Source organism: Pseudorca crassidens, chromosome 1 (genome assembly GCF_039906515.1).
Source record: "Pseudorca crassidens isolate mPseCra1 chromosome 1, mPseCra1.hap1, whole genome shotgun sequence".
In the NCBI taxonomy this organism is placed as follows: domain Eukaryota; kingdom Metazoa; phylum Chordata; class Mammalia; order Artiodactyla; family Delphinidae; genus Pseudorca; species Pseudorca crassidens.
The window spans coordinates 48166912-48388586 of NC_090296.1; the positions used below are offsets into that span (position 1 = coordinate 48166912).

At 37.8% G+C, this 221675-nt stretch overlaps 4 protein-coding genes and 1 long non-coding RNA gene across 17 annotated transcripts; 2 read left to right on the forward strand and 3 right to left on the reverse strand.

Moving 5' to 3' along the window:
* The first annotated feature begins 6769 nt into the window (after positions 1-6769).
* Positions 6770-77369, forward strand: FERMT2 (FERM domain containing kindlin 2). 6 transcript variants are annotated; one of them, XM_067735518.1, is made up of 18 exons: positions 6771-6913; positions 7318-7483; positions 28016-28249; positions 47331-47465; positions 56135-56167; positions 56501-56726; positions 57228-57330; positions 58697-58804; positions 62430-62564; positions 63273-63322; positions 64512-64636; positions 70805-70911; positions 71049-71270; positions 73279-73302; positions 73828-73848; positions 74499-74623; positions 74953-75094; positions 76069-77369. In XM_067735518.1, the coding sequence occupies exons 2-18, from the start codon at positions 7327-7329 to the stop codon at positions 76240-76242; spliced, it is 2121 nt and encodes a 706-aa protein (XP_067591619.1). In that variant the 5' UTR covers positions 6771-6913; positions 7318-7326; the 3' UTR covers positions 76243-77369. The 6 variants fall into 6 exon arrangements, with proteins under 6 accessions (XP_067591650.1, XP_067591619.1, XP_067591622.1 ...); XM_067735521.1 differs by lacking the exon at positions 73279-73302; XM_067735525.1 differs by lacking the exon at positions 56135-56167 and having other exon boundaries at positions 6773-6913.
* LOC137223594 (uncharacterized) lies at positions 51851-144691 on the reverse strand. Its single transcript, XR_010942939.1, has 3 exons — positions 144500-144691; positions 54050-54166; positions 51851-52230 (listed from the first exon to the last, which is right to left on the reverse strand). It is a non-coding gene; the product is annotated as an uncharacterized lncRNA (long non-coding RNA).
* A 64-nt stretch (positions 144692-144755) lies between these two features.
* On the forward strand, positions 144756-164633 carry GNPNAT1 (glucosamine-phosphate N-acetyltransferase 1). Of its 2 annotated transcripts, none has more exons than XM_067735618.1 (6): positions 144756-144966; positions 152875-153042; positions 154056-154118; positions 155759-155886; positions 156812-156873; positions 158401-164633. In XM_067735618.1, the coding sequence occupies exons 2-6, from the start codon at positions 152889-152891 to the stop codon at positions 158546-158548; spliced, it is 555 nt and encodes a 184-aa protein (XP_067591719.1). In that variant the 5' UTR covers positions 144756-144966; positions 152875-152888; the 3' UTR covers positions 158549-164633. The 2 variants fall into 2 exon arrangements, with proteins under 2 accessions (XP_067591719.1, XP_067591728.1); XM_067735627.1 differs by having other exon boundaries at positions 144756-144956.
* STYX (serine/threonine/tyrosine interacting protein) lies at positions 150729-193150 on the reverse strand. Of its 6 annotated transcripts, XR_010942929.1 has the most exons (13): positions 192782-193150; positions 187198-187230; positions 185546-185599; positions 182119-182216; positions 179023-179083; positions 178573-178609; positions 178104-178143; positions 177961-178011; positions 175522-175594; positions 167387-167480; positions 164757-164908; positions 153979-154141; positions 150729-152729 (listed from the first exon to the last, which is right to left on the reverse strand). XR_010942929.1 is itself a non-coding variant. In XM_067735563.1 (11 exons), exons 1-11 carry the CDS (start codon positions 192836-192838, stop codon positions 164835-164837), a joined length of 672 nt encoding a protein of 223 aa, XP_067591664.1. In that variant the 5' UTR covers positions 192839-193150; the 3' UTR covers positions 164500-164834. The 6 variants fall into 6 exon arrangements, 5 of the variants coding, with proteins under 5 accessions (XP_067591664.1, XP_067591696.1, XP_067591687.1 ...); XM_067735563.1 differs by lacking the exons at positions 150729-152729; positions 153979-154141 and having other exon boundaries at positions 164500-164908; XM_067735595.1 differs by lacking the exons at positions 150729-152729; positions 153979-154141; positions 192782-193150 and adding an exon at positions 192482-192681 and having other exon boundaries at positions 164500-164908.
* A 1899-nt stretch (positions 193151-195049) lies between these two features.
* On the reverse strand, positions 195050-213540 carry PSMC6 (proteasome 26S subunit, ATPase 6). Of its 2 annotated transcripts, none has more exons than XM_067735676.1 (14): positions 213380-213540; positions 212283-212362; positions 212150-212189; positions 211852-211904; positions 209094-209161; positions 208374-208488; positions 206482-206569; positions 204748-204809; positions 204540-204663; positions 204111-204172; positions 202434-202554; positions 202210-202290; positions 198391-198462; positions 195050-195559 (listed from the first exon to the last, which is right to left on the reverse strand). In XM_067735676.1, exons 1-14 carry the CDS (start codon positions 213504-213506, stop codon positions 195441-195443), a joined length of 1212 nt encoding a protein of 403 aa, XP_067591777.1. In that variant the 5' UTR covers positions 213507-213540; the 3' UTR covers positions 195050-195440. The 2 variants fall into 2 exon arrangements, with proteins under 2 accessions (XP_067591777.1, XP_067591787.1); XM_067735686.1 differs by lacking the exon at positions 195050-195559 and adding an exon at positions 195573-197509.
* Positions 213541-221675: the final 8135 nt, after the last annotated feature.

Here is a 221675-nt window from a genome sequence, read left to right on the forward strand (position 1 = left end):
GCTGATTTGTTGTATCCTGTGGTGTGTTTCCACACTTATAAGATGGTTCCAGCCTTCCAATAACCCAATTCTATCCTTGCAACCTGGGGTGTATTTCTTCTGTCCTGGCAAGGGCTGCTCCTATTCCCCCTGAATCTTTGGCATGATCCCAGATAATCCTGGAGGGAATCCCGGTTTCAGTGTTAAGCAACAATTTCCCCCTTATATCTTCCATAGTCTTTACGAATGCTTAGGTCTCCTTTGTTTCAAAAAAGCGTCTTTGCTCCTGTGGCACCTCCAAATCACCATCCTATTTCTTGCTTTCCTTTCATTGATAAACTTCCCTTTTCTTTAGCTCTTTGAACTCTGTCTTTTGTCGGTCAGCTATAAAGTGCTCTCTGCAAGGTGAACAATGATTTTCACCAGCCTCGTGTTCTTAAGCACTTCTATTCTCCTGGACTTCTCGGCATCGTTTGATACTACTGACCACCTTTCCTTCTTGAAATGGTTTCTTTCTTTGTTTTGGCTTGTCTGACACTGTACTTACCTGATTGTTTTCCCACCTCTGATCCTTTCTTTTCTGTGGCCTTAGATGCCTCTTCTTCCAGCTTCTGCCTTTGGGGAGCAGTTCCCCAAGGGTCAGTCTCATTTGGGGGGTTGAGCCATCCATGAAGGCTCACCTCTTTGTTAATGATTTTTCTCTGTGTGATCTGATCCTCTCACAAGATTGCCAGGCTTATTTATCTAAATGTTTCCACTGCGATATACAGCTTTCACCCCAAGTTCAATATTTCTTTTTTTAAAAGCCTCATCTTTCCCTTGGTCCCTGAAATCAGCTCCTCCCAATTTCCCTTTCCCAGTTCAGTAACTCCACTGTTTTTCCTGGTCACCCAAACGTGAAAACTTTGAAGGATTTATGACCTTCTGTTTTCAGACCTCGGTTTTAATTCCACTTCTTCCACGTACCAACTGTGTGGTTTAGAACAAGTTATACAACCAGATAATCACTCTGCCTATCAGTTAACTCACATTAAATAAAGATAATAATAAAAACTCAAGGTTGTTGTGAGGAACAAGTAAAGTGCCCTGCATAGTACTTAGAACGTCAAAAATGCACAAAAGCTTTTGATAATAGTAATTTTTTTTGAAATTTCCTCCATCTCCCACCCCCTATTACTTACCTCATCAGCCAAAGGCTTTTTCTTACATCTAAGTTATGAACACATTCCAAGCCTACCTTCTGAATTCTAGTCCCTTGCTCTTCCAATCCATCATGCATATTTTCTTGGATTAATCTTATTTGAACATTGCTTTCGTGATGCTATTACTATATGCCAACTTTTTAATGGCTCCCCATTTTCTATCTCAGACTCTAAATTTCTGTCCTCCCTCGTCAGCCTCACTCCATGCTCACTCTTCCTCAGAGCATCTCCTTGACGTTTCTTCCTTTCTTCTCCCTGGCTGGTGATCATGCCATGCTCACTTCTGCCTCCTGATTTCACATATCACTCCCCTGGAAAGGCCAAACTCCATCTACTTCATATCTGCTTAGATTTATCTTCTTCATAAAACGTTCCATGACTGCACTGATGACTTTCTTTCAGAGGCTAGGTTATCACAGTCTTCAAAGTGGGTCTGTACTTCACAATTTAGTCCTTAGAGTAACAGAGTTTTTCTCCCTTCTGATTTTTTAATGAATCGCTAAAAAAATACCTCTATATGAATATTAATAATAGTCAAAAGATGGAAATAACCCAAATGTCTTTCATTCATCTCTTGAAATACACTTGGGTGTTTCCACCTTTTGGCTATTATTAATATTTGCATATAAGTATTTGTGTGGACATATGTTTCCAATTCTCCTGGGTGTATACCGAGGAGTAGGATTGCTAGGTTACATGGTAACTCTATGTTTAGTGTTCTAAGGAGCTGCCAAATTGTTTCTTGAAGACAGCTGACCATTTTGCATTCCCATCAGCAATGTATGAGGGTTGTAATTTCTCTACATCCCAGCCAATATTTGTTACTGTCATCTTTTTTTTTTATCATATCATTTTAGTGGGTGTGAAGTGTTAGTTCATTGCAGTTTTGATTTGCATTTCCCTGACGCCTAATGACGTTGAGCATCTTATTATGTGCTTATTGGCCTCTTGCACATCTTCTTTGGAGAACTGCCTATTCAGATCATTTGCCCATTTTTAATCAGCTTGTTTTTCTTCTTGTTGTTGAGTTGTAATAGCTCTTTATATAGTCTAGATATAAGTCCCTTAAAAGATAAATGAATTGCAAATATTTTTTCCTATTCTGTGGGTCTTTTCACATTTTTTTTTTTTTCCACACTACTTGACTTATGGGATCTTAGTTCCCCGACCAGGGAATCAAACCTGGGGCCCCCTGAAGTGGAAGTGTGGAGTCCTAATCACTGGACTGCTAGGGAATTCCCTCCTTCTTTTCACATTTTTGATGCTGTCCTTTGAAATACAGGCATTTTTGACTTTGATAAAATCCAACTTAGTTTTTCTTTCATCATTTTGGCTTTGATGTCCTATCTAAGAAGCCATTGTTTAATCCAAGGTCACAAAGATTTACTTCTATGTTTTCTTCTAAGAATTTTATAGTTTAGATCTTACATTTAGGTCTACAATCCGTTTTGAGTTGATTTTTGTATATGGTGTAAGGCAGCGGTGTAATTTAACTCTTTTTGCATATGGACATCGTTTCTGGTGTTTTAAATATGTCTCCTGTATTAGATAGATGTTCCTTAAGCACTTGTGGCGTGTGCTATATACATCGACACGTGTGTCTCAGCGCCCTGCACTGTGCTACACACACAGTGAGCTGCCTTGTTTGTGTGAATCGTTCATATTTTTGTCAGAGGCAGAACATTTCACAAGATGACGTGGTGCTCAAAAATTGTTTTCTAAGTATCACCCAGCATGGTTTTCTATGAAAAGCTTTCTATAATCTAGACCAGTAAATGCAAGCAGTGCGTTTCTTTCCCCTTGAAGCAGAGATTTCATTGTTATCTGAGAGGCTTTCTTTAGATCTGTGTCAAAACAGCCCCACTCCGAAGCAAGTCTTCCTTGCTGGTAAGTTTGCCAGGCCTTTTCTTGTTGTTTACCGTGAGTATCCACTTCTATCAGAAAAGTGGCTCCTGCAACCTTCCTTCCCATTCTTAGTTCACACTCCATGCTCCTTGATTTCTACCCCCTTAGTAGCCTTACCAGTGGGCTCCATTTTTGGTAATCCCTGAGACAAACAGGAATCCTGCTCACCTGGTATTTGACAGGAATAATTCATTACATTTCATCTTGCTGGCCTCATATGGCATTTTTACGTGCATTTTAAACTACCCTTACACATTCACACTCACACAAACCTTCCCTTATGTTCTCCTCTCCCCCAACCTCTCTTTCTTTCAAACTCAGTGGTTATATTTTGTATTAACCTTTTAAGAATATAAAGCACAGTTTAAGTAGGCTCAGAGAAAAAGCTGAAGTCAACCTGTGGATAACCAAGCCGGAGGGAGGGCTGCATTAGACGGCTGATCTGTGAGGTATCATTTGGTCTAAACCTAAGCCCAGTGCTTGGTACCTTATTTGGATATTGCTGCTTTCAATGCTTGAGCTGTTCTTCCAAACACTGGAGTTCTCGGCTACTTTTCAGTATGATGTAAGTACCAGAAGTATTGCATTGTCTTAGAGGTTCTAGTGGGGGATTTCAGATAAGATTCCACATCTGAACATACTGGGAAACGTTAGGTGGAAGTAAACATCTCAGAAATGCACTTGAAGGTCTCACTCGATAATCTAGAAAAAAATCCCCAGTTTCAGAGATTCATGTCTGACTCTTCTTTAATCTTCAAAGCAATCAACAGCTTGAAATACTCAAAAAAGAAGGCCTAAAGGGACCAGCTGCACCCATCTCAGCCTAACTATTCCTCCAGTGGTTCCTTCAGAGGGTCACTGCCTTCCTGTGCTTTATACTGCTCAAACACAAACTGCTGACTTTCTAAAGCTAGTAAAGTCTCTTATAAAGATATAATCAAGCTGTTTCCAATGCTAAGAAATGGGGCTGGTAATTTGCAATATTAACATCTCCCCTTCCAGCTCCCCGTCCCTTATATAGGGATCATTCACAGAAGTGGGCAGCAGTCAGAGTAGTGGGCACTGTGGTGGGAGGTTGTTCAGAAAGTAACTCACTGGAGAGTGAGAAAACAAGAACTAGAATGTGGGTTTCTGAGACACGACAGTTGGCTTCCACAAAAGGGAATATTCAGACAGGACATGGATATTTTTGGTTCTATAAAGGCATGTTTGAGAAGCCATAGTCATTCAGAGCTTACTGGAGTACTTGCGAAGGTTGTTAAGGTACAGTTCTTAGCTCATTCCTGGCTCTATTTGAAATTTCTAACCCTCCACTTCCCACCTGTTTTCCTGTTGTTTTGTGCCTTTTATAATGTATGCTATCTCACAGTTTATGTATCTTATACGTTGCCATAAGTCTTTAGAGGATAAGGTGTGGAAATAAACCACATAGATTTAAAAGCCAGGATTTCCCCCAAAATGAAATCTCTCCCTGGGGCAGACCTAGTGTTTCCTTGACATTTGTGTTGATTTGGTACCAGCACGTTTTCCGTTTTCTTTGTGCCAAGCTATTTGTGAATCTGTGGGCAACGCAAAGAATTTGAAGTCCCTGCTCTCAAAGTACTCGTTTTATTTGGGAATATTAAAAAACACAAAAGGAAACCTCTGAAAGTCCTGTCCAGGTGTCCAGCAGCTGCTCTATCAGTTGTGTCTATCATTGTGAAGGTAATGGCATGCCCAGAGAAATCGAGATGCTGGATGCAATTAAAGCCGGCAACAGACAAGTCCTGAATGCAAAGCTTTGGAGCTTTCGGAAAATAAAGAATAGAGGAGAAAAAAAAAAAAAAATCTCCTGATCTCAACACCCAGAGAGCTTCTTAACATTTTGGTGTATTTCCTTTCAGTATTTTTTCTCTAAATATTTAGGACTAGATACGCTTGTTATTTTACAGCTGCATGTACAGTTCTGTACAGTTTTTTTTTTTTACCATAACAAGCTATTCTCTATTTTATTAAAAACATTTTCCTATATATTTCCAACACCATAATTTACAAAAACATTCCCTCCTCTCAGGAAGTTCATACTGCTTCCAAGTGCACTATTTAGACCCTTCATGAGTAGAAATGATTGGAGAGTGGAGACACTGCAGACTCGAGGCATCAATTTCTCCATGATGACTAGCTGAAAATACTGTAGTGGTTTTCCCTATTTTTGGTGCCAAACCTCTGGCATCTGACTAAATTTCGCTGCTTTTCTTTCACTCCTTTATGGGTCCCACCCCTTACTTGAGGCCTCTAACCTCGTTTCCCAATTGTGTTGCTGAACACAGGGTTATTTGCGGGGTGGGGGGTGGTGGTGGTGAGGTCCGTCTTTTTGACACAGTTCAAGAAGACTTTGAGACTTTTAAAACTGGGGTCTTTTGTGGGATCTGGGATATCTTATCTGCATCTTCCTGACCTAAATTCGTCGAGCCATGCATTTGCCAGCGAGGCAATTTTCCCGGCTAGCTGTTTCTGACCGGAGCCCTCTCCACAGAGTACGCCAGTAAAAGGGGGAAGTGGAAGTAAAGTGGGAAGCTGGAGGACCGTTCTCCATCACTGGTCAGTCTCCACAGGTAACATTCTTTAGTTCTTCCCGTACCTGCTGGCACCGGTCCAGAGCTATTAAAATTCCTTCAAGGTGTGGCTCAGGGTGCGGTTGAGGATGTATATCCATCTAAATGCCTTAGTAGGCTGTTAGTGCTAAATTGCACATAAAAATACACAAATACGTACAAAGAGTTGAAAAGGCTGGAAAAAACAGTTTCCGAGTAAAACTCACTGCCCTGATTTTTTTTCCCTCTAACAAGCGCATCGTAAGACCTAAATGACTCACTTCTGGTTGGAGCTTCCGAATGGGTTAAGAGCGCAAGCAAACTCTTGGGAGTCCAGTAGGAGTTGCTGATTGTGCCGGACATTGCTTGCAAAGCAATTTTTGTGGTTCACCTCCCTCCGGGTTTTCTCATTCTTTTGTTGGAGGTTCACGGAGCTGGCCTGGGCATTTACTTTTTAAAGTTTTTACGTTCCCAACCTTCTGTCTCCAGCTCCCGGAGTGCGGCCCCTCTCACCGCCCTGAGACTTTTGGGCTCACTCCAGGCACGGGAAGGGGGCGGGGGACTTTGTTCCCTGCAAACGACATTGCCCTGGGAATTTCCTGTGGCCATTTCTCACGGACGAGCCCCCTCCGCCGGCTGGAGGCGCCGACACCCACCGTCGCGGGCCCTCGCTGAGCCAGAGAAGCGAGCGCGGAACGCAGCGCCCGGCGCCCAGCAGCGCCCCGGTGCGAGGCAGCTGCGCTCCCGTGGCTCCCCCTCCTCAGGTCCCGCCGCCGAGAGCCCGGATGTTGGATTCAATCCCTACGCCGGGTCCTTCATTTCCATAAAAGGGCAGCGGCACGGCGGGGCAGAGATTACTGCCGCCGAGGGCGCCCCCGCCTCCCCCGCACTGCTCGCTCCCCCGCCGCGCGCCGCCCCGCCCCCAGCCCGGGAGTCCGCGCGGCCTCGGCCCCGAGTGCGGCCGCAGGGGACGCGGGGGGAGGGGCGAGGCGGCTAGACCCGCTGCGTGCGCCTTAGCGGGGCGAGGGGGAGGGAGCCGGACTCGGACTGAGGGGGCGGGGAGAGAGGGGTGGAGCGCGGAGGGAGAGGCGAGGGGCCGCGACGACCGGACTCCATTAGTCGCTCCGGCCGGGACGCAGCGTTTCGCCCGCAGAGGAGGGTACCCGCAGCCACAGCCGCCGCCGCCGCCGGGCGAGCCTTCGCCCCGCGCCTGTTGCCGCGGGAGCCCCGGGCCGGGAGCGCGAGAAGCGCGCGGTGAGGGGCCGGGCCCGGAGGGGACCGAGGGGTAGCGTGGGCGGGGAGGAGGACTGTGGAGCCCGCAGGCGGCGTCTCCCGAGCCTGGGTGCGGCCAGCAGGCGGGCAGGTGAAGCCCGCCGCGGTCCGCTAGGCGAGGGCCGCTAGGCTGGGGCCGCGCGGGGCGGGCGGCGCCGTGTCCGCCGAGGGCCGCCGCCGGGCGGGAGCGCGGGGCAGCCGCTGGGAAGGGGCGCAGGATCCTGCCTGCAGCTGGTCTCGCCGCGTCTCTCCCGAACTTGGGTTCATGCGGAAACCCTCGCGTTCTCCACCTTCTCTCACCTCGCGGCCGACTCTGCGAGTTCAGTGGGATTTGCCTGCCTTTGGGGGAGTGACGCTGACGAGAGCCATTTCCTCCGTGCTTGCAGGAAGGAGCCATGGCTCTAGACGGGATAAGGATGCCAGATGGCTGCTATGCGGATGGGACGTGGGAATTGAGCGTTCATGTGACGGACCTGAACCGCGATGTCACCCTAAGAGTGACCGGGGAGGTGCACATTGGAGGGGTGATGCTCAAGTTGGTGGAAAAACTCGGTGAGTAGCATCCCGGCCGCGTCAAAGTAACGACTACCCAGGCTGGGCGCGGGGTTGGGGGGGGTGACTTAAGGCGGGAGGACGGGTGGATTTTGGAAATCTTGCTTGGCATCCCGCAAATACTTTTAAAAAATGTAAGCTCTCTCAGTATTTAAGCAAATAGACCTTTTTCCCTTTGAATCTTGTTTTGTATTGTTACTCTGAAATTTTCATAATTTGGTGATTCCAGCCTCCCGATTAATACGCTCAACTGCGTAGTAAACGGAGAAGATTCCTTAATTTTTTACACTTAGCGATTTCACATTAAAAGAAATGAAAGAGTGCGCAAGTGAATGTTGAGAGGGTTATATTACAGGGTTTGTGGTTATCAATTACTTATCTTCAGTGTACCTGGTCGTTGGTGACGTTTGGTATTGAGGATGATGCAAAATCTATTTAAGAATAAATTCTACTGGAAATTGTTCAACTTCTGGCGCTGATGTGAAGGTCTTGTAGCTGTACTACTACGTGATGGAGTATATCAAAATGTTGCAGTCATCCACTCTTATAAGGGGTAGGGCAGTGTTTGACTACCTATAGTAGTCCGTGCTTTAAGTTATTTCCCGCGTTCGATTTTATATGAATAACAAGCTGGTGAAAGAATTTTGTATTAAAAAGCAGACATTATTGAACTTGAGATTGACATATTTGCTTAGGTACAAATATATTGATTTTAAAATGTTGATTGATTTAAAACTGACTCAGTCTTAAATAATAGGGTATCCAACAATGTGAAGTGTAAGAAAATTTTTCAGTACACATTTGTGATGGATGAAACCATTTTCAGCTGGAAGAATCAACTAAAATGATTCAATAGATGCTTTTATTACAAGAGACAGCTTGAAGGACTGTTCCTGAGCTTTAATGTGCCATTTGTTTGTAATACAGGTTCTGAAAAGTGGAAATGCATGGCATTATCTTTTTAGGCTTTGTGTGTGTGTGTCTTTAAAACACAGCATTCCTTCTTCTGGCCATTCTGGAAAAGTAGAGAAGTGGTTATTTATCAGGAAATGTATTTCTTACCAAGGGATTAGTGTATACCTACCACATAAACTTACCAAAATAGTGCTCCAGTGTAATTTGCAGTGTAAGACAGCATTCATTTAGATGGGTCTTCTTTGGATTCCTGCAGGAAGTGTAATTATTGAAGGACCATAAAGAAGCTCCTTGCAGGGTAGCCTCCTCCTTAGGACTGTGCATTATTTGATTCTCTGAGACAAAACGCAGGACAGAGGGCACCCCCCCCCCCCGTGGCCCTTTGAAAATGAGATTTTGCTGTGTGTTTATCCACTTAACTGTTCGTTAGCATTGTTCTTATCTGATTAATCAATCACTGTGCAGAATATTTCTGAACCTTTTTTGTTCAGCACTAGTGAGGGGTTACGTTTTAGGAAGAAAATTTCAAATATAATTGTTTGTATTTCCTTTGTTTTCAAAGGAAGCAAGCATTTTCTTCAGATATTGCTTTATATATGATAAATGGACCTTATTAATACTCCGGTTTCAATAAGAGATATTCCTTATTGTGAAAAAGGACCTGTTGAAGGTGACTGAGATAACTTGTAGTTCTTGAAAGCCAGGCTTTATCTAATGAATAAATAATGACTTCTATATTTATATTGCATTGATTAGAGCTGTTTATTACAGAATCACAGGCATAAATAGAAATACAGAGAAGAAACTATTTTTAGACAGAACTGATGTTAATTTGCAGTGATTATAATTTAATCTTTTAATGTTGATGCATTTTAAATATTTTATGCAGTGAAAAGAAGCCCAACAAGGTAGGAGATGTTGTGTACGTGAAAGCCTTACATCTTTCTTGAACTGAGCCAATACTGATCCTCTTAGGTTTTGACTTTCAAATAGAAAGTGTTTTTCAGCTTAATTCTGACTCTCCTGTTTGGGAAAAAGTAAGGCTAAATGATTTTTTGCTCCTGGTTTTAGGATTAGATACTTTGGATGGCAAGCTATTTTGTTACCTATTGGCAAATAAATAGAGGCGAAATTCAGGACAGCATTTAAAATTTACAAACCAGTCTAATCAGGTTAGAAAAGAACTTTATAATGCTTCAGAGTTGCCTAAAACTGGAATGGCCTGCCTTCTGAAGCCCTAAGTTGTGTTACTGAAGGTATTAAAGGGCAGACTGGATGGTTACTTGTCAACGAAGTAGATCAGAGCAACTTGCCGAGTGTAGATAAGAGGTGGAGGTCATGGTAGGGATGAGACAGGGTGTCATGTTGGAGGGGATTGCAGAGCAGGGATGGACAGTTAGCAGACCAGGGTGCTCTGGTCTCAGAACACTTACGGTGCCGCAGAACAGCCTTCACCTACGTTTTCAAACTCCGGATGCGTGTTTGATACCCTTCTTATTCTCATCAGAGTGTGTATGAATACCAAAGCATTATGTTTTAAGGCTGTCTTCCATATAATCAGCGATAGCAATTATTTCTCTGGGATGGATAGAGTCCATGATGACTCCTTCCCTCAACATTGTGTTAAAATTTTGTGTGTATGTGCACATGTGAAATTTTCTGGGAAGAGGCTTTTTAGCTTTCATTAGATTCACAAAGAGGTCTGTGATCAAGAAAAGGGTTATGATACAACACTAAGGTTTGGCCCTTGAAGGTCAGCCTTATTTTGAAGGTACAGTGTTCATCCCAGACTTAGGCACTTTAATTAAGCAAGCTGTAAAAGTAAGTAATGGTTCCTTAGAATGTCGACAACATCTTTGTATTTAGTTAGAATTTTATAAAGAACTTGTGTGCTTCTTCAGCTAAGGTCATTCAACCATGATTCTTAGATTTATGACTTTCATTCAAAGATCTGAACGATCCCTTTTAAATTTTAGTACACATTTGTCATTCTGCACTAACCTTTTACAAGAAAATAAAGAGTGTATACCATGAAAAGGTGGGCTTTAGGGAATTATATCCTGATGTCACAGAAACTTTTTGCATCTATGACTTTAGGTTGCTACTAGACAAATAATTTCGACCTCATTCTGAAAACGAAAAGTTACTTCACTTTATTTTTTTAAAAATCCAGATTAGAAGCTTTAAATAGAATTTTTAAAATTTATTGTACTTTTTGTTAAAAAGTTTTGAAAGCTTATAGTTGTTTTTTTTTGGGGGGGGGGGCCGCACCAGGCGGGATGTGGGATCTAGTTCCCTGACCAGGGATGGAACCTGAGCCCCCTACAGTGGAAGCACGGCATCTTAACCACTGGATCTCCAGGGAAGTCCCTAGTTTTTTTCTTTTTTAAGAAAAGAGTTAAAATATAAGACATCAGGGTTAAGGATTATAAAAATAAGACATCAGAGGATAAAATTATAAAATAATTGTATTCAAAAGCAAATGTTATAAGGAAGAGGCCCAGGTTTATGGGATTCCCTGACGTTCCTCTGGAGATCATTCAGAATTATTAAAACTGTTCTACTCCATAGGATTCAGAGGTTAGTACGTGTTGAGGATTCAAGATGCCAGAGAGATGCTTTGTTTCACTGCATTTTAGTATCACTTTATAAAAATTGTCTTTTTAGAATTGTGTACAATTAGATCTTTAATTTTCTAGAAAAATTTATGGTAGTTAGAGAGTAAGGAATTTATTATAACATGGAACTTAGTGAATGGAAATCTCCAGCCAACAGCTCTATGAGGTTGGAGGGAGGAATAGGCTGTGTGATTTCTAAGTTTCTTCTAACTCTGATTCTATGGGTAGGAAGAATGTAGAAGTTGGGTTAAATCAGATTAAATGATAATCCAGAGGAAAAAATGTAAATTGGCAAACTCAGGAGCACCTAAAAAAATATATGGAGTTGACTTAGAAAATTTGAGGAATATGTTTCTGGATGTAGCCTTTGGAAAGAAGTCATCCTTGCTTTAAAGTGTGTCATGTTCTTGCTATAATAATGAAATAGAGTACATTTGCGTTGGAGTTGCATGTTAGGATTGAGTTAAACTGTGAATTTAGCACACGTGATGACCGCCCCCCCCCCAAAAAAAAGATTTTGGTTCAGATGACCTTAAAAATCCCTTAAAGTCATCATGAAGTATGGTTTCCATACATTCATTTCATAGGAGTGCAAAATAGCTAGTTTTTCCTTCAGAAACTCCAAAGATAAATTAGTTGAGCCCCAGATGAAGCAATTAGCTTGCATTAGGGGCTTTGTTACACAAAAATGCTTTGAATACTAGGATCAGAGCTTGGCAAGATGCACACAGGGAGAGACACATATGTTACTGGACAGCTCCCTTATACTCCTGCTTAGTGCTCCTTGGGGAAGGTATGCTTATTTCGTGGAATGGTGCTGTGCTGTTGAAATCCTCAGTTTTTCCCCCTGAGAGCTTATGGTTGAATTCATGGAAGTAAAATGTCTACATGATGCAGCCTCACTGCATTTGTAGTGAAATATATTAAGATAAAAATAAATTTGAAAATCTTTTGGAGTGGGGTGGGAGAAACACCTAATGGTGAAATCATATATATTAGAGTGAGGAAAATTTTAGTTAAATATGTACTGTCTTATAAGTGTTTAGAGTACTGTTAATGATCCACAGGAGCTGGACATTGAATTTTATGTTTCTCAGCACATCTTAAGCTCCTTAAAATAAAGGGCAGTTTGTAAATTTTACTGAAATTCTCATAGCACCTAATAAAGTATAAGCTATTCCTTGGATACATTATGTGTGGTTTGCTCCCGTGTTTTATACACAGTTTTTAAAAGATCAACAAATACTGTTTGATTCCAACTAGAGTTAACTTATTTATAGAGGCACTAGGAAGGATATATCTTTTTTATTCAGTTTCTTAGAAAAGATCTTGTCGGAAACGTCTGTTAGCTATTGAAGAAAATTGAAAGAAAATTTAAAGTTTTGCTTTTTACCTTCAACTAATTATTTTTTGAAATTTCAAACTTATAAGTTCAAGAATAATAACTGTGAACACTATAATCTTCATCTAGACCATCAGTTAACATTTTGTCATTTGATTTCTCTGTACACGTAAACACATACACATTTTTTGGGAACCATTTGAGGTATTTGCACACATCATAACCCTTCATCCCTAAGTACTTAAAATATGTATCACCTAAGAACAAGGACTTCTCTTAGGTATTACATTACAGTTATCAAATTCAGGAAATGTAACATTGATTCAGTACTAACATGTCTAACATGTTCAATACTAATTGTCTGACATGTATCCATATTTCAGATTTGCCAGTTGTTCCAGTATTGGCCTTTGTCTTTTCCATCCAGGATTTCATTCTACATTTAACTATCACTAAATTGACCTCTTTACTTAGTTTCTTTTAATATACACAATGGCTACCAAGTTTGGAACCATAGGAGAATATGTAATATGTGGCTTATTAATATTACATTAAGATACGTGTAAAGCAATTGTACCTGTTTTCAGACTTCATAGCCACCCTATGGAACAGTTCCTTAGCTTTTTTTTTTTTCCCGGTACGCAGGCCTCTCACTGTTGTGGCCTCTCCTGTTGTGGCGCACAGGCTCCAGACGCGCAGGCTCAGCGGCCATGGCTCACGGGCCCAGCCGCTCCGCGGCATGTGGGATCTTCCCGGACCGGGGCACGAACCCGCATCCCCTGCAAAGCCAGGCGGACTCTCAACCACTACGCCACCAGGGAAGCCCTAGAATGATATGTTTATAGGTTCTTTTTCATACACTTTTATCTTTAAAGTTCAGTTTTCTTCTTAGCTTTCTATCGGATAAGGTATAGATAATAGTTTTAGACATCATTGGGTATAGATTTCCCATAGTGTTGGTTGTCTTTAGACTGTAGTAAATGTTAATGCATCCATAGAATAATAAACAGTATTCTGGCTCTGCCACGTATTGGTTTGTGTGATCACTGGACAGCTAATCCAGTCTGCTGAGTGGGTTTTGACATCTGTAAAATGCAAATTTAAGAAAACTTTCTTACAGGTCTTGGTGGGAAAAGAGATACTACATGTGAAAATGCATTACATGGACTCTTTGTGCTATACAAATGAGAGTGGCATTGAAAGTCCCTGAATACCCTGAACTGGGGATGGGGATCAGGGAGGGACTCCTTTTGAAAGGAGTTAAGATATAATCTAGACTGTTTAATAGGTTCTAGCTTTAATCGTGGAGAACTGTACTCCTCAGAAGGAGCCTAGTTTGGGACTGCTTTGTGCTCTCACCCCCTAAACAACAAGGAAAATAGCTATCATTCCGCTCTTTCGCTCACTTCCAAACACACCTGCCCCTGTAATGTAGCAAAGAGCTATTTAACTACTGTTTTCATGAGATTTCTGAAATGGAATGGACCAACAAGTGGACGATGGTATTCCAGAGATTTGAAAAATTTATAACCACGAAGGCCTCAGTAGTATGTTTTTTATTCACTTATAACAAAGCAATGATACAAAATTGTGCCTTGGCATATGAAAACATTAAGCCCATTTAGAAACTAATGAAAGTGGTTTAAGAAAAAAGCTAACATAGTCAGTTTTTTTTTTTTTTTTTTTTTTGCGGTACGCGGGCCTCTCACTGTTGTGGCTTCTCCCGTTGCGGAGCACAGGCTGTGGACGCGCAGGCTCAGTGGCCATGGCTCATGGGCCCAGCCGCTCCGCGGCATGTGGTATCTTCCTGGACCGGGGCACAAACCCGTGTCCCCTGCATCGGCAGGCAGACTCTCAACCACTGCGCCGCCAGGGAAGCCCCATATTCAGTATTTTTATTTAAATAATTATATTACTGAAATAAAAATTAATAATGCTGATGCCACTGTACATTACAAAATGGTATATGCCCAGTGTGAGGTAAACAAATATTCTAAAAGAATATTATAAAATAATTTTTTAAATGAGATGTGACATTCTACACTTGGGTTTGTGGTTACAAATTCATATCCAGTATAATTCATTTGTAACAAATTTTTGCATAATTATTGCATTTTTTGCTTGTTAATTTTTTCTTAATGTCAAGCTTACGAGGTATAATTTATGTATAGTAAAATTCATACTTTTTAGTATAATGTGCTGAGTTTTGACAAACCCATGCAGTCATGTAAAACAATCACAATCAAGATATAGAACTTTCCCAACACTACAAAAAATGTCTTTGTGTTCCTTTATAATCAGCCCATCCCCTCAACCCCAGCTTCTAAAAACCACTGAATGCCTTTTCTAGAATGTCATATAAATGGAACCACGTAGCTTTGAGGGTGGTTTCTTTTGCTTAGTATAATACATTTTATTTTATGTAAAAAATATTTTTAGCATAATACATTTTAGATTTGTGTGTATCAGTAGTTTTTTGTTGTTGTTGTTGAGTTGTAGTTCATTGTATGGATGTGTACCACAGTTTATCCATCTACCACTTGTTTCCAGTGTTTCCAGTCTACCAGTGTTGTTTCCAGTTTGGGGAGATTATGAATTGGGCTGTTGTAAACATTTCCATGAATGTGTATTTTCATTTCTCTTGGATAACTACCAAGGAGAGGGATTGGTGGGTAGTATCCTAAGTATATGCTTAAATTTATTTTTTGAATTTTATTTTATTTTATTTTTTATGCAGCAGGTTCTCATTAGTTATCTATTTTATGCATGTTAGTGTATACATGTCAATCCCAATCTCCCAGTTCATCCCACCACCCCCACCCCCACCATCCCCCATGCTTAAATTTTTTAGGAAACTGCCCAGTTTTTCCAAAGTGACCACATCATTTTGCATGCCTATCAGCATGGTATAAGAATTGAAAAAAATTTTTTTGAGAGTTCCAGTTGCTCTCAGTCCTCCCTTAGCACTTGGTATTGTCAGGTGTTTTTGTTTTTATTTTTGTTTAGTCAGTCTAATAAAGTATGTAGTGGTATCTCATTATGATTTTAATTCCCATTTCCCTAATGACTAACGATGGGAAGCTTTTCACCTGCTTATATGTCATCTGTATATCTTAGTGAACAGTCTTCATATCTTTTGCCTATTTTTTTAAATTGTGGTGTTTGTTTTCTTACTGAGTTTTAAGAGTTCTTTATTCTAGATACAAGTACTTTATCAGATATGTGTTTTGCAGTATTTCCTCCCAGTCTATGGCTTGTCTTTTTATTTTCTTAACCGTATCTTTCAAAGAGCAAAATTTAGAGGAAGTCCATTTTATCAAGATTTTTCTTTTCTGGATTGAACTTTTAAAAAATTGTCTCATGCAAGGAAATTGGCCTAGGCAAGGTCTCAAAGATTTTGTCCTGGAAGTTGTATAGCTTCTGTCTATTTGTATGTTAATAAGGAGGAATATGTGAGGTAAAGTAGTGATAATGTATTAGAAAGGAAATAATTGCATCATATCAATTTAAAATAATGTAATTACAACTTTAATTTGATAGAATCTGAGGTGTAAAATAATAGTCCAATGAAAACTGATTTACCATCGATCTACTAGAAAAGTTAGATTTTTTAGAACTTTAGTCATAAAAATAGATCTATAGTAAAGCATCATTGAATAATAAACGTTTCAGGGTTTAATGTTACAGAAAGAATTAAGTCTGGATTCCAATCCTGACCATCCCACTTAATAGCTGTGTGATTTAAAAAATTTTTTAAGTCAGGGTTTTCACGTTAAGGATCTCAGTTTCCTTACTTGTACAATATAGATAAACACAGAATACGCCTTCATTTATGTTTGTTCCCTTACCTTTGTAATGTTATTAGAATTCTTTGAAAATTTTTCAAATATGATCTCTCTCTAAACTAGAAGATAAGCTAAAACAGTACTGTTGTGTATAAAGGGTCATTATTCGAATCCTGGTCTACCTTCCTTCATTGAGAATACTACACTATTTATTCATAGTGACTCAGAGTTACGTGGTAAAATGTCTTGAAAATTTATTTTCTGATATTTTCTCTCAGTTTCAATAATTTTGCTTCTAAGTGAATCAGTGTTAAGAGAAGAAGATAAGCAATAAATCATTGAAATGTGGAGTTTACATTTCAGTTTCCTTTCCTTTCACGATTCAGTTTTCAGACTCGATTATCTACTATTTAGTTGTATAAGGACCCATCCAGTTTCAGTGTATCCTTGGGCAACCCTTATACAGTTTTCAAGGTTATGGAGCCGATAACCTTCGGCCCAGAGGAGGTGACATTTGCTTTGGAATCGGTAGTGAATCTTTTCTGAGATATTTACCTGTCTTATATTATGCTGTAACTAAAAACTACATTAAGTATTTTAAAGATCAATTGTGATGTTAAAGCATCAGTGTGTTGATGGTTTTGATATCTTTTCTTAATGGAACGCTCAAGGTTATGAATAAAACACCAATCAAGTGCCAGCATTATTTATTGTAGATGAAGATGTCTGTTGGATAAGTGCCTCCAGGCTTATTGTTCCTTAATGCAGCTCCTGAATTTCATAACCTTTGAAATTAAAAATAACTTGAAGAAAGCAAACAATTGCTGTATCATTTTAAGGTTTTATGCAAGGTGTTGATGAAATCTGTTGCTGTGATAGAATGCCCTTGTTGTGGACCACAGACTGTGGGAGGGCCTCCTGACTGTGTCACAGTCCTGACTTTACCATATTCTAGCTGTGCAGCTCTGTGACCTACTTGTCTGTGCCTCTGCTTGCTCATCTGTAAAATGGGAATAATAATAGTATCTTTATCCTAGGATTAGTATAAGGATTCAGTTAGTTAATATATATGAAGTGTTTTAGAATAGCCTTTGTCAGTGTAGCTATGTTGATGATGAAATGTAGCTGTGTAAAATGTTCCCTTTTACTGAGCTAGAGAAATAATATTTTATAAAAGATTGAGAAAGTGTCATTTATAAAGGTAAGCCAAATAGTACTGATTTATCCTCTACCATATTAGGAATGCATTTTAACTTTATTATGCTAACTTGCATCACTATGGGTAATATTTTTAAAAAGTATAACATGTTTTAGAAGCAGTAGATTTTATGCTTCAATATGGACAAAATTATAGATAAACTATGCTTAAATGGAGGGTATTTCCAATAAATTTAATGTTCTTGTTTAGGCAAGTGCCTTCTTTAAAAGGTGAACTTCGTTAGTGTTTAAGAACTTAAGTCTAAGACATGCCACTTCGAGTTATATATGACCTTGGCATGTTATTTTAACCTCTCCTGATTATTAGTCTCATTTAACCTTAACCTTAGTTTACTTCCCTGTTTCTTGGAGTTACTCAGTTAACCAACTGAGTATGGTGTTAAAAGTATTAACAGAATCCCTGGTAATAAGTAGACTGCCTATATTAAGAGCTCAAAAAAATGTTATCCTCAGTTGTCCTTCAAATACTATGTAAACCTAAAACATAAATTTGAACTGTGGATTGAAGTAGGCTAATTCATTTTCATTGTATTTATGTAGTACTTAACCAGAAACCTCTTCTTATTTTCTTGCTGTTGGAAGTTTTGTTTAATGGTTCTGAACTCTGAATATATTCCCCGAAGCCACACTGCCTTGGGTTTAAATACTGGCTTCACTCCCTATAAGCTTTGTGACCTTGTGTCAAGTTATTTAGCATTGCTGTGACTTAGTTTCCTTACAAGTAAAATGGAGATAATGGTATACTTACCTCATAGGGTTGTTGTGAGGATTAAATGAATACCTATGTGTAAAGCACACAGTGGCACATAGTAAGTTCTGTTAGAGTAACTGGTGTTATTTTATTGAGGGTCCTAATGGACCTCTGGGATACCTCACTATTAAATATCTCACCTTATGAGTTTGGGGAATAAATGCCTTAAAGAACTTAGACTAGGAAGGAGGGGCTTTAGAGCAAGAGGAGACATTCGCATATAAATATTCCTACCTAAAGTCTGTACACTCATATTCTGTTTTCAATAGGTTAGAGAGGTTTATAACATGAGACTTTTGTGGGGATTAAAGAGGTACATGAACTTGACCTCATCAGTAGTAGCAGCAAGCAAAACATTTATGGAGGGCCAACCATTATATTAGGTAATGGGACATAGTCCCCACTCAAAACGTGAGCAGCTTTCTAGTACCAAAATGGAAACGGAAGATTGCTTTGAGTTGACAGTCTGGTTGTGAAGTGCCAAATAAGTGGTACAGGAAGGTGGTGGAGATTTAGAAGCATGAACAGAGACTGGCTTTATTTAAAGAGGGCCAGCGTGAAAAGTTAGGAAGAAAGGCATTCTGGATTGAGGATTGCGGTGTTTATGGTGTTCTGGAGACTAGCTTAGAGAAGTAGAAGATAATAATTATAGAGAGGAAAGATATAGTTAAGTAAGTGAGGAAATGATATTCTGTTCTATTATTCCTTCACGCACCCACTTAATGTTTTAAATGAGAACCTGCTGAATGCTAGATGCCATACTATGAATGAGAGAGACAAGAAGTGAACAAAATTAGCTTATTCCTTACACTAATTCAACTTGTAGTCTTAGGGGCAAGACAGTCTTTAAATAAGTAATTGCTATAATGTGATGAGTGTTAGGATAATTGAAATAGTTCTGAGAGTATGTACTGGGGAATCTGACCTAGTCAATGGGGAAGGGTTTCTGGAGGAAATTACTTTTAAAACGAGGGCTGACGGTGGAGTAGGAATTAGCCAGAAGAGTGACAAAGGATCTTAGCATGGGGGCATGGGATAAAAGAACAACAGGTTGGGAGAAGATGAGAAGTCCCAGCATGAGAGCATGGGAACAAGGGAAGGCTGCCATTTGAGGAACTGAAAGAAGTCTAATGATGATGGAGGAATGGTCCTGGGGAACCCGTGACTTGACAGGCTTAAGAAATAAGCAAGTGCTTGAAGTGCGTTGTAAACCAGGTTTAAAACACTTGTACTAAGAGCTGTGAGGTACCAATAATAGATTTTAAATTGGAAGAGACATTAGATCTTTACAAATTTGGAGTTCATCATGTACATATGTGTCAGTAACATAAGATACAAGCAGTAGTAAGCCTCTTGGATTCCAAGAAATATCTTTTCAGTAGTCTGCACTCCAGTCCTGTATTAGAATTTGTTTCTGAGATAAATTTTAAATGTCAAAGCCAATAAAATATTCTTAAGTTACTTCTTTTTTGAACTATAGAAGAGCTAGTGCCTTTGACCAACTTTAAAAGACAAATCCAGTTATATTACCTCTGTGAGTCAAATACTAACTGATACATTCAGCCTTGATGTTAACTCTCTTAGAATTTGTTACATGTTGACATTGCATGGACTCTGAGTCCAGTCTTCTAGGAACTAAGTCAAGTTGAACCAAATTAGTAGTAAGCCGTTGGATTGGATAGAAAGTTACCCACCCTCTGGAAATGAATAATTGACATGACTTCTGTTTGTGCGCACTCTGTAATTGCATGCATGTATGTCATCTGGTAAAGCTCCTCAACTACTTTGAGTTAGTATATTTTATAATAGGAAATAATTGATATTGAAATTGATAAACATTATTTTGGGTTTGTGAGTAACTTCAGAAGGCCATTTGTAAACTTAGTTGATTTTGTTTTGTTTTGATGAGTGAATTCCTAATTTTCAATCAAGTTAGCTATGTCAAAGAAACATCAGTGAGTCACTTTTTAATCAGGAGTTTAGTTTCTAAACGTTTTTGAAAACTGGGTGATGCATCTGCTTTAGCCAGTCATTGAAGTCTTAATGTAAACCAATAGTTTTCTTAAGCTAAAATTGAATGGGGTACTTTAATTGAAATAATTTGGCAACTTGAATGATATGTAAAGTTTGAAGCAGTTTACTGCTTATGCTAACAGATGAAAAACATTTTTTTTAAGAAAAGGACATATCATATTTTTGGAAACCATCAGTATTTTGCACAGTTTCAGTATGCACATGTTTCAGTTATCATGGTTTAGTTAACACCAGTTATCCAACAACATGGTTCACATTTCAGTTACCACCATACTTTGAGTAACTGCATAAAGTACCAACTTTGCTTCTAGCTCTTCAGTCTACAGTTCACTGTGTCAGTAACATGTGAATCATGATCGGTGACCAGTCATATCACATATTTCAGTCTGTCCATGATTGGTTACTGTATATTTGTGTTCATGCGTAAGCCAGCATATGTAGTTGTGTTGCTTCTTTTTCTCCCACTGATAAACTCATGAGATTTTTTTTAAATGGATAACTGAAAGAGGGAATTGGCCAACAAAGATAAATGTGCAGCAGAAAAATCCAAAAAGTGGTGATGCCAGAACTGAAATTTGAATCAAGACTAAATGGAGTTATAGAAGAAACAGCTCACCGTGGGAATGCGGGTGCTGTTGCCATCTGAGAGACTCTAGATACACAGCCAGAGGAATTTAGTGAAGGCAGACTTATTGACATAAATGAGATTAAGTGGTATGACAAAAAAGACAAAGATGTCTCAGAGGAAGCGACACCAGCAAAAAACTGCATATTAAAAGAACTCTCGGAGATATAGCATGGCATTGAAAGTACGCAGGATAAAATGTTGGAAATTGATCCAGACCTAGAAAGGAGTATGATAATTTTCCAGGGCATAGACAAGTAGTATTTAAACTATTCTTGGGGACTTCCCTGGTGGTCCAGTGGGTAAGACTCCACGCTCCCAATGCAGGGGGCCCGGGTTCGATCCCTGGTCGGGGAACTAGATCCTACATGCATGCCTCAACTAAGAGTCCACATGCCGCAACTAAGAAGTCTGCATGCTGCAACTAAACATCCCTCATGCAGCAAGACCTGGTGCAGCGAAAATAAATAAATGAATAAAACTACTCTTGGTAAGTTTTTACAAAGAAGTGTAACACTTCTCAATATTTCTAATGTTTTAAATTACAGTACAGTAAATACCAGTTTTATTATTTTTTCATTTGCCTGTATACACTTAAGAGTTTACACGTTGCCTGCATATTACAAATATTTATTGGTTTAATTCCATGTGCCAGGCCCTGGGCTCTGCCTTTTAAAAAATTTATTTATTTTACTTATTTATTTTCGGCTATGTTGGGTCTTCATTGCTGCACGCGGGCTTTCTCTAGTTGCGGCGAACGGGGCCTACTCTTCCTTGCGGTGCACGTGTTTCTCATTGCGGTGGCTTCTCTTGTTGTGGAGCATGGGCTCTAGGCACACATGGGCTTCAGTAGTTGTGGCATGAGGGCTCAGTAGTTGTGGCTTGCGAGCTCTAGAGTGCAGGCTCAGTAGTTGTGGCGCACGGGCTTAGTTGCTCTGCGGCATGTGGGATCTTCCTGGACCAGGGATCGAACCCGTGTCTCCTGCATTGGCAGGTGGATTCTTAACCACTGCACCACCAGGAAAGTCCCTGGGCTCTGCCTTTGAGGTACAAGATAAATAAGATCAAAGACCCATAATCTAGTGGAAGAAGGTAGTTACATAAAATCAATTATAATGAAGTGTGGTATATATTCAGAGTGCTAAGATGTACGTAACGGCTTTAACAGGAGGGTCAGTGAAGGCTTGGGGATGGTAATATTTGGTTTTTGGTAGGATTTTGTCAGCTTGATGAGGGGAGGAAGAGAAAGGTATCCAATCAAGGACGCACAAAACATCAAGTTGTTTCACAAACTGGGCCAGAGCCTGAGCTGTACCTGGGGATAGCCAAGCAGTGTGGGGCACAGATGGTTAAGGTTTGTGTAACCTGCTAAGAGGTGATAAAACACTTCAGCAACAGAAGGACCTGTAAAGTTACGTAGAGAAGTAAAATGATCAAATTTGCATTTTAAAAGATAACTCAGATAGTTTTGTAAAAAATGGGATCATAGTAGTTCAGACAAGAGATGCTGAGGACTTAAGCTAAAGCAGTGTAATAAAAAGAAAGGAAGGGACAAATTTAACAGCTGTTTGAGAGGTAAATTCCATAGTACTTTGATAGAAAGAAAAACCGAGGAAGAAACTAGACCTTGGAGAGAGATATTCAATTTTAAAGATATTCAATTTTAAAGATTAGGTTAATATAATTACTATTTATATGATCTTGGTGTAGTCTCCCTTAATTTGTTGAATGGACGGGGTGAGTGGGGGACAGTTACTGAATTATGGAATATTTACATGCTTCATTGCTAGTGTTTCCTTTTTTCATTTTATTGATTAACAAAAGTATATGTCAGCTGAGTTAGCTCTGGGACTTTTTTTAAAGCAGTCTGTTTCTGCTTTTCATAGCTGTGGAAAATCAGGAATATACTTCTTTCTAGTATACTAATAATCCTATTATAGTAACTTTGATTCAGTCATAGATAGCCTTGTAGTAATGTAGTATAGAATACACTGCTGAGAATCTGTTGGGGATTATTCCTCTAGAATGAAGCGTAGTCTGGAAGGGAGGGTTACTCTTCTACAATAAGATTAAAAATAATTGAGGAATTTACTTCTGGTCTCTGTAGAACAGTCTTAAAGAAGAGAGGAATGACTTGGAAGTTATTACAATTATTTTTAGATGATAGAGTATTCATTTTATAATATAATTCTAGTTTCTAATGTAAAATCAAAAGTGGTTAATTACATTATTTTTCTAAATTGTGTCTTTACAGTTGATACCTGTTTGTGTTCTTCACTTATTTTGAACTCAGTTTAATTTTGCATAGTACTATACTCATTCTTCAAATAGTAAAATAGCTACTAACCATAACCTTTTTGAGTTTTATTGTCTGTAGCTGCCATTGTTAAATCAGTTAAAGACATGCATAATATAAATATTCCTTCACACTTGGTGTTTTGAGAGTGAACTGATGAGTCACTTTGTAGCGTTGGCCGGTTCTAGGATGGACCTCTTGAAACCAACCCTCACTTGAATCACAGTTTCCATGGTCTAGTCCTTAATTATCTGGTGTAATCCATATCTTTCTTAGGATATATCTTGAATTGACTAGCTTCTTGGTGTATGGAGGGGACTGGGGTCCATTATATATAAATAAATTGACATTCCAAAGTATGGATAGTATTGGAACAGAGAAATGGAGTGGTTTGAGTGACTATTTCCCTGTAGCTCTTTGAGACCCTAATGAACTAGCAGTCTTATAGGAAATAGGTATTTAGGAGTGAGGAAGAGGACAGATTGGACATCTGTAGGGAGGTAAAGAAATTATTAAATAAAGTGGAAATACCAGGTCTCTGTGTGCCTGGGAGACAGAGTTTGTTAACCTTGGGCAGAGCTGAGTGAACATAAATTTAGTCTGTGAGCCCATTTTCTCATGCTGACTCTTCAGTTGAGATATCAGTTAGATACCTATTAGAACTGGATTCTGATCTTTCTGCCACTGTCCGCGTCCCTCACTTGGACTGTAAGTGACTCTTTGATGGGAATTCTTACGAAACTAGTTATGTATTCCCATGGCCTAGTTTAGTGTCTGGCATATGGTAGGTCCTTGGAAAATGTTTATTGATTTATTTATTGGTTGTGTACCTGAAGAGCAACACTTCGTCCATTTTGCCTATTTCCTTTTTTGAAGGTCTGAGTGATTAAAAACAAGAACACGAGGGCACATCCTAAAAACAAGGGAGCAGTATCCTCAGCTGCCTCACCTCTGAAATTAAAAGGAGTTTGGGAGGAGAGAGACCTAAAAGAGTGAGAGTGAGGCATTCTTAAGAACAAAAGATGATGTGATCGAAAAGCGAAATTAATATTTAATGTCCTTTACATTTCAATAAAGATTAGGGATAACATTATAGAGATAATTTTTTAAACTTATTTAAGCATTAATTTTACTTGTAGACCTTGTCTTTACACATTATTGGCAATAACATTTCATTAGAAACATCAGAATAGTTCCTATGTTTCAGGAATTAGAGAGGAAAGCAGAAGGTAAAGCTCTTCTGTTTTTAGGAGCTTTAGTAGAGGAAAGAAACCTTGGCTTAAGACAACAAATTGTAGCTGGGAAAGAGGAAGGAGGCCAGTTAATTCCTGGAGTTTATGGAAGGATGACGAGGGAGTAGCCAAGTGCCCTACTTTAGCAGGAAGCCCTTGTCTCCCTCACAACTTAACAGCAACATTGTCTTTCTTCCTCTCCATCCAATCCACAGTCTTCAGGTGCAACTTAGCAGTTTTCCTTACATCTCTAGTTGAACATCAGCCATATATTCTGCAAAAGCCTTATGATATCAGTTTAGTGTAATATTGCTAGTAGTATACTTTGGGCTATTTTAGATTTGAGTAACAGTCTGATTTGGAACCTATTTATAATGTTTCTTTGTGGCAAATCTAAATTCTAAGACTTAAAGGAACTTTGGAACATAATCATTTCATATAGGAGGGATTGTCTTGAGCAAAAGAAGATGTGAGAGAGAAGAGGAAAAAAATCACTCCCCTGCTTAAAATCGATTTCTAGACCCACACCCAGAGTGGTTTGGGCTGAGTCCAGGCATTACTCTATTTGAAAAGTTGCTCAGATAATTCTAATGCCAAACAAGCTGGAAAACACTGCTCTAGTGGCTTCTCTCACACACATAATAAAAGCTAAACGACTTTATAATATGCAAGGCTTCTGCCGAGCTCTCTGATGCTTCACCTCCTCAATTCTAGTCATATTGGCCTTCTTCAAAGATGCTGGCACTTTGTTCTTCTCATCACTGTATCTCTAGCACTAGAATAGTGCCTTCTGGCACACAGTAAATGTTCAGTAGATATTAGTGGAATTAATGAATATTTTATAGATGCTGTTTGTTCTTGTTCTGTAGTAGTGATTATCTTATAATTAATGCTGATTAGGTTGCTGGTATTTTGAGTCTTCAAGAATGCTACCAAAAATTATACTATTTGAACATATGTTACAGGCTCCCATAGTCCAGCCATTCCATCTTCTAACACTGACTACTTCTTTTGCTGTCAGAATGCCTGCTTTTCTCTGTTTTTGTCTCTTGGCATGTGCCCTATCAACACTTCAGATCTTTTCTGGTGTCCTGTTTTTGCTTTTATTTGGGGTGATTTTTCTTTCCTATATTGTTACTTACCTACTATTTTCTGTGGGTAAAAAAGACTGATTTTACCAGTGTTGCCAGTCAGTAAAAGATTTTCTCTCTTTCTGTGGGTAAACAAACTATTCATAGGTTTCTAGTACACAGTCTTTGGATTATATGTCCTTCTTGTCAATGTTTATTCTTATTGGATGCAGGGGTGCCATTCCTTTGGTGTAAAAAACCAAGGTGGAATTGATGGGGAGGGTTAAATTTTTAAAGAGGAAGATCACGGGAAGTACCTGTTTCTGAGGTTAGCGTTTGAAGCCTAAGTGATGCAAAGTTGAGATTTTATTGCATCCGGGCCTACAAAGTCTTTCTGTAAAAAGTCCATGTAGTAAATATTTCAGCCTTGGTGAGTTAACTGCTTGAGTGTAGGGTGGCCAGCCCATGCGTGGCAGCTGGGGAAATGCTGGGAATTGAATGGCCCTAGGAGCAGCCCTCAACCAAGGAATTGGATAGATGCCCCAGCTTTCTCTTTCCTTAGGGGGATAATTCTAAGTCATGTTCTATGTAATTCCTCGGAGGATATCTCACAGGACTGAACTCCAGTTAGCCACAGAAGTTAATGAATCCTTAGTAGACTTTTCTCCCTCTGTTTTGCTTTTCCTAATCCCCTCAGGTATGCTTCCTGGGGTCCCCCCACCCCCACCCCAAATAAGCTATTTGTGCCAAAGTTCTTATTTCAGAATTGTCTTTTGATGTAAGTCAAAGGGAACCCAAATGACTTAAGTCAGTATTTACAAAACTATTATTATTATTAGTGGTGTACAGCTTTTTCCTCTCTTCTCCCCCCACTGGGAATATATGTTGTAGCTTCCTTAATGGTTGATATTGGGAGCAGAAGTGAATGGATTGAGATATGGGGAAGAAAGTATTAGATACCTACCTACAATTAATTCAGTTCAGCTCAGCCTTGCTCTGCTTGGTTACTATCATTCTTTACAAATTATCTTTTTCTGCCTTGGGTTCTTTATTCCTGAAGAAAAAAGTAAACCATCTGTAATGTGTGTGACATTTACCTCATAGTATATGAAAAGGTCCCAACCTTGGTTGTGTTCTTATGAGCTAGATCAGATTTGTTGTTTCTAAAAGTTAGTTGATAAATTCTGTGCTGGAAAATAGTTTAAGATGCAGGGTACTATATACATTGTGTCACAACTAAGTAAGTAGTTGTAAAATATGTATTTCTGCAGCCAAACTTCAAATAACATAATTGGGCTTTCCCAAAACAAATATTGAAATTTCAAAATGGCAATATAATCACAAGTAATTACAGTTCTCCCATTAAAGTACTTACTAATTAAAATATTTTTTTTAAATGGCTGGGGGAATTGAAAGTCTTTTTCCCACCTGTGATGTGTTTCTTCCATAATGAGGAGAAGTTAATTATATCAAGTAAATTTCACCGTTATAGAAAGTGTTTCTAGGCTCATAATCAGTGTGGTGGTTTGATTTTTTACTCTGAAGCTTTCTGGTAGACAGGTGCTAAAAAAGAAATTTCAGGTTAGTGTATACTTTTAAATTTATCTTCTTAAAATTGAACAATTCGTTTTAAAACTGTATTAAGATGAACTTTATATCAGAATCATGATAATGTTTTTCATTTTTATTTTCTTCCCCTGGAAAGCTTTGTTTGGCTAATACTGTTTTTTAAAAAAAATATCCTGTCCCCCTTTTTTGGTTCTTAGTTTATCATATAATTGATACAAAAAGTCTTTACTTTTATTGCTACTTTAAGAACTCGCTAAAGTTGGCTTTTATTTGCAAGTTTATTGTTATGATCGGCTATATCTGGGGGTAGCCAAATCTTGTGTAAATTATACTCTTTATTTGGTATAAATTTATTTTCATTTAATTTAATTGCATAAGGATGTTAAAGAGTATAACAGATATTAATGTTTTCTCTTGTACCGAAATATATTGGGGGAAAAAAGTTGGACAGTGAGACTTATAAGTTACTTTTCTCGGAATGTATTTGGGTGTGTGGTTGGGAGTGTAGTTTTTTTGTTTTTGTTTTCTCTTAATAAGTTGTTAAGTGTTGCTCGTGGATGTTTTCTTTTCCAGTCTCTTCTTTACCTAGGATATTGGGTTTTGTTCACTTTGGTTCATCTTACTTTTCACCACTCATTAACCTCAGCATGCCTCTGCAGCCTCATATATCTCAGCCTTCTCACCTATTTTATCATCAGAATATCGTCCATTCCTCGAGGCTGGGCTCAGAATCCACCAACTCCGCGTCATCATTAATCCTTCTGATTCTAGTCCCCAGGGTTCTCTTTGTTCTCGGAATGCCTACAGAGAGTACTTACTCTCTTCCTCATTGTGTGTCCCCCTTAAGCATTACTAGGTTACCCTGTGTATTCTGCCTCAGCTCCCTTCTATACTAGTTTTCAAGGGCAGAATGTTTTCTCAGCTATTTAGTATTTCTTTTGTACCTATCACAAAACAGGCACTTAGTATTTAATTAGTTGATCATATTAAATACCCAGTTATTTAGTTTTCTGCTTATGATTTCTCTCAAGGTGATCTTGATGATTTTTAGAAGTGTTTTGTTTGTTTGTTTAATAGATGTAAAAAAAGATTGGTCTGACCACGCTCTGTGGTGGGAAAAGAAGAGAACTTGGCTCCTCAAGACACATTGGACCTTGGACAAGTATGGCGTTCAGGCAGATGCTAAGCTTCAGTTCACCCCCCAGCACAAGCTGCTCCGCCTGCAACTTCCCAACATGAAGTATGTGAAGGTGAAAGTGAATTTCTCTGACAGAGTCTTCAAAGCTGTTTCTGACATCTGTAAGACTTTTAGTAAGTATCAGATAAATTCATGAAATTATGAGTTGCATGATATGTATATGACTGATGACTGACATTGAGTTTATCTCAAGGAGTAGGGATTGGGGTGAGCTATCTGTGTTTGTGAAAATATTACTTTATTCTTCAAAGTTTTTATATTACTTTAAGGTAAAGAAATGTTGAGTTAAGGTAGAACAGGAGGTGTCTAGTATTTCCTTATTAGAAATATATATTATTATTTAATACCTCATTCTGATGACTTTATTTTTATGGGAAGGAAAAGAGAACAGGCAATTATTTGCAGAGTGATGTAGCTTTTGTAGTATTTCCTTCAACGTAAGTCAATATTCAATTTTAGTGATTCAGGCAGATTGTGTTCCTTCATTGAAGGCCTGACACAGCTCCTAAGGAAATGACCATGAGTGTTGTCGTCCTTAACCAGTCTACAATTTGAAAACTCTTGTAGCAGTTCTGTTTATGTTTTCTGAAATGAGATGTAGATTACTTTTGGCTGACCCAATTCTGTCATATGACAGGAAATATTCAACCATCAGAGAAAATGTGAACCATTGTCATTACCATTAGTACATAACTCCATTGTACCATAGATTTGGGGGAGATACAGGACGTTACTGTATTGTTCTAATGACTCAAATTACAAGGTTTTTTTTTTTATGTTTAATGGAATTCCTAAGACAAAAATTAAAATACAGAAAAATATAAAGAATTATGTAACATTTACCTAAATCCTATTATCTAGAATTAATAGCTGATATTTTATCATTTTGCTAAACTATTTTTTAAGTCAAAATAATATAGGTAAAGTTCTTGATTCATATTCTCCTCTAATCTCCCTTCACAAAGCAACTACTGCATAAGGTTAATATGTATCTTTCCAGTACTTTTGAAAATATGTGAACATACATACATGTATCCACATCTGTGAGTGTGTATATCCCAAAACAAAATGTTCCTGCAGTTGCTGTGCAGGTATCTTCTTAATGCCGTTTTGCACGAGTGTGGAGGAATTTCTCTTTTGTGTTTGTGTAGAAGTAGAAAGTAGAATTGCTGTGTTTTAAGTGTACACATAATTCATTTCAGATACCGTCAGATTGCTTTCCCAAGTGGTTATACCAGTTTACATTCCAACCGTCAGTGTGTGAAAACCCATTGCCTCAAGTTGTCACTAACACTTGAACGTTGTCAGTTTTTAGTGTTTGCTTCTCTGAGTGAAAAAATACAGTATTTCATTTTAGTTTATAAAGATAACTATGTTTTTATGTCTTTACTGGCCATTTCAGTTTCTTTTTTGAATTGCCTGTTTATATCATTTATCAGTTTTTTTAATAAACTTTTTTTTACAGCAGTTTTAGGTTCACAGCAAAATTAAGCAGAAAGTACAGAGTGTTCCCATTTACCCTCATTCCCACACATACAACCTCCCCACTATCAAGACCCCACACCAGACTGGGACATTTGTTGTAATGATAAACCTTCATTGATACATCATTATCATCCAGACTCCATGGTTTACATTAGCGTTTACTCTTGGTGTCGTACAGTCTACAGCTTTGGACAAATGTATAATGACATATCCATCATTGTAATATCATACAGAATAGTTTCACTGCCCTGAAAATCTGTACTCTGCCTTTTCATCCCTCCCCTACCAACCCCTGGCAATTGTTAGTCTGTTTACTGTCTCCATAGTTTTGCCTTTTACAGAATGTCATACAATTGGAATCATACAATATGTAGCTTTTCAGATTGGTGTCTTTTGCTTAGTAATGTACATTTAAGTTTCCTTCATGTCTTTTCGTAGCTTGGTGACTCATTTTTTTAAGCGCTGAATAATATCCCATTGTCTGGATGTGCCACAGTTTATTTTCCACACCTAATGACAGATATCTTAGTTATTTCCAAGTTTTGCAATTATAAATAAAGCTGCTGTAAACATTCACGTACAGGTTTTTTTTTGTGAACATGTGTTTTTTACTCCTTTGGGTAAATACTAAGGAGTATGATTGTTGGATCATATGGTAAGAATATGCTTAGTTTTGTAGGAAACCGCTAAATTGTCTTCCAAAGTAGCTATACCATTTTGCATTCACATTCAGCAGTGAATGAGAATTCCTGTTGCTCTTGAATTCTCACCAGCATTTGGTGTTGTCAGTGTTCTGGATTGTGGCCATTTTTATAGATGTATAGTGGTATATCATTGTTTTAATTTTGCATTTCCGTGATGTGGAACATCTTTTCATACGCTCATTTGCCATCTGTATATCTTCTTTGGTGAGGTATCTGTTAAGGTCTGTGCCCTATTTTTCAGTCAAGTTTTTGTTTTTTTACTGTTGAGTTTTAATAGTTCTTTGTATATTTTGGGTAACAGTCCTTTATCAGATATGTCTTGCAAATATTTTATCCCAGTCAGTGGCTTATCTTTTCATTATCTTTGGCAGCTTCTTTCACAGAGCAGAAATTTTTAATTTTTTTTTTTTTTTTTTGCGGTACATGGGCCTCTCACTGTTGTGGCCTCTCCCGTTGCGGAGCACAGGCTCCAGACGCGCAGGCTCAGCGGCCATGGCTCACGGGCCCAGCGGCTCCGCGGCATGTGGGATCCTCCCGGACCGGGGCACGAACCCGCGTCCCCTGCATCGGCAGGCGGACTCTCAACCACTGTGCCACCAGGGAAGCCCAGAAATTTTTAATTTTTATAAAGTCTGGCTTATCAGTTATTTCTTTCATGGATCATGCCTTTGTTATCATATCTAAAAAGTCATCACCAAACCCAAGGTCATCTAGAGTTTTTTCTATGTTATCTTTTAAGGCTTTTACAGTTTACATTTAGGTCTGTGATCCATTTTGAGTTCATTTTTGTGAAGGGTGTGGTCTGGGTCTAGATACATTTTTTTGCATGTGGATGTCCAGTTGTTATAGCACTGTTTATTGAAAAGTTATCTTTTCTCCATTGTGTTGCCTTTGCTGCTTTGTCAAAGACCAGTTGACTATATTTATATAGGTCACTTGCTGGGCTCTATATTCTTTTCCATTGATCTGTTTGCTGTTCTTTTGCCAATACCACCTTGTATTGATTACTGGAGCTTTTTACAGTAAGGATTGAAGTCAGGTAGCATCAATCCTCCAAATTTGCTCTTCTCCTTCAATATTGTGTTGGGTATCCTGGGTCTCTTGCCTTTCCATATAAACTTTAGAATTAGTTTGTCAGTATCCATAAAATAACTTGCTGAGATTTTGTTTGGGATTGCATTGAATCTATAGATCAAGCTGAGAAGAACTGACATCTTGACAGATCAAGTCTTCCTGACCATGAACATGGAATGTCTCTCCCCTTATTTCTTTCTTTAATTTCTTTCATCACAGTTTTGTAGTTCTCCTTATATAGATCCTGTGCATATTTTGTCATATTTATATGTAAGTATTTTATTTTTTGGTGCTAATGTAAATAGTATTGTGTTTTACATTTCAAATTCCACATGCTCACTGCTGGAAAGCAATTTACTTTTTTTTTTGCGGTACGCGGGCCTCTCACTGTTGTGGCCTCTCCCATTGCGGAGCACAGGTTCCGGACGCGCAGGCTCAGCGGCCATGGCTCACGGGCCCAGCCGCCCCGCGGCATGTGGGATCTTCCCGGACTGGGGCATGAACCCGTGTCCCCTGCATTGACAGGAGGACTCTCAACCACTGTGCCACCAGGGAAGCCCGCAATTTACTTTTGTATATTAACCTTGTGTCCTTTACCTTGCTATAATTGTTTATTTGTTTCTGGAGTTTTTGTCACTTCTTTTAGATTTTCTGTAGAGATGATCATGTTATCTGTGAACAAAGACAGATTTCTTCCTTCCCAATCTGTACACTTTTTATTTCCTTTTCTTGTCTTATTGCATAAGCTAGGGCTTCCAGTACAATATTGAAAAGCAGTGATATGAGAGGACATCTTTGCCTTGTTCCTGTTTTAGTGGGAAAGCTTCTAGTTTCTCATCATTACGTATGTTGTTAGCTGAAGGTTTTTTGTAGATACTCTTTATCAAGTTGAGGAAGTGTTCCCCAGCCACGGATTGAACTTGGACCGCAGCAGTGAAAGCGCTGAATCCTAACCACTAGACCACCAGGGAGATCATAACAAGCCACACAGCACAGCCAAAAAAAAAAAAAGTTGAGGAAGTGTTCCCCTCTATTTTAGTTTACTGTGTTTTATCATGAATAAGTGTTGGATTTTGTCATGCTTTTTTTTTTTTTAACGCCTATTGATATGGTCATGTGATTTTTCCTCTTCAGCCTTTTGATGTGATGGGTTATATTGATTTTTGGATGTTGAACCAGCCTTGCATACCTGACATAAATCCCACTTGGTCATGGTGTATAATTCTATTTATACATTGTTAGATTCGATTTGCTAATAGTTTATTAAAGATTTTTGCATTTATGTTCATTAGAGATATTGGTCTGTAGTTTTCTTTTCTTGCTATGGCTTTGTTTGATTTTAGTATTAGAGTAATGCTGGCTTCATAGAATGAATTAGGAAATATTTCCTCTGCTTCTATCTTCTGAAAGAGATTATAGAGAATTAGTATAATTTCTTCCTCAGATGTCAAGAAAAAAGCTCCTTGACATGGGTTTTGGCAATGTCTTTCTGGATAGAACACCTAAAGCACAAGCAAAAATAAGTAGAATTACATCAAACAAAAAAATTTTCTGCATGGCCAAAGAAATGACCAACAAAATGAAAAACAACCTGTGGAATGGGAAAAATTATCTGCAATCCATATATCTGATGAGTTAATACCCAAAATATATAAAGAGCTCATATAGCTTAATAGCAAAAAATCCCCAAATAATCCACTTTTAAAAATGGGCAAAGGACCTGAACGGACATTTTTCCAAACAAGTTATACACATGTTCAAAAGGTACATGGAAATGTGCTTAGCATCACTAATCATTAGGGAAATACAAATTGAAACCACAATGAGATATATCTCACACTTGTTAGAATGGTTATCAAAAAGACAAGTGATAAATGCTGGCAAGGATGTAGAGAAAAGGGAACCCCTGTGCACTGTTGGTGGGATTGTAAATTGATGTAGCCACTATGGAAAACTGTATGGAGGTTCCTCAAAAAACTAAAAGTAGGACTACCATATGATCCAGCAGTTCTACTTCTGGGAATATATCCAAAGGAAATGAAAGCACTGTGTCGGAGAGATAGCTGCACCTCCATGTTTATAGCAGCATTATTTATAATAGCCAAGACATGGAAACAGCCTAAGGGGAGGAATTGGATTAAGGTAGTCAAAAGGTACAAACTTCCAGTTACAAGATAAGTAAGTACTGGGGATGTGGTATATAGCACGATGACTAGAGTTAACACTACTGTATGGTTTATTTGGAAGTTGTTAAGAGAGTAGATCATAAGAGTTCTTACCATAAGGAAAATAAACTTTTTTTGGGTATCTGTATGAGATAATGGATGTTAACTAAATTTACTGTGGTAATATTATGTAAGTCAAGTCATTATGCTGTGCACCTTAAACTTACACAGTGTTGTATGTCAGTTATACCTCAGTAAAACTAGAAAAAATGTTTGGTAGAATTCACCAGTGAACCTGTCTGGCCCTAGTGCTTTCTGTTTTGGAAGATTATTAGTTATTGATTCAATTTCTTTAATAGGTATAGACTTATTCAGATTGTCTATTTCTTGTGTGAGTTTTGGCAGACTGCTAAGTTTTTTATTTGGTAAAAAGTATCTTGATTTTTTTTATAACATAACGCTTAAGAAGATGCTTCTGTGTAATGATTAAATGAGGTTTTTAGTTACATTTTCCTTTCCTTTTTGAAAGAAACACTGCTGGCAAAGCATGCTAAGTTCTTTTATGTAAGGTGGGTTCCGACATGCAGGCTTTACAAATGACGAGCCTTTTTAAGAGTAAATGGAAAGTTCATTTGTATCATTTTTTTAGATTCTGCATATAAATGGTATCATATGATATTTATCTTTCTCTGTCTGACTTCATTTCCTATGATAATCTCTAGGTCCATCTGTTACTGCTAATGGCATTATTTCATTCTTTTTTTATGGCTGAGTAATATTCCATTACATACACACACGTACACTCACACACCCCACATCTTCTTTATCCATTCATCTGTCAATGGACATTTAGGTTGCTTCCATTAGATTATTTATTTTATTTTTTTCCAGTGGTTTAGATGTAGGAATAGAAATTCACTATTTTTATTACCTTTCAAAACAAAATTGAATATGTTGAAGCCATAGGACTTTATAGACATTGCCTTTTAAAGGAAACTTCATCCAGGACAGTTAATTTAGATACTTCAGAGAGGAAATGCTAGGAAGTTGGAAAAAACATATCAGAGAATTCAGTGATTATGGGAAAACAATTAGGTTTCTAAGTGTAATATTGCTTTACAGTGATAATATCAAATTGGCATGCAACACAGTTGATAGACCATTTACTTTTTTTTTTTTTTTTTGCGGTACTCGGGCCTCTCACTGTTGTGGCCACTCCCGTTGCGGAGCACAGGCTCCGGATGCGCAGGCTTAGTGGCCATGGCTCACGGGCCCAGCCGCTCCGTGGCATGTGGGATCTTCCCGGACTGGGGCACGAACCCGTGTCCCCTGCGTTGACAGGCGGACTCTCAACCACTGCGCCACCAGGGAAGCCCAGACCATTTACTTTCAATGTGATCATCAGTGTCGTTGAGTTTAAATCTGTCACCTTGGTATTTGCTTTTTATATGGTATTTATTTTAAGGTTTCTATGTGCTCTGTTTTTTTTCTTTCCCCTCTTTTCTTTTAAATTGAGGGGGGTTTGTTTGTTACAGTTACGTTTATTGTTACCTGTGACTTACTAGCTATTACCACTTTTGTCTTTTTAGTGGTTGTTCTGGGGTTACAGTGTATGACGTTAACTTTATTCACGTTCTGTGTTCAAATAGTATACCATTTCACACATAGTATAATAATCTTAAAACAGTATAGTTCCATTTCCCCTTTCCTGTTCTTTGTGCTATTGTCATATGTGTTACTTTCAAATATGCTAAAACTCAACGTTATTTTCCCCTAAAACAATAATTGCCTTTTTAAATATTAAAAAATAAGAAAAATGGTCTTTTATAATTGCCCACGCATTTATCATTTTTCACTGCTCTTTGTAAGAAGACGTTCCATGTGATACCCTTTTTCTTCTATCTGAGGAACTTCATATGACCTTTTTATAGTGCAGGTCTGCTAGTGATAATTTTTTTTTTTTTTTTTTTTTACCTTTTGTCTACAAAAATCTTGCCTTCATTTTTGAAAGATATTGCAGCTATGTGAAGAATTCTAGATTTTTTCTCTTTTCAGTAATTTTCAGATGTCTTTCTCTTGTCTTCTGGTTTGCATAATTTCAGAAAAGTCCGTTATGGCTCTTCTATTTTTTCCCCTCTGAATGTTTTCTCTGTTAACCTTTTAAGAATTTATCTTTATCCTGGTTTTCAGCATTTAATTCTGGTGTGTCCTGGCATAGTTTTCTTTAGGTCTGTTCTGTTCTAGGGTCATGGTGTTTCTTAGATTTGTGGGTTTACGGTTTTCGTCAGATTTGTGTAATTTTCAACCACTAGTTCTTCAAATAATTTTTGGTGTCCCTTCCCACAGCTATCCTTTGTTGGGCTTGTTTCATATATGTTAGAGCAACAGTTATTCTTCCATAGATCACTGATGCTCTCTTCCTTTTTTTGGTCTTTATTCTCTGTGTTTCATCTTGGATAGTGTCCATTGTTGTCTTGAAGTTTATTGGTCTTCTGCTGATCTGCTGTTAATCCCATCCAATGTTCATTTCAGATGTATTTTTCATCACTAGAAGTTTGATTTTGGACTTTTAAAAAATACATAAATCTTCAACTTTTTCTTCCTTATTTTTATCTTTTTCTCTCCTTTCTTAAACATATGGAGTGTATTTATAATAGATATTTTAATATCTTTGATTACTGATTCTATCATTGTAGTTATTTCTGCTTCTGCTACTTTTTCCCCCCTTTTACTCCTGGTAATGGGTTGCTTCTTTTATGTCTGGTAATTTCTGATTGAATGCTAGAGTCTGTTAATTTTTCATTGTTGGTGGCTGGATTTCTTTTTGTATTCCTTAAAGTAGCGTTGGATGGGACTTGCCTGGTGGCACAGTGGTTAAGAATCCACCTGCCAGTGCAGGGGAGACGGGTTTGAGCCCTGCTCCGGGAAGGACCCACATGCTGCGGAGCAGCTAAGCCTGTGCTCCACAACTACTGAGCCTGTGCTCTAGAGCCTGCGCGCCACAACTACTGAGCCCACTTGTCACAACTACTGAAGGCTGCGTGCCTAGAGCCTGTGCTTCACAACAAGAGAAGCCACCACAGTGAGAAGCCCGCGCATCGCAGCGAAGAGTAGCTCCCGCTCGCCACAAATAGAGAAAGCCCGTGCACAGCAACGAAGACCCAACACAGCCAAAAATAAATAAATAAAATTAAAAAGTAGCATTGGCTTTTTTTCTGTCAAATTTTTCAGTCATATTACTTGGAATCAGTTGGATCCTTTTGACACTTGCTTTTATGCTCTGTTAGGGCAGGTCCAGAGCCACCATTAGTCCAGGGCTAATTTCCTTCTGGGGATTCTTCTCAATATCCTGTGTATTAGGAAGACTTTCCCCTCACAGATGCACAGATCAGTATTCACCCAGATCCCAGTGGATAACTACAGATCTCCAGATCTCTCTGTGGAGCTCTCTTCTCTCTGGTACTCTGACCCACAAATTTTAGCCATCTTGGCCTCCCTGGATTCCACCTCAGATCTCTCAACTCAGCGAGACCTGACTCTGTTTGTCCCCTCCCCACCCCGAACTACTTCTAGGCAGTAAGCTGGTACAGTCAAAGAGCTCATTCTGGTTTTTTTCTCTTCTCTCCTGTGCTCCTTGTCTAATACCTGAAAAAGTTTCTTTTCCTTTCTTATTGTTTAAATAAAGCAGGAGGGTAAATCAAATTCTTGTTACTCCATCTTAGTTGAGACCATTCTTAACTCATCCTTGATTTTCTTCTAGCCATGTACCTTTTTTAGAAAGCCATCATTTGCTCATTGAAGCATTATTTATAATAACAAAACCATTTCTTTCACAGAAATTTCAAATTGAACATGTTCAAAACTGAGCTCATGGTATTCCTTTCCAAATCTCTGTGTTCTGCCCTTCCCACTCTGCCCCTCAGAAGTCTCCATAGCAGTAAAAGCACCATCCCAGATACATGTCAGAAACTGGGGAGTGGTCCTTAGCACCACTCTCTTCCTTATACACATTTCATCCATCACCCAGAAGTGTTAATTTTGCCTCCAAGATATATCTTGAATCTTTCCACATCTTTCCATCTCTACCATCCTTACTGCTCTCATAGGCCACACCACCACCATCTCTCTTCTGGAATGTTCCAGCAGCCTCCTAAGTGGTCTGCTTTATCCATCCTTGTTCCTTCCAATTCATTCTTTACACAATAAGCAGAAAGATTTTGAAATTATTTTTTAAATCAAAGCCATAGATAACAGAGTTAAAGCTAAAAAAGCATATAACATAAAATGACTTTTCTGTCCTATTTCTCCCCAACCCCAAGCACATTCCCTACCACTTTCTACTTTTTTACTGTTTCTTTTAGTTCCGTAATTTAAATAAAGTGCTTATGCTGTTCTGTTTTTTTTTTTGCGGTACGGGGGCCTCTCACTGTTGCGGCCTCTCCCATTGCGGAGCACAGGCTCCGGACGCGCAGGCTCAGCGGCCATGGCTCACAGGCCCAGCCGCTCCGTGGCATGTGGGATCTTCCCGGACCGGGGCATGAACCCGCGTCCCCTGCCTCAGCAGGCGGACTCTCAACCACTGTGCCCAGGGAAGCTCTGTTATTTCTTGATTTATCCATTTTAGATACCTGCTCACTTCTTTTTTCTCAACTTTTTCTTTCTCACTTTATTATAACTATTATAATTTTTTATTAAATCAGTATCATTGTTTGCATTATTTTAACAAGGTGAGTATTTTTACTTGCTGAACCAAAGTGTATACTTTCACCTTTTCTATCTTATATGCCTTTTTGTTTATCATTTACTTAGTTTTGAAACTTCTCTGTTGTTGATTCTTCTACATTCTAGATTCTCTATAATTTTCATGATCAAATACATTATCTGATAATAATCTCCTCCCTCCCTCCTTTTTTTTCTTCCTAAACACACTGTGAAGTCCCTCCATCCTCCTGCTCCAATCTGGAGTAGGTGACTTCTAGGTCAAGTTGTACAGTTACAGCCCCAGAACTTCCCTCCACCATTGTCCAGGGAAAGTGTCTTCTCTCTCATACTTGATCCTTGCATTTTCCTCAGTGTTGATTTGCTCTTTTATTTTGATGGACTATATCCTCCATCATCAAAGGTAGATGGGATGTAAATTTTTGAGATGTCATATTTGAAATGTCTTTATTTTGTCCTTTGATAGGAATTGTTGGGTTGAAAATTAATTTCCCTCAGAATTGGGAATTCATTGTTCAGTTGTTTTAGCTTCCAGTATTGCTATTTATAGTCCTGATAGTGTTCTTAATTTTTATCCTTTCTTTGTAGACTGCTTTTTCTCTCTGGCATGTTTTAGGATTTTTTCCCTGCCATTTTGAAATTTCATAGTAATGTGCCCTAATTCCTCCCCTGTGTTTTTTTTCTTCTTTTTGTTGCTAGTAATTAGTCTGATATTAGTTCTTGGATTGATCCTCTTACCTGACTTTATATTTTGTCTGTTGCTTTTTTATTGTGGCTCTCAAATTTTATTTTTCAGTGTTTTATATTTCTATCTGGATCTTTATTACCCAGATATTCATGAATACATTTAAGAGTTGTAGACTTTATATAAGTTAAACCTTAACAAAATAGTTAAGTGGTGGCGCAGTGGTTGAGAGTCCGCCTGCCGATGCAGGGGACACGGGTTCGTGCCCCGGTCCGGGAAGATCCCACATGCCGCGGAGCGTCTGGGCCTGTGAGCCATGGCTGCTGAGCCTGTGCGTCCGGAGCCTGTGCTCTGCAACGGGAGAGGCCACAACAGTGAGAGGCCCGCATACCACAAAAAAAAAAAAAAAAACTTTTTAAAAATGGAAAGGACCCTTCCTCCCCCTTGTTAATATCCAAGAGCCCCTTCTTATCTCTTTTTTTTTTAATTAAAAATAATAATTTTTTTTAATTTTTGGCCACGTTGGGTCTTTGTTGCTGTGTGTGCGAGCTTTAGTTGCGGCGAGCAGGGGCTACTCTTCATTGCAGTACGTGGGCTTCTCACTGTGGTGGCTTCTCTTGTTGCGGAGCACGGGCTGTAGGGTGCAAGCTCAGTAGTTGTGGCGCACAGGCTTAGTTGCTTTGCGGCATGTGGAATCCTCCCAGACCAGGGCTCGAACCCGTGTCCCCTGATTTGGCAGGTGGATTCTTAATCACTGCACCACCAGGGAAGTCCCTCTGGTTATTTTTTAACATCCTATCCATCTTTCACGGATGCCATTGTCTTATCTTTGAGATTTGTAATTAGGAGGTTTATGTTTTATTCTATTCTGTTCTTTGCATTATTTCTGTTTCCCTAAGTTGTTCTTTTCCATTTCATTTGCTCTCTTTCACATTGGAAGGTCTGTGAGTTTTCCATTGCTGCCTTACACTTAGCAGCCTAAAACACACATATATTATCTCACAGTTTCTGTGTGAAAAGTCTGGGCACAGCATGGCTCAGCTGGATCCTCTGCTTAGAATTTTATAAGGCCAAAATTAAGGTGTCAGCAGGGCTCTGTTCCTTCCTGAAGGCCCTGAGAAAGAATTCTGCATGGTAGAATTGGGTTCCCTGTGGCTCTAGGACTGACGCTCCCCTTGGCTTGTCTGCTAGCTTCCACAGGCCTTCTGAATTCTTTGACTTGTGGTCTCTTCGTTTGTCAAAGCCAGCAACAGCAAGTCCAGCTCTTCTTACTCCTCAAATCTATATGACCTCTCCTCTGCTTCCCTCTTCCGCCTTTCTCTTCTGTTAGGCAGGCTTCCTGTGATTGCACTGGACCCACTGAGAGAATTCAGGATAATCTCCCTAAAATCACTTTATCAGTAACCTAAATTCCATTTGCAAAGTCTCTTCACAGCAGTCCCTAGATTAGCATATGATTGTATAACCAGGGACAGGAATTTTAAGGAGATATCTCTAGAATTCTGCCTACCACAGAGTCCTTTCTATAATGTCTGTCAGTCATTGATTGTCCATTCTAATTGTCCATTCATACATATACCTAATAGGAAACTCTAGTTGAACGGGGTTTAGCTTGTCACTCTTTTGCAGGGTATTTAGACATTGAGCACACTTTTTCAAATGTCAGTATCTAAAAGATCTCTTCCCTAGGGCTTTTCAGATTTTCCCGTAAGGAATCCTAAAGGGTGCGTATCTAAGGGGTAGGTGTAATCCGATGTGGGGCAGGATTCATTTTTCTTGTCTCTCTGTTTTCAGTACATGAACATGCTTGATGTTTGGCACAAGTGAGTCAGTGTGTTTCCCATTGGTACTTCCTGCAAACACCTTGATTTTCTATTTGTCCACTTTGCTAAATCATTTGCTTCTTTCCCATCAGGCTTTTGTCTCAGCATTCTTCTGATGTTGCTCATCTGATGTTTTTCTCCTATTATTTTTGTCCTTTTAGGTTCATGTTTTATTTCTTTACATTTTGGTATGATTTTTGGAAAGGAGTGAAAGTAAATGCACAAACTCAACATACATGTTTAACTGGAAACGCTCCAGAAAATTTTATTTTTAAACTAAAATGATTATTATTTTACCTGAGAACCCTTCTCTGCTCCTTAGTTTCCCACTTCCTCAGCCCCATAGTTTTGGAGATATATATATGTACTATATATAATTACATAATTATATAATTTATTTAGTCTGTCTTCCACTAGATTTGTATTCTACTTGATAACATTATGTTGATTTTGAACGTTAAATTTTATTGCTATGTAGTTTATCCTTTTGTTATAAATAGATCCTGGATCATTGCTTTGTGTAGTGACTCATAATGCTAGTATATCTTTATTATTGAACTATAATTTAGCACAAAGGAAAGATAGCACTGTATTTTGGTGTGCCTATTTTAAAGTTTTTATAACTCATAGTCCTCTAGGTGTGTTTTATTTTAGTATAAACCTTGTTTAATTACTTATGCTCCTCCCCAAGTCCAGTCTTACACATGTGATTCAGATTCCTAAATTCACTAGTTTAGTTTCTCCTTGATATAAGACACAGTAAATAATAAGTCCTAAATTCCTGTATCAATGAAATAGTATTTTATATGGATTTACTTCACTTTTTCTGTTATTGTTGTAATGAAGTGAAAACCACTTATTCACAGACTTCGTGTGTAGCCAATGGCTACGTTGCTCCAATTAGAGAAATAAGATGTAGTCCTTCTCCCTCCTCCCCTTTCCCTAAGCTACTAGTTCTCAAGGAAAAGTTGGAATCAAAATTACCGATAGCGCTTTCTTTAAAATAGAGATGTAATTGACATATAACATTATATTAGTTTCAGGTGTACAAAATAATGATTCAGTATTTGTATATATTGTGACATGATCACCACAGTAAGTTTCGTTAACATCCATCACTAGAACTTTCATAAAACAAGCTGTTGGAACCCCTGAGTCACTACGAGTATTATCTGGGGGTGTGGCGTAAGCATATATTTTTAATATAATTATTTTTACGTCACAGGCAATTCTCATGGGCACATACAAGTTAGGAGCTGCTTCATCTGCCTATGACTGACCAAAAAGCTAGTTAACAATACTGATTTTTCTAATAATAGTTGGCTTGTGAGCTGACAGGAAATGACCTAGGAACAAAAATCTCAAAGGATGAATCATATAGTGCAGTGTTTCTCAAGCAGAAAGGACATACCAGAAACATTTAGGAGGCTTTTTCCAATTATACATGCTTGCTTTCCCCTCGCCCGCTAAACTTGTTAATGGCAAATTGTGATAGAAGCGTGTCGTATCTCTCAGGCGTGATTAGTTTTATGTCCCTACATACTTTTTAGATTTTTCACCCTGTACCAGTTTATGATTTACTTTGGGGAAATGAATGAGTGGAGAGAGAGATTACCACCCTGCCCACACTTAATACCGAAGCAGAGGGGACAAATGATTATTCAGAAGCTAGGAATTTTCTAAAGCCTTTATTTTCTCCCAACATGGCAGTGATAGCAAAGCTGAGGGTACACTGAGAATTGAAAGTACAACCCGTAAATCATTAGGTCCCTTAGCATGTTAAATCTTGTTTCTTTTAAAAGTAGTCTAGGAAATGATGATTCACTTCTGCTAATTAGATAAATATGGCTCAAAAGACATGCTTGAAATATCTTCTGAGTTTCTGAATCTACATAATGATAGAAATTAGCGCTACTGATTCAAACCCCAAAAGTTACTTTTGAGGGTAAATGGGTTAACTTTGTTACCGACTTGTGCCCTTGGACTCTTTAATCAATAGAAATCAATAAAAGGCCAGACAAGGAATTCAGCAAGGCTTTACTGGGACTTGTGCTGCAGCACGAGAGAGCAGAAACAAGCAACAGTTTCCCTTACTGGCTCTCTGAGGAGGGCGGGCTGGTCCCTTAAATGGGGTGAGGGTGGGGGCAGGTTGGTGGGCTGTGCTGGAGCGGTGGCTTAGATGGTCTGCCCACCCCTTGGTGCTGTGTGTAGGGATCATGCTCAGTACCCTAGTTTTGCTTCCCAACACCTCCAGAATGGCAGTTGGTTTGTGGCCTTTTTGTATCTTATTGTTCATAATTGCCCTAACTGCACATGCATGCAGCTATTTTTAGTCCCTTATAGTTTCTATGTATTCTGTTGCTTCAGCAGACATTTGTCCAGGTGCAAGCACTCTGCTAAAGGGTACCAGGTCCCAGCCTATCTCAACTTGAATATACAAGACTGAAGAAAATCTGTGATTTTTAATTTTGTAACTTTATTTATTTATTTATTCATGCATGCATGCATGCAGCGCTAGTCTTAGTTGCGGCATGAGGGATCTTTAGTTGCGACATGCAGACTCTTAGTTGTGGCATGCATGCAGGATCTAGTTCCCGGATCAGGGATCAAACCTGGGCCGCCTGCATTGGGAGCGGGGAGTCTTACCCACTGGACCACCAGGGAAGTCCCATAATTTTGTAACTTTAGCTAAAGAATATGCTGTCCTATTTTTAACTTGGAAAAGACATGCCAGGGAAGCTTTTAAGAAAGTGACAGAATTTAAGAATTTATTTTTATCGTGATTTCTGCTGTTTAGTACCTAAGACGTACTTAGCCCAAATTTATTAATTTATTAATAAGTAAGGAGCAGTTACGTTCATCTATTCTCTGCTAAAGTATTTGTTGAGGACAATTTTACTGCTGATTGCATTTTCATGTTTCAGAATAATATTCCCCCCAAAATTGCATGTAAAATACAGAACAAGGGACTTGCCTGGTGGTCCAGTGAGTAAGACTCTGTGGTCCCAATGCACGGGGCCCGGGTTCGATCCCTGGTCGGGGAACTAGATCCCACATGCATGCTGCAACTAAGAGTCCACATGCTGCAACTAAAGATCCCTCATGCTGAAACGAAGATCCCGTGTGCCACAACTAAGACCCGGTGCAGCCTAAATAAATAAATTAATATTAAAAAAATAAGACTCAACTTATAAAAAAAAAAATATAGAGAACAAAACAAAAACCTAATGTGTACCAGAGTGTTCCTAATAGTAAAAATCAAATAACCAACAGAGAAACAAAAAATCCATATAGTTATTAAAAGATTTATTTGAATTTCTTTTTTAAACATGGTACAAGATATATATAAAATAAAATTAAAAAGAAAGTTCAGTATGGTTTGCAGGGATTGCTACCATGTTAATCTTTATATGCAATTTAATTTTGATTTGAAGAAATCTAATAGAAAAATGAGTGAAGGAAGGAAATAATATAAATGGCTAAAAACCCATGAGGAAGTGTACAACATCAGTATTAATCAAAGAAATGTAAATTAAAACAAGGAGATAAACATACTGTTTTAAAAATAAAGCTTTAAAAAATAACACAAGTGCCCATCTTCCTCCATTTTTGCCTTAAAATTATTATAACCTTTGATCCAGTAATTCTGTTCCAATGAACTTCTAAAGAAATAAAATGTGGAAAAATATGTATATAGGTAGATGTTTGTAGAACCATTATTTATAATGGGCACAGTATTAGAAGAATGGTTAAATTATATTAATACAATTTTATACATCTATTAAAATGATCACTGATTCACATAGTCATATTCCATTTTTCAAGAACAGATTTTACATGTCTTATACTTTTTCATAATTTCCAAATTTATACCATAATTGTATACTTTTTAAAATTAGGAAAAAACCATTAATACTTAATACTTACAAAGTACTTGTCAGGCCCTGTGCAAGAAACTTTACCTATATTAATCATTGAATTTTCACAAAAAACCTCCTGCGGTAGTATTAGTCTCATTTTACAGCTGAGGAAACTTGGATGCTGGCAGGCTAATAAGTAGCTTGCCCAAGTCATACAGCTCATAAATAGTGGAGCTGAGATCCAGGTAGTTTGGCCGTGTGCTTCTGCCTCAAATGCCTCATCAGCGCTGCAGCAGGTGTGGTCCACCCTAGTTTGAGTTCCCCTACTGATAAAAAGCTTCCTGAATTTGTAACGCTGGATTGAATCTAGTGAGTACTGTGGGTTCCTGAAGGTACAAACTACCCCCTGTCAAATTCTGATCCAGTGACTTAGCAGTCTGCATCATTACAAGTTATGCAGCGACTTGGATTTTGTTGTCTGTGACATATGGGGTAGTGCCACCAAACACTGTGAGATATGACCTAGTGCTTCTTTTTTTTGCTGCTTTTTTCTTTTATTGTTTTTCTTTGCTCTCCCTCTCCTTACCCTCTTTATTTTTTAATTAACTTTATTTTGGTATAATTGATGTACAATAAACTGCACCCATTTAAAGTGTACAGTTGGATGAGTTTTGACAGATGCTTACATCTCTGAAACTACCACAATCAGGATATAGAACATTTCCGTTAGCTCTCAAACTCTAGCCTAACAGTCATTGCTCTGCTCTGTCACTATAGATTTGTTATCATTTTCTGGGATATTGTGAATGGAATCATGCAGCATATACCCTTTTCTAATTGGCTTCTTCCACTAAGATAATGATTTTGAGATACATTCAGGTTATTGCATGTATTAATAGTTTGTTTCTTTTCACTGATGAGTTGTGTTACGTTGTAAGAGTAGTATTCCACTGATATGAAAGGATCACATTTTGTTTATCCAGCTGGGTTATTTCCAGTTTTGGCTTTTGTGAGTAAAGCTTACAAATATGCTTTTCATTGTCTTAAGTAAACAACTAGGAGTGGAGTGTCTGAGTTGTATATGTTTAACTTTATAAGGAACTGCCTGTTTTCAAAAATTCTCATTTCACATTCCCAACAGCTGGTTATGAGAGTTCCAGTTCTTCCACATCCTCACCAACACTGGGTATTATCAGTTTTATTAATGTTGGCCACTCTGATGGGTGTATATGTGTGTTGTGGTTTTAATTTGCACTTCCCTGACCAGTAATGTTGAGCATCTTCGCATATGCTTCTTGTTTATTCTTATGTATTCTTTGGTGAAGTGCTTGTCCAACTCTTTAGCCCACTGGTCTGCTTATTATTGAGTTGTATGGGTTCTTTATGTATTTTGGATACAACTCCTTTGTCAGATATGCATATTTTGTGAATATTTTGTCGCAATACACAGCTTGCCTTTTGTTTTCTTAACAGTCTTTCAAGGAGCAGAGTGGTGGTGGGTGGTGGTGGTGTTGTTTTCTTGTAGTAAAGGGCAGTTTTTTTATGGGGGGGTGTGGGTGTCCTATCTGAGAAATCTTTGTCTACTTAAATTTTCTTTCAGGTCTATGATACACTTAGAATTAATTTTTGCACATTGTGTTAGGTGAGGGCTAACGTTCTTTTAGAAAAATACATGAATCTCTTGCTTAGCACTGTTTATTAAAGAGATTTCCCTTTTCCCTTGAATTGCTGTGACGCCTTTGTCCAAAATAATTGACCGCCTGTATCTGGGTTTGTTTCTGGGTCCTCTCTTCTATTCCATTCATTTATACGTCTTATCATTTAGCCAGTAATTGCACTGTTTTAATTGCTGTAGTTTTATGATGTCTTAAAGTCAGGTGGTATAAGTCTTCCAGCTTTATTTTAAATTGCTTTGACTCATAAAATTTATAAGGAAATGAGAACGATTCTACAATCAACTTGTTCAAAAGAATAAGCTGGAATTTTGATTAGAATTCCATTGAATCTTTAGCTAAGTTTTGGGGGAACTGACTTCTTAACCATTCTTGCAATTTATGAACATGGTATATAATATATAATATGTAATGTGATATTTATACTTATTTGGGTCATTTTAATTCTTTTTGTTACTTTCCTGTAACCATTTTGCTTCTCATCAGGTTCTTCACATGAAAATGAATAGAATAAACACAAAAACTTGTAGCCATTTGATATCAAGGTAGAAAAGTTTGAGTCGACTAAAATTTTGAGATTTGGTAATGATGGGAAAGTATTTTCTTTACATTTACTTCACATATCTTGTGTTAACTTATGGCATACAGAATGAATGAGGGCTACCATATAATATAAACCTTAATTTCTTACAGTTTTGTATTTAAAAATATGTAAATAAGAGTTCCAGTATTTTCTTTCTGTACCCTAGTAGATTATTATCTTTCTACTTTGAGGTAACTACATTTATTGGATAGTTATGAATTAAGAGTGCTTTGGTATATTGTCTTTAAAAGTGTCATACTCCAATCTTTTGCATAGCATTAGTATCTGGCAAAACACACACACACACACATACACAGAAGGAAATTACAAATTCTTTTCTTGAATGGATTAACAGATTTACCAAGTGTAATGTGTTTAAATTTTCTGTTATGCTAGTAAAATAATGTTTTTTTATTTTAACAGATATCAGACACCCTGAAGAGCTTTCTCTATTGAAAAAACCCAGAGATCCAACAAAGAAAAAAAAGAAAAAGCTAGATGACCAGTCTGAAGATGAGGCACTTGAGTTAGAGGGGCCTCTTATCACTCCCGGATCTGGTAAGGCTTTGACTAAGCATGGGCTCAGTGTGAGAACCATGGACTGTATGCCTCTGTGTGTGTGTATGTGTTTAATTGAAGTATAGTTGATTTACAGTATAGTGTTAGTTTCAGGTGTACAGCACAGTGATTCATTTATACACACATACACGTGTGTGTGTAAATCAGAAAAAGAATATGTATATTCTTTTCCAGATTCTTTTCCCTTATAGGTTATTAAAAAATATTGAGTATATACTGTGTATAGTATGTACTGTGCTATACAGTAGGTCTCCCTCTGTGTTTTTGATATTGGGATAAATGGACTGTGTAGGCCAGGAGAGTGGTCAAGTTAAAGAACATTCTCCCTCAGCATCTTTTCCCTCGATCTTGAAATCATCACTAGAGTCTGTTATGTGCAGATCGTCATGTCAGGTGGTAGCAGTCGCGTCAATAAAAAGAAAAGCTGGTTCTCTGCTCAGGGAGAGTCAAAAGGAGACAGTACCTTAACTGGCCTCAGTTCTTTGCTTTGTGGAAATTGGACAGTTTTTTTTTTTTTTAGCATTTAGTTCCATTTTTTGGGTATTTTGTGAAAACCACCAGTATTTAGTTAAGACATTATTGTTTTTATCAGGTTACTTAAAACTGTCTCTATGCTTTGCATATGCTGGTCTCTTAGTGCCTCTCTTTTCCCTTTAAGGTGTTGCTCCTTTAAGAAGCTTTCTCAGATTTCCTTCTATTACCTCCCCGACCTGAATTAGGTTATCCTTCTGTCATAAGTCACCAGACTTTTCTGTGTTTGGTATTATACTACATGTTCTCCCCTAATAATCGTGAGCCCCTGCATGAAGAGACTGTTTCTTACCTTTTTGTTACCAGGACCCAACTCAGCATATGGCACGCAATAGGAACGTAGGCAGTGTCTTTTGAGAAGCTAGATGACTAATTAATTAGATTACGTGGTTCTTTAGTCCCAGGAAATTAGTTTCCCATGTTTCCATTGGCCACACATTTACAAATCCATTTCTTAGGATAGATCCCAGCAGCAAATAAGTAAACTAATTTTACTATTCAGTTCATTCCTGGTTTTTTAAGTTCTGGGGTGATGATGATGGTAATGAAAGTACACAGTGAACATAGAGGTTATGTATGCCCAGACCTATTTCATACACTTTACTCGTGGAAACTCATTTAATTCTCACTACAACCCATTGAGGTGGATTATGTTATTACTCAAATATAAGGATGAAGATATTATGGCACAGTAAGTTTAGGCATGTCTAAGGTTACATACCTTGTAACTTTTATGTCACTACTCATGTACTGATTACATTTGGGAGATACCAAGAAATAAGACAATCCTTACTCTTAAGTAGTTTATAGGCTCGTTGAAAAGCACAATTACAGGTACTGTATTTAAGGAGGTAATACATCAATGTTAAATGAGTGTTGCAGAAAATAATGTTATAAGAATTCAGAAGACAAAGCAATTCCAAATAGGGTATATTCAGTTTTGGGATTGGGGAGGTAAGTTTGTGAATTAGCTAGGATTCCAGTGGCTAGGATTTTGATGGGAAGAAAAGGCAATCCTGGTAGAAAGAATGATATTAACAAAGAACATCCTGGCAAAAGAAAAGTACAAGACGCGTAAATAAACCATTTGAGCCAATTCATGCGAGAGAGACCTCCAAGGAACTTCTGGATCACACTGGAGGGTATTTAATGTCAGGCTGAGGAGTATATAGGCTAGTGCATTGTAGAGTCATTGGTTTCTGAATATGTTACAAAATGAACAAATCGTTATTTTAGAAAGAATATCAGATTTAATTCCAGTAAAATGTGGAGGAGGGAATGAGGGGAAAGAGTAGTGGTAGAAGCCTACAGATTAGGAGGTGAAAGAGAATAAAAGAATGTGTCTGTCATTAGAATAAGGTAAAAAATCTGATTTAGACTTGACTATATAGATGAAGGTATCTGACAGTAGACACAATCCCTGCTTTAAGTTATTTTTTAGTTTAAATGGAAACTCATTTAATTCTTAAGACAAAGAACTACATAGAAAAGTATATTTATGGGATGATTTTGGAGGGGTTGAAATCAGTCAGGATTGGTCTTAGAATTGCAAGTGAGAGCTTTTATATAGTGCTTTAAGAAAGTACAATTTGAAGACAAAAGATAATGAATTAAGACAAGGGAAAGCTCCAGATCTTTTAAGAGTAAGTAACTATGGGTTTCTTTTCTTTCTTGTTTTAAATTGAGGTGTTACATACAGTAAAATGAACAGATTTTAAATTACAGATGAATATTTGAAGATGTATATACCTTGTAACCACCCAGAACTTGATGTAGCATATAGCATGATACCGACACCCCAAAAGGCCTCTCGCATGCCTTTTCCCAAATAGCCACTGTTTGCCTCTCTCATCACAGAATAGTGTTACCAGTTCTTAAACCTCATGTGAATGGAATCATACACTATGTGTGCTCTCTTGTGTCTGTGAAGTGACTGTGTTTTCAGTGAAAGAATTAAAAAAAAAATAGGTTTTATTTGTCTACACCCAAGCAGTTTAATTAAAAACATTTCTACACTCAAGCAGTTTAATTAACATTTGGGCTTCCCTGGTAGCGCAGTGGTTAAGAATCCGCCTGCCAATGCGGTGGCTTCCCTTGTTGCAGGGCACGGGCTCTAGGCGCACGGGCTTCAGTAATTGTGGCACGCGGGCTCAGTAGTTGTGGCTCTCGGGCTCTAGAGCACAGGCTAAGTAGTTGTGGCCCACGGGCTTAGTTGCTCCGCGACATGTGGGATCTTCCCGGACCAGGGCTTGAACCCATGTCCCCTGCATTGGCAGGTGGATTCTTAACCACTGTGCCACCAGGGAAGCCCCAACATGTGATTAATTTTTAAAACAAATATTAAATATCTAGTTTGCATGACTTTATGATTTATCAGTCATGTTAGTCAAGTATTGGAGCAAATACTGAGAAATATGATCACTTGCATGTTGTGCCCATAATAACTAGCAACAGGTCCATATGTCTCAGTTTATGATATCTTCGGGGTGTCAGATACTGTGCTCAGTGCTTCACAGATGTTCCTGTACTGCAGGGTGTGGTAAGGAGTAGGTGTAATTTTCATTTTATTGAGGAGGAAACAGGCTCAGTTTCCCTTAGTGCCCATGTGCTTCTTGAATTGTGAGCCATCTCAGTGTGAGCATGGTTAACAATTATATATATGTGTGTATATATTCAATAAGTGATGACTATTATTTATTACATACATTATCTTTCATTTTATCCTCACAGAACACCTGTGATTCTGGTGGCATTATCCCCATTTTACTTACAAGGAAAGAACATTACAAGGGTTAAGTAATTTGCCCAAGGTCACAAAGCTAATTAGGGACATAGCTAGGATTCAAATCCAGGTTGCTCTGGCTCTAGCACTCATGTTTCTAACCATTATGTAACATCATCTCTCCAATTATAACATTTAAAGTAAATATTTTATGAATTCTAATACAAACATTTGATAAAATATTGGTGTGTAAATTATACCTCAACAAAGCTTTTTTTAAAAGTAATGTTTCAAGAGGTAAAGCGTCATGAGTGAATTAATGATTCTCAGACTTTAGTCAAACTCTTATACAGAATTATGATAAAATTCTCAGTTTTTAAATACCTCGCTTACAGACTGTACTCAAGTGATACACTCTTGAGTCCTTTGCCACTTCATAGCTGTAACTAGGTAAATATCTAATCTCCAAATAACTGTGAGGAGGGAACCATTTAAGTAGCCTGATCCCATGTCTGGGGGAAACAATTTTTCCAAGTAAGAATTAACTTTACTGTATAGTACTGACTTACAGACTACCAATTTCAGGATTTATTATGTAAATAGAAATAGGAAGTTACTTCATTAGAAACTTTCCTAAGAAATCTTAAAAGCAGCTAGACAAAGGAAAAGTCTGGGTCCTAAAGTAATAGAGAAAGTAATCAGTACTCAGTACTTAACTTGCTTGGCACTGTCAAGAAAATCACCATGCAGGATGCCATTTTTCCTAACTGGAATTTGCCATTTTAAACATAAAAAAATTTTTTTAAAAACAATTCTTTAATTGTAAAAGCAATGGGAGTTCCCTGGTGGCCTAGTGGTTAGGATTCTGGGCTTTAACTGCTGTGGCTTGGGTTCAGTCCCTGGTTGGAGAATTGAGATCTTGCAAGCTGTGCGACGTGGCCAAAAAAAAAATTATAAAAGTAATGCATGCTCATAGTAAAAATTCAAATATTACAGAATTATGTTTTTGTTTTTAATGATGAAAGTGGGACTGTGTTATACATGCATTTATAATTTGTGTTTTTTTTACTCAGTGATACATACTAATGGACTTTATATCATTTTTTTAAATAAATTTATTTATTGTATTATTTATTTATTATTTTTGGCTGTGTTGGGTCTTTGTTGTTGCGCGCGGGGGCTCTCTCTAGTTGCGGCAAACGGGGGCTACTCCTCGTTGCGGTGCACCAGCTTCTCACCGCGGTGGCTTCTCTCGTTGTGCAGCACGTGCTCTAGGCACGTGGGCTTCAGTAGTTGTGGCATGCGGGCTCAGTAGCTGTGGCTCACGGGCTCAGCAGTTGCGGCTCACGGGCTCCAGAGCGCAGGCTCAGTCGTTGTGGCACACGGGCCCAGCCGCTCCATGGCATGTGGGATCTTCCCGGACCAGGGGCCGAACCCATGTCCCCCGCATTGGCAGGCGGACCCTCAACCCCTGCACCACCAGGGAAGCCCCTATATCATTTTTTAATTACAAAAGTTATACATTAGTACAGCCTCATTATAAAAAATGAAAGTACCATAGTATAGGACATGTACTAAACCAAAGCTGAAAATTTGACTTCAGTTTATTCCCTTGGTGCTCCCTATCAAAAAGTAGCCATTTCTTAATCACTGTGTATAACTATATTGTAAACAGTTGGAGTACAAGTTGCCAGTACCTTTTCTATATGTTTTATATCTACTTGTATGTCTAGTTTTGTTTTTATAACATTAATGAGAGACATATATATTATATATTTGTTCTGCAGTATGAGTTTTTTCATTGACCAGTATGTTTTGGTGATCTTTTTGTGTGTCAGAGTAGAGGTCTCCCTACTTCTTTGTATATAGTGTCAAATTTTTCCATGTAGAAGAACTACATTTAACTGTTTCTCTAGCTAACTAGTATCTAACTTTTCTGTCAAATATACTCCAGAAAGTTTCTCCAAGATTCAGACATACAGTTGACCCTTGAACAATGTGGGGTTGGGAGGTCAACCTTCTTCGAAATCGAAAATATGTGTATAACCTGTAGTTACCCCTCCATACCCGAAGTTCCACATCCACAGACTCAACCAACCACAGATCGTGTAGTACTGTAGTATTTAGGATTGAAAAAAATCCACATGTAAGTGGATGCACACAGTTCAAATGTGGTTGCACATTCTTCAAGGGTTGACTGTACTCCGAGGAAGAGTTATGAAGGCGACGGCTTTGCACTCCCATCAACAGTATATGAAAGTGCCCCCTTTCCGACATTCTGCCCAATACTGAATGTTGTAAATCTTTACAAAATGTTTGCCAGTGTGACAGGTATCTCAGAATTACTTTTTTATTTCCCTGGTAAACACTGAGTGTGAACAATAGTTGAATAATATTTCATATATTTATTAGCCATTCCTGTTTCTTAATTTTCAGTTATGGACTTTGTCCATTTTCTTTTATGTGTGTTTTTGTTTTAGTGATACTAATCTTCTGATGTGATAAGTATTTTCCCTATACTGGCATTCTGTATTTAAGTTTGTCTGTGCTCTTTTTTACTATACTAAAGTCTTACATTTTTATGTAGTCAAATCTGGCATTTATTTTGTAGTTCTCTGTTTTCACTGTTAATAAAATCTTCACAAATATTACAGAAAATTTTCTATATTTCCTTTTAATACCTTTATAATTATTTCATATTTATATATTTTATCTGTAATATCAATATTCATATTTTTAATTCACCTGTAATGTGTTTTCTAAGTATGGTATGAGCTAGATACCTTGATGGAAAAATTTCTTAAGTGTATTAAATACTTTAGTATTTTTTAGAAAAGGATATATGTGTATATAATCACTAAGTTATGAGGCAGATTCTACTCTATTAAAATATAGGGATACTCTCAGGAGCTATTAGGTTACATTGGGTTTTTAATATTTATAGTAGGCGTCCCAAGACTGTAGTGCTTATTGAAGTCTTTGTTTCTCATCCTTATAGTTTTTAAGTTATCATTGCATGTTGTTCAGCAAACTCATATTTTATTGCTAGTTCATCTTACCCTGTATTAGTTTTCTGCTTCAAATACGGCTTAAATTGGGCAATCACGAATACAGGCTGGTTGGGATTATCACTGAACTGGGACTTAAACACACATACCCTCTGACCCAGCAATGCCGCTAGAACTGGGGAATAGGTACAGAACTGTTTATTGGAAGGCACTGTTTGCAATAGCAGTGGTGACATCAATAATAAAACTCTAAAATGAATAAATGCACACCAACTGGGAATGGCTTAAATAAGTTACGGTACCTGGGAGGCAGTGTATTTAGCTGCAGTCAGACTGCTGATTTACAGTTTGGCTCTGCAACTTAATAGCTCTTGACATTGGACATGTATATTAACTTCTCCTTGCCTCAGTTTGCTCCTCTGAAATGACAATAATAGGTTTGTTGGGAACATTAAATGAGTTATTACTGTAGATTGCCTAACAAAAAAGAACAAACGGGAAAAATGAAGTGATCAGATACGACGTGTAGATTACACAAAGTATAGGTAAATAAGAGGGAAGGGAATTGATTGGGTGGCTGATTCTATTAAATGATGTGTAATGTAGGGGAATATATTTTCTGTTTTAGAAACTTCATAAAGAAGTTTATAAATCAATTCTAACTTTACTCAATTCTGAATAGTAATTATAGTTCATACCAGGAATGAATTTTCAGTCAGTATTCTGACATGTTTAGTAAAAGATTTGTTTGCTAGATCTTTGAAATAAACAATGAGAAGATTCTGCCTAGAAGGTAATGTTATTTTTCCACACCGTATTTACATGTATGCTCCCTATAGCAGAATTATTCTTTGCCCAGATGAGCTGGAGTAATGTTTTCTTTCAGAAAATGCCCTTGTAGTTTAAGGTTCTTGCTTTTAAAGGTACAACTAAGTATCCCAGTGTTCTTCCTTGAAGGCTGAAAAGGAGCATTCACAGCTTTCTTTGTTGCTTATTTAACAATGTTCACATTCTACAAGTTGTTTTAAGCATCCATTGGGAGAATACATTTAGGGGTATCAAATCAGATACTCAGAGGCTAGTAAGAGATTTTTTTTTTTTTTTCCACTTTGTGTTCTCTTCCTAGACTCTATCTTGACAACTTCAAAAATCTCTAGCATTACCAGCACTTTTTCATAGGTAATTGTTTCTATCATTGTGTGTTTGGGGGTGGTATGTCATTAGAGATGAAAGGAGAGAAATTCCTAAGCATATTCCTAAATTAGTCAAGGAAAACAGCCATTCCATTAACATCATCCATTAACAGTGTGACACCCATTTACACATTTTCTTTTTAAAATTATGACTACAGGATAAAATATATTAACAGAGTTAGAACTTTGAAGGGGTGCTTTTACTTAATGTCATTCTGAATTTTTTTAAAGTCTTAACTTAATTTAATCTCCTTAACTTTTGTAGTCTAGATGACAGAGGATAGATCATCAGTGGACTAATTCAACATTTTTTTTTAATGTTGCCTCTACTACATACCTAGCCCTTTAACACTGAGAAAGCAGATTAAAAAGACAGTATCTCTACAGCTTCAGGGGTTTAATTGTAAAATGCACCTTGTTAGCCTCTTTCTAGGGCAATATTTATATATCCCTTTGCTCGAATACTTTATTTGTAAATCTGTTGGAGCCAGTTTAGCTATTCACTGAGAAAATTATTCCCTTAATTTATGTGCATTTATTCAGTTACATTGAGCCATCTTAAAACAGGGTACAGTGATTTCAAAGGGTGATAGATGTATACATGTTTGTCACTAACACATGACTAGAGCACAACCTTTTTTTTTTAATGACTTTTTAAAAAAATTATATTTATTTATTTATTTATTGGGCTGCATTGCTGCAAGGGCTCTCTAGCTGCGGTGAGCGGGGGCCACTCCTCATTGTGGTGCACGGGCTTCTCATTGCGGTGGCCTCTTGTTGTGGAGCACAGGCTCCAGGTGCGTGGGCTTCAGTATTTGCAGCATGCGGGCTCCAGAGCGCAGGCTCAGTAGCTGTGGCACACGAGCCCAGTTGTTCTGCGGCATGTGGGATCTTCCCAAACCAGGACTCAAACCCGTGTCCCCTGCATTGGCAGGTGGACTCTTAACCACTGTGCCACCAGGGAAGCCCAACCTCATTGTTCTGAATTGGACAAAACTTGTTTTACTTAGATTATAGCTTCTAAGGTTCTTTACTCTTAAATACACTTGGAATATTTACTTCAGTTTATGATTCACAATTAGGAAAAAATCTGTATTTTCTTCTTCCCATTTTCTTTTCATTTTCATTCTTTGTTTCTGTCTTCTATTATTGCCTTTCTTTACCTTCTGAATTCCTTTCTTTCCTTTTCTGTAGGCACTGATGTTCTTTACATTGGCCCTCTGAAAGGTGAGCCTTGGCACAATTAAAAAACAAAAGTGTTGGTCTCTCTGCTTCAGCAATATCCTTAACTTATATTCTAACTCTCTTGAACTGATTTTTTCCCTAGAGTTTCCAACTTAGTTATATTTTTTGACCTTATTGTTATACATGTTCTTAATGTTATACAAGTAAAGTTAATTTCACTTGTTTTTAAGAGAGGTAAAATAATGTACTAAAGCTTTTCCTTCCAGAATGAAGCTTGTGTTTCTCAGTATGCTTTATATCATTATAGCATGTATTACTGAAAACTAAGATAACTATACTTCATAGTTACTACCTGTTTTTCATGTTATTTATTAGGAAGTATATATTCAAGCCCAGGACTTTATAGTAAAACAATGACCCCCACTTACGATGCTCATGATGGAAGCCCCTTGTCACCAACTTCTGCTTGGTTCGGTGACAGTGCTTTGTCAGAAGGCAACCCTGGTATACTTGCTGTCAGTCAGCCAATAACATCACCGGAAATCTTGGCCAAAATGTTCAAGCCTCAAGCCCTTCTTGACAAAGCAAAAATCAACCAAGGGTAAGTTTGTTTTGTTTTTTTTGCTGTTTACCAATTACTTTACAAGTTGTTTTTGTTTTGTTTTACTGAAGTTATAATTTACACTATTGTGTTAGTTTCAATTGTACGGCACAGCGGTTCACTTATATATATGTGTGTGTGTATATATATATATACACACACACACATATACAGTGGTTCAGCTATATATACATACCGCATGTGTGTGTGTATAAATATGTGTGTGTGTACGTATATATGTATATATAGTCTTCTTCAGTTTCTCTTCCCTTATAGGTTATTACAAAATATTGAATATAGTTCCCTGTGCTATATAGTAGGTCCTTGCTGGTTATCTATTTTATAAATAGTAGTGTGTATATGTTGATCCCAGCCTCCTAATTTATCCTGCCCAACCAAGAGTAAGTTTTAAAGTATAGATACAATTTAAGAATTTCTTTATCCACATAGAGGTAGAATTAATTTTGTCTTGCTCTGTTCCACTATTGTTAATTTGTCCAGGTGGCTTGATTCCTCAAGATCTCTCATGGAACAGGATGTGAAGGAAAATGAGGCCTTGCTGCTCCGATTCAAGTATTACAGCTTTTTTGATTTGAATCCAAAGGTACCGAGGGTTTAGAGGGATATCTTTTCTTCCTTTTTGTTTGCTTTTTGGAAGTTGGTGGGGTAAGGAATTGTTTGGATATATATAGCAAGTCCTGAATAATATTAAAAACTCAAAGCTTTGGACAAAGACACCTGTATTTTAAAGTAGTCTGTTGTTTTAGTAAGTTGGAAGCATAACTAAACCCTTTTCTTTTTGTTAAAGAATTGAGCTTTTGGTTGATTTGTATTTTAAAGGAACTAGTTAGGTACTACGGAATTGGTAAAGTTAATGTGTTTTCTTTTAACATCTCTCTTCAACTGTACATAATTATATATCCCAGAAGATGTTGCTTCAAAAAAAAATTCTTTTTAAGTCTATATTTCTCTCAATTTAATAGCCAAACATTGTAATATGTTTTTACTATCAGATGGTTGGCATCATCTGTGCTACTGAAGTACTTTGCCTTTCTGATAAGATTCAAATTTGCTGTAGAGATCTGGAATGTTTTCCCCCAGAAAACACATGGCACAGAGATTTGAGTGTTTTGCTTTCATGTCATCCTTGCGGGTGAGGGGACCTCTCTTGTCTGCTTCTCATCCTTTTCATGTCTAGATTATAGCCTAGATTTTAATGTATGTATTTATCATTTTAAATTATGTGCTTAAATAATTCTTCATACAACAGTAAAATGTATATAGTAGAATTACAAAAAATCATTTTAATCTCTTTTTAGGCTATATCGTACCTAATTGTGGTAAAGCCAAAGCTGTTCTGGGAACATAGTTATATTTGCATGGGGTGGGAGGGGGCTATGTATTTTGTTACCATTCTAAGATAGTATTGTTACAGTATTACTATTGATTTTTATTAACGTAACTAAATGGATAATTCAGTAACATTTAAGTAAATCTTTTCTACAAATGTGTGTGTGTGCTTATGTGTGTTTCTGTATGCCCTCTATTTTGGATTCTTAAAATAATTACTGTTTCCAAGGACCTGCCACTTTGTCTGGGTATGCTTTTCCACAGTGAGCAAGATGTTCCGTGAAATAATTAACTTACTGTCTGATTATGACATGTTAGTGTGGTAAATGGCAACAACAATACTGAAAAACAGTCAGTTCTACCTTACTTTAATGTCTTCAAGTTAAATTCCTTTTATTAAGGTCTGTAATACCTAATGTTTTTTTCCCTGGAAAATAACATACAGAATCTGCTTCTCATACTGAATATGTAAAAATCTTATGGCATATTTTAATGCCATTTTTAATGAAAAATTAGATGTGGATATATTTAGGGATACGTAACCCTATAGGTAGTTTTTTCCCTTATTGTTAATGTAAAAGGTAATATATTACAAAAGAATTGTATCTCTTTTGCTGCAGTATGATGCAATCAGAATTAATCAGCTTTATGAGCAGGCCAAATGGGCTATTCTCTTGGAAGAAATTGAATGCACCGAAGAAGAAATGATGATGTTTGCAGCCTTGCAGGTAGTGGCGAGTATTGGTAAATGGGACTTTTCGGGGGAAAGGGTAGGGGATTATTTAAATGGTAAAGAGGCATAGTAATTCCAGTAGCATTCTGATAGGTAGTGTTTTACTTTTTGCTATGTAGAAAGTGAACAGACACTTAGAAGGCAAAATATGTGTGAATTTAATTTAATTTTTGTCTTATGTAAGAGATTAGTGGTATACTTAATAGTTACTTTTCTGTATCCTGTAGGAGAAAAATATCCTTCCACCCCTAGATGTATATAAGCTTAAAACTGTCCAATTTTCCCCTGGAAATAAAATTTATATTAAGAATCAGATTTCTGAAATGAAGCTTTGCATAACTTGATAAATAACTGGGGATGGTAATATTTGTAAAATGGGCTATGGCAGAAATTAATACCTTTTAAGATGATAAAATTTTAAGAGACTAGTGAAACTAAACATAGATAAGTTTTTAGAATGGTAATCCTTAAGAAGTAGGTAGCTAATGTTAAACTAGTATTTTTCCAAATGTGGTTCTTGCTTACCACCTGTTTCAGAATTACAGTAGGGCTTATTAAAAAATTAATTGCCCACTTCATTACTGCTGTTCCCACTGGTAAAGTAATATTAAGGTGGCATCCACAAATCATTCTTGGAGACACTGAGGTCTGATTGACCACTAGATGAATTTTTCTAGATTAATAGTTTCAGATATCTGCGTGAGGCTTTGGCGAGTGTTCTCAGATTATGGTGGAATTCTATTTAAGTACTGGAAGCAAGGTTGACATTCAGTTATGAATATCTTTCACTATCACAATGATTTAATTTTTTCCTTAGAACACAAATAAAAATGCCCTCAATCTTCCAAATGTTTTTATGTACCCAGAAGAGTTTCTCAGTTAAGACTCAAAAAAGTTGTCCTTTAGAGAGGAAGAGCAGCTCATTTTTCCTTAGTTTTACACACTGAAAGAAGGGAATCAAAATGAAGCCCAGACAGGGAAAATTGGTAATGACAGATGAATTAGTTTAGTTATTTTCTAGAGACATGCTTAATCAGTTAAGACTCTCATATTGTGTTTGTGGGTGATTCAGACTACCTGAAGAATTCCTTTAATTAAATTCTGGAGCAATTTTGTTCAGAGTTATCTCACTTGGTTTTATATAGTGTTCTCGCTACATCTTTCTCACTTAGAGTATGGGCTCATAATTTTCTAGTGAAAGTTTTGCTAATGACAGAATAATAATACATGTAAAATGTATGTGGGGAAAACCACAGGTTTTCTTATATAGTATTTCTTATCTTTTTATTATAAAAATAATGCATTTTTTTAAAAAGCCAACAGATATATCCCAGCACATAGGTGTTCAAAACTATTTGTTGAATGAGTATACACACAGTCATACTGTCATAGAAATGGGATTATTCTTCAGCTTTGCCCAACTCCCACCCCAACCCAATAAACATTAGATATTCCATTTCGATTCAGTGAAAAACACCTCAGAACCATGGATTTTAATTCATGGAGACTGAATGCCCCAAAGCATAGCTTTCCTGGATCATTTTAGAATATAGATTCATTGAGACAATTTTGGACTACAAATCCCCTGAGTTGTTGGAAGCCTTCCAAGAGACTGACCCAAAGCCTCTTGGAAACCATCCAGTACAAGAAGGGGGAAACTCTGAAAGTATGGCAAGGAGATGCCTAGGGTTTTTTATTTTAGACATAGGTTACAATCTGAACTATTCTCTCCTTAGAGCTTCTGGTTCCTTGTGTAAAATAAGTCTACAATAGTAAAAAGAAACAAAATAATGCAAAGTAAGAAGCTGTGGATAAAAAAAATTAAATTAGGTAAGTTAGTAACACTGTTTTTCAAGTATTTAGGTCCAATCATGTATTGTAACATTTAACAGATACTCCATGCCCCTTTGAAATCAAAACTGGATTTTATGACCAGTCCCATTCACATCCAGGATTTCTCCAGTATAACTCAGAAGGACCTTTTGCATCAGAATCATCTAAGGTACTTAGTAAAAAATGCAGATTCCAGGCTGGACCCCATATTTGCTGAATCAGAACCTCTGGGGGTGAACAAACCTGAGCATCTATATTTTTAACCAGCTCTCCATATGCTTCTTAATATGCTCTGATATTTGCGGCCACTGCCTGGGCGCCTCACCCTGCCTTTTTCTTCATGATTTGTGAATATGAAAATTTCTACCACTGTAAGGATCTCATTTCAGCACAACTGAAGATATAGCCAGAGAGTAGTCATTACTAATTCACTACATCTTAAAATACAGAGGAATGTTGATATTTGGCCTCAGGATTAGTTCACTAAATGTTCCCATGAATAGATTGTATTCAGTGAATGAGTCCTTCAGAAATATGGATTGCTACTTAGTGCTTTGAAAGGTAACTGATTAAGTGATTTAAAAGTTCTGCTTAACTTTGTATAAAACCTCTCTAAAGTTTAGCATCAAAATGTAATCATTAATATTTGTTCTAAACCACTTACCTAAGTGTATTTAAAATCATGACTACTTCTATACCCAAAGATCTTTCTATCTACATATAGGAGGAGTTATCACTACTCATTATATATACACATATATATATATATATATATATATACACATATATATATGGGAGTATTCACGTGTGTCGGTGGTATATGTATTCCCATATAAACATATTCTACCTTATTCTAATGTATGAATGAGAAGGTAAATGTCATCTCTCTCTGATCAGGTTTTCAGCATTGAATTGAGGATGGGGGAAAGTGGAACTTTAGTTTTCAACGTAATAGTGATAACTAAATTTCCTCTGCTGGATAATAGTAGTAATATAAGGTAACCAGTGTTAATCCATTTCTACAGAAGACTTTATGCATATTCTGTTCATTCATCCAATACTTGTTGGTTCTAGCCTGCGTTTTAGACGTGGAATACTGCAGTGGGGGAAAAAAGACACTTAAAAGTCTCTGCTCGTGGACTTCCCTGGTGGCGCAGTGGTTATGAATCCACCTGCCGGTGCAGGGGACACAGGTTTGAGCCCTAGTCCGGGAAGATCCCACATGCCACAGAGCAACTAAGCCTGTGCGCCACAACTACTGAGCCTGCGCTCTAGAGCCCGCGAGCCACAACTACTTAAGCCCGCGTGCCTAGAGCCCGTGCTCTGCAACAAGAAAAGCCACTGCAATGAGCAGCCTGTGCACCACAACGAAGAGTAGCCCCCGCTTGCCACAACTAGAGAAAGCCCGTGCACAGCAACGAAGACCCAGTGCGGCCAAAAATAAATAATTTTTTTTTTTTAATAAATTTATTCTTTTTTTAAAAAAGTCTCTGCTCATGTAGAGTTCAGTGGGAGAGGTGTTAACCCTCTAAATCCTAGGGACACCCAAACTGAATTCATTTGTATTTGTCCAGGGACCCTACTTTTTTGAGTAAACATTTATTAGCAGGTTTAGGACACTGATTACAGGTGCCATGCCCATTATTTTCCTATCCTTCTAATTCTTAGAGACGTTTAGCTTTTCAGATTAGGTGATGAAAGACATTCAGTATAGATACAGATAATATCTCATTTTAAAATTTATAGTTAGAACAATCATTTAAATAAAATATCACTTCTGGTTTCAGTATCATATCAATAAGCTGTCGATCATGACATCAGAGAATCATTTGAACAACAGTGACAAAGAAGTGGATGAAGTTGATGCTGCCCTTTCAGACCTGGAGATTACTTTGGAAGGGGGTAAAACATCAACAATTTTGGTAGGGTGAATCTTTTACCTACTGATTTAGTTTGAACTGATGTTTATACCTTTCTGTGGAATTAGGTTTTCATGAAGTGTTTGGGGGATACAGAGAAATATTTAGTGCTTTAGAAAATACAGACATCAATTTTCCAGAAACTTTCAGGGAAATTTTTAACATTAATATTGTTCTAGTGTCTAGTGCTTCCAACACAGTAAAGATAGATCTTGACAGTCTGCACATTCTCTTACAAGTAGTGGGAGAATATTTCTTCAGAGGAAAAATTAATCTCAAGTCATGGTAAAATCCATTTAGTGATCTCCAAATTTGCAATATGACAAAAAGAAGAGAAAAATAGATCTCAGGAAAATTTTTAAATGCTTAGGTGTTAGTTATTACAGAAGAAACACTATTTTATGGACTGTTACAGTTACTGCTTATGCAGCTATAAGCAGTTTTAGCTATATTAAAATCAACAGTATTCTTGTGGGTTGTATAAATTTCTATTTTGATCAAATTTTTAATAGCTTTTTATGCCATTTGAAAATACCATTGTATTGTACTATGTGACCATATAATGTGATTGTACCTTTAAAATCTTTATAATCTGTATTTTATGTAACTTTCCTTGTTTACTGAATAAGCTGGTTCTTGATATCAGATACTAAACAGTAGAGTTTCAGATTTTGTTTTCATGAGAAAAAAATGATTTAATTCTTTTCCTAGGGGGACATCACTTCCATTCCTGAACTTGCTGACTATATTAAAGTTTTCAAGTAAGTACAAAAGGGGAGGAATTCCAAATATTAATGAATAAATGTCAGTTTTATAGCCACGTTCACATTTTTGAAATTTACTCTGGCAAATGAGGGAAAATAACCATCTTTACCAAATTAAAATTGCAGTACTTATTAAGTTGTTTTATCTGATAAACATTTTCCTTAAGGTGGGGGAGGAGATTGTGTAAACCTAGATGGATTGCATCATACAGATTCTGAAACATACAGTGGCATATCAGTATAAAGCATCCCGTCTGGGTGAAAGCAGTACATGATGAACTGCTGTTGTCAGTGGCTGTTTCTTTGTTTAGAGCCCCAGAATCTATTGAATTCTATTCATTTGGTGATGGGACATTTTATAACAAGGTTCCAGTGTATCTTATCTAGACTTTTAAACTGTCGATCTAGTCATACTCCACAGAATCAAGAGCGCTAGGCATTAAGGCAGAAAGAGGAAAGGAGGTGATGTGGAATATAAGATATAAAGCCATTTTGGAATAAACCATTTACTGTAGGTGAACATATAACAGCTCCACATATGTAACATTTCTGAGCTAATGGCACAATTTCAAATGCTGCTCCCTACCCTACTTTGTTCTCCCTTTACACACCTTTTTTACCTACCTGCACTTTTCCTCATGCTTCCTGTTTGACATTGGAGTGACAAGTTAAAGTCACCACTGAATACATGCCTGAGAGATAAGTCACCACTGAATACATGCCTGAGAGATAAGCACTTCCCTCACTTTAGTCTTGCCAGGTAAACTTGCTTGTTTAGAGAGGCTCCAAAGGCAGCCCTATGGACATCATGAACTTGCAGGTAATTACAGGACCTAGGAACCTTCCAATCATTGATATTTACTTCACCTTTATTTTCCTGTGCTTCCCATGTGACCTGCTAGTGATAGGGACAGCTACAACTGACAGAAATACTGGAATGTTTGCCTTACTGTCTTCCTCTGCCCACTCACTGTAAGATCTTCCTGAGTAGATTGAGAAAGGAGGGGCAAATCCAGTAAGAGCAACATTGAATATAACACACTGGCCAAAAGGGAACTGAATTCAGCATATGTAAAACTTGGTCTCAGACTTTTAACATTGTGAAACTTTGCTGCTAAAACATAGCATTGATAAAGTTATTTCAAAAGTGTTTTTTTTTTTCCTTCTAATTCTGTTTGACACATAGGCCAAAAAAGCTGACTCTAAAAGGTTACAAGCAGTACTGGTGCACCTTTAAAGACACATCTATTTCTTGCTATAAGAGCAAAGAAGAATCCAGTGGCACACCAGCTCATCAGATGAACCTAAGAGGTAAGGAAAGCCTTGGAATGACCAATATTGATGGTGGAATATCTGTTAGCTAATATTCAATAAACTTTGTTTTGCTGGGGGATAAAGTTGTTTAGTTTTTTAGTTTCTTAGCTGCTTTAGGTACTTTTTTGTTTAGTATTCAATTTCACATGAATGTTTTGTTGTAATCTCTGTGCAGTCCTCACTTGAAGTGTGTGATTGTACTTTTATCCCAAGTAAATGTATGATGTCTCTTTTCTGTTCTTCAGTATTAGGACGTTTAGGTTTTCCTCATTCTGCAGGAGCTGCCCACTTAATTTTCAGGATCTGCCTCATTCTCATCTGTGCTGTAGTCACATCTCCTCCCAGTTTTTGCTGGGGTCTCCCTTCCTCATCAGCATCCTCCTGACCTTCACTGCTAACAAGCTGGTCCAGCTCAGGCCCCCAGTCTCTTGGTTTTCTGGCTCACCAGTGGGTTAGCCACCTGCAGGGTTTAGCTGAGTTCTTCCCCTTTCCCAACACCTCTTCCCTGCACATTTTCGTCGTCATCAACACTGCTCTCGTCCTGGCCCCTGGGGCAGCCCCAGGATACCCCTCTGAGGCTCCTCCTAGCTGACAACCTGAATCTCATTGGTTTCCTCTTATTTCTTCAGATCCAAAGCTGTCTCAGAACAGGGGCTGGTACTTGAGGCACACATTGCTGGACCTATTTCTGCGGTCCTGTGGCAGCTGTGGTGGGCTTGCTTCCTGTGGCCCAGACTGAGCCTGGCCAAGGGTCAGAGCTGCTGGTTTTGGTCTTTTTTTTTTTCTGTTCAGGTCTGTGGAGTTACAGCTTCATTTGGTTTTAGTGAGTTCTGTTGGTCCTTCACACTGCTCCATCACCACTCTCATCTGTTGGATGCAGTGGTTCAGGTGGTGGGAGAGTTCCCTCTCCAGGTTGGTCTCGTTCTTCTGTGGCTGGAGGACATCCTGCTGCCTCTTTCTGTGATTCTCTGCAGCCTTCATCTGGTCTTGCAGATTGTTCATGAGCCTCTCACTCGCGGTGACGTTACTTAAAACTGCCAGCTCACTTCCAGTGTAGATACCACTTCCTCCAGGAAGCCTGCTCTCCACAGGCTCCCCAGCACTCGCTGCCCTGGGCACCCAGCATGCTTGGTGGGGGACGCGGCAGGTTGGCTCCTCGCTGCTCCACACTCCTTCTACTGTGCCTTCCCTTACAGCAAAGCTGCAAGACTAAAATACATCTTCCAGACTCATTTCCAGTGGGATTTAGATTCCAGCCAGATGCATTCTTGTGAGACTTGAATTCCTGAGTTAAGGGGTTGGAGAGGCAGTTAAGAAAGGCGTTAGGTGCTTGCGGGCTCTGGAGTTACATCTGTAGATCTGTATTCTTAATTTTTCTTAGTAAATTGTGCATTAGTATATTTTTAGTATATTTCAACACGATGTCCAAATCTCTCCCCTATCTCTATTCTGCCCAGTAGTCATCCGAACTATTGCTGTGTAGTTACACACATTTTAATAAATAGAAGGACCTCTGCCCTGGGTAGATGATTGCTGTGCCCATGTGTTGAAATTCTGTAATTTTCCTAAAACTTTTAGTTAGACTCACTGTCTTTTTCTCTAAGTCACGAGTTTAACTTTTGAGTCTTTACCATTATTTTTTACTCTCAAAATCTATTGCAGCTGTCCTCTTGCTTCCCTTTGTAGCTGCTCAGGACCAGCTGCAATTGTCCACTCTTGATTTAGAGACTTAATCTGTTTTCTGGCCCCTGTCTTCTCTGTCCCTATTACATCCTTAGTCTTCTCCTTCTATAACTGAGAAGTTAAGTCCCGGTATGGAGAACAGCCTACAGGGTGTCCTAATCCCACTTCTCCCAAGTCCTCCCAAGGAGCACTTTTCTAGCACATCACACTGGTGAAGGTAACACTAGACTAAGAATCAAACGGCCTAGATTCTGCTCTGCCAGTAAACTAAATCAAATGGCCTAGATTCTGTTCTGCTCTGCGATTTTGGAAAAGTAGCCTATCTGGACCTTAGTATCTTCCTCTGAGTAATAAGAGTGTTGAACTGGATGCTCTCTAAGGCCCCTAAGATATCTAAAATGCACAGTTCTAAAAAGTGCAGTTCAGCAGATGCTGATTGATCTCCTGCCATGAACTGTGCCAGGTACTAGAGACAGGAGCAAGAACAGATTACAGTCGCATCCTTCAAGATGTTTTAGAGCATGTCAGGAGATAAACAGCTACAATTCGGGCAGTAAATAGTACTTTAAAAAGTAAGCAAGAGATTAGAGGAGCAAAGAGGTAAGGGTGCTGTACCAGTTAGTCTTCAGTGACATTGGAGAGAATTAGGAGAGACTTCATGGGGGAAATAATGTCACAGTTACGATCCAAAAGAGAAAATTGTGATCTGTGGAAGGAAGGAGGAGAGTTGGTAAAAGAGACTGGTGTGCAGATGCGGGGAGAGAAGCATCCGCTGTCACAGGGCGGGTTGTGCTTCCGGAATATGGAGTTGAAGCGGGGAGGATGAACCCTTCCTTATTAGCTGTCGAGTCCATTCCTGCTAACTATGAGAGGTAATAGCAGAAGAAATTGGCAGGAATTGGAGGATAAAATTGTTAAGTTTTTTAAACTGGCAGCAATGAAGTGACACTGAAAGATTATTATGAAAATGATGGGATCTATCATACTTATGTTGGCTACAGTGTAGAGGAGTAATTTTAGAGCAGTGATAGTGATCCAAATTACGTTTATCAATATGGGTGGAGAAAAGGGTGCAACTTCATCAGATTCTGAGGAAGTTCGATCAACAGACTGGGTGATTGACCTGGGAGAGGCTCGGGGAGGGACTTGATTCTGGCTTGTGTAGCTGGGTGGATAGGGTGGTATTGAGATTGAGAATATAGAAGAGATGAGTTTGGGGAGGAAGATGAGCTTAATTTAATTGGGTTATTTTAAATTTGAGGTGCCGGTGGGATATCTGTTTGGAGCACGGGCGAGATCCATGCTGCAGATAGCAATGTGGTAGCAGTTAGTATTAATGGTAGATGTAGCCATTGGAATAGTTGTCTACAATATGAAAAGGCTAAGAGCAGAACCTTGCAGGACACCCATGTTTAAGGGACAGGGCAGATTAGAGGAGGAGGAACTTGCAAGGGAAATAAACCACAAAAAATAATATATAGGAAGACCATGGAAATGAGGCATGATGGAAGTTAAGGTAAAAGGTGTTTCGAAAAGGACAGTGTAGTGAATAGTGTCAGATGCTACAGAAAAGTAAGATTAAGCCTCCATAGGATTTAGCTACATGGAGGTGGTTAGTAACCTCGATTAAGAACAGATTCAGCAGATTTCAATGGGCTTTTAAGTATGGGAGCCAAAGTACAGTCATTGAGAGGTAAATAGGAAACAAAGATAGCTTTTTGATGAACCTTATCTGTGACAGAGCAGGAGGAAAGAGGGCAGTAATAGAAGAGAGAGGTATAAGGTAGAGGAGAGAGGCGTTTTATGGTTTAAGATGAGAGACTCAAGGAAGTTAAATGCTGATGGAAATGTCACAGTAGAAGGAAAGGAAGGGAGGTGGGAGGAGAAGATCTCTGTGATGGAGCAAGGCTCCTGACGGGTGGTAGAAAATTCAGCCCACTCGGACGTAAAAGCCTTGGGAGGAGAGACACCTCTTCCACTGTGTGGAAGCAAGGGCAGCCAGGTTTATCTGCTTTGGTGGCAGGAAGTTGGGGCACCTCACTTTTGATGGCTTTCATCTTCTTGGGAAAGTAACATGTGAGGTTGTCCCCTGAGAGTGAGTGGCATAGGAGGCCTGAGAAGATGTGAAATAAACATTGTTGAGAATGTCTGCTAACACAGAAGGCTTGCCAGTGTCAAGGGGCAGGCTAAGGTTGGGAATTTACGAATTTCTGGTGAAACTTATCTGCTCAGTTTTGTGATTTTTTTTCTTCTCCCCCTTTTCCCTCATAGAGTGCTCAGCAGCCAGAGCAGAGGCAAGTAAGTGGTAGATGGCTGGGCTGAGCTAGGGTTAAGGGTTTGCTGAGTGTGTGTAATGGAAAGACAGTGAGTCTGGGGAGTTGGAGGTGACAGCTGGCGCAGCGGGGTCCAGGCTGGACTGCAGAGAAGGAAGAGGTGGAAACATGATGGGGAGAAAGTGATGGGGTCACAGGATTGGGTCTCTCAATGGAAGATTGTGATCAGAGTGGGCTGTTTGCATTTACTGCTTCAGAGAACTAGTAATTGGGTTACAGTGAGGTCCAGCATGTTACCGTGGAAGCAGGTAGCCTGTGCTTGGAGGAGGCGTGGGGTGAATACTGTCTGAAATGTGGCTACTGAGTGCCTCTGTGCTTACACTAGTGCCTGAGTTACCACTCGCTTGGTCTCTCCTTTTTTAGTTTTTTTTGGCATTTTACTTTAAAAAGAGGTCTAATTATTATGGGCTTGCGTACTTTAAATCTACTTGCATGATTAATGAAATTTGTGGCAAAGATTGTGTATCTTCAGACATCTCTTTGTTTTAACTTTGCAGGTTAAACATATTGCCACACAACTTCCTAATTGTTTCTAATGACTGTATAGGAGTTAATGTGGTAGCTATTTATGTGGAGTAAATATTCTAAAAAGAAAGCAAAGAGGGGAGAAGTCCATCAAATTAATGATTGAAGTTAATTCTGGAGAGGAGAGGATCTCTCCTTTATCTGACATGTTGTGTTTCTTTTATATGATACTTAAAACATTTATGTGATGGGGAAAAAAATGACAATTTAAACATATGTTCTTTTTGTGTGATAGATACATAGAGGTTTATTATCTTCTTCCTTGTACTCTCTGTGCCGGGAGAAGTTGCTCCAGTACAAGGAGAAAGGCAACAGCAGGCCCTGCTAACAGTTTACATTCTTCCTCATAGAGCCTACTGGATGGTCTTAACACGTATTGAGGGTGACATGACCTAAGTACTAACACTTGGAATACTCTTTAGGGAGCTTTGACATCTTCATTATCTTATTGATCCTACAGCATCCCTGTGAGGTCGAGTTTAAGGTCAGGATATTTGGCATAAATAAATTGGACATGATTATGAAGTGGTTGAGAAGAGTCTGGAACCCAAATCTGTCTGCTTGCAGAGCTCTTCTTCACTATATTATACTGGTTACTAATTTATGCTGACCATTGTCCCGTTATCTAACTGGGTATATACATTCAATAAATCTGTGTTCTCTTCTGTAAAGCCACCAGCTCATGGTTAACAGAGTTGATTACATGGATTTTTATAATCCATAAATGTATGTATTCCTGAAAACTTGCCAGTAGAGTGAAATTCTGCATGCCACTTATTTTCATACTGACTTCCCATGTATATAAGTTTATGTTACCTTCTATACCAGATGGACTTCTAATATATTGTGCTTACAGTTAATTTCTCATATGTACAAAGAAATGCTTAAGAAACTATTTTTGTTCAAATGATCACCCTCTGAATCGAACTACTTGTTAAGTATTCCAACACCCTGAAGTTTTGGAAGGAGGCCTGTGCCCAGGAGCATTCAGTTGAATCCGGAGATCCTGTGCCTCCCCTCCCCTGTGCCATTAAGCTTCTTGCTTCCACACAGGAATAGGAGAGGAGAGCAGTTGAGTTAGGGAGCAGTGGGGTCCTAAGGAGGCCCTTATGATAGGACTCTAGCTCAAACTGGGTAATCCACCCGAAACATGCCTTTTTTTAAAAGCATCATAAAAGTCATTTATTCTGACCCAAACACAATTAAGTTAGGATTTAATTATAGAAAGATATTTAAAAATCCCTGTACATTTAGAAACCTAGGGAAAAAATCCCAAATAACTTAAGATTCAAAGAACTGAATGATACTAAAACAATACATATAAAACTTGTGGGATGGAGTGCAAGTGTTTTTGGTAAAATATCCTTTTAATAGGACTCTTTGCTTCTCTTCTCAATCAAGGGCCACAAACTCTGTGCAGTTAAATCTCTTGTATATTATATAGATCTGATTCTTTGCTCCACCCCCGGACAAAATTACTGAGCATAAAGAATTTATTCCCTGATTTATAGATTCCACGACAGCAAATTCAACATGTTAAGATGGCATAAAATGAGGGCTACCTATATTGGCTTGGGATTTCTTAAGAGTAAATTTGATCATTTTAATAATTTTTTTACTACAGGGTGTGAAGTTACCCCAGATGTGAACATTTCAGGCCAAAAATTTAACATTAAACTCCTCATTCCAGTTGCAGAGGGCATGAATGAAATCTGGCTTCGTTGTGACAATGTAAGTTTTCTGATTAAAAGTAAAACTCAGTGTTCTTTGCTTCCTTACGTAGTGAGTTGACCATTCATTCTTATATTTTATACTCAAAGGACCCCATCATGGGATAGATTTCAAACCTCAGTATTTCTTTTCAACAGGAAAAACAGTATGCACACTGGATGGCAGCCTGCAGGTTGGCCTCCAAAGGCAAGACCATGGCGGACAGTTCCTATAACTTAGAAGTTCAAAATATTCTTTCCTTTCTGAAGATGCAGCATTTAAATCCAGATCCTCAGTTAATACCAGAGCAGATCACAACCGATATAAATCCTGAATGTTTGGTGTCCCCTCGCTATCTAAAAAAGTACAAGAACAAGCAGGTACTTGATTCATTTTACTTCATCTGCTATTTTCTGCTGATTTGTTTTATTAACTTTCTACATATACTTTAGCTTCCCCCTCTTAAACCCAACTTTTTCATTTTAATTGGTAGTCTTAATTTCGTATCAGGTGGTTAAAACATAAAATAAGAAATAAGTAGCTTTCAGTCAGTTTAAATTGGTCGTTTAAGAAAAGCCTTATTATTTTAATATGAAAGATAATGAGGTGGAATATTGGGAGCATATTTATTCTAAACAGCCTGAGGAAATCACTCTGCTAACAGGATGTTCTTTCAGGAAATTGAATATGGTCTTACTGCATTGTGTTCCTTAATTCATGCAGCTTTATTCCTTATATAAAGTAAGTCTGATATAAAGCACAGCCAGCATTTCCCAACCAAATCTGTGATGACTCTTCTTGCTGTCAAAATTGACTTTTTCAGCTTTGGAAATAAACTTTACGAGGGTAGATAGAGTCCACGTTGAACATCGTCTTTTCTTAACATTAACAGGCAAAACCTAGGCAACATTTGCGTAATGTGACAAAGTTTGGTAAATTTTCATTGAAACTTACTGCTTTTGTTCCGTCTGTCTAGAATTCCTTTACTGGAAATCAATACCATAAGAGGATTGCTATTTAGGAAAAAGGTTCTTTGGTACAACGTAAAAGGTTCTTTGCCAGGGGAGTTTCACTTGGGATAGCCCCCAGTATTCTCTACACCCAGCATCATGCCATAAAAGGAAAAGGTTCCAGTTTAGGAGGGGAGTGAAGAAGAACTTTGAAATAAATACTTCATTTTTATCTAGTTTCATTTTTATTTTTGTTAAGGAGTAATTTTAAAACATTACTGGAAAGGCCCAGTGATGTATCCAGAACACTTACTAATTCTTAACTTTAAATACAGTCTTTATCATATGGATCTGAAATCACTTAGCTAGAAATGTTCAGAAGTTTTAATCACCAAGTATTCATCTTTAAGTTGCAGAGGTTGTGTAAACTGCATGGAAATGGTCTGTCCCACGGTCATATGAAGTGGGAGTAGTGAGGAATGGAGGAAATGCAGCCCTGGGGAGCTTTGTGGAATGTAGATTGTAAGTTAAAAAGGGAAAGTGAATCGAGTTCTAATTTCATTTTTTATTCTTAGTTAATTCATTTAAAAATTATTTATAAAGAGACTTGTTTCTAAAAGTGGATTCATTTGCCTTCAAAGTCAATGAATAGTTTCAGATCTTTAGCAATCTCATTTCACTATCAGGTATTAGGAAAAAAAGATCTTAAAGTATAATTGTGAAGACTGCCAAATGTTGGTTTAGTTGTCAGACAGGTATTGTTTTCTCAGAAGCCTTTAAAATGATAGTTTTTGCTTTAAAAAGGTACATTTCTGTTGGTGAGTTCTTGAATAGATGTCAGCTGAAAATTCTCTTGAGAACAGAGAATGTGTGACTGTCTTTAACTGGCAGGATGGCAGTATGTGTGTGGTCTGAGATTAAGGATCTTTCTAGCCCTGTCTTCCACATTGGCATCTTATCAAATGCACATTCTTTTTGAGTTCTCCTTGGAGGTTGAGTCATATTATTGCCCTGACACCTAGTAAGTGCTGATAAGCAGGAGTTTAGTTTAGTTTAGTTGTGTCAGGTGTGTACTAGTCGTTGGACATATTGCTCAGTAATTGTTTGTTAAACTGTATGATCCAGTGGCACTCCGGGCTCAGGTAGGTCTAAGACGAGCAGGCCATGGGGTCATTCAGCCCTACCAGGGCATAAAGTCTTTGGGTCCATCAATATAGCCTTTGTTATAGTTAATCTACTTTAATTCCTAAAAACTATATATTAATTAAATTTGCTATGGATATTTTTTACATAGATGTCTCCCAAACTGGATTTTAACATTTTAAAGGAAAGAATTGTTCTACGTCTTATCCATGTTAATCCAAATTGAAATGGACCAATATGTTTATAGCCACCACTCCTACTGTAGTGTATGGCATATTTTTATTTTCCCTTCCAGGAAAAAGGATGCAAAAAACAGATGGTAATTGAGGGATTTGCTTTTCTTGTGTAAATAAGAAAACAGTATGGTCACTGCACTTATTTTATGCCTTCAACTTATTTCTGAAAAGCGGTGCATGGACATATTATCTGACTCAATATGAGACAACATTAAAGGCTTTTGAATATTAATTTTTATTTTGCTACTAAAATCATTAGCTTTTACCCTAACCAGTAAGAACTGGTACATGAAGGGGGAAAGGTTATTTGCTCTTAATTTTCTCCCTACAAATTTCTACCCTTAATTTTAGTAACACTTAACAATCTAAAATAATGGGAAGTGTTTCTCAGTATTCTAAATGGAAAGTAATCGCTGCTTTCTCATTTTCATTTTCATGCTTGCATTTACTTTGCTTGGTTTCCATCTAAAGTAATTTTTTGCATGGTTTTTGGCTGGAATTTTGGTTTGCAGGTTACCGCAACTTTTTCTTTGCTTCATTGCCATTTTTTCTGATTGCCTTTTTTTCTTTCTGCTTCCTTTTTCTTTTCCTCGCATTGCCATCTACAGCCAGGCTATATAAGAGATTTGGTAAGTTCTCCATATTTACAAAAAAAAGAAAGAAAGGAAAAGAAAAGAAATAACTAAAAATATTTAAAGCCCTAGCTACAATCTCCCCTCATGGATTAATTTCCTTCTACTCTTTGAGGGAATAGTCATCCCAAAGTGAGTATAATTTAAATTAAAAAATTAACCTAATGATTCCTTTAGAAAAATTTTAAAGTTATTACAGTGATTTCAAGTACTTTAAAGCTGCTAAAAATATATATTATTCCTGCTAGAAACTTGTATGCCAGGTACTCATTCTGATCATATTATCTTGGTGCTGAATTTAAAACCCCTCATGTATATGAGGATTAGAAAATATAGTTTTATAATGCAGTATCATATGTATGTGTACTTGAATATGTCTCAAGAATGGCAGTTATGCAGTCCTAATAGTTCACTGTTTCTTGACATATGGAAACTAAAATTAAGAAAAAATATATATTGAGGTTTATTTTGGAAAGTCATTATTTTACTAAAATTCCCAAATGTAGCTTCAGATATTTTCTAATTCCAACTCTTGCAATACATAATTTTGGGTGGGGCACATAATTCAGTGTTTTAATCTTTTTTGCCTTGATTCTACCATGAAAGAATAATATCTAATGGTAAAGATGATGTTTAATCATGTTTAGATAACAGCAAGAATCTTGGAGGCCCATCAGAATGTAGCTCAGATGAGTCTAATTGAAGCCAAGATGAGATTTATTCAAGCTTGGCAGTCATTACCAGAATTCGGCATCACACACTTTATTGCAAGGTCAGTGGTTCTACTAAGCACCTATGTGTAAACCATAATCTGTGCCTTTTTACTTAATCTACTTCATATAATTAGAAATTGAACATTTAAAGCTACCTCCTGAGACCCATTAACCTGTTACACAGTAAAATTTAAAGAATGTTGGAATGTATTTTCTATACTTATAATTGTTTCATCAAAAATTCAAAATGATTGCATTTCTGTTTTGTGCAAGAATAGCACTTTTTTTAGAATTAAAACACACGTGTCTTGAAGAAAAACAGACCAACATGTCCCCCTCCCACCCCCAACATGTTTTAAAACATTTATTTATGTTTTTAATGCTGTAGATTCCAAGGGGGCAAAAAAGAAGAACTTATTGGAATTGCATACAACAGACTGATTAGGATGGACGCCAGCACAGGAGATGCAATTAAAACCTGGCGTTTCAGCAACATGAAACAGTGGAATGTAAACTGGGAAATAAAAATGGTAAGCTGTAACTATGCTACTTGAATGCGTATGTAGTCCGTTTGCTAAAAATGAATGAATTAAGAAGAAAAAGGCCGATAAATTCTTTTCATTTCCTACTTAAACTTGCCTATTTCATAACTAGCCTAGATATTAAATTCTAAGAACATAATTATATGTTACACTATTGCCTCATCTTTAAGGTTATCTTTCTATAATGGATAAATAGATAAATATTTCTCTTTAGATAAGTAGCAGCTACTCTTTATTGAATGCCTGTGCCAGGCATGATACTAGATGTTTTATATTTGTACCATATTCTAAACCTCACCTCAGCCCTGTAAGGTTGATGGATTATCCCCACTTGACAAATGAGGACGCTAGAATTTAGAGGACTGAGGGCCGTCACTGTCCATGACCACACACTTAGTAACAGAATCAGGATTCAAACTGGGATACTTAGGGCTCTAAAGCCTGGCACATCATGCTGCCCCTAGCCTTGGAGTACATGATTATCATTTAAAATAAACAGGATGTTTTTACTAGTAAGTCATCTGTTTTAGGGTCGCTGGGTTTGTTGTATCGATTTCAGTTACTTCATAGAACCTTGTATTTCTGAAATATTCAAACATGAAACCTAAAGGTTAAATATCTAAAGCAGATATTAAACACAGGAAGTAGGTTTTCTCCCAGGACTTCAAGAGAGACATTCTCATTAATTGAATCACCAGAGACCATTTGGGAACCTAATGACCTAAGCCCCCTTGCATTCAGTCTTCCTTTTCAGAACAAGAAAACTAAAAAGGAGGAGGGGAGAGGCTAGTAAACTTTAGTTATGCTTTTGGACTTAAAGGCATTATTAGTTTAGGATTAAAAAAATATTTGAGGACCAGCAAGTATTTTGTGATAAGGACAGACCTTAAGCGCAGTAGCTTCACTTGGACCCAACCATCTGGAGTTTTGCAGGGACTGATCGTTCTCTGTCTTTGTTCTAGGTCACTGTAGAGTTTGCAGATGAAGTACGATTGTCCTTCATTTGTACTGAAGTAGATTGCAAAGTGGTTCATGAATTCATTGGTGGCTACATATTTCTCTCAACACGTGCAAAAGACCAAAATGAGAGTTTAGATGAAGAGATGTTCTACAAACTTACCAGTGGTTGGGTGTGAACAGAAACGCTGTGTAATGAAGCTCCATGGCCATAACAGTTATTTAAGTTTAAAAGCTGTTGTTTGTTATATGCTGCTTAATAAAGTAAGCTTGAAATTTATTATTTTATCATGAAAACATCTTTGCCTTACCAGACCAGTTAATCTGTGCACTAACAAGCACGACTATTAATCGCTGTCATGATACAATGTATGGACTTGAATATGGCACACGTTCCTTAGGGCCATGAATTGAAAACTGAAGTAGTGGGCAAGTCAGAAACAAAACATCACTGATTCAAGCTAGCCAAACTGTATGTAAGAAACTCAAGCCATCTACTTTAAAGCTATCCAGGGCTTAAACTATATGAAGTCTATTTATCATGTTTAATGCATGTGTTTTAATGTATGTTTAATTTGACCTCGTATTTTTCAAACAGCCTATACTTCTGGTCGCCATTTGTCGTCTGTCTGCTCCCAACCCCCCCCCCCCCAAATAAATCAGGCCTGCAGAAGGTGCCTGATATTTAATACTGTCGTTGTTTGATCTTGAAGGAAATAGCTGTTAGTCGTCATGCCTGGTTTGTTTTTGTCCTTGAATAAGCATGTATGTATATTGTCTTGTGTTTTTATTTTTACACCATATTGTATTACAACAACACTTTTAGTATTCACCAGCATATTCACTGTCTGCCTAAAATATGCAACCTTTGCATTACAATATGAAGTAAAGGTCTATGAAGTATGCATTTTGTGTAACTAATGTACAAACACAAATTTTATAAGATTGTACAGTTTTTTAAAAAACTACTCACAACTAGCAAATGGCTTGGATGTTGCATCTTTGCAATTAATTAAATGCTCTTTAAAATATAATTAATGTGCAGTTTTAATATCTGCTAAATTAAGGATGACTTCATTATAGTCATGATTTGCCACAGTGTCCTTAACTCGAATGCCTGGACTGGCTGTGTTCTAGTCTGTTGCGCTGTTACAATCCGCATTGGTGCTAGTCAGAAAATTCCTAGCTCACGTAGCCCAAAAGGGTGCCAGGGAGGGGGTAGATTACCAGTATTGTTCAATAATCCATGGTTTAAAGACTGTATAAATGCATTTTATTTTAAATAAAAGCAAAATCTTTTATTTAATGTTTCTTTTGTACTTCTTGTTTTTACTGTTTACATGGCATTAACTTTGTAGAAGTGATCTTTTGCCTTTTGGAAGTGCTCTACCTGCATCTTGTGAGAACAGCTTGCTTAGTATTCTGTAGTGTCACCAGACAGACATACTTAATCTCTAAGATGGAGTCTTCCACTTAAATAGAAACCCCTCATTTTTCCTACTACTTAGGAATGAACTATAAAATATTTATATGTTAGACATGTAGCTATAAACAGAAATATGACAGATGAACTGCACTGTTGACTTGGGCAGAACTGGTTTTAAACAACAAAATGACTCAGTTTCAAAAACTACAATTTTTATGAATTTACTCCGTATTGTTACTGCTATCGCATCATCATTCAGACTCAGAACTTCAGTTCTGGACTTTTCTCCTTTACCCCGTGCAGTTAATCAGGCCAAGCCCTGTTGATATTTCCCTCATGCGGCCCAGTGTCTTTCATTTGTCATTGCTCTCACCATCCCCTGAATTCAGGTCTTTGGTCTGTGTCACATTCTCCATGGCTTTTCTTTGTACTCTAAGGCCAGGTCATAACATAAATTTAAGAGCTCCTTCCCATTAAAAAAAAAAAAAAGTAATAATATGTTCCCTTAAGTACAGATCACCAACTTGTACAGTCTCTTGCTAAAAGCCCTAAAATACATTTAGTCTATGGCGTGCCCGAGTCGTTGATGGTCCCACGGCCTCCCCACAAGGGAGCGAGGAGCCTCTGTGCTGACTTCCCTGCCTCTGGTTGCCCCACTGCCCTCCCAGTGATATCAAGATTAATTTAGCCCCAGCAGAGCAACAGGTTATGCTCTAATAACTCTTGGTTGCTTACAGCATAAAAGCTAAAAGTCCCCAGTTAAGTGCTCAGAGGTCTTCTGTGGCCTGTTTCCCAGGTCACATTTTTTCACCCTTATCTCCCAACAGTCTTCTGCATACTTCACTCAAACTGGGCGGCTGCAGACATACTTTGCACTTGCCCATCTCCATGTCATTCCCCAAACCTGGGATGTCTTCATCCCCAAACCTTCTAGTCTCCACCTGTCCAAATCTCAGCATTCTGTAGCATTTTAGAAAGAGCTCAAGTGTTCTTTCTTCCATGAATACTTCCAAGTTTCCTTGTAGCCAAAAATTTTCTGTTAACTCTGAACTGCCGTTGAATTTGGTCCTTTTTGGAACTTAAGAGCAATCATCTTTATTGAGTATATCCTATTGCCCCTAATAAATGATTACTTCCTTGAGGACTGGATCTGAGCCTCATGGTTTCTACCTAGGATCAGTTAACATACATTTGTTTATTGAATATAGTGATGGCCATCTTGGAAATCAAGGAATTATTACATCTTAGAATTTTTCAGCCTCAGCATAGTTTAGTACGGAGGAAACAAACATTTTTGGCACACCAACTGTGCACTAAGAGGCATGCTAAGTGCTTTCACATGCGTTGTCTAAAGATTCGTGCAATTCAACCTCATTTTATAGGTGAAGCTCAGAGAGGCCAAGTGACCTGTTTGAAGTCACACAGCTATAACTGACAAGTGCCAAGGCAGAGCTAGAAGTGGAACCCTGGTTTCCATCTCCCTGTCCAGTGGTATTAAAAACAAAGCCTTCATGAATCCTGGGGAACCCTATTGGTGGTGATCTCTCTACAGAGATGATACCAGTCCATGAAAAGAACACTGGCAGGGCCTGTAGCAACATAGTTTCTGGTTTCTGCTCAGTGACTCAGCTTTAAGTGGACGTGAAGGCTCCGGGGATGGGAGACTAAGCTCCCTTCTGACTCTTCAGTCAGGAGGTTAGAGACCAGCTGGAAGCCCCTGATGTAGTTAAGTCAGTAATCTTCACTTTGTACAAATTATTTTTTACAAAACCTTGAACTTCAAGTCAGGTACCTAGAGACGTGAACTTATTTTTCCCCGGTATTACTGAGGTATAATTGACAAAACTGTAAGATATTTAAAGTGTACATTGTGATTTGCTGTAGGTACACACTATGAAAGGATTCCCACCACCTAGCTAATTAACACATCTATAACCCCAGAGACGTGAACTTTGTAGAAGGAAAGCCACTTGGCAGTTCTTGACTTTCTCTTACACAGGACAAAAGGCAACACTGTAGCAGATAGTGCGTATTTCATTTTGTATTCCATAGTTGTTTTTTAATGTTAAAAGTCTTATTAAGGTGCTTTAGTTATCAGTGATGTAGTGGGATCAGACCAACCTAGATTCCTGACCCTTAATTTATGTAGGAAAAACCACACAGAGTTAACTGTACCTACACTGAATGTACTAGTTTCTTAGTAAAATGTTAGGTTGTTTTAAACTCAAAACTTTTTTGATTCTCTGGAATGCATCCTTATCCTATACCTTTCATAATTCTTTCTACCCCCTATAATTAAGTTTGACAAGGGCTGCTGCTGTTCTTAGACCATCAATCAAAACATGGTAATGTCTTCACCACTTTGATAATCCAGAAAATAAGAACAGGGCTTTCTGAAATCCATCCCTTTGTGACAGAGTATCATCACTGATACTTCCTGAATGCCTCTCCTCCACACATGACCCTGCACAGCTGCCGTCTATGCTCTGCTTTACTCTAAAAATGCAGACACTGATTCCAAAAAATCCTGCCACCCCCTCCCAAAACATTTTTGTGGCTACTGTAGCCATTCCCTCTTTTTGCAGCTATACAGTTGCAAAGAAAGGCAGAGGTGAGCTGACTTGCTATCTGGGTGTAGACCTAATAGACATGTACAGTACGAAGTTGATCCAGTTCTCATTCTGCTGATAAAGCTCCTGTCATCTCTACACAGTACTATGCAGGAAGAAGGTGTTTACTGAAAGCTCTTCAACAAATTAACTGTGTCTTCATCTGTGTAGACTGCTTTGGTTTGGCAGCTCGAGAATGGGGGAGGTGACAGAGAGAGTGACAGGAAATGGGAAATTGTCAATCTGGGTAAGAGGAATGAAACTCCGAGTGGACGGCGGAGCCATCCAGAACAGGAAACAGGGTAGCAAAGAAGCCTTATCTGGTGACCTTATTTCCCGCTGTGCTGACTCCTCTCTTGCTTTCTCTGCTTTATTTAATAAACAATACAAAGTTTCCCAGGCTGAATGTGTACATTAAAATTCTCTATTTATTCCCTTACTGAACAGTTACCAGAGTGTGCACACACACGCGTGCACGCTCACACGCTCACACACACACACACACACACACACACACACACACACACACCCCTAGTTGAGTTTCCCTTTTGATATCTGGGCCTGGGCCTGCATATTACTAAAAATTATAAGCACTTAAAATAATTTGAGACCACTATTTCCTGAGCTCTAGTTATAGTCTCATGTGGCTTCATTGGCCAAGCACTATCTATATTACTGCTCAGGGAAGTAGTCCAAGTTCAATGTTAATTAAATTTGTGATAAAAACAGCACGACCAACCAGACAGGTTTAACATATCTGTATTAATATGGTTTGTAGATATTGGACAATTTTTTAAAAAACACCTTCTGAGCATAAATTCTCATCTCAAATCTAAATTTCATGAACTTCATTTTTATGACCAAGTAACATTCAAGTAAACACATTTACTCTGATATTTACTGTTCAGAACATCTAAACCTTGTTTCTGTCTTCCTTGTCTAACTGCAAATTCAGTTAGCTCTTAGAAGGAAGATTTAGAAAACAGCATTTCTTCTATTCCAGGAGGACAAGCGGCCAAGAATAGCTAAGATGCTCCTAGAGAACAACAGGTGAGGCCTTACCAGACAGCAAGAAGTCGTTTAACACTAGACGGAAAGTGTGGTGTTGGCACAGAGATAAATAGGATAATCGAAGATCCCAAACACACCCCAGAAGCAAACACGCCCACGTAAGGAAACTTGATTTCCAAAAGCCAGCCTTGCAGATAAGCATGAAACACAAGGACTGCCCACCAAACGGTGCTGGTGTTTATCTTTATGGAAGGAATTTAGACCACTAACCTCATCTGTGAATGTAGTAGTCCAAGTCAACTCCAGATGGATTAAATACTTAAATAGGGAAAGAAGAAAACTTTTAAAAGATAACGTAAGAGAGCATTTATGACAGTGGGGAAAGAGCCTGTGTATTAATAAGACAAAAAGTACAAACCAGTTCCGTCCAAATGAGAACTATAAAGATATTATAAAGTGTAAAAAGGCAAATCAAACTGGGAGAGAGATTTGCAACACATAATTGACAGAGCATTACCATCTGGTACACATGCTCACTGATGAAGCCAAAAGAAAAATGGACAGAAGACTGGAACGGGTACTTCACAAAAGAGGAAGGCTGAATGGCCAGTGAATCTACAAAAAACTGTACAACTCTGCCAGGATTCTAGAAAATGGAGGAAGAAACAAATTTTAAATACAACTAAAATACAGCTTCACACATGCCACATTGGAAAAATGTTTAAAGTCTGACAATATCAAGTATTGGCCAGGATGTGTAATCACTGGAATACTTGGTGGTGGGAATATAAACTGGAACAGAGCCCTGCACAAACACTTTGATATCAAATGGTAAAATTAAAGATGTATCCTATAGGCCAGCAGTTCCACTCCTGGGTATGTATAGAACCTGGAGAAACTCTTGCACGTGCAATCCAGAAGACACAAACGTGAATATGCACAGCAGAACTACTTATAATAGCAAAAAACCAGAAATCAAGTGTCCATCACGGTAGAACGGATCAAATATAATAGTCATAAAATGCAATCAAAATAGTGAATAAATTCCAATACAGAACAACATAGATGAATCTCAACCTAACAATGAATCAACAATCTAGCTTGCAGAACACATAGTATGATTCAAGTTTTAAAATGTACAAGATTTTTTTAACATAAAAAACGGAAGTAAGCGAGTCTTGCTTTTGACAGCTGCCACTCTATTCTTCTGATAGACTTTCCTGGATCTGGACTGGATCAGCCCATGGGTCTGGCCCATCCTGCCAAGTGAATCACTAATTGGCTGACTGTTGGGCTGCCCTGGTTTACGAATGGAGCTAATGAGCCCAGGGTCAGGGGTTCATTCCCCTTGCAGTCCAGTTGGTTTTGCTCTGTTTCATGCTCACGGGCGGCACCACTATTCTGTGAACAGGCAGGCTTAGTCACATGAAGGACTGGATAAGAAAAGATCTATCAGCTCAATCAGAAAATCAACTTAAAGCTCAAGGCTCGGGGCTTCCCTGGTGGCGCAGTGGTTAAGAATCCGCCTGCCAGTGCACAGGACATGGGTTTGAGCCCTGGTCCGGGAAGATCCCACATGCCGTGGGACAACTAAGCCTGTGCGCCACAACTACTGAGCCCGCACACCTAGAGTCTGTGCTCCGCAACAAGAGAAACCACCGCAACGAAGAGTAGCCCCTGCTCAGCACAACTAGAGAAAGTCTGCATGCAGCAATGAAGACCCAACACAGACAAAAATAAATTAATTAAATAAATAAATTTTTTAAAAAAAGCTCAAGGCTCTGGTCAATATACAAATCACAGCATTGTTACTTATAAGCCTTTGTGAGGATGTCAACTCAGATCTTATTAAACCATCCAGGTCATAGCAGAGGAGTCAGGGAACTTATTTGACACCTTCCCTTGCTGCCCACCTTAGTATTAAAGTGTGTCCTTCAGATCCAGCCTTCTACAGATGCTGACTTTATAAGAGGAATTCTGAACAAAATGTTGACTCTCAAGAAATTAGGCTTTCATGATTTGAAAGTGCTTTATAAATATATGAACAGAAAGTCAACAGGATAGGAACGATAGATAAAAGCCACTGCTTACAGAGCAGGGCAATCTTGAAAAGAGCTGGAATCTATTTTGATTTGTTTGTTTTAAAAATGTCCCCGTTCATACAGAAAGTACCAGAATAAGGAGTGATGCAAGTAAGTAAAACTGTCAGAAGGTTAAAAATAATGGATTAGTAAGACTAGCTCAGCATGGCTTCAGTGAGAATGGAAAAAGACACATAGAATCATGGACTAAACAAGATACATATCAAGTGTTCTTACAAGGGTATATTTTGAAAAGCCATCATTTGTACCAGGGGGTGATGATACCAGTTGTTCTGTACAGAAGATGGGCAAAAAGAAGCTTCAAAAGTAGCTTTAACAGGGAAGAAACTTACTTAACAAGAGCAAAGAACAGACAGCAAATAGACTGTTTTGAGGTCATCTTTGTCACTCGGGTTTGACTTTTATTTCTAAATGTTATACTCAAGAAATAACTTTGTATAATCAGCCTATATGTCTTTACAGAAGGTCTGGAAATGCTTCAGTTTCAAAAGAGGCCTGGATGTCTTGTCCTAAATAGGTTATGCTTCTTTCTGATTGGGTTTTAGTCTCATTTCAGTGCTCCAAGTACTTGCCATATGGCAGTAGTTTAGAAACTTCCTTTTGCTTTCTCATAAATTTTGTTGAAAGCAGCCACATAATGAAGAGTAAATGCCTTCTACTTATCCTTAGCAGGAAGCCAGAATTGAGTTCCTTGCAACGCCCTAGCCAGACCTGGCTGTACTGTAGATGGAAGCCTATACTGTGACCTTGACTCCTTTCACATGCCCAGAATTCCTCCTATGAAGATCTTTAAAGAGGGGAACTGAACAGATGTTTCCTTTCATCTTCACCGGTTAAGACAAATCTGTGGAATGTAGAAATTCTAGAGGGTTTTTGTCTTTTGATTTTTGTTTTTTAGGCAGACAAAATGAATTTAAAATATTTCCTCTAGTCCCAAGAACTGTTTGAGATCAAATTATGTTGATTTCTAAGCAAAAATGATTCTTAAACCTATGAGATTTGATTATAAACCTTGCCCTTGATTTATATTCTGAGAAACTGCACTAAGAAGCTGTGCTCCATAGAAGCCTGGGGCACAGTCTTTTGCAATCTGTTAGGCAACTATTTAAAGGGGGGTTGCTGGTGGTGTAATACCTAATTGAGTTCTGTCTCTAAGTAAGAGGTCACAAATCACTGGAGGCCCGTCAGCTCATTTTGTTCCAACACATCTATAAATTCAGATGAGTTCCTCTGTGACGCAGGTAAAGCTGCCTGGTTGACTATTCTTTGGAGAAAGGGAGAAGCTTTTCTTGGTCATCTGAAAACCAAAGTAGGTGCCGGAAGCTAAAGTTGGAGAAGGAGAAGGCAAGGAGCTGTTCATCTTTTTAAAAAAATCGAAAATTTTGAACACTCAGGAGGAAGAGAGGACTATATTAAGTGATGTAGGACCCAGAGATGAAAAGACTCTAGTAATCGTGGAAGACAGTACAGGAGAAGTTTGGTACATGTCACATGGCTGTTTATGACTAACTGCCAAGCCAGTGATGGAGGTGATAAGCGCTCACGAGGCAGAGAAGGCCGCGGGCCAGAGCAGCCCAGGAGCACTGCCTGACCGCGGGAACACCGGAGCGGCGAGGCCCGGAAGGACACGGAGAGAAGAGTGTGTGTGTGTGTGTGTGTGTGTGTGTGTGTGTGTGTGTGTGTGTGTGTGTGTGTGTGTGTGTGTGTGTGTGTGTGTGTGTGTGTGTGTGAGTGAGTGAGTGTTGGGGGGTGTCTGAAGGCAGGAGAGTGAGAAGCAAGGGTCCAGGTTACTGAGAAAATCCCGATCCTGACATGAGGAAATGGTAGGTGCTCAATAAATATTTGTGAAAACCTAAAAGAGGGATTAAAACAAACAATAACTGATTAAAATACTCAGAGAAATCGTGTGGAGTAATGTGATATGTGTTTGAGTTATTCAAACGAAGCTAAATTTAGCCAATTATTTCAGAAGTACAGCTGGGGAAACCAGAATGTGAGGGAGACAAGCCCTTCAAAATCATCCTGAAGAAACGTGGAAAATAATACACACACGTAAAGCCACAGCTATAACCTTAATTAGTATAAATGCCTCTATTTTTAAAAAGCGGAGGAAAAAAGATGAAAAAGCAACAACAAAAGAGGTTTTATAAAAATGCAAGATAAAGGGGGATAGCACACTGAAGCTTCCAAAACAAGATGTCCTGGAGAAGACTCCTGGGAAGGCCAAATTCCATTTGAAAAGACGCTCCTTCCATTTCAGGATAAGGAGGGAGATGGCGGAAACAGATCAGAGCGTGTGAGCATCCTCAGGGGCCGAGGGAAGGAGGGAATCACAGGCCGGCGCCCAGAGCCCAAGCGTGGGAACCTCTCTGCTACACGTGAGGGTGTGTGGAGAACTTTGACCCTGAGCAGATGGGCTGAAATCTGCTTTTCTACAACGAAATATGTGTGGTACTCAGAGAAACTAATGTGACGTGGAAAGAGTGTCACCACAAATCAGTCTTCAAAGCCAGCTCTGTCTGGCAAATTCCGTTTAGGTCCTTTAAAGAAAAATGACACCAAAACCCAACAGTATGTAAAGCAAGAAAAAGAGACCAACAGAGCCCTTCTCATCCGACAGGACGCGCACCCATGAGTCTCGGAGACACCTTCCCTGACAACCCTTCCTGTGTCCCTATGAGATCGTCCTTATTTACTGAGTGTGTCCCAGCCTTAGAGCCAAGGGCCGTGCTCGGCCTCGCCTCCCCAGCGCCTGACGGCCGGGATGAACAAGGTGCTCAAAATGTTTTCCCTGAATGAATGAGGTTACGAATTCCAGCTATAAAGGAAAAGATTTCCTATAACAATGTGAAGGCTTGGAGTTAGAAGCTGCTAACAAAAGACGCTGAATCAAGTGTTCTCCAGGTCTGAGAGTGAATACGGTTATATGCTTGGTTTTTTATCAGCCAGCTGGGGATTATTTATTTTGCTATTTTTAGGTCCCAACATCTTAGCCTTCTCTCCCTACCACTAGCTGTTCTGAAGTTACAAAACGGCCAATTTAAATACTGGCCCAAGCAAAACATCCCAGAGACAGGTGCTACCAAAAGAAAAGAAAAAAAAAGTTCAAATTCGAACAAATAAGAAAAAAAGATTTTGGGATTGTCTACGTCATCGTTTCATGTTAGGAATTTGAAGACAACCTCATGGAGATAAAGTTTAGGTGTTAATTTCCAAGTTCACTGCAAGGGCAGGAGCGCTTTTCTAATTTCTTCTCAGCCAAACCTTCCCCAGTGGGATCCCATCATATCGATTCCTCAAATATCAGAAACAGTCACACTCAAATTACACAGAAAAGGATTTTTTCAAAGCCAGGTAAAAATAAATTTTTAAAGTGATCTCTGCCACATCTTCCCTCCGCTAATCGTAATAGCTAACATTTATTGAGCAAGGACTTAGCAAAGCACTTTACACATATTCCGTCTCATTTAAACCTCACAAAGCCCTATGACAGACCTGAACTATGGAGAAATCAAGTTTTCTCAAAGCCATGGAGCTAGTAAATGGTTCCAAAGCTTGTAATCTTCAACCACTGTCCTCCCCCATTAATATGGATAATTGAACATTGCCCAGAAAAGTATGGCAACCAGAGCAACCCAAGATCCATCCATCAATTCACTTTTTAATTTCATACACACTTTCAGGACTTTTTATTATGGAAAATTTCAAACACATATAAAGAGAACCGTATAATGAACCTCCATGTATCCATCACACACATTTAACAATTACCAATATCCTGACATTCTTTTTTTTTTTTTGCGGTACGCGGGCCTCTCACTGTTGTGGCCTCTCCCGTTGCGGAGCACAGGCTCCGGACGCACAGGCTCAGCGGCCATGGCTCACGGGCCCAGCCGCTCCGCGGCATGTGGGATCTTCCCGGACCGGGGCACGAACCCGTGTCCCCTGCATCGGCAGGCGGACTCTCAACCACTGCACCACCAGGGAAGCCCTATCCTGACATTCTTGCATCACCTTTATGTCTTCCTACTCCTCACTCAGTTATTATGTTTTTGCAGCTTTTTTGAGGTAAAAATTACATCCACCGACATGCACAAATCTCAGCTGTACAACTTGACAAATGGATACACACCTGTAATCCACCCTCCTCATTCGATTCAGAACATTCCGTCTCCCCAGAAAGTGCCTCTATGTCTTCCCAGTTCCTCCCCACCCTCAGAGGCAACCACTGCTTTGTTGCTGTTGTTTTTCCCACCTTAGTTTGCCTCTTCTAGAATTTCCATAAATGGAATCACACAGCACGTCCTCTTGTGTCTGGCTTCCTTTGCTCCGTGTGTTTCTGAGATTTATCCAATGTTGTTGGATGCATCAGTAGTTCATTCTTTGTATGAATACATCACAATTTGTCTATCCGTTCTCCTACTGAGGCACATGTGGGATGTTTCCATTCTCGAGCTATTATGAATAAAGCTCCTGTGAACATTCTTGTACCAGCCTTTTTGTGAACATGTGTTTCATTTCTCTCTGGGAGTGGAATTTCCAAGTCAAAGCGTAGTGTATGTTTGATTTTTATCTGAAACTGCTAAACCTTTTCCCAAAGTGGATATACTCTTCTATATTTCTACTAGCATTGCACAGGAGTTGCTTACAGCCTCATCAACATTTGATGTTGTCAGTCTTCTTAATTTTAGCCATTTTAATGGGTGTGTAGTCCTAGTTCATTGTGGTTTGAATTTGCATTTCTCTGATGACTAATTATGTTGAGCATCTTTCCATGTGTTTGCTGACCATTCATGTATCTTCCTTTGTGAAGTGTGGGTTTAAGATTTCTGTCCATCTTTTAAAAGGTGGGCTTTCGCTTCATGACAGGAAGGACTGAAATGTCTCACAGATGCCTGATCCTTCCCTGATGTCCTCACGGCCACCAGGTGGGGCGTAGATGGACACCCCTGGTCTTTGCCTGTGTGTGTGTGTGTGTGTGTGTGTGTGTGTGTGTGTGTGTGTGTGTGTGTGTGTGTGTGTGTGTGTGTGTCCCAGGAGGCTAACCATGCAGGCTGGTCCTGCTCCTTCCTTCCTCTTCCCCCTATTTCCCATCCCCTGCATTCCCCCATGTCTCCCTTCTACCCTCTGGTGTTTGGGGTGCCTTCTCTAGGCTTCCTTTTCAAGCGGAAACTGAGAGAGGGATTGGAGTGAGTGAGTCTGAGATTTCAGCAGTATTTGCAACGGTTCACAATTCAATAAATGTTGATGAGGTTAAAAGAAGAAGTGGGTTGTCTTTATTATTGAATTGTGGAGTTCCTTATATCTTCTGGATACAACTCCTTTATTAGATATACATTTGCCACTGTCTTCTTCCAGGCCATGGATTGCTTATTTTCTTAATAGTGTCTCTAATAAACAAATACTTAATTTGGAAGAAATCTGATTTATAAATTTTTTCTTTCATGGTTATTGCTTTCTGAGTCCTGTCTGAATAGTTGCCTACCCCCACTTCATGAATGCTTTCTCTTATGTTCTCTTTCTAGCGCTTTATAGTTTTAGCTTTTATATTTATGTCTAGGATCCATCTTAAGTTTTGTATATGCTGTGAGGTACTGGTTGAGGTTCATTTTTATACATGCGGTTGTCCAGTTATTCCTGCACCATTTGTTGAAAACACTATTGTTTCCTGGATTGAATTACCTTGACCCTTTGACAAAAATCAGCTGACCACATAAGTGAGGATCTATTTCTGGGCTTTCTGTTATGTCCTTACTCCATACTTTCCTCTTTATTTCCTAGCTTTATTCTTCTTAAAGACTGTTTTGACAAGTCTAGGTCCTTTGCATTTCCATATAGATTTTACAATTATCTTGTTAATTTCTAACACATTAAAAAGCCTACTGAGATTACATTGAATCTTTACACTACTTTGGAGAGAACTAACATTTTAACAATATTGAGTCTTCCAATCAATTAATATGGTATCTCTTTCCATTTATTGGAATCTTTTTTTTTTTTTTTTGGCAAGACTGAATCTCTATTTACCTGACAGAAACAAAGCTATTTTGTTTTAAAGCAGCTTAATTGAGACATAAATGATACACAAAAAACCCTGTACATATTTAATGTTGCAATTTGATGAGTTTGGACATATGCATACACCCATGATACCACACTGGAATCTTTATTTTTATTTTTTTATTTTTAAAAATATTTATTTATCTATTTATTTATTTTTGGCTGTGTTGGGTCTTTGTTGTTGTGTGTGGGCTTTGTCTAGTTGTGACAAGCGAGGGCTACTCTTCAATGCAGTGCGTGGGCTTCTCATTGCAGTGGCTTCTCTTGTTGCGGAGCACGGGCTCCAGGCACATGGGCTTCAGTAGTTGTGGCACATGGGCTCAGTAGTTGTGGCTCGTGGGCTCTAGAGCACAGTCTCAGTAGTTGTGGCACACGGGCTTAGTTGCTCCGCGGCATGTGGGATCTTCCCAGACCAGGGCTCGAACCCGTGTCCCCTGCATTGGCAGGCGGGTTCTTAACCACTGTGCCACCAGGGAAGTCCCCACACTGGAATCGTTAAAAGAAAAAATTGTTATCAGAAAAATCTTATTCCAAGGTTAAAGGTGCTTTCTATTCTATTCTACCCTATTCAAAAGCTTTCTAGGGGCTTCCCTGGTGGCGCAGTGGTTAAGAGTCCGCCTGCCGATGCAGGGGACACAGGTTCGTGCCCCGGTCCTGGAAGATCCCACATGCCGCGGAGCAGCTGGGCCCGTGAGCCATGGCCGCTGAGCCTGCACGTCCAGAGCCTGTGCTCCGCAACAGGAGAGGCCACAACAGTGAGAGGCTCGCGTACTGCAAAAACAAAACAAAACAAAACAACTTTCTAGCGATTTTAGTCAGAGATTACCTCAAATAATAGTAATAATTCCAAATAGGAAAAAAATGTGTTCCCCAAAATGTAAATAAAGGAAATATATAAGAGCTAATCAAGCAAGATATCTACTACTGTGTTAAAATATATTTTTGTTTGTTTGGCATATATACATATTTGCAGCTAAGGGGATGGTCACATAGTCTACCTGAAAGTAGGGGAAATTAGTCACACAATTTGAGGGCGTGAACTGTTGGACAACATAAGTGGAAAAAAAAAAAAAGAAAGTAGATGCTGATGGAAAGATAATGGAAAGTGGAAGCCCCAGCTTCCTAATGATAGCATAAGATAGCCTCTCTTGTTAACTTAACGGTCAAGTGTGATTTGTTAAAGAGAAAAAGCATTGGCTGGAGTGCTTTGTGATATCCTGCACTCTAGTGTCACAAGTCAGCTCTCTTGTAACAGTACAAAGATCAAGAAGTGAGAGATAAGTAGTTCTGTAATAGAAAAGGGAAAACCCTTAGCTCCCTGCTAAGGGTGTGACCTTTGTGATACTTTTCTATGGGACTAACTCCCAGCAATGGTCAAGTCTTATGTGGCCAAATTAATTAGATCAATGAGGCATTAGTGAAATTTTGAATGTGATCTAGATACATCTTTCCCTTTGTGAATAAAAGATGCTTTAAAGATAACAGAACCAAATTGTAAAACTACTTTTCTCTACTGTGTAGCAGGGATGATTTTGACTAGAAACAGGGGCTTACAGGACAAACTGTGGATCTTTAATAATTTACAAATCATCCTAATTCTCGAAACGTACGAATGGAACTTTTAAAATACCCAGTGGGCTTCCCTGGTGGTGCAGTGGTTGAGAATCTGCCTGCCAATGCAGGGGACACGGGTTCGAGCCCTGGTCTGGGAAGATCCCACATGCTGCGGAGCAACTAGGCCCGTGAGCCACAACTACTGAGTTTGCGCGTCTGAAGCCTGTGCTCCGCAACGAGAGAGGCCGCGACAGTGAGAGGCCTGCGCACCGCGATGAAGAATGGCCCCCCGCTCGCTGCAACTGGAAAAGCTCTCGCACAGAAACGAAGACCCAACACAGCCAAAAATAAATAAATAAATAAATTTATTTTTAAAAATTAATTAATTAATTAAATAAAATACCCAGTACTCACCAGAGGTACACCAGCATCAACAATATAGTCTACATTTTAAATATCTGTTATGTAAATATGTGCAATCAACTCAAATTAGAATCATTACAAAATGAGGACAAATTCCCGAGAGAGGGGTGTGTGTGTGTGTGTGTGTGTGTGTGTGTGTGTGTGTGTTTTGGAGGTGGAGGCGAGGGTCACAGACACATTAGCTGTCTGAGAGCTCCCACTCCCCCAGTAAGATGTTCTTCAGCACTGCGCTCTTTTCATTTTTCCCTTAAAAGTAGGATTAGACAGACAATACCTAAAAGAAATGTCTCCAGGCCTAGAGAAATATGGGCTACTGCCTTAAAATAACGATGAAGGAGCCGGGCCTTGGCTCTGCACATCTCTGGGTTACTCATGCTCACTCCCACAGCCCCTCCCTGGCACAGCTGTGGAGTATGCAGAATTTATCTTTAGATTCTCCTACTTCCCTGTCTGGGCCATGGTCCTCTCTGTGGGTCCATCCACAGTGCTCGATGCCTCATTTGTCTGGGGTAGCACCACACCTGGGCCTGCCCTTCTTGAAATGTTGCCTTGTCCTTAAAATAGTGTTTCTCCCTCTCCTACTTCTCCCCAACCCTCTAATCAAGTTAAAGTGAAAATTGCCTTCTTCTCAGTAATCAACTGGGAGGCAAGTAATGTAAATGAATTCACACTTGCATGTGAGTGACTAAGACTCTTTATTCCTCCCATGTGCACGGGCATTCCAGAAGTTTGTTAATACGTTCCTTAGGAGGAGAGCTCAATCTGTAGGGTACCCAACAGAGAAAATGTGGAGCAGTCCAGATTCCCCAAACCATCCAAGTACCATCAGACTGGCAGAGTTTTGTCATCCCTAATTGAGGTAAAGTCACTACCCGCATTGACTCTCGAGCAAAGGGCTGGTAAAAAAATGTGGCAGATGGATAGATTTTGAAAACCTATCAAAAAGTGAAATGTAAATCTAGAAGATGAAATGTAATTCTAACAGTTTCCTCTTCTCAATGTAAAATAAAAGTGAATGATCAACGAGGGTGCCAAGACCATTCAATGGGGAAAGGACAGTCTTTTCAATAAATGGTGCTTGCAATCTGAATAACCACATGCAAAAGAATGAAACTGGACCCACGCCTTACACCATCCATAAAAATTAACTCTAAATGGGTCAAAGACCTAAATGTGAGAGCTAAAAACTATAAAACTCTTAGAAGAAAACATAGGAGAAAAGCTTCATGACACTGGATTTGGCAATGAATTCTTAGGTATGACACCAAAACACAGACCACAAAAGACAAATAAATAAATTGGACCTTGTCAAAATTCAAAACTTGTCTGTATCAAAGGACGCTATTAACAGAGTGAAAAGGTAGTCTATAGAATGGGAGAAAATATTTACAAATCATATATCTGATAAGCCATTAATATCTAGAAAATATAAGGAACTCTTAACAACTCAACAACAAAAAAACAAATGACCCAATTTAAAAATAGGCAAAGGATTTGAATACACATTTCTCCAAAGAAGATATACAAATGGCCACAGTCACATGAAAAGATGCTTCATATCATCAATTATGAGGGAAATGCAAATCAAAACCACAATGAAATACCACTTCATACCCGTTAGGAAGGCTACTATAAAAGAAAACAGAAGATAAATGTTGGCGAGGATATGGAGAATTTGGAATTCTTGTGCATTGCTGGTGGGAATGTAAATGGTATAGCCGCTGTGGAAAACAGTATGATGGTTCCTCAAAAAATTAAAAATGGAATTACCAAATGGTCTAGTATACACCCCAAAGAATTGAAAGCAGGGACTCAAACAGATATGTGTACACCCATGCTCATAACAGCATTATTCATAGTAGCCAAAAGTTGGAAGCAACCCAAGTGTCCATTGACAGATAAATGGATAAACAAAATGTGGTATATACATACAATGGAATATTATTCAGCCTTAAAAGGGAAGGAAATTCTGACGTATGCTACAACATGGAGGAAACTTGAAGACATTATGCTAAGTGAAATAAGAAATAAGCTAGTCACAAAAGGACAAATATTGTATGATTTCACTTACATGAGGTACCTAGAGGCACTCACAGAGGACAGAAACTCATAGACACAAAAAGTAGAACAATGTTTGCCCAGGACTAAGGGGAGGGAGGGGATGGGGAATTAGTGTTTAACGGGGATAGAGTTTCAGTTTGGGATAATGGAAAACTTCTGGAAATGGATAGCGATGAATGTGAACATACTTTAATGCCACTGACTTGTACACTCAAAAAGGGTTAAAATGGTAAATTTTATTCTATGTCTATTTTACCCCAACTTTAAAAAACTGAATAAACTGTACTTGACAAGGTCAAGTTTATAATCTAAAATTGTGTTTCCAGGGCTTCCCTTGTGGCGCAGTAGCTAAGAATCCGCCTGCCAATGCAGGGGACATGGGTTCCAGTCCTGGTCTGGGAAGATCCCACATGCTGCGGAGCAGCTAAGCCCACGAGCCACAACTACTGAGCCTCAGCTCTAGAGCCCAGAAGTCACAACTACTGAGACTGTGTACCACAATTACTGAAGCCCACGTGCCTAGAGCCCATGCTCCGCAACAAGAGAAGCCACTGCAATGAGAAGCCCATGCACCTCCACAAAGAGTAGCCCCGCTCGCCACAACTAGAGAAAGCCCGCGCGCAGCAACGAAGACCCAACACAGCCAAAAATAAATAAAAATAAATAAATAAATAAATAAATAAATAAATAAATAAGTGTGTTTCCAATATTTTTAATACATAAAACTAATAAAAGGTGATCTGATTCTTCCATTTTGACTCTGGAACATAGCACAATAAAAACTTCCAAGTCTCCCTGGACCCAGTTTAACAGTAGATTGCTTGGCTGGACTGGGTGGGGATGGGGCACAGGGGGCAGCGGCCTGGAAGCTCTGTCTGGCCCTGAGAACCATCGGCCCAACTGGTGACCCTGCTGGCCCAGAAGGGAAGTCCTGGGCAGAGCAACCCTGTGTGTATTACCAGCCAAGCACAAGTCTGAGAAGGGCCTTTCCCCTCTCAGGTCAACTGCACCAGAGCCCCTCCTCCCCTCTCTGCAGTAGAAACCCTGATCAGTACACATCACAAACATACTCTCCTTGACCAAACTTGGGTCAGACCCTGGTCTACCAGGCCTCGACCTCGGCCCTCATCCTTGCTGGGATCAAGTTCCTCATCCCTCACATTTGACATACGTGTCCTTGACCTGCCTTCAGCAAGAATCCTGTTAAGTAGGTTTAGCAAATCTCCCTACCCTTGATCCTCTTAGTAGTTTTCCATCCACTGACCCCGCTCCCTCTGCTGTTTGGCTGTAATCCCCGGCTGTCTATTGTGCTTGGAGTTGAGCCTCTTCTCTCTCCCCTACTGCAATGCTCTGACTTACAAGAGTCCTGGAAAAGTTTTCCTTACTGATTTAACAAGTATCAGAATAATTTTTTCTTTAACACATATCAGCAGGAATCTTGGAAGTTTAAAAACATTTTAGCATTTCAAAAGCAATAATCCCATGGGGGTCACAGTTACTGGCAAAGTAACCAATAATTTATTCAATCATCTAATTGTGTTCTGGTAAATAAAACACAACAGTGGTTGAGCCCAGAGGTTCATAATCTTCTAAAAGCGAGGAAAATTTAATGCTCACATCTGAGCTCTCTTGGGAGAATGGAAAAAAATTATTCATGGTGATTTAAAAAGCAGTGCCTAGGGCTTGAAATACTGTTGCAGGCACTCCAAAGTCTGGACCCATTTACTACGTCCACCAGTCCACCTCAGCCCTTGCTGCTCCTGTGAAATGGGCATCAGTTACCCCCTTTCCCTCCCACTCTGTAGGATCCTTAGACCCAGGCCTTGGTTTCTCAGGGCGGTGGCATTAGGCAGAGTCGGCAGTGTCGTCTGGGAAACAGCTGACGCTGTAGGCAACACGGGATGCTGGTGCGACACAAGCCAGTCTGCTTAGAGAGAAAACGCCCAGGACGCTGGAGCGTGTCTGTCTGCATGACTCACTGGAGGAGCGCTCTCTCTGGGAGGGAGTAGGGAGCAGCCTCCCTGTATTCCATTTAGGTACATTAAGGGGTGGAAAACCACTTGAAGAAGCTAGAAGGCAAAGGCCAGAACTCATCCCTGGGCACAGGACTGCTTCTGCATTGAGCCAAATGGGTACAGACCCATTCAGAGCAAAACAATTTATTCCCTTTACATGATGAGAAAGCAGTGTCTTTGTCCTTTGTCAAGGTGTCCCAGGGAAGTGTGGGTGGCTCTCACAAACAGAAAATAACTACCTTTCATTTGCATCACACCTAACCTCCTGTGTGGTAAATAATGGAAAATGTTGTAGAAATGTGTCTGGAAACCTTTGCTTCATCAGAGATGCTTTATACTTAGTATGGGAAGATCTTCCTTAGGCCCAAGGCCATTCTGGTTTCCAGAGCAAGGGGTGTTGACTAAATTAGGTAACGGAGCCATCTGTCTTAAACTTTATTACTAACTTCCTGACCTTGGTTATAGGTCCCACAATTAGTTGGTCTCTAAATGAGAATGGTATTCGGTTTTTTTTAATGGCCATCATCTTATTTATCAAGTTCTATAAATAAAACAAACAAAAAAGCTTTCTTCACAAAAGTAATATCTACTCGGGGGGGATTTCTGACTGATAGTCAGCTAGCTGTTAACCACCTAAAACATGCATGACCCTCTCCACTCTGCCCCGCTCCCCCTCATCAAATTCTAATTTAATATTTTTCCTGTTTAAAAACAATAGTTTTCACTTGTCATAAGAATATATCTTTAAATTCTCTATTTTAAAATATCTAACAATTCAGAAGTTTACTCACTTGTGTTTCTACTCTACTAAACAATGACATTTCTCTAAAGTATGACAAGGACCGTCTCTATACTCATCTGCGGCAAAAACCATGCCAAGATAGCGAGTCAGCCAGAATGAGGATGTTACATGATGTACTGTATGGCTTCCAGTTTTGGAGCAGAGGGTAGCATGACAGAGATTTTAACTATATGACATTGCATAAAAATGTATTTCAAAACCAAGAACTCTTTTTTCTCAGTCATCTCACAATTAACTGTTTAATGTTATCTGTCTTTATACATCTAATGGGTTTTTCCCATCGAATAATATTTTCAGATGAATAGTAATTTAATCAAATGTTCCCCTCTGTTTAAAAAGAAAGAAAGAAAGAAGCCAGAGCTTGTTATGGGCTAAATCTAGCTTAATTATATTAGTTTGTTTATAAAATATATTAAATAAAGCAGAAGGGAGCATATTTTGGAAAAGCCTATTCCCGGTGACTTCAATGTTTTCTCATTAATTTTTTTTTTAATCTCAAGCCCTTAGTTTTCTCTTATGAATTAATTAACTGAAAACCAGATCTGGTTCTAATTTCCAAACCCAGATCTAATTGAGAATAAGCTTTTAGTCATAGGACTTCAGGCACAAAGTCTGCCTTACCCACTGACTGCGCCCAGGGCAGAGGAAAACCTAGGTTAGGAAAGTGTAACAGAGAGCGATGGGATGTCAAGTGATTTAGTCAGGCATTACTAGGGTATGTGTTTCATATCCAGAATTCTGTGTGATCCTTATGAACTCCTAAGAGGAAAATTACATCTTAAATTCATTTATCTCTGACTCTGAGTTTTGCTAAAACTAGCATTAGCTAAACAATCAATTTCCCTGGAAATTTTGCATCAAAATTGATGGCTCCTATGTCATACGAGACAAAGAAAGGCTGCGGAAATGTTCCAGATTAGAGACTTGATCCTATAGTAAAGAAAAAAAATGCTTTAAGCTTTTGCACAGCAAAGGAAACCATAAACAAAACAAAAAGACAACCCACAGAATGGGAGAAAATATTTGCAAACAATGCAACTGGCAAGGGCTTAATTTCCAAAACATACAAACAGCTCATACAACTCAATATCAAACAAACAAAAAAACAACCCAATCAAAAATGGGCAGAAGAACTAAATAGACATTCTCCAAAGAAGACATACAGATGGCCAACAGGAACATGAAAAGATGCTCAACTTTGCTAATTATTAGAGAAATGCAAGTCAAAACTACAATGAGGTACCACCTCACACCAGTCAGAATGGCCATCATTAAAAAGTCTACAAATAATAAATGCTGCAGAGGGTGTGGAGAAAAGGGAACCCTCCTACACTGTTAGTGGGAATGTAAATTGGTGCAGCCACTATGGAAAACAGTATGGAGGTTCCTTAAAAAACTAGAGTTACGATATGATCTAGCAATCCCACCCCTGGGCATATATCTGGACGAAACTCTTATTTGAAAAGATACATGCACCTCAATGTTCACAGCAGTGCTATTTACAATAGCCAAGACATGGAAGCAATCTAAGTGTCCTTCGACGGATGAATGGATAAAGAAGATGCAGTGTGTGTGTGTGTGTGTGTGTGTGTGTGTGTGTGTGTGTGTGTGTGTGTGTAATGGAATATTACTCAGCCATAAAAAAGAATGAAATAATGCCATTTACAGCAACATGGACGGACCTAGAGATTATCATACTACATGAAGTTAAGTCAGATAGAGGAAGACAACTATCATACGATATCACTTATATGTGGAGTCTAAAACATGATACAAATGCACCTATTTACAACATGAAAACAGACTCATGGACGTAGAAAGCAAACTTACGGATACCAAAGCAGAACGCTGGGGGAGAGGAGGGATAAATGAGGAGTTTGGGATTGGCAGATGCAAGCTACTCTATATAAAATAGATAAACAACAAGATCCTACTGTATAGCACAGGGAATTATATTCAATATCTTGTAATACTCTATAATGGGAAAGAATTTTAAAATGCTTTAAAGGACAATGTCAGACCAATGGATACAACTGGAATACAGATAATGGAATAGATATAAGTATTATATCAGTAATAAATTTCTCTTAGTTGATAACTGTACTTAGTAAGAGTGTCCCTCTTCTTAGGAAACACACACTGAAGCATTTAGAAGTAAAGAGTTATGTTATATATAACTTACACTCAAATGTGTGCATGCACGCGCATACGGGGAAAGACAGTGTATGCACAGTGATAAAGTAAATGGGTAAACTAGATGAAGTCAGGGAGAGTATATGTGAGTTTTCTTTGCACTATTCCTACTCTTGCAACACTTCTGTAAATTTGGAATTATTTCCAAATAAAAAGTTAAAAAACATCAATGAGGCATGAGGGTAGCATGATTTGGGGACAGGGACAATGTTGAGTGGCTCAGTTTTTAAGGCTCCTTCAAGACGTATCACTTTTGTAAACTGAGAGCCAGAAGGTACTTTCTTCAGAGAATTACTATAAAAATGATACAGCCCACTGAAATCTCTTATAATTGTATCTATTGTTTAATGTAGGTTTTTAATTCTTCTGTCAGTCAGGGCTCTCCAGAGAAGCGGAACCACTAGGAGAGAATGAGATTTTAAGGAATTGGCTCATGTGACTGCAGGGGCTGGCAAGTCTGAAGTCGAAATTCAGGGGAGAGTGGATATTGCATCTGGAGTGTGATCCATAGGGCAGTGGGCTGGAAATTCAGGCAGGGTTTCTACGCTGCAGTCTTGAGGAGAATGCGCTCTATTTCAGGGAGCTTCAGTCTTTGCCCTTAAGGCCTTCAACTAATTAGATGAGGCCCATTCACACTGTGGAGAGCAATCTGCTTCACTCAATGTCCACTGATTTAAGAGTTAATCACGTCTAAAAAAAATTTCTTCACAGAAACATCTTGACCAGTGTTTGACCAAACAACTGGCCACCACAGCCTAGCCAAGTTGACATGAAATTAACCATCACAGTTCTGGAAACAGAGAGTTCAGTGATCAGCATAGGTTAAACTCCTGTAGGAAAATGGAGACAAAGCATAGAGTGGACCCTGTCTTCAAGAAGAGTAAACTGTAGGGACAAACCTGTACTAAGTACCCCAGAAATCACTGTAGAATAATTAAAAAATGATAGAATGAAAGGCTCCATGCCAAGGTACAGAGCACAGGGATTCAAAGCAGGTGAGAAGGGCCTGGAAAGGGGCAGGGCTCAGAGTCAAAGGAGGCTGGATTTAAGGGTGAGAAGTTTTTGATTGGGGATGGGAAGGGAGGTTCTTTCAGATGAACTCAATTAACTCTTTTCTCTTCCCAGTCTTTTTACTTTGGGGACGTGTTTCAACAAAGGAACAAAACAAGCCTTCAGTAGGTAGCATTATGTGATATGGCTTATGCCCTACTCAATGAGCATCCTCAGTTAATAAATCCAGCAGATTTACAACTGAGCTTTCATACTCTGAAGGGCTATAGAATTCAAAGTTTGGTTTACAGTTTTCTAATTGTCTTAATTATTTAAAGATGTGGGAAACTTCTGCTTGCCTTTAATATGAAAGCCACAGAATTCAATTTTGAAAATTCAGTGTTTTTTAGCCCATAAAAGTTTTCAGACCTTTGAAACTTTATTATGGATCTATGATTTTATGACTTCGCCATGGTTTTCCTAATAGAAAATCCAAGCATAATTTTAAAAGAGAATCTAATCACTATATCTAATTACTAAAAGTTTTATTTCAGTTACCTTAAATATGACTTTTAAAAATAATGACTCTTGGACAGGAAGCTGCCATTTAGAACAGCTGGAGTTGAAAGAAGCTTATGTCATTAAAGAAACCCTTTTTAAAATTTCAGCTTAATAAGCCATGTTAACTTTCCAGAATACCTTCGTAAACGCAGTCGTTAAATATCAGGAAAAATTTCAGAGTGGCCTTTGACTCCTTTTTCTGTTGTTATTAACACAAATAGCTCTTCCACAACAGAAACAAAATTTTTTGACTCTATAGGAGACATCAAACCCTCATTAAAATTCCTAGAAATGGAGAACCTGCCCACACTGAATCAGGAAAAAATAGAAAATATGAACGGACCAATCACAAGCACTGAATTTGAAACTGTGATTAAAAATCTTCCAACAAACAAAAGCCCAGGACCAGATGGCTTCACAGGTGAATTCTATCAAACATTTAGAGAAGAGCTAACACCTAGCCTTCTCAAACTCTTCCAAAATATAGCAGAGGGAGGAACACTCCCAAACTCATTCTACAAGGCCACCATCACCCTGATACCAAAACCAGACAAGGATGTCACAAAGAAAGAAAACTACAGGCCAATATCACTGATGAACATAGATGCAAAAATCCTCAACAAAATACTAGCAAACAGAATCCAACAGCACATTAAAAGGATCAAAAAAAAAAAAAAGGATCATACACCATGTTCAAGTGGGGTTTATTCCAGGAATGCAAGGATTCTTCAATATATGCAAATCAATCAACGTGATACACCATATTAACAAATTGAAGGAGAAAAACCATATGATCATCTCAATAGATGCAGAGAAAGCTTTTGACAAAATTCAACATCCATTTATGATAAAAACCCTGCAGAAAGTAGGCAGAGAGGGAACTTTCCTCAACATAATAAAGGCCATATAGACAAACCCACAGCCAACATCGTCCTCAATGGTGAAAAACTGAAAGCATTTCCACTAAGATCAGGAACAAGACAAGGTTGCCCACTCTCACCACTCTTATTCAACATAGTTTTGGAAGTTTTAGCCACAGCAATCAGAGAAGAAAAGGAAATAAAAGGAATCCAAATCGGAAAAGAAGAAGTAAAGCTGTCACTCTTTGCAGATGACATGATACTATACACAGAGAATCCTAAAGATGCTACCAGAAAACTACTAGAGCTAATCAATGAATTTGGTAAAGTAGCAGGATACAAAATTAATGCACAGAAATCTCTGGCATTCCTATACACTAATGATGAAAAATCTGAAAGTGAAATCAAGAAAACACTCCCATTACCGTTGCAACAAAAAGAATAAAATATCTAGGAATAAACCTACCTAAGGAGACAAAAGACCTGTATGCAGAAAATTATAAGACAGTGATGAAAGAAATTAAAAATGATACAAATAGATGGAGAGATATACCATGTTCTTGGATTGGAAGAATCAACATTGTGAAAATGACTCTACTACCCAAAGCAATCTACAGATTCAATGCAATCCCTATCAAACTACCACTGGCATTTTTCACAGAACTAGAACAAAAAATTTCACAATTTGTATGGAAACACAAAAGACCCCGAATAGCCAAAGCAATCTTGAGAACGAAAAACGGAGCTGGAGGAATCAGGCTCCCTGACTTCAGATTATACTACAAAGCTACAGTAATCAAGACAGTGTGGTACTGGCACAAAACCAGAAAGATAGATCAATGGAAAAGGATAGAAAGCCCAGAGATAAACCCACGCACATATGATCACCTTATCTTTGATAAAGGAGGCAGCAGGAATGTACAGTGGAGAAAGGACAGCCTCTTCAATAAGTGGTGCTGGGAAAACTGGACAGCTACATGTAAAAGTATGAGATTAGATCACTCCCTAACACCATACACAAAAATAAGCTCAAAATGGATTAAAGACCTAAATGTAAGGCCAGAAACTATCAAACTCTTAGAGGAAAACATAGGCAGAACACTCTATGACATAAATCACAGCAAGATCCTTTTTGACCCACCTCCTAGAGAAATGGAAATAAAAACAAAAGTAAACAAATGGGACCTAATGAAACTTAAAAGCTTTTGCACAGCAAAGGAAACCATAAACAAGACCCAAAGACAACCCTCAGAATGGGAGAAAATAGTTGCAAATGAAGCAACTGACAAAGGATTAATCTCCAAAATTTATAAGCAGCACATGCAGCTCAATAACAAAAAAAACAAACAACCCAATCCAAAAATGGGCAGAAGACCTAAATAGACATTTCTCCAAAGAAGATATACAGACTGCCAATAAACACATGAAAGAATGCTCAACATCGTTAATCAGTAGAGAAATGCAAATCAAAACTACAATGAGATATCATCTCACACCAGTCAGAATGGCCAACATCAAAAAATCTAGAAACAATAAATGCTGGAGAGGGTGTGGAGAAAAGGGAACACTCTTGCACTGCTGGTGGGAATGTGAATTGATACAGCCACTATGGAGAACAGTATGGAGGTTCCTTAAAAAACTACAAATAGAACTACCATATGACCCAGCAATCCCACTACTGGGAATATACCCTGAGAAAACCATAATTCAAAAAGACTCATGTACCAAAATGTTCATTGCAGCTCTATTTACAATAGCCCAGAGATGGATACAACCTAAGTGTCCATCATTGGATGAATGGATAAAGAAGATGTGGCACATATATACCATGGAATATTGAATATTTTACCCAGCCATAAAAAGAAATGAAATTGAGCTATTTGTAATGAGGTGGATGGACCTAGAGTCTGTCATACAGAGTGAAGTAAGTCAGAAAGAGAAAGACAAATACCGTATGCTAACACATATATATGGAATTTAAGGAAAAAAAAATGTCATGAAGAACCTAGGGGTAAGACAGGAATAAAGCACAGATCTACTAGACAATGGACTTGAGGATATGGGCGGGAAAGGGTAAGCTGTGACAAAGCGAGAGAGAGGCATGGACATATATACACTACCAAACGTAAGGTAGATAGCTAGTGGGAAGCAGCCGCATAGCACAGGGAGATCAGCTCGGTGTTTTGTGACCACCTAGAGGGGTGGGATAGGGAGGGTGGGAGGGAGGGAGACGCAAGAGATATGGGAACATATGTATATGTATAACTGATTCACTTTGTTATAAAGCAGAAGCTAAGACACCATTGTAAAGCAATTATACTCCAATAAAGATGTTAAAAAAAAAAACCCGCATTAAAATCTGCAGCTACTTATTAAGTCAATGGACTCATGGAGGAGTCTTCTTATATTACTTTGCATGTGCAAAGAAAGTCAAGCCTTGCCCTACCCAGTGCCTTGCACAAATTATTAATAAGTATTTAGTCATCCAATAATCATTTATTACGTGCCTACTAGGTGCTAAAGTTTACATAAGCGTTTGTTGAACTGAAATGAGGTAAGCAGATCCGCTGAGACCAGGTGAGCATACGAAGCTCTCCGGGAACCCTCAGGGATGCCTCAGAGGGTGGAGTGGAAAGATCCCCATGACGGGGTGCTCTTCCAAGGGGTCGGCCTAGAAGTCACAGTGGCCAGGTTTCACAGACGCAGAAAGTGGCACCTGTCAGATACTGAGGCTGCATTTGCCACTGTAAAATACTCTCTTTTCCAAAATTCTCTCTCCCTACGTTTTCTGATGCCATTTTCCCTGGTTCTCTTTTCTCTGGCTCCTGTCTCTGCCCACTCCCTGTCGAGGTTAGGCCAGGCCTCCTTGTAGAGACTCTCCTCCTCTCATTCCACACATTCTCCCATGGTGCAGTCACCCGTGCCATCACTGCAGCATCCTCTCGAGGCGGGCTGATGACTTCCAGGTGCCCATCTCAGCTCAGACCTCTCCTCAGCAACTCCAGTCCAGTGGTGCTGGGACCCCACCTCTCAGGTATTTCTCTCTCTCTCTTTTTTTTATTTTATTGAAGTATGGTTGATTTACATAGCCACGGTTTTTAAAATTTATTTAGTTTTTGGCCACACTGTGCAGCATGCGGAGATTTTAGCTCCCCAACCAGGGACTGTACCTGTGCCCCCTGCACTGGGAGTGCAGAGTCTTAAACACTGGACCACCAGGGAAGTCCCTCAGGTATCTCTTAGGTGTCTCAAATGCACCATGGCCAAGGCAGAGCTCATCACGACCCTCCCCTACTCTTCTACCAGCTGCCAACATCCCCTTCCCACCCACCCACCCACCTACCATGGCACCAGATCTACCCAGTGACTCTTCTCGCCCTCTCACAGCCCAGCACTCCAAATACCTAGTCAGCCATGTAAGGGTCCTTCAAGTCTACCCACTAAATACTTCTTGAACCTGTCTAATCCTTTCTATCCCATGCCTTAGTTCAGGACCTCACATTCCCTGTCTGGATTACTTCCATTACCTGACACTGTTCTTCCTAATTCTGGTTAGAGCCCCTTACAGTCAAGCCTTTAAGCCAAAGGATCTTTCCAACATGTAACTGCTTTCAGTGGTTCCCTATAACTATCAAGGTTAAGTCCTAAAAAAACAGAGAGGGAGGGAGAGAGGGAGAGCGTATGTGTATGTCTGTGTGTGTGTAAGTGTAATATAAGCACTGGCTCTCCAGAGACAGACCCCACCTACTTTTCAAGGCAGAATAGTACAGCTGAGGTGAATAGAGTCTGGAGTTTGAATGCCTGAGTTCAAATTTCAAATTCATAATTTATGAGTTATGTGACCTTGGAAAAGTTACTTAATATGTGATGCCTCAGTGTCTGTATTAGTTAGCTAGTGCTGCGTAACAAATGACCTCAAGACTTAGTAGCTTAAAACAACAAACACTTATTATCCCAGAGGCTTTGTGGCGGTGGGGGGGGGGGCGGGGTCAGGAGTTTGGGAGCAGCTGAGCTAGGCAGTTCTGGCTCAGGCTTTCTCATAAGGTTGTGGTCAAGGCTGGGGCTGCAGTCATTTGAAGACTTGACTGAGGCTAGATCTTCTTTTCAAAACAGCTCCCTCACATGGCAGACGGCAGGAGGCTCTTGGCCGGAGGGCTCTGTTTCTTGCCATGTGGGCCTCTCTGTAAGGCTGCTTAAGTGGCCTCATCATATGGCAGCTGGCTTCCTCCAGAGTGAATGAGAAAGCAAGAAGGAGGCCATAATGCCTTTTATGACCTAGTTTCAGAAGCCACCAATCATCACTTCTGCTATATTTTATTAGTTGGAAGCAGGTCATTAGCCAGCCCATACCCAAGGGGAGAGGAATTAGGGTATACTTACAGGGAAGCCTATCAAAGAATTTGTGGACATGTTTTAATACCATCACAATGTCCTCTTCTGCAAAATGGAGATAATAACAGTAACTTCATCGAGTTACATGAGGATTAAATGAGCTAAGACATGTCAGGGTTTAGAATGGTGCACGGCACATGGTAAGAACTCAGTAAGTACTAACTACCGCTATCTTTCCCAGGTCTATATGTCACCACCCACTCCCTCATCAACTCCCCTCACAAATCCTGTCTCCCAGCCTTTCTGAGCTGTTTGAATAAGTTAGCAAACACCTTCATGCCCTGGCCCTCCGCTCTGCCTTACTGGAAGACTCCCCTATTCCATATTTTTCCTCCAACCCTTAGTGGGTCCTTCTCCAAGCACCTCCCCAGAACCTCGCAGGCAGGGCAAGGTGCACGCGGCAAGCCCCCCAGGGCTCCCTCGGCCAAGCGCACACCCCATACACCTGCCTCCTCCTGCTCTAGCTCGTGATGGCAGGTGTGTGTTCCTCAGGTAGCTGTTCCCTCAGTAGGTGTTCCCTGACATTCCCAGCGGGATCAGGAGCTCCTTCCCAGGAGACCTCTTGGAACTTCAAACCTATTTCTGTTTGTGTATCGTCACGTTGTCATTGTCTTTGTCACCCACTCACACTGACAGGGACACTGTCTTATCTTTGTAGCTTCAGGCACAAGCATAGTGCCCAGAACACAGTGGGTGAATAAAAGATAATTTGTTGAACCAATGGATAGGTGTCTAAAGCTTCAGAGAATATTTTTAATGTACAGGAGGAAGAAGAATCACAGAAAAATCAACAAAATGGGTCAAGCGCATCGTAAATCTCACAGGCAAGCTCTGACCAAACAAGGTCACACTATACTGTTCACCTGGGATGCTCACAATTCTGTTTTCTCAGAATCTACTTTTGTCTTCATCACTAATTAACATAAGCTAAGTTTAAAAGTACAAATTTATGTTATAAGCTTATATAACATCACTATGTTTATAAACTATAAATAACTCTAAGAACTCTGACAGAAAATAAAGCTGTTCATTGTTTACAATTTACAACGCCAAGGCATAAAAATTTCCCCTATGTTCAATACATTTTCGCAATCTCTTGTTTAAACGTTTTATTTCATTATCAATGCCTTTAAAGGTAGTTAAAACAAAGCATCCAGAAGTAAGTGTAAGAAGTTTGCCTATAAACACATTGATGGCCAAAAACGGAATATGACTCAGATCAACTAAATACTTCTAAAAACAGGCACAAAGTAAGTCTTAACCTGAAATCTGTTTTTCAACAGCAACTCACACACAAACAGGCAACCTGAGAGAAGACTTTGTGACTTAGCATTAAAGCATGGTACACTTGATAACCGAGGGACGAAGAGCGAGAAATGTGAAATGTGAAGATGCTGAGGTACTTGTTTGTGGGGTTAGAAGTAGATGCCCTTGGCCTCCTGTCAAAGGATATATACACTGAAATATCTTTCTTAACGTCTCACGGAAGCCTCACCAAAGTTTTAGTCTGAACTTGACCTACTGTATTCTATGAATGTTCCTGTTCTTCTAAGATTAGATTTCTTTCCATTTTTTGAAAGCTGTGTTTTTAAAGCATTTGTGGTAGCTTTCAAGAGCCAAAGTTAAGCTATTTAATAATGTTGGACTAACAGGCAGTAGAGTATTTCTGAATGAAGCACCCTGTCTGGTGTCCCCTCAAATCATGCCAGCTATGTATTCTGTCCACTTTAAGGCAGGCCCTGGATAGAGAGAATTAGGGAATCGTTACACGTGAAGAGTTTCTGCTAACACATCCCTGTAAAAATAAAGGAACATTCGTGCATATGCTGCTGTACCCTTCCAGATGTATTCATGGCTGCAGCTTTTACATGATTTTAGGAGTTCAGTAGCAGCTCCTACGCCACCAGCTCCAATGCTGAAGTACTTCCTTCTCTGGATAACTAAGAAAACAGAAGCAGTGGCCTCTAAACTATGGGATCTGGAAGCAAACTTGAAAGACAAGGACCCAGGAGGCTCCTGCTGTAGATACTGTTATGAAGGTGAAACAGAAGGGGAGAGGGCAGGGCACAACCTTTAAAAGAATGAATAGCTGTTGAGAATACAACATAAACTGGTTAGAACCAATTAGGTCCAAGACAGCGGAAGATTCGACTTGCAGTAGACCCTGAGCCTCATTATACGCACATTGTAATACATTAGCATATGCTAAATGACACATCCACAGGTGCCAGGATAGTTCCAAGAGGCTGACCATAAAAGGCCAAAAAGTGGGCAGTGGCCCAATTCCTGGAAATCCCCCTCCCTTCCCCCGAAATAGCTGGAATAATCTTCCCACTCATTAGCCTATGAAATTACCCAGCCCATAAAAACTAACCACCCCGTATTTCAGGGCCTTTTGCCTTCTGAGATGGCCCACACTTTGTCTATGGAGTGTGTCTCTCCCTCAAAAAACTTACTTCTTACCTATCACCATGCCTCTCGTTGAATGCCTTCTGCGCTGAGACTTCAGCAAGTCCTGAGGCCAGGTGTGCAATCAATGAAAAGACAGTGGGTTCAAGTCTATCTGAGTTTTGGCTGGGTTTGAGTCCCAACCAGTGGGTTCAAGTCCCAATCTGAGCTGTGTGGGTGGTTTCAAAGGGACACTGTGACCAGAAAAGCATTTCAGAATCAGAAGGAATCTTAAACCTATGGGAGACTTGTGACCCAGATTTTTCACTGCAAGCACAATTTCAAATCTTCTGCTCCTCTGTCAGATCATGAGTCATAGGTCATCTGGGCCACCACCTTAATTTTATAGGCAAAGAAACTGAGGATAAATAATTTGCCAAAGAGCACACAAGTAATTAGTGCCAGATGGAAATGCTCGACTGTTCATTCCTCACTGTCCTTCTAAGCAATCCCCAGGACGAAACTCAAGGCCTCTTGCAATTTAGTTCTAGCCTTTCTTCACTATATAACACTGAATATGTTTTTTATGAGTTGCATCATTACGAGACAATCTGAATTTAAAAAGGAAAGTTCAGATGAGCCAACCTTTCCTCCTATGACAAGAATGAAGGGTTTTAAGTTGGGGATTGGGAATTTACCAAGCTTAAGTTTCAATTAAACTGAGAACCTTTCAGTAATCGGTTCAAGTATGAACTAAGGAACAGCTAGCAAAATATCTAAACGTGTGAACTTTATATTAGTTAGAAAACTTAACATGCATTTTAAGGCACAAAAATAGATCCCCAAAATTGAGTCAGTAAAAACCACAGAATAAAATGAAGAAGGGAGAAGGCAAATCTTGAAGAAGAAACGTGGACACCATATATTGAGGGAGGTTTGTTTAGACGTGGTGATTGTTTACCACTGTCCAAAATGAACTTCAGACTTTGGGGTTTAGAATTCTGTCACTCTTAATCAAAGAGATAAAAGGGAAAGCGAGTCAGACGCAGTAATTCTGGCTCTGGGAAATAATGCAGTAGGGTTTCCTCCCTCTGACAATAAGTACAAGGGGACAAAATAGAAAGGCAGAAAAGCTGCCGGCCTCAGACGATCCACAGAGTGACCGGTTTACACTCCCTCTGCCAGCGATGAGGTGCCTGTCTTACCACTGCCTTCGTATCTCTGAGGATGAGCGTTACAAACTTTTGAGGCACTACACTGCTCTTCAGTTTTGATTTGATTGTTAGTGGGTTGTAATATATTTTCACATAATTACTAGCAATCTATATTCCTCTTTGGGTCCTTCAACCATTGAGAGTTCTTCTTTGGTAAAGTAATTTAGACATATATATATATAAAATGATATCTCATTATCTTTCCTTACAATCTATTTTCACATTAATTGGGCAACTTATTTTCTTTTAGAACTTCCTAAAGAAAACTTCATGAATCAATAAAGTGAAATAAACTCTTAAACCTGTCACAACAGTATACATAATACTGTATGAAATAATTATGGAATGACTAATTTTTCCTCAAATAAATCATATGTTAAACATTTTGCCAAAAAAGAGGCTTTAGTCCTGGCTCTGCCTCAAACCAGAATTTTTATCTTCAACAGGCCAAATTTCAATGAGTCTCATGTGTTCATCTGTAAAACAAGATGCATAATCTTTGAGAATCTTTCCATTTCAAAAGTAGGCAGTCTTGTGCCTAACATAAAACAATACACAGCACCACCTAGAGGTAAAAATAAATACTTTTATACATTTTCCCTAGGTTAACAAGCAATCTCTAGTCTTCAGCAAAATATCAAGTTGATAAATTTTATATTAGCAAAAGTTGCCTGAGTAAATGTATTAGAATTTTAATAGTCTCTATAATACAGGATCAAACTTTTAAAATGAATCTGTCACAGAATCTGCAAGAGTTCTTAGCTCCTGTGTAAATCTAGCTCATTTTTCCCTACCATCACTTATTTTATTTTATTTTATTTTATTTTTGGCCGTGTTCGGTCTTTGTGGCTGCGCGCGGGCCTTCTCTAGTTGTGGCGAGTGGGGGCTACTCTTCGTTGCGGTGCGTCGGCGTCTCATTGTGGTGCGTCGGCTTCTCATTGTGGTGGCTTCTCTTGTTGAGGAGCACGGGCAGGCACGCAGGCTTCAGTAGTTGTGGCAGGCGAGCTCAGTAGTTGTGGCTCGTGGGCTCTAGAGCACAGGTTCAGTAGTTGTGGTGCACGGGCTTAGCTGCTTCGTGGCATGTAGGATCTTCCCACCAGAGCTCGAACCTGTGTCCCCTGCATTGGCAGGCGGATGCTTAACCACTGCACCACCAGGGAAGCCCTCCTACCATCACTTTTTAAGGGGATCAACCTTGAGAAAATTGGCATTGCTTGAGAAAATCCATGACGCTATCTTAAGTCTGACTCTAAGGACCATAGATGTCACGATAACTTAATGCGATGTATTGTAGTGTACAATAGATATTTGGTATACTGAAGGTATTCTTTACCCTTTGAAGCTTTGTGGACTTGATGAAAACCATGGTCAAAAAACAATTTCTCAGGACTTCCTTGGTGGTCCAGTGGTTAAGAATCTGCCTTCCAATGCAGGCGACGCAGGTTCCATCCCTGGTAGGGGAACTAAGATCCCACGTGCCATGGGCCAACTAAGCCCGTGCGCCACAACTACTGAGCCCGCGTGCCACAACTAGAGAGCCTGCGTGCCGCAACTACTGAGCCTACATACTCTGGAGCCTGCACACCACAACTACAGAGAAGCCCGCATACCACAACAAAGAGCCCGTGTGCCGCAACAAAAGATCCCACATGCTGCAACAAAGATCCTGCATGCCACAACTAAGACCTGATGCAGCCAAATGAATGAATGAATGAATGAATAAAAACACAATTTCTCCATGATTAAAACACAATGTCACTCCCTGGCTTCAACTTCAGAGAAAATAATGCCTGGGTTGAAAACGCAGGTAGCATCAAAAAATTCCAGTGGTGGTGCCCTGAATCTACTTGGACTTGAGGAAAATTTTAATCTATGGAAAGATAAGTCTATGGATGTCCAATCGCTGTTAACATCTAGAATATTACAACACTTTGCTTCCACGCGGATATTAAGAGCAGTTCCCCCTCTGGAACTGCACTGTTTTCATTTATACTTTCTAAATTGTTCTGAGCGTGTTCTTCAGCTTCATCATGCTTAACCTTCCAACTAAGCTGTAAGCTCGCCATGTGAAGTTGCGTCTTCTGATGGCCTTGGGGCCAAGCCCCCCACCTCCCAGGCCTATCATAATGGGAACGTTTCTGTGGAATAAGTGACAAGTACATTGCTAGTGGCTATGCAGACACAATTCCTCTGGCAAACGTGAATGTACAAGGTAAAAAGGGAGCTTGGGCAAATAAAGGTTAAGTAACTGTTGTGACAACATTCAGAAAGAGTGTTGCCTAAGACCTGAGTTTACCCTTGGCTGATGTAACTTAGACTTAAAAGAAAAACAACAAAATCCTTTCTGAAATTGCCTTAAACTTGTATGATCTCCAATTTCTAACTCATATTTCGGGGAATAGATTCCCTTTGGGGAAATGCATAATCATGCATTGTTCTTAACAGGGAAGAGAAAAAGGGACTCAACGCTTTTCCCAACTTTTTATTCTGAAAGTTTTCAAACATCCAGAAAAGTTGCAAGAATAGTATGATAAGCACCCATACACCTACCACCTACCTTTAACCACTGTTAACGTTCTTCTTTATGCAACTATATCTATTTCTGAAACTCTGAAACTGAGTTACAGATATCATGACACTTCACCCCCAAATACTTCAAGCATCATTTAACAACAAGGATATTCTCCTTCATAACCCCAGTGTCACTGTCACACTCAAGAAAATCGACAAGAATGCCCTAATATCTAATATCCAGTTGAAATCCAAATGTCCGTAATTGTCCCAAGGACGTCCTTTATAGCTGTTTAAAAAAACAATCAAGGACTACAAATTACATGTAGTTTATGTTGTTTTTGAAGCATTCATTTATTGGGTGCTTACTCTGTCCCAGGTTACACAGATCTTCCTATTTAATTTTCACAAGAAATTTTTTTTTTGTTTTTTGCGGTACGCGGGCCTCTCACTGTTGTGGCATCTCCCGTTGCGGAGCACAGGCTCCGGATGCGCAGGCTCAGCGGCCATGGCTCACGGGCCCAGCCGCTCCGCGGCACGTGGGATCTTCCCAGACCGGGGCACGAACCCGTGTCCCCTGCATCGTCAGGCGGACTCTCAACCACTGCGCCACCAGGGAAGCCCTCACAAGAAAATTTGAGATAGTTTTTTGTTATGTCAAATGGTGATAAAGTCCTTACCTCTGAATATTCTGATGTATTTTAGTTATTCACCATTATATTCAGAGAATTTCGCACAGAGCCTCGAACATACCAGGTACTAATATACAGCTGTGGAATAAATGAAACATGGTGTACTTGTCCATTCTGATGGAAAAACTATAAAGAAAACGTGATGGTAAAGTACCTAATCTGTTGTGACAATACACCTAGGTAGAGGCAGCCCTTCATCCACACTCCCCTGCTTTTCCAGGCACTTTGGTGGAAATATTTGAGCAGTCCACCATTAGCTGCCTCAAGCGACCTGCTACAGGGTAACAATTACAATTCATGCCAATCTTGCATCTATTCAACAGATCCGTATCTTTTGTTTTAATAGTAAAAATGGTTTTTAATTTAGCATCAAGGAGGAGAAGAGTTTCCCATTTGTTTTGTCAGACTATAGGGTATATCAAATTTGGACACTAATTAAAAGGAAGCCAATAGCAAATATAAGTTTAGCATTCAGGCAATTTCTTTTTTTTTGAGTCACAGGATTTTGAGAACCTAGATTCACATAAACATAGAGATATAAATAGCAAACAATTTTTAATCTTTGTGAGTTATGGCAGGCTAATCCCTGACAAGATATACACAGACCATCGCAAAAGAGGTGATAGAATGCAACACTGCAGCCTAATTTTGGTAACATTTTGATAAGTATTACCTGGCAAGAAGGTAAGACATTTATGTCATTTATTGGGCTAAAATATTCTCTGATACTTTGTCAGCCTCTTTTAGAATCTAAGAGACGTATCTGTCAGAGAACTGTTTAGAAAAGAAAGATGACTAAAGATGATGATTTTTACCATGAATACTATAATTTCTATGACATCTGAGTGAAGAAACTGAAATAACTCATAGTTTCCATGATAAATGTTAATTACAGCAATCTTGTACAGAAATGTATAATTCTGCCTTCCGGTTGTTAGCTGAATCTACTAAATAAAGCCAACTTTGTAAGATGAACAATGGAGTCGTTCATCTTATTTGTTTACTTTAAATTTATTTATTTATTTATTTTTGGCTGCATCGGGTCTTCGTTGCTGCACACGGGCTTCCTCTGGTTGCGGTGAATGGGGGCTACTCTTCATTGAGGTGCGCGGGCTTCTCATTGTGGTGGCTTCTCTTGTGGAGCACGGGCTCTAGGCGCACGGGCTTCAGTAGTTGTGGCATGTGGGATCAGGAGTTGTGGCTCACAGGCTTAGCTGCTCTGTGCCATGTCGGATCTTCCTGGACCAGGGCTCGAACCCATGTCCCCTGCATTGGCAGGCAGATTCTTAACTACTGAGCCACCAGGAAGTCCCCATTCATCTTATTTAGATTTTAACAGTTTGATGTGATATCTTTTTGGTTCTCTATGAAGGGAAATAACTTAAACCTGTTCAAAGAAATTCCTGCCAGTACTTTCCCCTGAGCCAGCATATATCTATCCAAAAGAGCAATTTTTCAGTTATTTCTTTGTGTGACTGACTAGTTTGCATTAAAAGGCTAGTATTAGTAAAAGTGTACTCAAAATTTACTTTTGTTTTTAAACCACCCCACTTCACAGACTGAGAAAGTAAAAAGGCACATTCTCTGGGGTAAGGTATCTTCAGGAAGGATGCAGGCGGGTAGGTGTGTTCAGAGTGTGCAGAGGTTTTGGCGGCAGCCTTGTCCACTCCTGCAGGGTTTTTTTTTTTTTTTTGCTGTCATAAATTTGGCCTCAATTATGCAAATGTATGTAAGTTTTTGCCCAGTGAATGCTATGCTCTTTAAAACACTGATCTTTGTTGAAGATTTCATCACCGGCAATCAAGCAGTTTTCAAATCAACATGTCTTCATATCCTCAGAAATATGTGAAATATAGAGAACAAAGACCAGTGGGCCCAAATTTCATTAATAATCATGTAGAAGACCCTTAGCATCTTTTAGTAAAGCACTGAACCCAACAAAAAAATAACTACTTCCCTTTTAATAAACTAGAATAGTTTACATAAATGTCATGAGAACAGAGGCTTCATTTGCTTCGATTGTTACTACACCCACGGTGCTAGCATACGGTAGGCATTCAATAAATATTTACTCAATGGATATGTTGAATGTTTTAACCCTTCAGGCAGCTATGAGGCTCTGAAAAGACAGTGGGCCCTGGCAGACCACTGAGTCTAAGCAGTGCCAGGAGGTGGGTGTTTTCTGCTCCACTTAGCTATAACCTGAGCCATTTCTAGAAGTCAGGTCGAAACAATATATCGGAACTGAACCCAACAGGACCTTAATGCACAGAGTGACAATGCAGGTGGTTTACACTCGGCCCACACACAGTACCACATTCCTGCTCTTCTCTCAACCCTCAACTATAGGCCTGTGGGCAGCTCCCTATGAGCTGAGCTGAGGCTTGGTAACCCCAGACCTACTAGATGGAGGGATGTGCCTTACCATATATTAAGAATTATTTTCAAGCCTTAGTAACTTATACTGTCTTCTGGTATAAGAATAGATAAATAGACCAACTGAGCAAAACATATATCTCAGAAATAGGCTTATATTTATATGAATATTTGATATATGACAGAAGTGACATTACAAATCAATGTGAAAAGGATGCAATCATCAATGAATGGTATTGAGACAACAGGATATCGATACTGGAATAAATTTAGATCTGCACCTCACAGCTCAACAAAAATTAATCCTAGGTTAATTAAGGACCTAACTATGAAAGAAATCATTTTAAGACTCTTAGAAAGATAACTGCTACAACACAGATGAAATTTGAAAATATCTGAAATAAGCCAATCCCAAAGGAAAAATGCCATATTATTCCACTCATATGAGGTACCTAGAGTAGTCAAATTCACAGAGACAGGAAGTAGACGTAATAGGAGCTGGTGGAGAGGAAAGGGCAGTTACTTCAATGGGTACAGAGTTGCAATTCTGCAAGATGATAAAAATTCTGGAGATAGATGGTGGTGATGGTTGCACACCAATCTGAAGGTACGTAAAGCCACTGAACCATGCATGTAAAAATGGTGAAAATGGTAAAATTTATGTTATGTATATTTTACCACAATTTTAAAAACTCAGAAGAAAATGTAGACAATGTCTTCCATTTCAATATGGCATACTCATTTATACAGACAGTCCCTCCCACAGATAAATAAAAATGCTTAATAAACATTTAAAATACTCTTTAAAACACCACCTGATGATTCCTGACACCTCAAGCTACAGTTTTAAAGTGGTCCTGGATTGGGAGAACTCTAAGAACCTGGTAGAAGTGGGTACAACACTCTTTGAGGGAATTCACCCTCATCCAAGGCCTCACAGAATCACCACAAATAATTCTCAGGGAAATGAGCAGCTTACAGTAAGAAAAATAACCAAGCACACAAGAAACGAAGACTCATGAGTAAGAAACAACAGATAGCAGAAGAGAACTCATGAAGATTGTTATTAACCAAAGGAGTTGTCTATATGGTCTGGGATGCAAAAGGAACTGGCAAATTTCTTGGTAAATACTGTACAGATATAAAATAATAATAATGGCTTATGGAGTAAAGAAAAGAGAGAATTAAAATACACAATCACAATAACATAAATAAGGAGGACAATAAATGAAGTTAAAAGTGTTCTAAAGTTCTTATGTTATACCAAAGGCAGAAGTATTGCTTTTTAGGACTTTAGTAAGTTAATAACGCATGTTGAAATTTCTAGTCACCACTGAAGAAGAGAAACAGTATAGTATACCTTCCAAATAAAGGGAAAAACATGGAGGGATTCAATCAACCCAAAAGAATTCAATAAAGAAGAGAAAAATAAATAAATTGTACAAATAGAAATCACAAAATGAAATGACAGATTTAAACCTAAATATATGAGAAATGATACTTAATGATAATGGACTAAATGCTCCAGTGAAAAGGTTAGATCATCAGACTAAGTAAAATAAAAAACCCAATGATACACTCTGTAAGTCATCCAAAACATAAGGCAGATAGAAAAGTTTAAAGTAAAAAGATGTTACAATATATACATTGTGCAAATACCAACCAAAAGATAGCTAGTATGGCATATTAATATGAGACAAAATAAACTTTAAGGCAAGAAGCCTTAATAGAGATAAAGAGGTTAAAATTTTCACAAAACTCCAGTCTGAGATGGCTTACTATTAAATATTAAAGAAATAAGTAACTACAAAATGTTTCAGGGCTAGTGTAACATATAAGTGAGAACCTATAGAAACAGTAAGAGACAGGACAATTATAGGACAATCTCATTCATAAACACAAATGTAAAAATCTTTAGCAAAATAATAGCAAAGCAAATCAAGCAAAGTATAAAAAGGAAAATCTAACATGACCAAGTTGGTTTTATTTCAGAAGTACAAAGTTGGTTTCACATTAGAATAAAAACCAAACAATGAAACAAACAAACAATGTAATTTACTATGTTAACAGATTAAAGTGAAAAATCATACAAATATCTCAATAGATGCAGAAAAAAGCATTTAATAAATTCAACATTTGTGACTTTTAAAAATCTTAGCTAAGTAGAAATCGAAAGGAACAACTATTTGACACTGCATGGTAGCTCTTAAACAGTGAAGTAGAGCAAGAAAAAATATATATAAGGATTAGAATTAAAAAACCAAAACTATCATTATTCATTATTTGAAAATGATATCTAAGTAATTCAAAATAATACTTCAATTAATTATTGTATAGGAAAGTCAATATACAAAGTTACTGGGTAGAAAAATCAATATGCAAAATTTATTTTTTTCCTTTATACTTCCAACTCGTAGGTTAAAAAAAACATACCATTTGCAATAGCATAAAAGTATGAAGGCTAGAGAATAAATCAAACTCTAAATATTAGATTCTATGCAGAGAATTTATGGAGAAAATTTTAAAAGTTTATTTAAAATCTCAAGAAGACCTGAATAAATATACAGGAATCGGAAGATTTAGCATCACAAAGATGCTAAGCTCCACTACTGATCACAAAGTAAGTGGCACAGGACTTGCTCTTCCACAGCAAACAACCAGAAACCTGGACAAAAGATATGAGACAACTGTTTGCAAATGACAGGGAAAGACTGATATCTGAGAGAAGGAAAATAAAATGCTCCAGCTTCCTACCTACAGCACAGCAAAGAAAAACTCAAACAAAGCACAGTGGTCTCACTAAACTGTGAAGATAGAGACTGGATTTTTGGGAGGGGAGGGAGCTGGAATTTGTGGGACAAAGTATCAGAGAGGAGGGAGCTATACAGAGAAAGAGCTTCCAAAATCTGCACAGGGGTCTTCTTGAGTCTTTGGCTGAATACCAATCTGCACAAGCACAGAATGAAACTCCACAAGGCTGGGCAAAGAACTACTACCAGAGGCTGTATACGGAACATTTCTCAGCACACAGAAGATTAGATGATGTTCACATTCTAGCCAACCAGAGTAGAGAGACCTCACTGAGCCATAGGGCAATCAACAGAAACCCTGGAGGGGGTCACGGCTTAGTATTAAAGCTAAACTAGCCCTTGAATAAAGGCTATTCTAGGCACACTCCAACAAAGCTTAAAATATTATCAGGTTGATCAGGTTGATCCACAACTAACCTAAAGATTAGCCTGTGCACCAGAACAAACTTCAAAACTCTTTGAAAAAAGACAACAAAAGGCAAACATTCAACAGCATTCAACAGCATAACATTTATAATCTATGACATCAAACAGAAAATCACTAGACATAGCAAAAAGCAACAAGTTCTGAACCAGAAAAAGACCTGAAAATAATATATATAAAATATTATATATGTAATTTTCATATACACATAATATATACATGCATGTATTGTATACACACACACATGTTTTTGTTCCAGCCCTTTTCACTTTGACTTAACTTCAGTGCTAATACCATCAGATTTCCTGATAATGCGAAAGTGATCATTTCATGTACATAAAATTTAGTTCCCTCCATGTTTACAATCAAACAAAAACAACATAAATATTAGTGAGTATGGAAAAGGACAATCAACTAATTTTGCTTATTTATGTGTGTTAAGTAAGCCCTTTAAGACTAGTTAAAAAAAAAACAAAACTTTTTTCTCCCTATGTTTTCTTTGGCTTTACCTATTCCCAGTACATTGTCCTTATCCCAGGGGTATGCAACTAGTGGTGTGCTGGAACTGGCTCTCACCAGCTCCTGAGAGCCAACTGTTAAATATTCAGGAATTTCGCAATCCAATTGCTAAACTGTTGGAAGCTTGAAATCAGCTATTTCATTGGCAGCGTTAAACTCCCCAAATTGACAAACCGTACAAATCAGGGCTTTATTTCATCATGCTGATCTGCTGGTACACTACTGTGTGTTTTTCAGTTTAAGAAGTATCCCCTAGGGAGTTCCATGGTGGCATAGTGGTTGGATTCCAGGCTTTCACTGCTGTGGCCGCAAGCCGTGCGGCGCTGCCAAAAAAAAAGTACTGTATCCCCTAGAGAGTGAGCAAACTATGGCCTCCAGGTCAAATCTGGCCAATCGCCTGTTTTTGTAAATAAAGTTTTATTGGAACCCAGCCATATCCATTTGCTTACATACTGTCAATGGCTACTTTTGTGCTACAACAGCGGAGTTGAGTAGTCACGACAGAGACCACAAAGCCTAAAATATTTACTATCTGGCTCTTTACCACAAAAGAGGGTAAACAAAAGCTATAAGGAGCAGAGGTAATAGTCGGATATGGCAAATAATAATAAATTATAGTTTGAACAGAATTCATCAAAAGCTGCCATCTTGGGGCTTCCCTGGTGGCGCAGTGGTTGAGAGTCCGCCTGCCGATGCAGGGGACACGGGTTCGTGCCCCGGTCCGGGAAGATCCCACGTACCGCGGAGAGGCTGGGCCCGTGAGCCATGGCCGCTGAGCCTGCGCGTCCGGAGCCTGTGCTCCGCAACGGGAGAGGCCACAACAGTGAGAGGCCCACGTACCGCAAAAACAAACAAACAAACAAAAAAAAACCCTGCCATCTTGGAAAAGTTCTTTTTACACATTCTGATATACAAAATACCTAAAATCTATAGCCATTCTTTTTAATAGTCTCAGATGTCTAACAGTAGTATACATTTGGTAGACTAATCCCAGAAAATACCATAATCAAATATAACTCTTTCATTTTTGGTTTACCTAAGCAGCTTTGTACAGATATGTAATATTCTCTAATAATGTATATCCAACGATGGTGCCATTCTCTGGTTTTCTTATCTCAAAGATCCTACCAAGCACGGTCATACACAGTTTTTCTTGTCTTTATAATTTGAATCAACATTTGTATAAGAAGAGACTTGGCATAAAAATCGAAACTCCCGCTGTCTTTTGAAAAATCAAAATATCTGAAAACGTCAGGGCTACTTTCCTGTGACAAGGCACAGCTACCCACTTTGGAGGAGACATAATTTCCAAAGTGCCCATCACTCCCTATTAATTTCTGACACCTAAAACCTTCCAGTTCACTCATTTATATTTCTTGTCTCTGCACCACCCTCTCCCATCCCCAAGGCAGCTGATTTCACCTGTTCTTCCTCTCTACTTCCCAGTTTCTTCTGCAAGTTCTTTTCCTTCATCCATCTCTTAAACATTAGTGTTTCCTAGGGTCTCGTTTTTGGCTTTCTTCTCACCTTTTGTAACTCTCACTGGACAACCACATCTATATCCGCCATCTGGACTTGAACTACCAGGCCCAGTGATAAGGTTAAAGCGCATGGACAGCAACCTTACACTGGTAGGGATCACCAAGAATTTTCAGTCTTTTTTCTCTAGTCCTGACCTCCTCTCTGAACCCTTGTTCCACCTATCTATCTACAGACATCTCGCAGCAACTAAGACAACATGCCCAACACTAAACTATTAGCTCATTTCCCAAACCAGTTCCTCATTATTTCCTCGTATTGTTTAATCACACCGTAAACCACTCAGTTATCCAAGCCAGACGCTTGGGATTCACGTATGACTCTTTGCTCATGTTCATACCCATATCCAATTTTTACTAAGCCCTAGCAATTCTATTCCATTAATATGTCTAAATATTGTTCAATATGTCTTGTTCATTCCTCTTTGAATTATTTAGTTCAGATACTCCTTACCTTCATATAGAGCTATAACAATAACTTCTTAATTTGTCTCCAGGCTTCTTGTTTTGACCCCCTCCAATTCATTCTCCACATGGCTGGCAATGTACACTTTCTAACAGTGCAAATCTGATCATGGTGCCTCTGCTTAAGCTCCTCCAGTGGTTCCCCATCACTTACGGCATCGAGTCTAAGCTCCTCTGGATGAAATATCTAACTTCTAACAATCTTTACAGCTTCATTGCCCACCACTCCCCCACATGTGTCTTGCCCTTCATATATCCTGCACAATTTGCAGTTACGAAATGAGTCATGGTCTTTTTCACCCTCATCTTTGCATATAATGGGTTTTTTGGTTTTTTTTTTTTTGCTGCCTGGGATGGATTTTTTTCATTCTTCCATCTGCTTTTCAAAGCCCTGCATAAACTCCAAACTCAGTTCAAATGTCACATCCTCCAGGAAGATTCCTGTCATCTTCAGAGTTAAGTGTCTCCTATTCCCACCTCTTCTAGTGAACTTTCCACATTGTTCTAATGATTATTTATTTTAGTCGAGGAGACAAGCCTATGGAACTGTTCTTTCATCCGTGATGAGGAGTAACTATGCCAGCTTCATTCTCTCAACTGGTACATAGTTCAAGATTTCTTAAACTAGGGTCCCCAAATTCCCGATTGTTTTTAAAACAATTTTTATAACAATTGTTTTTAAAACAATTTTTATTGTTTTACCACTTATAAATTATTTTTCATCAGAATTCACAATTCAAAGGTATTTTTATACAAAAAGCCTTTTTAGCTTATTAAGTCAATATTTCTCTGCTGACATATTCTTAGAGATTTACAAGGAGTATTTATGGGAGGGCTGTTCTTTTCTCAAGTTTGAAAAACACTGTTCTGAATAATTGGCTGAGGTATTTATAACCACGTCTGTTTTTCTCTACAAAAATCTAAGTGATCAGTGCAGAATAAAACCCACACTAACCTCATCGTCACTACCTTATTTACGGTGTACTACTCACAACCACCTTTGGAGTACATTCGAAGTCAGCATTAACAAAATTGACACGTGAATGAAGTATGTCTTATAGGTTAATACTTAATTTAGAAATTCGAGATGTTTAGGAACAGAAGGAAGTAGATATGTTTAAGAAATCTGATTATCAGCATTCTAATCTAAATTAACCCTATCAACCACAAAATAGGATGCAGTAGTGCAAATGAGAATTACATATCACTGTATTAAAAGAAAATCTGGGCGAGTGGGGAAAGACTGGAGATATCCTTTGGAGAGAGAGCGAAGCATTAGTTACAAATATACTTTTAACCATTTGAGTGCAAGCTCCACACAGGGTGGGAGTCTTACCACCCCTGTTACCTGCACTGAGGGCTTCTTAGGTGGCCACTGTTGAAGTGGAAGCATATTTCCCTCCTCCTCTATCCTTGGTAGCCAACAATTTCAAATTCAAACCACTGAATTCAAACCATTCAGCTGACAAGGGGCTGGGAGTAGGTGGTGAGTGCAGCACAGGCCAGGTGTTGCACCAAACGAAGGAGCTAGCTAACTCACTCACCAACCCGGCCCCGCTACCACACAGGAGAAGTGGGCTCAGCTGTCCCTTTGGAGTGTCCCCATGTGGATAATGCCTCAACCAACAAAAATTTTCCCTTTGCCTCCCTCCACCTTGTTTTTTGTTCTTATTTTTTTCTCGAACTCCCCGCTTCCTTCCTTTACCTCAAAACATACAGGCCCTATCTCCTCTGTGACCTTTAAAATCCTAGACTATTCCCCTCCTCCAATCCAATTTTCTCTTGCTCAGTAAAGACACAAGGGGTCATTCCTTCAGTAGATATTTCCTGAGTGCATGGGTACCCGACACTGTGACCAAGAGAGGCTTACTCCCTTTATAAGGGTGGGGTTTGACCCATAGAGTCGACCGACAAATTAAACAATTATAAATTAGTACCATGAAGGAAATAAATAATAATGGGAAGTGGGGTACCAATTGGATGGCCAAGGTAAATTTCTCTGAGGGGGCTGGGAGCTGAAAGATGAGAAGGAGCTAGATTTTGCAATGGATGCTGGAGGAGAATGTTCCGGGCAGAAGGAACGACTTGTTTGAAGGCAAGAAAGATCTTCACCTGTGAGACAAACTGAGAAGTAAGGTTTGGCTGGAGCACAGTGAGAGAAAGGAACAACATGCAGGACGAGGGTGAATTAGAGAGGAAGGGAGCAGCTCACCTCAGGCCTTATAGGCCAAGATACCGAGTCTGACTTTCAAGAGCCATGGGACCCCATCAGAGGGGTTTTGTTGGAGGGGAACTGCCGGATCTAATTTGTTTTGAGAGGATCACTCTTGCAGCTGTGGAGAACAGATTTGAAGGGGGCAAAAATGATATCTGATAGAACAGCTAGGCACATTTATTGCCTTTTAACATTAATGTGCATACAAATCACCTGGAGATCTATTTCTGGCATGGGGGGAGGGGGAGGGCATCTGAGATCCTGCATTTCCATAAAGCTCCTAGCTCCGAGGCTGTTGCTGTTGGTCTATGAGCCACACTTTAAGTAGTAAGTTAAGTAACTGGGAGACCCTGCAGTATCCAGGTGAGAGATGACAGTGATTAGGGACTGGATCACGGCAATAAAAATGGAGAAAAGTAGGTGTACCCAAAACAAAAGTAGGTGATGTTTCTGGATTGAAAAAAAGAAACATCAAGATGGGTTGTAACCTTCTCCTTCCACCTTTTTTTTTAAAATGAGAATTCTCACATTGGGAGGATGGACTTTAGGTCAAAAGCTCTCACTAGGACTATGTAGAAGACTCATCCAAATGCTAGAGAAACTTCTGGATTTTACTATGCCAAAAGAGCATTTCTTCTTCATAAACGTGCATTATAACATCTTCTCCTATTCACATTTATTGGGATTGCCATTCCCAATCACTCTTCCTACTTCCTAGGATTCCCTACCCCTCTACAGCAGAAAGAATGAAATTAATAATACCCAGAACACTAGTTCTCACAGTGTGATCCCCAAACAGCAGCAGCAGCATCACATGGAATTTGGTGGGAATGAAGATTTTTGGACTCCACCTTACACGTACTGAATCAGAAAATCTGAGAATGGATTCCAGAAGTCTGTGCTTTAACAAACCCTCCAGGTGATTCTGATGCTAATTCAAGTTTAAGAACCACTGAATTAGAAAATTAGAAAACATTAGTGTATATGTTAGTGGACATTAACATCATGGATTCAGGATGTTTCTGAGTGAATCTTTTGGAAAGATAAGACAAAGAAGAAAGAACAACTTTAACCAAACAAATTAGATAACCTGGAAAAAACAAAAACAGGCCATCCGAGCCTCTTAGATTATGTGTATGGGCAGCTTTCACTATTACCGTTTGCCCTTTCTGTGTGTTACCATGACGACAAGAAGAAAATTAGGAGAGAAAAAAAGCCTTGTCTTCTTCCCTTTAAAATAAATTGTTTAATAATTTTCAGCTTAAGCAGGTATTTGGTATTTGCTCTTTGTGCCTCTCCTTTCTTTTAGCCACAATTATGAATTAGGGGTATGAGGAAGGAGGAATATGAGAATCATCTAAGAAGCCTTCTCAAAATATGTATCCCCCTTCCCTCTCCCTTCCCCAACTGAGATGCTGATGTAGGAGTGTGGTTGGACTAACACATATATCCTGAGGAATCTTCCTTGTGATTCCAATCTACTTCCATCCTCGACTCTCTCCACAACCCCCACCAGCTCTCTTAGCCTCTTCTCAATGCAGGAGGAAGTATCAGGACCACCAAATCTGTCTTCTACCTTCCTGTACTTACTCATATGCACCAACTACAGCTTCCACCATGCTGTGAGGTATGGTCTCAGCCCTGAAGGCTGTAATAGTCTAGGTAAAAGAAACAACCAGTGAAAAGCATGAGACTAAATGCAATCAAGTGCTATATTGTGTGATGGAGACTTCAGGACTATGAAATTTGGAGAACAAGAGCTAGGCTACCCGTTCACTTTCACAACGTTATCTTCTCATCTTGGAACACTGGGGGCCAGATGGTCTGAGCTGCCAAAAGGACAAACATATAGCCACATTCCACTCATACATATAAACAACAGAAGGGAAGAGTACTTTATGAAACGCACCTGAAAATTACAGATGCATTAGGGCCAAAGCAACCTGAGAGAAGACAAGAAAGTCTTTTAAGAGCCGTTGAGCTTATGTGTATTTCATGTTTCTCCTTTCCTTTCTTGTTGCCCGATCCTTAAGCATTTTGCTTCTTGTTTATTTTTTCAGTGGTGGATAAGTAGGACAGGGGAAATAGGAAATAAACCTTACTATACTGTATCTTGTACTCTTTAATAATAAAAGGTATAGGGACGAGAACATTTCAAAGTGTTAGCTAAGCTTTGCGTACGGATATAGATATGAATTCCAAGACATACTGTTAAGTAAAAACCAAAAAACAAAACCCAAGGTGAGAATAGTGTGTATTTATGTCATTTCTGTTAAAAGGGTGAAAAAGACTATTTATATTTATGTATAAATGCTTTGGTAAAGATACACAAGAAACTGGTAACATCAGTTGCTCCTGAAAAGCGGAATTGAGTGACGGGTGGACAGGGTTAAAAGGAGAGTCTTCACTGGATACCCTTTTGTTATTTCTTGAATTTTGAACCATGTGTTTGTATGACCTATTTTTAAAAAACAAATAACCTTTTTTAAGAAAATTGGCAAAGAGGAGGTTTAGGAATCTCAATCCTTTCTTCTAAGAGGTTTCATGGCATAATAGAAAGAGCGTTGTTTTGGGAGTTTAAAAAAAAAAACAAACAGATCTGGTTCCCAAACCTGGTCTGCTACTTACTAGTTTTGTGACCTTGGCCAAGTTCCTTAAGTTAGCTGAATCTCAGTTTGTGCATTAATAAAATCAGTATAACAAAAGTTACTTTGTGAGGATCAGACATTATATAAAACTGCCTTGTGCTTACTAAATGGTAGCTATTATTCTGTGGATTTCAATTATCCCTGCTATTCATTTCTACCAATTATGTGTTGGATGTGGATTAAAGGGAACCTGAGGTATGAAGGAGGTCTAAGAGAGTCTTAGTTTACAGATCTCAATTAACTACCTTTGGGAGAAAACTGATCGTTCTTTTAAAAATTGTATTCAGGTGCTTTTTGGGTCTTTGGATATAAAGTCCAAGGGCTTTTTAAGGCTTCTTAAGGACTATTCCAAGAGATCAAGCAAGCAGTGGCATTGAATAATGGCCAACTCCATAAGGCAATTTCACATTGGTTCTCCCTCCTTCCTTGCTTCACTCTTTTTCTTGGACCGGCTTGCCCTAATAAAGTGATAGCACATAAGCCTTTTGCCTCAGGCTAGGTATACTTGCTGGGGAAACCCAAGCTAAGACTGGAGCCTGCCTAATACTACTGAAGAGAGTCTGGGACTGTGCAGCAGGTACTGTTGGTGCCTTGCCCATATGCCTTCAGGCCTCAACATTAATAGGGCTTGCTTTCCTGACTGCCAGTATTTGCATCTCCTGCACTGCTAGAGGGCTTTCTTTGCCACCCTCAACAAATATTTTCTGCCATTCTGTGAGGTGTCTTTAAATTTCTTGATGGTATAGTTTGCCCTATAAAGGTTTAGATTTTGATGAAGTCCAATGTATCTTTTTTTTTTTTTTTTGGCTGCACGGCACGGCATGGGGGATCTTAGTTCCCCACCCAGCTATCAAACCTGCGCTCCTTCCACTGGAAGCACGGAGTCTTAACCACTGGACAGCCAGGGAAGTCCCTCAAATTTATTTTTTTATCACTTGTCCTTTTGGTGTTTTTGGTATCTCAGAAATCATTGCCTAACTCAAGGTCACTAAAATTTACTCAGTGTTTCTTCTAGTAGTTTTGTAGTTTCTTTACGCTTAGATCTAGATCATTTTTAGTTAATTTTGTGTATAGTTGAGGTAGGGGATCCAGTTTTATTCTTTCATGTGGATATCCAATTGTCCCAGCCCCATTTGTTGAAAAGACTATTTTTTCCCCACTGATTTGTCTGGGCAGCCTTGCAGAAAATCAGCTGACCACAAATGTAAGGGTTTATTTCTGGATTCTCCATTTTCTTCCATTAATCTATATGTCTATCCTATGCCAATACCACACTGCCTTGATTACTGTAGTTTTGTAGTAAAGTTTGAGGTTGGGAAGTATAAGTTCTCCAATTTTGGTCTTCTTTTTCAAGATTGTCTTGGCTGTCATCTTTACCTTTTGATTTATACTTTTTGGCTCTTCTTTAAGAAATCCTTTTGGACTCCAAAGCCATAAAATATTTTTCTATGTGTTTTTCTAAAAGTTTTATTATTTGCCCTTTTCAGTTAGACCTTCTATCTATTCGGAATTTATTTTAGCACATGGTGGGAGGTAGGGGTCTAGCGTCATGAATTTAAATTGTATTAACACTTTGTTTTTAAAGTCCATTCTTTCTTCAACTGATCTGCAAAGCAAGCCTGTTACAAATCAATTTTCCATTTAGGCAGGGTTCTGGTTGGGTGTTCTATCCTGTTCCGTTGGTCATTTTTTCTACCCCAAACCAGCATCACCTTTCCTTAATTACTACATATTTTAATAAGGTAACCTGTAGGGCAATTCTCCCCATCTTGTTCTTCTTCACAAGTGTATTTTTGGCTCTTACATATCAATTATGGATACAGCTTGACAAGTCACACACATACAAACACACACACAAATTTCATTTGGATTTTGACTGAAATTGCATTGAATCTATAGATCAATTTGGGAAGAAATTATTTTAAAAATAATATTGAGTCTTATACTCAATAAACATGATACATCTCCTTACTTCCTTACATTGGGCCACAGTGTGGCAAAGTTCCAGGGGTATCTCTCATCCTGAGATCCATTTAGATCTTCTCTCCTTTATGCTACCGGCCTTGTTCCTGAGCTTAAAGAGAATGCTTTCAACATGACCAATTAAGAATAATGTTAGCTGCAGTATTTGCTAGGTAACTTTTATCTGGTTAGAAAGGTCCTTTTTATTCCTTGTTTGTTAAGAAGCATTTTTTAAAAATCGTGTGTTGAATTTTATCATACATGCTTTGCTTCTAATATTAAACTAGTCCTGGATTTGTGAAATATACCCGTCCTGGTAATGATGTGTTATCACTTTTACATACGTCAGATTCCATTTCCTAACTGAACTTATTTAAGACTGCCACTATTAAGATTTTCACTCTGGTCAGAACAGGTCCTTTACTGTCTTAGGTTACACTGACATATTGATATCAAAGTTATACCAATTTTATAAACAGAACTGGGGAGTTCATCTCTTTTTCTATTCTCCGATATAGTTTATATAATATTGGAACTGTTTGTTACTTGACTGGTAGAACTCTGGGTCTGAAGTTTGCTCTGCAGGAAGATTTTAATTGACTGACAATGTATTTCATGGCTATAGAACTACTTTTCAGAGATTCACTTTCTTCTTGAGATAGCTGGAGGAAGTTATATTTTCTAAGACTATCAATTTTCATCTAATTTTCGAAGTTGCTAGCATAAACTTGTTAATATCTTATCTTTTTAATGTTGGAAGCATTTCTAAGCCTCCTTTTTCATTCCTATTATTGTTTACTTATGCATTCTCTTTTTTTCTTGATGAATCTTGCTAGAAGTTTGCTATTGTTATGACTCTTACATTGGCCTTGTATAAATTTGTTTACTATGTTATTACTTTCCTCTCTTATTATATTACTGTCTCCTTCCATACATTTTGTTTATTCTGCTGTTCCTTTTCTATTTTCCTAAGTTTTATGCTTTGAGCGTTAATTTCCAGCCTTTCTTCAAGTCGAACAGAAGGAGTTAAGACAATAAATTTCCCCTGAAGCTCTGTTTAGCTGTCATTTTTCACTTATAGAATTTCCACTTAGTTCTGTTTTTCTAGTTTCCATTTCTCTACTGAGATTCCCCATCTGTTCACTCACACTTTTCAAGGAAAATTTCATCTTTTGCTTTTAACCCTTGAACATATTTATAACAGCCGCTTTAAAATCCATGTCTACTTATTCCATCATCCAGAGTCACTTATGTTTCTATTGACTATCTTGTCTCTTGATTAAGGGTCACATTCCCCTGCTTCTTGAGTTACGTTTCTAAGAGTTTCTTCCTGTATGTGGAACAATTTTGGCTGCCACACCGTGAGGAACTGTATGATACTGTCTTTCTTTAAAGTGTGTTGAGTTTTTTTTCTGGCAGGTTGTTGATTACACTGATTCACCTTGATCCTACGCCGGTTTTGTCCTTAATATAGGGCATGGACCTTACTGGAGTTTCAGTTGAATGTTCAAGGTATTCAGTAAGATCCCTCCAGTCTGAATGGATTGGATTCCACACTCTTTCAGCAGTGGTATTTCTGTTAACGTTCTTAGTCCCCTAACAGTCACTACTGGCAGGCCTCTCATGGTCTTGACTTGCATAGGGGCAGCCCACCACGTAGCCATAGTCCTGAAGATGACCTCCTGTGAGATTACCCTCTTCACAGCTCTGTCATTTTGGGTATACTGACCCACAAATTACAGCCACCTCGGCAGCCCAAATCTGACCTCTGCCTCTTCTACTCAGCAAGGCTGCTGCTCTGCACTTGGGCCCACCTCCCTGTACCACACATCAAAGAGCGCTCCCAGGGCTTCCCTGGTGGCGCAGTGGTTGAGAGTCCGCCTGCCGATGCAGGGGACACAGGTTCGTGTCCCGGTCCGGGAAGATCCCACATGCCGCGGAGCAGCTGGGCCCGTGAGCCATGGCCGCTGAGCCTGCGCGTCTGGAGCCTGTGCTCCGCAGCGGGAGAGGCCGCAACAGTGAGAGGCCAGCGTACAGCCAAAAAAAAAAAAAGCGCTCCCGTTCAGAAAGGCAAGGAGGCAAACATGCAGGTCACCTCACATGTTTCCCTTATGTTAAGGATCATTGCCCTGTGCTGCTGTCCACTGCCTGAGAACACTTGCTTTGTATATTTTGCTACTTTCATAGTTGTTTGTGGCACAAAGCTAAGCCCAATATTAGTTACTCTAGCAGGTCTAGAAGCAGCAATCCCCATCATTTTTTAATATGCAATATTTTTATCATTCAGTTTAAAGATTTCCAAATTACCATTATTTTCTTAGTGGTTCATAAGTATGTTTCTTAGTCTCCAAACATGAACTTTTTATATTTTTTCAGTGCATATTTCTTTTTTAATCCCGATGTGCTCAAAGAAAGCAATATATATGATACCATTCTCTGGAAATTTGTGCAGACTTCCAATATATGGTCACAAATATTCTGCTTGAAAAACATGTATTCTGCAATTTTGGGGTGGAATGTTCTATATGTGTCCATTGAATCAAGTATATTCATTGTTTTGTTCAAATTTTCTATATTCTTGTTGATTTTTTTTTTGTCTGCTTGATCTTTCATTAAGAAATGGGTGTTAAAATCCTTCATTATGATTGTGGGATTTGTCTCCAATTACTTATTGTTCCTGGTGATTCTTTTATCATATCTAGCAACCTCTTTATTTTTAGTAATGCTCTTTGCTTTAAATTCTTACTTTTTTCTGATATTAATAGATTTATACTAGCTTTTCTATTTGCCTGATATATCTTTTCCATGCTTTTGTTTTCAACCTTTCCATATTCTTACTTTTAGCTATAGCTTTTGTGAAGATTTGTAGACATTCAGTTCAATCCTGTTTCATTGCTGTGAAACAGGTGTCCCCCAGCAACATTTGGCAATAATAGTTTGTCATAAAGATATGCTTCTTCCTTCATAATAGTTTTCTCATTTTTTGTTCAGTTTTGGAAATTGGTAAAACATAGGGAAGATGAGCAGCTGGAGGGTAGAAAGTGACTGAGTATATTAGAATGCCACGGAGGAAAAAAAGGTATAATAAATGAAGAAAATTCAAACTGTGGGAGTGATCTTCAGATGAAATCAGACATTACATGAGAGAATTAAGGATAAGAGAAAACAAGCAATTATGGTTTTAGAATCTGTAAGAAAGGGTAGGCTTTACATAGTGCAATTTCAAGCTAAAGCCAGTACAACACCCAATGCCTGGACTAAAAGGATGTGAAATGCCCACGAACAGGACTGTAAAAGACCACTAAAAGGATATAAATATCCAAAACGTATAAAGCAAGACTTGGAGATCAAGTAATAAGCATAATTTTGATGAGAATCTGTATTTGCATACCTATATGTAATCTGCACCTGAGATTTTTGTATTCTAAATGGCTTATTGTATATGCTATGTGCTGGTCAACTATGATTCACGACTCTCCTTCCCAAACCTTCTCCTCTTCCAGTATTCCTTATTTAAATAAATGACATCCCCCTGTTTGGTTAACCCAGAAGTCTGGAAGTAGCCTTGATTCATCTTTTCCTAGCAATCAAAGCCTATTGATTCTGTCTCTTAAGTATCTCTTGAATCAGTCCACTTTTTCCTCCTCTTCTCTTCCAACTTCCTAACTCATTTCCTCTAACTGCCTAACTGGTTTCTCCACATATCTTTGTACAGCATCCTCTCCTCCATTCTGTACATAGTGCCTAGAATGATCTTTTAAAAATGCAAGTGACTATGTCACTTCCCTGCTTAAACATATAAAACAAAAAAATAAACAAACAGAAAACTTCAATGGCTTCCCTCCTATTACTCTCAGAATAGAGACCAAACCTACAATAAGGCCTCAGAGATCTGGCTTCTGTCTCTCTCACTGCAGCCCTGCTGGCTTTCCTTTCAGTACTTCAAAATCAGTTCAGTGCTGTTTCCTCTGCCTAAACCACTTTCCCCTCTATTCTTCGCCCAGCCCACTCCTCCTCATTTTTTCTTGCTTTAGCTTTGATATCTCTAAAATCCATTCTGACCTCCCAAATAGGTTACATAATCCCCTGTTGAAAGCTCCCACAGGGAGTTTTCTGCTACTGCACAATCTCAGTGCACTTATAGATACTTGTATAATGTTGGTGTCCCTTGCTCTCTTAACAGTTCCATGAGGGCTGGACCTTGTCTATCTCATTCCTCTTTGGATCACCAGTCCTTAACATTACTTGGCACATGGTAGGATCTTAATATTTAGCAAATGATCAAAACACGAAAAGAAAGAAAGAAAGAATGATCATTGAATAGAGAATTTGTGATATGGTGAAGGAGTATAAAGCAAAGTTCTAGTCCTCAGGTAGAAATCTAAGGAAATTCTCCCTTCAGAGAAGGATTAGTAATTAACATAGGGAACAATCGTTTGAAGGGCCACAGGAATGGTTCTTTTATGATTCTTTATTTTTCCCTTTGTTCGGGTTTCTGCCTGGAAGAACCAGGCTCAGGATTTTGGTATACTCAAACCATACCAGTAAAATGCAGAAGGAAGGTAATCTGTATCCCTAGTTTTCAGATGAGGCAATTAAGTTCAGAGATCAAAATTACTGTTCATGGTCTCAAAGAAATTTTGTGACCTTTGAACTAAGATGATGCTATATGTTTTCTGCGTTTGACATTGAGGTATGGCCATTATTCTAAAACTGTTTTTATTATTAAATAAGGCCTGTGAGTAGACAGTCTGATACTGAAAAATTAATCATTCCAAATCCTAAAAATGTTTCCAACTGAATGTCAGTATAATGCAGTAATCCTTCCTTCCTGAGGTAACAACATTGTTCTCAAAACAGAGATCTTGCCTCACAAAATACATCATGACTAGGGTGAACTGAATAATGAAAACAAAACTTTTTATGCATCAGACTTCCAAGTTATCTGTGTCACCGAAGTGCAATTCTCTCTAAATTTGTAATTCTCTTTTCTTTGGCCCAGCTCTTCCAAAATAGCTTCCTAGCAGCGTCATGCATTTTCCTTTAAACATGATGTTCTGGTTGGATGACTAACACTGACCAAATTTGCCCTGACGAGAGTCTTCCTCACTGCTTGACCAAGCCTGTCATCAGTTCCCTTAAATGCAGGGGTGTTCAGTGATCTCTCAGACACTCCTCCTTGGGGTCTGGGTGTGGCCTCACAATCTAGCCAAGTAAGTATGAGAGAGTCCAGTAAACTCTTTGGGCTGATTTCATTTTTTTGCGTCAATCATTATCATCTAATTGTTGAGACACTTGGTCATTTTAAGGAAAAACTGACAGAATTTACTCAAAATGTTTGTGCCATGTAGCCTAGTTCCATGGCAACGGAAAGTAAATCACTGGAAGAACAAAATTTTTAGTGGAAGAATCATGATAAGGATGTGACTAAGAAAAGTCTCTCTTCAAACTATACCTCACATCGGCCAATTACTTGAAAAAAGTACCTAAAGTATTTTTGAGCCAGCTCTCTAATCCTCAAAACTTTTAAATTGCTTGTGGATGTACTATTTTGTGTAGCTTACTTTTTTCTTTCTTTTACATTCTCAACACAGCAACATGCTGTAAGAATGATTAGGGACTGATGTTGTATTTAACAAGGTCATCACTAAGTTCTATTTCTCAATCTATAATTTTCATAGAGAATGTATAATATGTGTAATCACATTAAAGGAATGATAGAAAGGGAGATAAAAAGGTAATGATTAAGAGTTTAACAAATAATAAGAAAAATAAGTCTAACATACACAAGTATGCAGGGGTAAACAGCAATATGTAATCAAATGCTAGATTGTTTAGTACCCAGATTTAGTGAGGACGCAGAGAAATAAACAAGTTAAAACATTGTTTCTGAGGAAGTAAATTGATAAAATCTTTCTTTTTTAATTGAGAAGGTCTATTAAATTTTCTGTCATGATTTTGTTTTTCCAAAATGCAGGTATAAAATTTGGATGTGGGTTTTACAACCAGGGCTACTTTTTCATTTTTAACTTTTATTCATGGAAAATTTTAAACACATACGAAAATAGAAAAATGCATTTTCACGTACACATCACCAAACCACACTAATCATTTTATATTCTTGAAACACTCATCCTCTAGAAATAATCACAAGGCTGACTTCTTCATACCTTTCAGAATTTAAATCAAATCACCTCAAAGAGGCCTTCCATGATCATTCTATTTAAAAGTGTATCCTCAGGACACCCTCTACATTTCCCCTATTTCACACCATAATATTTATTACTTTCTAACATATTGTACTTCAAAAATATTATATTTCCTATCTGTTTGCAATGCAGTAAACTATATGAAAGTAGGGATTATCAAATGTTTTCTTCATTGGTATATCCCGTACCTAGAACAATGTCTGACACGTGGAAGGGCTTAATAATGAATGAATGAATGAATGAATGAATGAATATGTACTGATATGGAGAGATGTCCATGATAAGTTTAAAGAAACTGAAAAATTGCAACACAGTTTGAATAATATTATACCATGCTGAAGGGAAGAAGTAGATTGTGACAGAGGTAGTAGCATTCACCAGATATTCTTCACTCCACATTTCCCAGTTTACTTACAGCTATGACCAATAAATTGTAACTGGATGTGGAGAATTATGGGCTGAGGCAGTAAAAAGTCCATGTGAGATTTTACAGTCTATTTTTACTGCTATGGTGACTCAAGGGGCCTTGTATTCCAGCGTGTGACCACGACATGGCGGAATCTCCCTACCCTGGGTCCCTGAGTGACTGCATGGAGAAACCACCCTGCCAATCTGTGTAAGACATGCAGCATTGGCAGGAAATAAACTTTTGTTGTGTTAAATCACTGAGACTTTGGGGGTTGTTTGTTATTGCAACATAATCTAGCCTATCGGGATGAACACATGTACAAAAAATTGTATTCATTGAGCACTTAATGAATAGTTAAGCAGGAACCATTACCTTACATATCATCTTATTAAACCCTCACAACCCCCTCACAAAGCCCTGTAAGCCAGTACTATTACAATGAGGAAATTGAGGCAGCATGAGGAAAACTAACTGGTCCAAGGCTGCCAGCTAAATGAAAAAGCTGGAAATGGAACCCAGGCAGTTTGGAGTAAGAGCTACCAAGCTGTTAACAGTAATTATCCCTTACAAAACAGAAACAGACTCTCAGACATACAGAACAGACTTGTGGTTGCCAAGAGGGAGGGGGCAGGGGGTGGGATGGACTAGGAGTTTGAGATTAGCAGATGTAAACTATTATATCCAGGATAGATAAACAACAAGGTCCTACTCTATAGCACAGGGAAGTACATTCAAGACCCTGGGATAAACCATAATGGAAAAGAATATGAAAAAAAGAATTGTGTGTATGTGCGTAACTGAGTCACTCTGCTGTACAGCAGGGATTAGCACAACACTGTAAATCAACTACACGTCAATAAAAAACAAATAAACAAACAAAAAAACCCCAGTAGTTATCTCTGACGGCAGGGTTATGGGGACTTATCACTCTTTGTTCTTCATTTCTGCAATGTTGCAAATTTTTAATCATTCATTACCTTTGCAGTAGGCAATAAACAAATAGATAAATTATGTTTAGATACTTCAAGACTATGAATTCAGAGATGGAAGTCAAGTGACCACTGGAGCTTGGCATAATTAAGAAATGTCTAAAAATGGCCCTCTACCATCTACAGGCATACCTGGTTTTATAGGTGAATTTCAGCAAATAAAGTGAATCATATAATATTTCACAATAAAATTGGATTCGTTTTGCAGGAGAGAAATACCCCTATATATTTTAACTTTTGGGAAGGAAGGAATTAATAAAATGGCCACGCCCATAGCAGGATGAACGTTGTAGTTTTGGGGACGTTGTGTGGTTTTTCCCGTATTGCTGTCTGTCCCTCAGTACCTGCAGGGGATTGGTTCGAGCATCCCTTCTGGACACCAAAATCTGCAGATGCCCAAGTCCCTTATATAAAATGGTATATTATTTGCATATAACCTATGCACATCCTCCCCATATACTTTAAATGATCTCTAGATTACTTATAATAAGTAATACAATGCAAATGCTATGTAAACCGTTGCCGATGCATGGCAAATTCAAGTTTAGCTTTTTTGGAACTTTCTGGAATTTTTTTTTTTAAGTTTTTGATCCACAGTTGGTTGAATCCATGGATGCAGAACCTGTAGATACGGAGGGCTAACTGTACTTAAGAGGGCTCTTTAAAAGAGCAATAATAAAAAAAAATAATTCCTTAGAGTTAAACATGGCTTTATGAAGTGTGTATATTAAATGTTCTATTCAGCCATATTTAAACAAAATATATATGGCATAATATACAATAATCCAGTATACATGTAGTTTTGCTGGCTGCCCAGGCTCTGAATTTCCATTTGGAGAATTGAACAACATACAACTTTTGACGGGAGGAAACTGAAAGGCCAAAATACTGGTCCTCCCAGACTCTGGGCAGCTAACCGGGTTCTTGGGTACCTGGACTCTCTTGGCCTCTATCATTGTCTGAGCCTGGTTTATGCCAGCCTTCGCACCGATTCTGTAAACTAACAACTCTTCCAGAATTGGTTTCTTTTGCATGGAAGCAAGAACCTGACTACCAACCAGGCAGTAGCTACTGACAGCTATAAAATCTGAAGGCACAGTATTAGGAGAAAATGAGCCACCTTTGAAGGATTCAAGAACAAGACAGAAATCTATAATATGGTAATAAACGCCATAAAAGCACTTTGACCAGATTTGAGATAACTTCGTATCACCACATTTCTCCCAGGCTTGATCTTTTGCTTCCTGTCCAGGAATTTCTGTCGTATCTGAGTATTCCCTGACTCCACACATAAAACACCTATGCTTAACTCCCATCTTTCGTCTTCCATTTATAATATCCCAGTTTCAAAAAGGTGTCATTATGGATCATGATCGACTCAACAGTAAAAATGCTTTAAATTTGTGGTTGAATGTTACAGAAAACAAATCACTGAACTGTTTTTTTAGGTTAGGTTCAAAAGTATAAAATAAAACACCACCTCACCTATAAGAAAATGAAAATTACCTGAGTTTCATTTGTCTTATCTCACAGTATTCATAGGAGGATCAAATGAAACAATTTATGATCATTTTTAGAGAATTATTATTTTAAGATATGAACCACATTTGATTAAATCTTATGATACACCTATTGTAAGATACACTGTTAGTTTATTATATACCACTAAGAAAGAAAAATACGGCCAATTAAAAACTGTAACACATACCTCCTTATCACTTGAACATTACCACTTAGTAAAAGAGCCCTTTATACTTAACTAGACACAGGTTGTAATATTTAGTTCTTGCGCACACACTGAACGAAAAATATGAATGAAATAAATTGGTTAAGGTAGTCTTAAAACTTCTCATTGAGTCCAACATTCCTGAATCATTTCTCAATTCAATCACTGACATTCATGTTTTCCCACATAATATCAATACCTATTCCATCAAGAATGTTGGCGATGCAGCATTTCTTGTAAGAATCTGTACAATGTTTTGCTGGTTCAAAATGGCAACACAGGAGAATCCTGAACTCACCTCTCACAGACACACTGAATCTACACTTACACACAGAACAACTTCCTTTGAAAGATATCCAGAAAGTAGCTGAACAGCTCTTACACATTAGAGGAACCAAAAAACCCACATCAAGATGGGTAGGTGAGACGCCACCTCACCATAAACCTCACCCCCATGCAGTGACATAAAACCGGGAGAGAACTCAAAACTCTCAGCTTCTCCCTGAGGAGCGAAGGGCTTGGACCCCACAACTGGTGCTACAACTTTTAAGACTTCCACCTCAGAAATGGACCCCAAAACATCTAGCTCTGAAAGCCAACAGAGCTTGCATTCATGAGACCCACAAGGCTATAGTGAACTAATCGAATAGACAGTTCTTAGAGTGCGTGGATTCTCGGTGGCTAATCCTCCAGGGCCCAGTGCAGAGGCAGCAGACTGAAATGCACCCAGTCTTTCCATGAAAGAGGCTAGTCGCTTACCTTAAAAGGCTGAGGGACAGCCTTCTAATTTAAAACACTTCTAGGGGGCGACTGTAACGCTCTCCAGAAACCACAGAGGCTGGTGGGTGCCTCTTTCCGCTCTCCCTCTGCCTCGCTCCAGGTCACCAGTATCTCCCAGAAAGGAGCTCATGTACATCGCTGATGCCCCAATTTTAGTGGCTGCTGCCCAGAAGATGCCACTTGATCTCCTGGCTCTGGTGGCCACTGAGGCTTCTGTTCAAGGGTACCATAGGACTGTAACAAATAGAGCAACAGGTCTTCACCAGTTAACCCTCCTTGGGGCCAGTGCAGAGGCAGCAGTCTCTCCAGGAGAGAGGAATATCAGCTTGTTAATAGGTGCGGCCTGAGGGGCTGGCTGCACTCCTCTCCAGAGACCAGGGAGGCCCATGGGGGCCACCTTCATGCTCTCTCTCTGCCCCGCTCCAGACTGCTGGTGCCTGTGAGAAAGGAGCTTATGCACACTTCTGCCACCCGGGGTTCTGGGACTGCCGCGGAGAGGACACACCTCCTGCTAGCCTGGCACTGGTGACCAGCGGGCCTTGTGTTCATGGGTTCAATGGGATGATAGCAAATAAAGAAACAGTTTTAAACGGGATATCCCTCCCAGGGCTCAGCGCAGAGGGCGCAGACAGATACATCTCCTAGACTTTCCCCGAAGAGGTATATTTACACCTTTAAAAGGTGCTGCCTCAGGGTCTGGCTTCCATTCAGTCTGCATCCAGGTGCTGACTGGATGCTGACAGAGCTTGGCACACCCTCCGCTACCGGGAGCCTATAAGAACACGGAAGGCTGCCTGGATAACCACAAAGGTTTAAGAGAAAAGCATGAGCTAGGGCAGGGCTGAATGCTAAAGTGCATCTCCTAAATGAGACCACTCCTTCAAGACTGAGAGAGGTGGCATTAGAGCCAACACAGAGAGTCAAAGAAAATGGAAGACACAGAGAAATACGTTCCAAACAAAGGAACAAGATAAATTCCCAGAAAAAGACCTTAATGAAATGCAGTTAAATTCAGAATAATCTAATGTTGTAATGGTGGTAGGTTAATCACTTATAAACCTAGAGAATAACTACAGCTACTATAATTTGTTAATGTGTACACAAGATAAAAAGATGTAAATTGTGAAATCAAAAAATATAAAATGTGGGTGGGGGTAAAAATGTAGAGCTTTACAATGTGTTCAAACTTAAGTTATTATCAACTTAAAATAGACTTAAAAGATATTTCATGTAAGCCTCATGATAATCACAAAACAAAAACCTATAGTAGATACACAAAAGATAAAGACATTTAAGGTTACCACTATAGAAAATCATCCACTCACACAGAAGAGAGCAAGAGAAGAAGAAAGGAACAAAGGAATTACAGAACATCCAGAAAACAATCAACAAAATGGTAATAAGTTCATACCTATTGATAATTACTTTATATGTAAATGGACTTCAGAAAATTCTCCAGTTGAAAGATATAGAATGGCTGATGGATTAAAAACAACAACAACGAAAAATAAGACCCAAATATATGCTGCCCACAAGAGACTCCCATCAGCTTTAAGGACACACACAGACAGAATGTGAAGATATGGGGAAAAAATAGTCTATGCAAACAGAAACCAAGAGAAAGCTGTGGTAGCTATACTTACATCAGACAAAACAGACTTAAATACAAACCTGTAATAGGAGATGAAGAAGTTCTTTATATAATGATAAAGGGGTCAAACCAACAAGAGGATATAGTATTTGTAGATTTACATGCACCCAACATAAGAACACCTAAATATATAAAGCAAATATTAATAGACTTAAAGGGAGAAACAGATAGCAATACAATAATAGTAGGGCACTTCAATACTCACTTTCATCAATGGATAGATCAACTAGACAGAAAATCAATACAGAAACATTGGACTTCAACAACACATTAGACCAGATGAACTTAACACACATTTATAGAACATTCCATCCAAAAGTAGCAGAATATACATTTTTCTCAAGCACACCTAAAACATTCTCCAGGATAGATCATATGTTAGGTCACAAAACAAGTCTCAATAGATCTAAGAAGACTGAAATCATACCGAGCATTTTTCTCAACCATGGTATGAAACTAGAAGTCAATTACAAGAAGAAAACTGGAAAATCCACAAATACATGCAGATTAAACAACATGCTACCAAACAATCAATGTGCCAAAGAAGAAATAAAAAGAGAACTCAAAAAATATCTTGAGACAAATGAAAATGGATATACAACATACAAAAATTTATGGGCTACAGCAAAAGCAGTTCTAAGAGGGAAGTTCTTAGTGATAAATGCCTACGTCAAGAAAAAAGAATGATCTCAAATAAACAACCTAACTTTACATCTTAAGGAACTACATAAAGAAGAACAAACTAAGCCCTTAGTTAGTAGAAGGAAGGAAATAATAAAGATCAGAGTGGAAATGAATGAAATGGAGACTAAAAAGAGAACAGGAAAGATTGATGAAACTAAGCTGGTTCTTTGAGAGGATAAACTAAATCAACAGCTTTAGCTAGACTAACCAAGAAAAAAAGGGGAGAGGGCTCAAATAAGGTCAGAAATGAAAGAGGAGAAATTATAACTGATACCACAGAAATACAAAGGTTTATAGGAGAATATGATGAACAATTACATGCCAACAAATTGGACAACTAGAAGAAATGGACAAATTCCTAGAAACATACAATCTATCAAGATTGAATCATGAAGAAACAGAAAACCTGACTAGACCAATTACTAGTAAGGAGATTGAATCAGTAATCAAAAACCTCCCAACAACGAAAGTCCAGGACCAAGATGGCTTCACTGGTGAATTTTTCCAAATTCAACAATTTAATACCTATACTTCTCAAATGCTTCCAAAAAACTGAAGAAGATGGAATGCTTCCAAACAAATTATACAAGGCCAGCATTACCATGATACCAAAACCAGACAAAGGACACCACAAAAAAAGAAAATTATAGGCCAATATCCTTGATAAATATAGACACAAAAATCCTCAACAAAATATTAATAAACTGAATTCAACAATACATTAAAAGGATCATACACCATGATCCAGTGGGATTTATTTCAGGATGCAAGAATGGTTCAAAATCTACAAGTCAATCAACTTGATACACAACATTAACAAAATTAAGGATAAGAATCATATGATCATCTAAGATGCAGAAAAAGCATTTGACAAAATTCAACATCCATTCTTGATAAAAACGCTCAACAAAGTGGGTATAGAGGGAACATACCTCAACATAAGAAAGGCCATATATGACAAGCCCACAGCAAACATCATTGTCAATGGTGAAAAACTGAAAGCTTTTCCTCTAAGATCAGGAACAAGACAAGGATGCCCACTCTTGCCATTTTTATTTAACATAGTCCTGGGAGTCCTAGCCAGAGCAATTAGGCAAGAAAAATAAAGGGTACCCAAATCAGAAAGGAAGAGTAAAACTGTCTTTATTTTCAAATGACATGGTATTATACATAGGAAATCCTAAAGTTTAAAGACTTCACAAAAAAAACCTGTTAGAACCAATAAATTCAGTAAAGTTCAGGATACAAAATCAATGTACAAGAATCAGTTGTGTTTTTCTACACTAACAACAAACTACCAGAAAGAGAAATTTAAAAAACAGTCTTATTTACAATTGCATCAAAAGAACAAAATGCCTACAAATATATATATATATATATATATATATATATATATATATATATATATATATATCCAAGGATGTGAAAGACCTGTACACTGAATACTACAAGACACTGATGAAAGAAACTGAAGAAGTCACAAATAAATAGAAAGATATTCTGTGTTCATGGATCAGAAGAATTAATATTGCTAAAATGTTCATACTAACCAAAGCAATCTACAAATTAAATGCAATCCCTATCAAAATTCCAATGGCATTTTTCACAGACATAGAATAAATAATTCTAAAATCTGACCCTTAATAGACAAAGCAATCCTGAGAAAGAAGAACAAAGTTTCAGGCATCACACTTCCTGATTTCAAAATATATTACAAAGCAGTAGTATCAAAACAATATGATAGTGACTTCCCTGGTGGCACAGTGGTTAGGAATCTGCCTGCCAACTCAGGAGACAGGGGTTTGATCCCTGGTCTGGGAAGATCCCACATGCTGTGGAGCGACTAAGCCCATGTGCCACAACTACTGAGCCTGTGCTCTAGAACCCACGAGCCACAACTACTGAGCCTGTGTGCCACAACTACTGAATCCCACATGCTCTAGGGCCCATGTGCAACAACTACTGAAGCCCGCATGCCTAGAGCCTGTGTTCTGCAACAAAAGAAGCCACCACAATGAGAAGCCCACGCACTGCAATGAAGAGTAGCCCCCAGGGCTTCCCTGGTGGCGCAGTGGTTGAGAGTCTGCCTGCCGATGTAGGGGACACGGGTTTGTGCCCTGGTCCGGGAAGATCCCACGTGCCGTGGAGCGGCTGGGCCCGTAAGCCATGGCCGCTGAGCCTGCGCATCCGGAGCCTGTGCTCCGCAGCGGGAGAGGCCATAACAGTGAGAGGCCCACGTACCACAAAAAAAAAAAGAGTAGCCTCCGCTCACTGCAACTAGAGAAAGCCCGCACGCAGCAACGAAGATCCAAGGCCACCACAAATAAATAAATTTATTAAAAAACCAATACGGTATTGGCATTTAAAACAGACTCATAGATCAGTGGAACAAAGCAAAGTACCCAGAAATAAACCCATACACGTATGATAAATTAATTTACAACAAACAAACAAGAATATGCAATGGGTAAAGGACAGTCTCTTCAATAAACAGTGTTAGAAAAAGCGACAACTACATGCAAAAGAACGAAACTGGACCCCTATCTTACATCCTACACAAATATCAACTCAAACTGGATTAAATACTCAAACATAAGACCTGAAACCGGAAAACTCCTAGACGCAAACATGGGGTAAGCTCCCTGACATCAGTCTTGGCAGTGATTTTTTAGATTTGATACCCAAAGCAAAAATAAACAAGTGGGACTACATCAAACTAAGAAGCTTCTGTACAGCAAAGGAAACCATAAACAAAATGAAAAGGCAACCTACCAAATGGCAGAAAACATTTGCAAACTATATATCTGACAAGAGGTTAATATCCAAAATATATAAAGAACTCATACAACTCAATAGCAATCCCCCCAAAACAAAACAAACAACCCCCCAAAAAAAACAAAACCCCAATTTGATTAAAAAATGGGCAGAGGAGCTGAATAGACAGCTTCCAGTGCAGCCATATGTAAGGCCAACAGGTGTATGAAAAGGTGTTCAATTGTCACTAATTGTTAGGGAAATGCAAATCAAAACCATAATGAGCTATCACCTCACACCTGTTAGAATGGCAGCATCAAAAAGACAGATAACAAGCATTGGCAAGGGTTTGGAGAAAGGGGAACCCTTGTGTTCTACAGGTGAGAATGTAAATTGGTGCAGCCACTATGGAAAACAGTATGGAGGTTCCTCAAAATATTAAAAATAGAACTACCATATGATCCAGCAATCCCACTGTGGGTATTTATCCAAAGGAAAAAAATCTCTATCTTATACATCAAAAGATATATGCACCCTCATGTTCATAGCAGCATTACTGACAATAGCCAAGACATAGAAACAACCTGTGCATCCACTGACAGGTGAGTAGATAAAGAAGTTTAGGCATGCACGCACGTGGTGGAATATTACTCAGCAATAAAAAAGAAGAAAATCTTGCCATTTGTGAAAACATGGATGGACCCTGAAAGCATTATGCTAAGTGAAAAAAGTCAGACAGAGAAAGACAAATACTATATAATTTCATTTATATGTAGAATCTAAACAAAAGACTAATTCATACATACAGAGAACAAATTGGTGGTTGCCAGAGTAGGGGGATGGGGGGTGAAATGAGAGCAAGGTGGTCAAAAGATACAAACTTCCACTTACAAGATAAATAAGGCCCAGGGATATAATGTGATATATGGTGACTATAGTTAACAGTATTGTACTATATATCTGAAAGTTGCTAAGAGAATAAATCCTAAAAGTTCTCATCACAAGAAAAAAATCTGTAACTATATGTGGTGATAGATGTTAGCTAAACTGATTGTGGTGATCATTTCCCAATATATACATATATCAAATCATTGTGTTGTACACCTAAACCTAATATAATGTTATATGCCAATTATATCTCTATTAAAAAAAAGAATCCATAAAATAAATAAAAATCACCAGAGGACACACCAACAGTTCTATTAAACTAGAAGGTGACGTTGTCACCTGGCTACCTTGGGCTGCTCATTGCAACAAAGAAAAAGGGTCACTGTCTGGTCAGAGTGACTGACTTTGCTGAAGAGGAATTGGGTTCCTATGGCACAATGAGGGTAAGGAGTAGTATGTCTCAAATGCAGATCTTTGGGGGTACCTCTTAGAACTCCTGTGGTCTCTGATACATTTTATAATTAATTGTTTCACTCTGATAAATGATAAAATGTACAGGGTTCTTTTGCTCAGGAGGAGCTCATTGTAAACATAGGGCCAGAAGTCTGAAAGAAAACAAGGCTATATGTTTAAGATTAGTGGTGTTTATTTTTGTTTATGTCTTAATTCTTCTGTATGTTTAAGGGTAAAAACAAGGATAGATACAGAGATATTTGAAGTTATGAGAATACATCAATCAGCAAAAGAGTTATCTGAAATTTAAGTCTCACAAATAAGCAGAAAATATTATTTCTGGCAGACTGTATATGGTGTTAATTCTTTGAACCGTATTAAGAACAATTTCAATCAGTTGAAATTTATGGTACAAGGCAAGGAATGGGAGCTACTAGCTACATAACTTCGGCAAATTACTTAACATCTCTGAAACTCTTTCCCAATCTGTAAAATAAGGGCACGTGCTAGTTAGGTAAGACGCTTTGTAAGTGGGAGTTCAGAGAAAAGTCAGTTTTCTTCTCCTAACCCAGAGTTTCTCAACTTCAGCAATACTGACATTTCAGGCCAGGTAATTCTTTATTGTGGGGAGCTGTCATTTGTATTGTAAAACATGTCGCAGCATGCCTGATCTCTACCCATATCTACCCTCTATCATCTGGAGAGATGCCAGTAACACCTCTCTCCCAGACTTGAGGTTGAAAATGACCACACATTGCCAACTGCCTCCTGGGAGGCAAAATCGCCGCAGCTGAGAATCATTGTCCTAACCCCCGTGTTCATCCAAAAAGGATCTGAGCGAGAAATAAAACGTAGTCTCAGAGTAGAATGCAGGGGTCCCACCTCACAGAGGCAGGATGTGTGACTCAGAAAACTGGGGATGAGGAGATTCGAGCCTCCAGCGAGTAGCTGAAGTCCTAATCAGTGAAAGAACTGACTACGAGGGAAGGTGCAACGAGGGGCAAACGAAGAGGGAAGAGGCCGAGACTCTGGTCTCTGGGAACCAAAGATGCACACACTAGTCACCACTTACAGTGCTTAGCTGACTCCGAGGCAGAATTATGTCCAGTTAAACCGAGACGCTGAGGCCGTGGCGGAAGCCTTAGGGAGCGAGGAGCGGGTGCCGCGCGGTGCCAGGACTCATTGCCGGCACGCCTGCCTGGTGGAGTCCCTACGACGTCTCCGCCGCCGCCTCACGTGCGGACGCCGGCCGCAGACCCCGCCCCCGCCCGGCCCCCAGGCTCTCGACCCCGCCTCCGCCCGCAGTTGCCTCCTCCGCCTGCAAGCGGCCTACGTAAGCGGGCAGGGGCGGGCTGGAGGTGTCGGTGCTGCCACGTCCTGGCGGCGGCTCGCGGAGCAGCGGCCTTGCGGGAGACTGTAGAGCCGGAGGTGGAGGAGGTGGGGCTGCCGCTGAAGCCGGATGTGGATCTAGTGCTGTGTACCCGGGTGGGTGAGAATCCGACGGGCCTGGAGAGGAGCGCCGACTGCAGGTCTCTACGGGTGAGGGGGACCGGGGGTCGGGGAGAGAGAGCTGGGCCCGGCCGGATGCCCTGGGTGCCGGCTGGGGCCTGCCCTTCAGATTTATCAAACAGGTGTGACTGCTACCCCCCGGGCGAGGCGGGCTAGGCCCGGTCCGGGGCGGGGGGAGGTTCCGTTCGGGGAGCCGGGCATTTATCTTCGCCAGCTGGGTGCGTATGAGGGCGTAGAGGGCAGTTTGGAGCAAGTTGAGCGGACACACGTGTGGAGCAGAGGTTAGGGATGATGGCCAGTGGTCCAGCCGTGCAGGAGGTGGCCCTAGCAGGCAGGAACAGAGACTGAGGTCGAAACTAATTTTTCGTTCGTCAGGCTTTAGCGTGGGGGATTGGACAGTTGTTCACAGTCTCTGCCGCCATCGGTTTTGAAATGGGCACGAACGCCTCTGGCCCTGTTTTCCACCGTTCCTTTCCGCGTAGCACCCCACGGCGGTCAGGAGCCACTTGAGGACATGATTCTGCTCCGAAGATCACCTGCACTGACTAAATCGGGGTTTTCACCGCAGGAAAGACGGACATCCTTTGTCTCTTCCGGGGGCTTCTACCCCTAGAAACACTGAGTACTGTGATTTCTCTTATAGGAGCTGTTTATGTAAATCGAACTCTTAAAATTTCATAAAAAATTGAAGGGCGACTATAGTTTTGTTAGGATATACACTCGTGAATAAATCCTAGAATGGACCTCAAGAAATCATTTAGGTCAGTTTCATTAGGCAGGATTCACTGACATTTTTTAGAATAGGGGAGACACGTCCCTGTCTGGCACGATGATGTAAATATTGGCTTCTATTGAGTATGGTACTGTAGAGCTCAAGACGGGAGAACAACATCGGAGGATTTAGTCCCAATTCACTCATTGGCTGTGTTACCTTGGGGTCAAGTACTGAAAGTTCCACGTGCTCCAGCTTGCTCATGGGTAGACTGGGAATAATGCCTAAGTCACAGGGATCAAATAAACTATCAGGAAATTTAAAAATTCTCAACTGAAGTGTAATTGAATAATTTAATAAATATAGCTAGGCCTATTAAAATCATCACCGAATGAAGTGTTCTTTAGATTCACAATTCAGTCAAATTACTATTGAAATAGTTATAAAATGTATGTAGACGAACCCCAAAGTCTCAAACAGCACACGGGCCCCCTTCCTGCTTTAACCATGTACTGAAGTCATACAGTAATGCCCTGAAAGCTCTTGAGATATGTAAAGTCCATTTAGATTTGACATTAGATTGTTTTTTTAAATTTTTATATCAACTTTTGAAATCTTCATTCCCAGTATCTTATTACTTGTTGCTCTCAGTTGCTTGATTCTAACAGCAGCTCCTCCCCTTGTATATTCTAGTGCACTATAGATGCTGAGAAACCTGTTGAAACTGTGTCCAAAGAATGGTCAACCGACTGAAAACCTGATGTGATCTTAGTAAAAATGAATTTGGTGTATGGTTTTTGTGATATCACTTGTAGCAGTTTGGTAATCTTTTTTTCTTCTAGATATTCTGAAATGTGATCTCCAGATAAGTCTTATACCATTCGTTATTCATTCACTAGGCATTTATTGGGCTAAGGTTAGGCATATATGGGCCTTTAGATGCTTGTTAACTTAGTAGGTAAACAGAAAAGGTACTTGAGAAATACTTAAGAAGGGTTAGGGTTTACTTTTTAAAATTAATCTAAAATCTTCAAAATAAGACCCCAGTGAGGGAATTCCCTGGCGGTCCAGTGGTTAAGACTCGGCACTTTCACTGCTGTAGGCCCAGGTTAGATCCCTGGTTGGGGAACTAAGATCCCACAAGCAGCGTGGCCAAAAAAACCAAAAAAAGCAAAACCAAAAGAAACAAAACAAAATAAGACCCCAATGATAATCGTGAAATTCAGCTTCAAACAACTGTGCGTTTCTGTTTACTGACATTTCCTATATTGTGGTAACTGCGGGCACTTTAAGATGCTGAAAATTATTTCTTTTGTAAACCAAATAAATTTACCTGTTTTGCTCTTTTATAAATGCTTTTGAAATTTAGTATCAAATCACATCTTACTTTAACTTGCCCAGCATATTAATTGGGCACCAGCAGAATTTACTGTATGGGGACAGAATAAGATAAAAGAAGGTAACCTTAAGTATGGCTCTGTTTTGTAAAATAGCTCATATAAACATTTTGATATTAATTTTTTTAAAGTTTTTTTGATGTGGACCATTTTTAAAGTCTTTATTGAATTTGTTACAATATTGCTTCTGTTCTATGTTCTGGTATTTTGGCCACGAGGCATGTGGGATCTTAGCTCCCCAACCAGGGATCAAACCTGCACCCCCTGCGATGGGAGGCTAAGTCTTAACCGCTGGACTGCCAGGGAAGTCCCCTGATATTAATTTTTGATTGCCATAAGAATATGGATTCTTATTTCTATCCAGAATGCATTAAGTACTTTAACTAGCCTGAAATTCTTACTTTCCAAATATAAGTGCTGCTTTGACTAAATTTTAAACTCTTGCGCAATAAAGTGGAGAATTCACCTTCACTAGTGCCTCTTCCGTACTACAGAGTATAGAGTCTGGAGTCATGCAGGAATGGTTGCATAATTTGTGGCAACATTAACAATTTCGACAGTGGCAGCAGAGAATTAAGTGTGGGGCCCTGTGTCCTTGAAGCTGGCCCTGCTACCTGGTTGCGAATCCTCACTGTTCCTTATTTGCTCTGTTATCTTGAGCTAGTTACTGTGCCTGCTTTCTAGTCTGATAGATCTTTCATTGTATTTTCATTTGTATATAAAGTACTCAATAAATATTAGCCAGTATCATTTATTTTTATCATTCATGGAATCAGACCATCGATTAAAGAAAAGCACAGGAAAATATTAGTATTTACTGTTTAAAATTCTTTAAAGGCTTCATAATCCTAATTCTCCTCCTGTGTACCTCTCCCCTCTCTCTCAGAAATTATTAACCCTATTTTGCGAGTTTTCTAGGCACATTTCATTGTAAACTCAGGCAACTTTATAGGAAGACGAAATCTAGTTAACTTTAAATTATCTTAATGTCCATCCACATTTCCTTTTGAGCTTTCTTTAAACTTCATGCTTACAACTGTATGTTAAATAGCATGAACATCAAAATGTTTAAATGGTATGTTGTCTTGAAGAACTTAAATTTGTAATACTTTCTGACTTCTGCACTTAATGTACACATTTTACTTTATTGGTAAATATTTAGCCTGTTTATCTGTATACCTGAAAAACAATTTTGTTATCCATCTTTCAGATTAGAGTACTCTCAAAAGCCTCAGGGGTCCAATTATCAGGGGCAAATACTAAAGTGCATGCACTAAAATTAATCTACAAAAAATCTGTTTCAAGTGGACCATAAGCTTGTTAAATTTTATGAATGATTGTTTTAATCATCACAATTTCCTTTCATTACTATTCTTAGATCCAGGCATAGTTTTTACTGAGTCCTTTTTGAGGGAAAGAAAACAAACCTCTCAGTATTCTACATAGTAACTATTATTTTTAAGTTCTTTCTTTCCTTTCTAAGAATGCTAACTTTCAGTTTAACATAAACATAATAGATCATCTTTTTGTAGCTCCTGTACCCAGCACAGTGCCTGACTCACGAATTAATTTAAAGGTGAACAAAGTTAACAAGAACGTATAAAAATAAATTTAAAATTAGTTGCTAACTGAAGTGTCAATGTATCTTGTTGAACACTTGCCCTGTGCCAGGCACTGTTAGGTACTTGTATACAGTAATTCATTTCTTCTAACAATTTCATCTCCATTTTACAAATGAGGAAACATTCTCAGTTTAACTTCCTTAGCCATCATCACACAGTTGATGTTTGAACACCAGGTCTGACTCCAGAGCTCATGCTCTTTCCATGTCTAGGTTTCAATTTCAGCTTTGCTAATTCTGTGACCTTGGGCAAGTTACTTAACTTGTCTACACCTGCATTTCCTCAGCTGTTGAAATGGAGATAATAATCATCCCTACCCTGTAGGATTGTTATAGTAAGTGAATTAGTAATGTGTAAAGTTCTTTGAACAATGCTGGCACATAAGTGCTGAACAAATGTTAACTTCTATTATTACATCACAGTACCTTCCCAAAGCCTCTGCTATACTGCAGCAGAGTATATATATATATTACCTATATATAATAGTTACATAGGGTTATACAGTTCAGTCGACCTTTAAGGAAAACTTAAGAATAGTTGCCCTTAAGCATATTGTGACTTATGAAATAGGGAACATCTGGGAGTTGGGTTATTGGGGAAATTGATCTGTTATTAAATGGACTTTAATTTTTCTGGCATTGCTTTTTTGTTTTATGGTAGTATGTTATGGATATATATCTTTAAATTCTTTGTTTCAAAGAAGTACAGGCAGGTATCAAATAGAATACAGTTGACCCTTAACAACACGGGTTTGAACTGCAAGGATCCACTTACATACACATTTTTTTCAACAGTAAATATTACAGTACTACACATTCCAAGGTTGGTTAAATCCACGGATATGGAACTGCAGATACAGAGGGCTGACTATAGGTTATACATGATTTTTCGACTGCGCATTTTTGACTGTGTGGAGGATTGGCACCCTAAACCCATGTTGTTCAAGGGTCAACTATGGTTTCTTTAGCTGGGCATGGGCTTACAAATCAAAGTTCAGGGTTGCCTTACAATCTCCTAATAATTGTTAGAAAGACTTTCCTCCAGCAGCTCTGTTCCACAGAAGTGTGCCCCACCAGCCTTTTTTTTCTCTTTTTGGCTGCGTTGGGTCTTCATTGCTGCGTGCGGTCTTTCTCTAGTTGCGGCGAGCATGGGCTACTCTTTGTTGTGGTGTGCAGGCTTCTCACTGCAGTGGCTTCTCTTGTTGCGGAGCACGGGCTCTAGGCGCACAGGCTTCAGTAGGTGTGGCTCGCGTGCTCTAGAGCGCAGACTCAGTAGTTGTGGCACATGGGCTTAGTTGCTTCGTGGCATGTGGAATCTTCCCGGACCAGGGCTTGAACCTGTGTCCCCTGCATTGGCAGGCAGATTCTTAACCACTGCGCCACCAGGGAAGCACCGCCCCCCCCCCCCCCCAGCCATTTTTATGCTTCATATGTTTTTCATTCTTTCTATCATTATATCTTATTTAAGTCTGTTTTTTTTTTTTAATATTTATTTATTTATTTATTTTTGGCTGTGTTGGGTCTTCATTTCTGTGCAAGAGCTTTCTCTAGTTGTGGCAAGTGGGGGCCACTCTTCATCGCGGTGCACGGGCCTCTCACTATCGCGGCCTCTTGCGGAGCACAGGCTCCAGACGCGCAGGCTCAGCAGTTGTGGCTCACGGTCCTGGTTGCTCCACGGCATGTGGGATCTTCCCGGACCGGGGCACGAACCCGTGTCCCCTGCATCGGCAGGTGGACTCTCAACCACTGCGCCACCAGGGAAGCCCAAGTCTCAGTTTTATTAGACCACACCTAATAAGAACCTGACCATTTCTGAATGTTCAAAAGAGAGGAAAATACCGTAATTGATCATTTTTCAATAGTATGAAAAACACTGGCTATTTTTTTTAACATCTTTATTGGAGTATAATTGCTTTACAGTGGTGTGTTAGTTTCTGCATTATAACAAAGTGAATCAGTTATACATATACATATATCCCCATCTCTTCCCTCTTGCATCTCCCTTCCTCCCACCCTCCCTATCCCACCGCTCTAGGTGGTCGCAAAACACCGAGCTGATCTCCCTGTGCTATGCACCTGCTTCCCACTAGCTATTTTACATTTGGTAGTGTATATATGTCCATGCCACTCTCTCACTTTGTCCCAGTTTACCCTTCCCCCTCCCCGTATCCTCAAGTCCATTCTCTAGTAGGTCTGCATCTTTATTCCCGTCTTGTCCCTAGGTTCATGACTTTTTTTTGTTTGTTTTTTAGATTCCATATATATGTGTTAGCATACAGTACTTTTCTCTTTCTGACTTACTTCACTCTGTATGACAGACTCTAGGTCCATCCACCTCACTACAAATAACTCAATTTCGTTTCTTTTTATGGCTGAGTAATATTCCATTGTATGCATGTGCCACATCTTCTTTATCCATTTATCTGTTGATGGGCACTTAGTTTGCTTTCATGTATTGGCTATTGTAAATAGAGCTGCAGTGAACATTGTGGTACACGACTCTTTCTGAATTATGGTTTTCTCAGGGTACATGCCCAGTAGCGGGATTGCTGGGTCGTATGGTAGTTCTATTTTTAGTTTTTTAAGGAACCTCCATACTGTTCTCCATAGTGGCTGTATCAATTCACATTCCCACCAGCAGTGCAAGAGGGTTCCCTTTTCTCCACACCCTCTCCAGCATTTATTGTTTCTAGATTTTTTGATGATGGCCATTCTGACCAGTGTGAGATATCTCATTGTAGTTTTGATTTGCATTTCTCTAATGATTAATGATGTTGAGCATTCTTTCATGTGTTTGTTGGCAATCTGTATATCTATTTAGGGCTTCTGCCCATTTTTGGATTGGGTTATTTTTTTGATATTGAGCTGCATGAGCTGCTTGTAAATTTTGGAGATTAATCCTTTGTCAGTTGCTTCATTTGCAAGTATTTTCTCCCATTATGAGGGTTGTCTTTTCATCTTGTTTCTGGTTTCCTTTGCCGTGCAAAAGGTTTTAAGTTTCATTAGGTCCCATTTGTTTATTTTTGTTTTTATTTCCATTTCTCTAGGAGGTGGGTCAAAAAGGATCTTGCTGTGATTTATGTCAGAGTGTTCTGCCTGTGTTTTCCTCTAAGAGTTTGATAGCATCTGGCCTTACATTTAGGTCTTTAATCCATTTTGAGTTTCTTTTTGTGTATGGTGTTAGGGAGTGTTCTAATTTCATTCTTTTACATGTAGCTCTCCAGTTTTCCCAGCACCACTTATTGAAGAGGCTATCTTTTCTCCATTGTATATTCTTGCCTCCTTTATCAAAGATAAGGTGACCATATGTGTGTGGGTTTATCTCTGGGCTTTCTATCCTGTTCCATTGATCTATATTTCTGTTTTTGTGACACTGGCTATTCTTAAGCTGCTTAGATGTAGCTGAGAAACTTACAGATTTTTAGAAAGACTGCTGTGAAAACAAAATCCAGTAGATAGTCTTGGTGTGAATCTGTCATAGCTGAGACCAAATATTCCAGTGAATGCAGAGAATTTTCTGTTCATGGTTAATAATTTTTAAAAAAAGTTACACGCCCAGTAAGTCTTCTTTAGTGTCAGGTAAAAAACTGATGAGTTACTCCTTAGCCCAATAATAAAATTAAATAACGTAAAAAAAAAAAAAAAACGAGCTCCTGAAAAGTCAGCTATTCACAGTGCTACACTAGTAGCACTGACCCAGAGGAAAAAATGCTTTAAAGGTCCTATTAGAAAATGGAGTTTTCAAGTGTAAAACTTCTAAATTTAGTTACTTGTTTACTGTTTGATAGAATCTGTGAGTTTTCTATAGAGCTCTAGCTGTGGCATTTGATGTTAGAGTCAGGATAGGCTAAAATAAAATATCTTGCATACCTGTTAAAGAATTTTTCTAATTGCATTAATTTTTATTAAGAAATTGACATTCTTGGGCTTCCCTGGTGGCGCAGTGGTTGAGAGTTGCCTGCTGATGCAGGGGACACGGGTTCGTGCCCTGGTCCGGGAGGATCCCACGTGCCGCAGAGCGGCTGGGCCCGTGAGCCATGGCCGCTGGGTGCGCGTCCGGAGCCTGTGCTCCGCAACGGGAGAGGCCACAGGGGTGAGAGGCCCGCGTACCGCAAAAAAAAAAAAAAAAAAAGAAAGAAATTGACATTCTTGACAATCAACAATCTTCTATTAAACAAAATGGCTTAACATTTAAAATTTTATTTTAGACCTTACTGCAAAGATGAAACCTGATGAAACGCCTATGTTTGACCCAAGTCTACTCAAAGAAGTGGACTGGAGTCAGAATACAGCTACATTTTCTCCAGCCATTTCCCCAACACATCCTGGAGAAGGTTTGGTTTTGAGGCCTCTTTGTACTGCTGATTTAAATAGAGGTATGGACTCAGTTTACAAATTCTGGTTAGACTTATAGTTAGCATTCTGTGTTCTCCACAAACACGATGATGATGCCTATAATTTTTAAAAATACTATTGGACTTATATATTATTCTTTGTGCTTAAATTTTAAAGTGACTGAGAACTCAATTCCAATGTGTACAGACCAGATGTTACTGTATTACAGTACTGTATTACAGTATTTCAAATGACTTAAGTACAACAGTGTTCCTTCCTAATTAAGCAGCCAAAAAGGGGAAATTATCTTGTATAATGACACGTAAGGAAGAATCTTCTCTAAGAAGCTGGATAGGGAATGAGGATAAAGATAATTTGCCTTGGATAAGTTGCAAAAGGTTTTGTCTACATGTATTCCTTTTTTTAACATCTAAATTCTCCAAAATGATTTCCTTAAATTTCAGTAATCAAAAATCAACTTTTTACAGTTTTCTTCTTGGTAGGAAATCTTAAGAAACTATTATATTTTGGTCATATTAATTATTGGGTGTATAGAAGTTAAGATTCTCAACATTCTATGCTATTCACATTAATTTAAAGTAACATTAATGAAATTAATCAGGAATCTTTAAAAACTGTAGTCTCAACAATGTTATTTATATTTTATTTTATAAATAGTATCATATTTGGTCATAATGAGAATCTTGCATTTTTAAGTAAAACCAAAGCACATATTTGGGAAAATTCGGCATCCCTTGTGTTGAATGTAATGCAAATTACATTGAAAACTGTACATGCTGGTTCTGTAAATATTGAGTATTAAGGTCAGCACTATTCCAGAAATGTTATGCAGGCAAAAACATTGGTAAAACCTACTACTATTTGTTTTACGTAGTGATAATAGAAAGAATAATGGGTTTCAGTTTAATATTTTAAAATAGTTCATTACATAAAGTTTTGAAAAAATAATTGCTCACCAGCTTGACACATTACTTCTTTTGATATATATTTCATTTGCTGTTCTCATGACTTGAAATCTGTTTTTCAAAACTAGGTTTTTTTAAGGTACTAGGTCAGCTGACAGAGACTGGAGTTGTCAACCCGGAACAATTTATGAGTAAGTCCTACAGTCTCTTTTTCCTGAAGGAAAAGAAATAAAGGGAAACAAGATTTTATTTTTGTTTAGAGCTCTATTCAGTGTCTACTTGTGGTTTTGTTCAAATAGCTCGAAATTATTCAAATAACAAATTAGCTGTTTTCTTATTTAAATGTTTAATGTAGCTGAACTGTTTTAGAATCCAATTGTAGCAACTACCATGTTTTACAAAATACCTGGCTACTTTTAGATCATTACTGTAGCACAGAGCCTGTGTGGCAACCTTAGAGAGTGTTTTTTATTGTAGTGTTTACCTTTCATGTGGTTAGGTCATTTCACAGAAATTTCATCACCCAATCAAAAATGTAAGAAAATATGTTCTAAATTTATTTTTTGGTTCATTTATATTGAATTTTAAGGTTGGCAGGTATCTTTTAGTTCATCCCTCCCCCTTTTTAATACATATGAGAGGATGGAAATTAAAAGAGAGGTCAAATGACTTCCCAAGATCACAGGAAGTTATTGGTAAGAAAAGAACTACAACCTTCCTGACTCCATCCAATGCTCTTAACAGTGTCTTCCTATTTTCTTCATTTCCTTCAATAGGTAATTTTATTTTGTACTCTATATGACCTTCCTGAGATGAAGATTATTATTTCCTGATTCTCATTGTTTCTTTTCCTTCACTGAATTTATTTCTTCCCACTCCAGACCCATTACTAGAACAAGACTGTGGAAATAAACAGTATGTTGAGACTGTTAGGCTCAGTTTTTATTCTTGAATTCTTCTTTGCAGGCATATCAGATTAGATGAAAAATCATGTTATTTCTTCCCACTCCAGACCCATTACTAGAACAAGACTGTGGAAATAAACAGTATGTTGAGACTGTTAGGCTCAGTTTTTATTCTTGAATTCTTCTTTGCAGGCATATCAGATTAGATGAAAAATCATGTTATTTCATCAATATAAGTACTAAAAGTCAATTTGAGGGGAAGATATTTATTCCACTTTTGCTCCTGTTTGCTATGTGGCTTTGGGAAAAGCTGGGAAATGAAGACTTACTTTTTTATCTACTTCACAAGGTGCTTTCAAAGCAAACAAAAATGATGACTCTATTTCTAAAACAGGTCATGTAATCATGGAACACTTGAGAGCACAAAGGGAAAATTGAAAACTACTTTGTCAAGTTATTTTAAAATCAAAAGACTAAAAATTAAAGAATGGAGACACATAAACATTCTCTTATTAAAATTTGCAAAGAGTTTTGTTCTGTGTGAATATCTGTTAAGTGAAAACGTTAATCAATTTAAAGTTAACTAGTAATGAAGATATAAAAGTTTTCATACACTAATCACAGAAATGGCAACATGTACAATTTATTTGTATTTTAAGTGCTGTTCATCTAAAATAGCTATCTTAGTCTTACCTTATTTTGCTAGAAGAGTTTTTAAATGTATGGACTATGTCCCAGTTGATATTGATTGCTGATATTTCAACTACTTGATCATTTTTAATAATTGATATTTTCTTTAAAATTACTGTGGTAAAATAGCTATAAATATTCAATAATATTTATTGAAGTAAGCTAATTCTAGTATTTTTCTGGCACCTAATAAAGTTTAATGTCTGCCACATAACACTATTTTCCAATTTCCACAGAATCTTTTGAGCACATGAAGAAATCTGGGGATTATTATGTTACAGTTGTGGAAGATATAACTTTAGGACAGATAGTTGCTACAGCAACTCTGATAATAGAACATAAATTCATCCATTCCTGTGCTAAGGTATGTGTTCATATTAATGCTTATGAGTAAAATGGATATGTGTTTTCTAGCAAAATCGACTTTGAGTTACCATTAGACAAGTCTGTTTTCCCACTGCTTTTTATTGTAAAATGAGAGAGCTAAATATTGGCTAGAATAAAAGTTTTGCTTCTTAGAAATCACTTAGTAACAGTCAATTTCCCATTGTCTTCTAAGAGTTATGAGGAAGAAAATGTGTTAATAATATGAATTGTTTGCTAAAAATTGTTCTGTAAGGTGTAGAATTGGTATACACAAAGAGAAATCGAGTCAGCATCGTGGAATTTGGCGGTAATGTTTGGAATCTCTAATGCTAATTTTTATTCAAAAACAATACTTTGAATATACTACACTAACACAAATTCCCATCAGTTTCCCAGTGGTAAAGGGTTCAGAATAATATATTCCGTTCTAATTGTGGCACTTCTAATGCCTGTAGATTTCCTTCACTCCTCATGACTCACATGAAATAGTAAAGAAAACAAAACCTAGGTAATCCAATGAGAATATGATAGAAAACACTTGGAATTATTCTGTGAAGTATGAATTTTGGTGTGGTTTCTGTACTAGAAATTAATAAACTGTATTTGGATGTCTGAAATAAATTGCAATTAAGCAAGGAGTAGGATGATGGATGTAGTACATTCATGACAAGATTACATTTTGGTGATGTGGATTTTGAGACTTGCTTTAAAATAATGGGGTGGGAAGGTTTAAGATACAGACAAAGCAAAATTAGGCCACAAATTGATTGATTGTATTATCTCCTCTATAATAGTAAGTTAAAAAACTTTGCATTTTGCAAAGTTCAGGTTTACAAAACACTTATCAATTCTTACTGTCACTTGTTGATTTAACTAAAACAAAACTACATGCTTAGTCCTTTAAACATTGTAAATATTTTCAGAGAGGAAGAGTAGAAGATGTTGTTGTTAGTGATGAATGCAGAGGAAAGCAGCTTGGCAAATTGTAAGTAGGCAGAAACAAGGTAACCCTGGATAAATTAGATACTCTTTGTGTTTCAGTTTACAGTTTCTTGCAAGATACTTTTTTAAAAGTGTTTTACTGTTTGAAGTTTTTTAAGCATCATTAATTATGAACTCATTCTCACTCCATAGCTTAGACTGAATTTAATGAAGAAATAAGGTATTTTTATATAATTTTTACCATAAAGTTGGAAATTGGAAGTGTACTGTTAAAACAGCAACACCTTAGTTATTAACTTTTAATAGTAGTACTTTTTTTTTTTTTTTTTTTTGCGGTACGCGGGCCTCTCACTGTTGTGGCCTCTCCCGTTGCGGAAGCACAGGCTCTGGACGCGCAGGCTCAGTGGCCATGGCTCACGGGCCCAGCCGCTCCGTGGCATGTGGGATCTTCCCGGACTGGGGCACGAACCCATGTCCCCTGCATTGGCAGGCGGACTCTCAACCACTGCGCCACCAGGGAAGCCCCAGTAGTACTCTTATAGTAGTAGGAAACAGAAACTTTTGGTGAGCCAAGTAATTTGTCCGTTTCTCTGTCATATTTAAAAACAAAGGAAATGTTCTCAGTTACAAAGTTTTAGAAGCATGTACTGAAACAGCCTTCACAGTGTAATCCTCTATACATTTATCTAAATCTTTTAAAGTAAGTTTCATAGGTTTATTGCTTATTTATAAAATAGAACTTGCTTTTTAATATTATCCCTTCTGAGTTTTAAGGAATTCACTCAGTAAATATTAAGCACCTGCTATATGCCAGATACTATTCAAGGTCTTTGGTATACATCAGTGAATGAAAGAGACCAATTTCTAGTATTTCTAGTCCATGTAACTTAGTCATGCCTTTTATAATTGTGTAACTTCAATCAAGAGGTTCTGTCTTCAGAATAAGATTTTTCAATCTATACAACATGAGAAAACCCTTCTGGTAAATTTTTGTAGATCTTTCCTAGTTTTTATAAAGATGTATACATTTTTGCTTTGTTTACACTTGTTATACTTGTTTACACTTGTTACAACCAATCCAGAGTTAACCTAATACATTCTTTCACAAATATTTAAGTAACTTTAAAAATGATAAAGAACAAAGCAATTATTTACCCATTTTATGTTGGCTATTCCTAAATAGTTTGAATAGATCTAGGGAAAAAGATTAATTTTGGCCATATTTTTTAAAAGGTTTCTAGTCTTTGGTGTTAATATTAATGTTAAAACCTATTTTTAAAGAGGGTTTAGGGTGAGTTCAGGGTTTAGGATAATATTTGTTCTATTTATTAATGGGCTGGAGATTACTAAAGTATATTTGAAACAAAATCAAATGCTTTGGGTGATTTAAATGTTTAACCACTTACAATTTGAATGTTTAAATGAATATAGTGGGAAGGGCCATGATCTAATAAACCTATTTGTAATAAAAACTTGAAGTTTTATGTGATATTCACTCACATTGTTACTAAAATCCATTTTTATTAACAAATGCTCTATGCCTTGCCTACCTTTTTTTCTTTAATTTCAGGTTATTATCAACCCTTACTTTGCTAAGCAAGAAATTGAACTGTTATAAGATTACCCTTGAATGTCTACCACAAAACGCTGGTTTCTATAAAAAGTTTGGATATACAGTATCTGAAGAAAACTACATGTGTCAGAGGTTTCTAAAGTAAAACCTTTTAAGAAAGACATCTGTCAAAGGAGCTGATGCAACAAGGCTACACTCTCTTCCTAGAGTTAAAGTATTTTGTTGCCGCAACCCAGTGACCTCCAATAAATACTGGATTGAAAAAAACACTGTAATACAAGTATAATGACATTTAGAAGATTACTTTGGGCTGGTGAGACATGCTGAGTTTAGATTACAGATGAAATTGTTAAGGGGATGATTTTTAACCAAAGGAGTATATTTTTAACTTGAATCTTTTCTTGCATTGTATTTTTCTAAAGTTCGGCTTTATTTCTTAGTAGTCAGTATAGGTAGTAAGAAGTTATATGTCTGCTATCTGTACTGCTCATTAAAAAAAAAAAGCATACAGTGAATAAGGCTGTTTCTTATCACATTCATAAAATTAATATTTTTTTCAAAGAAATATATCTAAATACCACTTAGGGGTGTATCATTTCACATATATTACGTGAAATTGGATGTTAGACATATTATAACTAAATGTAGTTCAGTCCAACATTTGCTGATCCTAATACTATACTGGCAAACCTGGTGAGCCTTTAAAATAAGGAGAAATGAAAATTAACTTCTTATAAAATGTGACAATTTAAATGTACATCTAAAAGTTGATATAATTCTAATGTAGCTGAAGTACCACCTGTCTTATATGTGAAATGTAATAATTATTCATTTGTTTAAAATATCTAAGAGAAATATAAGGTACTTTTTAACGGTGAATTAGTAAATCCTGGCATATTATGTATTTCTAAGCTGATTTCTCATTTTTCCAGGGGTGTCCGAGCCTCTCTTCTGAGTAACATTTTTATGAAAATGGATTACAAAATTGAGTGGAGTACTTTAAAATGTATCATACTGCATTTATTACATTCTTAAAATGTTGATGGACGCTTTTCTATTTAATGTGATTATAATGGTACTATTCTGGTCACTATCCTATTTTGATTTTATTTATTTTAATTATTTTTTTTAAGTTGAAATAAGAATTAGATACTTCACTACTGGTTCGAATCTTTTACATTTCATGTTATATTAAACCTGTTCATATGAATAGTCTTTTGTTAGAATCTAAATGTTTTCTGTGCTTTTCTTGAGTTGTCTATTGAATTATTAGGTCAAGTCATGGTTCATAAAATCTTAGTTTTGTGTACCTTTTGTAAAAGGAGCTTAGAAAGTAAAGATCACCTGTTTCTCATCCCTTTGATTCTCACCTACCTCAACTAGATTCCAGACTTCCCTCCATGCAGTAAAGCTAAAGTCGGCTTTCTAAAACAACAGAAATTCTTCACCAACAGAGGGTGTACTACTCACCTGCTGATGATATAGGCAGATGAATTGATCTGTCCCTAGTGAAAGCAACAAAGCTAAGTTTTGCTTTTTTAGGAGTCCTATAACCTTGATAACACCAGCTGTACTAGGTACAGTCTGGTAATTTAAAACCTCTGTTAACAAATAAACCTAATAGGGACTTCCCTGGTGGTCCAGTGGTTAAGATTCTGCGCTCCCACTGCAGGGGGCATGGGTTCGATCCCCGGTTGGGGAACTAAGATCCCGCATACTGTGCTGCATGGCCAGGAAAAAAACACCACCAAAGAAAACCCTAATAAAAGGCAAAATTAAATGCTTTATTTCATTTCTTACCACTGAACAATTTGAAGTAAAACTATAAGGTGGCTATTTCAATAAATCCCTTTAAATAGTGTTCTTAAGGTCTTATCTTAAATCCCCCCCTACAGGAAATAGAGTTGTAGGTAAGGTGTAATACATAAAAATTGTGTCATTGAGGAAACTGATGATCTGTATTTAGCTTTAGTTAACCAGAGAAATTTGATTTTTCTAAGCCATTTTGTGGGTAAAATTGAGTATGAAAAAAACTGCATAGAACATTTCAATATATACACTTTTGAGCATTGTTTACTTTTGAAAAGGTATAACGAAGTGGCAATTGTGATTTTTATTTTGCTCCATGTATTTTATATATTTGTATTTCACTGACTCTCAAGCACTTTTTTTTTCTTTTTTACATGTAACATTTGGAAATGTGGATGCATTTTATGATCAGTGGCTTGTCTTAGTTTATTCAGCAATATTTTTTGCCTTTTAGTAGAATCAAAAAGATGGTGTAGAGATGCTAATGATGATGTCTTAGATTTGATGAAGAATATTATGTAGGTAGGCTAACAAGGGGAAAACTAAAAGCAAAAAGTATTTTTTTTAATGAGCTGGAAGCTGTTCTATGGATGTGGCCTTACCCTTTCCTTCATTCACAAATTTCCTCACTTTCAACTCCAAACTTGTTCAACTAATTGTTTAAAATATACTTGAGCTGGGGCTTCCCTGGTGGCACAGTGGTTGAGAGTCTGCCTGCCGATGCAGGGGACACGGGTTCGGGCCCCGGTCCGGGAAGATCCCACATGCCACGGAGCGGCTAGGCCTGTGAGCCATGGGTGCTAAGCTTGCGCGTCCGGAGCCTGTGCTCCGCAACGGGAGAGGCCACAACAGTGAGAGGCCCGCGTACCACCCCCCAAAAAATATATATACTTGAGCTGAAACTTGGGCCTTCCCTGTACTGACCATAATTTTTATGTGTGATCACAATGTTTTAGAAAATACTCTTAAGTGCTTCTCAATATCCAATGTTCATTCATCCTTCTTAATCTGTGTGGGACTAAAATTGGGTTACTTTTACCTAGAAGACAACAATCTAAGTAAAGAGGTTCTGAGGCATAAGCAGTATAAATGAGCTTTTCAATCTTTTCGAGGTATAATGGCACACCAGTTTTAATACAACCACCAATCTTCACAAAATAATTTTAATACTTTGTGCCTGAGCTAGCAGCATCTTGCACTGTGACATTCCTATACATACATAAGCATTTGATCCAAGTACAGATGTTAAAAGCAGAGTAACTTAAGCAATTGTCTGTACAAAGCTAAATAGACACTGTAGGTTATTTTTCTTTGTGAATTATTTTTGCTGCATAGTAAATTGCAATTACATGTCAGTATAATGTTACTGATCTACAAAATACACTTTGAACTGTGAGGTATGGCAACTCCCTATGAGAGAGAGCTAGCATGTAAACCTGAATATTTTGAGTGATTTTTTTTTTTTTTTAGCTGCCATGGATGGATAAGACAAAAAAAAAATCCAGCATTCAAAGACCCTAGAAACTTATTTTTCTAATCAATAAAAAAAAAAAAAAAATCTTTTAGTAATTTTCAGCTATTTCCTATCATTCACCTATTGGAGCACTGATGAATGGACAAAATAAATATTGAAGTGAAGCTAAGTTTGTTATGGAATTATGGATTAAACAGTTATCTGAAAAAAAAAAGTCTGCCAGGTAACTGCTCATTTACTTTACATCAAGTTGAGATTTTGATATATATCTCTATATATGTATCCCAACTTTATAATTCAAGATTGCAGTTAAATACTTCTAATTCATTTAAATTACCATGGTAATAAGACAATTATAAACCTTATATTTTCTTTAAAAGGACATGCTTAACATTTTCTGACATTACTTCTAAACTCAGATGAAGCACAAAATCCTCCCAAAACAAATAGTCTGCTCTCAAAGTTAGGTGGTTGAGAGTTGGTAGCAAAGGGTATCATGGTTTAATACTTCCACCACAGAGTAGATACAAATAAACAAAGGTAACTGCTGTTTAAACATCTGGTAAGAAATTAACAGGAACCAATGGACTGAAATTACAAGGTAAGAATACTGCCATTCCAGTTTGAATATTTTCAATATTGAAGTTTCATACTTTCAAAATGGAAAATAAAGCAGTTCTCCTATGTTTTGATGCAATATCATTTTAAATTCTGTGCCCAGGTTAATATTTAATGTTTAAAATTGGGTGCTGGGTCACTCATACATTACTCAAATATTCTAGAAAATAAATTATGATTGGTTAAATGTACTGTAGTTAGCTATCACAAAACATCAGTGGAAACAGAGGAATTATAGAAATGGAACAAAACAGAAGAATAGGAAGAGCTACCAGAAGAACTAGTTGAACACTGGGTGGAAGAATGAAACCAAGATAAAACAAACTTGCAGTATTCTTATAGAAAGAATAAACTTTTTGTCCATATTAATTTGTACTCAAGAAGATGACAGTCCTTTTTTCTACTGTTTGTGAGAGTCTTTAATATACAGTGCTGGGCAGGCACTTTAGTGCCAACATAAAAATTTCAGTGGTTAGAAAAAGTGGAAAATTACCAACTGTAAATTAATAACCAAACCTGTACTCTTGGCCAGACTACTAGAGAGGATATGTGTATTTAAGAAATTAATTTAGAAAATCTTAACTGCCTCATTTTTAAAACCTAAATGGACTATTACGAAGATTCTTTTAAGCTGTTTTTGTGGAATGAAGCATCACAGATTATTAGTTTGCAAAAGAGATCTTTGCTGACCTAACCAATAATGATCTATATACAGGAAAGTTGTATTATCTGGCACTTCACCAGCTGGAATTTCTGAACACTCAATGCAAATCTTGACTATACTAGACCACCATACCCAATGACCTAATCACAACAGAATACAAGACTACAATGGGATTGACAATAATGCTGTTATTTTAGGGTGGTAAAATAAGGAAGGGAAGGGAAATAAGAAGAGGAATACCACCTGGGGCAGCAGAATTAACGCTTAATTAACAAAGCAGTTTTGATTCACTGCCACTCTCCTGCTCTGCTGGATAAAAAAGCTTTTACTGTATTATTACACGTTAGGGAGGAAAGCGAAGTAGGTAACTTGCTACCTTACAAGTCCCATCAGTAAAGCACCTCAAGAGAGGACTGAGAAAAGTGAGATACAAAGGAGTTTTGTTTGTGCTACCCTAAATCACCAACTATAAAAAGTTAAAAACACTCCTCTCCTCCCCAACATCATACTTAAAATAGCAAAAATGTTTTTCTTAGAACAATTTTTATATGTATAAATAAAAACATGGAGAACCTAGGATCCCTAAAGTGACTTTGCTAATGCAAATTATGGGGGAAATTTGGATTAATGCAATGCCAAGAACTGATTACAACACTAATGTATAATACACTGAAGTCTCCCACAATCACTTTTCCCCAATAAATGCATCCTCAAAGAAAAGCATTTCTCTGAGCCAGAACAATCTCACAGAATCATTAAGACAACATAAGAATGGAGTAAATGCTCCATATTCCAAATAATTTACTAAGGTTTCTTCAAGCCTTAAGACTTTCAGTTTGAACTAATTTATGGTTTAAAAAAAATTACAGAAAAACGTTCAAAACTTTTCACTGTTCTACATACTAATTTAGAGGACGTGAGGATTTATTTTTTATATTTTCTAATGAGGCAAGGCACTTTTCTTTTTTGGGCTTTGTTTAGGAAAAAAATAGTGCTACACTGGTTTATTATATTCTATTTAGAACCATTTTGGACAAAGAAAAAACAGGCTACACAACTCAAAAGAACAAACACAACATTTGGCTTTTAAGAATGCTAAAGGAAAGTCACTTGAGTTTAAAACTCTCCTTGTTTTTGAGCATCTGGTATTATAAAGCGAAACATTTTCCTTTGTTCATTAAACTTTTTTTTCTATAGGATAAAATTAGGAAGGTAGTAGGAAAAGAAGCAATACTTGGATCATGTTAAAGTAAGGACAGATGGCTAATGTCATGATTTAAAGATTATTAAGATGGGATCAAGAAGTTTAAAAAAACTAAAAGATAATTAAGCTATTGAATTATATTAAAAAGAAATGTGGCAGATTCCTGCATTTGTTAATGTTTCTGTAAGAGGCTCCATCATAAAATTGAACTGTAAAATTATTTTTAAAATGTAATACGTAAAACAAAATGAATTTTTAGCAAACTTTAGGAAATTCTTTTTGTTATAAATAACCCAGATTTTATAAACAAGTCCCCCCTAACTTGCATTTTGTTTAAAGTAACAACTTTATATCATACAAATAAATTTCAAGTATGAAAAGTGCATTATTGCAATAATACCTCTTTGCAAGTCCAAAATTCTTTGTTTATAATAAAACTGTAAAGAATTAAAAAAAAAAAAGGAATAAAACCATCAGTGCCATCTATTGCAGAAGTCCGACATCTTAAAATGTTGCTCAACAAGTTGCAGAGAAACATGTCTGGAAGCAACATATAAGTGAAAAGAAACTACTTGTGTTTTTACCATTTTACATTATTACTGTCTGTAGTATTTTCTCCTTCCCAAATAGAAATTCACATCCTCTATACTGTTGCTCTTCAATCAGCCATTCTGTGCAGTCGCCACTTGCATGTTTCCAAAATCATCTTCTTCTTCATGTGTTCTCTTCAAACTGCCTAAAAGTTATTGCATGAACATAACATAATGGGAACTTAAATAAATAAATTCATTCATTAGAATGTTACAACTAGCAAAAGCTTCATTTTTCATGAAGTGTTACCATATATATGACTATGAAAATTCTATGACTGAATTTTTAGTAAACTGTTGTAAATCCTTTTGTTGTAAACAACCCAAAGAACTTTATATCTTCATGACATTTTCCCTCTTAAGGTATTTTATATAATGAACATTAATTTTTAAAATAGTTTGAAAATAGAAATTTTAAAGGGATAACGGTCCACAATTGTTTGGTTACGGAATTTGTTTTTTAGGCTCCATAAACATGTGACTTAGGACACTGTACATTTGTACAATTTTATTTTGTAGATATAATTATCCTTTTGCTTCCACAGATGCTGCCAAAAATATTTTTTCCACTGAAAATATGATTTTATTACCAACAAGTCTAGAGTTGGGAGAAAGGAAGCATGTAGCAGATAAGAGATTTTCTTTTATCTACTCTTCACATCAGAGTCTGCTAGTACAGAAATTTCCCACACAGAATCAGAGCTATCCCCGTATGCCCAACAGTTATAATCAAGAAATCTGAGTCTCAATGGAGGAAAACTTTAGGGAACAACTGAACTGGTAGAGGGTTTGCTGTGTTATCTGCCTAACAATCGCATGACCTTAAACTTATGCCCTAAAGGTTGTGCTAAATCATGGTAATAATGTTAATACAGAGGGTGGATTCCAACAGAAAACTAATGTTTCACTGTAAGATTAAAATTAAGGATAGAAATATAGTATTGATGGAATAGAGAAGAAAATATGCTAGCCATAAGTCTAAATACAGTGGTTGTAACAGTTTCAGATGCAGTGTTGCACCTGCATTCTACGAAGGGAGGTAAGAGACATAGGTAACTAATACAAGGCAGAAAGTGAGGAGGTACAGATAAAGCTCTATGGCAGTTTTGAATAACTAGAGATTAGAGGAACAGTAAGTTAATCATCATGTTTTCTTGAGGTGATGACATCTGAACCAAGTTTTTATGGAGAGAGAGACTGAAGGTGATGCTTTCTAGGTGGAGAACAGAAGACACGCACAGGAAACCATTAGTAGTCCCATTTTCTGGAGTACATATATAGAGGTACAGTGAGAGATACAAATAAAGATCAAAAGGGCCTTTAATTACTACCTATGATGTGTTTTCTTCAGTAGAAATTATGCCAGTGGGGACTTCCCTGGTGGTCCAGTGGTTAAGACTCCGCACTCCCAATGCAGGGGGCCCGGGTTCGATCCCTGGTCAGGCAACTAGATCCCACATGCATGCCGTAACTAAGAGCTCGCACGCCACAACTAAGGAGCCCGCGAGCCGCAACTAAGGAGCCCACCTGCTGCAACTACAACCTGGGGCAACCAAATAAATAAACAAATATGAAAAAAAAATACGCCAATGAAGACTTTTATACAGGAAGAATATCACTATTAGAACTATCTTTCATGAAAATAAGTCTGGCCACAATGTACAGAACAGACTAAATAACAAGAGTTGGAATAGGAGGCCAATATGGACCTGAACTTGACCGAAATTAAGGGTACTATAAAAGAGGGAGGGAATTCTAGGTACTGAGGAAACAGACCATCCCATTTTGGAAAATGATTAGATAGAAGTTGCAAAGAGTCAATGACAACTGGGAAGTTGAGCCTGAAGGATGGGTATATAGTATTATCACTAAGGAAGTGCAATATAGTGCTGGACTTGTGGAGCAGCCAGTGTTAAATTTCCAGGTCCAACACTAACCAGGTATGTAAACTGTTTCTCCTAACTTACAAGGTTGTAGGTTCAAATAAGACTGAAAGGAACTCTGGGAGAGAAAAACCATAAACTAAAAAAATTCCACGAATGCTCTAATAAAAAGAAAGGAGACAAAAAAGGGTAGCAAGATCTTGGAGAGGATGCCAAAGTTAGGATTTTGAGAGCATGCCTGGATCATTAACTTTTAAAATGGGGGAGGGGACACTGCAATAGGGAAAGGAGAAAGGATTCAAATACTTACGGCAAGAGAAAAACTGAGGTAGCTTACATTTAGTCACCCTGCTTTTACTTACTAACCACCTTTCATTTTTAATAAGATCACCTAAGTGTATTTAGGGGCTCATCTCCAGACCCCTCTTATTATTTTAATCTTTGCAACACAGTTATACTGCTTAAAGATTTAAAACTCAACAAAGTAGAAATCTGATCTTCCAACCAACACGTTCTAATTAACTAGTGGTGTACACACAGAAGCTCAATATAATACATATTTAATTATAAATTTAAAATTTGAAATTATCTTATTTTAATTAAATAGTCCATCCAAAAATTTTCTAAACAATTTAAATTGTTCAGTGTAACTTGTTAATGAGCAAAAGATGCTTCTTCTCTTCTATTTTTCACTACCATCATCTTTCTTCCCAAATTTCTCCAAAATGAAAAAATCCTTACCTGTGGTGCCAGAATGAACAGATAACGACCTTTCTATCTGAAGTGGCGACATCATCTGTATTGTTAATTTCGCTAGGTAGATGGCTTCATATTCCTAGAAAAGATTTTAATTAACTTGAATATACATTTAAATTCTTAGATACTCAAAACAAAACAAAATTTTAAAAGTGTTTAATACATACATTATTGGTATTCTTAGTTTATACTGAAAACTCTGGTGCCATATTGCTGTAAGAGAAAGGCTTAAAATTCCTATCTTATAATTTCACGTTTATTGATGAGACTATAAATCAAGTCAAGTAAATAGCTTGCACTAAGGCACTGTACATTGAACTGCCAGTCAGTATGTATTCTCTGCCACTGGGCATAAGCTATATGATCTCTGACTTCATCTGTTAAAACACATACATACCCCCAAAACCCAAACTGGCAATCTCATAGAATGATTATAAGAATAAAAAGAAATAAAATATTTTTAAAAATCAGATTAATATATGGCATTTAATTGATTCAAGTATATATTTGGTTCTAATTCCTTAAAATCAATAGTCCTCTACTTCCAGTTAAAGATGGAGTAATAAAGCCATTCCTAACTCTCTCCCCTTTCTGAAAACAAGAAATAGAGAACTCCTTATTCAAAGAAGCTAGGAAACATCCATAACCCTGAATATGAGAAAAATGAAGAGAAAAGTAAGGAATTAATTATCAAATAAGTCAGGATACTGGCTACCTTTACGATGGCAGAAAGAGAATTATGATTAGAAAGAGGCCTCAAGAGGGCTTCTGGGATTCTGGCAAACGTTCAATTTCTTTACCTGGATGGCAGTTACATGGATGTTTATTCGCACTTTATGCATTTTTATATATGTGTATTATATTTCACAATAACATTAAAAAAAAATGGAACCAGACTAAGCTATGCACAAAAGATGCCTGACTGCGGATATCAGACAGAGTGGGTACAGCTGACAAACTAACAAGCCCTTGCCTAGTATGATACAGCCAGGAAGTGTGCATGGGCTGTGGGAGGAGGAAGGGCATATTAAGGAAAATGTGAACACCCACACCTGGCATTTCTGCAAGACGCAAGCAACGTGGAGGAGAAACTGGGTTGCATGTTGCCAAGCATCTGCTGATCTTGGTCAGCTGAAAGTAAAGGCTAAACTATTGATTCTCAAGCCTGGCTATACCTGAGAATCACCTGAGGAGCCTTAAAACCTGTAGGTATATAGTCAACTCCTCTCCTCTCCCCCCAGAGATTCTCATTTAACTGGTATGGGTAACATTCCCCAGGTGATTCTAATGTGCATGCACTGTTTATCAATCTAAACAAGAAGAACCTGTGACAAAAGGGGCTTTTTTTTCCCCACAAAGTAGAGTCATACCACTGGAGAAAAGTGTTGGTGAGAAAGTCTTCCAAGACAACTGGGAAAATTTAAGCTGCCTACCTTTCCCCACCACTCCCCTGGTCCCTTTCCCACAACCTTATTGTTGGGCAAATAGCTTATCTAAGAAGAATGTCTCCAGTTCAAAGATGACCAATATCAAAAAAGGAACCAATGTATGTCTTATGTAAAGATGTTTGCAAGGGAAAGAAAAGCAACATTATAACCAAAAGTCTATATATAAAGAACACTGCATGAAAACTACACCACGGAGCAGGTCAAAATTACAATTCTCCATGAAATCAATGAGAATACGGCATTTCTGAAACGAGTTCAAAGAAGAGAGAAAAGCATTCATGGAAGAAATAGGACAATAAAAGAGATGACTATGCCATTTCCTACCATTTCAGAAAACAAACAGAACACCCCTCTTAATCCTAGTTTCCCCTCCAACTACTGTTTCATTTCTGTTTTCCCCTTCTAAGCGTAATTCCTGGAATTATCTATTCTTGCTGTTCACATTCCTCTCTTCCCATTTTCCTTTCAACTCTGAGCAATTATGCTTATCTTCCCCCTTCCACAAAAATTGTCAAGGGCACTAATGACATCATGTTCCTAACCTAATGTCAATTCTCAGCCCTTATCTTATTTAACCTGTTATCAACCTTTGAAACAGAGGGTCATTCCCCACTCTTCTAACACCTTCTTCACTTGACTTCCCAAACACCAGACCATCCTGATTTTCTTCCTAACTCACTGGCCACTCTTTTCAGCCTCCTCTGCTGATTCCCCATCTCCACAATCTCTACATGCTGGGAATACATTAAGGTTCTGTTTTTGAAATCCTTCTCTATCCACACTCACTTCTCTAGTGATCTCATCCAGTTTCAAAGCTTTCAATAGCATCTATATATTGATAACCCCTAGAAATACAGTTCTTTCTCATGAAATCCAGGCTTATATGTATACCTGCCCACTATCTAATAGCTCTCTCAACCTTAACATGACCAAAACCGACTCTTGATTTTACTCCCTTCAAATTTCATGCAGTTTCTCCCATACAAGCAAGTAGCAGTTCCTCTTCCAGTGTTCAGGCTACAAGGCTTAAATTCATCCCAATCTCTCTTCACATCCAATCCATCAGCAAATTCCGTCAGCTCTACTGTCAAATAAATCCAGCATCTGATCTCTTCTCACCTCTCCCCCTGCAACCACTTTGATTCAAACCAACACTCTCTTGACTCCATCACTGCAACAGCCTCTTAACTCAAGCACCTGCTTCTGCCCAAACCCCAACAAACCCCTACAGTATATACACAGTATACTATATTCAGCACAGCAGCAGGCAATCTGAAGTTGTTCCTTCACTTAAAATAAAAGCCAAAGGCCTTACTTATAATGGCCTACAAACGCCTGTCATGTGGCCCCTTACCTCCCAGCTTTAATCTCCTACCATTATTTGCTTACTCTGTTGCAGCCACACTGACCTTCTTGCACTTCTCGAAAATACTACGCTTACTCCCATTTCAAGGCACTTGCTCGTATATTCCTGCTACCTAGAATGCCTTCCCCCCAATATCAGCACAGCTTGTTCTCCTAATTTCTCCAGGTCTCTGCTCAAATATCATTTTTGCAATAAGGCCTTTTCTGATCACCGTTTAAAAATGCAATTCATGTCGCATCTCCTTATATGGCCTTATTTCTCCCTCCCTTATTTTTCTCTGTGACCCATTACTATCTGACCTTCTACATTTTACTTTGTTTACTGTTTAATTCTCTCATTAGAATAGGTTTCATGAGGTCAGAGATTTCTATTTTTTTCTCTGCTTTACTGCCATTGCCTAGAACAATGCCAAATAAACATGTGATGAAACAATGACATATGGGAAAGGGAGGAAAAGCTTGAGAAAAATCAAGCCAAGAGAAAAGAACAAAGTTGAAAATAATTACAGAGAAAATGGAAGATATGGAAGAAAAAGGGAACCAACATAAAATATGTCTCTGGGAGAAAAAACCAGGCAAATGAAACAGAACAACAAAAACAGAAGCCAAATACATAGTAGAAGAAAACTTTCTGAAATAAGGGAAGGTGTGACTCTGTAAGTGCTAAGGGCATACTAAGACTGAGAAGTTAATATAGAACATTCAACAAGATATACCTTGACAAATCATCCTATGTTCATCCAGACAACACCTCCTCCTCCCAATCAAGTCTTTTAAGGGGGAAAAATTTTAAATTAGGCTCCCCTCAGCCTTCTCTGGAGCAATATTCAATGTCAGGTCTGTGTACAAACCCATAAGGGAAAAAGTATTAAACAAAAAATTTTTATCTAGCCAATTGTCATTCAAACATAAGAGCAACAGAAAAATATTTTCCAAAATGCCAGGACTTAGGGAATATAGTTTCCAAGAACTCTTCTTGAAAATAATGCTCAAAGACAAACTCCATTAGTTGAATACAGAAGCTAGAATCCTATTTAAATGTAGAACTAAGGATGAACAACTAGAAAATGTGGTTATAGGACAGAATATAAATATTATAATCTGTAACAATGTAGAAAAAGTATAATCTTTTTTTTAAAAAAAGGAGGTGACAGGACATATAACAGGAGGTAGTTTAAGTAGATGATCTTACATTGCTAAGTAACAAGAGGTATAATATTTAAATATTTTTAAAGGTTTAAGAGGTAACTCCTAGAAGAACTAAGACTAATAACAAAACAGGTAGTGGAGGGGAAGGAGGAAAGAAGTAGAGGTATATAAATTTTTATCTTTTATAGTGGAAATCAACTGATAGTTATTTAAAAGTGATAACTCAAGAAACATATGTATATACTATAAAGTTACAACTGTGCCCATTAGAACTAAAAACAATAAACTTAAAAATTATCAAAAGAATACAAACATACAAAAAATTCATAAACTATAGTGAAAAGTTTTAAAAAGATGCATTTAAAAGAGAAAGCGTGACATGAAATAAAATGACAGACAAAAGTATATATCATTTTTAGTGCAAGAAAGTGGGATAAATTCACCTATTAAAGAAAAATACTGATAACAAATCAAATAGCAAAATCCAGCCATAGACCATATATAGGAAATGCATCTAAAACAAAGTGATTTAGAAAGGTGGAAAGAAAAGTAATGCAGAAACTCACAAGGCAAATGCAAACAATATTACACAAGGTTAATTTCAAAGTAAAATAATTGAATGGAGGAATAATGAATATATAACTACAATGAAGATCTAACTTGAATTTTATCTACCAAATAACACAGTACCAAAATTGGCAAAGACACTAGAAGAACTAAAGAAAAAATAAACAGAAATATAATAAAGTAAAGGAGTTTCAATTCACCTCTCAGCCCAAGACAGACGAATCAAACAAATACTATCAGCCCTCTATGCACGGATGCAGAACCCACAGATACAGAGGACTGACTGTACTATGCCATTTTATATAAGATTTGGAATTCACGGGGCGGTGGGGGTGGGGGGTGGGTGTCCTGAAACCAATCTCCCACGGATACTGAGGGACGACTGTATATTGAGCTTTATGCCCTGAAAACAGAGAATACATCTTCTTTTCAAGTGCCCAGGAGACAGTCGTAATAACAACTGTATATTAGGCCATGAAGAAAACATTAAAAAATTCAAGAAGTAAATAGTATTAGAAATGAACAAAAATGGAAAATAAACCTTGTCACCTATATAGTTTTTTTTTAAAAAAACCTCTCAAACAAATGTTAAGTAAAAAATAAAATCAAAAGTGAAATCACAGAATATCAAGCTATAACAGTAATAAAAATAGTGCATAGCAGAATCTATGTACGATATGTAGAATACGGCTAAAGCAATGCTAAGAGGATAATTCATAGTCTTGAATTCTTGAAAGAATGAAAAACTAAGCTTTCAACTCAGGAAATTCACTAAAGAATAACAGCAGCAGCAGCACGAACAACAAAAACCTAAGGAAAGCAGAAAGCAAGGAGAAATTCAAATACAAAGAAGTTATATAAACTAACCAGATCAAGGAAAAAAGAAAGCACAGATACACAAAACTGAAAAAAGAATGGAAAAATATTTTCCTCAATTTTATCTCAAATCCTATGAAATGAATGATTATATATAGGAGATTATGAAACCATCCAAAGTGACCTGAGGAGTATATGAAAATCAGACTTAACCTACCAAATGAAGAAAAGCTGTCCAAGAATTGGTCCACCCTCAAAATACACAAATGAATGAAATAATGAATAACTGAATTAAATTAAAAAATCAAGGTCCAATGATTTCACAGGTACCATATATCAGAACACCAAGAAGCCCATAACTCCAATCTAATTTACATTGTTCTAGAGCACATAAAGAGAAAGCAAGTTTCCATTTTAAAAATGAGAATCACATGATAAACACCCAAACCAGAAGAGGGTAGTATAGAAGAAAATTACAAACCAATATCACTTATTCAACTAATTCCAAAATCTTAAAAAAAATACTGACAAATAGAATCTAGCAACACATTCATGGAACATAGTGTACCATAACCAAGTGAGATCCATTTGTGAACCAAAATGATGATTCAAAATTAAGAAATCTAGCATAATGTGATCCAATAATTCAACTCACCATATTAATGGCTTAAAGGAGTAAAACTACAGTCATTCCATTAAAAAAAATTTTTTTAAGCTAAAACTCAACATCTATTCCTGGTAAAAACTCTTTACATAGGCACAGATGAATACATACACACACACACACACACACACAGACACACACACACACACACAGACACACACACACAGTGCAATACTAGAAGCACTGACACTGAAATCAAGAATAAAGTACAAGTACTATACCACTATTACTTATCATGGTTCTGATACAATGACCAACCAATGAGAAAAAAAAAATTAGAAAAGTTGCAAAATTATTATGATTTGGAGATGAAAATCTAAGACAATTAGAAAAATTTTCAGAATTGTTTAGAGTTTAATGCCAACTTAAAACAATAAAAATCAATAGCTTTCCTATATATAAGTAACTAATTAGAAAACATACTGAAGGAAAAAAACATTTTATTTATAATGGGAATAAAAGAAAATAGGAATAAATTTCATAAGAAATGCATATATTCTATATAAAGAAAACTTTAAAACACTAAAAGACATAGAAATTGACTTGAATAAATGGAACATACTCTTAGAGAGGAACATACTGAGAAAAATTTAAAGGTGTCAATTCCTTCTGAACTGTGAATGTAGAGATAATGTTATTAAAAACAACTACAGGACTCTTTCCAGTAAAGTTCACACCAAAAAATAAGTGTTAAGAACATACCAGGAAAATTCCAGAAAAAACATTAATGAGGGGATCTTGATTAAATTACTTGATATAAGTAATATAAATTACTTACATAATATTATAGTATTTAAAATTGTTTGATACAAGTGCGGCAATAAGCAGATCAATGGAACAAAATACAAGGTCAGAAACAGACTCAAGTATAGATCAGAATTTGGTATATAATAAAAATGGCATTTCAAATCAGTTGGATAAAGACAGATTTTCTTAATATACAGAGTCCTTACAAGCCAATGAGAAAAAGACCAACAACCTGATAGAAAAATAGGCAAATCATAAGGAGTTGCCACTTTTACCACCATGATAACAATGATCAAGAAGTTTCATAAAACACTTTCACTATTGGTATTGATTAGGTATGGGTAAACAGGTACCCCTTGTTTCCTGAAGCCTTTTTAGAGGCAATTTGGCAACATCAAATTTCAAATGCCCTCTGACCCAGCAATTCTACTCTGATCAGTTATCATACAGGTGCATTCACACATGTAAACAAAGATGTACCTACCAGGATATTCTTTCCAATGTTGTTTAAAATCATGAAAGGCTGGAAACAATCTAAAGGTCCTTGTATAAGCAATTGATCATATAAAACTGCAATACACACATACATCTATGTACATATACACATAAAAATATTATGCAGGTAGAGCTATATGTGATCTTCAAGATATACTATTAAGGAGACTTACTTTTCAAGTATTCTTCTTAGGCATTATTGAATTTTTATTTTTTTAACCGTATTTTTTTCTCTTTTAAATGAAGTAAAAACTAAAAGTGAATTAAAAATAAAAAGGAAGCAAAATTTAAAGTTTGGTAACTGAGACAACCCATTTTGTAGTGCTCTTGATGTCTCAATGTAAGATTTATTCCTGCATAACTGGATAGAATCAGCCAGAGCACATTCTTCAACCTATGATTTTCCTTCTTGGAAAAAAATCAAATAAATTAATCAGATAAATTCACAAGTTTACTTTACTGTCTTTTTAGTGCATCTTCTAGGCATCATCAAAATGTGAAAGAATATGGAAAAGATAAAGCATATAAAACAGAAAAAGCAGCTATACATAATACATTTAGAATCAAAACTCTTATGCTCTGTATGTGTGATTAAAATAAAGAAGTAATTGAAGACATTTCTAACACCAATTATTTTACTTTAGGTTGAAAAATGTGCCTTTAACTCTTTTTTTCTTGTTAACGGTAGCTTTTAAGAAAATATTGATAATTTTAAATACAGATGTAAACTTGAACAAAGAATCAAATTAATCAGGTTATGGCAATTTTTAAGTATTTACGAAGTAAATACTACAACTAAATTACATGAACATAAGATTTTAATTATCCTACTTTCTGACTGCCTTAAAGAGGAAGAAGAGAGAAGTTACCTGAAGCTGATGGACAAATCCAGCATTAGGATTAATACAAAATCTTCTTTCTTGAACGTAAGCAAATGCATCTCTGAAAACAAAAAAAGAAAACTAAAGCGATAATATTATTTCATGAATTAATCTCAATTTTTCCAGAATTTATCTAAAATATGAACTTACCTAACAATTTACCTGAAATAGAAAATCATAATCATACAGCTTGTACTACAGAGAAGTAGTGAATTGTAGTGGAAAAACCGAAAGCATGGTCAGACTAAGTATCACAATTCGTTTGCTTCCCAGCTGTGTGTCCTAGAAGGGGACACTTCTCAGCTTCTCTAAGCTTTATTTTTCTCAACTGTAAATCAGGCATTATAATAATTCCGATCTTGGAGCACTACTGTAAAGATGGAAGATAATAAGTATAACACATCGTGTACAGCATCTGTCACACAGTTCATGCTCAGATATTATTACTGGTTAATAAATGAGAAGTATAGGGACTTCCGTGTGTTGTTGAGATAAAAGTGCCTAGAATAGTATCTGGCACATGGCAGAAACCCAATAAATGGAAGTTATTTTCATTATTAATATTATTACTGATACATCACCAAATAATAAAGAGAATATATAAAACAAAATCTACCAGGCATTAATCATTTTCAGTTAAATAAAAGCACTTGTATTCAAATAATATTTAAGAATTAACACTTTTAAGCAAACTTTTCCATTATAATTTTTAGATAAAAAATACCAAATAAACTAAAGCATTTGGGACTTCCCTGGTGGCACAGTGGTTAAGAATCTGCCTGTAGGGCTTCCCTGGTGGCACAGTGGTTGAGAGTCCGCCTGCCGATGCAGGGGACACAGGTTTGTGCCCCGGTTTGGGAAGATCCCACATGCCGCTCCGCGGCTAGGCCCGTGAGCCATGGCCGCTGAGTCTGCGCGTCCGGAGCCTCTGCTCCGCAACGGGAGAGGCCACAACAGTGAGAGGCCCGCGTACCGCAAAAAAAAAAAAAAAAAAAAAAAAAAGAATCTGTCCGCCAATGCAGGGGACACGGGTTCCATCCCTGGTCCAGGAAGATCCCACATGCTGTGGAACAACTAAGTTCATGCACCACAACTACTGAGCCTGCACTCTAGAGCCCGCAAGCCACAACTACTGAAGCCCACGCACCTAGAGTCCGTGTTCCGCAACAAGAGAAGCCACAGCAATGAGAAGCCCACGCACTGCAATGAAGAGTAGCCCCCGCTCGCCCCAACTAGAGAAAGCCCACATGCAGCAAAGAAGACCCAACGCAGCCAAAAATAAATAAATAACTAAATAAATTAAAGATAACTTGGCAAAAAAAAAACCACTAAAGCATCTGAATGTCTACTGTATGTGAGACATGTGGATCCAATGCTGAACATAGCTCAAATGGAGAGGGTTAATGGGGAACACAGCATTAGAATGGAGAGATTGATAGGGGCATGTCATGTGAAGTTTCATTGGCCATGTTAAGAATTATTAAGGATCAGAAACCTTTGAAAGCTTTTTAGGGTAAGGTAACATATGATCAGATATATCTTTTGAGAAAATCATTCTCACTGTGGTGTGGAGAACAGAACAGACTAGAGAAGGAAAGAAAACATGAGACCACTAAGAAGGTGACTACTGGAAGAGTCCAAAGAAAACATGACTAGAGCTTGGATTAGGGAAATTAAATAATGATAAAGAGAAAGAGCCAGATTCAAGGAATATTTTAGGACAAAAAACAGACAGGATTTGGTAAAGGATCAGTTTCGGACATGGGGAGTGAAGAGAAGGAGGTATCAATGATTACAACAGATTTCTAACTTGTACAAGACACACTAAGAAAGAAAATACTGTACATTGGCCAGTTTTCTTGGTTTGTTTTAGGGTGAAAAGTTCATCAGCCTGTCCCTCTCTCTCTCTCTCTCTCTCTCTCTCTCTCTCTCTCTCTCTCGTCTATGCAATATGCTTGGAACAGATGATTTTGGATAAGACAAACAATGAGTTGTGAACAGACACTAAAACAATTCTTAGGTAATTTTTCATCCAACTACTGTTAAAGGAAAACATAATAAATTAATCTTAAACAAAGAAGCAATTACATCTTTGTCTAAGAGTTTTTAAACTCAGATTAACCAATTCCCTAGTAGTAAGCAAGCAGTTTTCCATGGGTTATTCCAACTATAATTATCTTTGGTTAAAATAACAAGAGTTAGCACTAGCTCCATAAAATAACAAACATTAGCCTAAGTGGATCTATACAAGGTAGACAAGCTACAAGGATTAAGAGACTTAACCATGGGATAAAAGGGCCTGCCTAATCAAACATGACAAGATGACAAAATCAGGAGATTATTAACTTAAATCTTCTAAACCGTCTCCATTAAGCTTTATTTTAATGAGAATCTAAATTGTGGCTAAGTTTCAGAGTACTTTCTTACCTGTACTTCATTCCAAATGTTTCCATAATGTATGCAATAACAAAGGCAGCACTGAAGAGGGGGAAAAAATTTTTAGAAAAAAACAGAAAACACAACTCATTAATTAAATGCAAGAGAAAGAAAGATTATCTCTAACTTCATACCTCCTGGAGATCCCTGCATTCCCATGGACAAGAACTTTTCCTGAAAAACAAGAAATAGTTATTCTGATAGAAAGATACCTGATTCAGCAGCTAAAATATATTGAAACTATGGATCATACTACAATAAATCTTTTCTTAAACATTTTATGTATTTTATACATACAACTTGGATACTTATTAATTTTCAAATCCTTGAATTTATTTATATTAACTGTGTGGAGATTACAGTAGACTTTTAGGTTAAAGAGATTTAAAGCTGACCCAGAACATGAAAAATAGTTCTATAGAGATATTTAAGAAAGCCTATCCAAATGAAACAAGAAGTTAGGAAAATACAAATTTGGGAAGTCTATTATACATAAATGCAGAATATGAAAGTTGTAATTAAGACAAATACTAACTAAAAAATTAACTATCATAAATAATCTCCTAAAAATAAATGTAAGCTAAGTAAAGGAATATTATTTACCTCCACTTTGTAAGCTCCCATCAATAAATTCTTTAGTCTGAAGGCAAAAGACAATGTGTTATAATAAAACATGTGGAGTAACATAAGCATAAAATACATACATACATACATACAGTGAAACAAAATATACTGAAAGTAATTTCCTGATTATTTATATGAATAAAAATTACTTTATGTCAAAAATCTCCAAAATGCTACAAATACAACTATTACAAGTTTAAATATTAGTTTGAATTTAAGAAATCTGAAGTGTGATTTCTCAAATATTTGGAGATCATAAAAAGGTTTTAAAAATAATAAATATTTAAAAAAATATAATCCCACAATTTTCAGACATAACAAAGTAAAAGTAGTATAGGAGAAAATCATGTTTCATTAAGTTTTAGAACCACAATTAAGCAGGTCAAATCATAAATAAATTTTAAATGATATTAAAATATTGATACCTACCATGGGGAAAAAACGTATTATATTTTCAACTGGATTATCTGCAATATCCAAGACTAAATATCTGAAAATAGAATATTTTGTGATAAGCACATTTTCAGATAAAACTCTCTTCATATATAAAAAATATGAAAATTTCTTGGCAACCATGAAAATAATGCAAAACAACTTTCAAAATATCATATTCCCAAGAACCGAGCCATAGATTTTATACTGCTTGAAGGCACAGATAGCATTTAAAGCCTTAAGTAACACGTTAACATTTCTCTGATATCTTATTATTTAAAAAAATCTATCTGCTTAAAATAGAAAAATCACAAGTAGGAAGAAACCTTCCTCTAGATCAGAGTGGACCTGGAAAATAAAGACAAGAATTGCCTGTTTTCCTTATTGTTATTCTTCTATTTCTACCAACTTCCCTAGGACTAAAAGACTTTTCTCTGGATGGCCCTGCCACCTTTCCTCACAACCTCAGAGAGGACAATTCAGAGGAAGCCCAAAGTCTGAGAGAGAAGAAACTAACCAAAACAGAAGGCAGCAGTCTGACAGAGCCGTGAGTCAAACATTCATTGTTTGAACTAACCTTCAGTAGAGCAACAAGCAACAAAAGACCACCTGTCCTGGAATTTTACACCTTCAAAAACATTTAAAATAAGTCATTTTAATATACTAGCCTTAATTTGTGAAAAACTTCTATTTCTGGAAATTCCCTAGCAGTTCAGTGGTTAGGACTTGGTGCTTTCACTCCTGGGACCCTGGGTTCGAACCCTGGTTAGGAAACTAAGATCCCGCAAGCCGCGTGGTACGGCCAAAAATAAAAAATAAAAACTTCCATTTCTAACCTATCCAACACCACCTGTTTATTAACACAACTTAGTTAAGTAATTAAGTTCTAAAATTTAAAGTCAATATTGCTTTAATAATCATTTTGGTGGCAGCAACTTCAATAAATTCAGGGCTTATCACACAGAAGCTGTGTCCAGGACATTTTGGCACTAAAAACAAAAATTCTATACAAATTAGAAAGCTATGTACTATGGCATTTTAAAATATAACATTTTCATTTTCTTTAATATACACAAGTCTATATGTGTGTATACATAATACACATATACAGTAGAAAAAGTTTAGAAGGAAATATACCAAAATGTTAAAGTTATGTTCCTCTGGGTTGTGTATTTATGGATGACTTTTAAAATATTTTTCTTGGTGTCATTCTGTATTTTCCAACATATCTATAAAGAACAAGTATTTCTTTTGCAATTAGAAAAAGTTAGATCTATTTTATTTTAGATTACAGATATTCCCTTTTTAAAACTAGTTTTTTTTTTTGTTTTTTTTTTTTTGCGGTACGCGGGTGTCTCACTGTTGTGGCCTCTCCCGTTGTGGAGCACAGGCTCAGCAGCCATGGCTCACGGGCCCAGCTGCTCCGCGGCATGTGGGATCCTCCCGGACCGGGGCACGAACCCATGTCCCCTGCATCGGCAGGCGGACTCTCAACCACTGCGCCACCAGGGAAGTCCCTAAAACTAGTTTTTATTAACTGAAAAATGTGTACACACAATAAAAAATTCTAACGGTATAAAGACATCTGCAATGAAACCTAATGTCTCTCTACCATCCCAGACCCTAAATTTCCCTTCTCAGAAGTAACTACTATCAAGTTTCTAGTCTGTCAGTCCAGAAATTTTCTATGCATATACAAGAATATATGCCTAATGTACTGCATATATTTTTAAACACATGGCTCTGCACCTTGCTGTTTTCATTTAATAAATCTTGAAGATTAGTCCATATCAGCACACATAGAAATACTTCATTCTTTTTCATGGTTACAGTATTCTACTGTGTATTCACACAGTATATTTTATAGTCTCTTATACTGATGGACATTCAGGTTGCTTTCATTTTTACAAACAATAAAGCAGAACATTAAAACAGTTTTAACATATATGCTTTTATACAAATATTTCTAGAATGATATCAAAAAAAAAAGAGTTAATAGTAGCTGCCTCCTAGCTAGAGATAGACTAGGTAGCTGGGTTTAGGGGAGGAAAGAGACATTTTCCTTATATACCTTTTTGACCCTTTGGCCTTTGTATCATGTGTAATATATGCTTTATTTTTTTAAATGAAGCTAAAACAAAGAACATTAAAAACCATCAGATGCTCAACCTCATCATTTTAAGATAAATGAGAAAGGCAAATTAAAACTACAACAAGACACCTTTTTTACTCTAGGAGATTGGGAAAAATTTTAAATGCTTTATAATTTTGTTGTAGAGAGATACCAAGGAAAGAGTACCTCTCATTTACTTCACAGTGGGAATGTAAACTGATACAACTCACTGGAGGGCAATTTGTAACATCTATTAAAATTTAAATGCTCACATTCTTTAATCCAGCAATTCCACCTCTACAAATTTATCCTATTGATGTATTCACATATGAATTAAATGATATATACTGGAATACTCACTACATTAGCAAAAGTCTGGAAACAATCTAAATGTCCAACAAGAGGAGATGGGTTGAATAAATTTTAGTACAGTAATACAATGGATTACTGTGCAACTTAAGAAGAATAATGCGGGAGTTCCCTGGTAGCCTTGTGGTTAGGATTCTGGGCTTTCACTGGTCGGGGAACTGAGATCCCGCAAGCTGTGCAGTGTGGGGGGAAAAAAAAGAAGAATGCAGCTAAGAAATAATATGAAGCCATCTCCAAAATACATAATTTTTTAAAAAGGCTAACTTGATCTGTAAGAATATGTTTATATATGTAACATACCTCTAGAAACGTACTCAAAAACAACGGATACCTGCAGGGAGGAGAATTGAGTATCTAGGGGACAGGAATAGGGAAACCTACTTTTCAGTATACATGTTTTTGAACATTTAGAATTCCACATTCTGTGCATGAATTACTTTTTAAAAATATTTTAAAGGAAGTTTATTCTTTAAATGATGTACTGTATGACCCATCTTTATAAAACATATATATACAGGAGAAAAATCCGATATAATAAAATCAACTTGAAATAAAAATATTACATGTTTGCTACCCTTAATATTTTTATAAGTTATAGCAACAATTCTTACCTAAATAATTGTTGAAAGTTGGGTTTAATAAAGTTTGCTTCAATATTTTGTCTTATACATATTATATGAGTTATTCCATGTTTCTGTAGTATAGGTAGCTATAAAAAAAAAAGGTAGAGAAATAGTTTAAAATACAAAACATCATCTTATTGTAAAACAGATATTTGAAAATACACAGGACTCAACTTTAGAACTAATGTAGCCACATCTGAGCTTTAAGTACAGGGGATCAAAGCTAATTTCATAATAACATACCTAAAGTGATCAGCAAAATATTTCAATGATTCAAGGTTAATACACTACACGTCCTCAAAAGGCTAACAGGATTATTTTATATCTATAATTTCAGAGCTTGATATGACCTTAAAGATAATTTATTTGGGAAACAATACTATACCTTCATTATATACCTTATTGTACACTTTGACCTTTGTATCATGTGTAATATACTTTATTACTTATTTATAATTTACATTTATATACTCTTTATTATTTATTTATAATACTATATAGTGGTTAAAAGCATGGGCTTTGGAGTCATGAGAGCCCAAGCTCTAGATCCTAGCTCTGCTAATGATCTGAGCACTGTGGCTCAATTTTCTCACACGAAAATAAGGAAAACCCTACCTATTCACTTGAGTGGTTGTGAGAATTATATAAGAAAATATGTTTGGCATACTGCCTGGGACACACAGCAAGGGTTTTCAGTAAATGGCAGTTACATATATTGACTACAATTTTTATTTTTTAGAGAGGACTACTATGACATAAACAGTTGTTCAACATCACTGATCTCTAGACTACTCCCTGCCTCTCCCAGTACACTTTTTCTACTATAAGCCAGAATTAAGTTATAAAATTCACAAAATCTAATTAAACTTTTAGGGTTTAAAAATTCTTCTAAAGTTAAAACTGGCAACTCCAAAGTATATTATATTCTGTGGTGCCTTTGGGCTCTACATTTAAAACAATTTAACATGACAACTCTAAGAACTATCAAATAATTTTTATTTGCAAGTGACTATAGGTTTCAGTGAAATTTACAGGTGACTTTTTTTTTTTTTTTTCCTGTGCGCGGGCCTCTCACTGTTGTGGCCTCTCCCGTTGCGGAGCATAGGCTCTGGACATGCAGGCTCAGCAGCCATGGCTCATGGGCCTAGCCGCTCCGCGGCATGTGGGATCTTCCCGGACCGGGGCATGAACCCGTGTCCCCTGTATCGGCAGGCGGACTCTCAGCCACTGCGCCACCAGGGAAGCCCGAAAATGTGGTTTTTAAATGTTAATTTTTGCAGCTAGGTTTCCTATGTCTGGCATAGATTAGAGTTAAATTATCTTTGTATTTTCTGAGTATATCCTGAGACAGGGGAAAGGAGGTAATAAGCATTTGGCAGGATTAACAATGAATCAATGGTGACTTCCCTGGTGGTCCAATGGTTAAGACTTCACCTTCCGATGCAGGGGGTGCAGGTTCAATCTCTGGTCGGGGAGCTAAGATCCCACATGCCTCGTGGCCAAAAAGCCAAAAAACATTAAAGAAGAAGTAACTGTACTGTAACAAATTCAATAAAAACTTTAAAAAAAATGGCCCACATTAAAAAAAAAAAATCTTAACAAAAAAATCAATGTTCTGTATTCACATTTACGGAAACTCCAAAGTAAATTCAATATTCATTCCTTTGTTTATGATTGATCTATGATATGTGAAGTTTTCATATCTACTCTATTAATGTGGGAAACTACAAGAAGACATATATAAAATTAGGGATAAAAACATGTTTTAACAAGCCTGGAAGGCACATTAGATTACTAAGTGAAAAACAAACCTTAAGATAGACCCCAAAAGTAATAGCACACAAAATAGTTTTTACTTTTCAACAGAATTTCATTTATACAAAGCAAATTATGACCTTATCTCATACCTAGAAACAACAGAAAAATTTTAGAAAAAGAAATGGTTCACTACTTACAAGGAGCCTAAATATGTCCCTTTTATTAAAACTGTATTTGAATGTAATAAAAGATAGGCTAAACTAAGTGAGTTTATTAGAACAGGAGTTTATTCCCTAAGGTTTCTTTATCTCCGTTATTCTTTTGTTACTTTTTTGGATGATGAAATGAAAAGAAATATGGGCTGTACTATAATGACTCATGGTGGGAAATAATCAAATTTTGCCATAGAAGCTTTTCTTCAGTCCAATGCGACTTATGGTGAAATTAGGGGGGAGAGATTTTGAGACGATAGATCTGTAAACAAACACTTATAAATTAATGTGAGAAAGAGTATAACAGGTATATTTATAAAGTGCAGTGAGAATACAAAAAGCAAATAGTCTAAAATCATCCTGAAGGCCAGTATTTGTGAATATTACATTATTTGGGCATAACTTTGTTTTTACAAAGTAAGTCACAGTTAATTCTATAGTTATCTACCATATTCTTTCCTTAGTATTTATTTACATAGATTTTTTTTTATCAACGTCCCATCTTTCCAACTTAGCTGTAAGCCATCAAAATGACTAGGGTTACTCTTAGATAGTCCTCAACAGTCAAAAAGCCTTCCAGTACCAAAAGGAATGACATTAACTTTAAAAAATTCCCAATCACCTAAAATTCGTAAATACATCAAATTATTTCATAAAAGCTTTAAATTCTACAGTTTTTATAAAACCTACTGCAGGTAAGTATCATACACAAGAACACTGACTTCTAAATAGGCAGGTTATTAGGGAAAACATTTGTGACACAATGTTTCACATTATAATTCAAAGAGAATTAGCACTGCCATAATTCATAGGGCTGAATCCTCTAGAAGTGACAATAACACTGTTACATATATTTGAATGAGATCTACCCTTTTAACTGTGTAACTGAAGAAATACATTTCAGGTTAACTATATAGGACATCTAGATATATAGTACAATACTTTACAACCTGGAACATCCAGACCTCTATAGTCTGGAAGAACAGAAGATTTGAGTCACTTCAATTAAAATGTGTGGGTGTGTATGAGTGCATTCGTATACACTTGTGCACGCACACTCTCTTACCCTTTAACTAAAATGTTAAATAACCTTATTTTAGGATTTAATTGTATCTCATATTTTTCAGAAACTATGATTAGCAATTACAGATGTCTAGTATCTTAGAGGGTAAATAAATTATTAAAGGTCAGTTTTCAGTAAGTCTTTTAAATACATGGATTTCATGAGGAAAAAAAATACAAAAACTCATTTGTGATTTGTGGTTAAACATGAGAATCACTGGTCTAGTAAAATTTGGAAAGAACTAGGTGCTCCAGAGTGACAACTACTGTTAATATGCAATATCGGTGCACCCTTCCTCAAATAATACTCTTTCTACCAAAAAATTTTACTCCAAATAGTTGGTTAATAAGGTCTCTTGATGAATCTAATCTAAAGTTCTTACCTTGCTTTTCATGGCAGAAGAATATGGGCCTAAAAACAATCCAGGCAAAATTTCCTAGGAAAAAAAATTGAGCTATTTACCATCAGCAATTTAAATCTATACAAAATATGTACCATATAAGTGGATTAGCTGAGTGTTTTCATAGCTGTTATAATAATTTGCTAAAAAGCTTGTTATTTAGGGAGTATTTTCTAGCCACACTGAGCAAATGACTGGGAAGAGAAATGCAGATGTGCTTTACATAATCAAATGACATATTTAAAGTTGAAATGTAGTTCTGAAAAGTCAGATATTTGAACTTCCATAGAGCTTTTTTTGTTGCAGAGCACAGGCTCCGGACGCGCAGGCTCAGCGGCCATGGCTCACGGGCCCAGCAGCTCCACGGCATGTGGGATCTTCCTGGACCGGGGCACGAACCCCTGTCCCCTGCATCAGCAGGCGGACTCTCAACCACTGCGCCACCAGGGAAGCCCTCCATTGTGCTTTTTATAAGCAGTTTGAGTAGAATTACTATATTGTATTGTTGTCTTTTAGATTACTAAAACACCTGTAATTTTATTTCTATTCTCTATTATAGTTTAGAAATAAAATAGGTATAAAGAAAATCATCCCTTTGGAATTACACAAAACCTTATTCAGTCAAATCAAAAGTAGTACAAGATAAAACAATTACAACTTTTACCTATGTAAAGTATTTTTGCAAAGCTTAAAAAGAAAGACTATTGACAGTTCCAGCAATTTAAATAAGTAACTTCTGAATGGTGAATTAAAATTTATTCTATGTGAATTCAATATAGAAAGCTTTCAGTGTGAATTCTATGTGAATTCAATATAGAAAGTTTTTAGTATATAGAGTATGTATCATACTCTATATACTAATATAATTTTGTAGTTCAGTTCTATGGGACATCAGAATTATTTGTGTATAGGTGTGATTTCTTCTAATAGCTTCTTGTGGACAGAAACTAAATTTTACTCATATTTGCATTCCCCATAGCACCAAGTAAAATGCCCCATGGGTAATCACAGATTTTTAAAAAGTGAATTTTCACAAAAAGAGAAAGGAAACAGATTTTTAGAAGTCAAGGGATTCCTGAGAAGGGGAGACATTGCTTGATCTTGGGAGTAGCAAAGTTGAAATGCAAAACAAAAAAAGTACTGCTATGTGGGTTAGCTATCACTAATTCATTCATTCCATACTGTGAGTATTCAACTCAATCTTCTGGAGAACTTCACTATGAAAGTTGACTGGGAATCAGACACGAAGATGAGCAATTAGTCAAAAGGGTGATGTGCTTTACAGTCAACTCTCCTGAGTTTATCTAAGCTAGACAAACACAGAAAGTAAACTGCTTTTAGAAATAATACAAATATTGTACCCAATTTTTCAGATGAAGAAAGACAAAGTGACTCATTAAGTACAAACATATATTACTATGTCCATGGTTCTAATCTAAGATAGAAATTTCATCTCCCATCTTTTTAAGAGCCATGATCAACTTTAAATATGTTAATATTTAAAATACTCAGTGATGAACCTACAGATCATGAGTCAACAAGACTCAAATCCTTTGTGAAATTAGGTTAAATTATTTAACAATGATAGTAACAGTAACACGGGCTGGCTGGAATAAATGAGAAGGTTGTCATACCTGCATCTCTCGTCTCATAGGGTAGGTCCACTCCTTAAAAATGGAAGGAAAACAAAAGAAAAGTAAATAACATTATGAAAAAGTCACCCAATTAAAGGTTAAAGATGTGATATACAAGTGTATGGATTTTTTAAAAATACATTATACTTATAGAATGTTCTATAAAAACAGCTGATTCAATTGGCTTCACAAGCACCTAAAAATTTAAGTGACAAGAAACAACGATTAAGGTAATTCTTTAAATAACTGGGCTTCCAAAATTATGATTATGTTACTTTATAATGGATGGAATAGTTCAATAATTATAAGGATAGGTATTCCAGAAGTTTCTCTCAAAAATGATCCTCTAAATCAGAGATGTCAAATACACTTTTTGTCATTCGTGCCAACTCTAATCAACTGGCAGTAGATAGCTAAAACCCTGTGTGGAGAAAGACTCAAGGAAGAAAAGAGTGCTGTGGTCATTGAGCAATATCTGCAATGATGAAAGAAGAACAGAATGTGATAAGTATTTATTTGCCATTCCTGATCTAAACTGCCAGATGCTCATCAAACAGCCTTTCCCATATCTCACTTGGGCTTAAGATTCTGTCTAGTTCAAGTTCCTTTACAGATACACTTCACCAAAGTACAGAGTTCATTCTTGGAATGCAGACCAAGATAAAGAAGTTGGAAAATAATACAAAATGGCAAAAGACAGAAAATATTTTAAAAGAAAAAGAAAAAAGCAATACAGTGAATTGAAATGAAGAATCAAATATAGTACAGATAGTCCTCATTTGTAAATGGACTACATTCCAAAAGTTTCTAGCTTGGTTGCTTAAAACTCAGAATTATAAACAGTAATTAGGTTTCTAAAGTTAAAACTGCAAAAAGTTTTAAAAAAAAACTTTCTATTTTGAAATAATTTTAGAATTACAGAAAAGTTGAAAAAATAGTACAAGGAATTCCCTTTACCCTCCATCCAGATTCCCCAAGTCAGAAAAGTATCTTTAATATCTAAGGTAGAAATGTATCTCTGTAATGGAAAGAGAGAATAGTACTCCTACAAAGACAGCATTTTTTTTAAAATAGAGAAACAAAATACATTTTTCATTTTTAATCTTGAAAAATGGTCTCGGCAATGTAGTAGAAGCAGACTATAAAGCCTGAGAAACCATCTATGAAATGACTGTTAAAAAAATATAATATATATATATATATTATATTTTTGTGTGTGTGTGGTACACGGGCCTCTCACTGTTGCGGCCTCTCCCGCTGCGGAGCACAGGCTCCGGAGGCGCAGGCTCAGCGGCCATGGCTCACGGGCCCAGCCGCTCCGCGGCATATGGGATCCTCCCGGACCAGGGCACGAACCCGTGTCCCCTGCATCGGCAGGCAGACTCTCAACCACTGCGCCACCAGGGAAGCCCTGTTAAAATATATTTTTAAAGGTATCTTTAAATGCATAGCTGAACTAAGAAGTGAGGGAAATCCCCAGAGAGACACACACTCATAAACACAAGAAAGCACAAAACCAGCAAGGGTAGTAAGCACTGAAACACAGCATACTGAGAAGATCTGCTAGTCTTTTCATGGCCTTATATTTCTTTCTGTTCTTTTAAAATGTAGGTATAAAAGAACTTATAATGAGGTGCTAAAATGCCCAAATCTCAATGTAGAGCTCAATCAATTTTTACAAACATACATACCCATATGATCACCACTCAGATGAAGATTTCCATCATCCCAGAAAGTTCCCTCATTCTTCTTCTCAGTCAATATCTCCTGTTTTCAGAGGTGACCACTGACTTCCATCACTATAGATTTTAGTTTTGTCTGTTCTGAAACTTCATGTAAATGGAATCATACAGCAGTACTATTTTATGTCTGGTTTATCTCACTCAACTTAATGTCTGTGAGATTCATCCATGTTGTTGTGTATGTCAGTAGTTTGTTCCTTTTCACTGCTGTGCAGTATACTATTGTATAAATATTCCACAATTTACTCATTCTCCTGTTGGTAAAGATTTAAGTAGCTTCCAGGTTTTGGCAATTATGAATAAAGGTGCAATGAAAACTCTTTTATATGCTCTTTGGTGGACATATGCATTTATTGCTCTTGGATATATAAGTGGCAATGGAATGACTAAATCACAGAGTAGGCCTATATTTGGCTTTACTAGACACTGTCAAAAGTTTTAGAAGAGCAATTTACACTCCCACCAGGAATGTATGGGAGTTCTAGTTGTTCCACATCCTCATGATGGACTTAATTTTTTTTTTTTTAACATCTTTATTGGAGTATAATTGCTTTACAATGGTATGTTAGTTTCAGCTTCACAACAAAATGAATCAGTTATATATATACATATATTCCCGTATCTCTTCCCGCTTGCGTCTCCCTCCCTCCCACCCTCCCTATCCCACCCCTCCAGGCGGACTTAATTTTAAATGGCACGGCACATGAGACAAAGCCTAGGACCTGCTCAAAGTCAGATCATGACCAAAAAGCTGGGACCCCCAGAGGGCAACACCCTAAGTGAAAGATAAAGTGGTGGGAGTGGGGCCTCACTTCATCCCCATAAAAATGAGTACTCTTGCCTTTCCTAGCTTTGGTTCTGAGTAGGTGGTGGTGGTGGTAGTAGTGGGGTGGGGTCTTCCTAACCAATCTGGTCTTCACTAAGGTTTGGCATTAGAATGCAATTATCTTTGTGAGGCCAAGTGAAAATTTAATGTCAAGTGGTCTTGGGTAAAAAGTGTCCATGGGTTCCTGGGAGAAGCAAATGCATTTTCTCTCCGGTGGAACATACCTTAAACCTAGATCAGAAATAATTCAAACAGATAGGTTCCAATGAACTCGCAATATAAAATTCATTTTTTAAAAAAAAGAGGAAATGAATAACCATGAAAAGCGATACAACTGAATCACAGCCACAAAGATGGCAGATATTAATTACAAAATAGCTAGCTAGTGGGAAGCAGCTGCACAGCACAGGGAGATCAGCTCGGTACTTTGTGACCACCTAGAGGAGTGGGATAGGGAGGGTGGGAGGGAGATGCAAGAGGGAGGAGATATGCGGATATACGTATATGTATAGCTGATTCACTTTGTTATAAAGCAGAAACTAACACACCATTGTAAAGCAATTATACTCCAATAAAGATGTTTAAAAAAAAAAAAACAATGGGAAATCACAGCAGTTTTAAAGGAATGATGATCTTTTTGGAAACCCATCTAAACACAGCTAAATTTCTGCTAACAACTATCCTGTAAAGAGTGCTCTAACCAGTATTTCACGAAACTTGGAAGTAATATTTTTATAGAAGTGACAGGATCATCAAGCTACCATAGCCTGATCACAACAATCATTAAGAGCTTTCACTGAAATCTCTGTACTTGAATTTTTTTTTACTTAAGCAAGATTTGGATTGTGATTGGTAGTGCTTTCTATGTGGAGGAACTATGCTGGCTGGTCACCATAACCATGAAAAACTGTTTGCCATTTTATGTATCTCACTGGAAATTAGAAAATTACATTGTTTTATTAGTCAGTTTTTCATGAGTAACTATATGCCCTATTTAATGGTTATTTACAGTTTTGTCTGTCCAGAAAGCATCCTCCATCTTTTATGAAATGCTCCTATGGTTTTGGTGGGAGGGCTACTAATGATAAGCTTCACTCCCCTAGCCCAGAGTGAGTATCTGACCTAGACTGGACCCCTCACTGTATTCACCCCTTCCTGGCTCTCTTGACTGATCCAAAGGATGGGCATATGACCTAAATTGGGCCAATCTTCTAGATTTTAAACACTGAAGCTTAGAGAAAGGCACTTTTGTTCCTCAGTGTGTATGCTGTAAGCATATGACCCTCGAGCAACTGATGGCCAAACTCCATACCTGTGCAGAAGCCCAAGAAAAAGAACAGACACTGACAGAAAGTAGAGACAAGCACTAATGAAAGGCAGAGGCAGCTCTGATGCATTATAATACTATCTAGTCAAGTCCCTGAGAGCAGCTGCACTCCAAACTTTCTGGATTTAGTTACTTCTTTTCTTTTTTGCTTAAGCTCCTCTGGTTTTTGTCACTTGTAACCGAGAGATAACAAACATCCAGTGCTATGAAATAAGGAATGAACTGGCTTTCAGCAGATAATATCATTATGTACTAGGTTTAAGCATTACTTCTGTCCGACACAGAAAAGAAGCTATATTCCTCGTAAGATTTTATAATCTTTGCAAAGATAAGATATATTATTTACACAATAAAAGATTAAATACAAAGTCTGTAAACATTTTAAACTAGAACTATTAAGATTAGAACAGGGAAGAATTGAGGTGTAGTAAAAAGGACAATGAATTAAGAATGAGGAGACCAAGGTCCTCACTTGTGTCTTGTGCTAGGCATATCATTTATTCTTAGTAAGCTACAATTTCTTCACTTTAAAAGTAGGAATGCTCTACATTATTTCTAAGGTTGCTTCCAGTGATGAAATTTCTGAATCATTTTGAGGATATAAAAGCATGCTCCTCATTCACATTATTCCATATGAAACAAAGAAAAAAGTGTAAATTCATTTTTAACCTAACCTAAATTCTACTTTTTTTTCCTATTTAAGAGTCTACTCTTAAAACATGAAATTCTCAAGGATTATTATCACAAGCAAAAGATCCGCCCCCAATAAAAAACGTGAACCACAAATGAAGACATTCAATAGAATGAATATTTGGTATAAACTGAATGATCTCTTAAAAATAGAGATTTTAGATTTCTTTCTTTCTGGATCCTACTAAAGCATATCTGAATATCATTGTTCTGTTATAACTGAGTCTTCAGAAAAATTCTAATTTAGTATTCTGCAATACCATAAAGTATTCCAAACTAGGAATAGATGGGAAAAAACTCAGTACAAACGTTAGGGAAGGAAGAAGTAAGGTGGGGTAAAAAGAACCCCAAATTAGAAATCAGGAGAACAAGTTATAAAGAATTTTATTCCCCATATTAACTTCTCTCCAAAGGGCAAGGTTTTGGATTGAAGTTTTCAGATTCGAACGAGCTAGCTTTGTGACATTTACTCTGCTGGTCACGGCTTGCCTCAAAAACACCAAAAACCAAACCAAACCAAAACAAACCAACTACTTCGGGGAAACTTTTTGAAGGCACACTTAGCAAGTTCAGGGCCCACGTCTATTCCACACGTGGGGCCGTGTGTCCCACAAGTGAATCGACGACACCAAAGATTACCCCTCAAAAGATTAAAAACATTACCCTCGCATTGTTTTGGCAATAAAAGGGGAACCTTACTCCAAGTAAGGCCTCGACGCCAAACCTGGGGGGAAAGGGCTGTTTTTGCTCATCTCATTGAATTCAGTTGACCAGACCCGGCTCCGGCGCCGGAGACTCAGGAGGAGAAGAGGAACTCAGTGACCGGGGTCTGGGCTGACAGCCCCGGAGTGCGAGGCTCCGCCCCTGGGTCCCGGGACGCCCTCAAGAGGCAACAGGACTCCGGGGAGCCGGAGGCTTCGACGGTTGGGGCCTGGGGTCGCCCCTCGGCTGAGGAGCCACAGGGGGAGGCCTTTGCGTGGCAGTCACTGACAGACTCACCTCGGCGTCTTCTTTGCACTGTGGGAGCGAGGGGAACTCCAGCTTCACGTCCTCCATGGTCCCGGCCCGCGGGCTTGTGGGTGGGGTGGGGTGGGAGTGGGAGTTGCCCGCCGGCCCGACACTCGGGCTGGCAGTGGCGGTGAAAGGGAGGGAGGGTAGACCGGAGGACTGACGGGGAGGCAGCGGGCTTACAACTAACACACGCAGACTAAAGGGTCCCAGCGACTCCGGCGGCGGCGGTGGCGGCGACGACAGCCGGGAAAAGGAGGGCTGGGCGGCTCGTGCCCGGCCGCCATGCTGCTGCCGCCTCCCTCCCCCGCCGAGTCTCCGCGCCCCTAAGGCCGCCCAGGCTCCCGCACCAACACAAGCCCTACAACCATCTCCCCTCTTTCCACCCCGCCCTCCCCGCGCCGCCCCAGCCAATCCCAGCCCACGCTCGCCTTCGGCCCGCCCCCCGCGGCCGCCAGGTGTCAGAGCGCCGCCGCCCCACCCCTTCGCGAGAGCGCAGACGCGGGGGGGCGGGGCCCTGGAGGCGCAGCGGCGGGAGCTCACCGGGTGTGGAGGAGGTGAGACTGCGGTAGGAGGGAAAGCACGAAGGACGGTCCTGGGAAAAGGAGCGGGATAATACGACTCAGCTCTGCCCTTTCCGGATTGGACGCAAATCCCTTCTTTGGTGTAAGAACGGGGAAGACATCCTAGCCACCATAAACTGGCATACGAAAGGAAACTATAGTTTTCTCCCCTCTCAGAATCCTGCGGAATCTGGTCCCCCCAGAGTAATGAATTCACCTGAAAATTACGTTATGCCACAGAATGAAACACCATCACTTTTAAGCAAATAGAAACGGTGTACTTTTAAGAATACTTGGGAATATAACAACTAGAAAATATCAAGAAAAAATGGCAAACAGAAAAAATCCTAATACAAACAATTGATAGCCCACTAATTTGTACATAATACTGAAGGTGTCTTCCTTTAATTCTAAGCTTATTAACACTTCAACGTATTATTAAACTATATGGCTTTCAATATCTTTAAAAGGAGTTTGCGTCAGTTAATACTATATTGTTAATAAAGTTCAGGTATATAATACTTTCTCTGGGTTTAGGGAGATAATGTTATCTTTTTTGTTTTTAAACAGATGAGGAAAATCAAGCTTAGAAGTGGAAGAACCCACACATAAACTTTCAAGATTTGTACACCAACGTGATTCTTTAAAAAAAACACTACCACCACCACCAAAGTAAAAAAGTGAGATAGTCTTTCATTAACTGAATTGCAGATTACAAGTAAAAAGGACCACATGGTTATCTGACCTTTTTAAAGTAAAAAGGACCACATGGATATCTGACCTAGACCTGACATACTATTACTTTTTATAGTCATGTTTATGAAATACACTACTAAACATATATAGAAATAGAACTGTTCAATAATTTGAGTATTAGATGGCTAGTTTGAGGGCTCCATTTTCTCTACCTCTATGTAAACAGTTCTCTCCCTTTTAGTTACAAAAAGGCACACATTACTCTGCTAGCAAGTTTTTAATTTGAAGAATGATTGTATTATTACCTGAGTCATATATCATTCATTCTTTAGTGTTTATGAAACTGAAGTTTCTTTTGTTTAACAGCACCTTTAATAATAACATAATCTTAATTGATGCCCAATGATGATTTCCTATTGTAATTTGTTAAAGCTTTAATTACCACATGAGAAAGAATCGTGTATAGGTAACGGAACTTTTGTTCTGAACATTTCTGACATCAACATCCCCTACATCAGATCCTTAGCCTGGTATCCATAGATACCTAGTGTCCATGGGTGAGCTTGGGAAATAATAAATCTCCTAAGTTTTAATATATGCAAAATTGTGTGTATGTATGTGTGAATCTTTCTGAGAAGAGAGTACAAACCTCCTCAAAAGGGAACTATCATTTCACATAAATCAAGAAAACCAAGTCACATTTAAATAGCAAATGTTACTTTTAATCATAATCTAAAAAATGGTTATGGATGTGCATGTACTATTTCAATTAACTATCACACGGATTAATCATAGTAGGTGGAGAATAAAGGCTTTCTTGAAGGAGGAATATATACAGACACACATCTATGTTACATATAACAAGATGCTCTCATGAACACTGAGTATAGGTACTGTTTTAAAATAAAATTCAAAAGTCTACGATCTAAACCCAACTTCATCTTGGTTATTAAATAGTTTAGACCATAGTAAATGTAGTCTCATAAAAGACAAGAATATATGTAGGAGAACTGAATCAAACAGATTTTATTAAACTTTTTAGGATGAGGAAAACAAATGATATAAAATAAGTCATAAGAAATACTATCTGGTACTACCGTCTCAAACCATTTTCAAGGTTTTACAAAATACACACCAAATACAAAAAGCTTCAACATACTCTTCTTTTATAACTTCTGCTGCAATAAATGCAACATTAACAAACATACAAATTTCTTCCATACTTCTTAAAAGTAGAATTACTGAATTACTAATCTTTACAATGTTATTCATATACATTTTTATTCATACTCTTTTAATGAGATCCTTTTTGCCAATACATAATTTTCCTTAACTTTATTTTTACATTAAGCCAATATCTGTCATGCAGCCATCAAAAATCTTACAGTAAATTACACAGGTTTGTAGTCCAATTTAGACTCTAGCTTCTTAGAATCAGCCACTTTTCTGACTGCTTTCATGAAGTCTTCCTGTACTACAAAATCATGATCAGCACGAATTGCAAACATACCTGTGGAGAATAAAACAACATGACTGCTATATTTAATATGTGAATTATTTATTATAAGAAAACTAAGGGAGAGGGTAGGTGAAATGGGTAAAGGTGGTCAAAAGGTACAAACTCCCACTTAAAAAAATAAATAAGTCCTGGGGATGTAATGTACAGCATGGTGACTATACTTATTAATACTGCACTGTGTATTTGAAAGATGCTGAGTAGATCACAAGAAAAAAATACTTTTCTATGTGTGATGATGGAATGTTAACTAGACTCATTATGGTGATCATTTCATAATATATACAAATACTGAATCATTATGTTGTATACATGAAACTAATATGTCAATTATATCTCAAAAAACTTTAAAGAAAACTAAATAATGTAATATTATTCTATGGAATAAATGTGAAGGAGCTTAGATGTATTACTTCTCAGCCAACAGTTCTAATTTCCTAAAAACCACTATTATTGTTCAATTAATTTCCGTAACTATAGTGAGCACTATTTTCCAAACCAAAAGCTAGAAAACAGTGAGACAATTATCTGTATACTTAAATTCCACCTCACACAGTCCCTGTATCCAATGTCATTTTGAAAAAAACAAAACAAAACCCAACTATCAATAACACATACACATTTTAGGCAGAAGTTTCCTAACTCTACAGGCAGCAATCCCCTGGAAGCAGGGGGCACATGTATGGTTTGGGAAAACACAAAACACCTCAGTAATTTTCATAGCTTTTCCTTGTTAATAATCAAAAGCATAGAGAATAGGAATTAAAGTCAACAAAAATCAGTGTCATTATTCATGTGAGAAAATTTACCTTTTTTATGTACAAATTGGTATTTTATAAGACTTTCATATTCAAATATCACCATTCAGTTTTTGCTTTCAAGTTTTTGACAAGTTACTTGTCAAATACTACTTGGCAAGGAGGTAAAAGGTTTGTGGGGTTTTTTTAAACATTAGTTGTGTCATAGATATGGGTCCCAGATTTTGAGACAATCCTAATTGCATAAGCTAAAGCTGGTAAGTTATCACTATCTACTAATTAAGTGAATCCTACTACTATTTTCATTGAGGATCTGCTTATACTGAATTTTCACTAACATAAAATGAGTGGGTTGCAATAGAAAATTCCAAGGGTTACTTCCTGTCTTCCCTTTCCTTTCAAGATTTCTACATAAGGAATATTGGCAATAGTCATTCTATGCTGTCCTCAGAAATCAGGTGAATGGAAATGACTGGTTTTTTTAATAGTGACGTTTTAAAACCTGTTTAGAAGGCTGTAACTAAATTAGGCAAGTTATTTTTCCAAACCTTGTGCATATTAGTTTCCAAATCATTATTTAGTGAATGAGTGAATGTGAGATACATTCTAATCCAAAAAGGATGACAATCTCAGGATTTGAATGGAAAAAGACAACTATAATTGAATCAAGTATATTTTAACTCACAGAAAGATATGTTAACAAAAAAGGCTTGAAGACTAATAAAAAGAAAACTCAAGAATTTCAGTATGTCTCTAGATGAGAAGTTTAAAAAGCTTAAATTTTAATCCACACAGAAGTTATAGTTCTTTATTGGAAATAGCTAAAAATAAACTTTTAAAAAATATGTGGAAAAAGAGAGAATATAATTTAATGGTATCAGCCTTTAAGATTTAGATACTGCTTTTGTTTGGATTCCATCTTCACCAAAGCAAGCTTCTAATAATAATTTGGTCTAGTGTAGATTTTGAAAGGAGAATGTCATAAGTTACCCCTAGTAGTTCAGGCTACTGACTGCTTACCTTTTAATATTTTTGTTTACTAGTAAGTCTTTGTGAGCATGATTTATGTGATTTGTACTGAGAGTTTCTGGACCTGCAGATCTTTGATCCAGATACTGAGTCACAGTATACCCATGAAGATACTCCTATGGAGAAGCCATGTCTGAGCAGCCTCTTTAAACACTGTCTGTTGAATTTACAAGAAATGTTAAAATAAGGCTAATGGTGATATGAAAACAAGAAGAAATCACATATTGTAATACTTAAAAAGTGTTCATATGCAACCTATGAAAGTCAGTGACTATAAAATCTACTGTAGATATTTTTTTAATTTTAAGATTCTGTGTGGAGGACAAAAACTAAATGACCGTATGTATGGTTTTAAAGCCACTTGGTACCAGAAATAAAAATAAAATCACACAATCCACAGAAAAAATTATACTAAAAAACTACTACATTTCCACAAGTTGAATGAACACAAAATTCATAAATCAATCTTTCAAAGGTTAACTACTGACAGGCTAGTATCAGAAGGCATGTCATCCATTTTGTAGCAGATACCCCCAGTGCTGGCCCAGTCGGATTTCAGCCACAGGTGTGGCAGATAGCTCTGTACAGTCTCAGACTTACTCCAGGGGGACAGCATGCTATCACTATGCATGTCTTTCCACATTCTACCCTAAGGCATCCATAAGTGCAAAGAAGTTAACATCCCCAAGGGCAAATCTCATCCCACGGAGGAATGGAGGATGACAGCTGGTAAATGTCTAGTCTCCCATATTTCAGCCAGATAATCCTGGAAAGAATTCTGTATGTTTCTCTGAGGTCTCATCAGAATCAAACCCCTCTTGCTTACAACAGTTATTTCAGTGATGCACCCTTATAACAGCTTTCCCTCTTCCCATTTCACTTGCCCTATTCTCTACTTCTTGGAATCAATTTCCCAGAAAATAACAAGCACTCAAATCCTTGCAAAGCTCAGGCTCTGCTTTTGGACAAACCCAAACACATTTTTAGCAAATTAAACAAATCAAAATCAATAGTAAAAATTGTACTTTAAACCCTTACCTGCTTCAGTACAAACATTTCTCAGGTCTGCTCCATTAAAGCCGTCTGAAAGCTTCACAATTGCTTCATAATCTGTTTAGGAAAAATACTGGAAATCAGTTAAAAAAATAATAATAGGAGACCTTTTTTGGATTTATTCCCATATAGAAAATTTAACTTAAGAGCCTGCTTCGAATTTAGTCAGCTAGGCATCAACTCTGTTAACATTCCACAACATTAACAACAAAAATCAATACTTCTGTTAAGTAAACCAGCACCAAGCAGAAATAAACATACTTCTAAAACTCTAAAACCAAGAAATATCAAGATCTGAAAGCATCTTAACCTGTTTCTACACAGAGAAACTGTTAAGTGCATGTGAACTTTAGATATGTCAAGCTATGACTTTTATTAAAACTGTAACCAAGTATCTAATTTGAATAAATCTAGAATATTCAAAACCAACTGTAACCACAATGGAATTTAATCACATAAGGCAAATATAAAATATACCAAAAATAGTCTTCAGACATCATTTTATCATACAGAATTTTTAAATGCTAGAGTAAACACTGACTAGCTTTTCTGGTTTCTGTGAAAGCTCCAAGTGTTGAGGTATCAGATCTATGATAACAGTAATAGTTAAGTGACCTTTCTATCCACGTGACAGATGAAATGAAGAGCTGCTGCTGGTTTAAGGTAGCAGTTACGGACTTGATGTAGAATAGCAAGAAGAGACACATAAGCTACTACAATGTGAAAAACTGTGATAAGACACCCTTGTCAGGCAATCTGGAGTATGTCAATCTCTATTTGAAATCACACAGATAATTCATTAATTAGTCTTCATTCAGGTTCAAGTTCATGTAAGCTTCTGGAGAGCAGAAATTCCTAAGGTTAGCACAGCATCTGGCACCTAGCAAGAGCTCAGTATTGGAAGAAGCTGGTAAATTCAGCTCAGTCTTTCCAACTCAAAACTTTCACATGAGTAATGAGAAAGGCAATGGTCAACTATTTGTAATTATTTTGGACCACTAACTTGTAAAAAGTTTTTAAAGTTGCTTGGCAATTATACTAGATGCCTCTAGTCCAGGGGTCAGCAAACTTTCTGTAATGGGCAAGACAGTAAATACTTCAGACTTTGTAGATCATATGGTCTCTGTCAAAACTACTCATTTCTGCCACTGTAGTGGGAAAGTAGTCATAGACAATATGTAAATGAATGGGAGTGGTTGTGCTACAACAAAACTTTATTTACAAAAACAGAAGGCATACAGAATTTAGCCCACAATAGAATACATGGCTTGCTGGCCTTTACACTAGTCCAGTCTCTCACTTCTATAGATAACTATTTTGTAATTTTTCCTGTCCTCAAATCTCTAACAGTACTTTCCCATTTTCACTCTTAACTTGCTTTCTATTTCACTGAGAGAATAAACGCATTCAGAAGAAAAATCCTCTAAGTACCTGCCATATTTAAGAACCTGTTATCATCAGCATCTAATATATGCTGCCTTTCCTCCTATTCTCCTGAGAAGTCTATGCTCATAGACAAAGCCAACCTCTCTTCAAAAAAAAGCACATTATCAACTTGTGTCTCTCTCCTAGATCATTCCCATCAGCATAAAAAAAAAGCGTTGTAAGTACATGCATCTTAAAGAAAACCCCAAGCCCTCATCTCCATTTCTGCTGCAGCTCCATTTCTTCTCTTCTCCCCTTCGCTAGAGAACTCCTTGAAAGAGGTGGCTAAACTCAATGCCTCTTGTCCCCATCTCTCTGATATCCATTTGAACAAGGCTCTCACTCCTACCACTCCAAAGAAATTTCTTTTGATAAGGCCACCAATGATCTTCACACAGTAAATCCAATCTCAGAACTCTTCTTATCAGACCCATTGTCAGCATTTGACAGGAAATTAGTCCCTCCCTATAGTATTTCTTCACTTATTCTCCAGGACACCATCAGGTCCTGGTTAACTCCTATCTCTGTGACTAACCTTCCTCAGTCTCCTTTGATGGTTCTTCCTCTCAACTTTTTTTATTTCCTCTCAACTTCTTAATGCTGGAATTAGCTCAGTTTTGAATCCCTTCTCTATCAACATTCTCTTCCTTGGAACCATTTTTATGCTGATATTAGCCACATTTATAACACTAGCACAGGCCACCCCAACGAACTATTGATGCACACAGAATTACTAATCAACATCTTTACTTGGCTATCTAATTGGCATCTCAAATTAAATATTGCCAGAATCAAATTCCTCATTCTCCCTTTAAAACCGAATCTTTCCAGTCTTCCCTCGCTTTAACTGATGGCAATTCCATTTGTTCAGTTGCATGAGTAAAAAACCTAAGTCTTCCCTGGTTCTTCTCTTTAGCTCACACCCTACATCTGATTCATTAGCAAGCCCTGTCACCTCTATTTTCAAAATATGTCCAGAATCTCATTATTTTAAAAGATTTTGCTACCACCTTGGACCAAGCCACCATCATCTTTTGCCTGCATTACTGAAATAACCTCCTAATAGATCCTCTTGTCTCTATCCTTGTTCCTCTAGCTGCAGCCAGATGATCTATTTAACGTAAGTGAATTCTGAAATATTTACAGATGAAATGATAATGACTGGAATTTGCTTTTTTTTTTTTTTTTGTGGTACGCGGGCCTCTCACTGCTGTGGCCCCTCCCATTGCGGAGCACAGGCTCCAGACGCACAGGCTCAGCGGCCATTGCTCACAGGCCCAGCCGCTCCGCGGCACGTGGGATCCTCCCAGACCGGGGCACGAACCCGTGTCCCCTGCATTGGCAGGTGAACTCCCAACCACTGCGCCACCAGGGAAGCCCTGGAATTTGCTTTTTAAAAACCCAGAAGGAAGGTAAGAGGTGGGAGAGATTACAGATGAAACAAGATGGGCCAAGGGTTAATTACTGAAGCTGGGGGATGAATTCCTGATAAGATTATACTCATCTCTACTTTTATGTATTTCTAATTTTCTGTAATACAAAGTTAAAAACAATAAAAAGTAAGGTCATATCATTCCTCTGCTCACAATCCTCCAATGGAATCCATTTCACTAAAAACAAAAGCCAAAGTTCCTACACAACGGCCTCAGTAAGGCTCTATACAATCTGATCCCCATTACTTCTATGATTTATTTCACTTGCTACCGTCCCAATAACTATGCCACAGACACCCTGACCTCTATACTGCTCCTGGAATGTTCCATGCACGCACCTACTTCAAGGCCTTCTTACTTGCTGTTCCCTCCGCAAATTTCCCCCAAATATCCATACTTAGCTCCTTCACCTTTTAGGTCACTGCTTAAAAATCACCTTGGTAAGGCGTTCCCTGTGTCTCCTCCTCCCCACCTCTATTCAAAATGTATACATTCGGGCTTCCCTGGTGGCACAGTCGAAAATCTGCACATAACTCATAGCGGCCCTCCATGTTCATGGTTCTGCATCTGTGGATTCAACCAACCCCAACCAGGTAGTACTATAGCATTTACTAGTTAAAAAAAAAATCCACGTATAAGTAGACCCACACAGTTCAAACCCATTTTGCTCAAGGGTCAAGTGAATATTTTACTTTCTTCACCTGCCTTTCCTGACAAAAATGTAAGTTATATAAAGGCAGGAATTTATCTGTTTTGTTCATTGCTATATCCTCAGCACTTAGAACAATTCTTAGCATACAGCACATGCTCAATAACTATTAGCTAAATTCAAGACCACCATGTTTCCTGAATTTAAAACTAGATTTGGTAGACTATCAGTGATATCCAATAGCATTTTACTTCATTTACCAAATGTAAATATATATAAAATAGGTTATTTACTTACCTATTTCACCATGCTTTGTAATGGGACCTGCATGGATTTTCAATATATCTAACCTTGCTTGTTCGTTTGGTAAATCAATATCTGAAAATAAGAAAATTACAAGAAATTCTTTTGCAGTCAGGTTTTTTGTTTTTTAAATAAAGTAGGGGGTGAGGAGGAGGTATGGGAAGAGAAATGGACATAGACAAAGGGAAATGGACAGCAGGCACAAAAGCTTAACTTACGTATTTTTCTATCTAATCTGCCTGGACGAAGCAAAGCAGGATCCAGTGTATCTGGTCTGTTTGTAGCCATGATCATTTTAACTCTATGTAGAGTATCAAATCCATCCATCTGATTCAGTAGCTAAGAATATATTTGTGAATATAAATCAAAGGCACATTTTATAAAGCATCCCAACCATTAAAAAAACACATAGCACACACCTTTTATAAAATGACTAAGACCATGAAATGTATTGCTTACAGATACATATGTGATGTGCAGAATGATCGTTTGATGGAATCATATTTTTTTCTCTCTTACATAAAGGGATATATATTCCATCCTAAAAGTTCCAAGATAGATTATTTAATGGGTTTTTTTTGGCCGTGCCTTGCAGTATGCAGGATCTTAGTTCCACGACCAGGGATCGAACCCGTGTCCCCTGCCGGGGAAGAACAGAGTCTTAACCAATCGACTTCCAGGGAAGTCTCCAAGATAGATTATTCAACTATGTACCTTTGTATAGCTATCAGATAGTTTTAATAAATCTGAAGGCATCCATCCAGTCACGAATTATGAAACTAAGTTATGTGGATCTGATTTCCAACGTTCGAATTTTTTGTTACAATTACTTTTAAAATAATGTTTCAAGAGCTTATGGCATGCCAGACATAAAATTTACATCAGGATAACTGGAAACAATGATTTTCTACAAACTTGATAATAAATCCATTAAATATCTTTTCAAATAATTCTACTTACACAGAAATACTCAGATACCTAACACATTTCCTTCAATTCCTAAAGTTTTCTTGAATAAATGTTGAAAAATCTAACTGCATTCAACAAACACTTTAAAACAAAGCTAGCCTGACAATATGTCTATTTCTTCATGCCAATATGTCTAACATACCCTAAGTGTTAGCTAACAACATATCAGCTACATGAATAAAACTAGTATCTGCGTTTTAAAAAAAATACCTCAATTTAAGGCTTCTAATAGACTCTACAACTAATTTTAAAATACTGTCTTTTCTGAGCAGACAATTTATAAAAAACAATTTTCAAACACCCCTACTGAGACAGTAGTTGACAATGCATTACCTATGCTACCTATCTATTCATAGGAGTTGGAAAATGTGTTTGGAATCTTGCCAGCACTTTCACAGAATGTGGAGTGGGAAAAGACGTTAATATATATTTCAATATCCCATCATCCATCTTCAATAATCAAAACTATTTTAGTTTCCTTTCACTCTCAGCAATAAAGAGAGGAAAGTATTAGTAATTTTTAGAGCAGCCTCATACATAGTTACAATTCATTTACCGCCACTAGTTTAAATATATTTGTCACTCATAAAATATCTGAATAAAACTAACACAAAATCACATTCACAATGTAAGTACAATATATAATTTTTTAAATGGCCAGTCTACTCAAAAAATGTAGAACGGTACAGCTGTAACTCACATGAAATTTTGTAGATATCCCTATTATTTTCTAGTACTCATTTTCTTACTAGAGATTGTGGTAAAGAAAACTGTTCATTCCTGTCAATACTGTACTTTCAAATTTCATACTTAAGTGCATTCTTCATTTAAACCATTATCCATATTTTGACCTTCAAATATCCAGTGTTCACTTCTTCACTTTATAAACATTGATTTCTTTACAAACAGGCTTTACCAAATATTACCTCCATTAAAGTTCTCTGAATCTCTCTATCAGCTGAAGTACCCTCAGAAAACCGACGACCACCTAAAATAATGATGTGGAAACTCATATGCATTACTCCTTTCCTCTTTAAGCATCATTTAAGAAAATATGAAAATGATAGTGTCTGGGGTTTAAAACATTAAGATGAAAATAAATTAACAAGAATTACACTGACAAAATTCGAATTGATTTTGGTATGTTTATCATTTTCTCAATGTTAAAGGTTATTTATTGAGAGTGGTTAAACTTTCTTAAGAATTTTTTTAAAGTAACATTCAATTCATTTTGCTACTTCACACAAATTGCAGTTAGAGGTGAAAAGAGAGGGAAAAAGTTCTTTTAGATTAAAAAAATATTCCTAACAGTTCAAGAAAAGTTTAAAATAAATTTTAAGAAGTGTTATTCTTACCAATAGCATCTATTTCATCCATAAAAATGATGCATGGCTGATGGTCCCTGGCATAATTAAACATTTCTCGGATCAAACGAGCACTTTCACCAATGTACTTGTCTACAATAGAACTAGATACAACCTGATTAAAGGAAAAACATGGTAAACATAGGAAAATTCAAATAAAATTTATTTTCAATAGCTACAAAAAGAATATTCCCTTTACCTTTAAGAAATTGCAATCCAACTGGCTAGCAACAGCTCGTGCCAAGAGTGTTTTTCCTGTACCTAGGAATGATAAATGAAGTCCTAATTAAATGGAAAGTAAAACAAATTTTCAAAAGCCTTTAAGAATGTAATCCTTTGAATAGTAAATTTTGCAAAATGGAAGCTAAGTCTTAAATAAAAGCATTTAAAATCATTTAAAATCCCAAAGCACTTCCACTCTCAATATTAAAATTTTATTCAAAAAATCCCTTCTAATTTTATTTTAAGCAAACTGAATACATAACTTTAGAAATATATCAAAGCCAACTTACAAAGAGACTGTGATGGAAACTTGTACATTCAAATACATCGGGCTATACTGAACACTGAGTGGACCTTTGCCTACGTATGATATTGTAATATCAAGTATTTGTTATTTGGAAACTACTGATTCAGTGGGTTATGAAAATCTTCCAAATACTGGCATTTTCCATTATATAATATTAAAAAGTCACATTTGTTAATACCATCTCCGATCTCATCCTGTCTTATATTAACAAACACATTGGAAAGTCGTCAAGCTCATAGTACCAGAGGTAAAGTTTTCAAAAACTCAATTTTCGTTTGAAAGCTCAAATTTTATCACTGGCTACAGATGGTGTCAGTTGTTTGCTTTAACATGATTGGCTAACTTCATTCATTTTTTAAAAAAAATGTGTGCAGGGACTTCCCTGGTGGCACAGTGCTTAAGAATCCACCTGCCAATGCAGGGAACATGGGTTTGATCCCTGGTCCAGGAAGATCCCACATGCCATGGAGCAACTAAACCGTGCACCACAACTACTGAGCCTGGGCTCTAGAGCCCCTGCTCTGCAACAAGAGAAGCCACCGCAATGAGAAGCCCGCACACAGCAACGAAGTGTAGCCCCTGCTCGCCGCAACTAGAGAACGCCCGCGCACAGCAATGAAGATCCAACACAGCCAAAAATAAATAATAAATTAAAAAAAAAAATGTGTGCAAGGTAACCAATAACCAGTCTGATAACTGACTGTAAATTATCCTTTCAAGTAAAAATGGCATTCCGTGAAAAGCAGCTAATACAGCAGGCAACTCAAATAATCACACAAATGCTTTTCCTGGAGATATCTTATTCAGTATGCAACAGAAGTACTTTATATGTATTTTCCATTTCATCACAGAATACAACACATTATTCAAGGATCAAAAGTTAATATTTTTAATGCTTTAGCAAGGACATTTTAAAGTGAAACTGACATCTTTTTTTAAAAATACTGCAAATGTGAGTGGCCCCGAACACAATGACTACTATACCATTTTGTGCCACTGACTTAATTGATTCATACTATGGCATGAGTAGCTTTACCCTCATTGCTTTGCACCATCAGCACAGATGTTAGTTGCTTTTTTCTTTTTCACTGTGTTGACATCTTAGTATTACAAGAGTAATTCTGACCTTGCAGAATCCCTGAAAGTGTCTCTGGGACACCCAGAGGTCTGTGAACCACACAAGATCATTGCTTAGAATCACATGGCATGTTTAGATATATATACCCTATGAAGCACAAGAGGACTAAGCAAGACTAAGAAAACAGTAGACACACATCCCCAATCCCTTCCTTACTCTGAACAGAATGGAGGCTGGAATTGTCACATTAATTATCTCCATCTCATTTTTTTACTCCTTCATTCATTCATTCACTCATAGTGGGGCAGACATGATTTAATACCAACCTGGTGGTCCATATAACAAACAGCCTTTTGGAGGTATTATTCCTACACGTTGGAATAATTCTGGGTTTGTAAGAGGTAATTCTATTACCTAGAAAAGAAGTTGCATGTTTCTTAAAACGTTAGTAAAGATTTTGATGTACTTTCAAATATTTTAAGTAAACTATCAGCAGATTTATGTACATACATCATAATTCGTAATAGATCTAGAATTCAGTGCTATGTAAAACCATTTATATTAGAGGTTTTTCTTCAGATAGATGTAAGATATCTCTTAAATCTAAAAATCTTAAAATATTTTTAAATTAATTAATTAAAAAGCATGTGGTAATTTGAACTATTTATTATTTAATACACTTGCTAAAATAACCACACACTTGATTAGAGTGATGTTTGCACGGGCATATAATCTGTCAAACACATTTGAACTGTACACTTAAAAAACGTGAATTTTACTGAAGGTAAATTATGCCTCAACGAAACAATTAACACTACAAAAAATCAGTTAAGCAAAAAAACAAAAAGATTACACTGGTGTGCATCTGAATACAACAAAAAATAATTATAAAATGGGGAACTTTGGTAAGATATAACTGCCACTAAGAGAAATGGTACATAAAATTTTCTTATGTTGGCATTTTGTCATAGTAGTCTTAAAAAAAAACATAAATTCTGCTCTCAATATTAAGACTGATTCAAAGAAAGAAAAGTGGAGAACAGCAAAAGTGAGGATTTGACTGCCCAGTTTAAACTCTTTACTTGAGAGATAAACCTCTACTGAATAACTCTGTCCATAAGGTATGATTAAGACATGCCAAAATTGTGAGAAATTAATATTCGCAATTGTCTGCAGATGTATACTGCATGTCATTGGTGTGTGTGCGTGTGTCTGTGTGTGTGAGAGAGATTCATTCTGCTCCTATGGCTGATGCAGCAAATCACTGTAAAATATTTCACTGTTTCATGAAGCACTTGTTCTTCCTCTTTTCATTAACTATAATGTGAAAAGAATAGGCTTTTATTTATGCTTAGGCCAATGCTTCCGCAAGTATGGTTGAAAAAAAAAAACAACTTGGTTTCATAATCACCTGGAATGTTTGTTTAAATGCTAATTCCTGTGCCCCACCCCCAAGCCACTGCATCAAAACCATGCAGAGGGCCTAGGAATCTGTATCTTTAATAAGAGTTCCAGAAAATTTAAAGTGCTGAAGTTTGAAAACTACTGGTTTAGGGCTTAAATCAGATAATGTAAGCCATTCTAATTAATCAAATTCATTCCTGAGTATTTCCATCCTAAATTAAGAGGAAATCAATACAACAATGTAATTTGCTTAAAAGAGAATTGTTAAGAAGCTATCTGTGTTGTAAAGCAAGGCCACCCTGATTTGATTCTTCATGTAAGAACTTAAAGTTTAAGCCACGCTAAAGCCAATATTTTTCTTAAATGACAGCAAACAGCTTTATCAAAATAAAATATTTAAGGCACAGATAACTTACTCTATTTAAGGGCAATAGGAAATCAATGAGGTTATGGGAAAAACTACATTACACACACTATCCAAATGTGCTCTGACCCAACTAAACTACTAAGATAAACAAAATACCAGATGGTATGGGCAGTGGATTACATCCATTATTCTTAGCTTTTTTTCCTTCTTGGTCATAAAAAGAGCAGGATTTTTCAAACACCAAATTATCTCCAAATTTAACAAAAACCCATAATTTTCATAGCTAGAGATTCAGTGCTTTTTTTCTCTTGGCAAAAATATTATATATATAATATTCAGTAAACACTATTTGGATAAAGTGATTTTACATCCTCTTTCTCCCTTCAGGCATTTTAAAACCCGTACTACTTCTTAGTAAGTTCAGAGAATAAAGCACACACTACCAACCTCTCGTAACTCCCGAATCTGTTCTGACAAACCTCCGATCTCAGAATAAGAAACATTCCCGGGGTCCTCATGCGACATGTTGTAAACCAGTGGGTCCACCTCTCTTGGCAAATACCTGTAATGATAAGGTGTATATTTTTCTTTTAAAAGATGTATTTTCTCTCAGCCTACAAATAGAGTATAAATGACTTGCTTATGCAAGCACCTGTAGGTGATCTTGGAAAATCATGTTGGGACTTCCCTGGTGGCGCAGTGGTTAAGAATCCGCCTGCCAATGCAGGGGACACGGGTTCGAGCCCTGGTCCGGAAGATCCCACATGCCATGGAGCAGCTAAGCCCGTGCACCAAAACTACTGAGCCTGCGCTCTAGAGACTGCAAGCCACAACTACGGAGCCCGCGTGCCACAACTACTGAAGCCCATGTGCCTAGAGGCTGTGCTCCACAACAAGAGAAGCCACAACAATGAGAAGCTCGTGCACCGCAACAAAGAGTAGCCCCCGCTCGCTGCAACTAGAGAAAGCCCATGCATAGCAATGAAGACCCAATGCAGCCAAATAAATAAATTTATTATTTTTTTAAAAAAAACATGTTTAAATTAATTTGAAATTAGGAAAAGCTGAAAAGTGGCAAAACATTCAGTGATCTCAAGAAGCATATATTTTGGATAAAATCTTCCCTCCTGAAAATGAGACGTAAATTAAATAGTACAAGAAACCTACCTCATGATAGTTAGTGTAGTCATATCCAAAGCAACTCTTGTTCCTGGCTTCAGCTTACTTTTGTCAAGCTAATTGTGTAAAACAAAAGGTGTTACACAAACACTTGAAAAGGGGAATAACACTCTAACAAGAGCATAGTTAGAAGCCAAATAATCATTTTTATCCTTCCGAGAGAACACTAAGATTAGATTATAAACACCACGCCCAAGGGAAGGGTTTATAAAAAGTAGTAATTCAAAGTTATTTCCTTCTGCTCCTTCAAAGAGTGCCCTTTTGTGCAATCTCAGTGTGAAATGAGAAATCACTAATATATAAAGTCTGAGGTGGCAACAACCTTGTTTTTGAAGAAGGAACTGACTGCAATATTTTACTTTCAAAGGCTCACTATTTAATATAGTTTTGCTCATTATTTTGATTTAGGCACTGTAGTACAGTGACTTTGGCAATTGGTACCAAAGCATTTATACAGAAATCCCTTAATGAACATTTGGAGGGGAAGGACAGGAAAGCATCTTAAAGGTATGTCCATTAGATTTATTTTAAAAACTATAGTTTTGGGAAGTATGTGTTATGTGATCATAGGAGATAAGGGGGATATGCACTCTATTTCCCCTTAGAGATTTTTTATTAAAATTCTAAAGAACAAACAAAAAAACCCCAGCAACCTTCATTCATGCTTTTGCTACATGCCAGACACTATGGTAAATATATTACTGTACATATTAAGTTGAATCATACTAAACAATTTATTGGCATATTTAACTTATTTGGATAGAAGTGGAGAGAATCTATCCAAATAGATTCAAATCACACTCAGGCTGTTACTTGTCAAAAATAAAGTTATTTTTCGAAAAAACTATAATTTTTTCGTTTTTTCGAAAAGTGCAACAAAAAAAATAATAAACTGCTTGCCAATACAATTTCAGAATCATACAAATTACTGACCACTTTTCACAGGATTTTGCAAACAGCGCTCAGTTTAGGATTTAGTGCCAATTAAAATGAAGTGAAGATATGCTAAATACTAGGTTTAATATAATGGATTAAACTAAGAATAATTGTCAGGTACAGTAGTCCTCCCCTTATCCACATTTTCAGTTACCTGAAAATATTAAATGAAAAATTCCAGAAATAAACTAATCCTAAGTTTTAAATTTCATGCTGTTCTGAGTAGCGTGATGAAAGCTCTGTCCTTGGGACATGAATCATCCCTTTGTCCAGCGTATTAGTAGCCCTCTCGGTTATCAGATCCACTGTCCTGCTGACTGAAGTACTTGTGGTCAAATAATCCTTATTTTACTTAATAATGGCCCCAAAGCACAATGGTAGTGATGCTGGCCATTCAGATATGGCAAAGAGAAGCCACAGACCGCTTCCTAATGAAACGGGGAAAGTTCTCGACTTAATAAGGAAATAAAAATCATATGCTGAGGTTGCTATAATCTAGAGTAAGAACGAATCTTCTATCCATGCACTTGTGAAGAAGAAAAAAGAAACCTGTGCTAGTTTTGCTGTCACGCCTCAAACTGCAAAAGTTATGGCGACAGGGCATGACAAGTGCTGAGTTAAGATGGAAAAGGCATTAAATTTGTACAAGGTATTTTGAGAGAGACCACATTCACATGACTTTTGTAACAGCATATTTTTTTAATAATTGCTCTATTTTATTATTATTTTTGTTAATCTCTTTCTGTGCATAATTTTTAAATTAAACTTTCTCATAGGTATGTATGTAGAGGAAAAAACATAGCATATATAAGGTTTGGTATATGCCCAGGTTTCAGGCATCCACTGGGGGTCTTGGAACATACACCCCACGGATAACAAGGGACCACTGTACTTGAAAATGAGCTTAAACAGAGATGAATATGAAGCTATTTCAACATTTACATCTATAGGGAATATATACTCTGGCTTTTCTAATATTTTCCAGTTTTCAAATACTCTCTTGCCCCTCATACAACCACAAAATATCTTAGACATGCCAACTTTTGGCATCCAGAGGGCCCTGAAAGGGACATAAATATCCTCTGTCGGATTAGGCAACTGAAATTTTGATTTAGAAAATGTCATCCCACTTACATGCTAGGCAAAATCTTAAGACTGAATTTAGTCCCTAGGAAAAATTCAATTCTATAGCCACGTCATATCAATCTTTTAAAACCTGAACCTGACACAAATACTCAGTTTAGAAAGCTCTTCCAATGAGTTTATAAGAATTCGCTAAAGACGCTTTCTAAAGAATAGGGTAGTACATAAATTGGCTTCAGAGGCTACTAAATGATCCAAAGCCATTTGTTGGTGATTTTTGATGACTGCAAGATAAAATCTGGAGTTATTTCAATTTGCCGATTCTAATTTAAATGAACTCATACAAAATCAATTTAGCCTCTAGTAAAGACTATAATATTTTTGAATGTTTAAATATAAAATGTAATTTATAAGGTCTAATACTTTTAAGACCTCTTCAAAAAAAGACACTAAAATAAAATAATCTGAGATTCTTTCACTTCTAAAATTCTTTGATTTCTCAGTGTGTAGAGCTGACTGAGGCAATGCAACAGAGCAGAAAAGTAGAGACTACCAGGAGTCAAACCCATGGTCTGAGTTCAGGCTTTGCTAATAATTAGCTATATCTGAACAAGTCACCTTTGGGAGTTATGGGCATAATGCCTGACCTGCTTACCTTGAGAATTAAATACCTTACACGAAAGCGCTTTTGTCAATTATAAAGCACTATAGAAATGTAAAATGTTACCTGTCGACGACAACCCACAACATATCTTGGTCCATTTGTAGCTTTAACAATGACTAGAGGAAGAAAATGAAAAAACAAATTGAAAAATAGAAAGTAAAAAATAAATATATCCACATTGATGGCAGACTGAGTTTTATTTCTGTTCTCCAAAAGACAAGAATTGAAAGACAACTTAGTCTATGCAAGAATATCATCTACCTTCATTACAGTCATTAAAATAATAAGCATTTCAAAAGTTGGCGGTGGGAGGGAGGGGAGTCTGCTCTTTTTTTCTTTACTAACAATCTAATACACTTACATTTTTCTTCAGTTAATTGCTTAAGTACTTCACCCACAATCTAAGAAAGAAAAAAAAAAAAAGCATTACTTTTTGCCAAGAGCTAAAAAAACAAATCACCATCACCCTCTACACCCCAAACTCCATTACTTACCTGCCCAACACTTTGTAGGGCCTTCAGATCATTTTCAGACTTTTCATACTGCTTGGTAAGTTCTTTTAATTGTTCCCTTACTGAAAAATATAATTTGAACATTTTAAATTAAATAATCTTAGCGACTTTAAGTCACTAAGTCTCACTTTATTTAAGTTTATTTAAGTCTATTTCACTTTACGTGTATTTTATATCCACTATATCAAACCACAGAAAACATAATGCCATTTGTAGATGACATGTTTAAAAACGAAATGTTACAGAGAAAGCACCATGTTTTTATTTTCTTGATCAGGAATACTTACTTGTTTGAGCACATATTAGGTTACATTCATAACAGATATTGACATTCTGACACTTCCGGATTTGAGATTACAAACCCGAATGATAAAAGAGTTAGACCCTTCCTCACTTCACCTACCCACATGAACTGTCACTCTGGCTTTCTAACCTAAATAAAGCGCCACAGAATTATACAGTTAAGGTCTTCCTTCATTATTTAAACCATTCAGGTTTGTCAGTGACGGTGCACTAAGAAAAATTATAAGTACTCTTTTGGTTCAGGAGTAAGGGAAAATTGTGTGCCTGACAGAGCACAATTCAAAACACGAGGAAAAAAGAAGAGGACTATGATTGACCGATGGACCCCTTCTCTCTTAAACTCCGCGTTCGGCTTTCCATTCCAGTAACAAGCCAACTACCCGAGTCTCGTCTCTTGCTTGAGCTTCTTTGACTCAAGTCTCTTTCCGCCTCCGGGTCCCGGGACTCCACCAACACCGCACTCCTTGCACCTTAACCTGGAAACATCCCGGTGACCCACTTCTTCCCCACTCCCCTCTGGTCATCTTCCAATTCCATCTCAGAACTGGGGATGTTCTCTCTGTCACCTGGACCAAACTGGTCCATTTTCACGCCCGAAGAGGCGTGAAGAAGCTCGGCTTCCGAAGCTATAGGCGGGGATGACAAAGCGCCTTGTCTCCAGACTGAGGCCTTCTCTCCTCGGGGCTCAGTTGCCGAGCTCGGCCAAAGGCCTCCGCTTTGTCAGAGACAGGAGCGGGTCCGGGCACGAGATTATGTGGAAAGAAAGGTGCACTCACACTCCTTGAGACGGCCGTCGATCTCCTTGTGCTCCAGCAGCTTCTTGCGGTAGTCCTGAAGCGCCTTATCTCTAGGGTCCGCCATGATGAGAAGCCGCCGCTCATAGGGGATGCCGGGAATGGCCATGGCCGCCCGGGCGGGGGAAGGGGCGGGGCGAGACAGGAGAGCCTCCCCGGAGGGGCGGGTTTCGCGGAAGACACTGCCCCTTCCGGTTTGCACCGCCTCTGCCCTCCACTTCTCCAACGTCTGCGTCTCTATGCACTAGGGTGCCGGCGTGCACCGAAGGAGACCTCCAGATACACCATCCCCTGCAGGTCAGCCTGGGTAGAGCAAGGGCGCTGTCCCCTGAGAGGCCTTGGTATTTTTAAGTCACTGCTGTTCTGGAACCACAAAAGACTTTGTAATAAACCAAGATGAGAATGAAATAGGGAATATATACATATCTCTCTAAAGAGCTCTGATGGCTTATCGGTATAACACAGATAGCCTACTGGTATAACCCAATACTATCCAGGATCTCCAGGTACAGAAGGAGTAGGATATTTATTCATTTATTCACTCAGTGAGTGAGGTACTAAGGGTTAGATCTGGTGGGAAGATAAAAAAATATCTTCAAAGTGTAATAAATACTATACTATAATGAAAATAAAACATGGTGGTGTTATAGAGTAAGGTGAGGAGAACTAATTTAGCACAGATATCTGAGATAACAAGCCAGATGTGCAACAAACTGGGGAAAAACCTTCCAAACAGAGGAAACAGCAAATGCAAAGATCTTAAGGTGAAAAGGGGGTTGGCTCATTTCTTGGAACAGAAAGAAGGCCAATGAGCCTGGAAGGGGGCGGGTTGTACAGATGAGGGGCACAAGATAAAGATGCCTTCTTTCTGTGCTTTTGGACAAATTAATCTCTCAAAATCTCTGTAGAATGAGCATAATATTTGTACCTATCTCATAGGGATGTCATGAGTATTAAACAACATAGTGTGCCTGTAAGCTATCAACACAACATCTGGCACATAGTAAGCATTCAGTAGTGTTATTTTAAATTGTTTATTTTAAGGGTAGTAATGACCTCAGTTTTTGCGGGACAGGTCCACATTGCTGTACCTCTTCCCAGCATTACTCCTAGGGAGAATTTATTGCTGTTCCAAAAGAATCAGTCACATTCCCCAGACTGCATTTGATCTCATCTTATCCAGTGGCCCAGGATGTTTGAGTTTAAATAGGTATATCTTATATATACATATAAATTGCAAATTTAAGTGAATTAAATTACAAACAAATTATTAGGAAATTAAAAGATGCCTTCAAATTTATTAGGAAAAAATCTTATGGATATTGTGTGAATATTCTATTCTGTTTTTTCTAAATATAACTGGTAAGTGCAGTTAGCCAATAAACAAGGAAGGTGGATTGAGCAGGGTTAGTCCCTTCTCCCACTCAGCTGCAACTATTCTGGTCAAACTATACCAAAAGTATATCACCTCTGACGTCAAGAAGAGAGGATGGGGCAAAGAAGAAAATATATATAACTCAGTTTGATTCCATTCAATAAATATTTATAAGCACATACTAGTGTGTTATTTCAACATAACACACCAATATTTTAAACTCCCTTTACTCTTATTCTTTTTCTCTCACCCATCTGGCAAAATCCCAACTTCAGTTGAACCTCCTGTCTGTCTTCATTATGCCTGCAACAGAACAGCCCTGTTCCTTTTTATATGCACCTCTAAGACTGTATCCCTGTCCATCAGAAAATATAGCTTAATTTGTAATTATACATTCCTAAGTGTTCTTAAAGATGCAATTAAATGTGTATTTTCCCCCTAGTAGACTATAAGCTCCAGGAAAACAAGAACTATGACTATTTCTTGCTCATTACTGTATCCCCAGAAGATGGATATATATATATATATATATATATATATATACTATTGAATGAATTTGTGAATATGTTAGACACTATGATAGGTAAGCAGAGATACAAAAAGACTAAGAAATGTCATCAGTTCTCAAGGAACTTAAAATATTGTAGAATAGAGAAGAAGTGAGGTGACAAGGTAGGGTATATCTTAGTTTTGGAAGGAGGGGTCATTAAAAGTGATGTCATAACAAACAGTGATGAAATTTTTTTAGATCTTCAAAATATCATTTTTAAGGATAGTCTCCTAACCTACTAACGTATAATGTAGCATTGATGGGTGTTGTGGTTTTAAAATATGTACACAAATTCTTTGATACTTCCCATTTCAAGAAGTGGAGCCTAATTTTCCTCCCCTGGATCTAGTGACTTGTTCTGGACAAATAGAATAAAGTGGAAGTGACAGTAGACAACCATTGAGCCTAGGTCATGAAAGGCGTTGGAGTTTCCTCCTTACTCTCCCTTGGACCACTCCCTCTGGGGGAAGCCAGCTGTCATGCCAAGAGGACACATCAGCTGGTCTGTGGAGAGACCCACACGGAAAGGAACAGCCAGCAAGGAACTGAGGCCTCCTGCCAACAGCCATGTGAGTGAGCCATTTTCGAAGCAGAGCCTCCAACCCTAGGCAAGCCTTCAGATGACAGAAGCTCTAGTCTTAATTGCAACATCATGAGAGACTGAGTCATACAACCCAGTTCAGCTGTTCCTGAACTGCTGGCCCACAAAAACTTGAGATAATAAATGTTTGTTGTTTTAAGCCACTAAGTTTGTGGTCATTTGTTACATGATGACATATAACTAATACAACAGGAACTGATATTTTTCTAGAGAGAATTGAGAAACAGTACCAGATAGGCAAGTAGCAACTACTTTTGCTCACACATCAGCTGTAACACTTGAGTTTTTAGAAATTTGTCATTCCAAATATCTACCCCCAAATACTTACCAGAATGCACTTAATTGAATGTGTCTATGGCCGAGCAGCAAGATGTTGATGTAGAAATAGAAGTTAGAATTCCTAGCTTCTGGGAAATACTCTTCTTTAATCAAAGTAATACATAAAGTTTTTTTTAAGTACTACAAGTCTTAGATTGAAAAAGAGGAGTCTACGGCCCCACCCTATTCTATCCCTGAGCCCCACTATCCAATTATTTTTTTTATTAATTTTTTTTTTAATTTTTATTTTTGGCTGCGTTGGGTCTTCATTGCTGTGCACGGGCTTTCTCTAGTTGTGGTGAGCGGGGGCTACTCTTCATTGCAGTGCGCGGGCTTCTCACTGCAGTGGCTTCTCTTGTTGTGGTGCACGGGCTCTAGGCGTGTGGGCTTCAGTAATTGCGGCACACGGGCTCAGTAGTTGTGGCTCGCGGGCTCTAGAGCACAGGCTCAGTAGTTGTGGAGCACGGGCTTAGTTGCTCCGCAGCATGTGAGAACTTCCCTGGCCAGTGTTCGAACCCGTGTCCCCTGCATTGGCAGGCGGATTCTTAACCACTGTGCCACCAGGGAAGCCCCTCCAATTCTTTAACTTGTTTTTTTTTGTATTTACCTCCACATTTCTAACTAATATGCTTATGCTGCTATTTCTTGTTAGGTCAATTTTACGCTTTATCTTTTGACTTCCTAATAAGAAAGATAAAGATTCAGCACCCTTATATTATTCCAGATTCCCACTTTCCCTACCTCTACCCCCCCATATACAATATATACAAGTTTTGGTTAAATCACTCTCCAGCACTTGTCTTATCGTGGGGCTATGCAAGTCAAGCAATATACTATAGTTACATTTGCTTTATTGTAAAATTGTTTTGAACATCCTATAATTAAAAGCTGCCTCATTTAAAAAATATGCTTAGCTATTTTTTAAAATCACTTTTTCTTCCCAAATTTACAATACAATTGTAAAATTCCTCTGAATAGTGTTTTTCAGAAAGTCACATCAGGTATCCCTCCAGTCCCAATTTTAACTAGAGACACCCCTACTGGAGGCCTCCATCTTCTTCTAGTGTTGCCGCATAACTCCCTTCTAGAACTTTCCTAGCTCCTCTCTTGTGTACTATCTTCTCTTTCCTGATACCCAGGTCTCCTCTTTTTTGTTTTACTCCTTTGTTTGGTTGGATCATATCCTTTCAGTGAATTTTCCTAGAAAGGATTTAAAGATGTACATTATTCTTTGTATCTAACAATATCTTAATTCTACTCTCATACTTGATTAATAGTTTGGCCGGCTATAGAATTCTCAGAATTTTGGAGGCCTTGCTCTATGGTCCTGTAGCTTCCAGTGCGTCTGTAGTACCCTTCTGATTCTCAATTCTTTGTCAGGAACCAAGATTTCTTTCTTCTTTTTGAAATTTTTATCTCTGTTAGGGACATTTTCCATCCACTGACTGGGCATTTAGTATGTCCAGTGAATCTAGACAGTCATCCCTCCATTTGGCTATTTTCTTGAATTACTTCTAAGCTTATTTCCTATGTTTGCATGTTCTCTCTAAGTGGTACTCTTATTAGTCAGACTGTTCTCCTTGAATTAGTCCCCTTATTTTTTTTTCTATCTCTTCTCATCTATTTCTGTCTTTTTGTCTTTTTCTTTCACTATCTAGATTTCATCAGTACTTCTAACGGTTGCAGCTGGAAACAAGGTCTCTGGAGGAATCGTTAGCAGTTCACTAACTATAAGGCAGAGAGGTGTTGGAAGTGAAGTTGGAGAAATAGATAGGGACCTTGAATGTCGTGCTGAGAATCTTGAATTTAATTATTCAGAAGCATCAGATCAGGAGCATCACAGATTTTAGACAGAAGTGTGATTTACATTTTTGAGAAACCAGGCTAGCAGGGAAGACTATTTTTTTGAGGGGTACAGCCCTAGAAGTTGGGTAATCAGTTAAGGAAATATGGTAATAAATCAGGTGAGCAATAATCAGGGCTGAAACTAGTCCTTAGTCATAAAGATGGAGAGGAGGAAATAAACTGATGACAGAACTGGCAGGACAGAATAGGTTATGGAAGGTGAAAGAGAGGGGGAGACTGAGGATGGTTTCCTGATTTCTAGCTGTCTAGATATGTATGGCAATGTGATCAAACATTTCTGAGAAAACCAGATGGCTGTGTTCAATAGGCAGTTGGATTTTGAAGCTCAAGGAAGAGATCTGAACTGGAAAAATAGATTTGGGAGTCATTAGCATAAAGGAAATATTTAAAATCATGAGATTGGGCAAGTTTCTCCAGGGGAGAGTATAGATGAGGAAAAGCACTGAAGAAAGGATAGAACACTGGGGAACACTCACATCTTAAAGGAAGGCTCAGGGAAAGCCCATGAAGGAGACAGTTAAATAATATCAGAGAACTATAAGGAGGATCTGGAATGTTCAGTGCACAGGAAATTGAATCAAAGAAAGAAGGAATCTGCTTTGTCAAAATGCAGCAGAGATGTTATGATTTCTATGAAAAATGGCAATTAGATTTGCCAATAAGAAGGTCAGGTAAAGAAGAGTAAGAGAGTGGAGTTGGCAACCAGACTGCACATTGGGCTAAGGTATGATCCCGAAGTTAGGAAGTGAAGTCAGTTACTATTTATAGTTCATCCTTTCAGGAACCTGAGGTAAAGAAGGTGATGACAGAGCTTACGTGGCACGTCTCCCCAACTCAGATGATCTCAAGCAGCCCAATAGAAAAGTCTAGCAATACAACATGTGCACACTTACATTCAGTAAATATTACATAGATCTAATCAAGTATCAGAACCAGACCTTTAGGTTTTTATTTAGCCTTTCTTCCTCTTGTGTGTCATAATAATCCTTTTCCTTGATCACATTTTTTTCCTTAATCATTTCCTTCTAGTCAATTCAGCGTCAGAAAGTGTTCATGTACTGAGAAGTTTCCCACAGAAATTCCATTTTGAGAAATTGGACTCAAGCCATTTCCTGCTTTGGTCATTAAAAAAATAATAATAGCTGTTATTTGCAGAGTAAACAAAATTCTGTCAAGAAATGCTGTGTACATTAAATCTAAGTCATGTTATTGTTATGATCACTAGTATTAGAATAACAAGACCGTGGCCTTGTTCATCGCTAAAAAATTTACTATTGTTTAGCAAAGTTATAATATATGGGAGGCTGTAGTTTCAGAAATCCAAGGTTGAACTATGTACCCTGTGGATGCTCCCTAGTTATTTGATAACTAATCGGTTATTTCATGGCCTTAACATAGGCAAGATGGTGTGAGAGGAGGCAGAGTTGAAGAAGTGAACTCACACAAAGGACCAACACAAAAGGGTTCTCAGGGAAATGTCAGTAATATTTATACAGTATGTATAAAACTGTATTTTACACATTCTAAAATCACTTACAAATCTGGTAGGAAAAAATATAATTTTCAAGACAATAAAGTAAGATCCAGCAATCTCACTTCTGGGTATATACCCGGATATCTGTACTTCCACATCCATCCAGCATTATTCGCAATTGCCAAAGCATGGAAACAACCTAAGTGTCTGTCAGCAGATAAATGGATAATGAAGATGTCGTATACATATACAATAGACTATTATTCAGCATGAGAAATTTGATACAACATAGATGGGGCTTGAGGGCACCATGCTAAGTGAAATAAGTCAGACAAGACAAATACTGCATGGTATCACTTATATATGGAGGAATAATAATAATGAAAAAGCAAACTCATAGAAACAGAGTAGACAACTGGTTGCCAGGGGCAAGGGGGTTGGGAAAGCAGGGAGAGGTTGATAAAGGGGTACAGACTTTCAGCTATAAGATGAATAAGTTCTGAGAATCTAGTGTGTAACATGGTGACCATAGTTGATAACACTGTATTGTATCATTGATATTTTCTGAGAGTTGAACTTAAATGTTCTCACCAAGGGAGGGGAAAAGGGTAAATATGTAAGATGATAGATGGGTTAACTTGATGGGGAGAATCCTTTCACAATGTATATGTATGTCAAACCAGTTAGATATACACTTTAAATATCTGACAATTTTATTTGTCAGTTATACTTCAATAAGGCTGGGGAAAAAAGACAATAAATTAAAAAAATTGTCTTATATGGTGGTTGTTTCTGATTTTAAGTTTGCTAGAAATTTGTTCTGGGCAAGAATTTGAATCTTATGGACTAGTGCCTTCATCCTGGGAATATTGATGTTTTTAAATTCTCCCTAATTACGGGCTATTGCATCAGAGTGAAATCCAGAGCTGATGATGTTCAGATTGCTTCTTTCTGCAATTTTAGGCTTTATTCATTTAGTTTCCCCCTTTTCATACTGTGTCTCTCATTTTTGATAGCTTAATCTTCAGATATTAATACTGTGGCCATATGAAATATATTCATTCATTTTACAAATGTGTGCAAAGATTTCTGGGAGTCACAGGCATGTTTGAGACATAATCCCTGCTTAAGGAGTTAAAAGAGATTACAGTTCAGTGGTAGAAACATAAAGTAGAACTGTCATAAAAGATTACATACTAAATTCCATGGTGTGTCCATCCATGTGCAGGGACTGGGTTTTACACATCTTTATATCTCTAATGTCAAGCTCAATCTGGCAGAGTGTAAGTTCCACCCAGTGGAACTGGGTGAAGAGGAAACCAGGAAGACTCATGATGAGGGATTGAGTGAGCTGGGTCTGGCCCTAGAAGGATAAGTAGAACCCATACACAGTATAGTGAAAAAGTAACTTTTGGAGTAAAGCGAGAGATTGTATTAATATGCACACATTGCATTTTGTAGATACTAAGATCAGAGCTTCCCCGGCCCACCAGGATGTCAGATGATTGGTGACTTTTTAATTATATGTCAATTCACTTGGCAGTGATGGACATAGCATAGGGTTTGAGTCTCACCCCTACCATACCAAGTGATTTTTAATAACGTATATAAATTCTATGCCTATTCTTCTCAGCTAGAAAATAGGAGTATAATATCTATTTGAGGCCTACCATATCCTAGAGTTATGTCAATAAGTGATGGCTTTTTAAGAAAAAACAGAAGCAGAAACAAACAGGAAAAGATTTACCAAAAAACTAAATAGAAATATTTTAGCTTTTAATGTAATGTGTAAGATGTTGGAACGTTTTCCAGTTTCACCTTGAAAATTTGTCCTTAAAAAAAAGCTGATGGACCCATCCCACAGCTGGGATCAGAGGACCTGGCTCTCTCACTGCCCAGCTCCCATTCCTATAGCTCACATTGCCTCACCTCTCTGGGCCTGTTTCCTCCTATAAAAAAAACAGTAATCTCCCCCTCTGTCCACACAGTAGCCACTGGCCACATCTGACTATGAAATGTGGCTAGTTCGTAAAAAATACACATCAGATTTCAAAGCTAAAAATAAAAAATGTAAAATATTTTATGAATCATCTA

Bases quoted from the DNA above. Each gene is read 5' to 3' on its own strand.
- STYX (XM_067735563.1), bottom strand. From the start codon at position 192,838: ATGGAGGACGTGAAGCTGGAGTTCCCCTCGCTCCCACAGTGCAAAGAA. The intron at 187,231-192,781 runs GTGAGTCTGTCA...TCCATTTTTAAG, and splicing joins AGTGCAAAGAAGACGCCGAG to GAGTGGACCTACCCTATGAG. The intron at 178,144-178,572 runs GTAAATAATATT...CTTGTTTTTCAG, and splicing joins TGGGAGCTTACAAAGTGGAG to GAAAAGTTCTTGTCCATGGG.
- FERMT2 (XM_067735518.1), top strand. From the start codon at position 7,327: ATGGCTCTAGACGGGATAAGGATGCCAGATGGCTGCTATGCGGATGGG. The intron at 7,484-28,015 runs GTGAGTAGCATC...TTTGTTTAATAG, and splicing joins CAAGTTGGTGGAAAAACTCG to ATGTAAAAAAAGATTGGTCT. The intron at 73,849-74,498 runs GTAAGTTCTCCA...AATCATGTTTAG, and splicing joins CAGGCTATATAAGAGATTTG to ATAACAGCAAGAATCTTGGA.
- GNPNAT1 (XM_067735618.1), top strand. From the start codon at position 152,889: ATGAAACCTGATGAAACGCCTATGTTTGACCCAAGTCTACTCAAAGAA. The intron at 154,119-155,758 runs GTAAGTCCTACA...CAATTTCCACAG, and splicing joins CAACCCGGAACAATTTATGA to AATCTTTTGAGCACATGAAG. The intron at 155,887-156,811 runs GTATGTGTTCAT...AAATATTTTCAG, and splicing joins TCATCCATTCCTGTGCTAAG to AGAGGAAGAGTAGAAGATGT.
- PSMC6 (XM_067735676.1), bottom strand. From the start codon at position 213,506: ATGGCCATTCCCGGCATCCCCTATGAGCGGCGGCTTCTCATCATGGCG. The intron at 202,291-202,433 runs GTAAGTTAAGCT...TCTTATTTTCAG, and splicing joins CAGATTAGATAGAAAAATAC to ATATTGATTTACCAAACGAA. The intron at 198,463-202,209 runs GTAAGTAAATAA...TTTCCTAAACAG, and splicing joins TACAAAGCATGGTGAAATAG to ATTATGAAGCAATTGTGAAG.